A 268,105-nucleotide genomic window follows, 5' to 3' on the forward strand; every position below is an offset into this window, starting at 1 on the left:
CAAGCCAGTTAGTCTGACATCAGTGGTTGAAAAGATGTTGGAGTTGATTGTTAAGAATGAGATCTCAGGGTATTTGGAAGCACATGAAAAATAGGCCGAAGTCAGTATGGTTTCCCTAAGGGAAAATCTTGCTTGCCAAATTTGTTATTCTTTGAGGAATTAACAAGCAGGATAGACAAAGGAGAATTGATGGATGTTGTATACTGGGATTTTCAGAAACCCCTTGACAATGTACCACACATAAAGCTGCTTAGCAAGTTAAGGGCCCATGGTATTACAAGAAAATATTAGCATGAATAGAGGATTGATTGATTGGCAGGAGGCAAAGAGTGGGAATAAAGGGAGCCTTTTCTGGTTAGCTGCCGGTGTTCCACAGGGTTCTGTGTTGTTCTTTGTATGTTATATGTCAATGATTTGGACAATGAAATTGATAGCTTTGTAGCCAAGTTTGCAGATGATAGAAAGATAGGTGGAGGGGCAGGTAGTCTTGAGAATGCAGAGAGGCTACAGAAGGACTTGGACAGATTAGGAATATAGGCAAAGAAGTGGTAGATGGAATACAATGTCAGGAAGTATACGGGCATGCACTTTGGTAGACGAAATAAAAGTGTAGACTATTTTCTAAATGGAGATAAAATTCATAAATCTGAGGTACAAGGGGACTTGGGAGTCCTCGTGCAGGATTTCCTAAAGGTTAATTTACAGGTTGAGTTAGTGGTGAGGAAGGCAAATGCAATGTTAGCATTCATTTCGAGATGATTAATGCTGAAACTTTATAAAACACTGGTGAGGCCTCACTTGGAGTACTGGGAGCAGTTGTGGGCCCCTTATCTAAGAAAGGATGTGCTGACATTGGAGAGGGATCAAAGGAGGCTCATGAAAATGATTCCATGATTGAAAAGCTTGTCATATGAGTGTTTGATGGCTCTGCACCTGTACTCACTGGAATTCAGAATAATGGGGGGGGGGGGGAATCTCACTGAAACCTATCGAATATTGAAAGACCTCAGAAGAGTGGATGTGGAAAGGATATTTCTTTTGGTGGGGAATTCTAAGACCAGAGGGGACAGCCTTAGAATAGAGGGGCATCCATTTAAAATGGAGATGAGGAGGAATTTCTTCAGCCAGGGAGTGGTGAATCTATGGAATTCATTGCCACAGGTGGCTATGGAGGACAAGTCATTGGGTATATTTAAGGCAGAGGTTTATTTTTGGTTAGTCAAGGCATGAAAGGTTGGTTGCAGGGAGAAGGCAAGAGATTAGGGCTGAGAGGGAAATGGATCAGCCATGATGAAATGGCAGAGTAGATTCAATGGGCCAAATGGCCTAATTCTGCTCCTATATCTTATGGTCTTAATATCTTATGGTATTGTTCCTTGCATCAGTCTGCCAATTGCCAATAAATATTACCAAAAGATCAAAAGGTTCAGTTGCTACTCAGACCAAGTATTAGAATGGGAAAGAAATGTGAACTAATTGACTATGACCATGGAATGATTGTTGGTGCCAGGTGGCATGGTTTGAGTATCTCAGAATCTGCTGATCTCCTGAAATGTTCATGCACAACTGTATGGAGTTTACAGAAAATGGCGCAAAAAAACCAAAAAAAAAAAAAAACGTCTAGTGTGTGACAGTTCTGTAGGTGAAAGTGCCTTGATAATGAGAGGTCAGAGGAGAAGAGAGGCCAGACTGGTTCAACCTGACAGGAAGGCAACAGTAATTCAAATAATCACGTTATAACAGTGGTGTGCAGAAGAGCATCTCTGAATGCACAACACGTGGATCCTCAAAGTGAATGGGCTTCAACAACAGAAGGCTCCAAGCGTACACTTGATGGCCACATTATTAGGTACAGGAGGTACCTAATCAAGTACACATGGAGTACATACAAAATGCTCTTCTCTGCACTGCCTCAAATTTTTAATGATCCCTTACAAAGTGCCAACCAGGAAATGCTCTGAATACAATCTCAATGTATTATAGCTTCAATATGACTTGCAAGCATTTAATTTCAGTCTGGTTGACAGCAATAATTTCGCATTGAGTTCACTTTCAGAGCAATGCACAAAATGCTGGAGGAGCCAGCAGGTCAGGTAGCATCTAAAGAAATCAATAAACAGTTGACATTTTGGGCTGGAACCCATCTTCAGGACTGGAAAGGTAGGGGGAAGATGCCAGAATAAAAAGATGGGGAAGTGGAAGGAGGACTAACTAGAAAGTGACAGGTGAAGCCAGGTGGTTGGGAAAGGTAAAGGATTGGAGAAGAAGGAACCTGATTGGAGAGGAGAAAAGGAAGAAGGCAGAGCACCAGGTAATAGGCAGGTGAGAAGAAGTAGGAGGCCAGAGTGGGGAACAGAAGAAGAGAGAAGGGGGAAGGGAAAATAATTTTACTGGAAGGAGAATTTGATGTTCATGCCATCAGGTTGAGGCTACCTCGACAGAATATAAGGTGGTGCACTTCTACCCTGAGAGTGGCTTCATCGTGGCAAAAGAGGAGGCCATGGAAATGGCGTGTTTGAAAAGAAATTAAAATGGCTGGCCACCAGGAAATTCTGCTTTTGGTGGTTGGAGTGGAGATGCTCAACAAAGTGGTCCCCCAATACACATTGAGTCTCACCAATGTAGAGGAGGCTGCATCAGGAGCATCAGACATAATAGACGACCCGAACAAATCTGCAGGTGAAGTGCTGGCTCACCTGGAAGGGCTGTTGGGGGCCCTGAATAGAGGTAAGGCATGAGGTAAATGGGAAAGTGCAGTATTTCTGTCGCTTGCAGAGATGTATGCCAGGAGGGAGATTAGTGGGGAGGGACGAATGAGCAAGGGAATCATAGATGGAGCGATCCCTGTGGAAAGCAGAGAGTGGTGGGGGGGGGGTAGGTAAAAATGTGTTTGGAGGCAGGATCCTGTTGAAGGTGGTGGAAGTTGCGGAGATTGATGTGATGGATGCGGAGGCTCATGTGTTGGTCGATGAGAACAAGAGGAACTCTTATCTCTGTTAGGTGGCAGGAAGATGGGATAAGCGTGAATGTTTGGAAAATGGAGGAGATGCAGGTAAGGGGAAATCAATGGTGGAGGAAGGGAAACAGCATTCTTTGAAGAAGGTGGAAGCTGGAGGTATATTTGATGAAAATGAGAGCTCAGCATGGGTGCATGAAGCAGTACTAATGCAGTCATCATTGTAGTGCGGGAAGAGTTGGGGGGGGGCATTATCAGTGAAGGCTAAGAACATGCACATAACCAATTAAAAGCCAGGCATAGCCATTTTACTTTGCTTATTGCCACTTTACATGACATATGCTGTGTGAATGATAATTCAATAACTTATTAAATTCTATTCTCATGCATTAAAGTGAACTGGTAGTTATTTAATTACAGTGTAGATTATCTTCCATGCTATTGAACTTTACTTACAACTGATAAGCCTGAGTAATTCCCTCAGACAATTCTCAATCAAGACTTATGATTATGAAGACATGTAGTCCTCTTTTATTGTCATTTAGTAATGCATGCATTAAGAAATGATACATTATTTCCTCCGGTGTGATATCACAAAACACAGGACAAGCGTCATAGGAAGTCATTCCTGCCTGTGGCCATCAAGCTTTACAACTCCTTCCTTGGCGGGTCAGACACCCTGAACCAATAGGCTGGTCCTGGACTTATTTCCTGGCATAATTTACATATTACTATTTAACTATTTATGGTTTTATTACTATTTAATTATTTATGGTGCAACTGTAACGAAAACCAATTTCCCCCGGGATCAATAAAGTATGACTATTACTATGACGAACCAAGACTGAAAAAAACTGACAAAACCACATAATTATAACATAAGTTACAAACAGTGTAACAATACCATAACTTGATGAAGAAGTCCGTGAGCACAGTAAAGTTCAAAGTTTCTCAAATGTCCCACATCTCACGCAGACGGGAGAAGGAAGAAAAGCTCTCCCTGCCATGCCGACCACAATCCGACTCTGAGTCATCCGAAAACTTCGAGCTCTGATCAGCTCTCTGACACTGAGCGCCATCTCTGTCCGAATGATTTGACCTCCTTCTCGGTCGCCAAAAGCAGGTAAGGCCGGGGATCTTGAGGCCTACCCTCCGAAAGACTTTGATTGTGACCTGGGAATTCATGGTTTCATTTATACCTTTAAATATAACAATTTTTCATATGATATTTTGATGCATTTTTAAGGCACTGAGGCTTTATAAGCAATTGGTCAGACCGCACAGTGTATTGTTAGCAGTTTTGGCACCCTTATCTAAGGAAGGATGTGCTGGTTTTGCAGAGGGTCCAGAGAATGATCCAGGATTGAAAGGGTTAATGTATGTGGTGCAATTCATGGCTCTGGACTGGAGTACTGGCTGGAGTTTAGAAGAATGAGGGGGAATCTCATTGAAACCTACTGAATATTGAAAGGCCTAGGTAGAGTGGACATGGAGAGTATATTTCCTATGGTGTGGGAGTGAGTCTAGGACCGGATGCCACAGCCTCAGAATATTAGAGCATCCCTTTAGAACAGAGGTGAGGAAGAATTTCTTCAGTGGGGTGAATTGGTGGAATTTATTGGCACAGATGGCCGTGGAGGCCAAGTCATTGGAAATATTTAAAGTGGAAGTTGATAGGTTCTTGATTAGTAAAAGTGTCAAAGGTTACAGGGAGAAGGTATTTGAATGAGTTTGAGAGAGATAATAAATCAGCCATGATGGAATGGTGGAGGTGACTTGATGGGCTGAATGGCCTACTTCTGCTCCTGTGTCTTATGGTTATTTCAAAAAGAATTTTATTTACAATTGTTAGACTAACTAATAAATGTATTTTATTATAACCAATTTGGCAATGCAAAATGAATATCTATACTGTTACATCTGTGCTAAGAGGCAATCGCACTACATCAGTTCAAATGAATCGGTGTATAACTGCTGGTGCTGGCAGTATTTACAGGTCCTCTTCGCCTTTCTATGTTTTTGAATGCAGATTAGTTGATGATGTTTAAAGTCCAATTTTTGGGTGCTTTCTGTCGTACACATCTGGTGTCTGCGAACTTGTGCAGTATGCATACAGGTGATTTGGTCTTGATTAAATGCTCTTGGTTGTTGTAGAATGAACTCAGGCTTATCAGTTGTAAATAAAGTTCAGTTTCTGGATGCTCCCAGTCAAAACACTGCGCTCATTCCGCACTGGATACTCACAGCCAGACGCCTGGGCTCCGTCAGCAAACAGGGCAGCAGCGGCACTACGGACAGAGCGGCTGCTACACAGGTCCGGCAATGTTGACCTCTGGAGCAATTCTGTATGGAATTTGGCCTGTGACACTGTGGGCTCCTCTGAGCCGATTTGATTCCCTTCCACGTCCCAACAATATTCTGGGTAATTAGCTGCTTTAAATAACTTCTAGGTGGGTTGGTAGAAAACTTGGGGCATGGATTTAATGGATTTTATGCGATAATGAAATATAATAACGTTATGGACCCTCATGGATCCCTAGGTTCTCTCTGCCTGATATTGTAGTTGAGTCTGCACTGGTTGCTTACGGCCAGATGTTTCAGTTCAGCCTGCACTGGACGGTGTGTGTTTCGACCGGGAGATGTCTCCGTATCCTCGGAAGCGACGAAATGCGAGGGCGGCCGGGCGGCGGCGCTGCGGAGTGCAGCCGCAGCCGGTGCCGGCGAGGATGGCGGCGGTAGGTCGGTTAGGTGTCCCTCGCTTCATGTTAAAAGCCGCAGGGAGCAGCCGAAGCTGCAATTGGAGAGTAGGTTTTCTTGGCTTCACTGGGTTCAAGTTAAAAGCTCAGGTAAGTGCCTGATCGGGAGAGATTCCGCTGATTCCGGATTTCCAAAGGAGGAGGAGCGGACCAGATTTCTGGTCAGTGGCCTCACCGTTGTTTGAAGGCACCTTGCAGCTTCATGGTTTAGGGCTGAGGCTTGTGGCTCAACCTCTGCCGTACAGTAGGAGCAGAAAGGCCCCTCAAACCTTCCCCTCCGGTTAGTATCAGCATGGCCTGTGCCAATTGTCCGTAACTTCAATTCCTTGCTCTTTGAGATATTTATCTGCTTCCACCATAACTATAACTGATCTGGCCCGTAACTGTATCACATTAACTGTATCTACTGATTCTCCACCTTCTGGGGTAGAGAATTCCATAGATTCGCTGCCTTCTTAGAGAAGAAATTACCATGTACTTCAGTTTTAAATAACTGGGCCTTTTGTAGCTATTGTCCCTTTATCCACGTCTCTGACCTACTGCAAATATTTGAAGTTCACATTTAAATCCTGGACTGTCTAGTCTCTCTCAGTAGGGCAACTTTCTCCCCTGTAACTAGTCTGACGAATCTCCTTTGGCTTGCTTTGTATTATGTGGTTCTTGCACTTTCAGCACCTGACTTATGCCAAAAATACTTGCCCCTCTGCTGGAAGATTATAATTAATATATTAATATAAATAATGTGGAAGAAAATCTTTACTTCTAGGTTCGTGAAGATATGAGTTTTAACTTAGAAAATGTAAAGAGGTTGCTATAACTACTATGAACATTTTATAATTCAAAAAACAGAATGTTAATTTATCCCTCTTTTGGAGTAGAAGGGAAAATCTGGTTGACTGGACTAGCACTGCAAATCAATGGTTGCTGATTGATTCCAGGATGATGTTTGAGGTGACAATTTTGGATATGACCTAAATTTTTCACTGCCAGTTCTTGGGATGCACGTTCCATGATTGTTTTGAAACAGAAAGACTCACAACATAAAGTTTTTATTTCACTAATTAAAATTCTGTTTCTGCTTATTTGCAGTCTTAATTGATTACATGTCCTGTGTAACTGCATTTTTGATGTCTCAGTGTCGGAATTCAGAATCAGGCTTATTATCACTGACATTTTGTGTGAAATTTATTTTTGCAGCAGCACTAAAGTGCAAGACATTAAAGAATTACTATCAGTTACATAGAACGTAGAACATAGAAATCTATAGCACATTACATGTCCTTCAGCCCACAGTGTTGTGCCAACCATATAACTTACTCTAGTAGCTGCCTGGAATTACCCTACTGCATACCCCTTTATTTTTCTAAGCTCCATGTACCTATCTGAGAGTCTCTTAAAAGACCCTATTGTATCCACCCCACCACAAAAATATTTACAAAATAAATAAACAGAGCAAAACATGAATGACGAGGTTGACAGTTCAGAAATCTGATGGCAGTGGAAGAGAAGCTGCTTAAACGTTAAGTGTGGGTATTGGGGCTCTTGTACTATCTCCCCCGATATGGTGAAGGTTTTAAATGATGGATGATGCCTTGAGGCACTGCTGCTTGAAGATGTCCTTGGTGATGGCGAGGGCTGTGCCAGTGATGGAATTGACTGAGTTTACAAACCTCAGCAGCTGCTTGAGGTGCTGTTTATTGGAGCTTCCGTACCAGCTGTGATGCAATTGGGAAATGTGGAGGTTGTTTAGGGAGCACTTACTTGGGGTTCTGCATAGGTTTGTCAGATTGAGCATGATAAGGTGAAGGAACCATGGTTGATAAGAGATGTGGAGCATGTAATCAAGAGGAAGAAGGAAGCATTCTTGGCTTTAGGAAATAAGGATCAGACAGGGCTCTCGAGAGTACGAGGTAGCCAGGAAGGAGAGCTCCCTTGCATGAGAAAGCCTTTGCCAAGAAATTAAGAAAAAAAAAGGATTAAGAAATATCCAAGGCATTCTATACACGTGAAGAAGAGGACAATGACACGACTGTGGCTGACAAGGGAAGTCAAAGCCAACATAAAAGCAAAAGAGAGGTTATATACTAGAGCAAAATTGGGAATTTAGAGGATTGGAAAGCTTTTAAAAACCAACAGAAGGCAACTTTAACAAAAAGCCACACACATCAAAGTTGCTGGTGAATGCAGCAGGCCAGGCAGCATCTCTAGGAAGAGGTGCAGTCAACGTTTCAGGCCGAGACCCTTCGTCAGGACTAACTGAAGGAAGAGTGAGTATGCAGAAACGAGTTCGGTGGGGCAGGAGCAAGCTGAGACAATAGGTGGGCCAGGACAGGCAGGTTTGTGGATCTTGTGTAGGAGGTAGAAACGGGAAGTGCGAAGTGTGGGAACTATAAGGTTGGTAGCAGTGGATGGGAGATCCCCTGAGCGGATAAAGTCGGTGATGGTGTGGTAGACAATGGCCTGGTGCTCCTTAGTGGGGTCATGATCGAGGGGTAATTAAGAGGAGGTATCCGCGAGTTGTCGCTGTGCCTCCGCAAGGTAGAGGTCAGTATGCCAGACTACAACAGCACCCCCCTTATCGGCGGGTTTAATAATAAGGTTAGGATTAATGCGGAGGGAGTGGAGAGCAGAGCGTTCCGAAGGAGTGAGGTTGGAATGGGGGCAAGGTGAGTTTTTGACTTTAACAAAGAGCCATAAGGAGGGAGAAATGAAATATGAAGGTAAGCTAGTCAATAATATCAGAGGATACTGTAAGTTTTTTCAGATTTAATGTATAAAGAGTAAAAAGGCAAGAGTGGATATCAGACTGCTGGAAAATGATGTTGGAGAGATAGTAATGGGGGGAACAAGGAAATGGAGGATGAACCGAATAAATATTTTGTATCAGTCTTCACTATGGAAGACACTAACAGTATGTTGGATTTCAAGAGTGTCGGGGGTAGAAGTGAGTGTAGTTGCTATTACTAGGCAGAAGGTGCTTTGGGAAGCTGAAAGGTCTGAAGGTAAATAAATCACTGGGACCAGATGACTGTGCCCCAGGGTTCTGAAAGAGGTGGCTGAAGAGATTGTGTAGGCATTAATAATGATCTTGCAAGAATCAGTAGATTTTGGAATGATTCCAGAGGACTGGAAAATTGCAAATGTCACTCCACTCTTCAAGAAGGGAGGAAGGCAGAAGAAAGAAAATTAGATGCCAGTTAGCCTGACCTTAGTAGTTAAGAGGATGTTGGAATCTTTTGGTAATGATGTTGTCTTGGGGTATTTAGAGACGCATGATAAAATGGGCTGTAGTCAGAATGGTTTCCTTAAGGGAAAATCTTGCCTGACAAATCTGTTGGAGTTCTTTGAGGAATCAAAAGTAGAATCAGTGCATGTTGTGTACTTGTATTTTCAGAAGGCCTTTGACCAGGTGCCATACATGAGGCTGTTTAACAAGTTAAGGGTCCATGGTTTTGCAGAAAAAATACGGGCATGGATAGAGGATTGGCTGATTATCAGGAGGCAAAGAGATTATCAGAATAAAGGGAAACTTTTCTGCTTGGCTGCCGGTGACTGTTGGTGCTCCGCAGGGGCCAGTGTTGGGACCAATTCTTTTTACATTATATATCAGTGATTTGGATGGCAGAACTGGCGTCATTGTGGCTAAGTTTGAGGACGTTACGAAGATAAGTGGAGGGGCAGGTAGTGTTGAGGTAACAGAGAGGCTGCAGAAGGACAGACAGATTAGGAGAATGGGCAAAGAAGTGACAGATGGAATGGTATTGGTAAGTGTATGTGTATGCACTCTGGTAGAAGGAATAAAAATGTAGACTATTTTCTAAACAGGAGCAAATTCAAAAATACGAGGTGTAAAGGGGCTTGGGAGTCCTTGTGCAGGATTTCATAAAGGTTAACTTGCAGGTTGAGTCAGTGGTAAGGAAGGCAAATGCAATGTTATCATTCATTTTGAGAGGACTAGATTATAAAAGCAAAACTGTAATGCTAAGGCCTTGTCAGGCACTAGCAAGGCCTCACTTGAAGTATTGTGAGCATTTTGGGCCCCTTATCTAAGAAAGGATGTGCTGACATTGGAGAGGGTTCAGAAAAGGTTCATGATAATGATTATGGGTATGAAAGGGTTATGTATGAGAAGCATTTGATGGCCCTGGGCCTGTACTAGCTGGAATTTAGAAGAGTGAGTGGGGATCTCATTGAAACCTATTTACCAGAAGGATGTTTTCTATACATACCGAGGGAGTCTAGGACCAGAGGGCAGAACCTCAGGTAAGAGGGGTGATCGTTTAATACTGAGATGAGGGGGAATTTCTTTCACCAGAGGATGGTGAATCTGCAGAATTCGTTGCCACAGGTGGCTGTGGAGGCCAGGTCATTGGGTATATTTAAGGCAGAGGTCGGTAGCTTCTGATTAGTCAGGGTGTGAAAAGTTGTAGGGTAGAGAATGGGGTTGAGAGGGAAAATGGATTGGCCATGATGAAATGTCAGAGAAGACTTGATGGGCCAAATGGCCCAATTCTGCTCCTATGTCATAATGAATGTCTCTATGGTACTGAGAGTAATATGAAGACCGGTATCCTTGAGATCTTGTGTTTAAATTTCTTGTGTAACTCCCTATACTCATTCTTCTCTCTTGTTTTGCCTATATTGTAGCAATGTGTACGATGACCTTTGAATGTTTGCCGGCCCCTTCAAGAACTTCTGCAGCTGCTTAGAGACATTCTTGACCCTGGCAGCAAGTAGGCAACACCATTGTGGCATCTCTTCTGTGACAACAGAATCTGCTGTTTTCACTTGTGACTAACAATGTGTATCAATGCTGTCTGTAACTTGGTACAATGCAGCAAGGTTTAGATCACTTGCTTCTACTCAGAATAGCATTTCAAATTTAGTTGCTGATTTGTAAGGTGATGCTCCATTACAATTGGGATTTAAGAATTGGGCACAGAGCTCGGAATCAATGATGTAAGTGAAATGAATTCAAAAGGGGAGAGAAAAGTATCAAGTAAATTAATGTTTACAATCAACTTGACTAGCTGATCAATTCTTCATTTACTCTTAACACTTTATATTGGTTTCCTCTGGCAGTTGTTCACACCAAATATTTTCACAATTGGCAAATCACTGAGAGGAAATATTACATAGAGGGTGATGAACCTCGTCTTGCAGAGAGTGGCAATTCTCTATAATTTTCCTGGATTGTGGAGACTAGATCACTGCAGGTACTGAAAGAGGAGAAAAAATTAAATCTTTAAAGATTGGGGAATTAAGGATTATGGGCAACTTGTACAAAAGAGGAGTTTGAGTTCTGGAGCAGGTCAGCCTTGATCATACTGAATGGAAGTTTGGGCTGAAGCATCTTACTTTTCCACACTGTTTGTGTGGCTTGGGCAGTGTTTTTATCCAGATGAACAAACTTATATTTGTTTTTGTGATGCATTCAATAAACACGAGAAAGAATACTTTAACGGCAATAGATTATAAACTTGTTCTGTTCACCAAGTGTCCTATTGGCACACAGGTAGAGAACCTCATTATTTCTTGTGCTATTTATTTATTGTAACTTGTCATAATTTTTATGTCTAGCTCGGTACTGCTGCTACAAAACAAATTTCATGACATGTCAGTGATATAAACGTGATTCTGAAAATAACACTTTAAAATATTATTATGAGTTTGGGGTTTTCTTTTTATATCTATCACATTTTCTCTTCTGCCTAGGTTCAGGAAGGTGCCTTAAATTTAGGAAGAGGATTCACTCTGATGTTACTGACCTTCCTAGGTTATAAGACATACAAAAATATTCCACGAGCATTATTAGTTTATGCTAATCAAACAGGTAAACCTACCTTATCTGAAGGTTTTCATTACAATGTTCTTTGCAGAGTGTCTGCTGATTTACAAGTTGAAGAATTTCATGGGTATAGTAGGTATGGTGGTACAATATCATGATTATTACTGGATCAGTAAATTGGAGACATGGATGTATGATCTGGAGCATAAGTAGTTCTGGATTATGTTGATAATTTAGAATAAAATTGACTTAGTAATGCTTATCATGAAAACATCAGACTGGTGTTTTTTAAAAATAAAGATTCATTCATCATATGTATATCGAAACATAATTAATTGTATCATTTTGTTAACAAGCAACACACTGTGAGTGTGCTGGGGGCAGCCCACAAGTGTCGTAACACATTCTGGCGCCAACATTACATGTCCACAATGCTTGGCACAACACAGAACACAACAAACAACAACAGCAAAACAAAGCCTTGTTCCTCCCTCCCATCTGTACATATATTTTGTCCTATAACCCCAGGACAGGCCTCCAGTGGACACTGACTCGGGCGTGCAGACACCGGGCTTTGACCTCCCCAGCGAACTCAGAGAGATTCGCAGACTCTGCTTTGGCTAACGATCCTTGACTTCCTGGATTTCCAGTTCGTCCTTGGGCCACAGTCTTCAACATCGATCCCAGGGCACGCCGGTTATTAAACAGTTGGCCACAAGCTTTGGTCTCGCCGAAGGCGGGACCCCAAACAATCAGCCTCAAACTTCATTTTCAAAATTAAACAATTAAATCTGTGATGTGTGAACCAGAAGGTCATCTGAATTTGTTCTTCCTTCTTACACAGAATCCCACTGACAACTCGCTGACCTAGGGGGCTCCCTTCCACTGTTTGCAGATCCAACAGGCCATTCAACCACAGATGTCCCAGGTCTGTGTGACTGGTCTTCAAATGCTGAGCAGAAACTCTGGCCTGACCTCTAATTCCCCCACATCTCTTTGCCTAAACCCTGAACTGACCCCTAACTCCCTTCTCTGTTCCCAAAACCATCCTTATGAACATAAAAAAAATTCATGAAATTGACCGTCACTCTCAATCTGCCATCGTAGCAATATACTACCTTGAGATTCATTTTCTTGCAGGCATATAGAGAAAAATAAATACTATAGAGTTTAAGAAAAACTATACATAACAAAGACAGGAAAACTTATGAAGACCCATGATACTTAGGAGCAAGCAACGATATCCATTATTTACATCAATGTCACTGACAGTTTTAGTATCTGCAGGTATCAACATAAGAAATTTTGCAGATGCTGTAGGTCCAAAGCATTGAACACAAAATGCTAGAGGATCTCAGCAGGTCAGGCCGCATCTATGGAGCTGAATAAACAGTCGATGTTTTAGGCTGAGACCCTTCTTCAGGACTGGAGAGGAAAGGAGAAGATGCCAGAATTTTTAAAAAAAAAGAGGGGAAGAGGAAGGAGGATCGCTAGAAGGTGACACCAAATGAGTGGGAAAGGTAAAGGATTGGAGAGGAAGGAATCTGATGGGAGAGAAGGATAAACCATGGAGAATGGGAAGATGGAGGGTAACTGGGGGAAGTGATAGGCAGGTGAGAAGAAATAAGAGGCCAGAGTGAAAATAGAAGAAGAAAGGAGGGGCAGACTTTTTTTTTTACCAGAAGGAAAAATTGATATTCACGTCATCAGGTTGGAGACTACCCAGATGGAATATGAGGTGTTGCTCCTCCACCCTGAGAGTGGCCTCATCATGGCACATGTGGAGATCACGGACCGACATACTGGAATGGGAATAAGAATTAAGAAGGTTGGCCACTGGGAAATTCCATTTTTGGCTTGATGAAGCGGTCCTCCAATTTATGATGGTCTCACCAGTGTAGAGGAGGCCATATTGGAAGCATCAGACACAATAGACAACCCCATTAGATTCGCAGATGAGGGAGGAGGTGAATGTACAGGTGTAGCACGTCAGCACATGCAGGGATAAGTGTCAGGAGGGAGATTAGTGGGGAGGGACCTATGGAGAAGGGAATCATGGAGGGAGCGATCCCTGTGGAAAGTGGGTGGGGGGAGGAGGTAAGGATGTGTTTAGTAGTAGAATCCCTTTGAAGATGGGGGTAGTTGCAGAGAATGACGTGTTGGATATGGAGTCTCGTGGGTGGAGTTGAGGACAAGGGGAACTCTATCACTGTTAAGGCAGCGGGAAGATGGGGTGGACACGGATGTCTGGAAAATGAAGGTAATGCGGGTGAGGACAGGCATGAATAGTGGAGGAAGGGAAATACCATTCTTTGAAGACGTCCTGGGAATAGATGCATCAGATATGAAGGAACTGGAAAAAGGAATAGTATTTTCACAGGAGATTGGGTGGGATGAAGGTATAGTCGAGATAACCTTGGGAATTGGTAGGTTTATAAAAGAGACAGTTTGTTGCAAAAGATGGAGTCAGATTGAGAAAGGGGAGGGTGGTGTCAGAAGTGGACCAAGTGAATTTAAGGCCAGAGTGGAAGTTGGAGGCAAAGTTGACGAAATGAATGAGCTGAGCGTGGGTGCTTGAAGCTGCACCAATTCAATTGTCAATGTAGCGAAGGAAGTGTTGTGGAGCATTACCAGGGAAGGCTTGGAACATGGATTATTTTATGTAGCTAACAAAGAGGCAGGCATGGCTACCTCATGAGTCAGGAGAAAGTGGGTGAAGCCAAAGGAGAAATTGTTGAGGATGAGTACCAGTTCTGCCAGATGGAGGAGAATGACGGTGGAGGAGGATTGGTTGGTTTTTGGGGTGGGGGGAGCAGAGATCTTCAAGGCCTTTTTGATGAGGTATAGAAGTATATAGGGACTGGTGAAAGGATGTCTGTTCAGAACCAGGGAATTGAAAGTTGCTGAGCAGATCAAGAGCATGTGAAGTGTCATGTATGTAGTAGGAAGGGACTGAACCACGGGGGATAGATTGGAGTCAAGGTATGAAGATGAGTTCATTGGGGCAGGAGCAGGCAGAGGCAATGGGCCTACCTGCATAGTCAGGTATATGGATCTTGGGTAGAACTGTGTGGCGTAAGGGAATTATGAGTTTGGTGACAGTGGATGGGAGTTCTCCAGAGTTGGTGAGGTCAGTGATGGTGTCAGAGACAATTTTCTGATGGGTGGGTGTGGATCCTCTTCCAGTGGTGTGTAAGAGGAGGTGTCTGAGAGTTGCTGCTTGTCCTTAGCAAGATGGAGGTTAGTCCACCGTGCTACAATGCAGCTGGTTTGTGGGTTTGATAGGTTAAGGTTAGGACTGGTGTGGAGAGAATGGAGGGCAGTGCATTTAGAGGGAGCAAGGTTTGAGGAGGAGTGAGGAATGTTGAACTTGAGCTGGTTGACATCTTGTCGGCAGTGAAATATGAAAGGATCTAGAGCAGGCAGGGAACCTGCATAAGTTCATAATGACACTGTGTGAATGTGTAACCAATTTGTTTGAAGCAGCATTGGAGATTTCTTTCTTAGTAGGTTGTCATTTTTTAATGGACTGATACAGGGGGTAACTGAGCTCACCATGTCTGTATTGGGGCCCCTGTTCTGTAACCATAACTATTTTTAAAAAAAGACAACAGTTCAATTGTTGAATTTTTTTCTTGATCATATTAGAAAGCAACCTGATTTAATAACTTCCGGTAATTGGTGCCTTTTTCATTCATAGTTGCATCTGTATGGAAGTTGAATTTTGACCCATAATTCATATCTACAATGAATCATAGATCACAATTCATATCTGCAAAGATCATTCAAGAAGAAAGCTGTATTTTTAAATTCTTTCAAATAGATGAACAGCAATATTTTATGATTTTAGTTTCTTATTCCAACTTGCTTTTCTTTTTGCATTTGAAGTGGAAGAGATAATAGACCAGGCTGACTATCTTTATGGCACTGGAGAGGTGACTAAGCTTTATCACCTTCTTATCGAACACAAGAACAGGTATAATACACTGATCATATTGACAGTATTTTAGACAAACATTTGTACTTCTATACACAAAATACTAATATATGTGTGTTTGTGTGTGTGTGTATGTATGTATGTTCGTGGCCTAAGGTAGAAGGAGTCAATATTAGAAAACCTAGCACATTTCTTTTTCCTGCATTTACATACTTAGTCCAGCGGCCGTGGAGCATACGGATCCCTTCTTTGCAGAAGTCGGCATCTTGGACATCCAGAAGTGGTCCACAGCAGGGGTGATTGATAAGTTTGTGGCTTAAGGTAGAAGGAGATGAGTTATTAACTTCAAGTTTTCTGCATTTTCATTCAAAGAGTTGAACTGCACGTGCATGTAACAAGAGCTGTATAACTCATCTCCTTCTACCTTAAGCCACAAACTTATCAATCACCCCTGCTGTGGATCACCTGGAGGTCCAAGACGCTCTCGTTGCATGCACGTGCAGTTCAACTCTGAGTGATAATGCAGAAAGTTTGGAGTTAATAACTCATCTTCTTCTACCTTAGGCCACAAACTTACCACTTCTACAAAGAAGGGATCTGTATGCTCCACAACTGCTGGACTAAATGTGTACATGTAGGAGAGGACTATGTTGAAAAATAAATGTGCTGGGTTTTCTAAAAATTGACTTCTTCTACCTTTGGCCATGAACTTATCAATCACCGTGTGTGTGTGTGTGTGTGTGTGTGTGTGTGTGTGTGTACACATTTATGTATGTATGTATATATATGCATGTATTTTGTAGATTGCCTGCGCTGTTTATTGGCATGTATAATGTTTTATTAAAGGGAACTTGAATTACCCTGAAATATAAATAGGAGTCATTTACTATATACACTTGAGCAGACGTATGTTATGTGCACAAATTATATTTATCTTGAATGAAATGTTAGCACTCTAAGCAAACCAAGCTGATTGTATGTGGCACAGTGATGGTGAATTGTTGGAGGAAGGAATATTTTGATACCATTGATACAGCAGATTGGATTCTTTTGAAGCATGAAGTACCTCTGTGTTGGGAGTAGAAGTTCATCTATGGTCATGTTCTGAACAATCAGTATAGTGGAGTGTGCATGTTCTACAGAAATCCTTATGTGAATGGATTTTGAAATGCTTTTGTTCTATATTATGTGTTAGAACACACAGCTATGAAAATATTTCTATCCCACAGACTGTTAGCAAGGTACCAAATAAATATTGTTCTGGAAGTAGAGAATGGTTAAATATTTCATGAGCGAGATTGACATATGCTTTTCTAGTGATATGTGTATGATGAGGAAAGAATATAACAACAAGTAAATCATAAACACAAGAGATTCTGTAGATGCTGGAAATCCAGAGCACACACACAGAACATAGGGTATTCACCTTCTACCCCATGACATCATTCTTCACAACTTCCGTCATCTTCATCGGGACCCTAGGACCAAACACATCTTTACACCCCCCAAGCTCTCCACTTTCCGCAGGTGGTTTCCCTTTCCACGAATCTCCCTCCTGGCACTTACCCCTCCCTGCAAACAGAAGAAGTGAAGTGCTACAACTGCCCATTCACCTCCTCACTCATCTCCATTCAGGGCCCCAAACAGTCCTTCCAGGTGAGGCAACACTTCATCTTCAAATCTTTTGGGGTTGTCTACTGTATCCAGTGCTCCCGATAAGGCCTCATCTACATTGGTGAGACCCGATGTAGATTTGGGGACTGCTTTGTCAAGCACCTTGGCTTCATCTGCAAAAAGCCAGAATTTCCGGTAGCCAACCATTTTAAATCTAATCCCCATTCCCATTCTGACATGTCCGTCCCTGGCCTCTACCTTCATGATGAGGCCGTTCTCTTGAGGAGCAACACCTTATATTCCATAAGACATAATAGCAGAATTAAGTATTCAGCACATCACGTCTGCTATGCCATTCCATCATGGCTGCTTTATTATCCTTCTCCACTCCGTACTCCCGTCTTTTCCCTGTAACCTTTGACACTCTGATTCATCAAGTTCTACCAACCTCCGCTTTAAATATGCTCAATGACAGCCACCCATGACAATGAATTCCACAGATTCACCACTCTGACTTAAGAAATTCCTCCTTATCTCTGTTCGAAATGGACATCCCTCTATTTTGAAGCTGTGCCTCACCCACTGTCCTAGTCTCACCCACTAAAGAAAACATCCTCTCCACATCCACTCTATCTAGGCCTTTCGTATTCACTTACTTTCGGTGAGATTTCCCCCCTCATTCTCCTAAGCTTCAGCAATTACAAACTTAGAGTCATCAAACGCTGCTTACATGTTAACCTCCTCATTCCCATGAAACTCTTCAGGACCCTCTCCACTTCCAGCACATCTTTTCTAAGATATGGAATCCAAAACTGCTCACAATGCTCCAAGTGTGATCTGACCAATGCCTTATAAAGCCTCAGGATTAATCTTTGCTGTTACATTCTAGTCCTCTCAGAATGAGTGCTAACATTGCATTTGCCTTCCTTACCACCAAGTTAACCTTAGGAATCCTGAATAAGGATGCTCAAGTCCTTTTGCACTTCTGATTTTGAATTTTTTCCCCATTTAGAAAATAGTTAACACCTTTATTCCTTCTATCAAAATGCATGACCGTACACATTCTTACACTATATTCCATCTGCTACTTCTTTACCAATTCTCCCAATCTGTTTAAGTCCTTCTGTAAACTCTCTACTTCCTCAACATTTCCTGCACCTCCACCTTAACCATAAGACAAAGGAGCAGAATTAGGCCATTCAGCCCATCAAGTCTGCTCCACCATTCCATCATGGTTGATCCCCGATTCCACTCAACCCCATACACCTGCCTCTCACCATATCCTTTGCTCTGACCAATCAGGAAACTATCAACTTTTGCCTTAAATATAGCATTGGACTTGGCCTCCACCTCAGTCTGTGGCAGAGCATTCCACAGATACACTACTCCCTGGCTAAAAAAAAATCCTCCTTACCTCTGTTCTAAAGGGTTACCCATCAGTTTTAAGGCTGTGCCCTTTAGTTCTGGACACCCCCACCATAGGAAGTATCCTCTCTCTCCACATCAACATTTAGTAGGTTTCAATGAGATCCCCCCACATTCTTCTGAATTCCAGCGAGTACAGACCCAAAGCTGCCAAACACACTTCATATGTTAACCCCTTCATTCCCGGAATCATCCTCATGGACCTCCTCTGGACTCTCTCCAATGACAACACATCCTTTCTGAGATATGGGGACTTCTGGGAGTCTTGCATGAGGACTCCTAAGTCTCCCTGCACCTCTGATGTTTGAACCTTCTCCCCGTTTAGGTAATAGTCTGCATGATTGTTCCTTTTATCAAAATGCATTATCGTACATTTTCCAACACTGTATTTTATCTGCCACATTTTGTCCATTCTTCCAATTTGTCTAAGTCCTGCTGCTCCTATATTCCCGCTGTTTGCCTGCTGTCAATCTGTCAATCTTATATCATCATATAAGATATCTTTCCTGTATACTGAGGGCTCTTATCTTGTTAAGAAGCCTCATATGTAGCTTTATGTCTGAAAATCCTGGTAAACATCATGTGCTGACTTCCCTTTGTCTATCCGGCTTGTTATTTCCTCAAAAATTCCAACAGATTTATCAGGCGATATTTCCCCTTAAGGAAATCACGCTGACTTTGGCCTATGTCATCATGTCTCCAAGAACCCCAAGATCTCATCCTTACTAATGGATCCCATCTTCCCAACCACTGTAGTGGAGGCTAACCTATAATTTCCTTTCTTCTGCCTCCCTCCCTTCTTGAAGAGTGGAGTGACATTTGCAATTTTACAGTCCTTCGATGTCTCCATAATCTCTTCAGCTACTTCTTTCAGATACCTTGGGTGTAGTCCATCTGGTCGAGGTGACTTATCTATCTCCAGACCTTTCCAAACACCTTCTCCTTAATAATAGAAATTACATCCATGTCTGCCTGACACGCTGAAATTTCTGGCTTTCTGCTAGTCTTCCACAGTGAAGACTGATACAAAATACTTAAGTTCGTCTGCCATTTCTTTGTCCTCCATTACTACATCTCCAGCATCATTTGCAGCAATCCATGATCCACTCTCGCCTCTCTTTTACTCTATACATTATTGTACCTGCATATCAACCCCCACCCCATGCCCCTCATTTCCTTTCTCCCATGGTCCCTCTCTTTGCCAGTCAAATTCCTTCTTCTCTAGCCCTTTACCTTTTCCACCTATCACCTCCCAGCTTCTTACTTAATCCCCTCTCTGCTGCCCACCTGGCTTCACCTATCGGCTTTGAGCTTGTACTCCTTCCTCACCTGGTTTCCTTCCCCTTCCTTTTCAGTCTTGATGAAGGGTCTTGGCCCGAAATGTCAATTGTTTGTTTACTTCCATAGGTGCTGCCTGACCTGCTGAATTCCTCCAGTGTTTTGTGTGTGTTGCTAATAAAGAGCAATATCAGGATCTGAAATGGGTCCTGGCCCAAATAATTGCTGGTTTAAATTCAAATATTTTTATTAACTGTAACTTTCATTTTCTATTGGAAGCTCTCCATGCATTATTATGACACAAGAATACATAATTTATTTTGCAATTACTGAGGAGAAAAAAGTTGGGTGTTAATCTTTGGAAATGCCTGATTGTTTTTTTTTACTGACGTATTTGCTGAAAGTTGGATGTGTAACTATTTTCATTTTCTGACAGTTGAAGTGATTTTCCTGATCCAAAAGTAGAAGTCTGTAAATAGAACACCCTTTGGAAGAGGGTTTTATCATTATCATTGGCAATTTGCATCTTAAATTACTGATGTGCAGAAACTGATGTGAAGTGATTGGTGATGGTTTCACCATTGTTTGGAATGTAATACTGTACTGAAGTTTACAATAGCTAATAGCATTCTATGTTTTGCCTAGTATGAATGGTGAGCTTCTCTGGCGCCTTGCTCGAGCATCACGTGACTTGGCTCACTTAGAAAGTACTTCTGTGGAAAAGAAGCAGCAACTAACTTATGAAGCCTTGGAGTTTGCCAAAAAGGCACTAGAAATAAACGAACAGAGCTTTGCAGCTCATAAGGTAATGTTTCATTTTATTGTAAACTATTTCATTTTTCTCCCATATATTGTCTTAATGCTTTTTTAAAATTCTTGTACAGTGGTACGCGATATGTATCAGTGATGTTGGAGACTACGAGGGTATCAAGGCAAAAATAGCAAATGCTTATGTCATTAAAGCACACTTTCAGGTAAAGTAACATAATATATTTATCTATTTTTGTGAAGATTTATCTTTCAGTAAGATTGAAGCCTTAATTCAGAATATTTTTGGGAAGCTGCTATAAATAAGTAAAGCTAAGAATGTACTTTGCATTACAAAAGAAGCAAAATTCTAAGTGGTATTTTTAAAACATGGATCAATATTAAAAAAGGATTATGAGGAGGACATCTTTAAAAGAAGAGTTTTTAGATGAATGCAAAACACCATCCATAAATTCACAGATGACACCACTGTTAATAAAATCTCAGATGATGTTGAGGTGGCAGAGAGGAGTGAGGTGGATCAGCTGATTGATTTACTTCTGCCACCTCGTGCTCAATATCAGCAAGACCAAGGACTTGAATATGGACGTAAGGAGAATTTGGGAAAAGCTGCACATTGAGGGGTCAGTGGTGGAAGGGAGAGCAGCTTTAAATTCTTGAGTATCAGCATCTCGGGGTATCTGTCCCGGGCACATTGCATTTACACAATCATGAAGAAGGCATGGCATCGGCTCGACTTCATTAAGGGTTTGAAGGGTCTGGTATGGCACGAAAGACTCGTGCAAATCTTTATTGACATACACTAGAGAACATTCTGACTAGTTGCCTCACAGCCTAGTATGGAGGCTCCAATGCACAGGATCACAAGAGACTGCGGGGGGTGACCAGTTCCATCCCAATCACAACCTTGCCACCATTGAGGAGATTTTCAAAAAGTGATGCCTTTCATTATGGACCGTCTTTAATGAGGGTTCTTTATTAATTATTAATGACCAACTCCATCCAGGACATGACGTCTAGCTCCTTGTTACTATCATTAGGGAGAATGTACAGAAGCCTAAAAGCCCCCACACAATGATTCAAGAACAACTTCTTCCCCTTCACCATCAGATTTCTGAACTGTCCATGAACCCATGAACATTACATCAATATTCCTTCTGGTTTCCCATTGCATATTTATTTTGCAGTTTATAGCACTGTATTGCTGCCGCAAAACAGCATATTTTACATTCATATTAAAATTAATAAACCTGATTGAGGAGCCCTGACATTTCTTCTGCTTTATCTTAATTAATCTATAACTTTAATTCTCTTTATTATGTACACAGAAGTAATTATATTCTTAGCTAATGTTGCTAAAATTCTTTGGTCTCATAGTTGTGGTGAGAGGAGTATTGTATCATTTGGAAATGCTGGTAATATTGTAGCAATTTCATTTTTTTAAACTTCCTTGTTTTATATAACTAATTAATCAGAATAAATTGAACTAACATACTTAGAAATTAGAGTTTTAGATAATATGCTGAATCTGCGCAAACTTTTAGAAAGGAGAATGTGATGGCACTTTGTAATGACATTTATGTCTTGATCCTCTGATATAATAATGCCAAGGAATTTAAAGGTACTGACGACCCTGATGTTTGTCATCTTCCAAGTTTCTTAGAAGCTGCATTTGCTTGCTTATATTGATTTGCAGGAAATATAACCTCATTTATCAACAAAAGAAGAAGAGTGAAAAGAGGGACCAACAAAGTAACCCGTAAGGTGCCATATAGATTGTTCCTATGCAAGGGCTCATGAAGTTGATGGTAACATATTAACTTAGATCAATTTTGGCCCACAGACATGAAATAAAAGATAAAGGCAAGTGTCATTTTCAATTTGACAAGCCATAATTAATGACATTTATCAGAGATCAGAGCTGTGGCTTCAGCAGTTTTTAAGTTAATTGTATTAGTGATTCAAATAAAGGGACATGATGCAAAGTATCCAACTTTGCTCTTGATGCAAAAGGAGGTGGGCACAAAAACAGAGGCAAAGCGGGTTTTAGAATTCAGGTGAGTGGACTAAAAGATCATTGCGGTATAATAAAGGGAGATGTAAGTTTGTATGTGTATGTAGGTACAACAGGTAATCAAGAGGGCAAATGTACTAATTGCCCTTATACAAAGGGATCAGTACAGCGGAGTAAAGAAGTTATGTCATAATTATATTATGAGATTCGCGCCTGGAGCATTGCATCCAGTTTTCATGTCATTATTTAAAAATACATCCCTTGTGGATTGCAGTAAAGCTCCGCTAAATTGATTCCTGGTGTGTTAAGATTATCTAATAAGGGATGGTTGTGTAGAAAACGCCTATTTTGTTTGGAGTCAGGAAGAATGATAGGTATCTTATGCATACAGTATCCTATCTGAATGATAGGTCACTGATGCATAAAGTATCTTATCTGAAGGTAGACAGGTAATCCACTATAAAGGTGTTACCCTGCTGGAGAGCAGTCTAGAATCAAGGTGCCACTTGTTCTGAGATGAGACAGAATTTTCTTGTCAAGGGGAGTTCTGAATCTTTGGGAAGATTTCTGCACCGCAAGGCAATCAAAAGCTATAGGCGGCAGACAGGAATGGAAATTTCAATCCAAAGATCAGATCTGTTACATCCATTTTATGGTGCTACACAGGAAAATAGCATCCACCATCCAGGCAAACATGAGGAATTCTGCAGATGCTGGAAATTCAAGCAACACACATCAAAGTTGCTGGTGAATGCAGCAGGCCAGGCAGCATTTCTAGGAAGAGGTACAGTCGACGTTTCGGGCCGAGACCCTTCATCAGGATTTCTCCTGACGAAGGGTCTTGGCCCGAAACATCAACTGTACTACTTCCTAGAGATGCTGCCTGGCCTGCTGCATTCACCAGCAACTTTGATGTGTGTTCCACCATCCAGGCCATGCTCTTACTGCTGCCATTGGGAATGAGGTACAGGAGCCTTAGGTCCCATACCACCTGCTTCAGGAGCTGTTACTACCCTTCAACCATTAGGCTCCTGAACCAGTGTGGATAAATTCACTCACCTAAATGCTGAACTTATTCTGCAACCTATGAACTCACTTCAATGACTCCACAACTTGTTTTCAGTTTTGTTTGTTTATTTGCTATTTGATATTATTTTTGTATTTGCACTATTTGTCTTTCAGTCTTTGTAGCTTTTCATTGATTCGATTGTATATATTCTATGTGAATGCTACATGAAAATAAGTCTCTGGGTAGTGTATGGTTACATATACCTACTTTAATAATAAGTTTATTTTAAATAGTAGTGCAAGTTTAAAGAGCCATCTGGCCTGCTATTCCTACTTCTAATATTTATGTTTTAGTGTAATGCCACACTTTTCGCCTGTTGCTTGATCTGGCTTCTATATAACATAAATTGTGAATAATATTTGGGGATATCAGGGCATGGATTTGCAAAGTTTGTGATTTTTGTTTTGGGTTCTTTTGTAAAGAACCGTGGACATGTGTAATCGTGCCAAGTGATGTCCAATGAATATCTGTACATCACTCCTGGGATTTTCTTTTACATTCTACAGGCAATTCCTGTAGAAGCAGTCTTTCCATGTGCCTGCATGCTTTACTTCTACAGGACTTGTCAGGAACCTCCCTGAGCAGGTCCCAAGCCATTGCTGGGAACCCAACTCAGGTAGGTTACCTTTAACTTACTTACTTGATATCACTTACTGCAGCTCACCCTCCAGCCATACACTGATTATCAATCCATGGCCTAAACATCCAAATGCATTGATCACTTGACCCCACCTGTAATCATTAATTGTTGGCTTCCTAACCTCCACTGACACAGATGTCATTGATTCTGTTGTGCAGTTTGCAGTTGGCAAAGGGAAGGCCTTATATCACGCAAGCCTAATTTGGCAACACCTGATAACTTGTGCCTTGGGTGATAAGTAGCATGTCCAGCAACCAAACTTCTAATTGGAGCAGTGATCCTTTAATATCAGTTGCAAATGCTGAGGAAATTCTAGGTCAGAATTTATTAATTTGGCGAGAAGGTGCAGTATTTAACCTGGTCTAACCTTCAAGTATGTGATATCTGATTGCTGAAATACAACTCATGCTTGGGCTGCTTATACTGCTTAGTAACAACAGTTTGCAAACTTAGTTTGCAAAAGTAGGTAAATAACAAACTCCAAATAATCATGAAATAATTGTTTTTCTTTTACTACTTTTTGAAATGTCAGACATTTAGTGGGTGCTTTTTAATAGATTGGTGACTTAAATATCCTGTTCATACATTATATAAACAGCAATTAGTCCACATTAGTCCAAATTATCTGTTTCTAGAACAACTGCTGGTAAATTCCTCTATATCTTAATTCTAAAAATATTTAAACTTCGTGATACCTTTCTGATTTTTTTGGGGGCAAATTAAGTAGGCATGTGTAAATTGAACACTTAAGTAGAGCCATGTAGTTATTCAGAAAAAAAAATCTTTTCTTATCTCTTTTAGAAAGCCATTGAACTTAATCCCAAAGATGCAACATCAATTCATTTAATGGGACTATGGTAGGAGCCAATTAACTGTGGTTCTTATTCAGAGCATCTATTTGTCTTTCTAACTTGATTAGTGATGAAAAGCAGAATTACATGTTCTCCTACATATTGTTTATGTAAAAATAAAAATTCATAACATTTTGTTTTGACTGTTGTACTAATTGTTAAATCATTTATCATGTGATTTCTTTAAGAACCTGAGAGTAAATCAACTGATTTTAGCAGCTCTGCTTTATTTGTATCTGCCTTCATCGTATTGCCAGTTTAAAATTAACACAAAATCCTTTTGAAAACTATTGAATACCTATGGTGTGTGTATGCTCTGTAGCTAAAGTTGTGATTCTATGGTTGGTGCAGACTACTGTAAAATGAAGTTTGCATCTAATCTATATCCCTTCTTTGCTGTCCATAACATCACCAACTTTTGTGATAAGTGCCTAATCATGACACATTTGATTGATTAATTAATTAATCTTTTTTCACTAGGTGTTTCACATTTGCTGAAATACCCTGGATCCAACAGAAAATAGCGGCTGCATTCTTTGCCACCCCACCAAGCTCCACTTATGAAGAGGTAAATTGTACACAACCCCTCCTTTAGCATATCACTGAATAATATTTCTATGTTATTGAATAACAGTATTTTTGACCATCTTTTATAACTTGGTGCCTTATGATTACTACTTTTACTTCCCTGTTTTAGTCTTCATGGGCCCATCCCCAGGGCGGGCAAATTGCTACATAAATGATTACCTTTACACAAGTGATTATCTTTAGTATTTTTTTTACAGTGATAGAAGGGATTTGGGTTTCGTTAATGGGAAGGTGTTGTGATTATGATCATCTCATTCCATTCCCCATAGTGTAATTCACTGCTACTTGTCATACCTTCTGATAGATTGTTAGTGAATGTAAATATTAACCATATTACAATTACAGCACGGAAACAGGCCATCTCGGTCCTTCTAGTCCATGCCGAACTCTTACTCTCACCTAGTCCCACCGACCTGCACTCAGCCCATAACCCTTCATTCCTTTCTTGTCGATGTATCTATCCAATTTAACTTTAAACGACAACATTGAACCTGCCTCAACCACTTCTGCTGGAAGCTCGTTCCAGACAGCTATCACTCTCTGAGTAAAGAAGTTCCATCTCATGTTACCCCTAAACTTTTACGCTTTAACTCTCAACTCATGTCCTCTTGTTTGAATTTCCCCCATTCTCAATGGAAAAAGCCGACCCATGTCAACTCTATCAATCCCCCTCATAATTTTAAACACCTCTATCAAGACCATAAGACCATAAGACAAAGGAGCAGAAGTAGGCCATTTGGCCCATCGAGTCTGCTCCACCATTTTATCATGAGCTGATCCATTTTATTCTATTTAGTCCCACTGCCCCGCCTTCTCACCATAACCTTTGATGCCCTGGCTACTCAGATACCTATCAATCTCTGCCTTAAATACACCCAATGACTTGGCCTCCACTGCTGCCCGTGGCAACAAATTCCATAGATTCACCACCCTCTGACTAAAAAATTTTTTTCGCATTTCTGTTCTGAAAGGGCGCCCTTCAATCCTGAAGTCATGCCCTCTCGTACTAGACTCCCCCATCATGGGAAACAACTTTGCCACATCCACTCTGTCCATGCCTTTTAACATTCAAAATGTTTCTATGAGGTCTCCCCTCATTCTTCTAAACTCCAAGGAATACAGTCCAAGAGCAGACAAACGTTCCTCATATGTTAACCCTCTCATTCCCAGAATCATTCTAGTGAATCTTCTCTGTACCCTCTCCAATGTCAGCACATCCTTTCTTAAATAAGGAGACCAAAACTGCCCACAGTACTCCAAGTGAGGTCTCACCAGCACCTTATAGAGCCTAACATCACATCCCTGCTCCTATACTCTATTCCTTTAGAAATGAATGCCAACATTGCATTCGCCTTCTTCACTACCGACTCAGCCTGGAGGTTAACTTTAAGGGAATCCTGTACGAGAACTCCCAAGTCCCGTTGCATCTCAGAACTTTGAATTCTTTCCCCATTTAAATAATAGTCTGCCCGTTTATTTTTTCTGCCGAAGTGCATAACCATACACTTTCCAACATTGTACTTTATTTGCCACTTCTCTGCCCATTCTTCCAATCTATCCAAGTCTCTCTGCAGACTCTCCGTTTCCTCAGCACTACCGGCCTCTCCACCTATCTTCGTATCGTCAGCAAACTTAGCCACAAAGCCATCTATTCCATAATCAAAATCGTTGATGTACAATGTAAAAAGAAGCGGCCCCAACACTGATCCCTGCGGAACACCACTGGTAACCGGCAGCCAACCAGAATAGGATCCCTTTATTCCCACTCTCTGTTTCCTGCCAATCAGCCAACGCTCTATCCACGTATGTAACTTTCCTGTAATTCCATGGGCTCTTATCTTGTTAAGCAGCCTCATGTGTGGCACCTTGTCAAAGGCCTTCTGAAAATCCAAATATACAACATCCACTGCATCTCCCTTGTCTAGCCTACTGGTAATTTCCTCAAAAAATTGTAATAGGTTTGTCAGGCTGGATTTTCCTTTAAGGAATCCATGCTGAGTTCTGCCTATCTTGTCATATGCCTCCAGGTACTCTGTAACCTCATCCTTGACAATCGACTCCAACAACTTCCCAACCACCGACGTCAAGCTAACAGGTCTATAATTTCCTTTTTGCTTCCTTTCCCCCTCCTTAAATAGCGGAGTGACATTTGCAATCTTCAAGTCTTCCAGAACCACGCCAGAATCTATTGACTTTTGAAAGATCATCGCTAATGCCTCCGCAATCTCCACAGCTACTTCCTTCAGAACACGAGGGTGCATTCCATCTGGTCCAGGAGATTTATCGACCTTTAGCCTATTCAGCTTCCTGAGTACTTTCTCTGTCATAATTGTGACTGCGCACACTTCTCTTCCCTGCCACCCTTGAGTGTCCAGTATCCTGCTGTCTTCCTCAGTGAAGACTGATGCAAAATACTTGTTCAGTTCCTCTGCCATCTCCTCATCTCCCATTACAATTTCTCCAGTATCATTTTCTATTGGTCCTATATCTACTGTCACCTGTCTTTTACTCTTTATATACTTGAAAAAGCTTTTAGTATCCTCTTTGATATTATTTGCTAGTTTCCTTTCATAGTTAATCTTTTCTCTCTTAATGACCTTCTTGGTTTCCTTTTGTAAGGTTTTAAAAACTTCCCAATCCTCTGTCTTCCCACTAATTTTTGCTTCCTTGTGTGCCCTCTCCTTAGCTTTAACTTTGGCTTTGACTTCTCTTGTCAACCACAGTTGCATCCGTTTTCCACTCGAAAATTTCTTCTTTTTTGGAATATACCTGTCTTGCACATTCCTCATTTCTTGCATAAACTCCAGCCACTGCTGCTCTGCTGTCTTTCCGGCCAGAGTCTCTTTCCAGTCAACTTTGGCCAGTTCCTCTCTCGTGCCACTGTAGTTTCCTTTACTCCACTGAAACACCGACACATCAGATTTTGGCTTCTCTTTTTCAAATTTCACAGTGAACTCAATCATGTTATGATCACTGCCTCCTAAGGGTTCCTTCACCTCAATCTCTCCAATCACCTCCGGTTAATTACACAATACCCAATCCAAGTGGGCTCAACAACAAGCTGTTCTAAAAAGCCATCTCGCAGACATTCTATAAATTCTCTCTCTTGAGATCCAGTGCCGACCTGATTTTTCCAGTCTACTCGCATGTTAAAATCCCCCACAATTATCATAACACTGCCCTTCTGACAAGCCTTTTCTATTTCTGGTTGTAATTTGTAGTCCACATCACTGCAGCTGTTTGGAGGCCTATAAATAACTGCCATCAGGGTCCTTTTACCCCTGCTATTCCTTAGCTCAACCCATAAAGATTCTGCACCTTCTGATCCTATATCACCTCTTTCCAATGATTTAATATCATTTCTTACCAATTTCTTACCACGCCTCCCCCTCTGCCTACCTTCCTATCCTTCCGATACACCGTGTATCCTTGGACGTTCAGCTCCCAGAGACATGCATCCTTTAGCCAGGTCTCAGTGATGGCCACAATATCATACCTGCCAATCTGTAGCTGTATAACAAGATCATCCACCTTATTTCTTATGCTGCGTGCATTTAAGTACAACAGCTTAAGACCAGTATTTGATACTTTTTGCTTTGATTTCACTGCAACTTTATTGCACTGCAACTCATCCCAATGGCTACACATTTGCCCCATCACCTGCCTGTCTTTCCTGACATCTTTACTGCTCACTATCTTAGATTTATTTCTGTTTTCCCCTTCCTCCGCACTATCATTCCGGTTCCCATCCCCCTGCCAAATTAGTTTAAACCCTCCCTAACAGCTCTATTAAACTTTCCCGTCAGGATATTGGTCCCCTTCGGGTTCAGGTGTAACCTGTACTTTTTGAACAGGTCATACTTCCCCCAGAAGAGATCCCAATTATCCAAGAATCTGAAGCCCTGCCCCCTACACCAGTCTCTCAGCCAGGCATTCATCTGCCTGATCCGACTACTCTTGCCCTCGCTAGCACGTGGCACAGGTAGCAATCCGGAGATTACTGCCCTGGAGGTCCTGCTTCTCAGCTTCCTTCCTAACTCCTGGAAATCTCTCTTCAGGGCCTCCTCCTTTGTCCTATCTATATCATTGGTACCAACATGTACCAAGACAACTGGCTGCTCACTCTCCCCCTTTAGAATATTCAGGACTCCCTCAACCTTCTACGCTACAAAGAATAAACACCTAACTTGTTCAACCTTTCTCTGTAACTTAGGAGATGAAACCCGGGCAACATTTTAGTAAATCTCCTCTGTACTCTCTCAATTTTATTGACATCTTTCCTATAATTCGGTGACCAGAATTGTACAAAAAACTCCAAATTTGGCCTTACCAATGCCTTATACAATTTCAACATTACATCCCAACTTCTATACTCAATGCTCTGATTAATAAAGGCCAGCATGCCAAAAGCTTTCTTCACGAGCCTATCCATGTGAGATTCCACCTTCAGGGGACTATGTACCATTATTCCTAGATCCCTCTGTTCTACAGCCTTCTTCAATGCCCACCATTTACCATGTATGTCCTATTTTGATTAGTCCTACCAAAATGTAGCACCTCACAATGTATTGGTCACAGACAGGAAAACAATCAGAAAGCTACCCTTCTGCTCCTTTAGCCACTCGAATTAAGATGACCCCATCATAATTCCATTCCATCCACCACTACATGAATGTTCTATCCACAGATAATTTTTCAGTAGATATGCACAAAATAAATTGTAGTAGGAATATGCCATATGGCTTCTTGAGCCCACTGTATATTTAGTAAAATTATGTCTCATCTTGATTTTGGCATCAGTTCCACTTTCCTATCTGTTTTCCATACCCTTTGGTCCCTCATTATCCAAACTAATTATTCTGGTGTTACATGAATTCAATGATAGATGTGTTGGCCTGAAGGTCCTGTTACCATGCTGTGACAGCAACGCAGATCACTCAGTGGAAAATTCCAAATGTTCACAACTTTCTAAGAAATGTATTATCTTCATCTTAGTTTAAGAGAAAATGCTCATTTATGTCCCTAGCTCTGTATCTACCTTGTCAGTACCCTGAGAAGTTCGTGTGTTTCAAATATTGTATGTTGATATATACCATTATATACTGATATTACAGTATAACATTCTTACAAATTGCTTAACCTTTCCTCTTAAAACAACCCCTTGCAAAAATGCCATCCCCTTCTCGCAATTCCTCCGTCTCCGCTGCATCTGCTCTCAGGATGAGGCTTTTCATTCCAGGACGAGGGAGATGTCCTTCTTTTTTAAAGAAAGGGGCTTCCCTTCCTCCACCATCAACTCTGCTCTCAAACGCATCTTTCCCATTTCATGCACATCTGCTCTCACCCCATCCTCCCGCCACCCCACTAGGGATAGGGTTTCCCTTGTCCTCACCTACCACCCCACCAGACTCTGGGTCCAACATATAATTCTCCGTAACTTCCACCACCTCCAACGGGATCCCACCACCAAGCACATCTTGAGGGTTGATAAATCCCCAGGGCCTGATGGTCTGCATCCCAGGGTACTTAAAGGAGGTGGCTCTAGAAATTGTGGACACTTTGGTAATCATTTTTCAATGTTCTATAGATTCAGGATCAGTTCCTGCAGATTGGAGGGTAGCTAATGTTATCCCACTTTTTAGGAAAGGGAGAAAGAAAACAGGCAATTATAGACCAGTTAGTCTGACATCAGTGATGGGGAAGATGCTGGAATCAATTATAAAAGATGTAATAGCGGCATATTTGGATAGCAGTGGCAGGATAGGTCCAAGTCAGCATAGATTTACAAAGGGGAAATCATGCTTGACAAATCTTCTGGAATTTTTTTGAGAATGAAACTATGAAAATGGACATGGGAAAGCCAGTGGATGTAGTGTATCTGGACTTTCAGAAAGCCTTTGATAAGGTCCCACATAGGAGGCTAGTGTGCAAAATTGGAGCAAATGGTATTGGGGGTAGGGTATTGACATGGATAGAAAATTGGTTGGCAGACAGGAAACAAAGATTAGGGATTAATGGGTCCTTTTCAGAATGGCAGGCAGTGACTAGTGGGGTACCGCAAGGCTCGGTGCTGGGACCGCAGCTATTTACAATATACATTAATGATTTAGATGAAGGGATTAAAAGTAACATTAGTAAATTTGCAGATGACACAAAGCTGGGTGGCAGTGTGAAAAGTGAGGAGGATGTTATGAGAATGCAGGGTGACTTGGACAGGTTGGGTGAGTGGCAGATGCAGTTTAATGTGGATAAACGTGAGGTTATCCACTTTGGTGGTAAGAACAGGAAGGCAGATTATTATCTAAATGGAGTCAAGTTAGGAAAAGGGGAAGTACAACGAGATCTAGGAGCCCTTGTTCATCAGTCACTGAAAGTAAGCATGCATGTACAGCAGGCAGTGAAGAAAGCTAATGGCATGCTGGCCTTCATAACTAGGGGAATTGAGTATAGGAGCAAAGAGGTCCTTCTGCAGTTGTACTGATGAGACCACACCTGGAGTATTGTGTGCAGTTTTGGTCTCCAAATTTGAGGAAGGACATTCTTGCTATTGAGGGAGTGCAGCGCAGGTTCATGAGGTTAATTCCCAGGATGGCGGGACTGTCATATGTTGAAAGATTGGAGCGACTGGGGTTGTATACACTGGAATTTAGAAGGATGAGAGGGGATCTGATTGAAACATATAAAATTATTAAGGGATTGGACACGCTAGAGGCAGGAAACATGTTCTCAGTGTTGGGGGCAGTCCAGAACCAGAGGCCACAGTTTAAGAATAAGGGGAAGACAATTTAGAACGGAGTTGAGGAAAAACTTTTTCACACAGAGGGTTGTGGTTCTGTGGAATGCTCTGCCTCAGAAGGCAGTGGAAGCCAATTCTCTGGATTCTTTCAAGAAAAGAGTTAGATAGAGCTCTTAAAGATAGTGGAGTGAAGGGATTTGGGGAGAAGGCAGGAAAAGGGAACTGATTGTGGATGATGAGCCATGATCACAGTGAATGGTGGTGCTGGCTCGAAGGGCTGAATGGACTACTCCTGCACCTATTGTCTATTTTTCCCTCCTCCCACCTTTCTGCTTTCCACAGGGATCGCTCCCTACGCGACTCCCTTGTCCATTCGTCCCCCCCATCACTTCCCACCGATCTCTCTCTGGGCACTTATCCTTGTAAGCGGAACAAGTGCTACACATACCCTTACACTTCCTCCCTCACCACCATTCAGGGCCCCAGACAGTCCTTCCAGGTGAGGCAACACTTCATCTGTGAGTCGGCTGGGGTGATATACTGCGTCCGGTGCTCCCGATACAGCCCTCTATATATTGGCGAGACCCAATGCAGACTGGGAGACCGTTTCGCTGAACACCTATGCCAGAGAAAGCAGGATCTCCCAGTGGCCACACCTTTAATTCCACGTCCCATTCCCATTCTGATACATCCATCCATAGCCTCCTGTACTGTCAAGATGAAGCCACACTCTGGTTGGAGGAACAACACCTTGTATTCCATCTGGGTAGCCTCCAACCTGATGGCATGAACAATGACTTCTCTTCCGTTAATGCCCCTCCTTGCCTTCTTACCCCATCCCTTATTTATTTATTTAGGTTTTTTCCCCCTTTCTTTCTCTCTTTCCTCCCCCTGTCCCTCTCAATATATCTTCCTCTGATGCTCCCCTCCCCTTTCTTTCTCCCAAGGCCTCCTGTTCCATGATCCTCTCCCTTCTCCAGCCTTGTATCTTCTTGCCAATCAACTTTCCAGCTCTTGGCTCCATCCCTCCCCCTCCTGTCTTCTCCTATCATTTCGGATCTTCCCCTTCCCCTCCCCCTCCCACTTTCAAACCTCTTACTATCTCTTCTTTCAGTTAGTCCTGATGAAGGGTCTCAGCCCGAAACATCGACTGTACCTCTTCCTATAGATGCTGCCTGGCCTGCTGTGTTTGTGGATGAAGAATCTTGACAATCAAAGGAATCAATGGAAAGCTGATAATCAATGATTAGATGAGAAAATTTGCAGCTGCTGAAAATCCAAGTAACACACAGCATGCTGGAGGAACTCAGCAAGCCAAGCAGCATCTATGGAAAAGAGTACCATTGACATTTTGGGCTGAGACCCTACATTAGGACGGTCTCGGCCCAAAACATTAACTATTGACTCTTTTCCATAGATGCTGCTTGGCCTGCTGAGTTCCTCCAAGATTTTGTGTGTATTGCTCAATGAGTAGAGGTGGGGTCAAGTGACCAGTAGATGGGGGAAGCCGGTGGATTTGGATGTTTAGGCCATGTGTTGGGTAATTAGTGTATGACTGGAGGGGAAGATGGGGCAAGTGGTATCATGGTTCCATAGTAAGTAAACAAGCTAAAGGTAATCTACCTGAGTTTGAGTTCCCAGTGAAAATGAATTAAGTTTTCTTTCTTTTGTTCTGTATCAATTTCAATGTAATGTCCAGGATCTGATTTGTTATCGGTACATTTCCTCTAATGGTTTTGTTATGTTCAACCATTTAGAAACATAGAAAACCTATAGCACAATACAGGCCCTTCGGCCCACAAAGCTGTGCTAAACATGTCCTTACCTTAGAAATTGGCTGCTGTGTACTCAAAATAATAACTAGTCTGAATGGGTTGCTTATTTTCAATGTCAATTTCTTGCATTTTCTGTAATAACCATATTTTCCTGCCACTGACCACATAGTTTTAAGCTCCTCAGTCCAGGGAAGCACCCTCCCTGCATCTAGTCTATAAAGCCTTTTTGTGTAATTTATAAGTTGTGATTAGTGATCCTCTCATTCTTCCAAATGCTAAAAAAAATACTGTCTTATCTACTCTACCTCATACAATAATCCCATTGTCTATGAAGCCAGTTGAGTAAATCTTTCAGGTTTTTGAGCAGTGCATCCTATCAGTAAAGAGACCAATGTTGTACATGATACAACCTCGCCAAGATCCTATATCAATACAGCAAGAATTTGGACCATTTGTTCTACTGTACTGTTTGACGAGACTTTAAACAGGTCTCATCATGTTGCATATGAACATAAAGAGCTATGACGCTATTTTGACAAGCAATAAAGTTCTCCCAAGCAATTTGGTTCATATTTATATCCTTTTGATTTCAGATCTTGAAAAGTATCTTACAAAGGCACAATTATTCCCCTTTTTTCCAGTTTAATTAAAATAGTGAAGCTATCTCTTATTTCAATACCACCATGGATAATTTATTTTCATCTATTTTAATATTGCAGCAGAAACTAACAGGCAAAAAAACTTTTTGTTTTAGGCTCTCCAGTATTTTGACAAAGCTGAAGAAGGTAAAAGTTCCATAAATGTATTTCATTCATTTCATTTATAAAATTAAATTAAACTTCATATTACTTTTCAGTAATAGATATAATTCAATTGAAATTGTAATTGTTAGTCTGTGTCTTCCAGCCCGCTTCCTGAGGGTCAGTGCAGCCCAGAATTTGCTCCCATCAAAATAGCTGAACAGTAGTAATTCCCTTTGGAATTTGTGTCAGTTGCCAGGCAGGTTAATTCTATTATTTATTTCCATGTGTTGATGCTGAGATTTCAGTCTTGGTCCAGCAAAGGTTGGATAGAATGGAATTTATTTCTTAATGTTCTCTACTACATCAAAGTGGAATTTTGCATCAAGATTCAAATGCTGTGTAGATAGTATAAAGAATTTAGTTATATTCATTTGTGGTTTAAGGCATCGCAGTCAGGTATTGTTTGTTTGTGATTCCACTTGAGAAAGAAGTGTGCCACTTAAACTGTTATAATTCATTGGTTGAATTATGCTTCTGGAGATGAATTTCTGTGATTTTAAAACCCGCTGATGTTGAAGAATTGGGGCTATATTTCCAAGAGAAAATGAGATGTAGCTTGAAGGTAATGTGAAAATGGTGGAGTTCTCATGCACTGCTGTCTTTATCCTTGGTGGGGGAGAAGGAGAAAATGAATTTCGGGAGTCAAACAGGTCATTCCAGGTAAGGGAAGCAGATTTCCTTCTCTGAAGAACATTAGTTAACCTACTGGATTTACAATAGTCCACTTAATTTCTGATTAACCTTACCAAAACAAACGTCACTGAAGAGGGGTGAGGATCAATGAGGTGGAGTGCTGCTGGTCATTCCTGGTGATTACTGGTGGGGGGGTAGGGCTGACGAAGAGTCACAAGATTCTGGAGGGATTGAAATTGATGCAAGGAAACATGACCGAGTGGCAAGCCAGTAAATTAATAACTTAAAGCTAAGTCTGATTCAGTGCGAGTTAGGATTCCTGTATTATGCTAGGCTACTAGAATGGCCAAGGGAATAGACAGGATGTGTCAATGATCGTACTTTTTCTTCTATTCAGCAGCTGAGGGAGGACATTATTGGGTAGTCAATGGCTGTCAATTGATTCATCTTAAGACATTTTAATTGCTAAGTATTTAATTATTTATTGACATACAAATCATTGTTAGGAGATTTTTGTGCATTATTTTGTATAAACTTCCGGGCCATTTGTGAGCAACTTTTGACAGGCAGTTCGGGGCAGCATAAAAAAAATTAGTAGGTGGAGATCAGAAACAAATTTTTTTAAAATTTTATATCTTACTTCATTCACGAAAACAAAAAAAAATAAATTACCCCACCTTGCTCATTAACATCTCAGTAGATAAAGACCAAAAGTTAAGTACATTCTTGTTTTCTATTTTCTCATATGCTTCTCTGCATATGCAAATGTATTGTGCATAATATATTGTTTGTATTTAACGTGACTTATTTTGCAGCTGAACCAAATTTCTACAGTAAAAACTTATTAATGTTGGGGAAAACTTGCATGAAATTAAAAAACAAGAAGTTAGCTTTGTTGTGGCTGACCAAAGCAAGGGACTATCCTGCACGAAATGAAGAAGACAAGCAGGTAAGTTTATCCAATATAACAATTAAAAGGTTGTGTTTCTAATCTCCACCTACTGTTGTTCTGCAATTTTGTTGGGTAAACTTAATCATAGTGATAGCAATGATATGTTCAACTTTAAATGTTATTATTAAGGACCACAGGTTTTATTAATTCAACTCGACCCAAACTTGGATATAGATGAGTAAAGGATGCAGAATTATTATACAGTGGATTACGATTTATTGGAACATATTGGGACCAGCACATTTTGGCCCAGTTAAGTAGTTGCCCAATTAGCTGAAGTTTCATGGAAATAGTTTTTAAAAAAAAAAGTACAAAAAAGACAAACTACCATTTAATTGAAATACAGAACAAACTAAAACATTACCAATACTACTATAGTATTATAACACTGTATTAGTTCTTAATTATTGATGGGTGTGTTCATCCAGTGTACACTGCCTTGTTCTTTTGACTGTAAATGAACAAAATCAGTGCAGACACCTAGTGCAGATAATGGATAGCTTTCTTACAATCCTTTTGACTATTGAATCCTTCAAATCTTCATTTTCATTATAACATTCATGGTTATTGATGCCTTCAAATACTTAGTAATCATGTCATTTTCACTCCCAGCTGTTTTTGGCATCTCTAAACCTGAATGCTTGTAACCACAGTGAGCAAAACAGTTCTGAATTGTCTAACTGATTATTTCTTGTCAATTATCAGTGACAAAAATCACTGCTTTTGAGGACAAATAATGCTGTTTAGAGAACTCTTCACTCTAGCACGGTGTTGCATCTAATGGCCACACAAGTGCACATGACTGATGCTAGTTAGAATCTGTTCAGCAACAGTCTCCTGCCCCCTAATTGGGTATAGTGTCCCAAATAAACCAAAGGAATCCTGGATATTTTCGAAATAGGTTTTTGTTCTTCAAGGTTTGTGCCAAATAAGTGACTGCCCCGATTAAACCGATGGCCCAATTAAACTGAATCCACTGCATTGAATTTAAGCAGACAAAATTAATTTTACTCAAAGGATATTTTAGCAGATTTCTATGTACCCTGGGTCAAAAGCTGACCCTCTGATTTTGTGATATGTTTCGATATGAGCAACTATTTTTTAAAACACCATGTTGCAAGCCCAGTCTATTTTCGTACCTGATCGTCCTCAAATTTTAATTTTTGTCAGTTTTAGGAACTGTAACTGATGCAGCCTGTAGTGGGATAAGATCTAGTCCCACTAGTTCTACTAGGTTCCAGGTTCTGGGAATTAACCCAGTATCTTAGCCTTTGATCAACAAAGTTGTGGAAAATGTTGGTAAAGCATATAGAAAATGGCAGTCTGCATATTAAATTGACAAGATAAAAATGAAAACTTAATTTTTTGCACTTTTGAACATGGCAGTTAATTTTATATCCATATCAGTTATCAAAGGTGTGGTGATACATACTTCATTGCTTCAGTACTTCTGGTGAGATGGTGCCGCCAAGTTAGGATCCAATGTTGATAAAGGAACTGCAATACACTTCCAAGTCAGGATAGAGTGCAGGTGATGCTGTTCTCATGCACTTAAAACCCACATCCTTCCTACTGGTAGAGGTTGCAGGTTTGGGAGGTACTTTTCATCTAGCCTATGCGAGTAATTCTGTCAGTGGTATCCATCTGCAGCCACTGTACACTGGCTAGCATAAAGGTTAGGACAGTGGATAGGTTAACAATTACGGTTACTTTGTTTGAGATAATTTTGGTATCATGAGTGTAACTGGAGCTGGAATCATCCAGATTAAGTGGAGGGAATTAGATCACCCCAGTTTGTTCTTTGATAGAAAACTTTTGGTGTGGCAGGCAATGAGTCATATGCTACAAAATACCCAACTCTGACCTGCTTTTGCAACCGCGGTATTAGCTTGGGTGGTTTGCTTAAGTTTCTGGTCAGTGACTATGTTTCGGGATTCAACGCTGGTAATGCCATGGAACAGAGTAGGATATGGCTATTAACTAGCACTTTAATGGCATGTGCTATTGCTATCAGTGCATTCCTGTTGTCTAGGTTTTGCTGCAGGAGCCATGGACTGTTACCATTGCTAAGGAATTGCCTAAAGGATTGAACATTTTTCAATCATCAGCAAACAGCCCTACTTTTCACTTATAGTAAAAACACTGATGAAGCAATTGAGTCAAGAATACTACTTTGAGCTACTCTTGCAGTGATGTGTGGGTTGGGTTATTGGTCTGCAAAAAAAATCTTATTTGTTAACCAGTGAGGAAAATATGCCCCAAATTGAACCTACAATCGGTTAGCCACAAAGGGAGAGAGGAAGTCTGAAGTAATTTCCATTAGTTAATTGTATTAAGAATGAAAATATTTATTATTCAGTTGTTTAACTATTAATGTAGATTTTAATTTGGAAAACAAAACATTGAGTGCATTATTATATTGTGCCTTTAGTCTACAAAAATTTTTTTTGAAGTCCCACAGTATCTATAGATAATCTGTCTATAATCTCTTTTTCTATTTTTAGGTTCAAAAGGAAGCCATTGAACTACTTAAATCACTACTGGAGTCAAGGACTTAACTGAAGTCAATCTTGCACATTAAAATAGTCTCCAGCCAGTCACTATGTGATGAGATTAATTTGGAAGTTAATTGATTTCTCAAACATCAATGAAAATGATTTTTATTGGTTTAATCACAAAGGAATTTACACAATTGTACAGCCCTGATACAGCATTAACCAAATAAATATGCATATTTGTGTACCTTTTAGTGCTGCAAATTTGTGAATAGTGGTGGAAGTAAACAACTCAACTACCCAAAAAAAAGCAAACTATCATAGTTGAAGTGCTTAACTTCAACTTTAGGATGTTGCCAGTGCATTCATCAATTCCTAAAAGTATAATCTTTTTTCTTGCAATGCAGGGAAGGTCTTACAATAGTAAGTCCACAGAAAAATTCTACAAAATCCCAAAATAACATATACAAGCTGAATCACCAGCAGGTCTATTAACAGTTAATCCATTCTATATTCATCAGTAGTTTGTATTTAATCAAAGCATTGTGTGGTCTATAGCCACTTGGGTCACAGGATAGCAAGTTTTCCACTTTCAACTAAAAACATGAAAAAAATTTAATAATAAAATTAGGTGCCCATTTTATTAAACTTCGTTTGCACATAATTACAAATAAAAGTTTAAAAATTTTCATGCACCTGACAGATTGACGTTTCAGTGGTAATCTTGATGCTTTGTTGCAGATACTAGCTAATTGATGTGCAGAAATGGTCAGTTGCTAAACTGTTTTTGGGTGGGGAAATACATAATAAAAAGCAGTAGCAAAAACTGACCAAACTCGAGCTTTTACAAAACTTTTACAAATTAAAAACTTTAATGGAATTTACAATGTTTAAATTTAAAGCATTACAAATGTTACATTTCAAATGTCTCTATCTCCCCAGTCACTGCAAGGAAGCACAGCGTGTTAGAAGTTGAAGTTCAATATAATTCACAATTTTTTAAATATATTTTTGTTACATGTCATTAAATGCCCTCAATACTGGTGAAACTATTTTAAATGTATTATTACATGTTTTTGAAATTTTTGAATTTAAAAAATAAATCACTTGATATTTCTCAGGTTGAAGGCCTATTAGAAATTATATTTCAAAGCCAGAAAAAGAGATGCATAATATAATTTATACACACAGAACGTATACCATTGCAATGGGAAAACTAATTATACAACATTCCTTACAAATGTGCAAAACTTAATTGACTTTATTCCTGATTGATAAATGTAACTGTTCTAAAAGACTGAACATAAAAGCAGCAGAGGTAATATTTTGCATAATTACACTGTGAAAATTGTCCACATTAGCTTTTTGTATATAAAATAACATTAGTATTTGGGATACTACCCCAGTCTCTCTGCTTTTGTTTATTTCAGTATACTATACACAAGACATACATAAACAGCAATAACACAACAAGAAAATAAAAGAGAACTCATGTCAGCATTTACATATTCTATGATTTCAACAAGCCAGCAGCATTAAATCTAGATATCTGACAGTGTTTGGCATAAGCCTTAAATACTTCAGTGACAGCCATGCAAGAAATCTCCCTGACAGAATTGTTAGATCAGTGGAAACTGAGCCACAGGGTATGTTTTCTTCTGCACTAAGGGGGCATAATAGCACACCTACCAAATCACCTACTAAGCTCTATAAAACTAGAGCCATGGATATTTCAGCTGTTTCTGATATTTAAAAAAAAATCATTCTATGTTTCAGAAATCAGCTGAACTCTTTTCTCCCACAATTTCTTTTAAAGGGAAGGTATGTAAAATACTATGTACGGTGAAGACAATTTGCATAAATGACTGGAAGAAAAGCATGTTAATTTTATAGAATTCCAGATGTAAATTATTTCTCTAGGCAATAGCTTATATACAGATAGACAACTGTGCAACTGTAAATGATCAGAATCAGAAATGTGTACATTGTGATGCCATCTCTTAGCATCAAGATTGTGCTGCATCTATTCTTGTCCAAATCCTTCCGTTTCTTCAATTGCAAAAAGAAGCTTCTCTTTTAATTGTTCATAACTTTTATAAGGTGGCAAATCCAAGCGGTTAAAGCTATTGAAGAATATACATACATCAATGAACACAAGGCTATATTTCAACATATCCAAATAAATTTCAGATCAGTCATACTCCATGTTGAGTATGGAATCTGCTGCACGTTTCCTTCTCAATGTGACTGTGTAGCCCTGAGCTCTGCACTTAAATGTAATATAACAAATCAACTTGGATACACAAGGTACTGCAAATACTGGAATCTGAAGCAAAAAAAAAGAGCTGGAGGAACTCACCAGATCAAACAGTATCTGTGGAGTTAAAAGGGTTCATAGTTTTGGGTTGAAATTCAAAACATTGAAAATCTCTTTGCCTCCACAGATGCAGCTTAACCTACCGAATTGTTCCATCTGTTTGTTCGTTAATTTTTTAAAATTTTGCATGTAAAGTAATGATTTCCTATTGAATTATTTCTTACATCCTTCACATACATGAGTGTAAATCTTTATGTTACATCTCCGTCTAAATGTGCACTGTGCAATCATAGCAACTTATAATAATTTATAATAAATAGAATAGTCAATAAAACATAGAAATATACTCAGATCAGCATGAGTTAATCAGTCTGATGGCCTGATGGAAGAAGCTGTCCCAGAGCCTGTTGGTCCTGGCTTTTATGCTGTGGTACCGTTTCCTGGATGATAGCAGCTGCAACAGTTTGTGGTTGGGGTGACTCAGGTCCCCAATGATCCTTCAAGCCCTTTTTACACACCTATCTTTGTAAATGTCCTGAATCATGGGAAGTTCACAACTACAGATGCGCTGGGCTGTCCACACCACTCTCTGCAGAATCCTGCAGTTAAGGGAGGTACAGTTCCCATACCAGGTAGTGATGCAGCCAGACCACATTTACTGCTCATGCCCAAATGTGGTAATTAGTTTTAACCGATATTTTTAGGTGAAGGTGTTAATAAGCAGCATGTTCCTGGATTTGGATCAAGTCACCATCAAAAAAATGGTGATACACTTCCACACTCAGATGGACTGTAATTTGCTGGGAAACCAGCATCTGGTGATGCTCCTGTTCTGTTCATTTTTAGTGATAGTTACATGTGTTGGATAATGCCTTTGGAGTAGCCTAGCAAATAATTGCAGTGTATTATGTAGCTGGTACACAACATAAGTCCTTCAATTACCTAAAAATCATGCCCCCCTTGTTAGCATTGGGATTGCTTAGATATGTCTAGTGCATATTGCTTTCCCTGCTTGGATGCATGTATCAGACAGCCTGCTGGAGGAATGCAGCGGGTCAAGCAGCATCAATCGGAGGAAGGGAAGCATTGATGTTTCAGGTCAAAACTTTCAGTGCCTAATGTATTTACAGACTGCAAATGGCCCATGATGTCTCGTGAATTCAGTTCTGAGTAACCCGATCTGTTTCTGAATCCATACAACGTGATTTTTATTAATGACCTGGATGTTGGGGTAGAAGGGTGGGTTGGCAAGTTTGCAGACGACACAAAGGTTGGTGGTGTTATAGATAGTGTAGAGGATTGCCGAAGAGTGCAGAGAGACATTGATAGGATGCAGAAGTGGGCTGAGAAGTGGCAGATGGAGTTCAACCCAGAGAAGTGTGAGGTGGTACACTTTGGAAGGACAAACTCCAAGGCAGAGTACAAAGTGAATGGCAGGATACTTAGTAGTGTGGAGGGATCTGGGGGTACATATCCACAGATCCCTGAAAGTTGCCTCACAGGTGGATAGGGTAGTTAAGAAAGCTTATGGGGTGTTAGCTCTCATAAGTCGAGGGATAGCGTCTAAGAGTCGCGATGTAATGATGCAGCTCTATAAAACCCTGGTTAGGCCACACTTGAAGTACTGTGTCCAGTTCTGGTCGCCTCACTATAGGAAGGATGTGGAAGCATTGGAAAGGGTACAGAGGAGATTTACCAGGATGCTGCCTGGTTTGGAGAGTATGCATTATGATCAGAGATTAAGGGAGCCAGGGCTTTACTCTTTGGAGAGAAGGAGGATGAGAGGAGACATGATAGAGGTGTACAAGATAATAAGAGGAATAGATAGAGTGGATAGCCAGCGCCTCTTCCCCAGGGCACCACTGCTCAATTCAAGAGGACATGGCTTTAAGGTAAGGGGTGGGAAGTTCGAGGGGGATATTAGAGGAAGGTTTTTTACTCAGAGAGTGGTTGGTGCGTGGAATGCACTGCCTAAGTCAGTGGTGGAGGCAGATACACCAGTGAAGGTTAAGAGGATACTAGACAAGTATATGGAGGAATTTAAGGTGGGGGTTTATATGGGAGGCAGGGTTTTAGAGTCGGCACAACATTGTGGGCCGAAGGGCCTGTACTGTGCTGTACTATTCTATGTTCTAAAAGTAATGCCACAACATGCTGGAGTATCCTTTATGAGACGACATGACTAGGTAATAAGTACGATGTACTGATCACTAAATACAATACTGTTGTCAATAGAAGCATCTGTAATAGGTAGATTGGTGAGAACTGGATCAAGTTGATTTATTCTTTGTGTTGATTAATTCACTCGTATTTTTGCGCTATGGAAAAGTGCCCCAGGTTCAGCACTAGGAACACTGTTTTTGATACAGAATGTTTTGAATTCAGGACATAAAATTAAAACCTGCTCATCTCAAAACTTGGGAATCTTACAAACACTGAAGATAGTAATTCATATAAAGGGAACACAAATAGAGGCTGAAGAATGGGTGAACAAAATTCTTAAGACATCACCTGTGAGAAGAAAGGAATTGTCAACATTTTGAGTTAAAGACCCACATGCCTGCATTCTTTCCTCCCACATACGCTACTTGACACACTGCGTTCCTTCAGCAGATTGTTGCTTCAGATTCCAGCATCTCGTGTCTCCAAAATCCTAAAGCTACTGCATATGTATTAGTACAGATTTAATACCATAGATGTTTCTAGTGCAAGACTAATAAATAGATAGTACTCACCAAGTGTGACTTCTGGGCAGCCATGTTTCTTTACCAACCTTTTCAATGCAAAACTTTTGAGGTCCATTACTCCCTGTTGGAAATAACAATTATTGTCTCCGGCTAATCATATACAATGCTTCATCAAAACAAGTTGTGCTGTCATGCAAGATCAAATATTTTCAAAGGGTAATGTAAGTTTACAAGTTTAACAAGTTTATACATTAGACAGCAGAAAGATTTCACAAGCACCACACCAACATGTGTAATAGCACCTAGTTTGCAATGTAGCAGACACTTTATTTATGATAAATTTCCTATTAATTATTTTATCCATTTCTGATATTGAGGGCTTATTCATAAGCCTGATATTAATTGTGCACCGTTAGTTTACAACAAGGCAGTGGTAGGAAAATTATTGATTTTCTTCACTACTGAAGTGAACGATTAAGTCAACTGCACTGGACAATAGATGTTTCACTTCTTTGTCTATTCGCCTCTCTATCTACCAACAGGTCAGTTCAGCCACTGAAAATATTTTCCCGCCACAATTCTTCCGCTAGCTTACCAGCTCTTTTGTTCATGGGCCCAAATGTCTGAGTCTGTGTTGAATGCTTTTTACATGACTTATTAACCTCCCTACCCACAAGTTCTAAATCTTTTATTCACGATAATCTTTCTCCCTGCATAGTCCCAAATTCACTATGTTCTTATCTGTAGCTTTAGACTATGAGACACAGGAGCAAAATCGGGCCACTGCATCCATCAAGTCGGCTGTCTTTCCATGGCTGATTTATTATCCCCCTCAATGCCATTCTCCAGCCTTCCCCCTATAACCTCTAATGCCCTCACTAATTAAATGGGTATACTTAAAAGTGATAATTGATAGGTTCTTAATTAGTCAGTGTCAAAGTTTACGGGGAGAAGACAGGAGAATGGGGTTGAGAGGGATAATAAATCACCCACGATGGAAAGCTGGAGACTGAATGGCCTAATTCTGCTCCTATGTCTTACAGTCTAATCAAGAACTTTATTTCCAATGATTTGCTATAATCAATTCAAATGCTTTCAGTACTGTTTGCTATAACCAAAGATTTTGCATTCACATATCTTGGGATACAATGATTATAACGAAAGAAAGCTGGAAAGCAAATTTACAGTGAATCACATGCTCCTTTTTTCACAGTAGAGCCCAAAACAAACCAGGAAAAGTTGTAAAGCATGTAAAATTAAAAAATTGAAATGTTAGCAGTTCAGAAGTATTCATCCCCCTTTGCTCAGTACATATAGCAGCTATTATACCCAGTAGTCTTTTTTATGTGTCTATTAGCTTTGTACAACGTGATGGAGTCAAGATTTGCCCATTCCTTCTTCTAAAATTGCTCAAACTGTGCCAGGTTAGTTGGGGAGTGGTGGTAAACAGCAATCTTGAGGTCTTGCTAGAAATGTTTGATCAGGTTAAGATCAGGACTCTGAACGGGCCTTTCAAGGACATAAATTTTCATCTGTAGCTACTCCGTGGTTTCTCTGGCAGTGTGCTTTGGGTCATTGTCCCACTGAAGGATAAACTTGCTGCTCAGTTTAAGTTTTCCGGCAGAGGCTAACTTTTTTTTATCCAGGATCTCTCTGTATTTAGCAGCATTCATCTTCCCATCAATTGTAATCAGATTTCCTGTTCCTGCTACTGAAAAGCATCCCCATAGCATGATGCTACCTCCATCATAATTTATAGTAAAGGATGGTGTTACCTGGCTGAAGGCACATACTCAACGATGCAGAAACAGATTCTTTCCCTCTGCCATCCGATTCCTAAATGGACATTGAACCCTTGGACACTACCTCACTTTTTTAAAATATATATTCTGTTTTTTGCATGATTTTTAACCTATTCAATATATGTATACTGTAATTGATTTATTATTATTTTATTTTGTTGGTTTTTTCTTCCATATTATGTATTGCTTTGAACTGCTGCTGCTAAGTTAACAAATTTCACGACACAAGCTGGTGACAGTAAACCTGATTCTGATGGACAGTATTAGATTTATCCATGCATCCGCTTAGTGTTGAGACCAAAATGTTCCACTTTCATCTCAGCTGACTACAAGATCTTCTTTCACATCTAATGCCATAAACCTAATGCTGCATATCAGCCAGGTAACACCATCCCTGCTGTAAAGCATAGCGAAGGTAGCATCATGCTACGGAGATGCTTTTCAACAGCAGGGACGGGAAATCTGGCCGGAATTGATGGGGAAAATGAATGCTACTAAATACAGAGATCTTGGATAAAAACCTGCTAGCCTCTGCCGAAAAGCTTAAACTGGGGAGGAAGTTGATCATTTAGCAGGACAATGAACCAAAGCACACAGCCAGAGTAACCATAGAGTGGCTTGAAATGAAGAAAATTGATGCCCTTGAGTGGCCCAAAGTCCAGACCCTCACCCGATTAAACATCTCTGGCAAGACCTCAAGATTGCTGTCCACTGCTGCTCCCCAACTAACCCGGCACAGCTTGAACAAATCTTGCTCCGTTACATTGTGCAAAGTTAATAGAGACTTATTCCAAAAGACTACTAGCTGTAATAGCTGCAAAAGGTGGTTCATCTGAGTACCGAGCAAAGGGGGGTGAATACTTTTGAATTGCTGACATCTCAAATTTGAAATTTTAGTTTTTCAAGCTTTATATTCTTTCCTATTTACTGTGGAGAAAGAAAGCAACATGTGATTTACAAATAAGATCTTCAGTTAAACTGATCAAAATCCCTGGTTATTTATGTGAATAAAGGATTAGGGACTGAATACTTCTACAAGGCACTGTAATTGCTTTTGTACATCTTATAATGACTAGCTATATTGCAACACAGATAAAGGCAGCCTAATTAGGTGGACAGCATGTATAGACCTCAGAACATTGTAGAAGTACAAATGGAAATAAAAAATAATTCCTCTCAGACATCAGTGAAATGTAGGAATGTGCCTATATATCTCCCAAGTTTAAAAATCTGATTAAATTCTTGAGCTTGGTAAGAAAACATTTACACCCTTTTGGAAAATAACATGCAGTATGTGCACGGCTTTTATACTTCAATGTAAATTACAAGTTAAATGTTTCTTTATACAAATATAGAAAGTATTTACAATAATTAAATTGTTCTAACTTAAAGTATCTACATTATCTGTATCTAATTCAGAGTTTAGGCAACTTCACAATGCTGCAGTAACGTTTGTGCAGTTTTGCCTACCTAGAAGCTCAGCAAATCCTCCCAATGGTAAGCGGCAGGTACCAGTGACAAACTGCATCAATCGTAAACGTACTTCATTGTCCATCTCTTTCACAAACTAGCAAAAAATATTCAAATTCACTTAATGCAACATGAAACAAACCTATAAAATGTGAAATATAATAGAATGTCAATATTCACAAAAGGGAAGGACTAATCCCTCAAACCAGAGGTAAATAATTTTTGGTTATTAAGGGATTCAAGGGATATGGGCTAGTACAGTAACATGCCACTGAGTGGGATCAGTCATAATCATACAGAATGATGCCTCCTTTTGTTTCTATTTCTTTAAATAAATTGCAGCAAAATTCTGTAAATTAAACATTAGTTAAACACTTGATTTAGAAGTTGTTAAAAGGATTTTTTTTCTGGACTATTAAAAACCTTACTGAGCCCTATTTGAATCTCAGAGCTGCTGTCAATTAAACCACAACCCCTTCAAAAATTTTTGAAAATGAATTGCATAATTCAGGTGCACTTTTAGTAAGAAATAATTTTTAGAATATATTTGAAAAGGTTAAATCCATTAATTTTGCTTTACCTGGATTGAGAATTGAAAATATGACCTTTGTTATTTACCCCTTAAAGTAACAGTACCAGCATGGGCAGCACAGTGGTGCAGCTAGCGTCTCACAGTTCCAATGCCTTTGGTACTGTTTGTATGGAATTTGCATAGTTCCTGCAATCATCTGGGATTTCTCCAAATTATGGTTACAACAGAATGTAGGTACAAACCCAGATGATGGGACAAGGTGCAGATTCTATGTGTCATGCACAACATTTGATGCAATAAACTAGGTTTAATTAACAGCGAAAGGGACCTGTACATTGATAATAAAGCTGATCATAACGTAATCAAGCTGATTACATTATGATCAAAGTGTCTGAAACACATCACCGGTCAGTTATCATCTGTGGACATAGAATTGTATTTAGTGTTTCAGGGTGATTGGAACTACCCAAAAGCAAACATCACAAAAGGTAACACACATCAAAGTTGCTGGTGAACGCAGCAGACCAGGAAGCATCTCTAGGAAGAGGTACAGTCGACATCTTGGGCCGAGACCCTTCGTCAGGACTAACTGAAAGAGCTAGTAAGAGATTTGAAAGTGGGAGGGGGAGGGGGAGATCCAAAATGATAGGAGAAGACAGGAGGGGGAGGGATGGAGCCAAGAGCTGGACAGTTGATTAACAAAAGGGATATGAGAGGATCATGGGACAGGAGGCCTAGGGAGAAAGAAGAGGTGGGGGGGGGAACCCAGAGGATGGGCAAGGGGTATAGTGAGAGGCACAGAGGGTGAAAAAGGAGAGAGAAAAAGAATGTGTGTATATAAATAAATAACAGATGGGGTACGAGGGGGAGGTGGGGCATTAGCGGAAGTTAGAGAAGTCAATGTTCATGCCATCAAGTTGGAGGCTACCCAGACGGAATATAAGGTGTTGTTCCTCCAACCTGAGTGTGGCTTCATTTGTACAGTAGAGGAGGCCGTGGACAGACACATCAGAATGGGAATGGGATGGGGAATTAAAATGTGTGGCCACTGGGAGATCCTGCTTTCTTTGGCGGACAGAGTGTAGGTGTTCAGCAGAACGATCTCCCAGTCTGCGTCGGGTCTCGCCAATATATAGAAGGCCACATCGGGTGCACCGGACGCAGTATATCACCCCAGCCGACTCACAGGTGAAGTGTCGCCTCACCTGGAAGGACTGTTTGGGGCCCTGAATGGTGGTAAGGGAGGAAGTTTAAGGGCATGTGTAGCACATGTTCTGCTTACAAGGATAAGTGCCAAGAGGGAGATCGGTGGGGAGGGATGGGATGGACAAATGGACAAGGGAGTCACGTAGGGAGCGATCCCTGCGGAAAGCAGACGGGGGGAGGGGGGAGGGGGGAGGGAATGATGTGCTTAGTGGTGGGATCCCGTTGGAGGTGGTGGAAGTTACGGAGAATAATATGTTGGACCCGGAGGCTGGTGGGGTGGTAGGTGAGGACAAGGGGAACCCTATTCCTAGTGGGGTGGCGGGAAGATGGAGTGACAGCAGATATGCCTGAAATGGGGGAGGTACATTTGACAGCAGAGTTGATGGTGGTGGAAGGGAAGCCCTTTTCTTTAAAAAAGGAGGACATCTCCCTCGTCCTGGAATGAAAAGCCTCATCCTGAGAGCAGATGCGGCGGAGATGGATGAATTGCGAGAAGGGGATGGCATTTTTGCAAGAGACAGGGTGAGAAGAGGAATCGTCCAGATAGCTGTGAGAGTCAGTAGGTTTATAGCAGACATCAGTAGATAAGCTGTCTCCAGAGATAGAGACAGAAAGATCTAGAAAGGGGAGGGAGGTGTCAGAAATGGACCAGGTAAACTTGAGGGCAGGGTGAAAGTTGGAGGCAAAGTTAATGAAGTCAACGAGCTCAGCATGCGTGCAGGAAGCAGCACCAATGCAGTCGTCAATGTAGCGAAGGAAAAGTAGGGGACAGATACCACTATAGGTTTGGAACATGGATTGCTCCACAAAGCCAACAAAAAGGCAGGCACAGCTAGGCCCCATACGGGTGCCCATAGCTACACCTTTAGTTTGGAGGAAGTGGGAGGAGCCAAAGGAGAAATTATTAAGAGTAAGGACTGATTCCGCTAGACAGAGCAAAGTGGTGATAGAGGGGAACTGGTTAGGTCTGGAATCCAAAAAGCAGAGAGCTTTGAGACCTTCCTGATGGGGGATGGAAGTATATAGGGACTGGATATCCATGGTGAAAATAAAGTGGTGGGGGCCAGGGAACTTAAAATCATCGAAAAGTTTAAGAGCGTGAGAAGTGTCACGAACATAGGTAGGGAGGGATTGAACAAGGGGGGATAAAACCGTGTCAACTTTTCGGTCACAAAGGTAGGCTGTTAAACTTGAATAACTTTCCACCCAACAAACATGATTGAATTTTTGGAAGAGTTGATTAAAGTGAGGACTGCCTGTAGATGTTATTTATATGGACTTCCAAAGGCATTTGATACAGGCTTTTTGATTGTAGCCAAGGTGGAATTTCGAACAATTTACGGCAGTGATGAGATTAGAAAACCAGTTGAATATAAGCAGATAAAGGATAAAGTTAGCAGGCAGAAGGTGGTTATCTTGCAAATGTCTGTTTGAAACCCAATTTCTTTATCAGTTATTTGCAGATGATGGGAGTAGAAAGCTACACATCCACATTTGTTGATGACATAATATTGGGCAAAATAAGACAAAATTAATATAAAATATTATAAACAGATGAATAAAAATTTTGCATAAATATTACAATGTAAACAAATACAAGGTCATCCATTTTGCACATGGAGAGGTTAGAATTAACTATTTTCTAAATAATGAACCACCAAAAATAACGTAATTCAAAAGAAGTTTGGGGAGATAATTATTCTACACAAAAACGGCCAATCATCCGAACTGAGGAAGGGCGTTGGAAGTTATACTTTGACCTTTTAAAACGCTGGTTAGATCACTTCTAATGCATTCCCAGCATTCCTGGGTGATCTGCTCTCAGCTCAGCGTGGACTTATCAGAGTAACATTGACATTCTTAAGTGTTGAAACAGAAAGGGAGTTTCCCCAACTATGGTTTGGAATTCACTGTTATTTACAACATAAAGAGAGAATATGATCATTGTTGTCATGGGGAACTGATGAACAGGCAAAAATAATACTTGCTGGTTTGGAAGTCTAAGATTAGGGAGCAAAGTTGGAAGAAAAAATGCCAGGCAATTTAGGAGTAAACAAATTAGGAAACATATTTACATACAAAGGTTGGCAGAAATTTTTAATTTAAAATTTTAGCTTTAAACTGAAGATTTGTTTACCAAAGGTATAGAAGAAAAATGGGAATTAGGTATGCAGATTGTTTACTGTTCCAGATTGCAGCATTCGGAGTCTCTTCTGTCTGCATTGTGTAAAAGAGTTGGACGTCATACTATAGTTGTACACATTAGTCAGGCCATACATTAAGTATTATGTACAGTTTTGGTTGCCACACTACACAAAGGATATGGTACCCTCAAAGGAGTGCAGAAGAGATTTACCAAAATGTAGTCTGGAATGAAGAGCTGCAATTATAAAGACAGATTTGATAGGCTGGGTTTATTCTCACTGGAATGTAGGAGGCTGAGGCGTGACCTTATAGAGGTTTATAAAATTATGGTGGTCATGGATAAGGTGAATGGTCACAGTCTTTTTCCCAAGGATAGGGAAGTCTAAAACCAGAGAACATAGATTTATGGTGAGAGGGGAAAGATTTAAAGGGTCCTGGGGGGCAAGTTTTTGTCAGAGGGTGTGGCTATCTGGAATGAGCTGTCTAGAGAAAGTGGCAGAGGCAGATTGATAGGCATTTGGATAGGTACTTGGATACAAAAAGCGTAGAAGCATAAGGGGCTAACGCTGGTAAATGGGATTAGCATAGAAAGGCATTACAATCAGCACAGGTTGGGCTGAAGGGCCTGTTTCCTTGTTATATAAATCTATGACTCTAATTATGTTGTAGAACAGGAACAAAAAGACTAATGGCCAATATCTATACATCAGAGGAAAAGTAAAAAGACAAGATTGCAACGAGGCAAAAGTAAGTTCATAAAACCTTCCGAATTTGAAATGCCAGAAGTTAGACAACACCTTAAAAACCTTGAGGAGATCTTAGTTGAACATGTAAGGTTGATGGACAATCTATGTTTAACAAAGTAAACCTCATGAAATATATTTTGTCAATATTTAATTTATGCTACTGAGAACAATATGTTGTAGCTACAAGTTAGTGAGAGTAGGATAAAATGAATACCAGATGGCTGCATATGCCAAAATTTTACAATATAGTTACTAGACATTAATTCAGCCTATTGAAGATGGGTTCTGCTAACTTCTCAAATAATAAAATTAATTCTTTGGGTATATTAAGCAACCCACAACTGAACATTGCTACCCTGTAATCAATGGATTTTAGCTCTAGTAAGTTAATGATAACTAAATGCCTAAAATAAGTTGTGCCCTGTTAATCAATAGCTTTTAGTCTAATGTCAACTGTAACCTCTAAAGTTAACCTGATAGAAATATTGGTTAACTAAAAGATTCAAGATTGTTTAAAGTCATTTCCCGTATACAAATGTACTGGAGAATAAAATAATCGCTACTCTGGATCAAATGCAGCACAAAAAAAAACAAAGTAAAGGACACAATAATAAAAAAGCACAATAGACATAAATACATAAGACAGCTTATATACATAGATTGATTGCATATGCATAAAGTGATCCTAAGTATAGGAGTGTGTGTACATACGGTGGCTTTGGCAGGAAATGATAAAGTAGTGGTGGATGGTTAAGACATGAAAACATTGCAAATGCTTTCTGGAAAACAAATAGAAATGGAAATTGCTGTTAACTGCACCATCTGTGAGTTAATGGCTGCTAATTGAATGTATTGGGGCACATCGTTGTGAGAAAAGCATTGTTTCACAAGTTCTAACCTACTCCATGAAGTCACACGTCTGATTTAAATAATAATTCTTTCTGTTGTCTACCTTTATCTTTAGCAAAAGAAACAGTTATATTGTTCGGTTTCTTAGCTATGAAAGCAAATATTTGGTCCAATTTATCCCATAATTGCAGACAAAACAAAACCAAACTCTTATGTAGGATAGGCTTAGGTATATGCATATCATATTACCAGAAATCAGAAACAGATTTATTATTTACAACATGCCAAGATGCTGGAATACAGTAAAATATACAATTGAATCTAGTAAAGCACGATTATTGTGTGATGATGGAGATTTTAAAATTATGATTTAAAAGCCTTATTAATGAAGTGAAAATCTGTATTTAGTTAGATAGATATACTTTATTAATCCTGAGGGAAATTTGGTTTTGTTACAGCCGCCCCAACCAAGAATAGAGCCTAAATATAGCAATACAAAAAACAACCCCAACAATCAAACACCAAAATGCAAACTATGCCAGATGGAAAATTTGAGATTTCAAATCTAGGACATCCTCTTCTTAAATAATATACAGGCAATTCATTACATTAGCAAGCTTGAACTAGATGTCTAATTGATTTTAGGAATTTTATGATTCATACCTGCCAGAACCAAATGATTTGTTTACTGTTTCTGGTGTAATGCCGGTAGACGGTATTCCTCTGCCAATCCGTAAGATCTACTTCCTGCATGCCACAGAGCATAACCTGTATAGACAGACAGTGGTTTTAATTTCTGTATGAGTGGTATGAGTCTCCGTGTCAACAAACAATCCCACAATGGTAATTAAATCAGAATTTAATTCAAACATTAGTCAGATTCCAAACAGATCAGAAGTTCAGAGTGAAGAAGGTCAGAAACCTCTTTGGCAAATTAGTGGTGAAAGTCAGAGCAAGATATCCTGACAATTCCATGCAGGTTTTCTCAATTTCATTATAAAATCACCTCTGATCTGGGCCAATATTTACATGCCGGGTGGCACCTAATTAATTAGCTTGTTTATTTCGGCTTTTTTCTTAAAGATGTGCCGGGTGCATTCCAGCTACCGCTGCACTGCTGCATTCTTCATGGCAATGTATCGGTCCATGACCACTGTTCTAGGTAGTTCTAAATTTTTTTTTGAATATTAGGTACAGTCTAGGTTAAATAAACTTCTAATACTTTAGTAATTATTTTCCAATATTTATTTCACTTCTTTCTTTTATTAAGGTCCCAAAATGGATTTTATTTTCCTGTGTAGACTTTCATTTTGGAATTTGTTCAATAAACCTGGCATTAACCAAGAAATTACAAAAGATATTCTTGATGTGTACTGAAATGAAAGAATTTGCTTTCCTAAAAGGTAGGAGTTTATTTGTATTAGTTCTTGTACCCCTTATAGACAGTTTGCTCAGACCTCAGTCTATCTAAAGGGATAAAAAAAGTTATAGTGTTTACAACAATTTATTTAATTCAATTGCTAGAAATGTATTATAAATTTAAAGAGATTTGATAGAATGGTTCAATATGGACATAAAGGAGTAACACAATGGAGCAACTGCCTTGCAGTTCCAGAGACCCAGATTCTACCCTGGTCTCCAGTGCTGCCCTTGTGGAGTTTGTGCCTTCTCCCTCACCTGTTTGGGTTTTTGTTCCAGATTCTTCAATTTTCCAAAGGCACGCAAGTTTGGAGATTAATTGACCACTATATGTTAAGTGGAAAACCCTTTGGAGAATAGGTTACAGAGGAAAACGTGAAAGGATAGAATTGCCCTTTGAGCCAATATAGGATCGATGCTGCAAACATCCCCTTCCATGCCATAAGGTAATATGGAAATAAAATTGTCTCAGGGACAGAAATAAATGCTATATTTTGTTGGAAGAATAATAAATGGCAAAATAAACTGAATTGTACAATATAAAAGAGTACAAAAAGAGATAATGCGTCTGTGCAAAAGAACTGGTTAAGTTTGTTAAGAAAATTAGCGTAAGCAGCCTTTCATCATTATTCAAAGCCATAAAGAAGGAAATTATGTTTAAATGTTTAACACCGATTATGTCCCAGATGAAGAGATTGCAAGAGTGATTCAGCAAAACAGCTCAGGGCTGGGGGATTTCTGTTATGTGGAATGACAAGAGATGCCATGGTTCTCATCCTCAGAACAGATAAAACCAGTAGGAGGTTCAACAATTCAACAACATTCAAAATCATGGAAGTACTTTGATAGCAAAAAAGGAGCAAAACTATTTCCAGTGGCAAAAATGGAACAAGTAAAAGGAATGAATTAATTAGAAAAAGAACCAGTGGCAGCATAGAGCCATAGAAAAGTACAGCACAGAAACAGGCCCTTCAGCCCATCTAGTCTGTGCCAAACCAAGCTGCCTAGTCCCATCGACCTGAACACAGACCATTGTCCTCCATTCCGCTCCCATCTGTATACCTATCCAAACTTCTCTTGAACATTGAAATCAAACTCTCATGCACCACTTGCAGTGGCAGCTCATTCCACACTCTCACAAACCTCTTGAGTGAAATAGCTTCCCCTCACGTTCTTGTAACCTATGACCTGTAACTGTAGTCCCACTCAACCTCACAAGAAAACGGCTTACATTTACCAGATCTATACCCGGCATAATTTTGTATACCTCTGTCAAAACTCTCCTCAATCCTCTATGTTCCAAGGAATAAAGACCTAACCTATTCAATCTTTCCCTATAACTCAGGTCCTCCAGTCCTAGCAACATCCTTATAAATTTTCTCAGGACTCATTCAACCTTATTTACATCTTTCCTGTAGGTAGGTGACCAAAACTGCACACAATACTCCAAATTCGGCATCACCAACATCTTATACAATTCAACATAACATCCCATCTCCTGTACTCAATACTTGGATATATGAAGGTCAAAGTGCCAAAACTTTTCTTTATGACCTATCTACCTGTAGCGCACTTTATGGACCTGTATTCCCAAATCCTTTTGTTCTACTGCACTCTCCAGTGCCCTACCATTCACTGTGGTACCTGGTTGGTCCTACCAAAGTATAAAGTGTCACAACTGCCTGCATTAAATTCCATCTGCCATTTTTCAATTGGTCCAGATCCCGCTACAAGCTCTAATAGCCTTCCTCACTGTCCACTACACCCCCAATCCTGGTGTCATCTGCAAATCTGCTGATCCAGTTAGCCACAGAATCATCAAGATCATTGATAGAGATGACAAACAACAAAGGAAGGACCCAGGACCGATCCCTGTGGCACACCACTAGTCACAGACCTCCAGTCAGGGAGGGAACCATCTACTACCACTCTCTAGCTTCTCTCACAAAATCAATGTCAAATGCCAAGAGATTGAGCCTTCTTGACCAACTTCCCCTGTGGGACCTTGTTAAGTGTCAAATGTTGTCCATGTGGACAACATCCACTGCCTTGCCATCATCAACTTTCCTGATAACTTCCTCGAAAAACTCTATTATTTGGTTAGACACGGCCTACCATGCACAAAGCCATGCTGACTATCTCTAATCAGTCCATGTCTATCCAAATACTTGCATATCTGGTCCCTTAGAATACCTTCCAATAATTTTCCCACAGCTGATGACAGACTCACGGGCTTTTAATTTCCTGGTTTTTGTTTACAGCCTTTTTGAAACAGCAGACCAACATTGGCTATCCGCTAATCCTCTAGTACCTCTCCTGTCGCTAATGATGTTTTAAATATCCTTGCTAGGGTCCCGGCAATTTCTGCACTTGTCTCCCATTGGGTCCGAGGGAACATCTCGTCAGGCTCTAAGGATTTATCCACCCTGATTTGCCTCAGGGTAGCAAACACCTCCTCCTCTTTAATTTGTGCATAAGGTTGACGCCGCTTTGCCTGACTTCTATTGACTATGTCCATCTCCCAAGAAAATAAAGGTGCAAAAAATCCATTTAAGATCTCCACCACTTTTCGCTCCATACATAATTACCATTCTGCTCTTCCTGAGGACCAATTTTGTCCCTTGCAATCCTTTTGCTCTTAACACATCTGCAGAACCCTTTAGGATTCTCCTTCACCTTGTCTGCTAGGGCAACCTCATACCTTTTTTTTAGCCCTCCTGATTTCTTTAAGTGTTCTCTTGCATTTCTTATACCTCAAATACCTAATTTGTTCCTACCTGCTATGAACCTCTTATTTCTTAACCAGGGCCTCAATATCTCTTGAAAACCAAGATTCCCTAAACCTCTTATCTTTACATTTTATTCTGACAGGAACATGCAAACTTTGTACTCTCAAAATATTACTTTTGAAGTCCTCCCATTTACCAAGTGCACCTTTGCCAATAAACAGCCTGGCCCAATACACACTTGCCAGATCTTTTCTAATACCATCAGAGTTGCCCTTTCTCCAATTTAGAATCTTAACTTGCAGACAAGATCTATCTGTTTCCACATTTATTTTGAAACTAACCCCATTATGATCACTAGATGCAAAGTGTTCCCCTGCACAAACTTCTGTCACCTGCCCTGTCTCATTCTCTTTTAGGCGATCAAGTATCACACACTCTCTCATTGGGACTTTTACGTACTGACTAAGAAAACGTTCCTGAACACATTTGACAAACTCTATCCCTTCTCGTAATCTTACAGTATAAGAGTCCCAGTCAAAATTTGGAAAGGTAAAATCTATAACAACCTCACACTTCTTGCAACAGCCTGCGATCTCTCCACAGATTTGGTCTAAATCCCCTGGACTGTTGGTGGTCTGTAATACAGGCACTTTCTTATTTATCTGTTCCACCCATAACACCTCCCTTGACAAGTTTTCCAGTCTGTCCTGACTGAGCGCTGCTATGACATTTCCCTGACTAGTAACGCCAGTCCTCCTCCTTTAATTTCTCCCGCTCTGTTGCTTCTAAAACAACGAAAACCTGGAATATTGAGCTGCCAGTCCTGCCCTTCCTCCAATCAAGTCTCACTAATGGCTACAATATCATACTTGCCTGTGTTGATCCAGGCCCTAAGCTCATCGGTGTTTCCTAAGATTTTCTTCCATTGAAATATACACAGCTCAGGACACTAGTCACACTATGTCCAACCTTTTGATTCCTGACTTTGTCTGTGGTCTTAATAACATCTGGCTCTACAATGCTTGAAAGCATAATGAAAACATTCAACAATAACTTTCAAAAGGGAACTGCAAGGGAACCTGGAGGAATAAAAGAATAAACGCATGGGTCAATAGTTATTATTTTATGATTCTAATGGTCCTAGATTTAAAATATTTCCATTAAAATCATATATTACACAACTAAGATGACTAATTTATTCCTAGTATTCAAATTAAAGGTATGCAATGAGCATGAGAGTAATACTATCTACTTTACATTCTATTAGTTTTCGACCAACTACATTTAATGCCTCCAAGAAGTAAAACCTAAATAGCAAGGATAACCATCTCACCTCTAGCTCTTTTTCATCAAAATACTGGAGCCACTGTAGAGGTACTACCTCATTGAAGCCATCCAGGAAAGCTCTGGTCTGTTCTTCCACGCCACGAGTAAATCGCCATTCTGCCATGAGACTGGAATGCAGAGATATGATTTCCAATAAATGCACAGCGAACTCTGCTTAATCAATGTAAACCACAAACTAAAAACAGCGTGTGAATTCTGATGAAAGCAAGTGCAGGAAATGAATAGCAATGTCTAGAAGAGAACAGAGAAGCCTAAGACCATGAGACAAAGGAGCATAATCCGGCCATTTGGCCCTTCAAGTCTGCTCTGCCATCCCATCATGACTGATTTATTATCCCTCTCAACCCCATTCTCTTGCCTTTTTCTTCTGACCTTTGACACCCTGACTAATCAAGAACCTATCAACCACCACCGTAAATACACTTAATGACTTGACCTGAAAGGGGCATGAAGAAGAGTCTCCTCCCAAAACATCAACTGTTTGTTAATTTCCATAGATGCTGCCTGACCTGCTGAGCTCCTCCAGCATTTTGTGTGTGCTGGTAGATTCTCTCACTGTAGGAAACATCCTCTCTAAATCCACTCTATAGGGCTTTCAATATTTGATAGGTTTCAGTGAGATCTCCCTATTCTTCTAAACTCCAGGGAATACAGGTGCAGAGCCATCAAACACTCCTATACATTTACTCATTCACTGCCAGAATCATTCTCATGTACAAACTCTGAAACTTCTCCACTGCCAGCACATCCCTTCTTAGGGAAGGGGCACAAAACTGCTTACAATACTCGCAATGGGGTCTGACAAATGCCTTATAAAGCTTAATGACAAACAAAAGAAAATTTGCAGATGCTGGAAATCCAAGCAACACACATAAAATATTGGAGGGACTCAGCAGGCCAGGCAGCATCTATGGAAAAGAGTACTTTTGACGTTTTGGGCTGAGACCCTTCATCAGGGCCAGTCCTAATGTCCTGGAACCACACTTCTTCAAGGACAAGTATGCAGCAATTCCTCACCTTATGCTGGGTCAGCCACAGATGAAAGCAATCATGCTTGTTTTCCAATAAATAAACACTGGAGAGCAGCACTGACGGGAAGAGCTGACCTGCAGGGCCAGCCCCAACCCAACAGGAATTCCAGCATATCGCTGCACCTCTGTTCTCTCCCACACCACCTCCAGCACCTCCTCCTCTGGGTGATTATAACATGTGATGTCTTCAGACGAGGGCCTGATCCATGCAACAACCAAGGGCACACGGTTGCTCCACCGCCAGTCTTGCCAATTAACCAATAAACCAGACTTGCAGTATTTTATATTACCAACATCCAACAAGGTCTTGTTATCACAAGACACACACCCAAGATACATATTTGCACCATTTGTTGGACCCAGAGAGGCTGCTGCAACCAAGCACGCGCCAAGTTAGCACTAGCTACCCTTCCACTTACCTTCATATAGTCCACAAACTTGCCATCAATTCCGTCATCCAAATCATTGACACATAATGTGAAAAGAAGCAGTCCCAACACCAAACCCTGTGGAACACCATTAGTTACCAGCAGCCAAGCAGAAAAGGCTCCCATTTTTGTCTCCTATCGGTCAGCCTTCTATCCATATGCTGGTATCTTTCCTTCAGTACCATTGGCTCCTATCTTGTTTAGCAGCCTTATGTGCAGCATCATGTCAAAACCCTTCTGAAAATCCAGGTAAACAGCATCCACTGTCTCTCCTGCTTGTTATTTCCTCAAAGACTTGTAACAGATTTGTCAGGCAAGATTTCCCCTGAAGGAAACCATGCCGACTTTGGCCTATTTATCATGTGCTTCCAAGCACCCCAAAACCTCATCCTTAATAATGGACTCCAACATCTTCCCAACCACTGAAGTCAGGCTAATTGGCCTATAATTTCCTTTCTTTAGCCTCACTCCCTCCTTCAATGTTCAAAATAAAATGTATTATCAGATTGCATAAATACATGTCACCATACACAATCCTGAGATTCTTTTTCCTGTGGGCATACTGAGCAAATCTATAGAATAGCAGCAAGTAAACACCATGGCCCCAGACAGTCCTTCCAGGTGAGGCGACACTTCACCTGTGAGTCGGCTGGGGTGATATACTGCGTCCGGTGCTCCCGATGTGGCCTTCTATATATTGGCGAGACCCGACGCAGACTGGGAGATCGTTTTGCTGAACACCTACGCTCTGTCCGCCAGAGAAAGCAGGATCTCCCAGTGGCCACACATTTTAATTCCACATCCCATTCTGATACGTCTATCCACGGCCTCCTCTACTGTAAAAATGAAGCCACACTCACATTGGAGGAACAACACCTTATATTCTGTCTGGGTAGTCTCCAACCTGATGGCATGAACATTGACTTCTCTAACTTCCGCTAATGCCCCACCTCCCCCTCGTACCCCATCCGTTATTTATTTATATACACACATTCTTTCTCTCTCCTTTTTTTCCCCTCTGTCCCTCTGACTATACCCCTTGCCCATCCTCGGGGTTCCCCCCCCCCATCTCCCTGGGCCTCCTGTCCCATGATCCTCTCATATTCCTTTTGCCAATCACCTGTCCAGCTCTTGGCTCCATCCCTCCCACTCCTGTCTTCTCCTATCATTTTGGATCTCCCCCTCCCTCTCCCATTTTCAAACCTCTTACTAGCTCTTCCTTCAGTTAGTCCTGACGAAGGGTCTGGGCCCGAAATGTTGACTGTACCTCTTCCTGGAGATGCTGCCTGGCCTGCTGCGTTCACAAGTAAACACTATGGCCTGGTTGGTGAGGATCTTTGATGATGAATGCTGCTTTTCTACGGCAACATTTCATGTAGATGTGCCCAATGGTTGGGAGGGCTTTACCCATGATTATCTGGGTCGAATCCACTACCTTTTGTAAGATTTTCTGCTCAAAGGCATAGGTGTTCCCATAACAGGCTGTAATGCAACCAGTCAGCACACTTACCACCGCACACCCGTAGAGGTTTGCCAAGGTTTTTGATGACATGCCTAAACTCCGCAGACTCCTGAGGAAGTAGAGGTTCTGTCATGTTTTCTTTGCTATTATATTTATATGATGGGTCCAAGACAGGTCCTCTGAGATAGTGACACCCAGGAACTTAATGTTACTGGCTCTCTCCACCTCTGATCCTGCAATGAGTACTGGCTCATGGACCTCTGCTTTCACTCGCCTGGTATACAATCTTACTGACATTGAGTGAGAGGTTGTTGTTATTACAACACTCAGCCAAATTTTCAATCTCCCTCCTGTATGCTGATTCATCACCACCTTTGATATGGCCTACAACAGCAAACTTGCTGGTATCAATAGCAAACTAGTATATGGTGTTGGAGCTGTACTTAGCCACACAGTCATAGGTGTAAAGCGAGTAGAGCAAAAAGCTAAGCACACATCTCTATGGTGCTCCTCTGCTGATGGAGATTGTGGAGGAGATGTTTTTGTCAATCCAAACTGACTGGGGTCTGCAAGTGAGGAAATCCAGGATCCAGTTGTACAAGGGGGTATTGAGGTCCAGATCTTTCAGTTTACTGATAGTTTTGAGGGAATGATGGTATAAATTTTGAGCTGTAATCAATAAAGAGCATCCTGCTGTATGCATCTTTGCTGTACTAATGCTCCAGGGTTGTGTGAAGAGCCAATGAGATGACATCCACTGTAGACCTGTTGTTTCAGTAGGCAAATTGGAATGGATTCAAGTTGCCACTCAGCCAAGAACTGATGTGCTTCAGCACCAGCCTCTCAAAACGTTTCATCACTGTGGATGTACGTGACACTGGGCGATAGTCATTGAGGCAGGTTACACACTCTTCTTGGGCACTGGTATGATTGAAGCCTCCTTGAAGCAGGTGGGTACCAAACACGGCAGAGCATGAGGTTCAATACAACACCCCAGCCAGCTGGTCAGCACAGGTCTTCAGTACTCGGCCAGGTACTCCCTCTGGACCAGATGGTTCCCTTGGGTTCACTCTCTTGAAGGCAGCCCGCACGTCATCTTCAGATACTGAGACTAAAGTATCATCGGGAGACATGGGGGTACATGATGGTTCCTCCCTGATCTGGTGGTCAAAGCGAGCATTAAAGAGTGTAGTGACATTTGCAAATTTCCAGTCCTCCAGAACCCTTCCAGAATCTCGTGATTCTCAAAATATCACTACTAATGCCTCCACAATCTCTTCAGCTACTCTTTCAAAATCCTGGTGTGCAATTTATATGGTTCAGTGACCTATTGACCTTCAGAATTTGTGGCTTCAAGCATCTTCTTTTTAGTAATAGCAACTACACTCACTTCTGCCCCGACTCTTGAATTTTTGGCATACTGTTAGTGTCTTCCACAGTGAAGACTGATGCAAAATACTTATTATGTTCATCTACCATTTCTTTGTTCCATTACTAACTCTACAAACCATTTTCCACTGGTACTATATTTACTCTCTCCTCTCTTTTTACTCCTTATATATCTGAAAAATCTTTTAGGATTCTCTCTTATAATATTAGTTAGCTTACATCTATTTCATCTTTTACCTTTCATATTTTCTCCCCTTATGGCTTTTTAAATTGCATTCTGTTGGTTTTTAAAAGCTTCCAAAACCACTAGCTTCCTACTAATTTCTGCTATATTATATGTCATTTCTTTTCCTTTTATGCTGTCTTTGACTTCCCTTGTCACAGTTGCCTCATACCCCCTTCAGAATCATTCTTCGAGTTGTATCTATCCTGCACCTTCTAAATAGCTCGCAGAAACTCCAGCCATTGCTGTTCTACCATCATCATCGCTAGTGACCCCTTCCAATCAACTATGGCCAGTTCCTCTCTCATGTCACTGTAATTCCCTTTAGTTTACTGTCATGAATAATAAAATGTTCGAAGGCTGGATTATGCAGAGACAGTCATTACTTTCTGCTTATTTTCTGTGCATATTCACATGGGAAATTACTCCCCAATTTTGTTTGCTACGAACCCAGTTTCATCTGTGTTAGAAAATGTTCTGTGATTAACCAACCATTCATTGTATGTCAATGAACTGGACTGCAAATCAGGAGACAAGATTTCAAATCTCACCTGGCAGCTGGGAAATTTGAAATTGGGTAATTACTTTACAATTGAATTAAAAATATATGATCTGTAATGGTGACTAGGATAGTAGTAAACCTTGCGAGGGACATGCTACTTTTCTACACCTGGCCTCTGTATGACTTCAGGATGACCTGCGAAATAGACTAGCAAGTCATTAAGTTCAGGTTCAATAATGAATAAGCATTAAATTCTGATTTAATCAGCAAACCTCCTTGTCTAGGGTTATTGAATTCTTGTGATGACAGTCATTAAACTTTAATCAGTATAAACATGTTCGGATGACAATTACTAAGCAAGTTCTGATGTACAGAACAAATTAGCAGGCACCATGGTAGCACACACTGGATAGTGCAATGCAAATACAGTTTGGGGTATCAGTGTTCAATTCCAACTTCATCTGAAAGGAGTCTGCACGTCGTTCCCTTGGAATGCATGTGTTTTTAGCGAGTGCTCCGGTTGCCCCCTCACAGTCCAAAGATATACCGATTAGTAGGTTGATTGGTCATTGTAAATAGTCCCATGATTAGGCTAGGGTTAAATCAGGGGTTGCTAGGCAGCGTGGCTCGAAGGGCGTATTCTACACTGTATCTCAATAAATAAATCAATAAACACATTATAAACACTTTGCATAGAAATGGTGTTGACAAAGTCTGATCTGTTGGTCTATACTTGTAGGTTTTCACAAGGGTTACTCCTAATCTCTCATATTGGGGTCTCCTATCCGCTCTTGCTTTTGGGACTCCTTCCTTAAACTTCTAATATAATACAGTCTCAAAATGCTACTTGACCTGCTGAGTATTTCTGATTTTTAGCATCTACTTTTCTTTTGGAGCTTAAAATTGAATTCAGTTGAATCGACTTTATTTCTTACATCCTTCATATACATGAGGAAAAATCTTTATGTTACGCCTCCATCTAAATGTGCAATTTATAGTAATTTTTAATAAATAGTATGTACAACAGGGTAGTAACAAAATAGTTAAATATGAACAGTCAATATAACATAGAAATACAGGTGTGTCAGCATGAATTAAGCAGTCTGATGGTCTGGTAGAAGAATCTGTCCTGGAGCCTGTTGGTCCTGGCTTTTATGCTGGTACTGCTTTCCCAGATGGTAGCAGCTGGAACAGCTTGTGGTTGGGATGACTCGGGTCTCCAATGATCCTTCAGGCCCTTTTTACACACCTGTCTTTGTAAATGTCCTGAATCGTGGGAAGTTCACATCTACAGCTGTGAACAGATATGTTGGGCTGTCCTACAATTGAACAAAGTACAACTTCCATACCAGGCAGTGATGCAGCCAGTCAGGATGCTCTCAATTGTGCCCCTATAGGAAGTTTTTAGGACTTGGGGGTCCATACTAAACTTCTCCAACTGTCTGAGGTGAAAGAGGCGCTGTTGTGCCTTTTCACCATACTGCCAGTACGAACAGACCACGTGAGATCCTCAGTGATGTTTATGCCGAGGAACTTAAAGCTGTTCACTCTCTCAACACCAGATCCACTGATGTCAACAGGGGCTAGCCTGTCTCCATTCCTCCTGTAGTCCACAACAAGCTCCTTTGTTTTTGCAACATTAGCAAGAGGTTGTTTTCCTAACACCACTGTGTCAGAGTGATGACTTCTTCTCTGCAGGCTGCCTCATTATCATTTGAGATTAGGCCAATCAATGTAGTGTCGTCAGCAAATTTAATCAGCACATTGGAGCTGTGGGTGGCGACACAGTCATGGGTATACAGAGAATAAAGGCTTAGTACACAGCTCTGCAGGCACCTGTGTTGAGGGTCAGAGGGACAGAGGTGAGGGAGCCCACTCTTACCACCTGCCAGCGATCTGACAGGAAGTCCAGGATCCAGCTACACAAGGTAGGGTGAAGGCTGAAGTCTCTGAGCTTCTTGTTCTGCCTGGAGGGAATTAAGGTGTCGAATGCTGTCCAAGAACAGCATTCTAATATAAACACCCTTCTTCTCCAGATGTGTAAGGACTGTTGGTAAATTAAGATCTGCATTCGCCTTTGTCTGGTAATGTCACATACACAAGGCAGACCCCAGCTTGTTTAAGCTTGGATTTTATAGCTCTTCCCGTTATATCAATTGTTTGCCCTTCTTTTCTTATTCAGAAACCTGAATGAAAGCTTTGAACCTTTACTTTCATGTTTAGCTTCCCACTACTACTTGCTCTGTTAACTTCATCCTCCTGTATTTTTGCTGGTAACATCTCAGTTTTCATACTTCTCCATGGCCTTGCACCATTTCTCTGTAAAAGCATCTAACTAGTTAATGCTTTGGGATATCTGAACAACTCTACTACTGGTCTCTTAATTATACCAACATATAATCAACCATTTGTGACCATGTATTCAGCTGCTAAGCTCTTAGTTTGCAATACCCCCATTAAACCTTCTTATCTGTTCACATTTCTTTGCAATCCTTCTTTAAACATATCACATTAACTAAGCTTTTGGTCATTCACCCATTATTTTCTTATGCAGCTTGATATCAAATATCATTTGATAACATTTCTATGAGTTATCTTTTGATATATTAAAGATACCACATGAATTTACTGTCATTTTAGAGACTGAGAATAGGAAGATTGGAATTACTAATGTGGGAGATGGAAATATGAAATTGCCACATGATAAATATGTAGACAGTTTCATGTTAATATATATACAATAAAAAATTGATAAAAAGCTTTGATTTAAACATTATGACTGACGTGTTTAGTGTTAAATTTAAAAAAATCTTACCCAATGTATTCTTCTTTATTTTCCTCTGTTACTAAGATGTTTGATCCTCCTGGCTTCAGTTCATGGGAGGTAACTTTTCCTAAAATTTCCATGTCAACAGCAAAATACATTTCCAGGCCACATTCTTCTATATTGTTATCCCTATAAAAATCATTTATTGATATTAAGAAACATTGGTGCACTTATTTGTCAATTAAATATTATTTGCTATTTATAGTATATATAACTCTAAATAAGGCTTCTGAGAGAAAATTCAGAATAACATGCAAGGAGTAAATTCCCGCTGAAAAGAATACTCTTTTGGATAATGTTTCAGATCAATAGTGTTTCATACACTGGTTATTTCTAATGATAGGTAAATGACCCAAAGCATTAACTTTCTCTCTCTACAAGTGTTACTCGGGCTGGGTGTTTCTAACTTTGAGTTTTTGTTATATGCCAGCATCCACATTATTTTGTACAGTTTCATTAAAACTAAATACCTTAACAAAAAAAATTTTTTAAATGAAGCAAACCAAAAATGTCAAAATTAAGTACAAGTTATAGTTATTACCATAAGACCATAAGACAAAGGAGCAGAAGTCGGCCATTCGGCCCAGCGAGTCCGCTCCGCCATTTTATCATGAGCTGATCCATTCTCCCATTTAGTCCCACTCCCCCGCCTTCTAACCATAACCTTTGATGCCCTGGCTACTCAGATACCTATCAATCTCTGCCTTAAATACACCCAATGACTTAGCCTCCACTGCTGCCTGTGGCAACAAATTCCATAGATTCACCACCCTCTGGCGAAAAAAATTTCTTCGCATTTCTGTTCTGAATGGGCGCCCTTCAATCCTTAAGTCATGCCCTCTCGTACTAGACTCCCCCATCATGGGAAACAACTTTGCCACATTCACTCTGTCCATGCCTTTCAACATTTGAAATGTTTCAATGAGGTCTCCCCTCATTCTTCTAAACTCCAAGGAATACAGTCCAAGAGCGGACAAACATTCCTCATATGTTAACCCTCTCATTCCCGGAATCATTCTAGTGAATCTTCTCTGTACCCTCTCCAACGTCAGCACATCCTTTCTTAAATAAGGAGACCAAAACTGCCCACAGTACTCCAAGTGAGGTCTCACCAGCACCTTACAGAGCCTCAACATCACATCCCTGCTCCTATACTCTATTCCTCTAGAAATGAATGTCAACATTGCATTCGCCTTCTTCTCTACTGACTCAACCTGGAGGTTAACTTTAAGGGTATCCTGTACGAGGACTCCCAAGTCCTGTTGCATCTCAGAACTTTGAATTCTTTCCCCATTTAAATAATAGTCTGCCCGTTTATTTTTTCTGCCAAAGTGCATAACCATACACTTTCCAACATTGTACTTTATTTGCCACTTCTCTGCCCATTCTTCCAATCTATCCAAGTCTCTCTGCAGACTCTCCGTTTCCTCAGCACTACTGGCCCCTCCACCTATCTTCGTATCATCACCAAACTTAGCTACAAAGCCATCTATTCCATAATCCAAATCGTTGATGTACAATGTAAAAAGAAGCGGCCCCAACACTGACCCCTGTGGAACACCACTGGTAACCGGCAGCCAACCAGAATAGGATCCCTTTATTTCCACTCTCTGTTTCCTGCCAATCAGCCAATGCTCTATCCACGTATGTAACTTTCCCGTAATTCCATGGGCTCTTACCTTGTTAAGTAGCCTCATGTGTGGCACCTTGTCAAAGGCCTTCTGAAAATCCAAATATACAACATCCACTGCATCTCCCTTGTCTAGCCTACTGGTAATTTCCTCAAAAAATTGTAATAGGTTTGTCAGGCAGGATTTTCCTTTAAGGAATCCATGCTGAGTTCTGCCTATCTTGTCATATACCTCCAGGTACTCTGTAACCTCATCCTTGACAATCGACTCCAACAACTTCCCAACCACCGATGTTAAGCTAACAGGTCTATAATTTCCTTTTTGCTTCCTGGCCCCCTTCTTAAATAGCAGAGTGATATTTGCAATCTTCCAGTCTTCCAGAACCATGCCAGAATCTATCGACTTTTGAAAGATCATCGCTAATACCTCCGCAATCTCCACAGCTACTTCCTTCAGAACACGAGGGTGCATTCCATCTGGTCCAGGAGATTTATCGACCTTTAGACTATTCAGCTTCCTGAGTACTTTCTCTGTCGTAATTGTGACTGCGCACACTTCTCTTCCCTGACACCCTTGAGTGTCCAGTATACTGCTGATACCTTCCTCAGTGAAGACTGATGCAAAATACTCGTTCAGATCCTCTGCCATTTCCTCATCTCCCATTACAATTTCTCCAGCATCATTTTCTATCAGTCCTATATCTACTCTCACCTGTCTTTTAGTCTTCATATACTTGAAAAAGCTCTTAGTATCCTCTTTGATATTATTTGCTAGCTTCCTTTCATAGTTAATCTTTTCTCTCTTAATGACCTTCTTGGTTTCCTTTTGTAAGGTTTTAAAAACTTCCCAATCCTCTGTCTTCCCACTAATTTTTGTTTCCTTGTATGCCCTCTCTTTTGCTTTAACTTTGGCTTTGACTTCTCTTGTCAACCACGGTTGCATCCTTTTTCCACTCGAAAAGTTCTTCTTTTTTGGAATATACCTGTCTTGCACATTCCTCATTTCTCGCATAAACTCCAGCCACTGCTGCTCTGCCGTCTTTCCCGCCAGTGTCTCTTTCCAGTCAACTTTGGCCAGTTCCTCTCTCATGCCACTGTAGTTTCCTTTACTCCACTGAAACACCAACACATCAGATTTTGGCTTCTCTTTTTCTAATTTCACAGTGAACTCAATCATGTTATGATCACTGCCTCCTAAGGGTTCCTTCACCTCAATCTCTCTAATCACCTCCGGTTCATTACACAATACCCAATCCAGTACAATCGATCCCCAAGTGGGCTCAACAACAGGCTGTTCTAAAAAGCCATCTCGCAGACATTCTACAAATTCTCTCTCTTGAGATCCAGTGCTGACCTGATTTTCCCAATCTACTTGCATGTTAAAATCCCCCATAATTATCATAACACTGCCCTTCTGACAAGCCTTTTCTATTTCTGGTTGTAATTTGTAGTCCACATCACTGCAGCTGTTTGGAGGCCAAAAATAATGGCCATCAGGGTCCTTTTACCCCTGCTATTTCTTAGCTCAACCCATAAAGATTCTGCACCTTCCGATCCTATATCACCTCTTTCTAATGATTTAATATCATTTCTTACCAATAAAGCCACGCCTCCCCCTATGCCTACCTTCCTATCCTTCAGTTACACCGTGTATCCTTGGACGTTCAGCTCCCAGAGACATGCATCCTTTAGCCAGGTCTCAGTGATGGCCACAATATCATACCTGTCAATCTGTAGCTGTACAACAAGATCATCCACCTTATTTCTTATGCTGCGTGCATTTAAGTACAACACCTTAAGACCAGTATTTGATACTTTTCGCTTTGATTTCACTGCAACTTCATTGCACTGCAACTCATCCCAATGGCTACAAATTTGCCCCAAGACCTGCCTGACTTTCCTGACATCTTTACTGCTCACTACCTTAGATTTATTTCTGTTTTCCCCTTCCTCCGCTCTATCATTCTGGTTCCCATCCCCCTGCCAAATTAGTTTAAACCCTCCCTAACAGCTCTACTAAACTTTCCTGCCAGGATATTGGTCCCCTTTGGGTTCAGATGTAACCTATCCTTTTTGAACAGGTCATACTTCCCCCAGAAGAGATCCCAATTATCCAAGAATCTGAAGCCCTGCCCCCTACACCAGTCTCTCAGCCACGCGTTCATCTGCCTGATCCAACTATTCTTGCCCTCGCTAGCACGTGGCACAGGTAGCAATCCCGAGATTACTACCCTGGAGGTCCTGCTTCAACACATTTAATGAGATATAGATGCAAACCTACAAAAAGTAGAATCTTTTGCAACTTTATGTAATAATATTAACTACTTGTAACTTAATGACGTCCTTAGTTTGGTAATGATTATACTGTGCACAGAAACTGGTTAAAAAAAAAGTCCAAACATTTTACTTAAGTCCTTTAGTTCAGAAAAGGATTATTCATCTGATTATTCTGAGGCAATTTCAAATCCTATGCAGAAAGTTGTTACAATATGTCTAGGAATGAGGTTTCTAGGGTGCTACCAAGAAACCAAGTGCAAATTTTGGTTGAAATAGTGCTAGCTAGGTTACAAAATCAAACATTCATTACAATGTACTTGTAAATTCATACATTTAAAAGTCTTCCTTCAACAAACATAAATAGTTAGTTTAATAAAGTATAATTAGTTATTCCTATTTTCCATTATGCACGGCCAGAGGAAGTGGTGCTAGTAGATACCACACCAATGTTAAAGAAATACAATGAACAGGTAGGGAATGGAGGGATGGTGACCCTGTGCTGCACATATGCAGTTTAAAGTGGCATCATGGTCAGCACAGATACCATGGACTGAAGAATCTGTGCCTGTGCTGTACTGTTGTATGTTCTATAAATATAAAACTGAGAACTTGGCATTATTTTTTATTACAGCTAAAACCAGACTGATCACAAAAATAAACAATCTTAATTGTGATGTCTAATCATTTATCTATGAATAACCACATTTTAAATCACTGAAACTCACTTAAAGAAAACCTAAACTGAATCATTTACTTTCATTGGTGCACATTAAACAGTTAGTTCAGTTACCTTTAATAGGTTAAAAACCTTTAACTCATCCCAAAATACTCTCCTCAGTCACCATTTTTGCGACAAGATGTACAATATGCATAACTTTAGATTATGGTTATGGATCATGGAAATTTTGAATCATCCTTGAAGAATATGCTGTAAACCAATTTAGCCTATCTGAAACCAGTGTAAACCAGCCAGCAATTATAGGCTCCGTTTTTTCAGCACTTTGTGTGTGCTTCTCAGTTTCTTTTTAATTTAGGTTAACCAGAAACATAAATAATTTTTGAAGGGAAAATATTATATTTAGGTTGGAATATTGTAGATTCTCATTCATGCTTTCCTGGTGTCTACTTTCCAAGCTTTGCTAATGAAGACAGGCAACATTAAAAGTCCAATTTTTGGCTGCATTCAGAGCTGCAGATGAAAACAAAATATCAAGCTATTTTTGCAAAGTCACCAACAAGTATATTAGCAGAAGTTTGGAAAATGTCACTTGAACAGAACTTCATAAGCAGATTTAGGTTTCCACTTTAATCAACTCAAAAACCCTTTCTGTTAAACTTCACCTAAAATCAATTTGTGAGTTAAAGTTAAGCTGAAGATGCATCTACCCGTTTAATAGTCCTCCTATGAAATGCATACCTAATCCAGATAAGGGAATTGTAGAATTCAGGGTCAATAGATTCCAGATCTTTAATTGTGAGCTTTTTGTTCAACATACGTTTGTAGAACGGTAGTGAGAATCCGGTGTCAATAAATTTTCCATGGAAAAGCGCCTACAAAAAACACAAATTTGCATTGTTGTTTAATGAAGAACATACATACTGATACGCTAATTTGGATACAAAGTCATAAATCCAATCTTATTGGTGCAAAATAGTATTAATTAAACAAATCTATGGGCAATTAACTTTGACACTCTTTTTGGAATATTGGGATAATACTTCCTCCAAGTGAATCACAACCTCATTATGATTTGGAAGCTTGTGTGCCTCAATGACCCGGAAAGCTATAAACAACAGAAAATCTGCAGATGCCAGAAATACGAGCAACACACACAAAATGCTGGAGGAATTCAGCAGACTAGCTAGGCAGCATCTATGGAAAAAAGTACAGTTGACAATTCGTGCCAAAATCCTCTGGCAGGACTGGGGGAAAAAAAAGCTATGTCCAAGTCAAGTCACTTTTTATTGTCATTTTGACCATAACTGCTGGTAGAGTACACAGTAAAAACGAGACAACTTTTTTCAGGACCATGGTGCTACATGAACAATACAAAAACTATACTGAACTATGTAAAAAACGCAAAGCTACACTAGACTACACAGCTACCCAGGACTGCATAAAGCGCACAAAACAGTGCAGGCATTACGATAAATAATAAACAAGACAATATGCACAGTAGAGGGCAGTAAGTTGGTGGCAGTCCAGGCTCTGGGTATTGAGGAGTCTGATGACTTGGGGGAAGAAACTGTTGGCTGGAGCAAAGCTTTATTCTTTGGCTCTTGGTAGGGTCACCCACGCAAAACAGGTCAAAGGGTAGAGGCCAGACTAAGAGTGGCTCACCGGTCCTCCAGGTTCAGCCCAGGGCTAACAACCTTGATTGGTGAAACAAAATTATTACAGAAACAGCAATGAAGAACCCGCTAACATTTGAGTGCATATAGGCAGGAGAATTACAATAGATTTGGGTTCCTATCATTGGAAAATCACACTAGAAAGTAATGCACAGATTTTTTTTCCATTTATTATTTTCATAATCCTGGCAATTTCCCCAAATTGCTACAGTCAGTGAAGTTTTGGCATTCTTGTAATTTAGAGAAATAGAACGGTCCAGTCTCAAAAACAACAGTGAGTTAAGTGTCACAGTAATCTTTTTTTAGCAATGCTAGCAAAAGTACAAATGTTGAGCAGAACACTGAGAATATCCCTCAAAATAAAACCCATGAGATTATTCATCTAGCTGACAGCCAGACGCTGAACTGAACATGTCATCTACAGGATAACATTTACAATAAAGCACTCAGGTTTCCCTCAGATTCACTTGCTTCATTGCAAATACCTTCCCTTGCTTTCCTGATCTCTCGCTCTCTCTCCATCTCAGGAAATAGATTATGTACTGATATCTACAAAACCACAGTAACCTTCACAGCATCTTTTTCTTCTCCATCACTTGCAAGGATACTATTCCCTTCTCTCAGCTTTCATCTCCACCTCATCTGTTATCATGATGAGGCTTTCACTCCATGATATCCGAGATGTCCTGAGTTGTCAGGGGTTGGTAATGGGATCGCTTCTTTTCACATTGTGTGTCAATAATCTGGATGAAGGAATTGTCAGCTTTTTGGCCAAGTTTGCAAACACTAATAAACAGGTGAAAGAGCAGATAGTGTTGAGGAAGCAGGAAGTCTGCAGGACTTGGGCAGATTAATAGAATGGGCAAATAGGTGGCAATGGAATAGCGTAGGGAATTACAGTCGTACACTTTGGTAGGAGTAAAGGCGTAAACTATTTTCTAAACGGGGAGCAAATTCAGAACTCAGATGTGCAAAGGGACTTGAGGGTCCTTGTGCAAGATTCCCTGAAGGTTAACTTGTAGGATAAGGAAGGCAAATGCGATGTTAGCACTCATTTTGAGAGGACAAAACTATAACAGCAAGGATGTATTATATAAGATATAAAAGTAAGACATTGGCCAGACTGCACTTGGAGTACGGTAAGCAGTACTGGGCCCTTTATCCAAGAAAGGATGTGTTGGCATTGGAGAGGGTCCAGAGGAGGTTCACAAGAATGAAAGTGGGAATGAAAGAGTTAACACGTGAAGTGTGTTTGATGGCTCCAACGTCTTATGAACTCCCCAGCAAATTTCCAACTAATTAATTATCTCTATAAACCAGATGCAGGGCCCGTCCTTGTTGTTCAGAGAAAATTTATGTCCAAGGCCCACTCTACGGAATGCCAGGGAAGTTGCACATGTATTGCTTGCATCCGTGCGTGTTTCATGTAAAAGTTTAACCAATTCTGCACAGCCACTCAATCCCACAGCACTTTGAACCATGAATGTTAAAGGACTGAATATCTGTACTAGTGAATTTAATCAATTTAGGCACTATTTATTTAATCTAGCTTAAATTACAGGTACAGTAAATGTTTTCAGCAATTTATCACTATCTTTCTTTTCAGTGAGTAATGACAACTTCTTCAATGATAACATGCTTTGGGATTATCAATTGGGAAAAATACTGAAGTGAAAGCTCCTGCATCCTGAGATTTAAAGTGTTGTACTTCATTGCTCATAAAAGCTGTCGAATCCACTGGCAATCTAGCTCACTGCTATCACACAATTTACCCAGTAGAGGGCATAGAAAACCATTATTCATGGATCAACCTTCAGTTATTCTGAAAACACAATTTGACATTGCTCAATTTCTGCAGAGAAAGAAGAATATAACTCCTTAGCAGTAACCCAGTATTTATTCCATCAACCTAAAATGGATTATGATTTTTTATCCTTACATGTAATTACACAGAGAAGTAGTTTCTATTCAGCGTTTAGATGTTAATACCATATGCTACAATGTAAATTATGCTTCAAATAACCTATCATTAAAGATTTATTCCGCCTTCAAAAAGATGTCTTCCAGGAACACAGACTTAGTACGTGACTAATTAACACTTCTGTGCTTTACAACATAACAGTTCAACTGACTGAAGAATTTTGTACTCACCATTGCAATAAATCGTCCAATAAAACAAAAATAGGATAGGTGATCTGGATTAATCGTGGATGCTGGATTTATCTGCAAACAATAGTTACTCTTTCCAGCATATTCAAAAAGACAGTACATTGGATTTAACACTTCATGCGACAGTAGAAAGAACCATTCTCTGCATAAAGAAAATTAAACATCACTTTTAATCAATGCCATCCCTTGGATTATTTAAACACAAAATAATCTGCAGATGCTGGGGTCAAAGCAACACTCACAACACACTGGAGGAACTCAGCAGGTGGGGCAGCATCCATGGAAAAGATCAGTCGACGTTTCGGGCCGGTCCTGACGAAGGGTTCCAGCCTGAAACATCAACTGATCTTTTCCATGGACGCTGCCCGACCTGCTGAGTTCCTCCAGTGTGTTGTGAGTGTTGCTAGGATTATTTAAAAATATATATTCTGCCAATATTGCTCAAATGGATATTCCACTCCACAAGATCGATTAAGAGCTTAAAAATTTCTCAAATTATAAAATTATTAACAAATTAATTATAAAATTATTAACAGACATGCTAATTCATTTATTGCATTTAAAATACAGTGCAAGTTCCTTTAAATAAAATGGAAATGATCTCTGCTTGCCATATGATAAAGAAAAGGCTTATCTATATTGTTCATAGAATGATAATGAAGTTCTTTCTGTGGACTGCAGCACCGGTAATATAAAATTACCCCATAAAAGGAAGAGAGAAATATTCCTTGCAGCTACAAGTATATTGGTCTAATGTTAGTAGTGGGAAAACTTTTTAAAAGAAGGCCATTGAAACAAGCCATAATTAATTCTCACATGGAGAAACTATTTGTTTTTAAAAGGATAGTCAACAGTGAAATATTAAAAGACAATTAAGTTATTCAACCTGATTACATGACAAAGCAAAATGACAGGCTGATGTTATACATACGGACCATCAGGAGGAATTTAACAAAGTACATTGTATTTTGTTTAGTGTTACTTTGCAAAATAGTGATTTATTAAAATGTTCCTGGTCCTTCTGTCCATTTCCTCACAGATACAACCCCTCCTCCAACGCATATGTTCAAAAAAGATATTGACTCGGGGTTTGCACATTGCAATGCAGAATCTAATGTGAATCATTATTCTCTTTCTTGCTATCCTGAGAACCTGCTGCAAATTCCTTTCTGCTGTTGCAATAGGAATCTGGGTGCAAGAACGTTAATGTGAATCCCTGCCTTGCCCTGGCACTCCTGAAGCAATTTATTGGCCATAGCATGGCGTGAAGATGGTGACTGCTAAAGGATGGCTTTAGGCAGAGCAGGGCAAGCCATATGTCCACTTAGCACTGAGATGTGCTTAAGGCTGCAGCCTAGCAAGCATGGTAAGTTTGGGTATTTCTTGGGACAGGCAGATTCTGCTCCAGTGTGTGCAAGACTAACCAGATTCTATGGTCTCTCATCATATCTTTTCACTCTATTTGAAGGTGCTGCCTCCTCTTCAGCTTTATGCACCCTGGAAATGTATTTGCATTAACAAGCTCAAAGTTGGCACTTAAGGGAGAGTGACAACTTAGCTACAAAATTATCTGAGAGATGGGAGTTGAGGGGTGGTGATGATGAAGGTATAGATTTTTGCCACAGGGTCTTTTAATGCCACGTATCAAGATCATTGTTTTTCTTGCAATATATAAATAGCTTTAACTGAGTACAGCAAGTCCAGTAACATGAAGAGTAAACACAATATGCAAGAGACTTCAGGATACTAAGCTTTGTAATTATGGGAGTGAATACAAAATCTAAGCATCTGTTCTAAATCTTTGCTTATCTGTGGTCAGGCCTCAGCTGAAATAGTTCTGATTGCAGATTCTGAAGAACATTAAGACAATATCTTAAAACAAAAGGCAGTATCTTTTCCCAGGGTTGAAATGTTTAATACCAGAGGCATTTAAAGGTAAGAGGAGGTAAGTTCAAAGGAGATGGATATGGACTATGTAGGCAAATGGGATTAGTTTAGTTGGCCATTTGATTACTAATTTAATTGGTTCTGAAGAGCCTGCTTCTGCACTGTACTGCTCTATCTTCTATGAAATGCAGAGGATCTATAAGAGGTTTACTAAGGTGTCACTAAGTACAAAATACATCAGTTAAGCAGAAAAAAATAGAATTGCTGGAATGGCCCTCTGTAAAGTTATTTTAATTGATCAGGGGTCAAATAGAAAGAAACTATTTTCTCTGCCAAGTGGATCAGATCTCACAGATTTAAAATAATTAGCAAAACAACTAGTGAAGCATGAATTCCTTCATATAGTAGGATGCTTAAAAAAGGTAGAATCAAAAGTCCAAATCAGTTTTCAATAAAAGAAAATCAATATATCTTGAAAAGGATTAATTTGCAGTATAGTATGAGCCTACTTTTTTGTTCTTTTTGGGTTAAAAATATAATCAATTTATTTTGCTCTTAGTTCAAATATATGTTGGAGTATTTAGGATCTTCAGATGCACAAAGAATCAATAATTATTACTTTTTGCTGACCTGCACTGGAAATAAATCCATTTGCAAATATTTGTACTGTAATTACCTGGCCAAACCACCATAATCCAGCCCTTCTTCTCCTCTGAAAATTACATATAATCGCCTTCGAAGGTCATATGGTTTTAAGGCCATGATCTGTTTAAAAGAAATGAATTTTCATGAAACTGTTTAATAGCAGTTTACAGACAGTTGGAATAAATTGTGCAACTTATGCTCACTCTGTTCCTACTTAATTCAATTTTAATTGCACATAAAAATGATACACATTGAATGCAAACTATTATGGTATTCTTTCATATCATTCATAAGGCAATCTCTGATATTTTAAATTAAAGAAAAATTTTTATCCAAACGTCAGCTACTTACACGTCTCTTTATAATACAGGGTGTACAGTAAATATAATTCAAGAGAACCCTTGTGTTGACAAATTTCAGTATCTCCTAGAAAATTCTAATCAGCAATGTCATATTAGCACTAGAAGCTGAATTAGTTTCTACATACAGTCAAATATTGTTTTTTATGAATCATTTTGTTTTCAGCTATTATACTTCAGGAATTGGAGACCCATTGCACTTTGAATGCGGATTATAAATTCCTGTTCCAGACTATTAGCAACCAGGTCAAGTATAGTATAGGTGGGAGGTTCCGGTGACGTCATCGTTCAGAATGGCAGCTTAAATCAACAGCTCCTCCGGAAAAACACATATTTTGCCCTGTTAATCCATCAAATATAAGATCTTTCGAAAATATCTGAATTGATAAGGGGGGCAAGAATGGAGATAAAAAAAAGCACCATTGCGGAGCCTATGGAAGAGAGAGGTACAGCGCGCGGCTCTCCTACACGTGCGCGTGGCGGCGAAGCTGACGCTGGGCCTTGTGCAGGTGAAGCAGCAAATATGATAAGGATTTTGGAAGAGATAAGGGAACTCCAAAAAGATATAAAGCAGCAGCTCAATGATATAAAGTCAGAGCTCGCCAACGTCAATCAGAAAATAGCGGTGGCAGAGACTCGAATTGAGAAGATGGAAGACCATTACTGTGGTCAAACCAAGAAAAGTCTGGCTGAGCAGTTATCCCGAACTGCTTGGGAAATAAGTAAGAGAACCGAGAAAGCAGGGGACAGGAACAGGACGAGTGAAAGATATTAGGAAGAGACTGTCAGTTCTCCGAGGGCAGCCCTCACCTCCTCCAGAAGAGCCATAAGGTTTGGCTAACTTTAAAAGTGCTGATAAACTAAACGGAAGCAAAAGTAGATGGTGATATACCTATCTCTAGAAATACGTGTTATAATGTGGATTTTATATTACTCAATTTAAAAAAATCATTTATTCATTCCTTTTTCCCCACCTAAATGATAATATATACATGGGAGGAATACACAGGGAAATAATTTCTGTGTAATGGGCATAGTTTTTTTTTAACTTACTTTTATAGGTACTTCAGCAGGGGCCCTCAACCCACAGGTAGGAGGGGCTATCCCCCACAGCTAGACTTTTCTTCTAGCCCAACCCAGGGTCATCTAGAGACCCCAGCCTTGGAACCACACCTTCCTTACCATTCTTTTTATTATTCACTTTTCTCGGTTCTTATTTGTTCAGGGTGTAGATCAATTAAGTTATATTCTGCAAATTTCAATGATATACTAACAAATAAATACACTTAGAGTAAGACCATATATTTTGGGCATATACCTCAAGAATGGTTGAAAAGAGATAAGTATAAATATTTAATGAATGTACTGCTGGTGGCTGGTAAAAAGACCCTGACCAGGAAATGGTTATCTCAGGAGAGCCCAACTTTAAATGTATGGATGGAAATTACAATGGATATTTACAAAATGGAGAAGATAACAACATCTGTTAATCATAAGTTTGAACAATTTTATTCATACTGGAAAAATTGGTTTAACTACATAACATCTCACAGGCTTGATTTTATTCTCACAATCAATGAATATGTTGTTAAAAAAAAATCACTCCCTACTCTGTACATAGTTCTCTTCTTTCGATTGTTCTCTTTCCTCCTCTTTCTACAAGAGTATACTTCAGATAAATGTTATGTGGAGATTTGTGACAAATATGATTATATGATATATATGTACAGTATCTGAAATACATCCTATGGAAATGTTTGTTTGATGATGAAATTCAATAAAAAATAAATTACACACAAAAAGTATATTATAGGTGATCTACCCTGACAAAACCTGTGCTATACTTGGCAGAGGAATCTTGGACAGCCTTGCACTCCTGAGGGGTATCATCATTTATGCGGAAGACAGAGGCATGGATGTCTGATTAGTCAGCTTAGACCAGGAGACTTCCAGCAAGATATCACACATGTGCAAAATGGATGTGTCTCCAAAATGGGCGTCGGGGAGGGAATCAGAAATTGGTCCCAGTTGTTCCACACAGATATCCACAGTACAGTCCAAATCAATGGGTGGGAAAAATAATCTATCAGGAAGGGCAAGAGCACAAGACACTGCCAGACAGAGAAGGCACACAAGCTAAAATCTCCATGTACTAGTCTTCTCCTCAGATACATGGTCAGTTCTTTGAATGATTAGTATCTACAACCAATTTGAGTTGGCCAACTGCATGATGAGCAATGCCATGCTCTTTGGCAACTGGCCTATCTGTCCCCTTTACTGTCAGATCTGGCTATCTGAAGGTACTGGGCATATGGATCAGATTGGCTGGAATGGATCAGGAAGGTTAAACAAAAACTAGTTTCTAGAAACAGCATCTCTGCCTGTAACTGGGAGGAACTTGGTCATCAGGTGCAAAATGCTCTCAGGGTTGGTGTACTTAGCACAGGTGTGGCCTGTCCCCTTGCTCCTCTGCCTCAGTAGTCACCTGAGTTGCCTTCCACTTTATCTGGGAGTCCAAGGTAAAACGAGTCAGATAGGTCAAGATGCACAAGTCTCCAGAGAATAGTAGCAAAAGTGTACCAAACGTTGCACTCATCTTGATGACCACCTTCATGTGCGTGGACCAAAGTAGGTGGGCAGTAAGTGTCACTACATGGTGAAGTTCTACCTGCTCCTAGTTTTGAGGAAGAGGCCTGGTCTCTTTGCCATCCAACATCCAAACCTGCTGGACATTGCCACACTACCTCTCAATCATGGAAGAATTCTTCCAAGTAAACACCATTAACCAGAAGTCCATCAGGCAGTGGTCAGTGTAGAACCTCCTGAAGACACTGTGGAACAAGTACACTAAGGGTTCTGTAGGCTTGTTCTCTAATCAAACAGTCCAAACCATCTGGTAGAAGACTTTGTTGCCAGATGTGACCAACAAGCACCAAGACCCCACTTGACTGGCAGTGGAGGGACATGACAATCAGAGCCTTCCTGTGCAGGAAACATATCACTCTCCAATATATGCTACCCTCGGGATGGCTACTGTGAGGAAGAAACAGTCACCCACTTCTTTGCAGACTGCAGATTTGCTAAGAGGGTGTGGAGAAGGATGCAAGGGTCCATTTCCTGGTTCATCCCTAGCAGTTGTGCAACAGCGGGCTCTAATCTGTTCCAGGGATACACACTGAGCAGACAGCAAATGCCCCTGGAAGGCTATCAATAGCAAAGGATGCTCTTTTGTCTTCTTGAAACTTGCTGGTCTTCTAACATAGTGAGACATCTGTAAAGGAATGCTGCAGGCAGGCTCAATCCAGGCTGCAGAGTATGTTTTGCGGTGCACTGATACTCAGTACAGCTAATACTAAGGTTCTGTGGGAAAGACCAAACAGAAAGGGGTGGAGTTGTGTAGGGAACCATTCAAATAGTCTAAAGCAGTGGTCCCCAACCACCGGGCTGTGGACTGGTGCCGGGCCGCAAAGCATGTGCTACCGGGCCGCGAGGAAACAATATGAGTCAGCTGCACCTTTCCTCATTCCCTGTCACGCACTGTTGAACTTGAACATAGGGTTGCCAACTGTCCCGTAATAACCGCGACATCCCGTATATTGGGCTAAATTGGTTTGTCCCGTATTTCCCCTGCTAAGGTAGAGCGTTCCTATGAAACCTTTTGTGCCGAAATGGCGTAAAGAGAAAAAGCAATTACCATTAATTTATATGGGAAAAATTTTTGAGCGTTCCCAGTCCCAAAAAATAACTTAACAAATCATACCAAATAACACATAAAACTGAAAATAAATAACACTAACACAGAGTAAAAGCAAGAATGATATGATAAATACACAGACTATATAAAGTAGAAATATTGTATGTACAGCAGAGTCAGGAAGATGAAGGCAAAACCGATTTGTGTGGGGGGGGGGAAAAAAAAAAATCGGCATGTGCGCATGTCACGCCTGCGCACACAGATGCCCACACAAGGCTTCATGGTCATGGTAGTCTTTCCTGGGGTAAAGTGTCCTGGGATTTGACTGCTACTTTTGTCCCTTATTTGGAAGTGAGAAAGTTGGCAACCCTAACTGTAAAAGACATGCTGAGGTGATTTTAACCCTACTTGAACCCCCCCCCCCGCCCCCCGGTCGGCCGGTCCGCAAGAATACTGTCAATATTAAACCAGTCCGCAGTGCAAAAAAGGTTGAGGACCCCTGGTCTAAAGGGCATATCACCCTATGGAGCCACATCCACTACTAAATATATCGACAATGAATGCATAAATTACTTCTACAGTGTTTCTTCCTTTGTACATGTGTTTTTATGAATAAAGACTACTTCTGAATTAAAAAATAACCACCTCCACATATAATTACTTCAAAACTTGGTCTCTTGCCCACTGTCTGTGACTCTCTGCTGCCCAATCCCATCCCAGATGCAAGGTTAAAGAAACAGGGAAGTGCCAGGGCATCTAGTATGTTGCATCCCTCAGTATTCAACACTCAACATCTTAAAACAATTAGCTTTTCCTGTTTGCATCAGAACCAGACAGCTCTGTCGGATGGTCAAGTCAGCAATGGCCAGTTCCCAAAATGTATATAAAAATGTTCTCATACATCTGTCAACCAGAAAATTCTGAAATGGAGGGGCTTCTGCACAGGACCCAAAGAAGCTGCAGAAGGTTGTAAGTCTAGTCAGTTCCATCTTGGGCACCAGCCTACAAAGTACCCAGGACATCTTTAGGGAACGGTGTCTCAGAAAGGTAATGTCCATTATTAAAGACCTCCAGCACCCAGGGCATGCCTTTTTCTCACTGTTACCATCGGGTCAGAGATACAGAAGCCTGAAGGCACACACTCAGTGATTCAGGAACAGCTTCTTCCCCTCTTCCATGATGATTCCTAAATGGACTTTGAAGATTTGGACACTACCTCACTTTTTTTTTTTAAAAACACAGTATTTCTGTTTTTGCACATTTTTAATAATCTATTCAATATACATAATTGATTTACTTGCTTATTTATTATTATGTTTATTCTATTTATTATTTTTTCCTCTCTGCTAGATTATGTATTGCATTGAACTGCTGCTGCTAAGTTAACAAATTTCACGTCACATACGGTGATAATAAACCTGATTCTGAGCTGGAAACCTGTCTTGATCCCAACAAAGGCATCCCCTTTCTCTGCATCTGTCCCTGTCCATACCATTTAAACACAGCCTTTACTTCACTTTTCCAACTGTGATGAAAGCTCATGAACCAGAATGTTAATTGTTTATACACCATGTTGTCTGACTTGCTAACTGTTTCAAGCAGTCTACTTCATTCTTTTTATTGTTCTAACTACCTCATCTCTTTCTCTTACACATATGCCTTTGTGATAGCTTTTCATAACTTGTTGAGCATTTCCAGCATTTTCTGGATCTGGTTTTGCTTGTGGCTCTAGCATTTTCTGCCTTTATTTCAGATTTCCAGCATCTACATATTTTTAAAAAAAGTTTTCACCTACTAACAATAAGTAATTGAATTAAGGTGCATATGCAACTTGTGAGGATGTTGCCAAGACTAAAATACTTTAGCTACAGTGTGCAGATAGAGTAGTCATCTGTGTACCAGAACAACTCACTGGTTCCACTCATCAGCTCTGTAGTCTTGCACATTTTATCTGCCAAATATCTATCCAATTCTCTTATGAAAGCAATGATCTCCACCACACTTCCAGATTCTAAATCATAGGTTGCATAAAAAAATTTCTCTTCATGTTGCTCCCTATTCTCTTTCCCCACTATGCACATCCAACCTTAATTAAACCCCCAAAATAATGTATCACCTCACAATTATCAGCTTAACTTTCACCTGGCAAATGACCTCCCCCAATTAACAGCCAATCAACATCAGCAAAACCAAAAAAATGATAATGGACTACAGGAGGAAGATACCAGAAATCCACGAGCCAGTCCTCATTGGAGGAACAGAGGTGAAAATAGTCAGTAGCTTTACATCCCTTGGTGTTAACATATCAGAGGATCTGTCCTGGGACCAGCACTTAAGTATCATCACAAAGAAGGCACGATAGCACCTCTATTTGTTAGAAGTTTGTCTAGATTCGGCACATCATCAAAAACTTTGACAAACTTCTATAGATGCATAGTGGACAGTATCTAAATAGTTGCATTAATGGACTGGTATGAAAACACTAATGCCCAGGAACTGAAAAGGCTACAGAAAGTTGTGGATACAGTTCAGTCCATCACAGGCAAGGCCCTCCCCAATATTTAGTACATTTACATCAAGAGTACCCAAACTGGGGTCCATTGACCCCTCAGTTAATGGTAGGGGTCCATGGTATGAAAGGGGTTGTGAACCCCGATTTACATTCAGTACTGCCACAACAAACCAGTCACAGATAATTAGCACGGAAACAGGCCCTTTGGCCTATCTAGTCCATGCTGAAACCATTTAAACTGCCTACTCCCATTGACCAGCACTAGGAATATAGCCCTCTATATCCCTACTATCCATGTACATATCCAAACTTCTCTTAAACATTAAAATCAAGCTCACATGCAACACTTCCAATGGCAACTCATTCACACTCTTATGACCTTTTGAGTGAAGAAGTTTCCCCTCATGTCCCTCTTAAACTTCCCAACTTTCACCCGTAACCCAGAGAGTGGTGAATCTGTGGAATTCTCTGCCACAGCAAACTGTTGAGGCCAGTTCATTAGCTATGTTTAAAAGGAAGTTAGATATGGCCCTTGTGGCTACAGGGGTCAGGGGGTATGGAGGGAAGGCTGGGTTCTGAGTTGGATGATCAGCCATGATCATAATAAATGGCGGTGCAGGCTCGAAGGGCCGAATGGCCTACTCCTGCACCTATTTTCTATGTTTCTATGTTTCTAACCCATGGCCTCTGGTTGTAGTTCCACCCAACCTCAATATCCATCAAAGGCTGCCACCATCCAGGTAATGCTATCTTCTTGCTACTACCATCAGGCAGAAGGTACAGAAGCTTTATATCCTACACAAGTTCAGGGACAGTTATAAGACCATAAGACATAGGAGCAGAATTAAGCCATCTGGCCCATCAAGTCTGCTCCGCCATTCAATCATGGCTGATCCTTTTGTCTCATCTCCTCCTCAACCCCAATTCCCGGCTTTCTCCCTGTAACCTTTGATGCCATGTCCAATCAAGAACTTATTAATCTCTGCCTTAAATACATCCAATGACCTGGCCTCTAGAGCTGCATGTGGCAACAAATTCCACAAATTCACCACTCTTTGGCTAAAGAAATTTCTCCACATATCTGTTTTGAAAGGGCGCCCCTCTATCCTGAGTCCGTGCCCTTTTGTCCTAGACTCTCCCAGCATGGGAAACATCCTTTCCACTTCTACTCTGTCTAGGCCTTTCAACATTCAAAAGGCTTCAATGAAATCCCCCCTCGTTCTTCTGAATTCCAGCGAGTACAGACCCAGAGCCATTAAACGTTCCTCATATGATAACCTTTTCATTCCTGGAATCATCCTTGTGAACCTCCTCTAGGCCTTTTCCAATGCCACCATATCTTTTTTAAGATGAAGGGCCCAAAACTGGTCACAATACTCAAGGTGAGCCCTCAACATCCTTATAAAACTTATAAAGCCTCAGCATCACATCCTTGCTTTTGTATTCTAGACATCATGAAATTAATGCTAACATGGCACTTTCCCTCCTCACCACCAACTCAACCTGCAAGTTAACCTGCACAAGGACTCCCAAGACCCTTTGCATCTCAGATGCCTGGACATTCTCCCTGTTTAGAAAATAGTCTGCACATTTATTTCTACTACCAAAGTGCATGACCATGCATTTTCTAACATTATGTTTCATTTGCCACTTCCTTGCCTATTTTCCTAATCAGTCTTAGTCCTTCTACATCTTACCTGTTTCCTCAACACCCCCTGCCCCTCGACCAATCTTCCTATCATCTGCAAACTTGGCAACAAAGCCATCTATTCCATCATCTAAATCATTTATATACAGCATAAAAAGAAGTGGTCCGAACACCGACCCCTGTGGAACACCACTAGTCACTGGCAGCCAACCAGAAAAGGATCCTTCTATTCCCACTCGCTGCCTCCTACCAATCAGCCAATGCTCTAACCATGTTAGTAACTTTCCTGTAATACCATGGGCTCTTAACTTGGTAAGCAGCCTCATGTGTGGCTTCTGCACGTCCAAATATACAATATCCACTGCATCCCCTCTATCTACCCTATTTGTAAACTCTTCAAAGAATTCCAACAGGTTCGTCAGGCAGGATTTTTCCTGAAGGAAAGAAACCATGCTGACCTTGTACCATCCTGTCCTGTGTCACCAAGTGCTCCATCATCTCATCCTTAACAATTGATTCCAACATCTTCCCAACCACTGAGGTCAGGCTAACTGGTCTATAATCTCCTTTCTTAAAGAGTGGAGTGACACTTTCAATTTTTCAGTCCTCTGGCACCATGCCAGTGTCAAATGATTTTTGCAAGATCATTACTAATACCACCACAATCTCTAATACTACATCTTTTAGAACCCTAGGGTGCAGTTCCTCTGGTCTGTGTGACTTATGTACCGTTAGGTCTTTCAGCTTTTTGCGCACCTTCTCTCTTGTAATAGTAATTGCACCCACCTCCCTTCCTTCACACACTAGGATACTGTTCTCAGTATTATTTTTATTTGCACAGTTTGTCATCTTTTTCCACATTGGTTGTTTTTCAGTCTTTATATATAATTGTTTTTGTAAAACTTTACTATATTTCATTTTTCCTGAAAATGCCTGCAAGGAATTGAATGTACATAACTTATACATATAAATAAAGGTATTTGTTAGTCTTGCGAGACCATGGATCAGTGCCTGGAAAGTCTTTACTCTCTAGGGCACAGGCCTGGGCAAGGTTGTATGGAAGACTAGCAGTTGCCCATGCTACAAGTCTCCCCTGTCCACAACATCAATGTTGTCCAAGGGAAAGGCATTAGGACCCATACAGCTTGGCACCAGTGTCGTCGCAGAGCAATGTGTGATTAAGTGCCTTGCTCAAGGACACAACACGTTCCCTCGGCTGCAGCTCGAACTCACGACCTTCAGGTAGCTAGTCCAATGACTTAACCACTTGGCCACGTGCCCACACACCACTTATACATATACATAACTTGGATAATAAATTTACTTTGAACTTTGCTCCTAAATGTACATCTACACTGTTTCTTAACTTGTACATCCACACTATGACCCAAATGGACATAGAAACCATGAGCACTACCTCACTTTTTTAAAATTAGTTTTTGCACTATTTTTAATTTAACAATTTAATGTACATATATACTTACTGTAATTGATTTACTTATTTTTTTATATTATCATGTATTGCATTGTACTGCTGCCACAAAGTTAACAAATTTCATGACATATACTGGTGATATTAAACCTGATTCTAATTCTGAATAATGGCCTAGAACACCCATTAGTGATTGTTTTGGTTATGGACCTCTCGCTACTGCACACTCTATTTGCACGTGAGGCCAAAGGCATTGGATGCAAGTGGACAGGTCTTACACACTCTTCAAATTTAAAATCAGGTTAAAAAGGAAAAAAAAAATCTCAACATATGAGATATTGATGCCAAGGAATTCGAACCATAGAACACTACAGCACAGGAAACAGGCCATTCGGCCCTTCTAGTCTGTGCCGCAACTTTATTCCGCTAGTCCCATTGACCTGCACCCAATCCATAACCCTCCGGACTTCTCCCATCCATGTATCTATCCAATTTATTCTTAAAGCTTAAGTGTGAGACCGCATTTACCACATCAGATGGCAGCTCATTCCACAATCCCACCACTCTCTGAGTGAAGAAGTTCCCCCTAATGTTCCATACATAGAAACACAGAAAACCTACAGGCCCTTCGGCCCACAAAGTAATGCCGAACATGTCCCTACCTTAGAAATTACTAGGCTTACCCATAGCCCTCTATTTTTCTAAGCTCCATGTACCTATCCTAAAGTCTCTTAAAAGACCTTACAGTATCCACCTCCACCACCATTGCCGGCAGCCCATTCCATGCACTCACCACTCTCTGAGTAAAAAACTTACCCCTGACATCTCCTCTGTACCTACTCCCCAGCACCTGTGGCAACCATTTCAGCCCTGGGAAAAAGCCTCTGACTATTCACACGATCAATGCCTCTCATCATCTTATACACCTCTATCAGGTCACCTCTCATCCTCTATCGCTCCAAGGAGAAAAGGCTAAGCTCACTCAACCTATTCTCATAAGGCATGCTCCCCAATCCAGGCAACATCCTTGTAAATCTCCTCTGCACCCTTTCTATGGCTTCCACATCCTTCCTGTAGTGAGGCGACCAGAACGGAGCACAGTACTCCAAGTGGGGTCTGACCAGGGTCCTATATAGCTGCAACATTACCTCTCAGCTCCTAAATTCAATTCCACGATTGATGAAGGCCAATACACCATACGCCTTCTTAACTACTGAGTCAACTTGCGCAGCTGCTTTGAGCGTCCTATGGACTCGGGCCCCAAGATCGCTCTGATCCTCCACACAGCCAAGAGTCTTACTATTAATACTATATTCTGTCATCATATTTGACCTACTAAAATGAACCACTTCATACTTATCTAGGTTGAACTCCATCTGCCACTTCTCAGCCCAGTTTTGCATCCTATCAATGTCCCACTGTAGCCTCTGACAGCCCTCCACACTATCCACAATACCTCCATCCTTTGTATCATCAGCAAACTTACTAACCCATCCCTCCACTTCCTCATCCAGGTCATTTATAAAATTCATGAAGAGTAAGGGTCCCAGAACAGATCCCTGAGGCACTCTACTGGTGACCGACCTCCATGCAGAATATGGCCCGTCTACAACCGTCTACCACTCTTTGTCTTCTGTGGGCAAGCCAGTTCTGGATCCATCTGGTTCCCCCTAAACCTTTCCCCTTTCACCCTAAAGCCATATCCTCTCATATTTATCTCTCCTAATCTAAGTGCAAAGAGCCTACCCTCATACCCATCAATTTTGTAAACCTCTATCAAATCCCCCCTCATCCTTCTAGGCTCCAAGGAATAAAGTCCTAACCTGTTTAATCTTTCCCTGTAACTCAACTCCTGAAGACCCGGCAACATCCTAGTAAATCTTCTCTGCACTCTTTCAATCTTATTCATATCCTTTCTATAGTTAGATGACCAGAACTACACACAATACTCCAAATTTGGCCTCAGCAATGTCTTATATAACCTCACCATACCAACCCAACTCCTATACTCAATACTTCGATTTATGAATTCCAGGATGCCAAAAGCCTTCTTTACAACCCTGTCTACCTGTGACGCCACTTTCAGGGAACTATGTGTCTGAACTCCCAGATGCCTTTGTTCCTCCACACTCCTCAGTGCCCTACCGTTTACTGTGTATGTCCTACCTTGATTTGTCCCTCCAAAATGCAACACCTCACACTTGTCTGCATTAAATTCCACCTACCATTTTCTGGCCCATTTTTCCTGCTCACCCTTTCAAATGCCAACCCTTTGACCCCTATGAGGGCTTGTGGGGCTATCACAACTTCCCCTTCCTTAGGTCCACAATAGATTCCTTGATTTTGCTGATAATGAGTGCAATGCTTTAGCTGCAACACCAGTCAACCATCCTATCCTCATTCATGCGTGCCCCTTCATTGCCATCTGAGATTTTCCCAACAACAGTGGTGTCATCTGTAAATTTAGAAATGGTGTTTGAGTTGTGTTTAGTCACACAGTTGTGAGTGTAGAAAGAGTTGATCACAAGGATAACAACATATCCTGTGTTGATCACCTGGGAGGAGGAAATGTACTGACTGCAGCCTCCTGATGAGGAAGTCAAGGATCCAATTACAGCAATAGGTAAGTTACATCATATTAAGGTCCTTGCTCAAGCACGTGTAAATTCTAGCCAATCAACATCTCAAAATATTTCATAATGGTCAATAGTCAATGAGGCAGCTCACCTTGCTTTTCATAGACACCAGCATGATTGCTGCCCTTTGAAGCAGAAAGAAAACTCAGACTACAGCAGTGAAAGGTTGAAGATGTCTTTGAACTTTCCAAACAGTTGGTTGGCCCCAGTTTTCAGTACTTGGCCAGATGTGAGTTTGATGTCAGTGGTGGGTAAATTGATGGAAAGTATTCTTAGAGATGGTATATATAATTATCTGGATAGATAGGGTCTGATTAGGAACAGTCAACATGGATTTGTACGTGGAAGGTCACGTTTGACGAATCTTATTAAATTTTTTGAGCAGGTTACTAGGAAAGTTGACAAGGGTAAAGCAGTGGATGTTGTCTATAGTAAGGCCTTTGACAAGGTCCCACATGGAAGGTTGGTTAGGAAGGTTCAATCGTTAGGTATTAATATTGAAGTAGTAAAATGGATTCAGCAGTGGCTGGATGGGAGACGCCAGGGAGTGGTGGTGGATAACTGGGGACTAGGTGAGAGTAAGAGTTCGGCATGGACTAGAAGGGCCGAGATGGCCTGTTTCCGTGCTGTAATTGTTATATGGTTATATACACCTTTGGGGCCTAGAGATTCACCATCTTGAAGGATGTTCTGACATTGACCTCCAAGACTAGGATCTCAGGGTCACTGAATACTGTATGATTTGAACAGGTGTAGTGTTATTGTCCCTTTCAAAGCATGCATAAAAGGCATTGAGCTCATCAGGGAATGACGTATCAATGCAATATACGCTGTTTGGTTTTGTGGTACAGAAGTAATGGCATTCAAATTCTGTCACAACTATCAAGCATCCAATTGTGTCTCTAATTTCAAACAGAATTGCTCTTTCGTTCTCACAATGACCTTTTGTAGGTCATACCTGGATTTTTATGAGATTCTGGATCACTATCTGCATAGGGCTTCTGGTTTAGGAAAACTCAGTATGTTCTCAAAGGCACACAATCATCATGCAGGTCTCTTCGTGAAGGTGGAGATGGCCATGGCATATTAGTTCAGATCCAAAGGTAAATCCCTGAATATGGTCCAGTCCACTGATTCAAAGAAGTCCTATAAGCACTCCTCCACCTTCTTTGACAATACATTCACAGTGTTCACCACTGGTGCTGCAGTCTTCTGTTTCTGCAAATGTGCCAGGAGTAGAAATACAACCAGTGTATTTTACTGATATCAAGTGTCCCAGTAAAAATCTGAAAACAGCATTGCATGGGGAATGATGTCATACCAGGGTCTGCTCATGCACAGAAATATCTGGTCATATTTCTGGCATGAAATGAAATGCTTCATTCCAGGGGAAAAAAAAACAATTTTCAGTTGCGTAACTGAAAGTATTTTTATGTGGATTAATTTCTCACAACTGAATAGAATTCTGATTACATGGTTTTCATTTCTTGTTTTTGAGGAACAATGCTGTACAAGAAGCAAGTTACTTATGTAGCTTGCTTAAAGGCCTTCCATCATCCCTAAGATATAAAGGTAAATCTACATTTATACTAAGGAATTTTTCTATTATACTTGTTTCATGTTTAGAGAAAGCATTTGTTTTATCATATTGCGTAATTTTAAAATTATAATCATCTAATACATCACTATTTCAGTTTCCAGACCAAGTTAAAAAAAAACTTACTTGTTGAAAGGAATCTTCAAACAAGGTCTGCCTAGAAACTGTGATCTTTACATGACTGGGCAATGCGTTAGACTGCAAGAACAAAATTAATTGTGTTACCTAACAATATTTCATAGAATACTAAACACTGGGACTTCAGTATTTCAAGTGCAATAATTTACATTAACAATTTTTGTCACATCTAATTATTATTTAATTATTTAAAATGAATAAAAAGAAGCTAGTTCTGAAGAAAACAGAACATAAATTTACCTGGCATAAATACCGGAAATGTGCTAACTTCCACCGAAAGCTACGTTCATATGCAATTTGTGGGCCCTTTGCGCTGTGGAAATAAGTTACATTTTATTTGCAAGAGAAAGGCAAGTAGCAATGATGAATTTTGTGATGTTCTTTGAGATAAATGTTAATGTTGATCTTGAGCAATGAACTTTAAGAATACACAACATAATATGACAACCCCTCCAAAAAATCTTATGCTTTTTCTACTATGACAGTTTTGATTATTTAAAATGCCATCACTGAAGTATTTATATTACACTAAATATTCTCCTTGCACCAAAACATATTGCATCATGCTAAAATTCTGAATAGTATCATCAGATGAAACACCGCCTTTTAACCTACCATGTCTGTTTCAGGTTTGAGATTGGCTACCTGACTAAAGCCCAGAAAGAATTGGCTATACACACTGAGCTTGGGTTAAACTAGATGCATTTTTTGATTTATTATTTGCAAATAATCCTATTTGCATTTGAGTTGCATCTACACTGTGATAAAAATATCAATTAGCACATGGTGACCCATGTTATGGCATTTCAGTATTTTATATGTCACGATGATTTGCCTAGTAAGAAAGTAACATGTGGAAAGTTGAGTTTTGAGATGAATTGCATTTATTTGGCACTTCATCCTCAAACAGATCAACAGTACACTCAAGATTATTAAGGATGCGGTGACTGTCAAGTTGGATTTGGGAAAAATTCAGAATGCATAGATTCAAGTTTGGGTTGTGTGTAATTAAATCAACTTTGGATTTGGATTAAATTTTAATTTTATACACAAGCTACAAACTTCAACATGCAAAATTGCCAGCTGCAAGAAAAAAAAACTGAGGTAAAAGTGTTAAGTGGAAAGCGGCCACTAATTATTTTTGTTCCTTCATATCTTTCCCCACCATCAAGGACATACTGTGTATTCAGAAAGGTGCCAGAAAAAAGGCCAGTAACATCATGAATGATCCCACCCACCCCACTCATGGACAGGCAGGAGGCTATGTAAGACCACCACACTCAAACAGTTACTTTCTCCAAGTACAGCTGATACACACCTCCACCCATTAACCTAACCCTCGACACCCCCAACCACCACTAATTTATTATTTCCTGTCAGACACCTTATGTACAAACATTCCTAGGCCTAGTATCAATTTAAGGACATATATATATGAGCTAGCTTACATATTTATATTGCTTTCTATTATTTATTGTAGCCTTTATCTTACTGTGTTTTTTTGGGGCTGCATTGGATCCAGAGTAACAATTACAGTGAATTCCAGTCAATTAGGACATCGGTTAATCGGGACAGCTGTTTATTGGAGACAACTCTTAATGAACAAAAACTAATCAAGAAAATAGCCAGGATTCTCTTTCTTTATTTGACCTATGCCACTTAATTGGGACAGGAGACCATTCCGAACAGTTTCTAACTAGCATCAGTCGTGTGTGCTTGTGTGATTGTTAAGACACTACACCATGCTTAGAGCGAACAGTTCTTATATAGCGTCAGTTCTATCTATATGTTTACGTTCACAAAGCAGTAATTTTGTCACCAATAGCTGATGAGAAATAAATAATACGACAATTCAGAACTATTTTTCTCACTGTGGTTGCAAGCAATCAGGCTTGGAGATATCTGAAACAGCTGAGGGAAAATGAAATGATTTCACTACTTCAACAAGTAAGGAACTACAAAGGATGCGAAGGCACAGACAATCACCTTGAACGTTACAATGAAAATAAAGGTTTGGAGAATGCAATCATTGAAAGCATTGCATGAAGGAATCCATTAACTGCACTCCTTTTGTTCATTTACAGTCAACTTGGCAGCATACACTGGATGAATTCCTCTGCCGATAACTATTTGGAACTAATGCACAGATTTATAGTGTTCTAATTTGTTCTGTATTTCATTTAAATACATAATTTTCACTCAGTTTGACTTTTTTTTTTATACCTCTATTTCCATGAAACTTCAGCTAATTGGGACTAATTGGGTCAAAATGTATCCCAATTAACCAGAATCTACTATATTTCAATCTCCTTTATACTTGTGTAATGGAAATGACATTTAACTACGTTGTATCTTGAATCTTTGTTCAAGAATAAAACTTACACTGATGATTTCCCTGTCCGAGGGTCTTGAAAGGTAGTTGTTCGTGTATTGTGATCAACAAAATATCGGACACCTTCCCTTGTATATCGAATTTCCCAGCCTTCTGGAAGTGGATCTTCATTTTGCAATCTGTACATTTGAAGCAGCAAAGTAATACAGAATTAAAATGGAAACATATGTACAAAGATTAGTATAAAATAAAAACACAATATTAAATAAATGACATGGCATATTGCTTTTATGATGAATAAACATGGAAACAACACATACACGGCCTAATTTGTCTTACAACCTTACAACCATATACATGCCTCATTACATTTCACGAGTTTCTTTCTCCCAAATATTCTCTTTTTTAAATCAGTTCTTGCTTTCAACAATCTCAGTCAGGCTATTTTGCACAATTAAAATTCAACTCAAAGAAACTGAGCAGCGAGCAATGTCTCCTATAATGCTCTAGCTCACATGCAATTTGATGTTGAAAAATTTGTTTATATATTTCAAAATATTGAGAGCAAAATGTATATAGGTTTTGAGATTCTTTTGTGATTAATACCAAAAAATTTAATACCATTGAATTCACTTACATACTCTACCAATTATCCCAGGACAATCAACCACGAGAAATCAGCGAGTTAGCTCATTTTTTATGATTGTTTAGTGGGATGCATCAATTCACTCTAATAGCATAATTCTTTAAAGTTCAGAACAAAATCCCACTCTTGAAGTATTCAAATGGCATCCAAATGTCTCCAATATAGCATACAGGATTCATAAAAAATGCTGAATATATTGTTGTTTCAATTGTGCTTAAGGAATCCACAGATCTTCTTACCCCTGCGTTCTTGGATCCTCCCACTGAGTGGTCTTGGTATTATGATTCACGAAGTAAACTCTATCATTTGCATCCACCCTCCTTTCTGTTGTAGACAGAAAATAAAAACTGTCTTTCATTATTTCAGTTTCAAGACAGCAAACGATACATGTGTGTGGGACAGAATATTGGAATCTGTATAGTTTGGCAATTTCTGTTACACTTATATACACACACACACACATTTATTTATAGTGGTGTTAGAAAGTTTATGAACCCAGTAGAATTTTCTCTATTTCTGCATAAGTATGACCTAAAATGTGATCAGAACTTCATGCAATTCCTAAGACTAGATAAAAGGAATCTAATTAAATAAATAACAAAACTATTTTACTTGTTCATTTATTTGTGAAAAATAATCCAATATTACACGTATTTGTTGGAAAAAGTATGTGAACCTTTGCTTTCAGTAACTGGTGTGACCCCTTGTACAGCTATAACTTCAACCAAATGGTTCCGGTAATTGTTGATCAGTCCTGCATATCAGCTTGGTTGAATTTTAGACGATTCCTCCTTATAAAACTGCTTCTCTATAGGATTAAGGTCAGGACTTTGACTTAGCCATTCCAAAGCATGAATTTCCATCTTTTTAAACCATTCTGTTGTTGATTTACTCTTGCCTTTTGGATCACTGTTTTGTTGCATTACTCAACTTCTGTTACACTTCAGGTGACAGAATGCTACCCTGACATTCTCCTGTAAAATGTCTTGATACAATTTTGAATTCATTGTTCCCTCAACAATTGCAAGCTGCCCAGGCCCTGAGGCAGCAAAGCAGCTCCAAACTATGATGCTCCTTTCACCATGCTTCACAACTGGAACGAGGTTTTGGTGTTGGTGTGCAGTACCCTTTTCCCTCTAAACATAGCAATGTACATTTTTGCCAAGAAGTTCAACTTTTGCCTCATCTGTCCACAGAACATTGTCCCAGAAGATTTAAGTAGTCTTTCACAAACGTGAGAAGTGCAGCAATATGTTTTTGGAGCGCAATGGTTTCCTCTGCATCCTTCCATGAACACTATTCTTGTTCAGTGTTCTTCTTATACTGGACACATAAACAGAGAAGTTAGCAAGTTCTACAGATTTCAGAAGGTCTTTGCTGTTACCCTTTGGTTCTTTTTCACTTCCTTCAGCATTGCACGTTGTGCTCTTGGTGTGATCTTTGAAGGATGCCAACTCCTACTTAAAGAGTGGCAACAGTACTGAGTTTCCTCCATTTGTAGATAATTTCTCTTACTATAGACTGATGAACACTCAGAGATGCTCTTGTAGCCTTTTCCAGCTTGATGCATCTCTCCAATTGTTCTTCTCAGGTGGTCTGAAGGTGGTTTTGCTTGAGGCTTGGTGCACATAAACACATCTTTCTTCAGAAACGCAGGCTCTGTCAGTAACCTGACTTTGTGTGTCTTTTTTACCAGGCAGGACACCCCTACAACCCACAGCTCCAATCTCATTTCGTGGATTGGAATATCTGAAGACGGCATTATCCCAGAAGTTCATATTCTTTTTCCAACAAATACATGTAATATTGGATCATTTTTCTCAATAAATAAATGAACAAGTATAATGTTTTTGTGTTACTTACTTAAGTGGGTTCCCTTTATCTAGTTCTAGGGCTTACATGAAGATCTGAACACATTTGAATTTATACACACACACACACAAACAAAAGTTTGGGCACCCACGGTCAAAATTTCTGTTACTATGAATAGCTAAGCGAGTAAAAGATTACCTGATTTCCAAAAGGCATAAAGTCAAAGATGACACATTTCTTTAATATTTTAAGCAAGATTACTTTTTTATTTCCATCTTTTAGTTTCAAAATAACAAAAAAGGAAAAGGGCCCAAAGCAAAAGTTTGGGCATCCTGCATGGTCAGTACTTTAGTAACACCCCCTTTGGCAAATATCACAGCTTGTAAATGCTTTCTGTAGCCAGCTAAGAGTCTTTCAATTCTTGTTTGGGGGATTTTCACCCATTCTTCCTTGCAAAAGGCTTCTAGTTCTGTGAGATTCTTGGGCCATCTGGCATGCACTGCTCTTTTGAGGTCTACCCACAGATTTTCGATGATGTTTAGGTCAGGGGACTGACTGTGAGGGCCTCAGCTTGCGCCTCTTGAGGTAGTCCATTGTGGATTTTGAGGTGTGTTTAGGATCATTATCCTGTTGTAGAAGCCATCCTCTTTTCATCTTCAGCTTTTTTTTACAGACGGTGTGATGCTTACTTCCAGAATTTGCTGGTATTTAATTGAATTCATTCTTCTCTCTACTTGTGAAATGTTCCCCATGCCATTGGCTGCAACACAAGCCCAAAGCATGATCGATCCGCCCCCATGCTTAACAGTTGGAGAGGGGTTCTTTTCATGAATTCCTGCACCCTTTTTCCTGCAAACATACCTTTGCTCATTAACTTCATCAGACCACAGGACTTGTTTCCAAAATGCATCAGGCTTGTTTAAATGTTCTTTTGCCAAACTTCTGATGCTAAATTTTGTGGTGAGGATGCAGACAAGGTTTTCTTCTGATGACTCTTCCATGAAGGTCATATTTGTGAAGGTGTCACTGCACTGTAGAACAGTGCACCACCACTCCAGAGTCTGCTAAATCTTCCTGAAGGTCTTTTGCAGTCAAACGGGGGTATTGATTTCCCTTTCTAGCAATCTTATGAGCAGTTCTCTCGGAAAGTTTTCATGGTCTTCTGGACCTCAACTTGACCTCCACAGTTCCAGTAACTGCCATTTCTTTATTACGTTACAAACTGAGGAAACAGCAACCTGAAAACGCTTTGCTATCTTCTTATAGCCTTCTCCTGCTTTGTGGGCATCATTTATTTTAATTTTCAGAGTGCTAGGCAGCAGCTTAAAGGAGCCCATGGCTGCTGATTGTTGGGACAAGAATTGAGGAGTCAGGATATTTATAAAGCTTTGAAATTTGCATCACCTGGCCTTTCCTAACAATGACTGTGAACAAGCCATAGCCTTAACAAGCCAATTAAGGTCTGAGACCTTGGTAAAAGTTATCTGAGAGCTCAAATCTCTTGGGTTGCCCAAACCTTTGCATGGTGCTCCTTTCCTTTTTTTCCACTCTAAAATTGTACAAAACAAGAATAATACACTAATCTTGCTTAAAATGCTGAAAAGAATGTTTCACCTTTAACTTTATGACTTTTGGAGATCAGTTCATCTTCTACTCACTTAACTATTCACAGTAACAGAAATTTTGACCGGGGTGCCCAAACTTTTGCATGCCACTGTATATAACAAAAAAAAATTTCGAAAAATTATGACTTGATAACCAAACTTAAACCCTAAAATTCAGAGACTTCATATTGTTTTAATCCTACTTCCAATACACTCAACAGCCTAATTAATTTAAGAGCAGTAGATTAAGGTTAATCGGGACCAGTAAACTTTGACCCAATTAAGCAGCTGCCCCAGTTAGCCAAAGTTCCATGGAAATAGTAATAGTAATAGTCAAGGAAATAGTGGAAGTACACATTATGTATTTAAATAAAATACAGAACAAATTAGAACACTACCAATACTACTACAGTACTATAAATCTGTGTATTAGTCCTAATAGTTATTGATGGAGGAATTTATTGGATGCATGCTGCCGTATTCTTTTGATTGACTGTAAATGAAAAAAAAATTGGCATAGACACTGGACTGCTTTTATTCAATGCTTTTGATGATTGCATTCTCCAAGTCTTTCTTTTGATTGTAACATTCAAGATGATTGTCATTACCTTCAAATTCTTCATAGATCCTTACTAGTTGAAGTAATGAAATTGTTTCATTTTCATTCCCGGCCATTTCTGGCATCTCCAAACCTGAATACTTGAAACCGCGATAAGCAAAACAGTTCTGAATTGTCTTACTGCTTATTTCTCACCAACTATCAGTGACAAAAATCACTGTTTTTTGACCACAAATACAACAAGTACCTACTTAAGCAGCAGAGTCTCCCTAACAAATGAAGGAAATCCCAGCAATTTTCTCAACTCATTTTTGTTCGTTAAAAGTTGTCTCAAATAAGCAGCTGCCCCAATTAACTGATGGCCCAATTAACTGGAATCCATTGTCTTAAAAAAAATCTGTAGATGCTTGAAATATGTTTGTTGCAGATACCATAGGCCCGAAGACCTGTTCTCGTCCTGTACTGTTCTATGTGAATGACATGTCACTGAACATAGGTGGCAACATTCTTTATCTTGTTAAAAGTCTAACATACTATTTAATATACACTCAGTGGCCATTTCATTAGGTACATCTGTACACCTGCTCGTTCAAGGTTAATTGTCATGGATACCCATGAATACAGCCAAACAGAACAGCATTACTCCAAGGCTAATATGCATTCATAGAAAGCACAAGGCACATATAGCACATGTAAGATAGGAGTAAAATACAGTCACAGAAAAGAAAATCTAGCCCAATTGCCTTAGTCACAGCACTCTGCAGTTGAACACAATATGGCTCATCTTCTGCCAGGAAAACACTGAGGCAGCACTGACTCCAGCATGAGCGGCGCACACCGCCTCCAGCATTCTGGTGGAGTGCACCGACTCTTCTTGCTCACCTGGGTGGCTGTTAACAACAGGCACACCGTGGCTTGAAGCCTCATCCCTACTACGGCTGAGGCCAGCAGTTCCCCTGTCGTCTGCCAACAAACCAGTCAAACAGACTTGCAGCATTCCACACCAACATCAACAATGTCTAACAGGGTCTTACGATCACAAGAAAAGCAACTATGATGATCATTCGCTCTGAGACTGCACAGACTTTTGTGCACTCACTCTGACACCTCTCTGATACAGGCAGCATCAGGATCCTCACCAAGTCCAGTTCCTTCAGTTTTTCCACCAACAAGCCACTCGCTGATAGGGTAGACCTGCAGTACTTTCAAGTTCATAATGTGCAGCTGGGTCTTACAACCATAAAAAATATATTTAAAATGCAAATATCTAATCAGTCGATCTTGTGGCAGTAATTCAATGCAAAAAAGCATGCAGACACAGTCAAGAAGTTCAGTGCAGTTCAAACCGAACATCAGAATGGGGAAGAAGTTTGATCTAAGTGACTTTGATTGTGGAATGGTTGCTGGGATTTTCACGCACTTTCTCTAGAATTTATAGAGAACAGTGCAAAAACCAAAAACATTAAGTGAGCTGCAATTCTATGGGCATAAATGCTTTGGTAATGAGAAAGGTCAGAGAAAAATGGCCAGGCTGGTTCAAGTTAACAGGAAGGCAAAACTCAAATAACTACACATTACAACAGTGGTGCACAGAAGAACACCTCTGAACGCAGAACTCATAAAACCTTGAAGTGGATAGGCTACAGAAGCAGAAGATCATGAACATGCACTCAGTGGCCACTTTATTAGATACAGAAAGCATCTAATAAAGTAGCCACTGAGTGTATCTCTTTCAATATATATCTGGAATCATATGCTTTTTAATGAGGTATATAGCATTCTAAGACATTTGTATCATAGTATCTCCAATTTATTAACAAACACACTGAATAATAGACTTGGTACATTCCATTTCCTAAAGAGTTAAGCATAATCTTTTCAAAATTGATAATAAACATACCCCAGCCCGGTGGTAAAGGACCAAGTGGATCATTTTCTGCTGATAACATTGAAGCCTGTTGAATAGAATTAATTAACTTAGTCCTTAGAATGAAACAGCGTATTATAATATATAAAATGAAGCATCAGTAACTGCCCATTCAAATACTTAGATTTTTTTCAGCCTAAAGTTGCTCTGTAGCCATTTACTATGACTGATGTAAAAGAAATCTATACTAGCCACCCTGCTTAGAAATTGTATAATACAATTCATTGCATTATTGGAAATAGATGTAAATTTGACTTTTTATAACAAACACAAGTGTAATTATCATGGATGATACTACAGCATACAATAAATTAGCAGCAAATTCTACCACTAGATGCAGATTAAAGGAGGAAGCGTAAATAGGTATTAACTACCGAATAGAGGTATCGTTGGTTGAATTGCTGCATAGCTCCCTGTAACTGATTCCGTTGAGATTGCCATTGTTCAAAGTTCCTGACTGATTCCATTGTAGGACGTTGCCATGTTGTTGTCCTGGTATTATGATCTACATAGTACACTCTGCCTCGGTCATCCACACGCCTTTCCCAACTAGGAGATAAAACATTGCTTGAGTAACCTCAGACTCTCACAAACAGGTTCATGCAACTGTCTACTTCAATATCACGCACCCTGGTGGTAGAGGCTGTGGTCTCTCCCATGTTGTAGTTCTCGTGTTGTGATCAACATAATACGTTCTACCATGTGGGTCCTTCCTCTGCTCCCACCTACAGAAAATGAAATCAGATTAGAAAAAGTTTTATTCAATTAGTTATTAATATGCATAAAGTACATAGGAGCTAAAAAGGGAGTGAAGTCTGTTTTGTAAACAGAATTTAAAATAAATAAATAGCTTTTTGTTTTAAATAGAGGATTGTACAATAAAGTAAGTTAGGCTTTTTTTATGTTACCAAATCCCACAATAAGAGCAAATTTTATTTTAAATCTATTTTAAATTTCCTCCTTCCTATTTTGAGATCCCCTGCACTAGGATTAGCTAAACTGATGTCAGGTAGTTTACCCCAATGTTCCTGTCAGCTTATTAAAAGGACAATAAAATAAAAAACAGATGGGAGCTTTGTGTACCTCAGTTGAAATAAAAATAGAAAATACTGAAAACATCAGGTAACATACATGTTAAGTGAACCAGCTGTAATGTTTCTCTTGCTCACTTTCCACAGATACTTCCTTGCTACTAAATGTATTCTGCATTTTTGGATATTATTTCTGATTTCTGACAGGTGCATCAGGATCCAGCTCATCACTTTTACCTTTTCTGCACTTGTTCAAAGTTAAAAATAGATTTGTTATCAAAGTACATATATGTCACAATATACAACCCTGAGATTCATTTTCTGGTGGGCATACATGGTAAATCCAAGAAACACAATGCAATTAATGAAAGAGAAAAAATAAACATGAAAATAATAAATAAATAAGCAATAAATATCCAGAACATCAGAGGAAGAGTCCTTGAAAGTGAGTCCATACATTGTGGGAACAGTTCAGTGATGGGACAACTGAAGTTCAGTGAGGTTATCTGGTTCAAGGGACTGATGGTTGAGGAGTAATAACTGTTCCTGAGCCTGGTGCTGTGAGTCCTGAGGCTCCCGTGCCTTCTTCCTGATGGCGGCAACGAGAACAAAGCCTGCGTGGTTGGGGTCCTTGATGATGTTTCACACTTGTATTGTGAAACAATCACAAGCAGTTTCAACCTCTACCACTTCAATTTCCTCCTTTCATTTCTTCACCCCATACACAAGGTATATGTTGGTCACGTAACCCACACCCAATATTCCCTTAAAATTTTATATTCTTTCTGTATCCACCTACTGAAAAATAACTCTTGGCTTATTTAAAACTACATTTTTTACCCTATAATGCTATTTATCACAAATCCATTCTCCCAGAATCCATCATCGCTATCTCCTCCATTTCCTGGAACAAAGATACGGATGTTGTTTAACTTGTTAAGTGCAACCAGCATTTTTTGTGTAGCCATTGGGATGAGTTGCAGTGCAATAAAGTTGCAGTGAAATCAAAGCAAAAAGTATCAAATACTGGTCTTAAGCTGTTGTACTTAAATGCACGCAGCATAAGAAATAAGGTGGATGATCTTGTTGTACAGCTACAGATTGGCAGGTATGATATTGTGGCCATCACTGAGACCTGGCTAAAGGATGCATGTCTCTGGGAGCTGAATGTCCAAGGATACACAGTGTATCGGAAGGATAGGAAGGTAGGCAGAGGGGGAGGCGTGGCTTTATTGGTAAGAAGTGATATTAAATCATTAGAAAGAGGTGGTATAGGATCGGAAGGTGCAGAATCTTTATGGGTTGAGCTAAGAAATAGCAGGGGTAAAAGGACCCCGATGGCAGTTATTTATAGGCCTCCAAACAGCTGCAGGGATGTGGACTACAAATTACAACTGGAAATAGAAAAGGCTTGCCAGAAGGTCAGTGTTATGATAATTGTGGGGGATTTTAACATGCGAGTAGACTGGAAAAATCAGGTCGGCACTGGATCTCAAGAGAGAGAATTTGTAGAATGTCTGCGAGATGGCTTTTTAGAACAGCTTGTTGTTGAGCCCACTTGGATTGGGTATTGTGTAATTAACCGGAGGTGATTGGAGAGATTGAGGTGAAGGAACCCTTAGGAGGCAGTGATCATAACATGATTGAGTTCACTGTGAAATTTGAAAAAGAGAAGCCGAAATCTGATGTGTCGGTGTTTCAGTGGAGTAAAGGAAACTACAGTGGCATGAGAGAGGAACTGGCCAAAGTTGACTGGAAAGAGACTCTGGCCGGAAAGACAGCAGAGCAGCAGTGGCTGGAGTTTATGCAAGAAATGAGGAATGTGCAAGACAGGTATATTCCAAAAAAGAAGAAATTTTTGAGTGGAAAACGGATGCAACCGTGGTTGATAAGAGAAGTCAAAGCCAAAGTTAAAGCTAAGGAGAGGGCACACAAGGAAGCAAAAATTAGTGGGAAGACAGAGGATTGGGAAGTCTTTAAAACCTTACAAAAGGAAACCAAGAAGGTCATTAAGGGAGAAAAGATTAACTATGAAAGGAAACTAGCAAATAATATCAAAGAGGATACTAAAAGCTTTTTCAAGTATATAAAGAGTAAAAGACAGCTGAGAGTAGATATAGGACCGATAGAAAATGATACTGGAGAAATTGTAATGGGAGATGAGGAGATGGCAGAGGAACTGAACAAGCATTTTGCATCAGTCTTCACTGAGAAAGACAGCAGGATACTGGACACTCAAGGGTGTCAGGGAAGAGAAGTGTGCGCAGTCACAATTACGACAGAGAAAGTACTCAGGAAGCTGAATAGTCTAAAGGTAGATAAATCTCCTGGACCAGATGGAATGCACCCTCGTGTTCTGAAGGAAGTAGCTGTGGAGATTGCGGAGGCATTAGCGGTGATCTTTCAAAAGTCGATAGATTCTGGCATGGTTCCGGAAGACTGGAAGATTGCAAATGTCACTCCGCTATTTAAGAAGGGGGCAAGGAAGCAAAAAGGAAATTATAGACCTGTTAGCTTGACGTCGGTGGTTGGGAAGTTGTTGGAGTCGATTGTCAAGGATGAGGTTACAGAGTACCTGGAGGCATATGACAAGATAGGCAGAACTCAGCATGGATTCCTTAAAGGAAAATCTTGCCTGACAAACCTATTACAATTTTTTGAGGAAATTACCAGTAGGCTAGACAAGGGAAATGCAGTGGATGTTGTATATTTGGATTTTCAGAAGGTCTGTGACAAGGTGCCACACATGAGGCTGCTTAACAAGACAAGAGCCCATGGATTTACAGGAAAGTTACATACGTGGATAGAGCGTTGGCTGATTGGCAGGAAACAGAGAGTGGGAATAAAGGGATCCTATTCTGGTTGGCTGCCGGTTACCAGTGGTGTTCCGCAGGGATCAGTGTTGGGGCCGCTTCTTTTTACATTGTACATCAACAATTTGGATTATGGAACAGATGGCTTTGTGGCTAAGTTTGCTGACGATACGAAGATAAGTGGAGGGGCCGGTAGTGCTGAGGAAACGGAGAGTCTGCAGAGAGACTTGGATAGATTGGAAGAATGGGCAGAGAAGTGGCAAATGAAGTACAATGTTGATAAGTGTATGGTTATGCACTTTGGCAGAAAAAATAAACGGGCAGACTATTATTTAAATGGGGAAAGAATTCAAAGTTCTGAGATGCAACGGGACTTGGGAGTTCTTGTACAGGATTCCCTTAAAGTTAACCTCCAGGTTGAGTCGGTAGTGAAGAAGGTGAATGCAATGTTGGCATTCATTTCTAGAGGAATAGAGTATAGGAGCAGGGATGTGATGTTGAGGCTCTATAAGGCGCTGGTGAGACCTCACTTGGAGTACTGTGGGCAGTTTTGGTCTCCTTATTAAAGAAAGGATGTGCTGACGTTGGGGAGGGTACAGAGAAGATTCACTAGAATGATTCCGGGAATGAGAGGGTTAACATATGAGGAACGTTTGTCCGCTCTTGGACTGTATTCCTTGGAGTTTAGAAGAATGAGGGGAGACCTCATAGAAACATTTCGAATGTTAAAAGGCATGGACAGAGTGGATGTCGCAAAGTTGTTTCCCATGATGGGGGAGTCTAGTACGAGAGGGCATGACTTCAGGATTGAAGGGCGCCCTTTCAGAACAGAAATGCGAAAAAAATTTTTTAGTCAGAGGGTGGTGAATCTATGGAATTTGTTGCCACGGGTAGCAGTGGAGGCCAAGTCATTGGGTGTATTTAAGGCAGAGATCGATAGGTATCTGATTAGCCAGGGCATCAAAGGTTATGGTGAGAAGGCGGGGCAGTGGGACTAAATAGGATAAAATGGATCAGCTCATGATAAAATGGCGGAGCAGACTCGATGGGCCGAATGGCCTACTTCTGCTCCTTTGTCTTATGGTCTTTTTTCTGTTTTTGAAACAGCCCATTCCCAGCTTTTCAGATCAACTGTTGATGAAACCATAATGCATGATTCTTATGCCCTAGCTTGCTGTTTATCCACAAATAAGCTATAACAGCTTCTAGTCAAACAGCCACTTGATCTTAAATTCCTCATCAATTGTTTCCATAAGTTCTTTCTTGATCATGTCCTTTTCCATGTCTCTCATCTCCTGCAGCCCAACAACCACCTAGAATATCTATGCAACTCCAATTATGGTTTTTCAAATTTCCCCAAATTTAATTGTTCTGCATTTGGGAGGTCTGTTTTTGGCTTCCAGGTTCTCAGCTCCAGAATTCCATCACTAAACAACTCAATCACCCCAACTCAATTTTCTCCATCGATGTTTAAAAAAAAGTCTGCTGAACCATCTTTCCTAATAACGCTTCACAAGCTTGTTGCCAGCTTATGTATGGAAATATTCCAATTAAATTTGTTGACACATTTTACTACATTGAAGATGAAAGAAATTAATTTACTTTAATTTCATCCCTATTCTTTGGACACGCTATGTGGCCATTATTCAATAACCATAAAATTAAGATCAAGGACACGAGGTCAAATTCACAATTTTAAACACTGATCTTTGATTTAACATTAGAAGTACAATTGCCCTACATTTATTCATTGCCTTCAACACATTAAAGTATCCCACCTGTTTCTATTATGGGAGGAGATAGGTACTTTGGAAAATAATTAAAGTAGTCCATGTATAAATAACATATAGTATTGTTGTAAACAGTAAAAGGTAGTCAAAATGTATCAGACTTCAATGAAGTTGCATAAATTACTGTAAATATATTGTGATTATATCATTTAATTGAAAACAATTTCATAAAGCTTTAAGTTCAGCATGCAACCTACCATGTGAACAGGTTGCACACTCAGAAGATTTCACTTTTAATTTTTTGCATTTTTTGAGCTTATCCAATTCAATCAAGCTGTATTTCACATTCTTCATTACAGAGCTTCTAAATTTGAATTACACCCTATCCTCGTTATATGCATCTTCAGACTATGCGGATTCACAGTTATGCGAGGAACCTATTTCTACCAACGTCGCGTTATATGTGTCCAAAATTCACAGTTATGCGAGGAACACTGCTTTCCCGCCAATACAAGTCACGTGCGTGCACCTCACAGTCTCACTGTTGGGATGAGAAGCACCACTTTCCCGCCAACATATGTCAGGTGCGCGCGCCTCACAGTCTCTCTCCCGCCACTCTCGCATTGGTTTTGGCAAGGTGTGGATGCGCGATCTTAAACTTTTGTTGGTTTTAGCTACGGTGCAGTGATTTTGTGCTTGAAATATTTAATTATGCCTCCTAAGCGTCCGATGTCATGTCTTGGGCCGTCAGTCGAGCGGCAGAGAACCGCTTTAATACTTGAAAAAAAGTTGGAAATTATAAACAGTGCGGCATCAGCTGAAGGTAACACAGCTCTGGGATGCTACTGTCGGGAACAGAATCTTGCCTTTAAAGTTCTTTTGTTGCTTGACAATGCGCCAGCCCATCCTAAACATTTGGACAGCATTCATCCTATCATAACAGTGTGTTTCCCGCCGCCTAACACAACATCGCTGATTTAACCACTCGACTGTTGTGATCCACATTCAAGGCGTACGTTTTTTTTACGGCGAACCCTCTCTCAGATGCTGCAAGCAACAGACGATTTTGAAAATCTCGGGAGTTTACCAACGGTGAGTGAATGGTGGAAGTCGGAACACTTGGCACAAATGGCGATGGACATGGACCCAAGTTTAGAACGGAGTCAGCATTTCCCTGCTGTCAACCCTTCTTCCCTACAAGCAAATTTATGCTGAAAAACAAAATGCTGCCAAGCAAACAACCCACACCACTTTATGCAAATTGCTGTAACCTTCTGCTGCCGGCAGTTCTAAGAGCTCTGTGAGTCTTCCTTCACCCCTTGCTGTGCTTGATATTATCCTGACGACCACAACCATCTACCTTATCCGTGTAAAGCCGCCCGACACCACAACAGCCACTCATCTCCTGGAGCACACACCCCTGCCACTGTTGGTGAGTACTGTACACCAGAGGATGTTAACTTCCTATGATTTATTACATTGAATATTACCTTAAATTGATTAAATATAATACAAATGTTGTCTTGTAGTACAGCTTTTGTGTCATATTGGTATAAAAATGTGAATAAATTACAGATAAAACATATTTAGGAAGCCCTCTGGAACGCATCCCTATTTTCTCCATTTAAATAATCATTCACATTATGCGATTTCACATAATGCGTCAACTTCGAGGAAAGTATCCCTCGCATATTACAAGGATAGGGTGTACCATTTGATGGGAAGTGCAAATAGCTGGAAACAATGAATACTGAGTATTCAGTCTTCAGATTCGAAACATATTCTGACAGGAATCATCACTTTAAAGGAGGAATGGAAAAGATAGAGGCAGAAAATCAGAGAAAATCGAAACTGAAAAGCAATGCTTGGGGCAAAAATCATGCTGCAAAGGTTATAGGCAATCTGTACCCATTGTAAAATTGGAAAAAAATTATTCCTAAAAAGAGCAAATTCATGTTATCTGCAGATATGCATTTTTTTCTGTATAGGTTTGTTCATTACACACATTATTTTTAATAATATGAAGGGCACTTTTTAAAGCAATAAATAATTGAAAGGGGTCAAATCAAATTTACATGGCAAGATATAACATTTAGAAGATTTTTTCCACATTGCTCCTACAACTACACTCCTAGTGCTAATACACGAAGTTGATGCATGTTCTTGTACATACCCAGCTGGCAGTGGTTCTATGTTAATGCTGTTTGGCTGTTGTCTTACAGGCCCTGCAGATGTGTTTGAAGTTGTGTGTCTAGGTTTTCCACTGTCTACTCCTGTATTGCTTCTGGCTGCAGTGTCTGTGGCTGTGGCTGCTGAAGGAACATCAGCAGCTGCACCAATGGACGTACTCGGTGATGAAGTTGTGTTAATGCCTACAGCAGCTGTGGTTGTTTCTGTTGAGCTCGCTGCAGACATAGAAGGTAAAGTTGTACTAGTAGTAGTAATAGTTGTAGTAGTGCAAACAATGGGGGTTGAAGTCTCTGTGGATTCTGTAATAACTCCACTGCCAGCAGTCACAGTTGCTGTTATTGTTGGTGAAGATGAGGATGATGCTGATGGAGGCGTTAGCGGTCGTGATGATGATACTGCTTCTCCATTTACTGAAAGAAAATTAGCAAAAATATTTACAAATTAAACAATGACACATGCATAATCCTGAAATAATTGTGGCATATTGAAACTTTAAGTTGTGTTAGAATCTGCTGTACATTACTAGCACTAAAGCTGTTTCCGTTCAGCATTTAAAAAATTTTTCTTATTAAATGGGCAAGCTTACAGTTCATTATGTCACTTAGAATTATTTTTGACAGAGTATTTTGTAGCCACCTAGTTCTTTCTTAACAAATATTTACTTTACAGGCTCCAAAGTACAAAACAAACACATTTTTCTGTGTACTTATATAATCAGGCACAAATTTCATTTTCAGCAATGCTTAATAAACTCAGCAGCTTGAGACATCATTTGAGGTGGCAAAGGACACTGGACTGTCTGTGTGTAGCATGCAGATTTTCCGTGACCATATGGATGCATTCCAATCTTTCAGGTTTTCTCCCAAATCCCCAAAGATGTTCAGTTTCAGTGCTATAACTTAGAAACGCAGTAAACTACAACATAATACAGGCCCTTCGGCCCACAATGCTGTGCCGAACATGTACTTACTTTAGAAATTACCCAGGGTTACCCATAGCCCTGTATTTTTCTAAGCTCCATGTACCTATCCAGGAGTCTCTTAAAAGACCCTATCGTATCTGTGTCCACCACCGTCGCTGGCAGCCCATTCCATGCACTCACCACTCTCTGCGTAAAAAACTTACCCCAACATCTCCTCTGTACCTACTTCCAAGCACCTTAAAACTATGCCCTCTCGTGAGAGTCATTTCAGCCCTGGGTAAAAGCCTCTGACTATCCACATGATCAATGCCTCTCATCATCTTATACACCTCTGTCAGGTCACCTCTCATCCTCCGTCGCTCCAAGGAGAAAAGGCCGAGTTCATTCAACCTATTCTCGTAAGGCATACTCCCCAATCCAGGCACATCCTTGTAAATCTCCTCTGCACCATTTCTATAGTTTCCACATCCTTCTCATAGTGAGGTGACCAGAACTGAGCACAGAACTCCAAGTGGGGTCTGACCAGGATACTATATAGCTGTAACATTACCTCTCGGCTCTTAAACTCAATCCCACGGTTGATGAAGGCCAATGCACTGTATGCCTTCTTAACCACAAAGTCTACCTGTGCAGCAGCTTTGAGTGTCAGACCCCAAGATCCCTCTGATCCTCCATATTGGTAAGTCTTACCATTAATACTATATTCTGCCATCATATTTGACCTACCAAAATGAACCACTTCACACTTATCTGGGTTGAACTCCATCTGTCATTTCTCAGCCCAGTTTTGCATCCTATTGATGTTCCGCTGTAACCTCTGACAGCCCTCCACACTATCTCCAACACCCCCAACCCTTGCGTCATCAGCAAATTTACTAACCCATCCCTCCACTTCCTCATCCAGGTCATTTATAAAAATCATGAAGAGACGGGGTCCCAGAACAGATCCCTGAGGCACACCACTGGTCACCGACCTCCACGCAGAATATGACCAGTCTACAACCACTCTTTGCCTTCTGTGGGCAAGCCAATTCTGGATTCACAAAGCAAGGTCCCTTTGGATCCCATGCCTCCTTACTTTTTCAATAAGCCTTGCATGGGGTACCTTATCGGATGCCTTGCTGAAATCCATATACACTACATCTACTGGTCTACCTTCATCAATATGTTTAGCCACATCCTCAAAAAATTCAATCAGGCTCGTAAGACACAACCTGCCTTTGACAAAGCCATGCTGACTATTCCTAATCATATGATACCTCTTGAAATGTTCATAAATCCTGCCCCTTGGTCTTTTCCATTAATTTACCGACCACTGAAGTAAGACTCACTGGTCTTAATTTCCTGTGCTATCTCTACAACCTTTCCTGAATAAGGGAACAACATCTGCAACCCTCCAATCCTCCAGAACCTCCTCCGTCCCCATTGATGATGCAAACATCATTGCCAGAGGCTCAGCAATCTCCTCCCTTGCCTCCCACAGTAGCCTGGGGTACATCTCGTCCAGTAGCGGAGACTTATCCAACTTGATGCTTTCCAAAAGTTCCAGCACATTCTCTTTCTTAATTCCTATATGCTCAAGCTTTTCAATCTGCTGTAAGTCATCCCTACAATCGCCAAGATTCTTTATCATAGTGAATACTGAAGCAAAGTATTCATTAAGTACCTCAGCTATCTCCTCCAGTCCATACACACTTTTCCACTGTCACACTTGATTGGTCCTATTCTCTCGTATCTTATCCTTTTGCTCTTCACATACTTGTATCTGCAGTATGCTGCCACCAACACTGGAACCCCTGCAATTCATCTACCAACACAACAGTCACAGCTCAACACACCGTCCTTACACATCTGGAGAAGAGCGATGCTTATGTGAGAATGCTGTTCTTAGACTACAGTTCAGCATTCAACACCATAATTACCCCCAGGCTCGACAAGAATCTCAGAGACCTCGACCTTCACCCTGCCTTGTGTAGTTGGATCCTGCACTTCCTGCCACATCGCCAGCAGGTGGTAAGAGTGGGTATCCTCACCTCTGCCCCTCTGACTCTCAACACAGATACCCCTCAGAGCTGTGTACTAAGGCCCCTCCTCTACTCTCTGTATATCCATGACTGTGTTGCTACCCACAGCTCCAATCAGCTAATTACATTTGCTGATGACACTATACTAATTTGCCTAATCTCAAATAATAATGAGGCGGCCTACAGAGAGGAAGTCTTCATCCTGACACAATGGTGTCAAGGAAACAACCTCTCCCTCAACATTGCAAAAACAAAGGAGCTGGTTGTGGACTACAGGAAGAATGGAGACAGGCTCACACCTATTGATATCAATGGATCTGGGGTTGAGAGAGTGAACAGCTTTAAATTCCTCGGCATAAACATCACTGAGGATCTCACGTGGTCTGTACATACCGGCTGTGTGGTGAAAAAGGCACAACAGTACCTCTTTCACTTCAGACAGTTGAAGAAGTTTGGTATGGCCCCCCAAATTCTAAGAACTTTCTAAAGGGGCACAATTGGGAGCATCCTGACTGGCAGCATCACTGCCTGGTATGGGAACTGTACTTCCCTCAATCACAGATCTCTGCAGAGAGTTGTGCAGACAGCCCAGCGCATCTGTAGATGTGAACTTCCCACTATTCAGGACATTTACAAAGACAGGTGTATAAAAAGGGCCCAAAGGATCATTGGAGACCCGAATCACCATAACTACAAACTGTTCCAGCTACTACCATCTAGGAAATGTTACCACAGCATAATAGCCAGAACCACAGGCTCCGGGACAGCTTCTTCCACCAGGCCATCAGCCTGCTTAATTCATGCTGACGCAACTGTATTTCTTTGTTATACAGACTATCCTGTTGTACATAATTATTATAAATTACTATAATTGCACATTGCACATTTAGACAGAGATGTAACGTAAAGATTTTTATTCCTCATGTGCACGAAGGATGTAAGTAATAAAGTTAATTCAAACCAATTTAATAGAATTTTCATGTTGGGGGAGATAGCTGTGAGAGGAAGAGAAGAGGTACTGCTGTTAGTCAAAAGTTACATTACTCCAATTTTAAGCAAGGGTATCAGAGAAGACTCCTTAAGAGTGGCCAAATGGATTGAGATCAGACATCAGTACATTATTGGGGATCTAAGTGTCAAGTGGAGGAGGTGACAACAGGGGAACAATCTGGAGACAACTCTCAGATATTTTAAAGTAGTTATGGAAAATGATAGGGATGGAACTATATCAAGATCTTAAATCAGCATAATTTCATTAACATATGGGAGAACCTGGCAAAGGTAGAATGGGAGCATCCACTTGCATGTCTACAACTGCACTGAATGGAGAAATAGTAAGAATTTAAGGCCAACATCTTCCTGTAAGGATAAAAGACAGGGATAACAACTAGATGGAACCATGAATGCCAAGGATATTGAGAGTTGAATAAAGAGTACAAATGAAACATATGATAGGCATTGGAAATTCTTGCTGGGGAAGCCTTTGAGAATATAAAAACTGTAGGGATGCACACAAAAAGGATATTAGAGAGGCAAGGGGTGACAAGAAAAAACACTGGTCGGTATGATTAAGGAAAACCCCAGTGTTCTACACATATATTAAAGGCATTAGACTAATAAAGAGTAAAACTATGGCCCATTACAGACAAGTGAAGCAATCTGTGTGTGGAGTCTGAAGATACAGGTATATTCAGAATGACTAATTTTCAACAGTTTTCATAAAGGAAACAGACTTCATCGTTGGAAAATTCTGTGAAGGGCAGGATAAAAGTCTAGTGCATGTCTAGAGCATAAGAGAAAGTACATGATGACTTGGCAGGTTTAAAGTAGGTAAATCTCCAAGGCTGAGCAAGATTTATGCTAATCTCCTGCAGAAAGCAAGGGAAGAGATTGCTGGAGCTCTGAATGAGATTTTTATCATTTGCTGTCCTCCAGTCACCTTATTTGAAACATAACCCCCCTTTTCAAGAGAGTCAACATGGGGTAAAGCTTGGTAACTATAAGATTGTAAGTGGAGGAAAGGTGAAAGAGAAAAAAAAACTTTAATGGACAGGATTAATAATCACTTGGAAAGGCAGAGAATAATCAGACACTCCCAACATAGCTTGTCAAGGACAGATCCTGCCTGATCAGTTTGACTGCATTATTTGAAAGGCAACAAAATGGATTAATAAACACAGGAAGTAGGTGTGATGTATATACAAGTTAGTAAAGCCCTTCACAAGGTGACTAATTCAAAAGGGTAGGGACCCATGGGATCCAGGGCAAGTTGGCAAAATGGATCTAAAACTGGCTTTGCAAAATAGAAGGCAATATTATAGAATTGTTTTTGCAATTGAATGCCTATGACCAACAGTGCCCCACAAGGACCAGTTAATCCTCATTATTTTTAATATACATAAATGAACTTGGTAGAATCTAGGGAGAGTTAATGGAAATGTGGGGTCAATAAGTAACAGGAAAATTTGTCTGGAGATGGGATTGCTCTGCAAATGGGCATAGACTCTCCCATAAAGTAATTTAGAAACCCATCGATTTATTGTGGCTACAGTGAACGTCATCTCCAAAATGCATTCTGTTACTTGAACATAGAAATAGAAAACCTACAGCACAATACGGACCCTTCGGCCCAAAATGCTGTGCCAAACACGTGCTTACTTTAGAAACTACCTAAGGTTACCCAAAGCCCTCTATTTTTCTAAGCTCCGTGTACCACGTACTTGCTTAAACCACTTTGATGATACCTTCCAAACACACAAACTCCACTGCTGAGAAGGTTAAGAATAACAGGAACACCTTCAAGTGCCAGTTCCTTTTCCAAGTCACATAAAACATTAAGTTGGGAATAAATTATCACTCAATCATTACTGTAAATAAAAGGCCACATCTCATAACTAAATTCTTAAAAAGTCCTGATTTGCTATTCAGTAGAATATGTTTACGTATGCTAGAGATTAAGGGTATGTGCAGAAATTGCTGGGGCCCCAGCAGACATACTTAAAACATCCTGAGCAACAGGAGAGGTACCAGAGGACTGGGAGAGAGCCAATGTTGTTCTGCGGTTTAAAAAAGCCTCCAAAGAGAAACCACGAAATTATGGGCCACTTAGTCTGACATCAGTTGTGGGAAAGTTATTGGAAGGTATTCTAAGGGACCAGATATATACATATTGGGATAAACACAGACTGATTAAAGATAGTCAGCCTGGCTTTGTGCATGCTAGGTCATGCCTAACTAATCTTATGGAGGAAGTTACCAGGAAAGTGGATGAAGGCAAGACAGCGGATGTTGTCTACATGGACTTTAGTAAGTCATTTGACAAGGTCCCACATGGGAGACTGCTCAAGCAGGTTCAGTCACTTGGCATTCAGGATAAGATAATAAATTGGATTGGACATTAGCTTAGTGGGAGAAGTCAGAGCGTGGTAATAGAGAATGGTAGTAGAGGGTTGCCTCTATAACTGGATGCCTGTGACTAGTGGTGTGCCGCAGGGATCGATGCTAGGTTGTTTGTTGTTTGTCAACTATATGAATGATCTGGATGATAATGTGGTAAACTGGATCAGCAAATATGCGAATGACACTAAGATTGGGAGTGTAGTGGACAATTAGGATGTTTATCATGGATTGCAAAGAGATCTGTATCAGCAGAAAAAATGGGTTGAAAAATGGCAGATGGAATTTAATGCAGACAAGTGCAAGCTTTGCACTTTAGTAGGACTAACCAGGATGGATTTACACAGGGAACAGTAGGGCACTGAGGAGTATGGTAGAACAAAGGAATCTGGGAATATAGCCACATAATTCGTTCATAGCGGCATCAAAGGTAGATAGGTCATAAAGAAAACTTCAGGCACATTGGTCCTCATAAATCAATGTATTGAGTACAGAAGATAAGATGTTATGTTGAAGTAGTATATGAAGTTGGCGAGGCCTAATTTGGATATTGTGTGCAGTTTTGGCCACCCAACTAAAGGAAAGATGTAAGCAAGGTTGAAAGAGTGCCGAGAAAATTTACAAGGATGTTGCTGGGTCTGGAAGACCAGAGTTTTAAGGAAAGATTGAATAGGTTAGCACTGTATTCTTTAGACCATAGATGATTGAGAGGAGCTTTGATAGAAGTATACAAAATTATGAGAGGTATAAATAGGGTAAATACAAGCAGGCCTTTCCACTGATGTTGGGTGGGACTACAACCAGGGGTTAAGAGTGAAACGTAAAAAAGTTTAAGGGGAATATGGGGGAAACTTCTTTACTTAGAAGGTTGTGAGATTGTGGAATGAGCTACCAGCATAAGTGGTACATGTAAGCTTGATTTCAACATTTCAGAGAAGTCTAGATACGTACAGTACATGGATAGTAGGGATATGGAGGGCTCTATGGTCCTGATGCAGGTCGATGGGAGAAGGCAGTTTAAATGGTTTTGTCATGGACTTAGATGGACAGAGGGCCTGTTCTGTCTGTGACACTGTGACTCTAAAATGTGATTCCATTGAAATTTTCAATGTCTTGATGAGGTGCATTCTACAAGACTGCTTCATCCAGTTGAAATGTGTAGCAAAACAAATTCTAGACTTGGGATAAAAAGCCAGCTTTTTAAGCATAAAATGAAGAAATTTTCTTTACTCAGAAGGTAAAATCTGGAGGGGGAGGGGAATCAATGGAAGGAAGTGAACCTTTGGAATTCTTGACAGAAGGAGGTGGATGCTAAGTTAGAATTTAATTAAAACTGAGACAGACTGATTGTGGCCATTAAAGGTATTAAAGGAGTTGAACCAAGTTCAACCATGAACTGAATGGCTGAGCATTTCTTTAGGCGCTTACCTCAACATTAGCTGAGCCCCAATTTCCACCAATTAAACCTTAAGAAAGCTAGAACATTATTTTCAAAGGCTCCAACAGTAAGCTCTGTAAGTAAATCTAACATCTTACTAAGCAAATACTGAATTTCTGGCCCTTGTGCTCTGTGAATAAAGACATTCTAATTGTAATTCCATAACAAATACCAGCCACTGATCCTAGCAAGAGCCACTGCAGGTGAAACCTTTTATCCTGAAACTGCGATGTAGGGAAAGCAACCTCCCAGCATCTACCTTGGGAAACTCATGAAGAACAGTGCACTTCAGTGAAATCATATTTCCTTCTTTTAAGCTCCAGAGAATTTAAATTCATTCGAATAAAGTCATTAGCATCCTTGTATAATGTACAATACAATATGCAGATGTTGTTCCCTTATTTAAGAAAGGGAGTAGAGATAGCCCAGGAAATTATAGAACAATGAGTCTTACTTCAGTGGTTGGTTAGTTGATGGAAAAGGTATTGAGAGACAGGATTTATGAACATTTGGAGAGGCATAATATGTTTAGGAATAGTCATCATGGCTTTGTCACAGGCAGGTCATGCCTTACGAGCAACACACATCAAAGTTGCTGGTGAGCGCAACAGGCCAGGCAGCATCTCTAGGAAGAGGTACAGTTGACGTTTCAGGCCGAGAACCTTCGTCAGGACTCCTGACGAAGGTTCTCGGCCTGAAACGTCGACTGTACCTCTTCCTAGAGATGCTGCCTGGCCTGCTGCACTCACCAGCAACTTTGATGTGTGTTGCTTGAATTTCCAGCATCTGCAGAATTCCTGTTGTTCATGCCTTACGAGCCTGATTGAATTTTCTGAGGATGTGACTAAACATATTGATGAAGGTAGAGCAGTAGATGTAGTGTATATGGATTTCAGCAAAGTGTCTGATAAGGTACCTCATGCAAGGCTTATTAAGAAAGTAAGGAGGCATGGGATCCAAGGGGACATTGCTTTGTGGATTCAGAATTGGCTTGCACACAGAAGACAAAGAGTGGCTGTAGATGGGTCATATTCTGCATGGAGGTCAGTGACCAATGGTGTGCCTCAGGGATTTGTTCTGGGACCCCTTCTCTTTGTGATTTTTACAAATGACCTGGATGAGGAAGTGAAGGGATGGGTTAGTAAATTTGCTGATGACACAAGGGTTGGGGGTGTTGTGGATAGTGTGGAGGGCTGTCAGAGATTACAGCAAGACATCAACAACATCAATAGGATGCAAAACTGGGCTGAGAAGTGGCAGATGGAGTTCAACCCAGATAAGTGTGAGGTGGTTCCTTTTGGTAGGTTAAATAAGATGGCAGAATATAGTAATAATGGTAAGACTCTTGGCAGTGTGTGAAGATCATAGGACACTCAAAGCTGCTGCGCAAGTTGACTCTGTGGTTAAGAAGACATACGGTGCATTGGCCTTCAGCAACCGTGGGACTGAGTTTAAGAGGCGAGAGGTAATGTTACAGCTATATAGGACCCTGGTCAGACCCCACTTGGAGTACTGTGCTCAGTTCTGGTCATCTCACTACAGGAAGGATGTGGCAACTATAGAAAGGGTACAGAGAAGACTTACAAGGATGTTGCCTGGATTGGGCAGCATGCCTTATGAGAATAGGTTGAGTGAATTCGGCCTTTTCTCCTTGGAGCGGCAGAGGATGACAGGTGACTTGATAGAGGTGTATAAGATGATGCAAGGCATTGATTGTGTGGATAGTCAGAGGCTTTTTCCCAGGGCTGAAATGGCTAACATGAGAGGGCACAGTTTTAAGGTGTCTGGAAGTAGGTACAGAGGAGATATAAGGGGCAAGTTTTTTTGTTACGTGGAGAGTGGTGAGTGCATGGAATAGGCTGCCAGCGACGGCAGTGGAGGCGGATACGATAGGGTCTTTTAAGAGACTCCTGGATAGGTACATGGAGCTTAGAAAAATAGAGGGCTATGGCTAACCCTAGGAAATTTCTAAAGTAAGTACATGTTCAGCACAGCATTGTGGGCCAAAGGGCTTGTATTATACTGTAGGTTTTCTATGTTTCTATGCATACACAGATTTATGAAGCCTTATTTTTAAATCTAGTTCACAAATAAAAAATATAATTCCATTGGTGCAGAACTATCATTCATATCGGTGCATACAGGAAGTTGAAAGAAAGATTCCAGGTATGTATAGAATTCACAATGGAGTAATAAATATAGGCTCATAAATTAAACACAGATGCCTTTCTAAATTACAAACATCATTAAATAATAATCTTTCAGAGCTTCTGTTCAGAACGTAGAAACATAGAAAATAGGTGTAGGAGTAGGTCATTTGGCCCTTCGAGCCTGCACCACCATTTATTATGATCATGGCTGATCATCCAACTCAGAACCCTGCACCAGCCTTCCCTCCATACCCCCTGATCCCCGTAGCCACAAGGGCCATATCTAACTCCCCCTTAAATATAGCCAATGAACAGGTGTCAGACTCAGCACTTGTATCTCAGAATCAAAATATTAAGGATTTGCATCTAAAATTCATACAAAATACAAACTCATTGCTAAAGGAAAACTTATATATTAAATCAAAGGCCATCTGGCATTTCAGGTGGATTTAAAATGTCTAATAGCATACTCTGAAGCACAGTAGAAATGTTTTGTTGTATGGACAATATTTATTCCTTAGTAGTGGAAGAACAGTAAAAATGCAACAGGAATTTTGTAGAATCAGTTTTAGTAACTAAAATAGTTTGTCTTATTCACAGTTGTTTGTCATAGTTTATATTCAGCCATTTGCGTAAGCAATTGTATAAATAAGGCAATCTATTTTACAGATTTTTTTTGTAAAATGTTTGCCTTTCTTTCTTATATTAGGGAATAAATAATCAAAACAACTGGAAAACTTCCTGTGCTGTATCAAAATAGTGCAAAAGGAACTTTTAAATCTACCTGAAACAGCAACTTGCCTATGCTGAATATAAGCTGTCAGCTTCCTACATTACAACAATAACAATACTTCTAATGCTTCAAGTGGCAAAAAGCATTCTGTAAGGTTCAGAGGTCAAGGAAAGAGCCATGGAAAATTAAACCTCTCTTACCAGTAGCACTTGTAGATGGAGAAGCTGAGTCTTTTGGTGATGTTGTATTTTTCGGCCTGGCTGCTGCAAGACAAGGAGAACGATTGCTTTCTCCATTCATTACTGGAGAACTGGCTGCAGATTGCCGAGAAGAACTTGTTGATGGACTATCTGCACAGTTGAAGGTTTCGGTGTTCGATCTTATTGAAAAAAATAAATGAAATTAACATACTGGAAACAAATCCAATCCTATTCTTGTTCAATTAAATTTTTATCTGTATTAATTCAGATATTATTTTATGATTATTAAAAGTGTTTCCATTGAATTAATTCAATCTATTCTTTCTATCAATTTTTTTTTCTTTCAGGACTAGATTTCCACTATAGGCACAAACCATCCATGGGAAATGTCTGATGACACACATCCACCACACAGTGTGTGAAGAATTTATCCCAGACATCCCTCGATACTTTCCTCCAAATACCTTAAAATTATGCCCCCTTGTATTAGCCATTTCCAGCCTGAGAAAATGTCTCTGGCTATCCACTTTAGTTATGCTTCTTATCATCTTGTACTCCTCTATGAAATCACCTCCATCCTCCATCTCTCCAAAGGGAAAAGTCCTAGCTCATTCAACCTATCTTCATAAAACATGCCCCATAGTCTAGGCAGCATCCTGGTAAATCTTCTCGGTATTCTCTCTAAAGCTTCCACATCCTTGTGACCAAAACTGGAACCAATAGTCCAAGTGTGGTCGAACCAGGATTTTACACAGCTGCATCATTATGATGCAGCTCTGAAACTGAATTCCCCTAACTAATGAAGGCCAACACACCAAGTGCTTTCTTAACAGCTCTAATCAAATTGCATGGCAACCTTGAGGGATCTAGGAATATGGACACCAAGATCCATCTGTTCCTCCACATTGCCAAGAATCCTACTAAGAACCCTGCATTCTGCCTTTAAATTCAACCTTATAAAATGAATCACTTCACACTTTTCCAGTTGAACTTCATCTGCCTCTTCTCAGCCCAGCTGTGCATCCTGTTGCAACCTACAACCCTCCACACTATCCACAACTCCATCAACTTTTGTGTCACCTGCAAACTTACTAACCCACCCTTCCACTTCCTTAACCAAATCATCTATAAAAATCACAAAGAGCAGGGATCCCACAACAGATCCCTGGGGAGCACTACTGGTCAGCCACCATCAGGTAGAATACTCTCCATCTACTACCACCCTCTGCCTTCTATGGGCAAGCCAATTCTGTATCCACACTGCCAAGCTTCCCTTGATCCCATGCTTCCTGACTTTCTGAATGAGTCTACCACACGGAACGTTATCAAATGCCTTATTAAAATCCACTATTTTATCTTAATCAATGTGCTTTGTCACATCTTCAAAGAATTCAGGCTCGTGAGTCTTGAATTGCCCCTCGCAAAGCCATGCTAACTCTCCCTAACCAGACTATGCTATTCTCGTAAATCCTGTCCCTAAGAATCTTCTCCAATAATTTGCCCATCATTGAAGTAAGACTGACCTGTCTATAATTCGCAGAATTATCACTAATCCTTTTCTTGAGCAAAGGAGTAACACTTGCCACACTCATCTGGTACTATTCCTGTGGGCAGCGATCATTGCAAAAGATGCAATAAAAGCTTCCTTCACTTTCCATAGTAACCTGTAGAATATCCCATCCAGCCCTGGGGATTTATCTATCCTATGATTTTTCAAAAGTTCTAAAACACCCGCATTCTTAACATCAACATGTTCAAGCATATCAACCTGTTTTACGCAGTCCTCACAAGCATCAAGTTCCCTATCACTGGTGAATACTGAAGCCAACTATTCATTAAGGACATCTTACATCTCCTCCCTCCAGGCACATTGAGGGAAAGTCTTGCTTGGTGAACCTGTTGGAATTCTTTGAGGAGATTAAAAGTAGAATAAGGGGATGCAGTGGATGTTGTGTATTTGGACTTTCAGAAGGCCTTTGACAAGGTGCCACACATGAGGCTGCTTACCAAGTTAAGAGCCCATAGTATTACAGGCTAGACCATTGGCTGATTGGCAGGAGGCAGTGTAGGAACAAAGGAAGTGGTGTTCCATAGGGGTCTGCATTGGTATCGCTTCTTTTTATGTTATATGTCAAACATTTGGATCATGAAACTGATAGCTCTGTGGCCATTTGTGGAAGATATGAAGATAGGCACAGGAGCAGGGAGGCTACAGAAGGACTTAGACAGTTTAGGAGAATGGATGAAGAAATGGCAGATGGAATACAATCTTGGGAAGTGTATAGCCATGCACTTTCGTAAGAGAAATAAAAGTGTAGACTATCTTCTAAATTAAAAGAAAATTCAAAAATCCGAGCTGCAAAGGGATTTGGGAGTCCTTGTGAAGGATTCCCTAAAGGTTAACTTGCAGTTTGAGGCGGTGGTAAGGAAGCATTCATTTCAAGAGAACTAGAATATAAAAGCAAGAATTTAATGTTTTATAAGGCACTTTTAAAGTCACACCCACCGAGTATTGTGAGCAGTTTGGAGCCCCTATCTAAGAAATGATGTGCTAACGTTGGAGATGATTCTGAGGAGATTCATGAGAATGATTTGTCAGGGCATGAAGGGTTACAGGAAGAAGGCAGGAAATTGGGGTTGAGAAGGAAATAGATCAGCCATGATGAAATGGCAGAGCAAACTCGATGGGTCAAATGGTTCAATTCTGCTCCTATATCTTATGGTCTTATCACCTTACAGAATTCTGTCAGGTCACCGCTCATCCTCCTTCGCTTCAAGACACAAAGCTAATAACCTGTCAAACAACAGTTCAGCAAATACAACAGTTCAACTCTGTGCAACAGGAAAACACACATCATAGTGCGATAGTCACTGTCTTATTATTTTGTACAATATTATTGCACATTATTGATCATTATTGCATGCTGGTAAATTATTATTGTGTATATTATTATTCTATACTTTACAGTTAAGTCTGCATGCTGCTCAGTATATTTTTAAATGTTGCTGCTGTAATGAAAGAATTTCCCACTCGGGATCAATAAAGTATTTTTTATTATTATTGAACCACACACAACCTATTTATTCATATTTCCTGCATACTGTGATTTGACCAATACTCATTAGCTTTATTGTGCTATGTTAGGGTATATGAAGTAGTAATCAGCCCCTTTGTAGACCAAAGGGGTAATTTTTAAAATAGAGCCAGGATATATGATCAAGATCATAAATGAACATATTTCATCAGTGTTCACAACAGAGAAGTTTGCACAGTGAATAAATTCCCACAACCCAGGGTGCTAAAGGATAAATTGCTGGGAATCTGATAGAGGTTTTTATATTTTCCTTAGCCACAGGTAAGGTATAAGACTTTATGATAGCAAATGCTGTCCATTGCTCAAACATGGCAATAGGGAGAAGCCTAGAAAATAAAGGCCAGTGGCAGGGAAGATTCTGTATGTCAAGTTTTCCGTTCATTTGGAAAGGCAGGGACTGATTAGGAAGAGTGAGTATGGTTTTGTGCTGAGAAGATAATGTCTTGCAAATCTGATCGCATTTTTTTTTAAAGGAGGTAACAAAGAAAATTGATGAAGGCAGATCAGTAGAAGTGATTTACGAGATCTTTAGTACAGATTTTGACAAAGTCTTAGATGGGAGGTTGATCCAGAAGGTTAAGGTACAAGTGATCCAAAATGTTCTAGCAAACAAGATCCAAAACGGGCCAGGCAGAGTGCAATGGTTGAGGGGTGTTTTTCTGACTGGAAGTCCATAACAAGAGGTATACCACAATGACTAGTGATGGGACTTTTTTTGTTTGTAATGTATAAATAACTTGGATGTACTCTTACCACATAGGTGGTAAGAGAAGTAAGTTTGAAGAAAATATGAAAATTAGTGGAGTCATAGAAGTTTGTTGAAGAATACAGTGGGACACAGATCAGCTGCAGAGTTGGGGGCAGAGTGGTGGCAGATGGAATATAATCCAGACAAGTATGAAGTAATGCAAATTCCATTAGAATACACAGTAAAAGGCTGGGAGCACTGATATACAGAGGGACCTTGGGTTGAAAGTGCTGGAATCTCTGGAAATTCCACTAAGCAATTCTTGACACAAGTCATCTTTGTAGCCTGGATGCCATTACAAAGGGAACTCAGACTGCATTGCCATGGGAGTGAACATGGTTTACTGACAGTAGCATTGGATTGGAAGTAGTATGAGGTGTTGACCCTGACCACTCATTCTGCACGATCCCAATCTTGACCACTAATTCTAATTCTCTCCCTACCCTCATAATTGTACCGGCTGGTCCCAGATTTCTGGGAAAGAAGAAAACAAAATAGTTTTGGGTAGCAGAGAAGATGAGAAAAGGATGTGCAGAACAATAGGTATATCCGTGATAAGATGAGAACAGATAAAGAGATAACCTCTTTAGTTAAGTAACAATGAAAATCAATAAAGTTCCTTTGTCTGTTTATTGTATTACTAATTGTAAGATTGTGGGATATGACCAACAGGCCAGCCTGTACAAAAATAAGAGGAAAAATAGAGCCTAAATTATAACAGACCAGATCCATTAGATATAAAGAAAGAATGGGTTGGCTGAAGTTGGAGAATTTGACAGCTGAAATCTCAGAGGATCCCAGACAGAAGGTCTTGATCCTCAAGGTTCTGCTTGATCTCATTGAAACAGCACAGGAGATAACAACAGAAGTGCTAGCGTGGAAGTGCAAATAATATGGTAGATAACCAGACGTTCTTCGTTACACAAGTATTCCACAGCATGCTTACCCAATTGCATATGGCAGCTCCAAAGCAGGTAAGGTCAGATAGTGCAGTACACTAGATTTCTCTTTATTCACTCTTGCCATGTTGTTCTCCATTAGTATTAGTTTCAGACCATTTTCTCTTTTACATGACATTTAATTTGAAACAAAACTTTTAATTTCTCTGCCATTTCTTTATTCCTTAATTTACTTTCTCCTCTCCCAATATACAAGGCAACATTAAATTTTGCTAATCTTTTTCTTTTTGCATATCAGTTGACAATTTTATAGTCTGTATGTTTCCTACTTGGTGACTCTCATATACTTTTATATCTATCATAATCAAAATACTTTCCTTGTTGAATTCTGAAATCTACCCCAATCCTCAAGTTCACAGCTCCAGTTTGGTATCATTTCATTTTCATTTGATTTAAATACTTGTCAGCACAGGCCTGATTCCCTGAACTGAGTTTCATTAAAGATGCCTGAAGCTTGTAGAGAGCACCAGAATGTCTATGCAAATAAATCTGAAACATTGTGAGTTTCATTCATAGGTAATTCTCTCTGTACCATGCTATTACATAATTGGAATATAAATTTGATTTTAAATGGAAATGTACTGGTTTAGCTTCTTCTAATGGTCTGCTCTGAACCTTCACTGAATTCAATGGAAACAAAACTTCACAGAAAGTATAACAATGACTGAATCACTATTGTTAATTTTCAACACTCATTCAAGATATTTAAATAAATACCTACTGTGCATAATTCCCAAATGACCATTATAGAACATCAAAGAAAATATGAAATGTCAGAGTTACAAAGTGCAATATTCTCAGAATTTTATACAGCAATGTAAGTGTTTAACTATTTCAAGTGCAAACCAGATTTTCATTCTGTTCAATTACATAGTTAGTTATAAGACATTCTGTACTAATACATGCTAGTTTTAAGTTGTAGTATTCAAACTGAATAGGCCTTCAAGTGCTAGCATTCAAATTGAAAGTTCTAAACAAATTGTGAAAATGAATTTAAAAATATATGAAACAATAATCATTAAGGATTTTATCAAAGAGGGAGGTAAAGAGAATATGGAAAAGAATTTCCTACGAAGTATACAGGAGTTCTGCCTTAATCAGTATGTAAAAAGCCCAAAAAGTCATGATTCATTTTTGGAGCTGGTAATGTGTAATGAATCAGACTTAGTAAGACAATTAAAGAAGCACAGGTGTCTTAACAGTCACAATGTCCATCTGCTAATATGAGGCCACTACCATAGTTGTCTCACTATCAGCCTGGCCGCTTGTGAAAGAAGCGCAATCCCACAACAGCACAGGAATTTCTTCTCAGGATTGAAGAATGAAAGAGGAGTTCCAATGGGTAGGGAGAAGGACTGAGAGGAATGTGCAAAGAGCACTGAGTGCAGGGTAGAGGAAAGAGAGGGGTGCAGGAAAAGAGATTAAATTGCACGAGTCACAAGTGGCATGGTGTGGCGTGGCATGGACGTCTGAAGGGAAAAAAAGTGGATGCTCCTCCCTTTGGAAGCAAGAACCAGTACTCGCTGATGGGTTTTGTCATCAAGAATGAATTTTCCTGCTATCTCAGTGATTACTTGACCCCACCTGTCCCACCCATAAGTGAAACCCTCATGATATGCAGGCTCATTTTAACATGCAGCCACTGTGCTACAATGTTCAGCACATACACCCCAACCATGGAAGTTACAAGTGAGGGAAGATGGATGTCCACTCCATTCTAGAAAGAACACTAGCCCTCTTCTGGAGAGGGACAAACAAATCTTTTTGGGTGAAATAGATGCCAGAATTAGAAAAAAGACAGAATCTACTAGAAAGGCAAAGGAGAAAGTCAATTCCAACAGAGTGCTTTTCATTTAAAAATGAAACATGGGTGTATTGAATATTTGATTGAATGCTACTTAAACATCAGTTTGGCTCCAAAACAAATGACCACAGAGACATTGCCACATGATCATCAACCTTGAAGGTATTAAGAACCAAAGATAGTCCTTCAATCCAGTAAGATGGCTACATGTTTGCATGCAACAACCTTTCAAACAACCTAAGTTGCTTTTTTCTTTGCTAGTTGTGTTTTTATGATAACAAGACAATTCTACTCCAAGAACTTTGGACACCGCAGGGCTATCCCAAAAGGGAGATGCTCGCTGATTGGAATAGCTGGACTAGTTCATCGACAGAGCCAGCCAAGGTGTCAAAGGAGCCGGCCGGGATGTTGAAGGAGCCAGACTGGGTTTGAAGGAGCAGACTTGGTTGTAGACCATGTTGTTGCCTGCTACTTGATGTTGGTGTACGAAGGCAATATGCAGTATGACCATGGGTGATTATCGTGGACATTTCACTTGCAATTGCAAAACTATGTTGGACAGTGATAAGGTAAGTTGCTATAGGCCTATTACCCTTGTCTGGTAACGCCACAGACAACATGAGAGCTATGTAGCAGACCAGGTAAGGAGCCGTGTGAAGTGGTGCAGCAAGGCATCCATGCTCAGTGGGGGGGGGGCTAGCCTCGCCTATCAGTGCTGCCCTCCGGTGTTCGATCAGTGTATTGCCATGCTGGATTACTTGCATCTCTGCACTGCTGGGAGGTTGTACTATCAATTGCAGGACATGTCACTCAGGGGTTTTGATTATTCGGCCACAGCACCACAATACACAGGAGCAGAATTCGCCCATTTGGCCCATTGAGTCTGCTCCGCCATTCAATCATGGCTGATCCTTTCTTTACCCCCCATCCTCAGCCCCAATCCCTGACCTTCTCCCGTAACCTTTGATGCTGTGGCCAATCAAGAACCTATCAATCTCTGCCTTAAATACACCCACTACCTGGCCTCCACTGCTGCCTATGGTAACAAATTCCACAAATTTACCATCCTCTGGCTGAGGATGGCCCTCTAACCTGAGGCTGTGCCCTCTTGTCCTAGACTCCCCAACCATGGGAAATATCCCTTCCACATCTACTCTGACTAGGCCTTTCAACACTCGAAGGGTTTCAATGAGATCCAGCAAGTAACAGGCCCAGAACCATCAAACGTACCTCATATGATAACTCTTTCATTCCCGGAATCATCCTTGTGAACCTCCTCTGAACCCTCTCCAATGCCAGCACATTTTTTTTTTTTTTTTAAAGGAGCCCAAAACTGTTCACTATACTGAAGGCAAGGCGTCACTAGTGCCTTATTAAACCTCAGCATCACATCCCTGCTCTTATATTCTAGACTTCTTTTGCAAGTTAATCTTTAGGGTGTTCTACACAAGGACACCCAAGTCCCTTAACATCTCACACTTTTGGATTTTGTCTATTTAGAAAATAGTCTGCACATTTATTTCTTCTACCAGAGTGCATGACCATGTATTTTCTAACACTTTGCTGCTTTCTCACCCATTCTCCTAATTTGTCCAAGTCCTTCTGCAGCCTTCCTGTTTGCTTAACACTACCTGCCCCTCCACCAATCTTCATGTCATCTGCAAACTTGGCAACAAAGCAATCTATTCCATCATCTATATCATTGATTTACAGCATAAAAAGAAGCGGTCCCAACTGACCCCTGCGGTACACCACTAGTCACCAGCAGCCAACCAGACAAGGATCCTTTTATTCCCACTTGCTGACTCCTACCAATCAGTCAACGCTCTAACCATGGTAGTAACTTTCCTACAACACCATGAGTTCTTCACTTATTAAACAGCCTCATGTGTAGCACCTTGTCAAAAGCCTTCTAAAAATCTAAATAGACAATATCCACTGCATCCTCTTTATCTATCCTACTTATAACCTCTTTAAAGAATTCCAACAGGTTCATCAGGCAACATTTTCCCTTAAGGGAACTATGTTGACTTTGTCCTATCCTGTCTTGTACTCATCCTTAATAATTGACTCCAACATTTTCCCAACAACTGAGGTGAGGCTAATAGGTCTACAATTTCCTTTCTGCTGCCTCCCTCATTTCTAACAGAGTGGAGTGGCATTTCCAATTTTTCAGTCCTCCAGAACCATGCCACAGTCCAATGATTCTTGAAATATCTTTAATATTGCCTCTACAATCTCTACCACTACCTCTTTCAGAATCCAAGGGTGCAGTTCAACTGGTCCGGGTGACTTATGTACCCTCAAGTCTTTTGGCTTTTTCAGTACCTTGTCCCTTGTAATAGTAACCGCACTCACTTCTCTTCCTTCACACCCTTCAACATCTGGCACACTGCTAGAGTCTTGCACAGTGAAGACTGATGCAAAATACTCATTTAGTTCATCTGCCATCTCCTTGTCACCCCTGTTATTATTTCTCCAGCCTCATTTTCTAGCGGTCCTATATTTACTCTCATCTCTCTTTTATTTTCTATATGTTGAAAAAGCTTCTTCTATCCAGCTTGAGATTGCTTGCTGGCTTGCTTTCATATTTCATCTTCTCCCCCCCCCCCCAATAACTCTTAGTTGCTTTCTGTAGGCTTTTTAATGCTTCCCAATACTCTATTTTCCTGCTAATTTTTGTTTTGTTGTATGCCTTCACTTTTGCTTTTACATTAGTTTTGACCTTGTCAGCCACAGTTGTACTATTTTGCCATTTGAGTGTTCCTTTGCTTTTGGAATACATCTATCCTGCACCTACATCGAGGATGCAGAGCTAAGTAGTTATGGCACCCGACGGAGACTCCTTTGCTTGTATCTTCGAAAACAGTTCTATTTCCATCTTTAATATCTCTATTTTTCCCTTTCAGGGTTCTCTTGAAGACCCTGACCTAGAGTTACACGCTGACCACGGTTCTTTGCAGGAATGGGACCTGCTTTCGGGGTTCCAAAATCAGCCACTAATCGGCATGGCAAAGTCTCGGCCTAAGATTTCGGCCCTGGGATCTCGAGGAACTGGAGACAGGCAGATCAAGGGTCGGTGTCACCACAGGAGACCCATGTGTCGTTGGGAGAGTTGGAACATCTGCTGTGTGCCTGGGGACCGGGATCTTTCCGATCTTCAGGCAAAGAGCTTGAAAAAAGCGACATAACGGACTTTTTAACATCGTAAACCAGCCAGTTGTTTGTTGTCTCTCCCCGCTCGTTGGAAAATGGAGTCACCGCTCTCTCCCTTATTAGGAAAGAAAGAGCCTGCAGCATGTCGAATTATTGTGTGAACAATGTAGTCTTTGGGGTAACTGCAAGTCTGTGTCTTTGCTCACGTTTGAGTTCTGGTAGTGGGTGCGCTTTATTTTTGCCGGTAGGGAGAGGGGGGTTGTTGCACACTGCCACTTACGCGCGGGAGAGAGGGGAGCTGTTTTGTTGAGCTGTATCTATGTATGGTTGAATGATAGTGACAACCAAATGGTCCACCTTAATTAGTAGCTACAAACAGCTAAATAATCACAGCAAAAAGCATTCTTGGATTGGAAAATCCATGTCACTTCAGGGAAGAGGAAAATCCATATGGATAGCTGAAGGCCATGACTCAAAACATAGGATTTGAAAGTGACCATAATCCATAATAGAGAATGATACAATATGAATAAAATCAATTTAGTAAATGAAGAAAAGGTAATTCTGAGAAGCAAAGAACAGATCTTTGGAAAATAAGCAGCAATATTGATAAACAATATACCAAATTATTAATAATATTAAAATAATGGTCAACAGAAAAAAAACTACCAAAAGAAAAAGAATATGCAAGCCTCTATGGATGAATAAAGACATATCGCAACAGCAGAAAGCAAGGGAAGAGGTACACATTAATTGAATGCCTTAAAAAAAGGGAGTATGAAGAGAGAAATAAAAAACAAAGTTAAGAATACAACTAAGAAATAATATTAATAAGGAACATAAAATGAAACAGTAGAATATTTCAGATATATCAAATAGAACAAAAAGTCTGGGCTAGGAATAGGGCCCTTACAGGATCAATAAGACAGAGTTACAATTAAAAACAGGGAGCATACAAAAATGTCCCAATACTCATTACAAGTTAATTCAAAATTAGTAAAAAAAGGATACAGGAAATAAACTAAAATTATAAAATCTCTGGTCTCAAAGGATGTCATCCACAGATTTTAACACAATTGAGAGAAGTGACAGCTGAGACATTTCTACACATTTTAACTTATTAGTGAAAGGTGTAGAGCTGAAGAAATGATAAATTGCTAATGTAATACATCATTGTATATAACAAGGGTGGTACACATACTGAGAGAATGAGTAATAGATCAGTCAGCTTAACATGGTGGTAAAAGTATTGCAGTTCCTACCAAAGGAGAAAATGGTAGAACAGCAAGAAACAAGTAGTATAAGTCTGAAAAGTCAGCATGGATTTCAAAAAGGGAGGTCTTGCACGACCAGTTTTATTGAACATCTTTGAACTTATATTGACAATATAGTAGATACAATTTATCTAGGCTACTGGAAGTCATTCAGTAAGGTACCCTACAGTAGATTAACGAGTAAGGTCACAAAAGGCAGACTCAGCAGACAAGCAGCAAACTGGATTGCTAATTTCATAATTCAAGAATTATGACCTGAAACCTAATTCAAGAATGAACAGCAGTTCATTCTAAAGAAAGAAGTGAGGTAGTGGGTGTTCCACCCGATTAGTGATGTGACTCCTGCTGTTCGCAACTTAAACTAAATGATCACAAACAAAAGAAAACCTACAGATGCTGGAAATCCAAGCAACATACACAAAATGCTAGAGAAACTCAGCAGGCCAGGCAGCATCTATGGAAAAGAGCACAGCTGATGTTACGGGTCCTGCTGAAGGGTCCCGACCCGAAACATCGACTGTACTTTTTCCATAGATGCTCGCCTGCTGAGTTCCTCCAGCATTTTGTGGGTGTGTTGCTTAAACTAAATGATTTAGAGATTGGAATTAAGAGCTCAACTTCTAAATGTGCAAGTAATATCAAATTTGGGAGGGTGGTTCATAGTCAATACCAAGAATTAAAACAAAATTTGAGGACAATATTTGACAGCTAATGTTCAACACAGGTAAATGTTATGTTGTATATTTTGTAGGGCGAATGGGGAGATCATTTATTATTTGGAAGATGTAAGTCTAGGTGGGGTAAAAGGACAAACCGATGTCGGGGTACAAACATACCAACTAGTAAAATTTTACCATAAGCAAACATAGTCATAAAAGGAAAAAACAACAAACATTACTGGAGAGATATAGTCAAATATTTGGGCAGTTATGTTAAATATATATTAAATCTTGTTCAGAGTACACTTGGAGTTCTGTGTACAGTTCTGATAACCACTTTATTAACGTGCAATGAGGCAATGAGAAGGATGTATAAAAGATTTAAAAGAATTATAAGCAAAGTGAAAGGTATTTGAATCCGGAGAGGATGAATCAATTGGGTCCTTTGGTTGAAAAAAGAAAGTTGAAGGGTGAATGAATGATGAAAACAATGAAAGGTTTTAATAGGTTTTAACAGGAAGTATGTATCCACTTGTGAAGAAGAACATAACTAAGCCATCAACAGAAGCCAGTCACCAAGCAGTTTAACAAAGAATTCAGAAAACAATCAGCATCAGGTTTATCATCGACAGATGTTGTGAAATTTGTTCGCATAGCGACAGCACAACAATGCAATACATAATTTTGGGGAGAAAAGTAAACCAAGTACAGTAAGTACATATATGTATATTAAATAGTTAAATTAAAAACAGAAATAATATTAAAACAGTGAGGTAGTGTTCGTGGGTTCAAAACCAATTTAGGAATCAGGTGGCAGAGGGGAAGAAGCTGCTCCTGAATCGCTAAGTATGTGCCTTCAATGAAAAGAGGGTACGTCCTGGGTGATGGGGGTCTTTAATAATGGACGCCGTGAAGAATATTATGTGGGTATGCCCACAAGAAAATTAATCTCAGATAGAGTGACATTTATGTACTTTGAGAACAAATTTACTTTGAACCTTTCTTAAATACTGTAATTCAGTACATTACAAATGTAATAGAAAGTTAAACTGTTAACAAATATAGACTGAATTGACCTTACATCATGTGGCAACAATACACTCATCATAAAAAAAAGTCACAGTAATTTTGGAGATTTTTCCAATTATGATACCAATTATTTGCTGATTAAACACTGTATTTTCAGATATCCCACTAAATACTTCTGAAGTAATTTACCTTTGTTGTCCCAAATCATAGTTACTTCTCATTATCTATATTTCAAGCATTCTTTACACACCTTGTTCTAGCCCTTGTAGAAGATTCACCTCCATTTACGTGGATGGCATCTCCATTCTGCTGAACTTCTGTTTAAAAGAAATTCAGTTAAATGGACATATATTAACAAACTACTAAAGTGATTTTGAAGTAACTAAAAAACAAATACAAAGTATGTTACCATATTATACTAACTAACAGGTTATATTTTATATTTACTCACTGGTTGCTGATGTATTGCCATTGGGTACGGATTCCTGATCCACTGTCATTCCATCAAGGAAAACAGTCAAGTCACCAGTTTGTACTACCCCAGTCTTATTTTCTAATGTCAGCTTCAATACTTCTTTAACATTCTCCACTAATGAAAAACAATATAAACACAGCACATTTTGTTTGTTGATAAGTCTACAGAAACAGCCTGTATAATTAGAATTATCAGTATTTTTCTTGCGCAGTATTGTGTATTTAGCTTGTAGCTAGAAAAAATAACTATTAAAATAAATTCCATCTAGACTACCTTTAAGATAGAAAACAGGCAATATATTTTTTAAAAGATGAAGAAAGAGAAGAAATTTTACTCTGAAGAAAATATTAAGAATGACGAAAAGCTGAGGTTAAAGTGCCTGTTACAGGAAAAGTCTTAGAGAACAGAAGCAGAAATGTTTGGAATTCCCAAGTGGGGAAGCTGTACAGTTCAAGGCATAACTGCCCATTAGGGGCCAAGGAAAGAGAATGCAAAATAGCTTTCAGTCAAGAAAATGAATCTTAAAGTGAAACTGCAATGCAATTATTATCTTTGTATCTCATTTTCCCTGCATAACATCTTCCCACTAATAGGCAAAACAACAAGGAGAATGGTTTTTAGTGATGTCTCATCACAAAACTTACATTTTCTGTTGTGCACCTCCAAAGCTTGGCCAATGTCTAAGGTTGCTTTCCCTAATAAAGCATCAGATTTTAATGTATGATGGCTCCAGATTTTAAACTCCAATTTGGTGTGTGGTGTTACATTCCTGCACACAGAAGAAGTGTATTGTAACATAGGTGTATACAGCACAACTAAAAAAACTATTAAAATTCATAGTTAATTTTGAAAGTTTATATGCATCCACTATTTCTTTTTAATCAGGCGTTTGAAGATTGTTAACTAAGTTTGAAGATAGTTAACTAAAACTTCTGTATCAAAAAGAGGATATTTTACCGCTGTAAATCTTCTGACTCATCTGATTGAGATGGCATAACTGGTGAAGAGTGTTTAATATATTTTCATTGTTAAAAACCAGAGGTAATAAGTAAACTTATCTTCAGGGTTGATAAACCCAGACACATAATACTGTATATTCAATGGGACTGATTTGCTGAATAAAACCAGAGAAGGACACACAGAAAATTAATTAATTCTCACAACTGCATGAGGTTCATAGTATAGGAGGACCATTTCACCCACTAAGCTTTCTATACCCATTGCTCACTAAACTTCCCCAGCCTACTGTTGAACTGCAGTTTCCTGGATTAGGCAGTTTGGATCAGACTCCATTCACATAAAGGAATCTGTTCAACTCTCAACCCTCACACTTCTGTCAGTCATTTGAGGAGACACTAAGAATCTACCTAACAAAGTTACTGAGATTGAATAGCAGAAAAAGTCTGTAGCTCAGTATCACCAAGAATATCCTTGAACTTCTTCCTGTTTAAGCTTAATTTTAGCACTTCGCCTTTGTAGAAATTTTAAAAAACATAAGTTACACAATGCAATACACTGTAATTTAGTAAAAGGTTATGAACATATCTGCAAACTTATATTAATATTTCTTATTAAAGGAGAAGAATGTCATAGAAGGTTAATTAATCATGTTATAATTTTGCTTACATTGTTAAGTGCTCATCCCATTTTGGATTGGATGAACTATTTGATTTTGCAGATTTCTTTAGTTCTCCATCTGCTGATAGTTCCACATAGACTGCAGTTCCAAACCAATTCTTTCTTCTTTTTAACTTTGCAGAAGCAACTATTAAGTAAAATTGTGATACAAATTTAAGTAAATGCAGATAAGAAATTTTTTAATCCCCACAATATCAAAATAAAACTACACAACAAAATTTCTGTTTGGACCTTAGAAGGCATTCTTATCTGTATCACCAAAACTATTAAAAACTTTTTTGCATATGGAAATTCCACAATGATAAATCATTCTCCATTTCATCAAATATGTTTATACTAAAGCCACTGTTTTCATTAATATGCTTGCAACAGATTTTTAGATGGGCAATCTGAATTAAAGATATTTCTATCAGTAATAGAGGAAACATTGTGAGAAACCAACTGTGCATCTTTATACGCAAACCAGAAAGAATCTGAATCAATCATACAAGAGTTCTTATACCTTGCAGGAAATAAAAAAGCCATGAATGTCTAAACACAAGAATAGTTAAAGATTAAGAAAGGCCAAGTTCGCCCATTGTGATATTTTACTGTTCTCTGAAGATTTTCAATACCTAAATCAGCAAATAGTTGAAATTACAGCCCAAAAATCTTACTCATATTTAGCTTACACTGCATTTAAGTCTAAATTTTCTCATCCAACTTTGACTTACTTTAATTGATAATACTGGTTTATCTTATTCAGAAGTTTATGTTCTTAATAAAATTAGTTTTCCTTTTCTCCCACAGGTCAACCTCCTTGTGTGCAAGTCAATTATTGTGCACTTTACTAGACTTTCATTGCATGTACATAGACTAATTATGTTCCCCATTATATACAGGGAAGACAAGTTATTGCCTTTTCTCTCCCCTCCATAACAAGCTACATTACTGGCTACTGATTCCATCCCCCTCCCTGATAGTTGACTGAACCCATACTTGTAATGTTGGTGTCATAGCTGCCACCAAGTCACATTTCTGACCATATTTCCAATGGTGTCACTTAGTCAACCCTTGAATATTACCAACTCCACCCTGTCTCAACTATCTCCAACTGAAAGCACCACAGAAGCTCTTAGTAGCTTTGGATATGGTTGTTTTAACCTATTTTTGGACCTCACTCACATCTGTAAACTTCAGTATTTTCTAAACTTCACTATCTGTATCCTAAATCAAATCAAAGCCCATTTATCCATTCTCTGTGTTTGCTAACTTCATTAACTTTTAGATAAACAATGATAGCAACATTTTCTTTTTTTCAAAACCACCCATAGCCTTCCCTCTCTCTTTAACCTCTTCAAGCCTTGTGATTTCCCAAGTTTTCTGTGATTATTAGATATATCTGTTTTGTTCAACCTCAGTTTTAACCATCTACCATTGCTATCCACATCTTCACTTACAAAGACCCTTAGCTCTGAATCCCCTCCTAAACCTCTCCACCTTACTATCCAACTCTCCTCTTTGAGGATTTTTCTTTAGAAACCTGTATCTTTGACCAAATATTTAATCATCTGCCCTGCAACCCATTGTGGGCTCAGTATCAAATAATCAAATGCATTTATACTTAGATATTCAACTATTTCAAAAGGTAACAAAGGTATCATACTACAAAAGAAATAGAATCTGGCCAAAGCACAGTGAATGTTTCCGATAATTTCATATAATTATCTTCACATTTCCTTAGAAATAAGCAATGACACTGATAGATTGTTTCTCTGGAAACCTGCATAGACCCGTGTGGTTAAAAGAATAAAACAAAGCAGTATTCTATCAATTTTGTAGTGGCTTTCCTGCACTGTATACACATTGAATTATTATACTATTACAGTATTCTAATTTCCAATCTTTACACAATTGCTTTTAGGATCATTCAGCAATACAATGTTTTCCAAAAAAAACTTAAGATCTCAGTTATCAAATAGTAGATAATTGTATCGAGTGTATCATCAATACAGTCTAACTTGCAAGATGACTCGCTCAATTCCATTCAATTATGTCTCACATTAAAATATTTTGCTGCCTATTAATCAATCATGTGACCAAATAGATTGCCAAAAGAAATGAAGCATGGAAATGTATTTAAAAAATGAAGTTTCAATAAAAATGATGTTAACTTTATGTTGGTTTATTTAATGGCAATAAATTAGCATTAAAAGAACCATTATTATTAAAATTAATAACAGCTTTATTTAAAATATATTTTTTTTAATTATTAGAATTAAAAGCTCACAAATCTTTTGGAAGGACTGTTCCTTGCAAGCCCACGCAGAAACATTGTGATAGAGATTTGTACAAAACAGGAATAGGCCTTTCAGCCCAACTCATCCCATTTGCCTGCATTAGGCCAATATCCGTCTGCTTTGTTCCTACCCAAATAACCATCTGAATGCCTTTTAAAAACTCTGAAAGCATGTGCCTCTACCACATCTGGCAGCTTGCCTCATAACAACCATCCTTTCTGGAAAACCTTGTGTCTCAGAACTCCTTTAAACTTCTCCCATCTCAACTCAAACCCTGCGGTTTTAGACTCCCTCACCCGAGGAAAAATATTTTATCTATGCCCCTCACAATTTTTATAAACATCTGCAAGGTTACTCCTCAGCCTCCTATATTCCAGTGAGAATAAATTCAGCCCCATCAATCTTTCCTGATAACTACAGCCCTCCATTAAAGACAACGCCTTGGTGGATCACTTTTGTATTCTTTCTAATGTTAGCATATCCTTTCTGTAGTGCAGTGAGCAGAACTGTATTTGGTCCTCCAACTGCAGCCTGCTTAATGTTTTGTACAACTGCAATATTACATCCCAACTCCTATACTCAATGCCTCAGCCTCTGAAGGTAGACATACCAAAGGCATTCTTCACTACCTCAGTCCCTTGATCCCATTAGTATTTGGCATCCAAAAGGAATTACCTTACACTTGTCTGGATTAAATTCAGTATGTATCTAAACTGCCCAGCTTTTCAAATGATTTATGTCGTTCATATGTTTTCACAATCTTCTTTCTATCTACAGTGCCACTAATTTTTGCAAACTTACATATCAGTCTACCTGCATTTTCATCCAAGTCATTTATATATCTGATAAACCACAGTGCTTCAGCACCGGTCTCTGTGATACATCACTGATTAAATTTTCAGTTAGAAAAATACCCCCTCCACCTGTGACCTTCTGCCTGATATGACCAAAGACAATTTTGGATCCAGTTTGCCAACACAACTTGGATCCCATGTGCACAAAATTTCTGGACTATCTACAGAGTGGGACTTCATTAAAAGCTTTGCTGAAGTCCACAGAAACCACTTTTATCATTCTGCCTTCATCAATTTTCAAAACATTTAAATATTTTGAAATATTTGTTAGCACTTGTTTTACTCTTCTTCATCATGCATGGTTTTAACTTGCATGGGCAGAAGATTTTTATTCTCCAATGAGCAATAAGTGTTTGGCCTTGTGCCACCCTCAGTACTTTACATCATTAACAGATTATGAGCAAATTTATTTATACTGTTAATGGATGACAATACCTTGGAAGCACTACCAACAAGTTGTACAACTTGCAATTATCACCTGTTAAATTGTCAAAACATGGACAATCTTTAAATTGCATTATCCAAAAATGGCATTAGAGGGAGCACATTACTTTGCCCTATCTGAAACAACACCACTGGAAAACAATGAGTGCCATGTTGTTTGGAAGTTAGCTAAAGATTCTTGCACCTTACCCACTACTAGAGTTCAATTTTTAGCTTGCATCTATTTCTACTAACTGTGCATATTTTTGTTTAGGTGACACCACATTCCTGTAGGTATTTACAGGTTAAGCACATATTTAGCTTTAATTTCAACACATGGGTAAAGCATTTATGTCATCTCTCCAGTGATTTAAAAAGTTCCCATTTACTTTTAAATTATTGAATACAAGACTGAACCAAATATTTCTCTCTTGAAAAGGATACAAATATGTGTGGCAGGAAAATGCAAATTCTATAATGAAAGCCTTAATTACTTCGTGCATAACTTATTTGATGGAAAACATCTCTAATTTTCCGATACAAGTTTATGGTAAGTAAGGTTCTGTGCCAGCATCATTTGAAATATTCGTTCCATGGTTTGCACCAACTGAAAAACTCAGCTTCATCTGAAAGTACATTTAAGTCTCTTCATCTGTACTATGCATAATAATCAGGACTAAAACATCACTCTGTTAAAAACATGACAAGCTAAACATTAACCAAGATACATCTCATATTTTCATTCAAAGTTTGCCCAGGAAGAGCAATTTGAAATAAAACAGAAAACTCAAGATAAAAGAAACAGAAAACACCAGGAACATTCAGCATGAAACAAGTTGATGTTTCAGGTCAAAAAACACTCTCAGATCCAATATCTTCAGTTTTTTAAAATTTTTATATGTTGAAGGCAACTTCTGTGGAAGTGAAACAGATGAGAGGTAATCGATTCAGGTTAATGACCTCTGACATGCTGTTAACCTGCTTTCATTTTCCACAGATGCTTCCTGACCTACTGAGTATTTTCTGTAACACTCACAACATGCTGGAGGAACTCAGCAGGTCGGGTAGCATCCGTGGAAACGATGAGTCGATGTTTCGGGCCAGAACCCATCGTCAGGACTGTAGGGGGAAGGGGCAGAGGCCCAATAAAGAAGGAAGGGGGAGGGTGGGAAGGAGAAGGCTGGTAGGTTCCAGGTGAAAAACCAGTAAGGGGAAAGATAAAGGGGTGGGGAAGGGAGGCAGGGAGGTGATAGGCAGGAAAGATGAAGAAAGAATAGGGGAAAACACAATGGGTAGCAGAAGGAGGCGGGACCATGAGGGAGGTAGTAGGCAGCTGGGGGAGGGGGCAGAGTGACATAGGGATAGGAGAAGGGAGGGGAAGGAAATTACCGGAAGTTGGAGAATTCTATGTTCATACCAAGAATATGTTCCCACCCTCCCCCCACCTTATTTATAGGGCCTCTGCCACTTCCCCCTACAGTCCTGACAAAGGGTTCCAGCCCAAAACGTCGACTCATCATTTCCACGGATGCTGCCCGACCCGCTGAGTTCCTCCAGCATGTTGTGAGTGTTGCTTTGACCCCAGCATCTGCAGATGATTTTGTGTTGAGTATTTTCTGTTTTAACTTAAAATTTCCAGCATATGTACATTTTACTTTATCAAAGCTTACTAACCTATTAAGGAAATATCAATTATAGATTACAAATATGTATTGTTATTCTTCAAGAGTCCATTATCTAACTCTACTGATACTAGAAATGAATCCTCAAATTACAAAATTTAATAGCTTCATTCTAAATCCATTACACTTATTAAGCAGCATTTTAGACTTTGTACTAAAAGCCACGTTGTCCCAGAACTACGAATGCACTATTTCCATAAAGGACAGAGGAAAAATGGAGAGAGTACATAACACAAAATTTGGATGGAAAGTACTACACAATGGTTTTATATCACAAATAAAATCTATCAGAATTTGATGAACCATTGACATGACAGAGCATAATCATCTGTGAATTATCTTGAACACTCAAAGCTGAAATGTTATCTGCAAGTTTGACTGCACATGACCACTACTAGTGCAGTTGCATGCTGAGTAAAGGCTCATGTGCTCTTTCCTTCACGAACATCCACTTAGTGAAGCTCACAATCATAAAATGCAATTGTGCAGCTATGCTCTAGATGCAAATCCTTTGTCATCACTCCTCGTGTTTTATTATTAATCCCACAGCCTTTAGGAAAGTTCTGACCATATCCTTGTCTTTATTTTAAACTATACCTCTTTTGGAGTATTATCCCTGCATACATCAGATGCTCGTTATTATCTACAGCTTGGCACTCAATACTATCATCCCCTCACAGCTAATCGATAAGCTTCAAGTCCTAGGCCACAATACCTCCTTGTGCAACCGGATCCTCGATTTCCTCACTTGCAGAACCCAGTCAGTTCAGACTAGCAAAAACAGCTCCTCCATAATCTCCCTCAGCACAGGTGCTGTGTGCTTAGCTACCTGCTCTACTCAGTTTATACTTATGGCTGTGAGGCTAAGCGCAGCTCCAAAGCCATATCTAAGTTTGAAGACACCATTGTTATTGGCTAAACCACAGGTGGTGATGAATTAGCAAATAGAAGGGAGACTGAAAACCTGGCTGAGTGGTGTCACAATAACAACCTCTGACTCAATGTCAGCAAGACCAAGAAAATGGTTATTGACTTCAGGAAAAGAAGGAAAAAAAAAGGTCCTTATCGGGGTGGGAGTAGTGGGGGTCAGAGGTGGAGAGGGTCAACAACTTTCAGTTCCTCGGTTATTTCAGAGGAAATATACTGGGTCCAGAACATATGTACCATTACAAAGAAAGCACAGCAACAACTCAACTTTCTTAGAAGTTTGCAAAGATTTGGCATGTTATCTAAAACTCTGACAAACTTCTATAGATATGTGGTGGAGAGTATATTGACTGATTGCATCATGGCCTGGTATGGAAGCACCAATGCCCTTGTACAAAAAAGCCTACAAAAAGTAGTGGTTATGGCCTATCATGGGTTAAGCCTTTCCCTACATGAAGCACTGTCACAGGAAAGCAGTATCCATCAGGGACCCCCAACTGTGCTCTCTTCTTGCTGCTGCCATCAGGAAAGTGATACAGGAGCCTCAGGATTCACACCACCAGTTTCAAGAATCAGTTATTACCTCTCAACCAGCAAGCTCTTAATGGGGTAACTGTGGAAACAGTTCAATGATAGCTCTTGAATCAGAGGGAATAGCTTCACTTGCCCCATCATGAACTGTTCCCACAATCTATGAACTCACTTTCCAAAACTCTTCATCTCATGTTCTCAATATTTGTTTATTTATTATTATAATTTCTTTTTTCCTCTTTTTGTATTTGCAGTTTGGTGGGTTTTTTTTGTACATTGGTTGTTGTCCATCCCATTGGCTGCAATCTTTCATTGACTCTATTGCGTTTCTTGTATTTACTGTGATTATCTGCAAGAAAATGAATCTCAGGGTTGTATATGGTAACATATATGTATTTTGATAATAAATGCACTTTGAACTTTCAACAGAGCTATCAGCGTATCCATTGAGAAATAAAGCATCCCTGTACACCTGTAATGTTGTACGTTTTCCATAGAAGTCTAAGGAAAACAACTGATCCACACTTGACCCAATATGTTCACAGCCAAGTCAAACTCTTCCAAAGTGCTCCCTGTTTCTTCCACAGTTCAAACCAGAGCTCTTCATCCATTAAGAGGAACCTGAGGGGGATCTTTTGCACTAGAGGACAAAACAAGTGTGGAAGGAGCTGCCAGTAGAAGTGATGGATGAAGGCTCGATTGCAATACTTAAGACGTTTGGATAAGCACATGGATGGGAGGAGTGTGATCCAGGTGTGGGACTGATGGGATTAGGCAGAATAACAACTTGGCACAAACTAGATGAGTTCAACCGCCTGTTTCTGTGCTGCAGCATTCTATGATTCTACTAGCTTTTCCATTTTTATTTTGCTCCTTTTCCATCCATGTATCCCAATTCACTTTCCCCATTCACTACCAACATTTTTTTTTAATATGTTACCATTCATTTTCCTACCTCTTGCTCCCCCTCCCTTGCCACACATTTGCTCTATTTTCTCACTCTCTGTGTCGCACCTGACAGAAGTTACTGTGACCACTGCATACTGCAACAAGATTCCCACCTATGTCACTGAATGTTCAAAGTCTGATCCACTCACTGCAAAACTTTCAATGAGGCAACAGTTTTTTTTATATGAAGTTCAACCCAGAAAAGTGTGAAGTGATTCATCTTGGAAGGTCAAATTTGAAGGTAAAATACAGGGTTTAAGGCAGAATTCTTAGCAGTGTGGAGAAAGAGAAGGATCTGTGGTTCACATCCAAAAAAGCCCCAAAATTGATAGGGCGTAAAGAAGGCATATGGTGTGTCGACTTTCATTAGTTGGGGGATTGAGCTCAAGAGCCGCAAAATAATGTTGCAGCTCTACAAAACCCTAGTTAGATCATACTTGGAATATTGTGTTTAATTCTGGTTGCCTCATTATAGGAAGGATGTGGAAGCCTTAGAAGCTTTACCAAATAGATTTACCAGGATGCTACCTGGACTAGGGGGCATGTTTTATGAAGATAGGTTGAGCGAGCCAGGGGTTTTCTCTTTGGAGTGAAGGAGAATGAGAGGTGACTTGATAGACGTGAGCAAGATGATAACAGGCATAGATGGAGTGGATAGAGAGACTATTTCCCAGGGTGGAAATGGCTAATGCAGAGGAACATAATTGTAAGAAGATTGGTGGAAGTATAGGGTGGGGATGTCAGAGGTATGTTCTTTATACAGAGAGTGGTGGACAGACGAAATGCTATGCCCAGGCTGGTGGTAAATGCAGATACATTAGGGGCATTGAAGAAAATTTTAGATAGGCATGTAGATGAAAGTAAAATGGAGGATTATGTAGGAAGGAAGGGTTAGATTGATCTTAGAGTAGGTTAAAAGGTCCGTACAACATTGTCAAAGGGTCTGTACTGTGCTGTAAAGTTCTATGTTCTTACTTAAGAAAGTAGGACCCACCCAACTGTAGTCCCTTTTGTCAGTAAATTCTGACAATCGACCTTTATTGACTGGCAATATCATACATAAAAGAATAGTTATCAAAGGCACCCAGCAAAGAAAAGCACTCATTTTCTATTAAAAATATTAGCAGTTTTGTTCAAACTTGCAATTGTATTGTTAACAAGTTCTTTTAAAACAATAAGTTGATGAGATATCCTTTACACATTCACAAACAAAAGTTGTTATAGCATTGCTTCTAGCTTTTCAGTTGGTGGATAGCTAATAAATATTCAGAAGTGCTTTAATTAACTTTACACAAAGTCAGTTTAAAAAAAACGTAATCTACATTGCATTATTTACTTTCTTATTTAACTATTAGATTAATTGAGGAGAACGAATAGCACACTTGGTTAGCAGCTATCATCCCTAAAAGCTGGCTCAAATTTATTCTTGGCATGTGATGGGATGAAATTAATCGCAGTGAATGTTAAATATGAGAATGGCCAGCTTTAAACTAATTCCTAATCACAAAATGCATGCTTTCTCATAAGCTCAGAGCTTCGTGCAATTTTTTTTGTATTCATACAAGCGATGCGGACTTTGCAGGCTGGTCAGCATTTAAGGGTCCGTGCCTTGGAAAGATGCTGGTGGGCAGTCTTCTTGAGTTCTGCTGCAGTTCTTGAAGTTAAAGCTGGAATTACAGAATTCTGACCCAATCACTGTGAAGGAACAGTAACATATTTCAAGACAGGATGCTGTGTGGCTTGGGAGGCCACTTTCAGGTGGTGGTGCTCTCATGCTTAGCAAGCCTTGTCAATTTAGTCTAAGGAGTGTTGGTGAGTTGTTACAGTGATTCCTATAGATGGTACACACTGCTGCTACTCTGCATCTGTGGTTTAAATAAGAAAATGGTTGTGGATAGGGTGCCTACCAAGTGGGCTGCTATTTGCGTAAGAACTTGGGAATTTACAATGATGCAGGTACATTAGAATTATGGGACATAATTAAAACACATACACTATATCTGAACCGTGACTTTGCACATCAAACTTTGTAACCCTTCATGTCAATATTGAGCTAAAAGTGAGATAAAAAGTTAAAATCTCAGTAGAAGTATCTCATTATATAAACAAATGTAAAAGAACGCCCATTTAATAACATTGAGAATATAAATTAAGTAAAGTCTCTGAAAGAACACTCATTCTGAAGCCACTTAGCCACATTTTAAAGGATGGCCAAAAATACTTTTTACTATAGTGTCAATGACTGATTAACAAATGTTTAGCATTTCATAAATGGTTAACTGTAAGCATATCTGGTTTCTTGTATAGATCTTATTTATACAATTGATATGGGTCCAGATATTTAGAAGCAGTTCCATTTGTTTTTATTGAAATTGCCAAATTGTAGCAACACATTACTACTTTATTAGCCTAGTTACATGAAATTTCACAGGAAGTACTATGAATGCTATCAATTAAGCAACACAACATCTTACTAATAAAATACTACAAGTGTTTCCACGATTCAATTCAATATTTAACCAGTGCAATAGGAGGATCTAAACCATCAAATACTATTACAAATCTTACTTCCTGAATAAAACCTTCATTCAACAGTACCCATGACAAGTTTGTCCACAAAAATTCTTATGCAGCTTCAAGTAAAATATCTTGGAAGGAAAACACCATACCAGTTACGTGCAACTGTGATCTTCCATTTTGATTGCTACTTGAACAAGTTGTTGCCATGTCACATGCAACGTTAGCCTACAAAGGAGGAAAATTAAGCATTACAAGTACTGTTACATATTTATTTCAATTATCATATCCATGGAGTTAACTGTCTATCTTTATAAAACATTCCGCCATCCTGCCCGTTTAAAATAAGTTATAAATAACACCTTCTTGGTATTGTGCAGTATTCATCACAACTTTGGTATTATCAGTCAATTTGCAGCCAATGAAGTACTTCTGAACAATAATGTAAAGACCATGGCAAATATATACTCCTATAAATAGCAATGACTAAAAAAATACAGTACTGAGATTTTAAATATTGGCTAGGGCACTGTAATAAACTAGTTAACTTGTTTTAGTAAAGCAACTCTAAATTTAAGACTATTTATATAAAGTACATTAAAAAAACTAGTGTTTCCATCTCAGTTTCTTTCTGTAGTTGTGGAAATAATTCAAATTCAGGTTCAAGTTTATTGTCAAAAACCTTGAAGCAGGTGGTCACGGTAGAACTGATAGTGCCTTAGGAAGACGGAATTGAGGAGGCTTTTGAGTATAATAAAGCCAAATACCAGGAGCTAGTAGAACAGTGCCAGAGACGGGGGTGGGAGCACGATTGCAAGCCTATAGAGGCGGTGTATAGAGGTTTTGCTGGTAGCTCACTGTGCACAACTTCTCCTCTTGGTATTTGGGGCGCTGCAAAGGAAAGAGCTATCGGGACTATCACTGAGGCTGCTGAGTGAGCCTTCAGATGGCTATGGATCAAGAGGTGTGACCTGTGGACCAGTGCTGCTGGGACACAAGACGGGGCCTGATCAACCCTGGCTGGGTTGCCTGGGTGAGGGTTTCTGATATTGAAAGACACACACATATATACACACACAAACAAAATATCATTCTTCTGGGGTCAAGGTGCAATGTACAAAGTAACACACAGCACATATAGTTATGATCCAGCAAATACAGTCACAAAATAATATTAGCACAAGTCTCTGAGTGACATGACCCAAAGATTGACAAGTTGACATCACGAACAAGGTGCATGTTTAAGTAAAACAGTATTATATTACTGGCATTATTATAATAGAACACGGTGTAGTATAAAAATATGAAAAAAGCAACAATAAAAGATTAAAAGAGACCAGTACAGAGTGAGAATGTTCCTGTGAACTGGGAAGTGGGGCGGGAGGAGTGGGAAGGGCAGGTCATTCAGACAAGATGTAATCTTCCTAGGCTGCAGTTATTTTGTTTCAAAGAAACATTCCCACAATATTTACCAGATGATTATGGTTCAATTCCCATTCCAGATATTTGAGGAAGAAATTCATATTGAGATTCCAATGCTAAAGGAGTTCTGCATATTGCAAGAGTCAGATTTTAAATCATAACATTAAAATAAAGGCCTGAATGCTCAGACTTAAAAGGAGTAATAGAATTGTTCGGAAGATGACTCTCCAATATTTCACCTCTAGAGTTTATTCGCACTATATTTACCATTTCAGAATGATTTTTGACAGGTTTTTATATTGGATATTGGTAGTTAATTGTTCAAATGGGTAATTTCTTAACAAGAATATTGCTGGCCAATATATTCCTCTACACTGCCTTCAAATTAAATCCTTCTTGTGTTATGTAGTATTTAGGTGAAAGATTGGGAGCTGCCAGCCAAAAGCATCTGCATAAGCTAAAAATCACTGAAAACATTCAAACGCATGTGTCCTAGCATATTCTATAGCTACATTGAATTTAGTTTATGAACTGGGGAGGAAATGGCTGATGGAATATTACATGAAGTTGTCAATCAAATATATGAAAGTACTTTTTGAAATGGTGGAAAGTTGAAAATCATTTGCACTCAGAGAGATCTGAGTAAACCTTGTAAACAAATCACTAAAAGTTAATATACAGATACAGAAAATAATTACAAAGACAAATGGTATATTGGCATTTACCGTAAGAGAATTTGAGCAAAGAGTAGACATACTATGAAATTAAAGGGTCCTGGTGAGATTGCATCTGAAATATTATGTACCATTCATACTTCTCTAGCCAGGGACTGATAACACATTCCCTGAAGTGTAACAAAGGTTTAACACATTGGTTTCTGAAACAGGGAGATTTGTCCAATGCTTAGATATTAAACAGATTGTATCTGCCTATACTGTGTGTAAAAGAATAAGAGATGATCTCATTGAAATTCTTACTTGGCCTTGTAGTATGGGTCCAGGAATGTTGCTTCTACTGGCTGGGTACCAAGGAATTTACGTATATTTCAAAACAAGGAATCACCATTCAGGGTTGTGATGAGATGAAATAATTTCTTCTAGAGGAAACAGAATCACTGAATTCTGTAGTCAAGTGGGTTGTGGAAGTTCAGTTGCTGAATATACTTAAGGCAGAGACTGATACGTTTTTGGCCAAACTACACTGGAATTATAGGAAAGCGATACTGCAGTAAAGGATTAGTTATGATGTTACTATGTGCAGAGGAAGCTCAAATGGCCTAATGCTACTTCCATTTCTAATGTACTTATGGTTGTAGAACAAAGCAGCATATGGTTTTGTACCATTATAAAGCCCACAATTTGTAAAGCTGTGAGAGTTTTATAACTGAATGCAGATTGTGAAAAAGGATTCTTTTCCACATATTAAAACAAAAATTATAACTGAAGCTGCCAGAAATGTGTATAAATAGGCACATAAATACCTATAAATACAGAAATTACATTAATAATTTTATTTTGCACATTTCTGTAAAAATACAACATCTCGATAAGCAGTCAGGGTATTATAGTCAAATTTATCTTTATTGAACCATATCTATCCCAATCCACTTTGAAGTCCCTAAAGATCATTCAAACATTTAAAGCATTATTTGACAGCTCCTGTGCATACTTCCAATCATAAAGGCATTAACATTATATTCAAGAAGAAGCATTGCTACATTAGTTACAGGTTGATGTAGCCATTTTCTGAAAACTGAGAGTCTGGCACCTCTTTTAATTCTGATGAAATTACGAGACAGTTTACTGGGCGGGCACTGTATGTAGCGCACGCTCCGCCATCTATGGCCAGTCTCATTTTGACAAAAGCACACTAATTTTATTATTTACATTGCACTTGCTGATGGTAGTCCCAATATTTTTGCTTATTCTTTTACCTATTTTATGTATATTTATCTTAGAAGCCATAGCTATGGTTGAGTGCAAGTACCAGTGGTGGTGTCAAACTCAAACATCAGTCCATATCAATCAAAGAGAAAGTTGAAATGTTGAAAAAACTTGACCCAGGTGTTTTCTGTGCATAAGCTGTGTGACTTATATGGCATTGTGTATGATATAAAGCACCAAAAAGAAAAAGTGACAGCAATTCTATGTAAATATTGATTCGCTGAAGCAAATGAGCATTAGAAAAACTACGGAAGCAGGTAAGAGCACTGAGCATGATCGAGTGACGAATGAATACCTCCACCAGCATTGATGTGATGGAGTCAACTTGTCGGGCAGTATGATAATGAACCAAGCTAAGTCGTCCAAAAAGAACTTAAATTAGAACGTGCGTGTGACTATAATGAAACATAGCTTCAAAGGTTTAAGAAGCACAGTGGAATTTCCATGCATAAAGCACGTGGAGAAAAACAGTCTGCAAACCATGAAGGAGCTACCTACCCAGTATAGAGACGAATTTGCGAAGCCCATAGCTGACAAAATCTCAACCCTGAGTGGGTGTATAATGCAGTTGAAACTGTATTATACTGGCGATGCACACCTAGGAACACATTAGCAATGGAAGATGAAGAAGATTGCACAGGATTCAAACAATCTAAGTGCTCCATTGCAGCAGATACTCACAGCTGTAAACCACTGGTGATTGGAAAAAGTAAATGCCCTAGGGCCATAAAAGGTGTTAAAATGTACCCAGTAACCTATTGCAGAAATAAAAATGGCCAAATTACCAGCCACGGTATTACGTTAGAGTGGTCTGAAAAATATTTTGTACCAGAAGCCAGAGCACATTGTACATTTGTAGGGCTACCCCAAGGCTGCAAAATTCTTCTTATTTTGAATAATTGTTCAGTTCGCCCCAAAGCTGAATTCCTGTGTAAGAATATTTTTGCAATGTATTTACCACCAAGCTGTACATTGTTAATCCAATCCCAAGACCACGGAATACTGTGCTCTCTAATGGCAAAGTATTGCTCACTTTTTATGAAATGTCTGTTGGATGATGTGAACGCTGGCAATTCTGTACAAACATTTATTAAAGAATTTAACAAAGGACATTCTTTGGTTCATTGCTCAAGGGTGGGAGAAAGTAGAGCCTTCAGCACTAAAGAATGGCTTGCACAAGTTGTGGCTTGCCTTGATGTTTGATAACGCACCTGAAGATGGTTTTATAGGATTTTTTGTACCAAAGGAGAAAGTAGATTTGTTTGCATATGCGAAAATGTTACAGGACCTGCTATCAAAAATATAGCAGGTAGTCTTATTGCAGAAAATCTGTGTTAATGGATGATTGTCGACAACAAAGCAACTGTTGTGCATCACCTTACAGACTGGCTAAACCAGGTGAGGATAGCCGGTGGCCGCAAAAACACTACAAGTGATGAAGATGGCACCGATGATGATAAAATGATTGAAACTGAAAGATTTACTGTTGGCAAGTTAATTGAGTTGTTGGGTGATTTAATCAAAGGGTTAGAGAAACATACCTTCGTGACGTAACAAGAGCTAATGTATATTTATTTGATGCAAGAAAAATTACATATAGAGAGATAAAAACACTTGAAACAACTTGCCTGGATGAAATATTTAAAAACATAACCGAGAAGCAACATTGTTTGTAAGCACAGTAATAAATAAATATACATTCAATTTTTGCTTAATTTAGAATTCTTTTTAAACTTCTACAGTCAATTATTGCCATTATTATTGCTGACCTTTTTCAATCCAGCAAAAATGTTAATCTGGAAAGACTCAGGAACCAAGGGTGCCAGAAAATCAGTGATCAACCCATACGTAGAGAAAAAATTGTTTGTTTCAATCTTTAGTTCTAAAAAAGTTCACAGAAAACATGGGCAGAGATTTTCCATGGCTCTTGTGGAAACTGAAAATCATTGTCCCAAAGGAATTCACATAGCAGCTGTTATACAGAATGTCAAAAACAAAAAGACACAACAGTGAATTACTGACTGTGCACTTACAACAGATAGTGTTTCATTTAAGGTGGCTGTATGACTTACTGCATATAGAATTTGCTCTATTCAGTGTTGCAGTTTAAAGATGCTGGTGGCCAGTTTATCATTTTAAAATTAAAAATTGGAAAAAGTGAGGCTATTGTTGAAAGATTAGAAAATCTGCAGATGCTGGAAATCCAAAGCAACACACACAAAATGCTGGTGGAACTTAGCAGGCCAGGCAGCATCTATAGAATTGAGGACTTATGAATGATGAAGGGCCTCAGCCTGAAGCATCAACTGTTTACTCTTTTCCATAGATGCTGCCTGGCCTGCTGAGTTCCTCCAGCATTTGTGTGAGTTGTGAGGTTATTGTTGAGCCTAATTACCATAAGGACAGCTCAAATTAGAGCAGTCCCTATTGCAACAACGCTCCTGTGACTGTAGATAATATAATGCTAATTCACTGAATAGTACATTACAATGAGAGTATGGGGTGTCCAGAGAGGGCATCACCTCTGGTGAAGGTGCTTGTCATGTCCATTCTGGGGCAGCTCATTCACCTTTGGTCCCCACCGGACACTCAGCTCTCACCTGTGGCTCTAGGAGCTGTTTACAAGAGGCAGCAGCCACACACCAGTACACCACTTCGACAGGCAGGCTAAACCAGGTGAGGATAGCCGGTGGCCGCATACCCCGGTGAGATAGGGACACGCCAGCCCTAGCATTTGAAGTCAGCTGCGGCAGACTGGGTGGCTGAGATCTGCCATGAGATCAAACGACAAGGAAGGCGGTGCTGCAATGCTCCGTAGAGAGTGAAGGGCACGACAAATCATAGAAGACATGGTCATCCGCTGCAACTGAGGAAGACCCCAGTTTGTGATGTTTGTTCGTGCCACCGGACCTGGACCTCTGAGGTCAAGAGAGTGGAACTACCCCAGTGCAACAGTTTTTCCACTGTAAAGACTCTCCCGCACAAGTTTCCTGTCATCACTGGACACGATGGACAATCACCACTATGTATTACATCCAAAGGCACCACTGTTAACAAGAGAGGCTGGATTTCAAATGCTTTGGAATGAATGACAATAAACTTTTCTAACCAAAAAGCATTAAACTTCATGAGTTGCAACCACATTCCTCCAGTCAAGCAAATCTAAGGCATGTTACTTTGTAACGGACAGTGCATAATTTTTAATATGCAGTTGTAATGCAAAATATATATTGTTATTGTCATTTTTTGCATGAAAACTTTCTTTTAATTATGAGCCAACATTCTTATTATGACTTTCTCCATTTTAACCTCACCTAGTTTGACAAAAAACCCATAGCAGACTCAATGGGCTGAACGTCCTAATTCTGCTCCTGTCTTATGGTCTTATTCCTCCCTTTTGTCAAAGTATGCAGTTCAGTATTACTGTGTTACTTAACTTCATAACATTACAGAATCTTTCCTCCATGTACAATATAAATTAAGATGGAAGGCACATATTATTTTGAAAATGAGGATATAAGCATTTTAAGGAAATGTCACAATGTGGAAGTTTAGTAATGAAGTTAGACTCAGTCACTTAAATTGGATGGACAAAAAACTATCAGCATTCAGAAGGAAGCAATCAATTTAGATCAGAATAAGAAAAGGGAGCAAGTACAATAATCTACATTGAGGAGATTATGGAGTATCATGGTTTATGAGATAGAATTTTGGAAGTTGCAACAGTGAATAAGACTGTACATATGAGTTGTAATTTTAATACAGTATATTTGTGTTTCTCCAAGAACCTTGCCATGGTTTGGAAGCTTGCATGCCTCAATGACCCAGACAGCTATGCTGGCTGGCATTAGGGCTTCAAACTTTGACTCTTGGTAGGGTCACCCATGCCAAACAGGTCAGGATAGAGGCCAGCCTAAGAGCTGTCAACCAGTCCTCCAAGTTCAGGGTTTCAGTTCAGGACTAACAACCCTGACTGGTCAAACAAAACTGTTAAAGGAAACAGCAATAAAGAATCATTCTACATCTGAGTGGCTAAGGACAGACAGAGATGGAAGACCTTCATTGCTACACTAAACGTCAATAGCATAATGGGCAGTAATAATATTTATGTTTGCAAATAGTGAAGTTGGTGAAAAGAATTTCAAAGGAGAGTATATTGTTTAAATATGCTTTACAATACTGACTAGGAATGAGCTTCTATGCATACAATGCAAAATATTAACAATAATATGAGCTGTGTGAGCTTAGAAAGATTGGCAGCATCATCCTGAATGGAGGGTGACATGTACTGCTGGAGTTATGAGGAGATGGAAATTTAGAAAGTTGTTAATAAAAGATGTAGAATATGCTGGGACATGTACAGTTCAGGTGTTTAGAAATTTAATGCTTGGCCAAATATCCAGAAAGCAAACTGGGTTAAACTAGAGGGACAAATATACAGCAAAATGGAGAATCTGAATTAGAAGCATGAGAAGATTAGAAAGACTGTGGTAGAGAAACAGCCTGGGACTGTCAGGGAATATTGGGACTAGAAAGATTTAAGAGGAAACTGGAAGTAATTTAGCACACAAGAGTTCTGACCTCTGTTGGGGCAGCTACAGGCTTGCAAATACTGTGGCTCTCCAGAGGCAATCGAACAATCTCTCTTCAACAAACTCGATAACTTTCAAAGGTCTCCCACAAAGAACTGCGGAGCTACTGAAGCTTGCAGGCCTGTGTTGGAATTTTAAGCGTAAAAAAACGAGTGTTATCTACTGGGCCTGACTTTTTTTGACACAGCAAGAGAAATAAACCCTACAGTGGAGAAACTACCAAGCAACATGTAAGAACAGTGGAGAACTGATGGTTTCAAGTATAAAACAAAGCAGCATGGCAACTATCTGCCATTTTCATTCTTTCTGAAATTCATCTGCCACGATTCAGAAATGCAAAATGACCCTCGTTTTATGCTCTCAACTTCTGGTAACACATTATTCAAAGGGAGCTCTCAAACAAAAGCATGGAAAAGCAAAACCCCATCGCACTTTACAAAACTGAAGTCAAAAACCCTATCATGAACCCGATAGATAATGCCCGGTCCATAAGAAACCTTCTTTCTTAAGGAAATGCAAAAGGTACAAAGAAAAATCACTTGCAGAACAGCAATGCACATACCAGCACTTCACACAGGGCCAGCATCTTGGGCCACTACTAGTTCCAGCACACCCACAGCAGGACAGGGAGACAGCCGAGCATCCACAGAATGTGGCTACTTCCTGAATGATATTCTGGAGTACCGCACAAGAGTTCTTGTATTTGGCAACTGTCCCTCACCATCTGTGGCAATCTCAAAGCTTAAGGGGACAGCTATCGAGGGAGAGAAGGAATTCAAGACTGAAGCATGGAAATATGTAGAAAGGCATTTCTATGTTGATGATGGACTTAAATCATTTTCTAGTGCAGAAAGAACAGTCAGAGAGTACTTAAAGCAGCTCAAGACATGAAGGTGTAGTCTAATCTCAGACTGCATAAGATTGCATCCAATAGTGCTGAGGTCATGTAATGCTTCCCATCCGAAGATCTGGTCAAAGGTCTACAGAATGTTGATCTTGGACAGACCTCCTTCCTATGCAGCATAGTCTGGGCCTTGGATAGGACCTCGTTACCAACACCCTTACTTTCCAGATTGCTATCAACTGCCTATTTGACCCACTTGGATTTGCTGCTCCAGTCAGTATCCAGGGGTGCTTCATGTCAAGAGAATTGACCTCGGACACTTGTAGATGGGATGTCCCACTCGCTAAAATGAGAGCAGTGGAAACGGTGATGTTCTTTCCTTCAGGATCTTATAGGTTTGAAAATTCCAAAGACCTACATAATCATTCCACTGTCTACAGCTCAAAAAAAAAGAGGTCTGCACCTTCTGTGAGGTGTCAACTAAAGCTATTATTATTGTTGCATGCCTAAAGGTTACAGATGCTGCTGGGTATTGTGAAGCAGTGGGCAATCCTGGACAAGGTAAAGCTTGCTCCCAAACCATATCTCACCAAGATTTGAATTCAGTGCTGCTGTTCTAGCAGTTGGGATAGCAGAGAGGGTAACTGAAGAGATGGACACAGAACCAGAAGATATCAAATTCTCTACTGACAGCAATGTTGTACTCTGTTAATTATTTAATGAAACAAGGAGATTCCATGTTTAAGTACATAATATGATCCAACGTATCAGGCAATCAACTCAGAAGAGCCAATGGAACAATATACCTACTGATCTCAACTCGGCTGATCAAGCCACAAGACGGCTCCAAGCTAACTAATCAGCTTAGCCATTCCTCGTGGTTAACTGGAATAGCATCTCTTATTAATGCCTCCCCCCCGCCCCCAGGAACATCATCAAGGCTAGTATTTTCAATGTGAGAATGGTTTAAAAGTCTGTGCAGTAAGATGGCTTTAAGACCAGTCTGTGAGTCTATCCTTCCTTTACCAAAGATTTAATGAAATTATCATTTGACTTTCAGTTTCAACAGTTAAGTTTGACATCCTATAAATGCCAGATGGGGCCTTTGGAGGTGCAGTTCATTTAATATGGAGTTTGTTTTATATGAACATTACTTCCTCTAAGTACGGTTTTTTTTAATATATCATTTCATGTGCAGAGTTAATTTGGATTTTGTTTTGAAGCACACAGTGGAAAGGCATCTATCTCCATCCTCTCATTACCTGCCCTTGAAACAGTAATATATTTTCACAAGTAGAAACTCATTAAAAACCCTGGAGGAAGCTTCTGGTTTTTGAGAAGGTGTTTAACTCACTGCATAGCTTTGTGTATCCACACTGCAAGGGAACAGTGGTACAACTAGAAGAGCCACTGCCCACAGTGTCAGTGACCAGAGTTCAATCCTGACCTGCGTTGCTTGCTATCTATGTGGAGTATATTCCATGACCAGGTGGCTTCCTCTAGGTGCTCTAGTTTCCTCCTATATCACAAAAACATGTTCACTGGTAGGTTAACTGGCCACTGTAAATTGCCACTAGCGTATAGGTGTGAGTGGTAGAATATGGGTAAAGTTGATGAGAATGTAGCGAGAATAAAAAATGTAGGATTTAGGATAGAGAAGTGCAAGTAGGTCATTGATGGATGGTGCAGACTCTGAACTAAAGGACTTATTTCAGTGTGTACCTTTCTCAGATTCTTAAGAGACGGTAATCAATATGCCACTGTCAATGAGTGAGAGGCGATTAACTACTTATGTATGGTAGTATATTAGGTCACCTGTCGATCCACTCAAACTTTCTCTACAGTCAATCCCTTCATTTCAGAATGAACGCAGTGAACCTACAATATGTCCAATAAGCCTTTCATTAAATATCCAACCCATAAATGCATGTACTATTCACTTACATATTTATATTCCATGCCCTTTGGATAAAGCAAACACTCCAGTGACCTCCCTAACTAATTGCTGCATGTGATAACTCTTTATGCTTCTCATAATAGTTCAGAATTGATACTGAAGAAAGTGAAATGGAGGCTCATCACAGCTGTAAAGACAGAGAGATGGGTGAGGATATATGAGCAAAACATAGAAGCAGAGAGAAGATGGCAGGAAGTCAGGCAGCAAAGACTGAACATTACTTTGAAAGCGGAAATGCTAATGTTTCATAACGGGGAAAGTGAAAACAACATAATCTCAGAGGAAGCCTATTTGAAAAGAATGTGTGCAAGGTCAGAGAAATGAAAGTGATGGTGAAAATTACCTTGTTCGTTTTTAGGCTGGGGTGGGGGTGGAAAAATAAACAGTTCAATACTAAAAAGAAATATTAGATTTTTAAAACAGGAAACACTCAGTAATCCCACCACCTTAAAATGTCATCTTCCAAAATCAGACGACAAATATTTGAAAAAACCCTGAAGCTCAGCTGCAGTTGTAGTAATGGCAATAACAATAAAATAAGAACTTTGTTCAATGTATCAAGATCAGAGAGTGGAAAAAGAGAAAAGAAGTGTAAAGTCATTCAAATGTAAGACCTGAACCGGCCAATTTCTTCGATGATCTGCTTGGCATAGAATTAATTTGATGGTGCCCCAGTATCAGTTTTGGGCAGAACAACTTGTATAAATTTTGGTCCTCTAATACAGAATGTCACAGTCATAACCACTGAACAGCTTCCACGATTATATTTGTGTCCACCATGCCAGAAGGGTTCTCCAGTGGCCAGCTATTTCAATCCCATTTCCCATTTTCACACTGACATGTCTGTTCATGGCCTCCTCCACTATCATCCATGTCCACACAAAAATTAAGGAACAGCACTTCATATTCTGTAGTCTCCAACCTGCTGGCATGAACATCAAATTTTCATTCTTCCAGTAGCCACCCCGTCTGTCTATTTGCCTACTCCTGATCCTCCACCAACCTGTGTTCTTCCTCCCTCTTCATCTCCCTACCTCCCACATACTCCTTCCATCAGTTTCCTTCTGCACTCCCTCACTTCCATGCTCCATCTTCTTCTCCTATCAGATTCCACCCTTTGCAGCTTCTCACATCATTCCCACTCTCCCTCTCCCCACCTGGATCCATCTGCCAGCTCTTGCTCCACTCCTTCCTTCCATCTTTTTATACTAGCTATCGACCCTCTGTCTTTCCAGTCCAATTGATGGGTGTTAACCTGAGGAGCCAAACATTCATCTCCCTCCACAGATGCCACCTGACCCAATCAGTTCCTACAATGCTTTGCATGTTGCTGTGAATGCTTGTATCTGCAGTCGCTTGTGTCTCCTAATCAATTACAATTAGTAATTGTACAAAAGGGGGGAAAAAAAAGTATCATTGGCATGTAATTAGCTGCATTAGATTTGTACAAAATATTTGTCAGATAAAACACATAACAGATCTAGTTGCCACACCACAGGAAGAATATGTAAGGAACAGAGACAGCATTAGATATTTACCACACTATTTCCCTGGAATGCTGGGTTTTAGTTACAGTAAGAGTTTTGGATAGGCTGGGTTTGTTCTCACTGGAAAGTAGAAGGCTGATGGGTGACCTTAGAGAAATTTTTTAAATTATGACAGACACGAAAAGGATAGGTAGAATCGTTTCTTCCCCCAGAACAGGGGAATCTTGAACTAAAGGGCATAGATTTAAAGTGAGAGGAGAGAAATATAAAGGGAACCTGAGTGATACTCACACAGAAAGTGATGAATATCTGGAACTAGCTGTCTGAGAAGATAGCAGAGGTACATACGATCCCAACAGTGAAAAGGAAAGATGCAGTAGAGAAATACAAATAGGATTAGTGTAGATCAGCGTCATGGTCGGCATGGATAAGGTGGACCAAGTAGGCCCAATTCTATTTTATTTTTCTCTATTACCTGAGTACAATACCGAATTATTACAATCATATTCCAATGATTACCTTATATACTCAATTAATGAATTTCTGAAGTTAAGCCAAAATCCTACACTCACAACTTCATATTTTGTAAAAGTGACCTGTAGTTCAGGCATTTTCAGTTATAGACTTGTGTTTATATTCTAATTGACATTATTGTGTTACTCAAAAGATTCGATACAGGTGGCCCCCGTTTTCCGAACGTTCGCTTTACGACACCTCGCCGTTATGAAGGACCTACATTAGTTACCTGTTTTCGCTAACAGAAGGTGTTTTCACTGTTACGAAAAAAGGCAGCACACGCCCGAACAGCCAAGCTCCTCCCCGGGAACTGCATTCTAGCCAGCATTGCTTAAACACATGCTTTATCTCGATTTATTTTGTGCATCTGTTAGCAAGCTGAGTTCTAAGCTATTGGAAAAGCCTAAACGAGCTCGTAAAGGTGTTACACTTAGCAAAAAACTAGACATAATTAAGCGTTTCGATTGTGGTGAACGAAGTAAGGACATTGTCCGCACTTTGACTTGCCTGCGTCCACCACTCGCACTGTTTATACGCAGAGAGAAAGAATTTTGAAAGCTGCCGATGTTACTGTTGGTTCTGCTTGTAGCAAAGTGGTCTCTCTTAGTTGGCATCCAATAATGGATAAAATGGAAAGTCTATTGCTCGAGTAGATTGACGGGTGTACAAAGTGTGGTGTTCCGTTCAGTTTTCTTATACTTCAGGAGAAATCAGTCAGTCTTTTTAATAAGCTGAAACAGAAAGCACTGTACGATGGTGATGAAAGTGTTGCGAAAGTGGAATTTAAAGGTAGTCATGGGTGGTTTGATCGGTTTCTGAGGGGAGGCAGCTTCACAGTTTAACGTTTACCGGAGAGAGCGCTTCGGCTGATACTGAAGCAGCCGAAAAGTTTCCAGCAGAACTGAAGAAAATAATTACAGAAGGTGGTTATTCATATAAGCAAGTGTTTAACTGTGACGAAACTGCAATTTATTGGAACACTCACAACACGCTGGAGGAACTCAGCAGGTCGGGCAGCATCCGTGGAAGAGATCAGTCGACGTTTCAGGCCAGAATCCTTCCTCAGTCCTGACGAAGGGTTCCGGCCTGAAACGTCGACTGATCTTTTCCACGGATGCTACCCGACCTGCTGAGTTCCTCCAGCGTGTTGTGAGTGTTGCTTTGACCCCAGCATCTGCAGATTATTTTGTGTTTGCAGCTTATTGGAGTCTTCCCGATTCTGATAAGTGAAACTACACTGTACATATATTATTTCTACTTTATATAGGCTGTGTATTTTTGTGTGTTATTTGGTATGATTTGGCAGCTTCATAGCTTAAAGGTTACTGGAGAGAGTGTTTCTGCCAATAGCACTTGTGCCGTGTTTCTGCCGAGAGCGCTTCTGCTGAGAGTGCCGCCGTGAGATTTCCACTGCGCTAGACAGTGCTGCAGAAAAGTATTTCTACTTTATATAGGCTGTGTATTTATCATATCATTCCTGCTTTTCCTATATGTTACTGTTATTTTAGGTTTTATGTGTTATTTGGCATGATTTGGTAGGTTATTTTTTGGGTCTGGGAACGCTCAAAAAATTTTCCCATATTAATAAATGGTAATTGCTTATTCACTTTACCACATTCCAGCTTACGAACCGTTTCATAGGAACGCTCTACTTCGGATAGCGGGGGAAACCTGTATTTAATTTGCTAGGTCTAGTTAGACATTGTTAAAACTCTATAAAAACAGAAACCAAACACAACTACATTAATTAGGACCAAACTAAGGAAATGTAAAATCTGTCTACATTTTACATAATTGATATATAACTATCAGTCAAGTTGGCTATGCAAATGACTTACTTCTGTGCTGTAAATTTAATACAATTCTATGAGTAGACAAAACCGGAAAACGAACCCCTTTTAACAACAGGATGAAAATATATCAAATATTACAAGTAAGATTTGTTAACATGCCATAGTTAATCTATAATAAAGAAAATCTTGTTATAGTGACAAATATTATACTTAATGCATACCATTAAAAATAAAAATCTACTTAAATTGGCAGATATTCTAACTTTGCACCCCCCAATCCCATGAGCCATTCTGTTCTTACATAAAAAGTACGGAGGGTTCAAAGTGGCTTTGGAATCACTCCTTCAGCATAAGCTGTAGCTTGAACATAATGGACACTAACAGCCATTTTGAAGCCTGATCCTGAAAGCCCAAGGCAGCTCCATATGGCAATTTCTGGCCTCCTTGTTCCTGTCCCAACCTGTCTATGTTTCTGGAGATGATCTTTGTCTGATTTTGTTCAAGCTAGGTCACTTTCAGTCCTGGAAAAATGGGAATAGGATGCAGTTCTCAACGAAATTTCCTCCTTGGTAAACAGGGAAATGTTAAACTCTCATCTATAGCCCATTACCAAACCATTCTAGCTCCCTGCTTACAATGGATAGCTTCACAGGACACTTCTTCTGTTCTCCCAGGCCAAAGCTGAAGCACATAATGAATATGGATTGCTGCTAGCCCAGCAATCTCATCCCATATCTTTCATTTCACTGGTTTCACCTGGCATAACACATTAGCTCAGGCCAGTCCAGGGTGATCCGACAGAATGCAGTGACTGATAGTGGTCCGGAAGCTGTGGTCCATTCAACAAGCCTAATTCCCAACATCTCCTTTCTTCTGGAGATCCTGGGAGATATTCCTGAATTTCTACCATATGTCATCAAATAGAATACAAGGAAGTGTCAACCAGTATAAGAAATCAACAGAATATGGAGGTCATTTAAGCCTCACTTAACTTGTCAATATTTAAATACCAGATATGCTGGTTGCTATGCACAGCATACTTTAAAGCTTCAGGGAGATGGCCCAGATATGAAACATTACACCATCATTCATAAAACAGCAATGCAGTGCAAATTCATTTGCCTAATGTACTCCAAAGCATAAGCTATGTGCATCAATAAGTATGGTCATTTATGAGCTGCATCCAAAGTTCCACTCTTGCACATGGAGCCACAATTGAAGTAAAAGCCAACTGTGAGGTGCAGCAAAGGCAACTCCCCCCCCCATTATATAACCCCACAAGTTAAAGCAATCAATTAAACTCCTTGTTTGATACAAAGATGTCAAATGACAAAGTTATTTTAAACCCCATGCAATAGTTCTATACTAAAAACAATATATGATGCCTGAATTCATGAAGCTCAAGCAACAAAAATTCATAAAGCACAATTCATTTCTCTGTTCCTTCAAGACTAGCACCAAAATGCATTCTCGGTTGGTTTTCCTTCATATAAAAGGATTTTTTCACTTGCAGGTTGTGTTCCGTTAAGTCATGGAACATTCAGAGACAAAATATTACCTTAGACCTTGTGCGAGGCTAGTTTAGAAATTGCAGGGCCTTAGCAGAGATATTTAAAACATCCATAGCAACTGGTGAAGTGCTGGAGGATTGGATGATAGCTAATGTTATTGTTGTTTAACAGAGGCTCTAAGAATAAGCCGGGAAATTATCGGCTGGTGAAATTGACATCTGTAGTGGGTCGTAAACACAAAATACTCTGCAGATGCTGGGGTCAAAGCAACACTCACAACATGCTGGAGGAAAATCAGTAGGTTGGGCAGCATCCGTGGAAACGATCAGTCAACGTTTCGGGCTGGAACCCTTCGTCAGGACTGAAGAGGGAAGGGGCAGACGCCCTATAAAGAAGGTGGGGGAGGGTGGGAAGGAGAGGGTTGGTAGGTTCCAGGTGAAAAACCAGTAAGGGGAAAGATAAAGGGGTGGGGGAGGGGAAGCAGGGAGGTGATAGGCAGGAAAGGTGAAGAAAGAATAGGGGAAAACACAATGGCTAGTAGGAGGAGGCAGAACCATGAGGGAGGTGTCAGGCAGCTGGGGGAGGGGGCAGAGTAAAATAGGGATGGGGAAGGGAGGGGGTGGGAATTACCAGAAGTTGGAGAATTCTATGTTCATACCAAGGGGCTGGAGACTACCCAGACGGTATATGAGGTGTTGCTCCTCCAACCTGAGTTTAGCCTCATCATAGCAGTAGAGAAGGCCATGTATGGACACATCTGAATGGGAATGTGAAGCAAAGTTGAAGTGGGTGGGAACCGGAAGATCCTGTCTGTTGTGGCAGATGGAGCGGAGGTGCTCGATGAAGCGGTCCCCCAATCTGCGTCGAGTTTCACCGATGTAGAGGAGGCCGCACCGGGAGCACAGGATGCAACAGATGACCCCAACAGACTCACAAGTGAAGTGTGGCCTCACCTGGAAGGATTGTTTGGGGCCCTGAATGGTGACAAAAGAGAAGGTGTAGGGACAGGTGTAGCAGGTACGCTTACAGGGATAAGTGCCGGGTGGGAGATCCGTGGGGAGGGACGTGTGGACCAGGGAGTCGTGGAGGGAACGATCCCTGCGGAAAGCGTAGAGAGGTGGAGAGGGAAAGATGTGCTTAGTGGTGGGGTCCTGGTGAAGGTGGCGGAAGTTGCGTAGGATAATGTGCTGGATCCGGAGGCCAGTGGGGTGGAAGGTGAGGACAAGGGGAATTCTGTCCCTATTGTGGTGACAGGAGGATGGGGTGAGGGCCAAAGTGCGGGAAGTGGAGGAGGTGTGGGTGAGGGCATCATTGATGATGACAGAAGGGAAACCACGATCCTTAAGTTGTTGGAAGAATCGATGGGCCGAATGGCCTACTTCTGCTCCTTTGTCTTATGGTCTTAAAGAAAGAGGACATTTGCGATGTCCTGGAATGGAAAGTTGTTGGAAGTTGTTGGAGTCGATTGTCAAGGATGAGGTTACAGAGTACCTGGAGGCATATGACAAGATAGGCAGAACTCAGCATGGATTCCTTAAAGGAAAATCCTGCCTGACAAACCTATTACAATTTTTTGAGGAAATTACCAGTAGGCTAGACAAGGGAGATGCAATGGATGTTGTATATTTGGATTTTCAGAAGGCCTTTGACAAGGTGCCACACATGAGGCTACTTAACAAGATAAGAGCCCATGGAATTACAGGAAAGTTACATACGTGGATAGAGCGTTAGCTGATTGGCAGGAAACAGAGAGTGGGAATAAAGGGATCCTATTCTGGTTGGCTGCCGGTTACCAGTGGTGTTCCGCAGGGATCAGTGTTGGGGCCGCTTCTTTTTACATTGTACATCAACGATTTGGATTATGGAATAGATGGCTTTGTGGCTAAGTTTGCTGAAGATACGAAGATAGGTGGAGGGGCCGGTAGTGCTGAGGAAACAGAGTGCAGAGAGACTTGGATAGATTGGAAGAATGGGCAGAGAAGTGGCAAATGAAGTACAATGTTGGAAAGTGTATGGTTATGCACTTTGGGAGAAAAAATAAACGGGCAGACTATTATTTAAATGGGGAAAGAATTCAAAGTTCTGAGATGCAATGGGACTTGGGAGTCCTCGGGATTCCCTTAAAGTTAACCTCCAGGTTGAGTCGGTAGTGAAGAAGGTGAATGCAATGTTGGCATTCATTTCTAGGGGAATAGAGTATAGGAGCAGGGATGTGATGTTGAGGCTCTATAAGGCGCCGGTGAGACCTCACTTGGAGTACTGTGGGCAGTTTTGGTCTCCTTATTTAAGAAAGGATGTGCTGACGTTGGAGAGGCTACAGAGAAGATTCACTAGAATGATTCTGGGAATGAGAGGGTTAACATATGAGGAACGTTTGTCCGCTCTTGGACTGTTTTCCTTGGAGTTTAGAAGAATGAGAGGAGACCTCATAGAAACATTTCGAATGTTAAAAGGCATGGACAGAGTGGATGTCGCAAAGTTGTTTCCCATGATGGGGGAGTCTAGTACGAGAGGGCATGACTTCAGGATTGAAGGGCGCCCTTTCAGAACAGAAATGCGAAAAATTTTTTTTAGTCAGAGGGTGGTGAATCTATGGAATTTGTTGCCACGGGCAGCAGTGGAGGCCAAGTCATTGGGTGTATTTAAGGCAGAGATCGATAGGTATCTGATTAGCCAGGGCATCAAAGGTTATGGTGAGAAGGCGGGGCAGTGGGACTAAATAGGATAAAATGGATCAGCTCATGATAAAATGGCGGAGCAGACTCGATGGGCCGAATGGCCTACTTCTGCTCCTTTGTCTTATGGTCTTAAAGAAAGAGGACATTTGAGATGTCCTGGAATGGAAAGCCTCATCCTCGGAGCAGATGCGGTGGAGACAGAGGAACTGGGAATAGGGAATGGCATTTTTGCATGTGGCAGGGTGAGAAGAGGTATAGTCAAGGTAGTTATGAGAGTCAGTGAGCTTGTAGAAGATGTCAGTGGACAGTCTGTCTCCAGAGATGGAGACCGAGAGATCGAGAAAGGGGAGAGAAGTGTCCGAGATAGACCAAGTGAATTTGAGGGCTGGGTGGAAGCTTGAAGTAAAGTCGATGAAATTGACAAGCTCAGCACAGGTGCAGGAAGCAGCACTAATGTAGTTGTCAATGTAGCGAAGGAAAAGTTGGGGAGCGGTATCAGAATAGGTTTGGAGCACAGACTGTTCCACATAACCAACGAAGGGGCAGGCATAGTTGGGGCCCTTGCAAGTGCCCATAGCTACACCCTTGGTCTGAAGAAAGTGGGAAGAGCCAAAAGAGAAGTTATTTAGTGGGAGTACCAGTTCCGCCAACCGGAGGAGGGTAGTGGTGGTGGGGAACTGGTGAAGTCTATTGTCCAGAAAGTAGTGGAGGGCTTTGAGGCCTTCTTGATGGGGAATGGAGATGTATAAGGATTGGACATCCATAATGAAAATGAAGTGGTCAGGACCGGGGAACTGGAAGTTATTGAAGAGGTGGAGGGTATGGGATGTATCCCGGATGTAGGTGGGGAGGTGAACTATAGGTGACAAAATGGAGTCCAGGTAGACAGATACAAGTTCGGTGGGACAGGAGCAGGCAGAATCTATGGGTCTACCGGGACAGTCAGACTTGTGGATCTTGGGGAGGAGGTAAAACCAAGTGGTACGGGGTGTGGGAACTATGAGTTTAGTGGCTGAGGATGGTGGGTCTCCGGAGTTGATAAGGGTGGTGATGGTACAGGAGACAATGGTTTGATGTTTTCTGATGGGGTCCTGTTCCAGGGATAAGTAAGAGGAGGTGTCAGAGAGCTGCCATTTGGCCTCAGTGAGGTAGAGGTCCGTCTGCCAGACTACTATGGCACCACCTTTGTCTGTGGGTTTGATGGTGAGGTTGGGATTAGTGCAGAGAGAGTGGAGGGCGGAGCGTTCAGAGGGAGTGAGGTTGGAACAGGAGAGAGAAGTGGTGAAGTTGAGATGGTTGATGTCTCGGCAACATTTGGAGATGAAAAGATCGAGTGCAGATAGAAAGTCCGGGCGGGGTGTCCAGGAGGAGGAGGAGGGTTGAAGACGGGAGAAGGAATCCTTGCCAAAGAAGTAGGCTCGGAGACGTAGGCGACAGAAGAAGAGTTCAGCGTCATGGCGGGCATGGAACTCACTGGTCTGTAGTGGGTAAATTATTGGAAGGTATTCTCAGGGACCACTTGATTTATAAGTATTTGACTAGACATGGACTGATTAGCAATAATCAACATGGTTTTGTGCATGGTAGGTCATGTCTAATCAATGTTGGAATTTTTTGAGGAAGTTACTAGGAAAATTGATAAAGGCAAGAAGACTGTGGATGTTGGACTTTAGCAAGGCCTTTGAGAAAGTCCTGCATGGGAGATTGATCAAGACGGTTCGGACACTTGGTATTCAGGATGAGGTAGTAAATTGGATTAGACATTTGCTTCACAGAGAAAGCCAGAGAGTGATTGTAGATGGATGCCTCTCTGACTGGGGCCTGTGACTAGCATTGTGCTGCAGGGATCATTGTTGAACCAATTGTTGTTTGTTGTCCATATCACCGATCTGGATGATAATGTACTAAACTGGATCAAGAAATTTGTGAATGACACCAAGACTGGGAGATTGGGGATGTTGTGGACAGCGAGGAAGATTATCAAAACTTGCAGCGCAATCTAGAGCAGCTGGAAAAATGGGCTAATAAAGGCATGTGGAAATCTGAGGTGTTGCAGTTTGGAAGGACAAACCAGGGTAGGTCTTACACACTGAGTGGTAAGGCACTGAGGAGTATGGTAGAACAGGGGAATCTGAGAATACAGATCCTTAATTTCTTGAAAGTGATGTCACAGGTAGATAGTGTCGTAAAGAGTACTTTTGGTACATTGACTGTAAATCAAAGTATTGAGTACAGGAGTTGGAATGTCATTCTGAAGGTGTATAAGATATTACTGAAGCCTAATTTGGAGTATTGTGTGTAGTTCTAGTCCCCTACCTACAGGAAAGATATCAAATAAAATGAAAGAGTGCAGAGGAAATTTACAAGTATTTTGCCAGGATTTGAGGCCCTGAGTTATATGGAAAGGTTGAATAGGTGAGGACTTTATTACCTAGAGCATAAAGAATGAGGGGGATTTGATAGGGGTACACAAAATGATGAGGGGTTTAGACAAGGTAAATATTAGCAGGTTTTTTCCACTGAGGTTGGGTGAGACTACAACTGGAGTTCATGGGGTAAGATGATAGGTGAGATGTTTAAGGGGAACATGAGGGGGATCTTCTACACTCAGTGAGTGGCGAATGTGTGGAACAAGCTGCCAGTAGAAGTTGTGGATGCTGGTTCCATTTCAACATTTTAGAGAAATTTGTATAGGTGCATGCATAGGAGGGGTACGGAGGGCTATGGTCCCGATGCCATTCAATGGGACTAGGAAGATTAATAGTTTAGCATGGGCTAGATGGGCCGAAGGGTCTATTTCTGCGCTGCAGTGTTCAATGATTTGATGACACTATGACACAACCACAGAGGCAAGGGTGTAGTGAAGGCTTTAATGAATTGCATTCCAAAATTAGACACAGCTTAAAAAAGCAAATGTTAAATGTAGTCTAAGCTAATAATTTTTTTTCATAAACTGATTCAAAGGTGACATTGTTGATTTTCTAAAAGGAAAACAATTTTAAAAGCATGGACTTTGATACAAGCTTTCCCCAAGTTTGAAGCATAGTAATTGTTTAAGTTATTAAGATAGTAATTTTGCATACAAACTCCAAATAAGGTCTTCCCCGAGGACCACAACCTTGGAATAGGCTTTGGAGGTTTGTATGCCTCAATGACCCAGAGTGCAATGTTGACTGGAGTCAGGATCTTGTGCTTTGGCTTTTGCTAGTGCCACCCATGCCAAACAAGTCAAAGGGTAGAGGCAGACGCAGAGTGGTCCACTAGTCCTCCAGGTTTCGGGGTTCAGTTCAGGGGTAACAACCCCGAATGGCCAAACAAAACTGTTACGGAAACAGCAATGAAGAATCTTTCTATACAGACAGAGATGGAGGACCTTGATTGCTTCTCTAAACGCCAGTAGCGTTACAGGTACTAAAGTACAAATAAGGGGAAAACTAACCTGTTTCAATTGTGTTGATTAATGAATAAATGTTGGCAATATGAGCATTCTAATCCATTGCAATTGGCCTACTACCAAAACAGGTCCACAGCAGACGTCATCTCACTAGCCCTACAATCATCTCTGGACAGTAAAGACACCCATGTCAGATTATTACTTATTGACTACAACTCTGCCTTCAGTACTACAATTCCAAGAAAACTCTATACCAAACTGCAGACACTAGGAATCAATGCCTGCCTCTGCAACTAGACCCTTGACTTTCTGACTAACTGACCACAATCTGTAAGGATAGACTCCTCAATGATTATTCTTAACACTGATGCCCCTCAAGGTTGCATCCTTCCCTCCTGCTCTACTCCCTGTATGCTCATGACTGCGTGGCCATATTCTGCTCCATCACATTTGCAGACAACATCAAAATAGTGGGCCGAATCTCAAATAACGATGAGTCAAAAGAGATAAAGAGCTTCATGGCATTGTGTAATGAAACAGCCTTTCCCTCAATGTCAATAAAAGAACTGGTCATTGAGTTCAGAAATGAGCACTCCTCATGCTCCTATCTACATCAACAGTGCTGAGGGAGAGAGGCTTGAGAGCTTCAAGCCCCTGGGAGTAATCATCACCAAAAGCCTGACTTGGTCCAACCACATAGGCACTACAGTCAAGAAAACTCACCTATGCCTCTACTTCCTCAGGAGGGTAAAAAAATTCAGCATGTCCCTGTTATCAAATGTTATTGATGCACCACATCATACTAAACACCCTCTCTGATGCATAATGGCTTGGTACGTCAACTGTGCACACAAACAGAAGAAACTGCAGAGAGTTGCAGACACGGCTCAGCATATCACACAAATCAGCTTCCCCTCCATGGACTCAGTCTGTACTTCTCACTGCATTAGGGAAGCAGTCAGCATAATCAAGTATACTACCCACCCTGAAAATTCTCCTTTCCCTCAGGCAGAAGATACAAAAGCCTGAAGGCATGTACTACTAAGCTCAAGTATAGCATCTACCCTGCTCTTATGAGACTATTGAATAGTCCCCCGCAAAGATGGACTCGACCTCATAATCTACCTCGTCGAGGCCTTGCAGCTTATTGTCTACCACAACTGTACTTTCCCTCTAACAATACCATTTTATTCTGGATTCTGTTATTGTTTTCCCTCGTACTACCTCAACTAATTTTGCAATGAAATGATCTATGTGGATGTTTTTCACTCTACCTCGTACATGTGACAATAATAAACCATCTACCTTTTTAAACAATGAATACAGCAGATACTTATAGATTCATTTGAAAAAGTAGACAAGACCATGGTATAATATCTTATCTGAATATCCTCAAACATGGGGAAGTTATCACACCTTCAATAACACTGGTAAATTGTTCACATCAGTTGGAGTATAAACTCCTTTTCTCATCAGCACTTGCAAGATAGTCAATGCAGAAATCCCACATATCCCTGCCATTACACATTCAATACAATATATTAAAACATAAGAAATCTGCAAAAGCATTGATTTTAGACCAAAAAATGAAACTATAACAGAGGAGAAGAATTAAGCCATTCAGTTCCTTAAATGTGCTCCACCATTCAATCAGGGATATTATGTTTTCAATCCCATTCTTCCACCTTCTCTCTGTAATGCTTAACCTTATTATCAATCAAGAACCTTTCAATTTCCACCTTCAAAACACCTGATGACTTTCATCAAGTATATTTCACAGATTTATCACACTCTGACTGAAGAAATTTCTCATCTCAGTTTGAAAGATACGTCCCTCGGCTCAGAATAAAGACTCTTCCACTCATGAAAACATCCACCTCCAGTCCAGGCCCTTCAGTATCCAGGAGGTCTCAATGAGGGCCCCCTCACCCTTCTGAGCTCTGTACAGTACAAGCCCAGAAACATCAAATTCTCATCAAATATTAATCCCGCAATTCCTGGGTTCATTTTTGTGAAGCTCTTCTAGAACCCCTACAGGGCCAGCATATCCTTCCTTAGAGAGGGTCCCAAAGTTGCTCAAAATATTCCAAATGTCATCTGACTGTCACTTAATGAAGCCTCAGCCTCATCCTTGCTTTCAATATTCTAGTCCTCTCAAAATAAATGCCTATATTGCACTTGCCTTCTTTACTACGGACTCAACCTACAAATTACCCTTGAGGGGACTCCCATGTGCTTTTGCACTTGTGATTTCTGAATTCTTTCTCCATTTACGAAATAGCCTTCACCTTTAATCTTCCCAATACTTCACTACACTGTAATCCATCTGCTACTTCTTTGCCCACTTTTGCAACCTGCTCCCACAACCTACAGACTCATTTTCAAGGACCCTTCATCTTATGTTCTCAATATTTACTACTATTTCTCTTTCTGTGTTTACACAGTTTGTTGTCCTTTGCTTACTGATTGAATGGCTAAGTTAGTGCAGCCTTTTCATTGTTTGTACTATGGTTATCTTTCTATTATGGATTTCTTTAGTATGCCCGCAAGAAAATGAATCTCAGGGTTGTATACGGTGACATATATGTACTTTGATAATAAACTTACTTTGAATTTTGAACTTTGAACCAAAGAAATATTTTGTTTAGCTGTGCATATACAAACGTTTTGATATAAACTGATAAAGCTTTCTTACTACTTTTCACCATACAATTTATTATAGTTCAGCTGATTTGACAAACAAAATAGTGACATACTTCAAGATGTCAATACTTATCCACCATTATCCACACAAACAGAAAAACCTTTTTGGTCGTACTACTGAAAATACGTAATTTCAGTACCTGTCAAAACTGCAATTAACCAGTGTTTTTTTTTAATAAACAGGACAGTCTCTTTAGAATTGGTCATCTGAAAGGCCACAAGGCAAATATCCTCCATTTTCTTCTGTATAATCTACTCACAAAATCTGTTCACTACATGTTGCAAGCGATTAAGTTTGCATCCCAAACCTCATACCTGGAGTCTAAATTATGCAGGTTCTGCCCTGGAGGGTTCTACTAATGAAAATACAGAAGTTGATGGGTATGCACAGCATAACTAACCTCCGAGTCTGGAGCCTGGACTTGTTAAAATGAAAGTGATTGGCAAATTATTAGCACAGCTACAAAGCTGCATTTGATGGCAGGTATCTTATGTTCAATTTTCACACAAGTTGAACACAAAAGAATGGAATATTAGTTTGTTTCTGAGCCAGTTAAGCTTTCTGTCAACATAGGAGTGAGGATATTAGTGATCAATAAGGCTCATAGGGTATCACAGCAGTCTAGCAATCATCTTCCAACATATTTTCAAAATTACTGAGGCACCACTTCATTGCCCTCAGTCAAAATACAATAATACCAACCAATCACAAAGTGCACTTGAAGTGACACTTATACTTTTATTTCTTACTTGCAAAAGAAAACCTCAATCAACAAATATTGTACAATATCTCAGAAACATAATTTAAAAAAACAATTGAAAGGAATGAACAAAAAAACTGCAATTTGAAGCAAAAAATAAACTGCTGGAGATAACTTTCTGTTTCTCTTTCCTGAAATGAGATGTTATTGATGGGGTTATGTAGTGTGCATGCAATTTACCACACATAATGAACTTGCAGACCAAAGCAGGCATTCTAAACCAAGTGCTGATTGAGGTTATTTTAACAAGGTCTCCAGCACTCCACTCCATTGCAAGTCAGTAGTCTTCCTACCAGCTATGCTGCAGTCTCTGGGAGAGAACTTCATTGGAACAGAGGCAAGCACCAGGCAGCCACCAAGGGAATACTCAAGAATGATTAATTGACACTTATTATTTTGATTTACAAATAGTGACCAACTTTGCAAGCACTGTGAAGTAATCGACTGATCTTAAACATTATTCCTTGCTGATACTAATTTAACTATTTCCTGTTGACCCAGGTGTCTATGTCCTCCTCTGGAGTGTCCTTCCCCTACTCCTCACTTTTCTAGCAGTTTCTACTGCTCTGTGTGCCTCTGCTCATTTTCTTTGGTGAATGCCCACTGACACTCGTATCTGGGAGCAATTAATTACTGCTGAAGACTTAAAAGTCCTTAAGCATCTGGCATACCACTCCCTACAGACTTTGGTAAGTTTAAGGATCTGGAAAGAACTAAACTATTGTTCAGTCAATGCAACAGCAAGTAGGGGAAGTTCCTTACAGCTGGTGAAAATTGGTATGCTCAATCAATACATGGAATTAGGTGGAGCATTAAGCTCCAAATTAGCAAGGCTTATCACAAATCAATATTCAACACCGTGCAATTCTCCATACTTCCAGTTATCAACACATAGTAACCATCTTCCTAACATAGTGACCAATGAAACTCAATCTACAAGTAAACATGCATTGGTCACCAAACTGAAAAGAACTCAACACCATAAGCATCAAGGCAGTAGACATTATACAGCTGAATGTTGAGACTCTAAATGCTAAAAATTATTTTCAGATGGTGTGATTTTCCAGAACAGTACGGTAATAACTGAATCAGATATTAACACTACAGCTAATATAGTACTTGTGGCTCTCTCACTGTAGTTTAAGCAGAAGCACTAGTTTAAAAAAAGAGAAATTACACAAACATTTCTGGGAGATAAGGTTCTATAGTAAGTTTAAATATCATTCTTGAGATTTGACCACATATATATAGCCAGGCAATTCAGAACACTACTAACAATGTGATATTCTATCAGAAATCTAAGGGACTGGATATACAAGCATTTAGAATAGACTGGAATTGATTAGGGATAATCAATATGGCTTTGTGCATAGTAGGTCGTGTCAAACCAGTCTTACAGTGTTTTTCAAGGAACTTGCCAGGAAGATTGATGAAGGCAAGGCAGTGGCTGTTGCCTACAAAGACTTTAACAAGGCCTTTGACAAGGTCCTGCATGAGAGGTTGGGCAAGAAGGTTCAAATGCTTGGCATTTATGTTGAGGTAATAAATATTGGCTACTCAGAAGAAGCCAGGGAATAGTTAAAGATGGTTGCCTCTCGGACTGGAGGCCTGTGACTAGTGGAGTGCCACAGGGTCTGCTGTCATTTGTCATCTATATCAACGATCTAGATGACAATGTGGTAAACTAGATCAGAAAATTTGCAGGTAACACCAAATTTGGGGGTGTAGTGGACAGCGAGGAAGACTATCAAAGCTTGCAGTGAGATCTAAACCAGCTGGAAATATGGGCTGAAAGATGGCAGACGAAATTGAATGCAGACAAGTATGAGGTGTTGCACTTCGGCAAGGACCAACCAGGGTAGGTGTTACATAGTAAATGGTAGGGCACTGAGGAATGCCGAAGAATAAAGGGATCTGGAATTACAGGTCGATAATTCCTTGAAAGTAGCGTCACAGGTAAAGAGGGCTGTAAAGAAAGCTTATGGCATAATGGTCTTCATAAAGCAAAATAATGAGTACAGGAGTTAGAATATTATATTGAAGTTCTATAAGATATTGCTGAGGCCTAATTTGGAGTATTATGTACAGTTTTGGTCGCCTACCAACAAGAAAGATGTAATATTGAAAAAGTGCAGAGAAAATTTACAAGTATGTCGCCAGGACTTGAGGATCTGAGTTATCGGGAAAGCTTGAAAGGTTAGGGCTTCATTCCCTAGAGTGAGGGGTGATTTGACGGAGGTATACAAAACTAGGAGTGATATAGATAGTGTTACGAGAATACACATAAAATTAAGATGTTTGCTGGCCTGGGCTAGCATCGGTGGCATCAGCAGTTGGTCTGCCACCTGCCCTCAGGGGAAGGAGAGATAAGGAACAATGGAGCAGCGTCTGGAGATGTGTAATGAAGGGATGTGGGAGGAAGAGCTGTCTGGAGCGGCTCCCCCCTTTGAACCCTGAACTGTTTGAAGTGATGGACAGGCGATACCCCAGCAGGGGGATAAAAAGGGACAGGTTCGCTAAGACAGACACACACGCCACCCGAGGTAACGAGACCCTGGAAGCGGTGCGCTTCTCACGAGTGGGTGAGAAGTGCCAGACAACGACAAGGGTGGAAAGGTACGATCAGCGGGAACCCGGTGTGTGTCCGCCCTTGCCTGGGTGCCGGGTTCACTGCAGAGGATCGACCGCATCTGGAGGAGGGGTCACAGTCGGTGACCTCAGGTGACATCACCAAGGACCCGCCCAAAAGCTGCTTGTCAGCCATCCCGCTGGTCTGTGAGCCATCCCGCTGGTCTGTGAGTGAAGCAGTGTTCTGAATGATCAGTTGTTCCTATTCTGTCTCTCTTCCCCCACCTTGTCCATCGCCATGGCAACGATTACTGCGAACTGAACTACAAACTGGACTGAACTTTGAGTCATTTTGAAATTGGTCATTTACCCCTAGACAACGATAGAGCTTGATTGATGCTGTTATCTTAATTCTGTGCACATGTGTGGTTATCATTGTTGAATTGTTGCATTTATTATCCTTTCGATTACTGTGTTGCTTGTTTCTTTAATAAAACTTTCTTAGTTCTAGTACTCCAGACTCCAACTGAGTGATCCATTTCTGCTGGTTTGGCAACCCAGTTACGGGGTACGTAACATAAGGGTAAAAGCAAATAGGCTTTTTCCACTGAGGTTTGGTGGTAAGAACTTGAGATCATGGGTTAAGGGTGAAAAGCAAAATGTTTAAGGGGAACATGAGGGGAAGTTCTTCACAGAGGGTTGCAAGTGTAAAACGAGCTGCCAGTGGAAGTGGTGGTTGTGGATTTGATTTCAACATTTAAGAGAAATTTGGATAGGCATGCGGATGTGAGGGGTATGGAGGGCTATGGCCTGGTGCAGGTCGATGAGACTAGACAGATTAATATTTCCATGTCATATGGTCAAGAATCAAGATTCAAATGCATTTATTATCAAAGAATGTACACATTATACAACCTTGGGACCTGCTTGCTCACAGGTAACCACAAAGCAAGAAAGAACCCAATTAAAGAAAAAAACACCTGATGTGCAAGAGAAAGGGAAAAAAAAACACAAATCATGTAAACAATTGAAGCGAACAACAATATTCCAAACCAATATTGACCTCCTCTGATCCGAATCCTGGAGCAGGCTGGAGTAGGCCCAAAGCCTCGCTTATCAGTTCATCATATTAGCAGGCATGGAGCACAGCAGCCAGGGCAGTCTTCACAGTCTTAGTGCCTCAGAGAGAGGAGTGCCAACCACTGAGAATGAACAAAATTGGCTCTCGTCCCAGATCCCAACACATTGTCTTTTCAGTCTATCTGGACTGGCGTTTAAGTTGACCAAACAGAGCAGTGAAAGGCTCTCATTACAATTGCTGAATGGACCTCTTATATGATAAAGATGAAAGATAGGTCCAACAATCTACCTCATCACAAACTTTGCATATGCACTTCCTCTGTAAGACAAAGGAGACGGTGATGCACTTTAGGAAGACTAAGCCTACACTGCTCCCTGTTACTATTAATAGTGAGGATGTGGATATGATGAGGACCTAAAAGCACCTGGATGAGAGGACTTGAGTGGAGTACTAACACAGAGGCTCTACTAATTGGGGAGACTGAGATCCTTTGGAGTAGGCAGACTTCTCCTTCACACGTTCTAACAGTCTGTTGTCGCCAGTACAATCTTCTATGCAACGGTGTGCTGGGACTATGGCATCAACATGGGTAATGCCAACAGGCTCAATAAACTGATTAGGAAGGTTCTGTTACAGGATTCAAACTGGATACACTGGAGACTGTGACAGAACGAAGAACCCTATGGAAAATCCTGCCAATTCTGGACATTATTTCTTACCCTGTGCATGCCACCTTGGCTGAACAGAGGAACACTTTTAGTAATAGTAGTAGTAGTAGTAGTAGTAGTAACTGTGCTGCTCCAAAAAGCGTTTTATGAGGTCATTCTTACCCTCGGCCTAATGGCTCTATAATGAGTCAGCCTATAACCAGGGAAGTGATGACCCCCTCCTGTTAGACAGATTGAGGCAACTTATGTTTAAAAATTCTTTCTTACTTCTCTTCTAATAGTTGTATATCTGTGCACTTGTAATGTTACAGTGACACCGTAACTTTCTTTGGGATCAATAAAGTATCTGTCTGTAACTGTAATTCTATATTCTGCATTCTGTTGTTGCTTTTCCTTTATTAAACAAAACTACCCGAATCTACTTATGTTTTGAAATTATTTACATGGATGGCATGCAAATCAAAGAGTTTTAACTATCATTTTACATGTGACAATAATAAACCTGAAGAAGGGCCCGAAATGTTGACTGTTTACTCTTCCAAAGATACTGCCTATCATGCTGAGTTCCTCCAGCATTCTGTGTGCTGCTTTGGATTTCCAATATCTGCAGATTTTCTCGTGTTTATAATAAACCAGTGATACTTTTAACATGTGGGGAAAAAAACAAGCACCCAAAATGCTGGAGAAACTCAGCAGATCAGGCAGCGTCTATGGAAAAAAGCACAGTTGACATTTCAGGCCAAAACCCTTCAGCAGGACTGGAGAATAAAAGCCGAGGAGTAGGTTTGAAAGGTGGGGCAGGGGGGTGGAGGTGGAGGGATGAAGCAAAGAACTAGGAAATTGATTGGTGAAAGAGACAAGTCATGGTAGAAAGAAAAAAGGGCAGGGGGATCGCTTCATCAAGCATCTACGCTCTTTCCTCCAAAACAGGTGGGATTCCCCAGTGGCACCCATTTTAATTTCACTTCCCATTACCATTCCAATATGTCCATCCATGGCCTCCTCCACTGTCATGATAAGGCCACACTTAGGTTGGAGGGGCAACACCTTTTTTTCATTTGGGTTGCCTCCAACCTGATGGCATAAATATAGATTTCTCAAACTTGTATTAATGCCTCCCACCCCCTTTCACCTTTTCCCATCCCCTTTTCCCACTCTCATGTTATTCCCTTGCCCGCCCATTGCCTCCCCCCCACCCCCCATACTCCTCCAGCTTCCCCTTTTCCTTTCTCGGATTTCCAGCGTCTTTTCTCTTGCTTGTGATTTGCTCACCCAAAAGAACACCTCTTTTCCTAACCACTCCTCCCAACTTTTTGCTTTCCACAGGGTTTGCTCTCTACATGACTCCTTGTCCATTCATTCCTCCACACTGATCTCCCACCTGGCACCTTATCCCTGCAAGCCAGCCAAGTGCTACACCTGCCCGTACACCTCCTTCATCACCATTCGAGGTTCAAAACAGTTCTTCCAGGTGCAGCAACATTTCACCTACTGGCCTGTCTGGTCTGTCAAGGTCATCTGGGATATCTGGTGCTCCCAGTGCAAACATATATTAGGGGACCGCTTCATCAAGCACCTTAGTTCCCTCCATCACAGAAGGCAGAGTTTTCAGGTAGCCACCCATTTTAATTCTACTTCCCATTCCAACATGTCAGTCAATGGGCTCCTCTACAATAACACCTCATATTTCACCTGGGTAGTGTCCAATTTGATGGCATAACCGTTCCATGATGGCATAAATGATCTACTCTCCTCTCCTATCAGATTCCTCCTTCTTCTTCAGCCTCTTACCTCCTCAACCATTCATCTCCCAGCTTCTCACTTCATTCCCCTGCCTTACCTACCCCCTTAATTGATTTCACTTCTCACCTGCCAGCTTGTACTTCTTGTATTCTCCCCCTGCGCCCCAACCTTCCTTTTGTGGCATCGTCCCCTTCTTTTCCAGTCCTGAAGGATCGTGACCTGAAACGTTGACTGCTACTCCCCTCTATAGATGCTGCCTGACCTGCTGAGTTCCTCTAGCATTTTGTGTGTGTCACCCGAAAGAAAATCATATGGTCACAGGGAGAAAATGCAAATTCTACAGAAAGAGCACTGGAGGTCACAGTTGCTAGATGTGTGAGGCAGCAGTTCTGCTAGCTATGCCACTGTGTCAACAAAAGTGAGTAAAGACTGTTTAAAATATGATGCATATGGCATCATAACTACATGAAAACAGATAGAGACTGTACAAAGCATTGCTGTGATTATTAACAGTGCCAAGTAAATGATGCTCTTTGAAGGTCTGAATATAAATCTGCCTATTTATGTAACTGGGCATGAAATATTTCATGATAATATTTAAAGGGCAAGCAGTTCTCCGTTTCATATACAAAATGCATTCTTCAGCAAAGACTCTCAACTTCCTTATAACTTGTGGACTTCTACTATCAATTTTCTGGAGCTTCCACAAAAGTTCTTTCAGGGTTAAGGAATATATGGGCAAACCTCTATGTACATTCAGTTCTTAAAAAGGTAGGATTTATGGAATAAATTTATGGAATAATCAAAGTATCATATATTATCCTTGAGAAGAAATTAAAGGAGCACAGCAGGGCAGTCAACTCAGCCATAGTGGTCAATGTGAGAATATATAATTAATTATATAATTAAGATCTTTCATCTCTTGCTCTTATATTTTCATATATTCTAATGACACTGTAAGAGATAACCATTCAGCCTATAGAGCTCTCAGAGCAATACCAACTGTTCCACTTATTCTTCTGTAAACTATTCTCTCTGACATGTACATCAACTCCCCCAGACTTTCTGGTACCATGTATATTAGGAACAAATTAAAGAAGCTAATTAACCTCCAAACTGGCAACTTCCAAATTAGTTCCTTGACTTTTCAGGATATTCTTGAGGCATCAGAACAGACAGTCTACAAAAGACAATTTTAATTTATCAACAAAAGAAAACTTCACTGACAGCACAATAGTCAGCACCAAACACTAATTACTTAGTCATCATTACCTTGCTATTTATGTGCCTACTGTATGTAAATTTGTTACCATATTAGTCGTGTTGCAGTCAAGGCTACATCTTAACAGTACAAGCAACACCTATTTTTGGTCATAATGGAACATTTATATTATGAGAAATGCAAATTTGCCGTTACAGAATTCACAAATCACGACCCAAAAATTAAGATAGAGAATAAGATTCAATTTTGTAGAATTTATATCAAGAAAGTAAACATATAAGACATATAAGCAAGCTTTTTTTCAAACTCACATTCTTTCACTTAGGCACTGATGGTGTTACTTTGCATTACAGAAAACCACAATATAATCCATTTGCTAGGAACACAACACAAGCCTAACCTATCTACCACCCGTAAAGCAGAGGTTGTTTGTTCTTGAAAAACAAAATGTATTGTAGACCATAGAATTTGAAACAAAAACAGTGCTGAAGACAACTGTCATCTTACAGCTTCCTTCATCTCTTTAGAAAATGGTAACCCCTGCACTATTTCTTCTGGTTCTCATAAAGTCCATTATTAAGGATCCCCACCACCCAGGACATGCCCTCTTCTCATTACTGTACTTCTGTCAAAGAACAGGTACAAAAGCCTGAAAATGCACACTCAACATTTTAGAGACACCTTCTTCCTCCTCCCCGCCCCCACAAGTTTTAAATTTCTGAATTGACAATTAACCTGTGAATATACTACTTCACAATTTATGCTCACTCACACACACACACACACACAAAGAGAGCGAGCTAGGGTGCCAAAAACTTTTGCATAGTACTGTAGTAATTTTATGTATTCACTATACTGTTGCCACAAAAAAATTCATGACATCTATGAATGATGCGAACCCTGATGCTGATATGGGTCTCTGTTGTGGACTGAGAGTGGGAAGGCGACAGGGAGAGGTGAATCATGGTTGGGAAAAGGAGAAGTGAGAGAGGAGAGAGCAGGAAGCACCAGAGAGCCATCTGCAATGACCAATAAACCAAACGTTTGGAATAAAATGACCTTGTCTCAGGACTCGGTGTGTCTGCATCTATGACAATCTCCACCCGCCCCGGCACTCCTGTCATTTGTCCCACAACCATCCTGCAGTTCAGTACCCTCACCATTCCCAAAATCCTAACATCCTTTGCTCCCACCAGCTTTACAAACTCACTCTCTGCTCCGTGTTGACTATAGAGTGCTGTGCAAAAGTCTGAGGCAGCCTAGCTGTATATATTTGCCCAATACTTTTGCACAGTAGTATATTATATATAATACACATACATATGTGTCTCTCATTATAATATATAACATATTTTTGTTTTGCACTGCACTGCTGCAGCAAAGCAAGCTTTATGACATACATAATAAACTTGATTCTTATTCAGATTCGGAAAGGGTCCCTGATTCTAAGCATTAAGTTGTTTCTTTCTTATCAAAGGTTCCCCAACAGTTCTTCACTATTCTGAAGTGTTTGACATGTAGTGGTTGAGAAAGGTGCTATAAGGATGTAAAGATATCTAGTTTGTTTGGTTATTTATTTATTTATTGAGATAGAGCATGGAATAGGCCTTCCCAGCTCTTTGAGCTATGCTGCCCAGCAACCTCCGATTTCACCACAGCCTGATCATGTGTCAATTTTTAATGTACAATTAACCTACAAACCAGAGCATCTTTGGATTGTGGGAGGAAAGCAGAACACCTAGAGGAAACCCACGTGCTCAAGGACAGAATGTATAAACTCCTTAAAGACAGCAGTGGGAAATGAACCTAGGTCTCTGGTACTGTAAAGCGCTGTGCTATCTACTACGCTATCATACCTCCCCTTGTTGAAATAAAGCATCTGTACTTAAGCGGGTGCACATGCTTCCCAGCTTATGAATGCTCAAATTCTATACAGCCTGCACATACGAGTCAGTGCTTGGGAAATCAGTGGATGGTTTTGATGGCTGCTGCTGGGCTGTTCTAGCTTTTTGCTTGAATGTCGTCAGATCAAATCCATAAAGAACCCTTGTTTGCACATTGCTTCTCTAGACTATTATTCCTCTGGGACAACTCATCTCCAAAAGCATCTTCTGCCACATGAGAACTCATTTTACTTTTCAAACTCATAAACTGTTCAGGCTAAGAACAGTCCTCAGGAACAGAAACGTGCCATGATCTGGGGACAACCTCCAGTGAAAGAAACATATGCAAGCACTCTGCTCTGACTGCATGGAACTATTCCATGCTTCCAATTAGCCTATTTTGTGGCCTTATACCTCACATCCTGAAGCATTGTTGCTGTAGCTATTCCAAAAGACAAACTGGAAACTACTGAAATCACTTGGGAAATGATAGCTCTGCCCCAAGGACCATTCTGATGGATTACTGAAAGACTGTGATGTCTTAAGGACCCATCCATTGTTTCAAAGTATCTCTATTCAGCAGAAACATATATTTTAAAAAATATCATTTAAAACCATGATCAACTTTTAAATACTAAAACATCAATATGAATTTTAAAAACTCAATTTTTGTTTTATATTAGCAACCTACTCTATTCAAATCAATTACATGTATAATGCAGGAATACAGTAGTCATGGCCTACAGACATTGTACAGGTTGAGTACCCCTTATCCAAAATGCTTGGGGCCAGAAGTGTTTCAGGTTTCGGATTTTGGAATATATAATGAGACAGTTTGGGATTATCGTCATTTATGACTGAATTTATGCACTACCAGTAAGCAGGCTTTGTCTTACACATGTTCATCACATATACTGTATGTACTGATGCAATCATTCAGCGTGTCAGCTTTTCATCAGCGATAATCTTGGCAAACTCTTCAATGAATTTCTCTGCTGCTTCGTGATCAGCAGAGACTATCAAAATCTTTAAAAATTTAATGCCATGGCTCTTCTTAAAATTTCGGCAACCAGCTTGCTGAATATCCACAATTACCTTCAATTTTCAATCTATTTTGATAGATCTATATTTGTTTCATGATCAGCATACCATTAAGCAGCATATGTTCACTCCGATGTTGATGAAATCACTCTTTCAATACACTAGAGGTCTTCCCTTTTCCATATTATGCAGTATTTTTCTATGCTTCATTTATTTCTATTCATCACATATGCGAGGTCACTTCTCAGAACTGTCTGTAATGCGCAGAGACCTAAACGTCACTTGGGAACCTTCACTGCACCTTGTGGAATTTTCCATTTGTGTCGTCATATCAGTGCTTAAAAACAATTTGGATTTCAGAGGTTTACGGATACAGGGTGCTCACCTTGTACTATACCACACATTACCTCAGGAATGTGTCTTGCAGTACTCACCATAACATCTTAGAAATTATAACATTAAGCATATACTGGTTAACTAAATATAGGAAAATGACTAGGAAACCAAACAGATTCAACACAGAGCTAAAAATATAAAAATTTCTGAATGAACGCACTTTTTCCATTGTAAAATTGTGTGTCAACAAAATAAAATTAATCTTAGTATAATTAGATGCTCCTTTTTCCAAAGTCTAGAGCAATGAAATCTGCATTCTCTGGAGTCTGGAGAAGCGAAATACTCCATTTATCACATTTGTTGATTACATTTTAACTCTGTCACTTATATCCTGTTTATACTATCAACTGCAAATCAAAACAGTTCCATTTCCAAGCGTACATTGGCTTACAATTGACAGTATCAACTCTCGTCTTGTCTCTAGAACTGATTCTCAGGGACCAGGAACTGTTGGTGATTCCAGTATTTGTTTTCAGTACTTCAAGATAAAAATCATCCACTCCAAAGCACTAAACATATACACAAGGAAATACAAATCACTATGCAAAATAGAGGTTTCACTGCAACATGCAGTGTTTGCATTACCAAAATTTATAATGATATCAATTTTACAATGCTCATTAAGTTTGTTGTATCCAAATTAAACCAGATTGTTGAACTTATTGACTTATTGGGTACAACAACTATAGTTTTTCTTATTTACAGAATGCTTGTTAACTTCATTATTTTTAAAATGAATCTTCGACACCATTCCTTCCAATATCAAAGCCTTATCTAAAGACTGAGAAAATACTAACAGTAAAAAAATTAAAAATGTTAAAGATCAATTGGAAAGCACTGTAAATGAGCCACACTATGATGCCCATTTACAACAGGAGACCAATTCCTAATGATGAGTTTTTTTCTAAAAAGTGCTCCAGAATTTTTTTTGCATTACTGCCAATTCCTTAAAAGTGAGTAGTCCCAAACACTGCACTAAATATCATTTTGAAACTTCAAAACATAAAACTAATTTAAAGAAAAGACAGTGCCAGGAATAACATATCTACTCTTAGTTTGGTTTTTACTTAGCAAAACGTGCATAGTGGCGTGATGACATATGCCACTCATGTGCTTTTACACATAACCTATATTACTCAAATATTACTGAAATATTAAATACACTACACTTCTCCCTCCTTAGCTATAAACTCCAACTCAATATAGAATGCATCTCAATTCCGATATGTCTTCTGCATTCATGTGTCAGTAGAAAGAAGCAAATTTTTGATTTCCAATCATTCATTTTCCAAAAAATTAAGTGTTGGAGAACTTTTTTTTGTATTTAAAGAAAGTAACATATTAAGTAATAGACCACTTTTCAAATAGAAACTTGATTACTTTGCAGGTATATAGCCAAATGTATGATTAAACAATGATAACAAACAGATACTAAAGATTGATGACATAATGAGCTGAATGAACTAAACTGATTAACTGAAACAGAAATGGGTGTAGAAGAAATCAAACTGGGTGAAAGACAATCAAACTAAAGGGTGAGTACTTGGCAGATGTGACAGTTTAAACTTCAAATCATCAATTTTACACCGTAGCAAGAGTGAGCACAGGAATAAGACACAAGGTGATCATCCTGCATCAGCAAGATCTCTCCCAAGCTGAAATTTCGCAGCAGACAGGAGTTACAAGATGTGCTGTCCAAGCTCTTCTGAAGAAACACAAAGAAATAGACAAAGTTGAGGACCATAAACGTAGTCGCCAGCCACAGAAACTGCCTGCAACAGATGACAGATAAATCGCTTCTAAATCAGAAGTCAGCTCTGAACTCACAGAAACCACTGGAACCCAAGTATACCCCTCTACTGTCCACAGAGCTCTTGTAAGAAGTTGTCTTCATAGATGAATTGCTGCCAAAAAGCCATTCCTCCAAAGAGAAAACAGAGCCAAGAGACTCCACTATGCACAAAAACACAAAGACTGGGATGCAAAATAATGGCAGCAAGTTCTCTGGACTGTTGGGTTAAGATATGAGATTTTTTGCTCAAACAGGAGGCGGTTTGTCCATAGAAGTGCTGGAGAACATTACATGAATGAGTATCTGCAGCCAACAGTGAAACACAGCGGAGGTTTGGGGATGCATTACTACAAATGGAGTTGGTGATCTGGTCAGAATTAATGGAATCCTCAATGCTGAAAAGTACAAGCAAATTCACATTCATCAAGCAATACCATCAGAGAGGCGACTGATTGGCCCCAACTTCATTCTGAAGCAGGACAATAACCTCAAATACATGGCCAAGGTGAAAAAGAATTACCTGAAGCAAAAACAAGAACAAGAACAAAGCCATACCAACAGATGGTATAGTCTCCACAAAGCCCTGATCTCAACATCATCGAGGCTGCCTGGAATTACCTGGAAAGATAGAAAAAGCAAAACAGCCAAAGACTGGAGAAGAACTATGCCAGTTCTCCAGGATACTTGGAACAACTACCAACCTTTTTTTTAAAACTGTACCAAAGAAAATTGATGCAGTTTTAAAGGCAAAGGACAGTCATAACAAATATTGATTTGATTTAGTTTTTTTTGTTTAATCCTCTTTATAGTTAATTTTTTGAAATTTAGGATCATTTCATTATTTTTGAAGCATCTTTGTTTTACAGAATTTTTTTTTTACATGTTCCTAAGACCTTTCCACAATACTGACAGACCAGAATACCTTTCTTTTGGACATGCTGGCATCCTGAACAGTACATGGCAAGCTACTTGATCTGCTAATCTATCGCAGACTACCAAACAAAGCTTCGAGCCAATGTTTTCATTTTAACCATGCCTAGATGTCCAGCGTGTAGCTCCTCAATACTTTAGCTCTCTGCCTGGCTGGCAGAACAACTCTCAATCCCCTCATATGGCAACCACTGTCAGAAAGGGCAAGTTCATCCTGGCACGAGTAAAAATGGGGAAACTGGAGTTTCTATTGCACATTCCAGCCATTTTGTGCAGCCATGTAGAGCGGAAACTGTGTGGGGTATTTTCTGGTATCACCTTTGACTTTCGATTTACATTAGGAAGAATAGGTCAAGAGGAATATCCACTTCTGTACATTTTTCAGGTACTTCCTTTACCCAGGATAAACTGGACAATCCATTAGTATTTCCACGATTAGTTGTCCTTTTCAGTTCAATCTTGTAGTTGTGTCCTCCAAGAAACATAGCCCAAATCGGCATTCATACTGCGGCTATTAATGAAACATCCTTCTGGAAATAGAAAATGGACACTAGTAGTTGATGATCACTAATGAAGGTAAACACTCTCCCATACAAGTATTGTGTGAAAAGTTTTAGACCCTAAATGACACTCAAGGCCTCTCTGTCCATAATTTTCTCTGCAATGGTTAAGAGTCTACAGCGGTAAGGGAACATGATGCAAAAGCTATGGGGCGTTCCCTTCCATCACATGTGACATGACTGCATCTATCCCATTAAGTGAGGCATCACATGCAAGCTTCACTGAATGATGCAGGTCATGTCAGTACAATATCTGACATCACCATTACCTTTACCTTTTAGAAAGCCACCTCACATTGCTTTGTGCATTGCCATTTCTTCCCAATCTCTAGTAATGAGTTCAAGGAGAGGAGCACAGTCGTCAGGTTTGGCAGGAACCTGTGATAGCAATTGACAAATGCAAAAAAGGACTGCATTTGTGACACATCTTTTCGCCTGGGGTATCCACCATGGCTTGAATTTTCTCAGCACAGATATGTAATCTTGTGTCAACAGTGTGACCACAATAAGTGATGCTTCATTTGAAGAATTCACACTCTGTATCACACTCTGAGCCCATAATCCTCTAATGTTTTACGAGGGGTGATTGACAAGTTCGTGGTCTAAGGTAGAAGGAGATGAGTTACATGGCTTTTGTTACATGCACATGCAGTTCAACTCTTTGAGTGATAATGCAGTAAGTTTGAAGTTGATATCTCATCAGGGGTGATTGATAAGTTCGTGGCCTAGGCGATGAGTTATTAACTTCAAATCTTATGCATAATCACTCAAAGCTTTATGACCACTGGACTAAGTCTATAAATGTAAGAGAGGACTATGTTAAAAAATAAATGTGCTAGGGTTTCTAAAATTGACTCCTTCTACCTTAGGCCACGAACTTATTAATCACCCCTCGTAACAGTGCCTTGAGATTTTGGAGAGGCTCCTTGTTACCCTAACCAGTAACAATGATGCCATCCACGTAACACTGAGTGTTTTCAGCACCCAGTTCATAACTTTTTGTTAGAGTACAGGTGCAGATGCTACTCCAAAAATAAGCCTATAAAGTGCAACAAAGCCTTTTAAGAAAGTTTATGATGAGAAACACTTTGAACTCTTCTCCCATCTCCATCTGTAGGTAGGCCTCAGCTACGTCCATAAGACTATCAGACAAAGGAGCAGAAGTCGGCCATTTGGACCAGCGAGTCTGCTCCGCCATTTTATCATGAGCTGATCCATTCTCCCATTTAGTCCCACTCCCCTGCCTTCTCACCATAACCTTTGATGCCCTGGCTACTCAGATACCTATCAATCTCTGCCTTAAATACACCCAATGACTTGGCCTCCACTGCCGCCCGTGGCAACAAATTCCATAGATTCACCACCCTCTGGTTAAAAAAATTTCTTCGCATCTCTGTTCTGAATGGGCGCCCATCAATCGTTAAGTCATGCCCTCTTGTACTAGACTCCCCCATCATGGGAAACAACTTTGCCACATCCACTCTGTCCATGCCTTTCAACATTTGAAATGTTTCTATGAGGTCTCCCCTCATTCTTCTAAACTCCAAGGAATACAGTCCAAGAGCAGACAAACGTTCCTCATATGATAACCCTCTCATTCCCGGAATCATTCTAGTGAATCTTCTCTGTAGCCTCTCCAACGTCAGCACATCCTTTCTTAAATAAGGAGACCAAAACTGCCCACAGTACTCCGACTGAGGTCTCACCAGTGCCTTATAGAGCCTCAACATCACATCCCTGCTCCTATACTCTATTCCTCTAGAAATGAATGCCAACATTGCATTCGCCTTCCTCACCACCGACTCAACCTGGAGGTTAACTTTAAGGGAATCCTGTACGAGGACTCCCAAGTCCCGTTGCATCTCAGAACTTTGAATTCTCTCCCCATTTAAATAATAGCCTGCCCATTTATTTCTTCTGCCAAAGTGCATAACCATACACTTACCAACATTGTATTTCATTTGACTTCTTTGCCCATTCTTCCAATCTATCCAAGTCTCTCTGCAGACTCTGTTTCCTCAGCACTACTGGCCCCTCCGCCTATCTTCGTATCATCACCAAACTTAGCCACAAAGCCATCTATTCCATAATCCAAATCGTTGATGTACAACGTAAAAAGAAGTGGCCCCAACACAGACCCCTGTGGAACACCACTGGTAACCGGCAGCCAACCAGAATAGGATCCCTTTATTCCCACTCTCTGTTTCCTGCCAATCAGCCAACGCCCTATCCACGTATGTAACTTTCCTGTAATTTCATGGGCTCTTATCTTGTTAAGTAGCCTCATGTGTGGCACCTTGTCAAAGGCCTTCTGAAAATCCAAATATATAACATCCACTACATCTCGCTTGCCTAACCTACTTGTAATTTCCTCAAAAAATTGCAATAGGTTTGTCAGGCAGGATTTTCCTTTAAGGAAACCATGCTTGTTCTGTCTATCTTGTCCTATGCCTCCAGGTACTCTGTAACCTCATCCTTGACAATGGACTCCAACAACTTCCCAACCACCGATGTCAAGCTAACAGGTCTATAATTTCCTTTTTGCTTCATGCCCCCTTCTTAAATAGTGGAATAACATGTGCAATCTTCCAGTCCTCCGGAACCATGCCAGATTCTATCGACATTTGAAAGATCATCGCTAATGCCTCTGCAGTCTGCACAGCTACTTCCTCCAGAACACGAGGGTGCATTCCATCTGGTCCAGGAGATTTATGTACCTTTAGGCTATTCAGCTTCCTGAGTACTTTCTCTGTCACAATTGTGACTGTGCACACTTCTTTTCCCTGACACCCCTGAGTGTCCGGTATACTGCTGGTGTCTTCCCCAGTGAAGACTGATGCAAAATACTCGTTCAGTTCCTCCACCATCTCCTTATCTCCCATTACAATTTCACCAGCATCATTTTCTATTGGTCCTCTATCTACTCTCACCTGTCCTTTACTCTTTATATACTTGAAAAAGCTTTTAGTATCCTCCTTGATATTATTTGCGAGCTTCCTTTCATAGTTCATCTTTTCCCTCTTAATGACCTTCTTAGTTTCCTTTTGTAAGCTTTTAAAAACTTCCCAATCCTCTGTCTTCCCACCAATTTTTGCTTCCTTGTATGCACTCTCCTTTCCTTTAACTTTGGCTTTGACTTCTCTTGTCAGCCACAGTTGCATCCTTTTTCCATTCGAAAATTTGTCTTGCACCTTCCTCACTTCTCGCATAAACTCCAGCCACTGCTGCTCTGCCGTCCCTCCCGCCAGTGTCCCTTTCCAGTCAACTTTGGCCAGTTCCTCTCTCATGCCACTATAATTCCCTTTACTCCACTGAAATACCGACACATTGGATTTCGGCTTCTCTTTTTCAAATTTCACAGTGAACTCAATCATGTTATGATCACTGCCTCCTAAGGGTTCCTTCACCTCAATCTCTCTAATTACCTCTAGTTCATTACACAATACCCAATCCAGTACAGCCGATCCCCTAGTGGGCTCAACACCAAGCTGTTCTAAAAAGCCTTCTTGCAGACATTCTACAAATTCTCTCTCTTGAGATCCAGTGCCGACCTGATTTTCCCAATCCACTCGCATGTTAAAATCCCCCACAATTATCATAATACTGCCCTTCTGACAAGCCTTTTCTATTTCCTGTTGTAATTTGTCGTCCACATCCCTGCAGCTGTTTGGAGGCCTGTATATAACTGCCATCAGGGTCCTTTTACCCCTGCGATTTCTTAGCTCAACCCATGAAGATTCTGCACCTTCCGATCCTATGTCACCTCTTTATAATGATTTTATATCATTTCTTACCAATAAAGCCACATCACCCCCTCTGCCTACCTTCCTACCCTTCCGATACACCGTGTATCCTTGGACGTTCAGCTCCCAGAGACATGCATCCTTTAGCCATGTCTCAGTGATGGCCACAATATCATAACTGCTAATTTGTAGCTGTACGACAAGATCATCCACCTTATTCCTTATGTTGCGTGCATTTAAGTATAACACCTTAAGACCAGTATTTGGTACTTTTCACTTTGATTGCACTGCAACTCACCCCAATGGCTACTAATTTACCCAATCATCTGCCTGTCTTTCCTGACATCTTTACTGCTCACTATCTTAGATTTATTTCTGTTTTCCCCTTCCTCCGCTCTATCATTCGGGTTCCCATCCCCCTGCCAAATTAGCTTAAACCCTTCCTAACAGCTCTATTATACCTTCCCGCCAGGATATTGGTCCCCTTCGGGTTCAGGTATAACCTGTCCATTTTGAACAGGTCATACTTCCCCCAGAAGAGATCCCAATGACCCAAGAATCTGAAGCCCTACCCCCTGCACCAGTCTCTCAGCCATGCATTGATCTGCCTGATCCTACTATTCTTGCCCTCACTAGCACTTGGCACAGGTAGCAATCCCGAGATTACTACTCTGGAGGTCCTGCTTCTCAGCTTCCTTCCTAACTCCCGGAAATCTCTCTTCAGGACCTCCTCCCTTCTCCCATCTATGTCATTGGTACCAACATGTTCCAAGACAACTGGCTGCTCACCCTTTCCCTTCAGAATATTCTGGACCCGATCCAAGGCATCCCATACCCTGGCACCTGGGAGGCAACACACCATGCGGGTATCTCTATCAGGCTCACAGAATCTCCTGTCTGTTCCCCTGACTATGGAATCCCCTATGACTACCGCATTCCTCTTCTCCCGCCTTCCCTCCTGCACAACAGCCAGGCTGAGTGCCAGAGACCCAGTCACCGTGGGTGTCCCCTGTCAGGTCATCCCCTTCAACAGCATCCAGAACAAGATATTTGTTGCTGAGGGGGATAGCCACAGGGGTGTTCTCCACTATTGGGGCATTTTCCTTCCCTCTCCTGACAGTCACCCAGTTTTCTAACCCCTGTAGCCTAGGGATGACTACCTCCCTGTATCTCCTGTCTATCACCTCTTCAGTTTCCCTAATAAGCAGTAGGTCATCAAGCTGCAGCTCCAGATCCCTAACACGGTCTCTGAGGAGCTTCATCTCGATGCAACTGGCACAGATATTGCCATCAGGGAGGCTGGAGGTCTCCCAGGATTCCCACATCTGACACCCTGAACAAAGCACTAACCCTGCAGGCATGCTATCTAATGCTACAGGAATGAAACAGGAAAAATAAGTCTACTCACCCACTTACCTTGACAAACAGTCGAACTTTTTAAACCGTTAGCTCGTACTGTTAGCTGTGAGAACCCTGCTGTTCCTGTCTGTCTGGGCCGATTCGCAAAGGGGAAAAAAAAAGAGTTGGTTGCCTTGCTCTCACCTTTTCCCGTTACCGCCAAAGCCCGTTGAAGCCAAAGCCCCACACTCTGCTGCCCGCTGTATAGGGTGGTCTCCTTTTTAAACTCTCCGCGCTGTCCTGTCTATGTCACACGCCTGCGCAGTCTCGTCCTTCTTGCACTCGAAGCCAAAAACTGCCTTCCTTCAGAATTCAGCTCCCACACCGCTCTGCTTGTCCCAATCCAAAAGTCCACATTACAAAATGTTTTTCCCCGAGGTTTGCACAAATATCCTCTATCCTAGGCAGAGGGTATTGATCTACTTTCAAGTACTGGGTTAATGGTGACCTTAAAATTACCACAGATTCCGATAGACTCATTTTTCTTGACTACTGGAACTGCAGGTGTTGCCCATGGGCTCCACTCTACCTTGAAGAGAATTCCTTCAGTCTCCATATGATCAAGCTCAAAGGTATAAAGAACCATTCTTTGCAAAACCTGGGTGTGGCACTTTCAATTAACACCATTTTAGCTTTGATATGTTTTGATTTTTCCAATGCCATTCTTGATCACTGCTGATGCATCATTTAGTATCTTTCTTAATTCACTTTCTGTTGACTGTCTTGTCATGGATATGGCATGCCAATAGTGGATGGATCTCCAATTAAGTTGTAGTTGTCTCAGCCAATCACAGCCCCACAATGCTGGCCTTCCTGTTTTTACCACATACAAGCCCAATGTGGCTTGTTGGTTGTTTTATTTCACTGCCAAATGTCATTCCCACAGGAGTTATCTCTTACCCAGTATAAATTCATAGTTGGATATTTGTAGGCTTCAGTTTAGTATCTATGAAATGCCAAACACATTTTGTGGAATGACTCAAAACAGTTGAACCAGTGTCCAATTCCACTTTAATTAATTTGCCATTCAATTTTGGTGTAAACTATATTGATTGTCCTTTGTTGGTTTTCACACGTGAGATCTCAAGGCTACTCAGTCTCGTGTCACTCTCATCATTATCAGATTTTTTCATCAACAGCATGCAGATTAGTAATTTTTTTGAAAATGCAATTTGACTTTTTATCTTTTTCTCTTCACTGTGTTTTTGTTTACCTGACATACTTTTTGTACATGTCCTACTTTATTGCATTTTCTGCAAGTTTCACCTTTAAACCTGCATTGGTCTAATATATGTGAGCCCTGCCACAATGGTAACATTATCTGTTTGTTGAAATTTTGTTCACACTCACTTTCACTCCTGACTGCAACTCAATTGCATCCCTGTTTGCTAGTTCCATTGATACAGCAATTTCAACTGCTCTTGTAAATGTTAGTTGTTCTTCAGTCAGGAGCCATTTTTGAATGCATTCTTGTAAGAATCCACAAACTAAATAATCTCATAGTTCATCAATAAGCCCATCTCTAAACTGGCAACCTTCCAACAATCTCTTCAATTCAGCCATGTATGAAGAAATTGTCTTCCTTTCCTTTTAATTCTGTTTATGAAACCTACATCACTCTGCAATCAATAATGGTTTCAGTTCTAAACCTCTCTGCATTACTTTCACAATATCAGCAAAGCACATTTCAGCTGGTTTGGTTAGAGCAGTTAAACTTCTAAGCAAACTATATGCCTTTAAACCTAATTCACTCAGCAAAACTGGCACTTGCTTCTCCTCGCCCATTACTGCTCAATTAGCTCAGTATATATATTCCAGTTATCTCTTGTGCAGTTGAATGCATCTATCTTTCTGATGTAGCCAGCCATTCCTTCTTTTTCAAAAAAAATGTATTTATGATTATCACCCAGTACTCACTGCTTATGAACCCATGAAGTTGTCCCATTTTCTGCCCTTCTTTTTAAACTCGACTAGCTCTGTCACTTCCTGAAGAAGCATTTGCAGCACTGTTTTTTTTTACTTGACCATTTGTCACTGCACTGCAACAGGTAACGGGTTTAAAATTTTCTCTTTGGCATTGTATACTTTTATCTCCAAAATATAAAATTAATTGAAAGGAAAACACAGATGGGAATAACATCTCTACTTAGTTTCATTTTTACTTTAGCAAGAAGTGCACTTCTGACATGGTGATAGATGACGTAGACCATTCATGTACTTTTACATATAACCCTTAATGAAATATGTAAACAAAGAATGCATAATCAATATATTTACAATACTGAACGATTTAATACACTACTATATAAGTAACAACTTGCATCAGAAATATTCCAACTACTACTTTTATATGTCAACAATATTCAGTCTTCCTATTGCACTGTCATACTTGTCCATAACACAACAGAAGCTGCACGTATATAAGCACAATCACTTCCATTTTGTATTTATGATTTTCTTCCTATGTTGTCCAAAGTGATACACAATCTCTGACCAAGGTGTTAAGCAACTGATCTGCTTGCAGCACTCAAGTTGAACACAAAGAGAAACAGCAGAACCAGGTGACTTGCTCTCCAACTTTCTCACCATGATCTCCATTATAAATTGTTCCCAGTCCTTGAGCAAAAAAAATCATAAAAATTATGCATCTACCAACGCACCAAAAATATTTATCTATACATTCTCATTACTGAGACGTTCTACATTGTATTTCAAATTTTCAGTCGGTGTTTCTTTTCCTTAAAAGTTTCTGCTTGAATAATGTACAGTAAAATTTATCTTTCCTACCCTTTCTTTGTAAAACGATTATAACAGTCCTATTTACTGGCTATTTAACTCTTTCCAACTGTTTTATAAATAATAATCAAAAATAAAATCTATTTTATAATATGCAGATATTTTATAATTGCATAAAAATAATTTGCCTATTAGTTGTATTTCATTTGTATTAAAAAATATTTAGTGTTTTTCTATTATTGTGACTTAGATGAAGATCAGACCATATCTTGAGTAATTACTGCAGAAGACCAGATAATTAGAAACATAGAAAACATTGAAACATAGAAATCTACAGCACATTACAGGCCCTTCGGCCCACAATGTTGTGCCAAACATGTAACCTACTCTAGAAACTGCCAAGAATTTCCTCCATTTTTCTAGGCCCTCTATTTTTCTAAGCTCCATGTACCTATCCAAGAGTCTCTTAAAAGACCCTATTGTATCTGCCCCTACCACTGTCGCTGGTAGTGCATTCCACGCACCCACCACTGTCTGTGTGAAAAAACTTAGCTCTGACATCCCCTCTGCACCTACTTCCAAGCACCTTAAACTATGCCCCCTCACGTAAGCCATTTCAGCCCTGGGAAAAAGCCTCTTGCTATCCACATGATCAATGCCTCTCATCTTACACACCTCTATCTGGTCACCTCTCATCTCCCAGCACTCCAAGGAGAAAAGGCCAAGTTCACTCAACCTCTTCTCATAAGGCATGCTCCCCAATCCAGACAACATCCTTGTAATCTCTGCACTCTCGCTACAGTATCCACCTATCTTCCTGTAGTGAGGCGACCAGAACTGAACACAGTACGCCAAGTGGGGTCTACCTCAGGTCTTATATAACTGTATATCTATTACAACGGGTTCACAATTTTTTTTCTTGCAACTATATTCTCTGTGAATTCCCAAAATGCAGTGTTGGGATGAAGTGGGAAACAAGCCTTCAGCCAACTTCAATGGATAATTCCTAGCCCCATAAATCTCCACATTACCCTCTATTTTATCACTAATCTTGTTGAATTCTATTTCCCTTGTATCTTGTGATACAACACTTAGAGAGCTTTCATTTCCTCTCCTCTACCTTATCCTCCAAATTGGGTTGGGCAAGTCTCAATCTTGTTCTGAGACTTCAATTCAGTAACGTCTTGGTAAATCGTTGTGTGGGTTGTGATTTTATTACTCAGATATAATGTTGCAATATTCAATGGTTATGTTCTCTGACTATCCACACCCTTTTTCACCCTACAAACTTGCCTTCCCCCTTCTCCAATGGAAAATGGCTGGTGAGAAAACTGATAGGAAGTTTTGTTCCACTAGTTTTAATAAATTATTCAAACTGAAAGGATCTGAACAATGGATTACAGCCTGACACAACTTCACATAGACACTGCTTGGCAGAAATGGATGCTAATTCTTTAATTAAAGTGGTGCAAGGGCTCACACGTGTGATCCAATGGCCACCCATTTTAATTCCACTTCCTATTCCCATTTGGATATGTCCATCTATGACCTCCTCCAATGCCAAGATAAGGTCACACTTGGGTTGGAAGAACAACACCTTGTATTCCGTTTGGGCAGCCTCCAACCTGATGGCACGAACATCGATTTCCCAAACTTCCAGTAATGCTTCCACCCCTCCCCCTTCACCATTTACCCTTGTCCCTCTATCATGTTATAAAGTATACTGTATAAAGTGTACTGAATAAGATTTACTTATTTTTTTTTCTTCTATATTATGTATTGCATTAAACTGCTGCTACTAAGTTAACAAATTTCACATCACATGCCGGTGATAATAAACCCGATTCTGATCTCCTTACCACCCATCGCCTCCCTCTGGTGCTCTCCTCCCCATCCCTTTCTTCCAGGCCTTCAGTCCCTTTCACCAATCAACTTCTTAGCTCTTTGCTTCATCCCTCCCCCTCCAAGTTTCACCTATTGCTTGGTGTTTCTTTCTCCTTCCCCCATCTTTCAAATCTACTCCTCCGCCGTTTTTTCTCCAGTCCTGCCAAAGGGTTTCAGCTCGAAGGGTCAACTGTACATTTTTTCCCCACAGATGCTGCCTGGCCTGCAGAGTTCCTCCAGCATTTTGTGTGTGTTCTGCTTACAAGAGTGACTTCCAGCCAGTCTGAACAGCTGTCAAATAATTCCAAAAACTGGCCCACTCCTTTAAATAACGGTGGATAAGAATCTGTGGAAAATGTTGAATACATCCCCCTAAAGCAGGACTTCAAGTGTGGAAGTATCTGTCAAGACAATCTTAACATTCTGTACACCAACTAGCTAAGCTTTTGTATCTGAAAATACCAGGTCAATAGACAAATTCTCTGGCCATTCCTTTCCTTCTTACAATACCCAAGTGTCGTACATGGAACTCTTCCATTGCCATCTCCTGACATTCTTCCAAGATCACAGTGTCAGCAGATTATACAACACTGATTAGTATTCATTCACACTGTAAGATACTTCCTGTCTTTTGACAGACCTGTGTCTGGATCCATCCATTCAATGAGTGTGTATTCATATACTTGTTTTAAAATAAAGTTTTGGTTTGCAAAGGTCTATTTTAATGGAAACATTATCTCAAATCTGTACAACATGAACTTTGTTTTTATACAAAATAAACTTTATTCATAATAAAAGGCTACTTACACAAATAAATTGTTCAATACCTTTTCATTCTTTACATAGTCAGTATATTCTATACCATTCTATTACATCCATACACATTAATATCCCTGCTGCCATTCATGTGGCACTCTGGAGTTGTTTCCTAACTATCACAATAATTGAGGGCTTCCTCCCACCCCACCAAGCTCCCCCCTCTCCAGTAGAAGAATCCTACACCGTGGTCCTTCCCCACACAAAGTTTGTTCTCTACCCTCATTATAGCCTCTTCATCAAGTAGTCTTGACAAAGCACTGGTGTAGCAATTTGTCTTCATGTTCTTTATTCAATATCATAGTCACGCTGACATGGTAAAACGGCCCATCTCCTCATCTGCCAATCAGCCATTTTAGACCCAGTATAGCAGAGATCTGTGGTCAATAAAGAGTCTTTTGAGCACGAAGTTTGTAGAACTTTGTAACTCCAGATCACCAAAGTCTCTCTTTAGATTTGCATGCATCTTATTTCACTTTGAGATATGGACCACAATAGGCCTCTCACCTTCTCAAGTACACAATCCACAGCTCAAGTAATATATTCAGAAGCATTGCAAACCAGTTTCAACACATAGTTGGTGTTGCAATACGTTAAAAAGATTCACTTCCAAGGCATTTCTCAGATAGATCATCAGTATTTTGTTGATCCTTATGCCATAGCTATGGTCCCATCATCCCTCAATAGCTTAACATATCAACTCTGTAGAAAAAATAATCAGCAGAATTACCTTGGTAACAATTTTTGGGTTTGCCCCCATTGCCTCTATTTTCTATTTCACTACCCATTGTTCTTTTTCATCTATTTTCAGACTTAATTAAGTACTTTAGTTTTGTCCACCTTGAATATCAGATATTGAGTACCGCCCCCTCATTTTGTACCACTTTTGACATATTTGTTTTGCTCTTTAAATGCACTTACACAGGCTTTTAAGGATTCACATATACATAAACCCCAACCTATCCCCTTGTCCTCTTGTATGTATATAAATATATGAATCCTTACAAGCCTGCTTAAACCTGGTTATGACCAATATATTTTCCAATCCATTTTCAACTAATCTCTTCCCTAATAGGGCAGTTTTTGTTAAGTATAGTCAGTCACTATAATTAGTAGTCTTGCCATCTGTCCATTATAAAGGATCAGATTTGTCATTTTTCTTAACCTTCTCAGGGCATCATCAAAATATATCATAAGAACTTGAGGTGTTTCAAATGTTTGAAACATTGGAGTAATTCAGGTTAAAGAGAAAATGGCACAGAACCGGAGATGAGGCCAGAATTGATCAGCGATAATTATACTGAATGACAGGATAAGCTTAAGAAGCCAGATGGCCTACTGCTGCCCGTTTTCTTGTGTCCTCACCAATGGCAGCCTACTGCATTTCTAAATAGAAATGTCCCTTCTTGCAACAAAACAGTCTATGGCTGTCAGCAATCAGCAATCCTGATTTCCAATGCAACTAGATGCAGTAGTTTGGCAACTTTCATACAATTGTGTGTTTCTTTGTCCTATGGAGAATCAAGGTGGAGGGTCAGGATCACACAAGTATCAACAATTAATTTGAGGGACAAGGTTGCCTGATGTTTTTACATACAGCCATTGTCTTTCTCAATATTACTACTCATCTGGAAAACATCATGTTCTCAAACACACATCCAGCCCCACATTTTATCATAGCCTGTCAAATTTCCAGTAAACACAGTTGGGGACTGGCCTAGCATTACATATTATTGTCCCCCCAGTTAGGATGGTACATTTTCTCCTTCCGGTCCAATATTCAACTCACTGTACTCATTTCTGTTTCCTAAATTCACCCCACCAATGTAAGCAATCTAGTTGCTTTGGCTGTGAATCTTTGCAATCTCATCCTTATCACTAGTGAGTCTCTAATAACCAAAGGCAGGTACACAAGAGAATGAAGTGCAAAACAAAATGCATACTCCCTTATTTATGGGCTCCCCACAGAAGGCACCTATGGAAATTTCTCTCAACATTAATACAACCCTAAGAACAGTTAGCAAAATAATACAATCTTTAAAGTATTAACATCCTTAATCATTATTACATACCCTATCACATTTAACCTTACTTTTAATCAAGATAAGTACATGTAAAAATAGCAAATTTGTGTCTTATTTAATTATTCTCAACCTTTTACCAATTCAAAAGTACATGACCTGAGGATGATCATAAATGCAATTCAATGTGAATTAGCAGCAAATTAAAGTCCTTCAACTCTGTTGTGCAATAATTGGACAAGCTGCAATCCTAATGCACTCTGGTCAAAATAAATAGTATTCTGTACCACAAAGTTAATAGTTTCAGGAGATACAGAAAATGTCTGCAAAGTGAAAGGCCAGCTGGTTTAAGCTTCTAATGGGTAATATATTTTAAGACATGCATTGCAGATTTGAGAAGAGTCAGACTTTTGATTTTAAAGAATCTCATGTTTTAATGACATTTACATTAATTAGTCTAGTAGACAGTCTTCAAAAACAATGTCTTGAGAAATTCAAAAAGTACTTTGGGCAATTGGACTTCTGGTAAACAATAGCCTCTTATGTAATCAAAACACGAAAACAAAGCCTCATGTATACTAATATTAACACTGGAAGATATGGAACTATGCCCTCAACAACTCACTCTTGTAGAAATTAAGTTTAATTTCCATGCTACTTAAATTTAGTGAAGCATAGTAGTTTTGAAAAGGTTAATCCGTACGAATTCAGTAATATATCAAAGATATTTTATCCCGGCAGACAGAGCACAACAACTATAATTTTCCTTTTCAAATAGGAATAATAAAAATCCGTCAGTAACATTATAATTACGAAACTAAAACCGCGCATCAGCTGTTTTTTCGAAGACAACGTTGGGCCTACAAAAGCCCCGCGAAAGAGATGCTGCAATGTTTTATTTCCGACAGCAGTGGCAGAAGAATCCAGGAATTATCCGATTTGGGAGTTTGCATACATGTGGGGAAGGGTACAGCTACAGCTAACAGAAGTTCGGAAAACATTTTAAAAAAACGAAATAATTCCATAAAACGTTCAAAAATGGTCAGAACTTGCAAAATGTCTTCTCTCTCAAATTACACAAGACTCTACGCAGGTTGACTCAGCTTCTGATCAAAAACACTCATCCACAAGAACAAGACGTTCTGCTGTTGCTTCGTCATGGTCATGGACACTGATTGCGAGGCGAGCAGTGTACAGTTAGAACTGCAGTAGTCCTCTCACAAGCAAGTCCACCTTTCCTGTCCCTCCCCGTTCGGGCGCAGAGACCAGACACTGATGCCTTCCATCGTGGTACAAATCTAGGCAGGCTCAGTTTCCTTGCATCTAAGAACTGGATAAGCGAGGAACAAGCCCTAGGATCCGACCAACGGCCATGAAAACCCAGTGCCAGAGAAATCATACTGCAATTGCCCCGTCATTTGACACTAAGTTTTATTAATAACACCGATCTATTTGTTTTGTTTTTACACAATCCGGATTGAGCGAGCTCTAAACTCAGCTTTGTTTGGCTCGGCGATACGCCGGTTGGGGGAAGGGGTAAACGTTTGCTTGTTACCCCCGGTCCGAGAGCAGAAGGGCAAATATTTAGCGGGGCGAGTGTCTACCCGCCTCTACACTCTGGCCCGAAACTCGGCCGCACGCCCTCGCACCCTCAGATGGTGTCATAGGCCCGGACGGGCACTCATCGATATTTTTAAAGAGCGCACATAACCGGCCTCCTCCCTGTTGACAGCCCGGGGCTCGGGTAATAACTGTGACCGAATCCTGCTCTCGGCCTGAACAAGCGACAGACAGCGCCCCCCCTCCCCACACAAACAACGGCGACGGTCCCCCCCGCCAGGCCCGTGCCTCTCACCGAATCTAAGGCCTCCTCCTCCTCCCAGGCGCTACCGTTCCGGCTTCCTACTCTCCGATTCTCCGCTCCTCCGTGTAGCCCCGTTCTCCGATTCCCATTGCCGGCACCGACACCGCGTGCGCGCATCCGCGCCCGCGCGCGTACCCACACCCTCCTCTCCCCGTCGGAATCGGCGCTCATCGTTGGGAGTCGTGGGGACGCGCTTGCGAGCGGTGAAGTTTGCTTCACGGCTCCGGTTAAGAGACGAATGTTAACGATCGGGTCACCCGGGTGCAGTCACCCTGCACCCTCCTGAAGATACATATTTAGTTGCAGACAAATATCCTGAAGGGAGATTTACCTTTGTGGCAACCTGTACCATAAGACCGGCTTTTGATAAGTTAAAGGTCAAACATCCATTGAGTAAGGATGCTGAAATGTGGACATACTGCGCTAATGCTATCTGGAACTGGTAACAACATGGGATCTGGGATGGAAGGTGATAAACCTGTTATATCAATTCAAGGAGGCTTTCGGCTTTTTTTCTTCTTCAGTGACAGTGGGTACAAGGCGCCTGCAGCTGCGGTTTTAGGATTTAAGGGAACAATGAAAACTATCCATGATGATCCCGAATGGAGCTGAAACAAGTTAACTGCTTCAAAGGTGTGCGTGCAATGTCGGCTGAAATGTTACAAAGACCGCGTCGAAAAAAATAGCTCGACTTTTTGACTAATGCTGTCAACTTGCGGTTTAGGTGATGGGCTTTTTGGGAGGATTTAAAGTTATAGAATTTAGGACGGGTGATTCAACTTGCTCTTCACATTTCTTCTCTGAACATTCCTCTGCTCTGAACCCCTACTGGAGCAATATTATTTGAACTTTCATAAGGCCTTAGTATTACAGAACCGTATCACAGGAAGTTACTGGCATGTTTAGAGCATTGGCTGATTGGTAGCAGACAGAGTGGGAATAAAAGGATCCTTTTCTGGTTGGCTGCCAGTGACTAGTGGTGTTCCGCACGGGTCCGTGCTGGGACCGCTTTTTTTAATGCTGTGCAGTATACAGGTATCAATGATTTAGATGATGGAATAGATGGCTTTGTTACCAAGTTTGCAAATGATATGAAGATTGGTGGAGGGGCGGGTAGTGTTGACAAAACAGGTACGCTGCAGAAGAACTAAGACTGATTTAGAAAATGGGCAAAAAAGTGGCAAATGAAATACAATATTGGAAAATGCATGGTCATGTATTTTAATAGAAGAAATAAATATGCAGACTATTTTCAAAATGGGGAGAAAATTCAAAAACCTGTGATGCAAAGGTATTTGGGAATCCTTGTGCAGAATAACTTAAAGGTTAATATGCAGGCTGAGTCGTCGGTGAGGAAAGCAAAAGCAGTGTTAGCATTCATTTCAAGAGGTCTAGAATACAAGAGCAGGGACGTGATGCTGAGCCACTAATGAGGGCTCACCTTGAGTATTGTGAACAGTTTTGGGCTCCTTATCCAAGAAAAATTGTGGTATTGGAGAGGGTTCAGAGGAGGTTAACAAGGATGATTTTGGGAATGAAAGAGTTCTCATACAAGGAACTTTTGATAGTTCTGGGTCTGTACTTGCTGGAATTTAGAAGGATGGGAGGGAGAGAGGAATCCCATTGAAACCTTTTGAATGTTGAAAGACCTAAACATGGTAGATGTGAAAATGATGTTTCCCATGGTGGGGGAGTGTAGGACAAGTGGACACAGTCTCAGGATAGAGGGGCATCTATTTAAAACAGAGAAGCGAAGAAATTTCTCTAGCCAGAGCGTGGTGAACTTATCACAGCCAGCTGTGGAGGCCAAGTCATTGGGTGTATGTAAGAAAGAGCTTGATTGGACATAACATCAAATGTTATGGGGAGAAGGCTGGGGAGTGGGAAGGAAAAGGATCAGCCATGATTGAATTGTGGAGCAGACTCGATATGCCAAATGGCTTAATTCTTCTATGTCTTATGGTCTTATTAATTTCTTGCAGGAAGCACAATACAGTTTTCTCTCTCAGAATGGATTTCAGAAATCTATGATAGATGTGAGGCTGTCTTCATATCTCAACAAATGGTATTTATATAGTATCTTTCAAGTTGATTGTTATTGACTAAAACATTTTATATAAAGGACAAAGATATCAATTAGAACAGGATATCAAAAGCTTGGTCAAGTTTGGTTAAGTTACAAATAGAAGCTGTAAAATGCAGGTCAGAGCTACAGCAAATTCCCAGCATCTGATGTAGAATTAGTTGAGAGAGAAAAACTGAATTAATGTCATAGATGGATGAATATAGTAGAACTAGACCATTCTGATGCAATGTTGAGACTAAACCCAAGAAGATGATCTGAGAACTATAAGGAAATAGGCATCAATAACAATATTAAATGAAGGGAGGCACAGAAATTCAGGAAGGGACTTTCAGACCTCAAGGCCTAGACTAAAGGAAGCAAAATCACCAGTGGTAAAATGGAGAAAAACAATATGCTCTAGATCCTCATACTTCAATCCCACTGGGATGTGAAACCCCTCCTATATTTCTGTAGTTTTCCAACTGCATTTTGAACAAATAAAATCAGTCTCATTAACTTTTGTTTGATTAGAGCCTGCTCCCATTGTATATGCTCCTATCTTGTAGTGCTCTTATGGACATTCAGATAATAGATTTATCATTATTTAGAGTGTTGTCTATTGAATTGTTGAGTGTTTCCATCAGGGTTTAAACCTTTAAGACTTTCATAGAACAGGATTGATTAAAAAAATTCTGGATAGAAGAAGAAATGTTCTGGCTTAAATTGTTTTAAGTTTAGATAAAATCATTTTATCGCAATAAAATATTAATTACTACACCAATTTATTTCTATATAGAAGGCTCAAAAATAGTAATGAATTGTCTGTATGTTTTAAGAAATGATTGAAAGAAAAATACTGAATGAACATTTTGTTTACACTGTTTGTCATTTGAAAGGATGAAGTCCCCCAATACCATACTTTAATGAAAATTTATCCAGAGTCATGGAGTTCAATCAATAACCTATGCAATGAATGAATAGCTGTAATACTTTAAATAAAATTATAACATAGAAGTAGACAACATGCATGCGCCAGGTTTTTGCTAAAACTGAATTCACTGTCTCATGGTCTCCTCTGCGCTAAACAGTTAGAAACACACACAGGAGGTGGAGGAATTAAATGAGTCAACCAGCATCTATGGAGGGAAATGGCTCCAATAGCTATCCAATTTCACTTGAAGATGCATAACTCTTAGCCTTAGCCTCTCATTGTAGCAAAACAAAATATGCTGCCACAATTATTGTGCAAATCCCTAATGATTTTATATTGGTTTGTTATATGCAGCTAAAATAAATCATTTCATTTTTTTCTATCAAAATTCATATTAATTTTTAAAAGCCTTTAATAAATCTGTCTTTTCTGCTCCAGTAGAAAGAATCTCTCTTCATAACTATAGTTTTATATTAATATCATAGGTTCTAAGAATGTAATACTATCTAAATTGATTCATCCGTAATTTTATTGTGTTTGGAGTTGAAACCACAAACTACATTATTCATTAATAATTTTGAGATGATAACTAACAGACATAGGCAGAACTACATCATAATACATTAAATTTAATATTTGGGAAGTCCTTATAAACCTACTGTATAAATCAGTGCTGTCAGGCCCTGGAATATCTTATCAACTGTTGTTTGATTAGTCTTATTGTTGAACAAAGCCAGAAAACTATCAGTAAGCACAATAATAAATAACTCTCCCCAGTTTGACTAGATTGTTGTTGTATTGAAAAATTCCTCATTATGTTAAAAATGGACCAAACGACATTGTCAGGTAGCTCCCAGATCTACAAAGCTCTAGAACCTAGTTCCAATAACAAAATTTCTTCACAGTGCTGCCATTGGCACAGAATCACCTCTGCAAATAAATTACACGCCTTCCCTACAAAAAGCTAACCACCTTCATGTCCACAAATGACATCCAGATTACACTATTTATTGCTAGTATCCTCCACTTACAAATAGTAAAGAATAATTTTTTAAAAAGGCAAATAACTGGAAAATAGAAACAAAAGTAGACCACTTAATTACATGAGTCTATTCTGTCATTAATTTATATAATGTCTGATCTCCATGTACCCAATTATTCAAAATTCCTAGCAAAAACCTGTCTCAGTTTTCCTCACCAGTGCTTTATAAAGTATCAACATTACATCTTTGCTTTTATATTCTAGTTCTCTTGAAATGAATGCTAACATTGCATTTGCTTTCCTTACCACAGACTCCACCTGCAAATTAAACTTTAGGGAATCCTACAGAAGGATTCCCAAATCCCTTTGTGCCTCAGACTTTTGTATTTTCTCTCCATTTAGAAAGTAGTCTAAATATTCTGGGGTCATTGTGGCAGCAATATACATACCATCTCAGGCCAATGTCAATCAAGCTTCAGACACCTTATACTTTTATTGTCACCAAACAATTGATACTAGAACGTACAATCATCACAGCGATATTTGATTCTGCGCTTCCCACTCCCTGGATTACAAATATTAAAAATAGTTAAAATTAGTAAATATTAAAAATTTAAATTATAAATCATAAATAGAAAATCGAAAAGTGGGAAGTAAGGTAGTGCAAAACAACCGAGAGTCAGGTTTGGATATTTGGAGGGGACGGCCCAGATCTGGGTCAGGATCCATTCAGCAGTCTTATCACAGTTGGAAAGAAACTGTTCCCAAATCTGGCAGTACGAGTCTTCAAGCTCCTGAACCTTCTCCTGGAGGGAAGAGGGACAAAAAGTGTATTGGCTGGGTGGGTCGTGTCCTTGATTATTCTGGCAGCACTGCTCCGACAGCGTGCGGTGTAAAGTGAGTCCATGGACAGAAGATTGGTTTGTGTGATGTGCTGCGTCGTGTTCACGATCTTCTGCAACTTCTTTCGGCCTTGGACAGGACAACTTCCATACCAGGTTGTGATGCACCCTAGAAGAATGCTTTCTACAGTGCATCTATAAAAATTAGTCAGGGTTTTAGGGGACAGGCCAAATTTCTTTAGTTTTCTCAGGAAGTAAAGGCGCTGGTGGGCCTTCTTGGCAGTGAATTCGACTCATAAGGGAGAATGAGGCAGTCATAGATGAGAGCTACAGGGAGGTAGTCACACCTAGGCTGTCAGAAGCAGGTCAATGGGTGACAGTCAGAGGGCGGGAAGCGAAGGTGAGCAGACAGGTAGTGCAGAGCACCCCTGTAGCCATTCCCCTGAATAATAAGTTTACCGTCCTGGATACTGTTAGCGGGGACGACCGACCAGGTGTGAGCCACGGTGGCAGGGCCTCCGGCACTGAGTCTGACCTGGTGGTGCAGAAGGGTGGGACGGAGAAGAGGAGAGCTGTCATCATTGGAAACTCTATAGTCAGGGGAGCAGACAAGAGATTTTGTGGACGTGAGAAGGACACCTGTATGGTTTGTTGCCTCCCGGGTGCCAGGGTCCGGGATGTCTCTGACCGGGTGCACGACATCCTGGTACGAGAGGAAAAGCAACCAGAAGTCGTGATACATGTTGGGACCAACGACATAGGCAGGAAGAGGGATGAGGTCCTGAAGTGTGAGTTTCGGGAACTAGGCAGAAGGCTGAAGAACAGGACCTCAAGGGTGGCGTTCTCAGGATTGCTGCCAGTGCTACGTGACAGTGATGGTAAGAATTGGAGGAGATGGCAGTTGAATGCGTGGCTGAGGAGTTGGTGCAGGGAGCAGAGTTTTAGATTTTTGGGTCATTGGGATCTCTTCTGGGGAAGGTGGGACCTGTACAGATTGGATGGGTTGCACTTGAACTCGAGGGGGAGCAATATTCTTGCAGGTAGGTTCGCTGGCATGGTTCGGGAGGGTTTAAACTAATTTGCAAGGGAGATGGGACCCAGAGCGATAGAGCAGTGAAAAAAGTGCGTGGAGTAAAGCCAGATCTAACATATAGAGAGGCTTTGAGGAAAGAGAAGCAGAATAAACGGTGTAAAGACAGCAAGGTAGAAGGGCTGAAATGTGTGTACCTCAATGCAAGAAGCATCAGGAACAAAGGTGATGAACTGAGAGCTTGGATACATACGTGGAATTATGATGTAGTGGCCATTACAGAGACTTGGCTGGCACCAGGGCAGGAATGGACTCTCAATATTCCTGGATTTCAGTGCTTTAAAAGGGATAGAGAGGGGGGGAAAGGGGAGGAGGGGTGGCATTACTGGTCAGGGATACTACCACAGCTACAGAAAGGGTGGGTAATGTAGCAGGATCCTCTTTTGAGTCAGTCTGGGTGGAAGTCAGGAACAGGAAGGGAGCAGTTACTCTATTGGGGGTATTCTATAGGCCCCCTGGTAGTAGCAGAGATACAGAGGAGCAGATTGAAAGGCAGATTTTGGAAAGGTGCAAAAATAAGAGGGTTGTTATCATGGGTGATTTTAACTTCCCTAATATTGATTGGCACCTGATTAGTTCCAAGAGTTTAGATGGGGCAGAGTTTGTTAAGTGTGTCCAGGACAGATTCCTGTCACAGTATGTGGACAGGCCGACCAGGGGGAATGCCATACTAGATCTAGTACTAGGTAATGAACCGGATCAGGTCACAGATCTCTCAGCATCTGGGGGACAGTGACCACCACTCACTGGCCTTTAGCATTATCATGGAAAAGGATAGAATCAGAGAGGACAGGAAAATTTTTAATTGGGGAAGGGCAAACTATGAGGCTATTAGGCTAGAACTTGTGGGTGTGAATTGGGATGATGTTTTTGCAGGGAAATGTACTATGGACATGTGGTTGATGTTTAGAGATCTCTTGCAGGATGTGAGGGATAAATTTGTCCCGGTGAGGAAGATAAAGAATGGTAGGGTGAAGGAACCATGGGTGACAAGTGAGGTGGAAAATCTAGTCAGGTGGAAGAAGGCAGCATACATGAGGTTTAGGAAGCAAGGATCAGATGGGTCTATTGAGGAATATAGGGAAGCAAGAAAGGAGCTTAAGTGGCTGAGAAGAGCAAGAAGGGGGCATGAGAAGGCCTTGGCGAGTAGGGTAAAGGAAAACCAAGGCATTCTTCAATTATGTGAAGAAAAAAAGGATGACAGGAGTGAAGGTAGGACCGATTAGAGATAAAGGTGGGAAGATGTGCCTGGAGGCTGTGGAAGTGAGCGAGGTCTTCAATGAATACTTCTCTTCGGTATTCACCAATGAGAGGGAACTTGATGAAGGTGAAGACAATATGACTGAGGTTGATGTTCTGGAACATGTTGATATTAAGGGAGAGGAGGTGTTGGAGTTGTTAAAATACATTAGGATGGATAAGTCCCTGGGACCTGACAGAATATTCCCCAGGCTGCTCCACGAGGCGAGGGAAGAGATTGCTGAGCCTCTGGCTAGGATCTTTACGGCCTCGTTGTCCACGGGAATGGTACTGGAGGATTGGAGGGAAGCGAATGTTGTCCCCTTGTTCAAAAAAGGTAGTAGGGATAGTCCGGGTAATTATAGATCAGTGAGCCTTACATCTGTGGTGGGAAAGCTGTTGGAAAAGATTCTTAGAGATAGGATCTATAGGCATTTAGAGAATCATGGTCTGATCAGGGACAGTCAGCATGGCTTTGTGAAGGGCAGATCGTGTCTAACAAGCCTGATAGAGTTCTTTGAGGAGGTGACCAGGCATATAGATGAGGGTAGTGCAGTGGATGTGATCTACTTGGATTTTAGTAAGGCATTTGACAAGGTTCCACACGGTAGGCTTATTCAGAAAGTTAGAAGGCATGGGATCCAGGGAAGTTTGGCCAGGTGGATTCAGAATTGGCTTGCCTGCAGAAGGCAGAGGGTGGTGATGGAGGGAGTAAATTCAGATTGGAGGATTGTAACTAGCGGTGTCCCACAAGGATCTGTTCTGGGACCTCTACTTTTCGTGATTTTTATTAACGACCTGGATGTGGGGGTAGAAGGGTGGGTTGGCAAGTTTGCAGACGACACAAAGGTTGGTGGTGTCATAGATAGTGTAGAGGATTGTCAAAGATTGCAGAGAGACATTGATAGGATGCACGAGTGGGCTGAGAAGTGGCAGATGGAGTTCAGCCCGGAGAAGTGTGAGGTGGTACACTTTGGAAGGACAAACTCCAAGGCAGAGTACAAAGTAAATGGCAGGATACTTGGTAGTGTGGAGGAGCAGAGGGATCTGGGGGTACATGTCCACAGATCCCTGAAAGTTGTCTCACAGGTGGATAGGGTAGTTAAGAAAGCTTATGGGGTGTTAGCTTTCATAAGTCGAGAGATAGAGTTTAAGAGTCGTGATGTATTGATGCAGCTCTATAAAACTCTGGTTAGGCCACACTTGGAGTACCGTGTCCAGTTCTGGTCGCCTCACTATAGGAAGGATGTGGAAGCATTGGAAAGGGTACAGAGGAGATTTACCAGGATGCTGCCTGGTTTAGAGAGTATGCATTATGATCAGAGATTAAGGGAGCTAGGACTTTACTCATTGGAGAGAAGGAGGATGAGAGGAGACATGATAGAGGTGTACAAGATAATAAGAGGAACAGATAGAGTGGATAGCCAGCGCCTCTTCCCCAGGGCACCACTGCTCAATACAAGAGGACATGGCTTTAAGGTAAGGGGTGGGAAGTTCAAGGGGGATATTAGAGGAAGGTTTTTTACTCAGAGAGTGGTTGGTGCGTGGAATGCACTGCCTAAGTCAGTGGTGAAGGCAGATACACTAGTGAAGTTTAAGAGACTACTGGACAGGTATATGGAGGAATTTAAGTTGGGGGCTTATATGGGAGGCAGGGTTTGAAGGTCAGCACAACATTGTGGGCCGAAGGGCCTGTACTGTGCTGTACTATTCTATGTTCTATGAATTCTGCTTGGTTGGACCAAGTCAGGTCATTTGTGATATTGACCCCGAGGAACTTAAAGCTTTTGACCTGTTCCACTTGCGCACCACCGATGTAAATTGGGTCGTGCGGTGCGCTACTCCTTCTGAAGTCAACAACCAATTCCTTTGTCTTGCTGACGTTGAGGGATAGGTTATTGTTTTCGCACCAGACAACTAGAGAATTTCCTCTCTGTACTCAAACTCATCATTACCCGAGATACAGCCTACAATTGTGTCATCAGCAAACTTGTATATTGGGTTATATTGATTATATATTGATGATCTGGGGAATGGGATCAACACACACGAGACAGCACATCCTAACACCTTCACCATCGTTTTTGGGAAATTTTAACCAGGCCCGTCTGAAAAAAAAAATCACTAAGCAATTACCATCAACAACAACAGGAATTCTGCAGATGCTGGAAATTTAAAAACCAATTACCATCAACAGATCACTTGCAATACTAAAGGAAACAACACACTGGACCATTGCTACACCACCACCAAGAATGCCTACCGTGCTATTCCACACCCTTACTTTGGGAAGTCTGATCACCAGGCTGTACTTCTACTCCCTGAATATAGACAGAGACTGAAGGCTGCAGCAGCAGTGGTGAGGACCAAGAAGGTATGGACAAGGGAAGAACAGGAGCGCCTACAGGAATGCTTTGAATTGGTGCACTGGACTCTGTTCAGGAATTCATCTTCAATCCTGGTTGAGTTTGCTTCAGTTGTTGCTGACTTCATTAAAACCTGTGTGGATGAGTGTGTGCCTACAAAGACTTACTGTATATTTCCAAACCAAAAGCCATGGATAAACCAGGATGTACATCGTCTGCTGAAGGCTAGTTCTGTGGCATTCAAGTCTGGTGACCCAGGCCTGTGCCTGAAAACCAGGTATGATTTGTGGAGGGCTATTTTAAGGGCAAAGAGACTATTTTGAATGCGGTTGGAGGGCATCGGATGCATGACTACTCTGGCAGGGTTTGCAAGACATTACTTCCTACAAAGCAAAACCCAATAGCATCAATGGCAGCGATACTTCACCATCAGATGAATTCAATGCCTTCTATGCCCACTTTCAAAGGGAGAACACAGCTACAGCTGGGAAGATCCCTGCTGCACCTGATGACCCTGTGATCTCCACCTCAGAGGTCAATGTTAAGCTGTCTATAAAGAGAGTGAACCCTCGCAAGGCAGAAGGTCCCATTGGAGTACCTGGTAAGACTGTGAAAATCTGTGCCAACCAACTGCCGGGAGTATTCAAGGATATTTTCAACCTCTCAATGCTATGGATGGAAGTTCCCACTTGCTTCAAAAAGGCAACAGTTATATCAGTGCTTAAGAAGAATAACATGAGCTGCCTTAATGACAATCACCTGGTAGCACTCACATTGACAGTGATGAAATGCTTTGAAAGGTTGGTCATGACTAAACTGAACTCCTGCATCAGCAAGGACCTGGACCCATTGTAATTTGCCTATCGCCACAATAGGTCAACGGCAGATGCAATCTCAATGGCTCTTCACACAGCTTTAGACCACCTGGATAACACAAACACCTATGTCAGGAGGCTGTTCATTGACTATAGATCAGCATTTAATACCATCATTCCCGCAATCCTGATTGAGAAGTTGCATAAATTGGGCCTCTGTATCTCCCTCTGCAATTGGCTCCTCGACTTCCTAACCGGAAGACCACAATCTGAGTGGATTGGTGTTAATATCTCTTTGCTGATGATCAACACTGGTGCACCTCAGGGGTGTGTGCTTAGCCCGCTGCTCTACTTCCTATATACCCACGACTGTGTGGCTAGGCATAGTCCAAATACCATCTATAAATTTGCTCTACCATTGTTGGTAGAATCTCAGATGGAAATGAGAGGGCATACAAGAGTGAGGTACGTCAACTAGTGGAGTGGTGTCACAGCAATAACCTGGCACTCAACGTCAGTAAGACAAAAGAGCTGATTGTGGACTTCCAGAAGGGTAAGACGAAGGAACACATACTAATCTTCATAGAGGGATCAGAAGTGGAGAGAGTGAGCAGTTTCAAGTTCCTGGGTGTCAAGATCTCTAAGGATCTAACTTGGTCCCAACAAATCAATGCAGTTATAAAGAAGGCAAGATGGCAGCTATACTTCATGGAGTTTGAATGGATTTGGTACGTCAACAAATACACTCAAAAACTACTATAGATGTACCATGGAGAGCATTCTGACAGGCTGTATCACTGTCTGGTATGGGTGGTGTACTGTATAAGACCAAAAGCTGTAGAGGGTTGTAAATTTAGTGGGCTCCATCTTGGGCTCTACAAAGTACCCAGGACATCTTCAAGGAACAGTGTCTTAGAAAAGCAGCATCCATTATTAAGGACCTCCAGCACCCAGGGCATGCCCTTTTCTCATGGTTACCATCAGGTAGGAGGTACAGAAGCCTGAAGGCACACACTCAGTGAATCAGGAACAGCTTCTTCCCCTCTGCTATCCGATTCCTAAATGGACATTGAAGCTTTAAATGCTACCTCACTTTCTGTTAATACTGCTTTTTTTGCATGATTTTAATTTCTGTTTTTTGCATGATTTTTAATCTATTCAATCCATGTATACTGAAACGGATTTACTTTGTGTTTTTTCTTCTATATTATGTATTGCATTGAACTGCTGCTGCTACATTAACAAATTTCACGTCACATGCCAGTGATAATAAACCTGATTCTGATATTTAACCCTCTCATTTCTTCTACCAAAGTGCATGACCATACACTTCTCAACACTGTATTGCATCTGCCACTTCTTTCCTCGTTATAATTTGTCTGTCTTTCTGTAGCCTCCCATTTTCCTCAAAACTACCTGCCTATCCACCCATCTTAGTATCATTTGCAAACTTTGCAACAGAGCCATCAAGTCCATCATCCAAACCATTGACATATAACATAGAAAGAATCGGTCCCCACACAGACCACGTGGAACACCACTAGTCACCGGCAGCCAGCCCTTTATTCCCACTCTTTGCCTCCTGCCAATCAGCCACTACTTTATCTATGCTAGAATCTTCCCTGTAATACTATAGGCTCTTAACTTGTTAAGCAGCCTCTTATGTGGCACCTTTTCAAAGGCCTTCTGAAAATTTAAGTACACAACATCAACAGATTCTTCTTTGTCTATCCTAGCTTTTGAGGGAGTTAACTGCACTAAATATTTTACCCATTTTGAACAACTAAGTTAAATAAGTTTTTCTATACTCAAGTGAGGCTCAATGTTGCAAGCTATTTCCATAATGTAACCCTTTTTGTCCCAGTATCATTCTATTGGATTTACACAGCACTATCTGCCCTTCCCACTATCACACACTCTCCAAAATCAACATAATGAACCAATGGTACAATACCTGGATCAAAACACTACCTCCAAATGCAGTCTACCCGGAGTTCACTAGAGGTTTTCCAGCTGGAATTAAATCCACTCTATGTATTTCAACCTCATTAAGTAGTGTATCATTCCATCAGCTTTTATTGATTTCTGTCTGTAGACTACAGAATCACTCAACTGTTCCTTGCTTCTTATACTGAGAAAGTAATTTATGTTGCTTATTTACAAAATGGATGATTTTACACTTCCATACTCTACTATTACACTTAACTTAGGTATATGGCATTCTATCTTTCTGAGGACATTTATTCACATAGTACAAACCTCAGACCCAATGTAATTTACTGGGGACTTCATTAGTCACATACTTTCAATCGGGATATGTGCCCTGTATCCCTACTGTATTCTAGCTTCCATACAATTCTCACACGAAATATAGTCCTCACTTGTAGAGTTATAGAATAACAGAGTCTTGAATTCAATCCCAAAATTACATAAAATCTTGAACGGATTCATTAAAGTGTATATAATTAACACCTCATAGTTGTCTGTTTGTTTAGGTACCATATCCGATGCGGACTTTGATGACCATGGCTTTCTATATAGATCTATTCTTCGATTTATGTCTAACCTCATAGTTAGTCAACTTAATTGCCTGAGGCAGCATGATAAAACACCACATACAACTTTAACAAACTTATTAGGCTCTAATTTATATATAAAATCATGTGGCCACTGGAAAGTAATCTCAAAGAGGAAAAAGTCTTTAAAAAAAGTCAAAAATAGTTGACAGCTTTTCTAAATGAGATATGGGATCATTGGAGATATACTGTAGGTTTGCAACCAAATTAAAAGCGAGTCCTGTCCCGAGTTGTGAAAAGTAATGTAAACTCACACTATCAAACAATGCTTTGAATTCTAATGTTAACTCTTGTTTGTTGGCCAATCGGAAACCCAAAATACTTATTACATTCCTTTCACCTAAGTCTACCAGTGTATCACAAAATTCAAATGCCATTAGGGAACTTGAGAGAAAGAACTGTATGTTACAAAGTGCACTGTACTGGGGAGAGAAACAAGTTGGCTGGACGGATGACATCAATAACCTTTGATAGCTAAGCAATAAAACAGGAGAACTGCGCCAATTTCCAATGTTTTTTTGGTTGCAAAAGGAGATGAAAGCATTGGCTCTGCTGAATGGTACATTGTGTTTGCAACAGATGGCACAATTATCATTTTAATTATTCAAGTTGTTATCAACTTAAGAAAATCATATACATTTTAAAGTGATTCGGAAATAAAATACTGCAGATACTAAAATCTGAAATAAATCAGGAAATTCTGGAAATAGCTGATAGGCACTATCTCGAGATAAATAATTTAACAAAGCATTTATTTTTTGCCTGTTACAAGATCTCAATATATCTGGATTTTAAGTTATATATATTTGAAAATAACTTACTTTTGCTATTCTATAATAATTTCAGTTGTAAAACTTACTTCAGTAAAAATGACTTCAATTGTTTCAACATAAGAATGTCAAAAACGGAAGCATATGGTCCTTCAAGTCTGTTCTGCCTTACAATAAGATTATGTCAGATCCTGTATGTTATCCTCCTTCTTCCCTAATTTCTGTGTACCTTAATTCATTTCATGCCCAAAAATTCATTTATCTCAGTTTTGAATGTCTCTATTGTTTCAGCACACAGATCTCCAGAGAATGCCACAGAATACCACCCAGTTAGTAAAATTCCATATCTCAGACCTAAATATCTGATCCTTTATTCTGATACTCTGCATAATTGTCCATTTTATTTAATTCCTCCAATCCATGGACACTCGTGTACACTTTTCACTGTCTTGTAGCCTTTAATTTACTTGTTTACTTTTGCACCCATTAAAGCTTTACCCATTTTCTAAGATTTTCATCATTTAAAGATGTGCTGTTTTTCCTATTCTTCCCACCAAAATGAACAACCTCCTATATTTTCAGAATATATTTCATCTATTTACTTGCTCAACATGCCTTTATCTCTTTGAAGTTTTCTTTAGCTTCTTCACTTTCCTGCCAGTACAAGGAATCCAAAAAGGGATTTGCTGTGCAAGTGCATGCTTCTGTCATGAATCACAGAGGACACCACCACTGGTCAAGGCATTAGTATGGTCTCAACTGGAAATATGAGCAGGCAAAATGCGAGGTCATTTGGCATGCAAAGTTTATTTCTTGCCTGTTCTGAGCTATGCACTCCAGTCTGCAACCACTTTTGTTTACCATTTTACTGTTGATGGGTTTTAAAGTGCAAAGGAAGCCTCAGATGTTATTTATAAGGGTTATCAGTGACTTGCAAGTTCATGGTTGACATCTTCTTATGTTAGGGATTCTTATACTTGTTTGAAGTATTTAAAAATCTAAAGGGTTTGGGGTGACAGATGGTGAAAGGGCACCACAGTGACATAGCAGTTAGCCAATATTATTACAGCTCGGGGTATTGGAATTCAGAGTTAAATTCTGGCACCATCTGGAAGGAGTTTAAATAGTATGTCCTCCCCTTGAACATGCAGCTTTCCTCCGGGTGTTCCAATTTCCTCCCACCTTCCAAAGACACAATGGTTAGGAAGTTAACTGGTCGTCGTAAATTGCCCTGCGATTACGCTAGGGTTAAATAGATGGATTGCAGGGCTGTGCAGCTGGTTGGGCAGGGAAGCCCTGTTCCATGCTGTGTCTCTAGATAAATAAATAAGAGACGGTTGTTGGTTTCAGACATCTGCACAAACCATTTGCACCAGACGTGGGCATACCACAAGGCTTTCCTCTTGGAACAGAGTGAGATTGTGAGCATGAGCAGAGCCACATGGAACAGAATAAATTGCTGGAATAGGAAAGAAAGCAGGTACACCAAAGGGCTAGCAGCAGAAGCTTATATCCATTAGGATTTTTAGGGAGCAATTTTCCAGTGTGAAACTCAATGAAGAACAATATGAGATACCTGCACTTCCAACAGAAAGTCATTGAAGTCCATTAACTATATACTGAGACCATGGCAAAGACAACATTGCCAATGGCTGCTAAGTGACCATAACAATTACATTTCATGCATACACCTGCTTCCTTAATTCCTCTGGTTAGCTTCTCCATTTGTCCACACTCTTACAAGAAAGAGGGAAATGTGTCATTGAGTGCCAAACAATATTTTGGGATGATGTGCCTGTCCTGGTTGAATAAATAACAATATATATGAATACTGTGAGACATGACTTGTGCTTTGTGGCAATGTTAAGTGTATGAAGGTATGGTGACATGAATGATACTCTTAATTACCAGAAATTGTTCATAAGGGTGATAAAAGCAGTAAACTGTGGCTAACAATTATCAATGCTCTTACCTTGACCACTCATACAAGGCGGTTGAACTTCTTACAACACTATGTTCAGGGCTTTAGAGGTATTTTCATAGTGATGATATCCTCAGCCACTTTCTCCCACATCTCGACTGTGTGCCTGAAGGGCTCACAGCTTCTTCAGCGAAGGACCTTCTTCCTCTCCTTTCAACCTCTATCACAAAATATCTAGGTCAACATCTGAAAACTTTTGCCCTTTTCCACACTGTGCCATTCCTTCTTTTTACCCAGGTCCAATTTCATTCGCTTCCTACATGCAGGGTAGCTTTAAGCATTGCATGCTGGTTTTAAGTGCTGCTAAGAAGTTACTATTTTTGGCCTGTTACTGCTGTATGCAGCCAATGAACACTGCAGTCGGTACTGGCTGCACACTGCGATCATGCCAATTAGCAGGCAGCAAGAAGATTGTATGCCAGTTGCATTTTAATCAATGGGTGCAGGTTAACTGCACTTCGCAAATCTAACACCTGTTTCCATAGAATACACACTTGTCCCTTAATTTATACATTATACAGTTTGTACTGGATTTGATATTCAGAAGTGCATTATGATTATTAAAGGCATTGCATGAAGTCAGTAAGAGGATTAGCTACTGTTTCTTGTAAATTGAAGTAAACAGATCTGTATGAATTGAAGTATGTAATTCAATTAAAGGGTTGAAATGACAGGGCAGCTCACATATATAACTTGTAACAAAGTTTAGATTTTTGTTTCAATGGAGTATTGTTACTGTATTTGTATCCTAACAATCTTATCATAATATTTCAAGTTTACATGGATCAGTTTAACAGATTTAGTACTTGTGTGCCTGTGTCAACAATTTATTTGCGATTAGAGGTCATAATGCATTGTTATAAAACAAATCTTTGACTTAATGCAGTCATGGGACACTGATGCAAATTTTAGTAGCAGCTAAGATCTAAAGTGTGCAAAGAAAAATAATGTCTGTGACTGTGCCTCTGTTTCATGGGGTGAAAAGGAAGGGGAAGGGGGACATTAATCATAACTCCATCTGATACTTAGGAAGTAAGGATTTGCTTGATGTCATGTTCTTTTGGAATGAAGGGTGGTGGGGTCGTACTGCATCAGAAGCCTGAAAGGGTTCTGTGCGAATTGGGAATTTGGTATGGGCATAGACCTTGGTGTTTGTGTGGAGGGGACTGGATGGGAGTGGTGCAGTGTGTAGGAGAAACTAGGGCCCTACTGTGTTCACCAATCAGGATTGGTGGGGTCCGGGTATTGGAAATGGTGACTGGGGAGCTTTGGGAGCTTTTGGAGCTGTAGGAGATGGCAAGGTTGTGATCAGGAATGAGCAGGTTGAAAATGATTGGTGAGACAAGGAAGAGGGCAATTAGGGAGTTCAGGATGAGGTCAGTGGGTTGGAGTAGAAGGCATTTAAGGATAGGTCGTCAATAATGGAATTTATCTTAGTCAGGTCACTGTCCTAAGCAGTACTATTACTACCCATCCTGACCTGCTGAGTTCCTCCAGTATTGTGTGTGTGCTGCTTTGGACTTCCAGCATCTGTAGACTTTCTCATGTTTGTGATTTGCTACTAAAACACAGTTGTGCCTAGCTAAGTTTCAACAGCAGTATTGCCGAAGTCATGGAAACACAAGAGTCTACAAGACTCTCCAATTAGGACTGAGGGTGTAAAGGAAAGGTAGACATTATACAAGTCAAAGCTAATGTAAAAGCAAAAGGGAGGGCATGCAACAAAGCAAAAAGCAATCATTAGGAGGGAAAAGATGAAATATGAAAGCAAGCTAGCAAACAATATAAATGTGGGTAGTAAAAGCTTTTTCATGTATGTAAAAAACTAAAAGAGAGATTAGAGTGGATATAGGACCGCAAGAAAATGAGGCTGGAGAAATAGTAACAAGGGAGAAGGAGATGAACAAAATGAATATTTTGCATCAGTCTTCACTGTGGAAGACACTAGCAGTGTGCCAGATATTGAAAGGTGTGAGGGAAGGTGAGTGAGTGCATTTACTATTACAAGGGAGAAGGTGCTCATAAAGCTGAAAGATCTAAATGTACATAAGACACCCGGACCAGATGAACTGCACCACAGGGTTCTGATAGAGGAAGTGGGAGAGATTGTGGAGGCATTAGTAATGATCTTTCAAAAATCATTGGACTGGAAAAATGCAAATGTCACTCCATTCTTTGAGAGAGGAATAATGCAGCAGAAAGGAAATTATAGACCAGTTAGCCTGACCTCAGTGGTTGGGATGTGTTGGAGTCAATTGTTAAGGATGGAGTACTTGTTGACACAGGACAAAATAGTACAAAGTCAGCATGGTTTCCTTCAGGGAAAATCATGCCTGATGAACCTGTGAAATTCTTTGAGGAGAGTACAAGTACGATACATAAAGGGGATGCAGTGGATTATGTACATTTGGACTTTCAGAAGGCCTTTGACAAGGTGCTACACCTGAGGCTGCTTACCAAGTTAAGAGCCCATGGTATTACAGGAAAGTTACTGACATGGTTAGGGCATTCGCTGGTTGGTAAGAGGAAGCAAGTGGGAATAAAAGGATTCTTTTCTGGTTGGCTATCAGTGACTAGTGGTGTTCTGCAAGGGTCAGTGTTGGGACCGCTTGTTTTTATGCTGTATTTCAATGATTTAGATGATGGAATAGACGGCTTTGTTGCCAAGTTTGCAGATGATATTAAGATTGGTGAAGGGGCAGGTAGTGTTGAGGAAACAGGAAGGCTGCAGAAGGACCTAGACAGATTAGGAGAATGTGCAAGAAAGTGGCAAATGAAATACAATGTTGGAAAATGCATGGTCATACACTTTGGAAGTAGAAATAAATGTGCAGACTATTTTCTAACTGGGGAGAAAATCCAAAAAGCTGAGATGCAAAGGGATCTGGGAGTCCTTGTGCAGCACACCCTCAAGATAAAAAATGTAGGTTGAGACGGTGGTGAGGAAGGCAAATGCCATGATAGCATTCATTTCAAGAGATCTAGAATACAAGAGCAGAGATGTGATGCTGAGGCTTTATAAGGCACTGGTGAGGCCTCAGCTTGGTAATGTGATCAATTTTGGGCTCCTTATCCAAAAAAAGATGTGCTGGCATTGGAGAGGGTCTAGAGGAGGTTCACAAGGATGACTCTGGGAATGAAAGGGTTATCATACAAGGGACGTTTGATGGCTCTGGGTCTGTACTCCCTGGAATTTAGAAGGCTAGGGGGGAATCTCTTTGAAACCTTTCAAATGTTGAAAGGCCTAGGCAGAGAAGATGTGGAAAGGATGTTTCCCATGGTGGGGGATTCTATGACAAGAGGGCAGGATAGAGGAGGGTCCATTTAAAAATGAGATGTAGAGAAATATCTTTAGCTAGTGAATGGTGAATTTGTGGAATTTATTACCACAGGCAGCTGTGGAGGCCAGGTTGTTGGGTGTACTTAAGTCAGAGATTGATAGGTTCTTGATTGGACATGGTATCAAAGGTTACTGGGAGAAGGACAGTGAGTGGGGCTGAGGAGGGGGAAAATGGGTCATGATTGAATGGTGGTGCAGTCTCAATGGACCGGATGGCCTAATTCTGCTCCTTTGTCTTATGGTTTCATATGAGGAAGGAGGAATGAGGCAGAGCTGACAAGCCAGAGGAAGATCTAAATGAGGAGGGTGAGTGGGTAGATGGAGCCACTTATTGCATTGTCCACCCCTCCCTCCTTGTGACATCCATAACTCCTTTGATTTTTCAGTTGAATAGGAATAAAATAGCACTGAAGTGAGCAGAGCAACTCAATGAAATTCCTGGGGCTTGATGCTTTTCCCAACCCCTCTTTCACAGATCCACCTATTGTTTTCCAGCTCTTACTGCCCACTTCCCCTCTCTCATGCTACCCTCCCCTCTATATTTCTGTCCAGATGAACGGTCTTGACTTCAAACACTAATTGTGTATTTTCCTCCAAAGACGTCCCCTGATTCACTGAGTTCCTTCAGCAAAATTTGTTCTTTGCTTCAGATTCCAGCATCTGCAGTCTCTTGTGTCTGCTATTATTTTATAAATTCAAAGTAATTTGATCAAGGAGTGTTATTCTTAGACTCCCCTCTACCTGGGTGTCAAGATCTCTGAGGATCTAACCTGGTCCCAACATATCGATGTAGTCATAAAGTAGGCAAGACAGCATCTATACTTCATTAGGAGTCTGAAAGGATTTGGCATGTCAACAAATACACTCAAAAACTTCTATAGTTGTATGGTGGAGAGCATTCTGACAGGCTGTATCACTGTCTGGTATGGAGGGGCTACTGCACAGGACCGAAAGAAACTGCAGAAGGTTGTAAGGATGGAGTCAGCTCCATCTTGGGTACTAACCTACAAAGTACCCAGGACATTTTCAGGGAGCAGTGTCTCAGAAAGGCAGTGTCCATTATTAAGGACCTCCAGCACCCAGGGCATGCCCTTTTCACACTGTTACATTCAGGTAGGAGGTACAGAAGCCCGAAGGCACACACTCAGCAATTCAGGAACAGCTTCTTCCCCTCTGCTATCCAATTCCTAAATGGACATTGAATCATTGGACACTACCTCACCTTTTTAAAAAATATACAGTATTTCTGTTTTTTGCATGTTTTAAAATCTATTAAGTATATGTATACTGTAATTGATTTACTTGTTTATTTTTTTTCTCTTCTAGATTATGTATTGCATTGAACTGCTCAGTTAACAAATTTCACATCATATGCCGGTGATAATAAACCTGATTCTGGCCTTTATTTTAATATGGGAAGGGAATATTTGGGGAGTGCCGTAGGCCAGCAAATACTTTTTCCTGTGATGAAAAATGAAAAGATATAGGATTGTTAATCAATGAGTTTGAATATTATCTTTTGATTTTTATGAGAAGCACATTAATTATGACCAAAAAAACCTTGTTGAATGTTTTTAAAATCATAAATCACTACGTCTGAAACTGAATACAGGTGGAGCAAATTTAGTCATGCAATATGTTGCAATGTTAAGTTGCATGAAGTTGCGATGTTGTTATACAAGTTTATTTACTTAACTTGTATGACTATACTTTGAAAACTATGGCAATAGTTCAATACATTTTCCTTAGAAACTGACTGATGCCTAGTCATGAAAGTTATAACCACATTTTGATTTCATTTCTCCCTCTCACATAGTGTGTTATCTTGCATAACCAGCCTTTAAAAGAATTATTTTCCACTGTTAATTGCTGTGAACCTATTTTAGGATCACTGCTCAGAGGAGCAGTATAAACAAACAAGAACTGAGTTGCTATGGGACCTGCACATTGTTTAGATGTGTAATTTCTTCATAAAATTAATAAACAGAGCAAAATTGAGCTGTTACTGGATTTGTTTTTCAGTTGCAGTACACAATTCTGAAGTGTAAAACCTGGAATCCTCTTTGATACTCAGCATGATTTATCCCAGAGCTAGAACACCCCAGTTTGCTTAATATTTCAATACAGAAAATAGGCTTAACATATCATCTAAGAAGGTAAAACAAATGTTATTGAGACTGAAATATTTATTGTTCAATTTGCCTTTCAGTTCTCGAAATGTGCTTGATTGGCAAATTATATTAAAAATGAATTTGTTAGTGATTTATATCATATCATACAAGCAAACTAATTTGCTTTGCTTTGATGAATTACGTCTTCTAAGGTGCAAGTATTTCTGTTTATGTTAATGATATTATCTACACTCAGTGGCCTCCCGTGCCTAATAAAGTGGCCACTAAGTGTACATTTGGGGTCGTCTGCTGCTGTTGCCATTCCAGGTACTGTATCCTGGTGAGTTTCCTCTCTCTAGTACAACCACATCCTCCTTATAGTGTAGAAACCAAACATTACAATTTTTATGATCTGTCCCTGACCTATGAAAAAAAGCATGACATTTGCCTTCTTTATCTCCCTTTTTGACGGTGTTATACCTTTCAGGGAGCTGTGGCCTTGAATCCAAAGGACCATCAACATTACTTGGTGGTCTACCATTCACTGTATGTGTCCTACCTGAATTTGACTTCATAAAATGCACTGCAGTGCACCTGTTGGGATTATTTATTTACTTATTTTTTTAAAATCGGTTCTCCGGACTCTCCATCTGATATATATCCTGTCTTAGATTATCTCTCTCACTATCCACAGTAACACCAACATTCTTGTCACCTACAAACGTTCAACACTTCACGAAGCAAGTCATCGCACCTTGCATTTAACAGATTTAAGTCATTAATTTCACAGATTATTTTCTTTACTAATGCTAATGTCTCTCAGATCCTGATTCATCGTAATTCTACACCGTACCTAGTCGGATTTCTGCCATGAAAACTGAGGTACAGACAGTGGTCAGGCAATATCACTAACTCTTTTCTCTACAGTATATCAGTTGCTATAGCACTGCATATCCTGTAAATCCCACTGAAGTGATGTTAGTCTATAGGACAAACAATATACCCATCAATCCTCGTCATCTCTATTCCAGAATCAAATCACCCCAACCTCACTCACTGATGAATTGTACACAATCACAGGTTCTTGTATCTATTCACATTTAGAGACCCAGCACTTGGTTATTGGTGACTCCATTGCTGAAGTATTTGAGAGGGTACACCGTACACTGGAAGACAAAGGTCACCTAACAAAGTCTCCAAAATAAAATACTCTCCCTGACAATCAAAGTCCAAGACAAGACTCTAGACAAGGTGGATCACTTTCTGCTCCCCTAAATGAGTTCAGTCAAAAATTATGAAATTCACCACCACTTTCAGTTTGAGAGCATAATATTTGACTTACTTCAGAAGGGTGTTCAAAGACTAACCCCTCATATCCAACATCATGCTCATCATATACAATGTCTCCCATCCACTGCATAATGTACTGGTTGGGCACAGGAGTACATTCAGCCAGAGACTCATTCCACGGAGACGCAACACAGAGTGTCATAGGAAGTCATTCCTGCCTGTGGCCATCAAACTTTACAACTCATCCCTTGGAGGGTCAGACACCCTGAGCCAATAGGCTGGTCCTGGACTTATTTCCTGGCATAATTTACATATTACTATTTAACTATTTATGGTTTTATTACTATTTATTTATGGTGCAACTGTAACAAACACCAATTTCCCCCGGGATCAATAAAGTATGACTATATACTAAGCAATAGTGGTCAAACCCATCTAATACTTTTCCAACTATGGCCAACATACAATAGATATTACAAAGCACAAGATAGATTACACGAACAATGTTTCTGCAAAACTGTCCAAATATATTGGTAGGATAAGGCAGCCAATGTCAATGTCCTCTCACAAGCCAACATTCTCAATTCAACACTCTGATCATGCTCAACATAGGACAACAAAATTGTTTCAAAAAATGCACTTAAAGTTTCTTTGAAAAGATATAATATCCTTATTCACTCATGCGAATCCCTGATCAGTGACTGTTCAAAATGGAGAAGGAACATACAGGAAGATATTGAGTGCCTCAAATCTCTACACTGAGAGCACATGGAACACTAGGAGGAATATACAGTATTCCAAACAGTTTATCTATGCGCTCAATCCATCATCACCTGTCTCTCTGGTGGCACGGTCTAAAGACTCCTTAGAGGGCTTTTCAACTACCTCAGAATCACAGTATCATAGTGGATGAAAATCATCTTTGACTGTAAGGAATTTATGAAGAAAAGAAGAATTAGTTAATTGACCTAACCAGATTACGTGATTGTAATTGCTAATTCATCTACATTCTATTGTGTTAGGCCTTTGTCTCTTTACATTCCATGTCACTTCATAACGGGCCATTTAAAATTTCAGACGGATCTTGCATCACATTATATCAATTTCATATTAGTGCACTTTAGCCATTCATCCCAATATTTATACAATTTGAAACTTATGAGTTACCATCAATAAATGCATTTTTATGAAAGTAAAATAAGGGCTTGCTTTGAGGTCTTACCTAAATGTCAATACACACTTTATATGTAATGAACTATTTCATGGTTAGTAGTTCATATTATGACATGGCAAAAGTGGCCAGTTTACACAACAGGCTCCCATAAACAGTGGTATAATAATGAGTGGATGTTTTGTTAAATAGTTCAGCATTTTTCAAAAAGAGTGTCATAATTTTTTTTTTTAATTCACCTGAGTGGACCAACAAGGCCTTGGTTTGACAACTCATCTGAAAAACAACCAATACAACACACAGGAGACATTGGTGAGAGTGCACCTGGAATATTGTGCTCAGCTCTGGTCACTGTAGTACAGAAAGATGTGATTAAGCTAGAGAGGGTGAAGAAAAGATTCAGAAGGAAGTGTCTGGCCTGGAAGACGAGTCATAAGGAGAGACGGTTTTCCTAGGAGTGAAGGAAGTTTAGTGATGACCTCGGAAAGGTTTATAAAATCAAGAGGGACATTGGATTGTCACAGTCTTTTTCCCAGGTTAGGAATGTCTGAAACTAGAGGGCATAGGTTTAGATGAGGGAGGAACATTTTCAAGTTTCTCACACAAAGGGTGGTGGTATATTAAATGAGCTGCCAGAGCAAGTGGACGTTGTGAATATCAACGTGGGGATTTTTAAAACGCTGGATCCCAGCACCGAAGGATGTTGAAGATGGAGAGGAGAACATAAGGTACCAGTGCAGTGGTGAAAATAGAGAATTGTAATTCAAGACCTTGGATGGAAATCGGGATAGTGGTAGCAGAGGCTAGATTAGGACTGGAGGTTTGTTGTGATATAGTGTGAAAGAGTAGTGGTGATGCTATTAACAAACCGCGCCATTATGAGTACATTATCCTGGGAGAGCCAAATTCCAGAACAAAGTGGTACAAATTCATCTGATGCTCTCCGAAAGGTGTATTGCATAGATTAGAGGAGGTTTGTCATTTTTTAAAAATTAACTTTGCCAAAAATATGGCAAATGGAATTCAGTGCAGTGAAATATGAGCAAGTAGGTTTGGGAAGTACAATGCGTAATAAATCAGACAGTACTGAGTAATGTGGTTGAACAGAAGGACTGGATCTTATAAGCATGTGGACAGATTGATATGGTGGCTAAAAATGCATATGGAATTTTTTTCATTAGCTAAAGCATAAATTATGACTACACAAGAAAATAAGAGTAAGATCAAAAATATGTTCTACTACATTAGTTGCATCACAACCTGAGCACTGCTTAAAGATTTGAATAGCATATCACAGGAATGGTAAGGTGCAGAACAAACTTACAAGGAAGCTGCCAACAGTAAACTATTTTAGCTATGAAGAAAGATTGAAAAGGCTGGGGTTGTTTTCATTTATAAGAGATCAGGTTGAAGGAAGACTTATTTGAGATGAAAACATTATGTCCAGCTCCTGGCCTTCACGCGTGGTTTAGCTACTCAAGCCGGTGGAACCATTTCTACTAATAGAAGCGTGGCAAAGGCGGGTTACAGGCATTTTAAAACCAGTCGCTTCGGGTAGACGGGGCTCGTCAGCCGTGGCTGCCAGTTCTTCCAGGAAATGGAAAACTCTGATCTCAAACCTCCAACGCCTTGTGGTTATACGCATTCGTGGGGAAGGCCTCGGGAGTAAACTCCGAGGAAACATTTGGAGCTGGAGTCCCTGGGGCAGTCCTACATTGTGTTGAACTCAGATTGGTAACTCCTGCAATACTACTGGTGCCAAACCGTCGTTGCCGTTCCTTTGGATTCATCATCTGTGTGGATAGAGACAGTGGCTGCGCGGGCAACAGTCTGGTCCCAATATCGTACTGCCCTGGCTTGCGTATCGCATAAACAGGTAGGACACAACAGCCATGGTCGAATCTGAACAATAGGAAGCCTCAAGTTAAAAAAAACATTATGTAAAGCTCAACTGCATAGGGTGGATCTATCTTACTTAGCAGAGGAATCAAAATGTCTTGTGAGCAGTATGTTTACCCAGCATGATTTTTCAGCGAGTTTAGCTGGGGCTGATAATAACTACTGATACAAAATAACAGGGTTAATTTTCATTCAGCATTCCCTTGCCGCATTTTTATTCCACCTCCAGTAGGAAAGAAGACTCAACAACAAATATCTCACTGGAACCCGCTGGCATTTCTCAGCACACAACTTACCTGGAACAGAAGCGGAGCTCTTTTTTTAAGCCACTGTAATTATTTCAGTGAGATGCAAGCTATTGTTATTATTCCTTGTCAGGCAACCATAAGAAAGCATTTTCTCATGCCAGTAATCAATCTTAATTTGACTAATAGTTTCTCCCCGGTAGTTTTTAAAATTCAAATCACTATTCTGTGGTGGGGCTTTCTTTTCATCGGTGCTCTGTGCACCATCTGCTGGCGTTGCGATGAATTGGTCTATACTCCCCCAAATTGCTGAAATGCAATTGGATGAATAGAAGAGATGATTATTAAAGGGTTGATAGAGCTATTATCTGAATGAGATTCCTTATAGAGCTAGTTACGACTATTTGGAATTAAAATTTCAACAGGCGAATATTTTAATAACAATAATTGTAAAATAAAATTAAGGGAACAATAGCATCTATTTGCAACACACACAAAATGCTGGAGGCACTCAGCAGGCCAAAAAGCATCTCTCGAAAACAGTTGATGTTTTGGTCCAAGACGCTTCTTCAGAAGAAGGGTCTCGGCCCAAAATGTCAAATGTTTAACTCTTTTCCATAGACACTGCCTAATCTGCTGACTTCCTCCAGCACTGCGTGTGTATGTTGCTTTGGATTATAAACATATAACAACTACAGCATGGAAACAGGCCATCTTGGCCCTTCTAGTCCGTGCTGAACTCTTTCCCTCACCTAGTCCCACCGACCTGCACTCAGCCCATAACCCTCCATTCCTTTCCTGTCCATATAGCTGTCCAACTTAACTTTAAATGACAACACCGAACCTGCCTCAACCACTTCTGCTGGAAGCTCATTCCACACAGCTACCACTCTCTGAGTAAAGAAGATCCCCCTCATGTGACCTGTAAACTTTTGCCCTTTAACTCTCAACTCATGTCCTCTTGTTTGAATCTCCCCCACTCTCAATGGAAAAAGCCTATCCACGTCAACTCTATCTATCCCCCTCGTAATTTTAAATACCTCTATCAAGTCCCCCCTCAACCTTCTACGCTCCAAAGAATAAAGACCCAACTTGTTCAACCTTTCTCTATAACTTAGGAGATAAAACCCAGGCAACCTTCTAGTAAATCTCCTCTGTACTCTCTCAATTTTATTGACGTCTTTCCTATAATTTGGTGACCAGAACTGTACACAATACTCCAAATTTGGCCTCACCAATGCCTTATACAATTTCAACATTACATCCCAACTCCTATACTCAATGCTCTGATTTTAAAGGCCAGCATACCAAAAGCTTTCTTCACCACCCTATCCACATGAGATTCCACCTTCAGGGAACTATGCACCATTATTCCTAGATCCCTCTGTTCTACTGCATTCTTCAATGCCCTACCATTTACCATGTATGTCCTATTTTGATTAGTCCTACCAAAATATAGCACCTCACATTTACAAGCATTAAGCTCTATCTGCCGTCTTTCAGCCCACTCTTCTAAGTGGTCTAAATCTCTCTGCAAGCTTTGAAAACCTACCTCATTATCCACAACTCCACCTATCTTAGTGTCATCTGCATACATACTAATCCAATTTACCACCCCATCATCCAGATCATTAATATATATGACAAATAACATTGGACCCAGTACAGATCCCTAAGGCACACCACTGGTCACTGGCCTCCAATCTGACACACAGATATCCACCACCACTCTTTGGCGTCCTCCATCCAGCCACTGCTGGATCCATTTTACTACTTTGATATTAATACCTAATAATTGAACCTTCCTAACCTTGTCAAAGGCCTTACTGAAGTCCATATAGACAACATCCACCACTTTACCCTTGTCAACTTTCCTAGTAACCTCATCAAAACTTCAATAAGATTTGTCAAACATGACCTTCCACACACAAATCCATGTTGACTATTCCTAATCAGACCCTGTATATCCAGATAATTATATATACCATCTCTAAGAATACTTTCCATCAATTTATCCACCACTGACGTCAAACTCACAGGCCGATATTTGCTAGGTTTACTCTTAGAACCCTTTTTAAACAAAGGAACGACATGAGCAATACGCCAATCCTCTGGCACCATCCCCGGATTCCCAGCATATGCTTATTTTATCGTGTTTCTGTTTAACATCTATGTAATACTTTTCAAAATTCAAGTGAAATACGCAGTACATGATGATTCAGGGCATTACACATTGCAATACTGTGGTGGGATATTGAGTCAGACTCTGTAATATTGACCTAATGGATTCCTGTCTCAGAATGTTTGTTGCTGGAAAAATCTTGACAAGTGCATCCCTTGTAAGCTGGAAGTCCATTCGAAGTTTGGTGTCCTGGTTGAAAGATGCACCCAACACATTTCATTCTTGCTCATCTCCATCACTTGCTCCAGCTGACATTGTGGGGCATTTAGTGTTGTTGCCTCCTCTTTGCTCCAAGTCTTCAGCTTCAATTGTGACCTTGGATACCATCTGTGCAGAGTCTGCACAGTCTTTCTATGGCTGTGAGAGTTCCCTCCCTCATACCAAATACATGTTGGTTAATTAATTGGCTACTGTATATTACCACTTAGTGTTAATGGCAAAAGGAATTAAAATTAAATTGATATACATGAATAAGAAAGGACTTCTTAATTATATACTCAATTTTTTTAGGTTGAAATTATTGATCTATACTAAAAATTGCAAGTGAGCCGCTCAGTCCTGTGGCAACTGACTGTATCGAGCCTTTGGGAGATCAGAAAGCCCTATTCATCGACCCACTGAACCAGTTTTAGAACAAAATTGCTACATTTCTTTGAATTCCATGAACTCGAATATGCCAGTCAGTTCGTTGCCTTAACCACATTGCTAAGATTCACAAATTGCGTCAAATTTCTCTCCCATATTATTCCCTCCTGTAATATCTCAGGAAAATATTCCATCTAATTTGTTAGTCTGACCTTTGCTTAATAAATCTAAGGTTTTGAATTGAAATGGAAATTATGCAGTTTTAAGGACACATATGCCAGAATTAACTTCTTAGTCTCTTCTGTTTTTCAATCTGGCTCTACTGGGAAGTGATGAGATTTCCAATCGATGGTTAATGTGTAGTGTAAGAGAAATTAAATTCGACCAAATACACAGAAGAAAGTGCAGTCCAACCTGATTAGTAATACTCTTGTATTTTGTTGTTTTGCTTATCTTGTCCATTGACCATTGAATTAGTTTCTCTGATAGGAGTCAACTTACATGTAGTTAATGTTCATCAAGATATCCATGTGCCTCCTATTAATTTAAGATGGTATGCTATTTACAACTAATTTGAGAAAATGTTTACTTTCTGCAATAAAAATAGGAAATTGTTTAAGAGTAATGTGTAAACTTACTTTAATTGTATTATTAGATTGTATTACATTATGGTTAGGATAGCCAAGAGTTCTGCAGAACTCATCCTTTTGGTAAAAGTGTTGCATTAGTTAAACGGGGAAGTGACAAAATATTTAAACTGGGAAAGGAAAGAAGTTGGGAAAGCTGACTTTCCTCTGGTAAGTCCACCCCCACCCCACCCCTGACAGTATCCAAAGTGGTATAATTGTTATGTAGTGAACGGCCATAGAGATCTCTGTACTGTCTGCCTAGTCCCTTCTCACTCTTGACAGTCACCCAGCTGCCTGTCTCTTGCGGCTCAAGTGTGACTGACTCCTTGTAACTCCTGTCTGCTGACCCTCCATTCTCCCTAATGATGCATAGGCCATTCGATTCCCTCACATGGTCTGTACGGAGCTGCAGCCGAATGCATGTCTCCAGGTGTAGCGATCAGAGACATCGGAGGTCTCCCTAACTTCACACATTGTAACTGATTATTTGTGTATGCACACATGTTGCGCTGGAAGTAGCTGCCGAAGATGCCGGGAGAAAATGGCTCCCAAGCAGGGCGCTAAGGAGACCATGATGAAGCAGATTCACCCTGACGCTGGCACCTCCTTCAAGGCCACGTGCATCAAGAACTCAATATTGAACGATATTTTCGGGCGTTTCGCGGGCGAGGCTTCCTGCCTGGCTCATTATAACAAGCGGTCAACCACCAGCTAGCTCCTGGGAGACCCAGACCGTCATGCACTTGCTGCTGCCTGGCGAACTGGCCAAACACGCCGTGTCGGAGGGCACGGTGATGACCAAGTATACCAGCTCCAAATGAAGCTTGCAAAACTGGCAGTCTCAAAACAAAAGATCTCAGAACCACAGGAAGTCTATATTTAATAAATAGCTGTAACAACTTTGTATGGACTGAGTTGTTTGTATTTATCTTAAATTTATGTCTTTAGAATTCTAAAGACCCCAGCTATGGGTAGATAGCCCCACTGCCTTGTGGGCAGCTTGGGACTCGGGAGAGACGAAGGCTACGGGAGTAAACCCAGACAGAAAATCCGGAGTGGTGCAGCCAGGGCGGCTGGACGTCATTGAACATCCTTCCGGCATCTTCAGCAGCCAAACTGGTGCCAAACATACTGCTTCGCTTTCCTTTGGACTACACCGGTGAGGCCGAGAGGTGGATCTTGACGAATGGGCATCCCAGGATCTCCATCATACCTTCTGCCTAGTCTTGTGCCCAAGAGACAGAAGGATGTCATCATCACCATCATATATACACATTGTGGATTCCAGTTAATTGTGCCATTAGCTAATAAGGGCAGCTGTGTATTTGGGACAACTCTTAAAGAACAAATACCAAATGGAGAAAATAGCTGGGATTTCCTTTGTTATTTTGTACACTATGTCACTTAATTAGGGCAAAAGTCTGTTGATGAACAGTTTCTAACTAGCGTCAGATGCGCGCACTCGCACGGCGGTACGACACTACACTGTGCTTAGAGCGAACAGTTTTTAAATAGCACCAGTTGCGCTGTGTTTGTTGTCACTGATAGTTGGTGAGAAATAAGCAGTCAGTAAAGACAATTCAGAACTGCTTTTTTTTATCGTGGTTCCAAGAATTTAGGCTTGGAGATGCCAGAAACAGCCGGCAGTGAAAATGAAGCGATTGTAGTGAAATTTTAATCTTAAGTTAGGAATTGCAATTTGAATGTTACATTGAAATTGAAGATTTGGAGGATGCAATCATCTGAAGCATCGTGCGAAGGTAGTCCATTATCTGCACTAGGTTTCTGCGTGGATTTTCTTCATTTACAGTCAATCATAAGAATAAAACATAGAAACAGAAAAACTACAGCATAATACAGGCTCTTTGGTCCACAGTGCTGTGCCGAACCTGTACTTACTTTAGAAATTACCTAAGGTTACTGGTAGAATAAGGCAGATCAATTCCTCAGTTGAGAACTACACAATTTTATAGTACTATAGAAGTACTGGCAGTGTCCTCATTTGTTTTGTATTTAACTTAAACACAAAACTTGTTACTCAATTCAACTGTAGTTTGTCTTTTCATATCTTGTAACTATTTCCCAGAAACTGGCTAATTAGGGCAGCCAGTTAATTAGGCCTAAACGCGTTGGTCCCAATGTATTCCATTAAGCAGAATCGACTGTATATACAGTACATATGGTGACTTTCTTTTATGGGTTAGTGCTTTTAAAATTATCAGACATTTTAACTTACAATAGTTTTTCCATCTTGCTGAATGTCAGTGTTAGTCTAGGATTTTTGTGGGCATGTGTTTTTTGGTCTCTGTTTTGTAAGTGGGTTTAGGATTGGAATGGCGAATTCCAATCTAGTCTAATCTAATTTCAGTAAGATTCTCTAATGTCGCAAATATATATTTTTCAGTGGTTGTAACTCTTTCAGTTGGACATCCAAAATCCAATTTGCAAAGGTATTAATTTTGGCCAAAGACTTTGCTGAGGTTTATTATTTGCTCTTCAAATGCCTAATCAGTACTTCAGGAAGCAATGTCTTGATAATTCATCACCACCTTTACATGTAGAAAATATTCAGGAAACACATGCACATTACTCACATCAGTCATGTAAAATTGCACCAAAGTTCATGTAAACCCTATAATCTCACTTGCATTTTTCCAGAAATTTGCTGACGCAGTAACCACACCAGATAATAGATTGTTAAAAATATCTTTATTTACTCAGAAAATCAATGAAAATCAATCATTACCTCCTTGTGCAACTGAATCCTCAATTTCCTCACTTGCAGACCACAATCAGTTTGGATTGGCAACAACATCTCCTCCACAATCTCTATCAGCACAGGTGCATCACAATGCTGTGTGCTTAGGCCCCCGATCTACTCACTTTACACTTACGACTCTGAGGCTAAGCACAGCTCCAATGTCATATTCAAGTTTACTGAAACAAAAGTGATGATGAATCAGCATATGGGAGGGAGATTGAAAACCTGACTGAGTGGTGCCTTAACACCAACCTTTTATTCAACGTTAGCAAGACCAAGGAGCCGATTATCAACTTCAAGAGAAGGAAACCAGAGGTCCATGAGTAAGACAGAGGTGGAGAGGATCAGCAATTTAAAATTACTCCATGTAATTATTTCAGAGGGCATGTCCTGGGCCCAGTATGTACTTTGATAATAAATTTACATTAAACTTTAAAATAGCTTACATTTTGCATTTCTAGTTCAATTTGCATTTCTTCTTTATTATCCTGTATTATAGAGTCATAGAACATTACAGCACAGGAACAGGCTCTTTGGCCCATCTAGTCTGTGCCAAAACATTAACCTAGCTGGTTCCAATGAGCTGCACTCAGACCATAGCCTTCAGTACCCCTCACATCCATGTACCTATCCTACTTCTCTTAAATGTTGAAATCAAAATCGCATCCACCACTTGTGTTAGCAGCTCATTCCACACTCTCACCACCCTCTCAGAGAAGAAATTCTTCCTCATGTTCCCCTTAAACATTTAAACATTTCACCTTTCACCCTTAACCCATGACCTCTAGTTGTAGTCTCACTCAACCTCAATGGAAAATGCCTGCTTGCATTTACCCTGTTTATACCCCCCATAATTTTATATACCTCTATCAAATCTCCCCTCATTCTTCTATATTCTAGAGAATTAAGTACTAACTTATTCAACCTTCCCCTATAACTCAGGGCCTCAAGTCCCAGCAACATCCTTGTAAATTTTCTCTGTACTCTTTAAATCCTATTTACATCTTTCTTGTAGGTATGTAGGTCACCAAGACCAGACAAAATACTCAAAATTAGGCTTCACCAACATCTTGTACAACTTCAACATAACATCCTAAATCCTGTACTCAATAATTTGATTTATGAAGGCCAAGGTACCAAAAGCTTTCCTTACAACCCTATCTACCTGTGACGCCACTTACAAGGAATTATGTATCTGTATTCTCAGATCCCTCTGTTTGACCACACTACCACTCATTGTGTAAGACCTACCCTGGCTGGTCTTCCCAAAGTGCAACACCGCGCACTTGTCTGCATTAAATTCCATCTACTATTTTTCTGCCCATTTTCCCGGCTGGTCCAGATACTGTAACATACATTGGTAGTCTTTCTCGCTGTCCACTACACCCCAAAACTGCAAATTTGCTGATCCAGTTTACCACACTAACATCCAAATTGTTGATGTAGACGATGAACAACAATGGACCCAACACCTATCCCTGCGGCATACTACTAGTCACAAGATTCCAGTCAGAGAGTTAACCATCTGCTACAACTCTCTGGCTTCTCCAATTTACTACTTCATCTTGAATGCCAATTCACTGAACCTTTTTGACCAAGCTCCAATGCAGGACCTTGTCAATCCTTGTTAAAATTCATGTAGAAAACACCCAGTATCTTAACTTCATCAGATCTCCTGGTAACTTCTTCAAAAAGCTCTATAAGATTTGTTGGACACGATTTACTACACACATAAGGGCATATTGACTGCCCCTAATCAGCCCCTGTCTATCCAAGTACTTATTTATCGAGTCCAATAAGACCATAAAACCATAAGATATAGGAGCAGAAGTAGGCCATTCAGCCCATCGAGTCTGTTCTGCCATTCAACCATGGCTGATCCAATTCTTCCAGTCATCCCAACTTCTCTGCCTTCTTCCCATACCCTTTAAAGCCCTGGCTAATCAAGAACCTATCTATCTTTGCCTTAAATGCACCCAATGACTTGGCCTCCATAGCTGCTCGTGGCAACAAATTCCACAGATTTACCAGCCTCTGACTAAAGTAATTTCTCTGCATCTCTGTTCTAAATGGACGTCCTTCAATCCTGAAGTAATGCCCTCTTGTCCTAGACTCCCCTACCATGGGAAATAACTTTGCCATATCTAATCAGTTCAGGCCTTTTAGCATTTGGAATGTTTCTATGAGATCGCCCCTCATTCTCCTGAACTCCAGGGAATACAACCCAAGAGCTCCCAGACATTCCTCATATGGTAACCCTTTCATTCCTGGAATCATTCTCGTGAATCTTCTCTGAACCCTCTCCAATGTCCGTAAATAAGGAGCCCAAAACTGCACACAGTACTCCAAGTGTGGTCTCATGAGTGCCTTTTAGAGCCTCAACATTATATCCTGCTTTTATATTCTATACCTCTAGAAATGAATGCCAACATTGTATTTGCTTTCTTCACCACCGACTCAACCTGGAGGTTAACCTTTAGGGTATCCTGCACAAGGACTTCCAAGTCCCTTTGCATCTCTGCGTTTTGAATTCTCTCTCCATCTAAATAATAGTCTGCCTGCTTATTTCTTCCACCAAAGTGCAAGACCATACATTTTCCAACATTGTATTTCATTTGCCACTTTGCACATTCCCCTAAACTATCTAAGTCTCTCTGCAGGCTCTCTGTTTCCTCAACACTACTTGCTCCTCCATCTATCTTTGTATCATCAGCAAATTTAGCCACAAATCCATTAATACCATAGTCCAAATCATTGACATATATCATAAAAAGCAGCACTGACCCCTGTTGAACTCCACTGGTAACCGGCAGCCAACCAGAATAGGATCCCCTTATTCTCACTCACTGTATTCTGCTGATCAGCCAATACCCAACCCATGCTAGTAACTTCCCTGTAATTCCATGGGCTCTTATTTTGCTAGGCAGCCTCATGTGCATCACCTTTTCAAAGGCCTGAAATCCCAAGTACACCATGTCTACTGCATCTCCTTTGTCTACCCTGCTTGTAATTTCCTCAAAGAATTCCAATAGGTTTGTCAGGCAGGATTTTCCTTTCAGAAAACCATGCTGGCTTTGGCTTATCTTGTTATGTGCCTCCAGGTACTGCGTAATCCTATCCCTAACTATTGATTCTTTAGTTTCCTTTCTGTTGCCTCCCACCCTTCTTAAATAGCAGAATAACACTTGCAATTTCCAGTTATCCGGTATAACGCCAGAATCTATCGATTCTTGAACGATCATTGTTAAGGCCTCTGCGACCTCTCCAGCTACTTCCTTCAGAACCCGAGGGTGAATTCCATCAGGTCCAGGAGATTTATCCACCCTCAGACCATTAAGTTTCCTGAGCACCTTCTTAGTTGTAATTTTCACTGCACATACTTCACTTCCCTGACACTCTTGAATGTCTGGTATACTGCAGATGTCTTCCACTGTGAAGACTGAATACGCATTCAGTTCCTCTGCCATCTCTGTACCTCTCATTACAATATCTCCAGCGTCATTTTCCATTGGTCCTATATCTACCTTCAACTCTCTTTGACTTCTAATATACTTAAAAAAGCTTTTCATATCTTCTTTGATATGTCGCCAGCTTACTTTCATAATCCACGTTTTCCTTCCTAATGACCTTCTTAGTTTCCTTCTGCAAGTTTTTAAAAGCTTCCCATCCTTTATCTTGCTACTAGCTTTGCCTTCCTTGTATGCCCTCTCTTTTGATTTTACTTTGGCTCTGACTTCACTTGTCAGCCACAGCAGTGTCTTTCTTCCATTCGAAAATTTCTTCTTGTTTGGAATATATCTCTCTTGCACTTCCCTCATTTTCTGTAGAAACTCCAGCCATTTCTGCTCTTCTGTCCTTCCTGCTAGTGTCCCTTTCCAGTCAACCTTGGTCAGTTCCCCCCCCCAAGCAATTTTAATTTCCTTTATTTTGCTGAAATACCAACACGTTGTAATTTAGTTTCTCCTTCTCAAATTTCAAAGTTCACTCGATCATATTGTGATTGCTGCTCCCTAAGGTTCCTTAATCTTAAACTCACTTAACATCTCCGGATCATTGCACACATCTAATCCAGCACAAGTGATCCCCTAGTGGGCTCAACAAGCTGTTCTAAAAAGCCATCCTTTAGACATTCTACAAATTCTCTCTCTTGATGTCCAGTACTGGCCTGGTTTTCCCAATCCACTTTCATGTTAAAATCCCCAACGGTTATCATGACATTGTTCTTCTGACACACCTTTTCTCTCTCCTGCTGTAATTTGTAATCCACATGCCGGCTCCTGTTCGGAGGCCTGTATACAACTGCCATTAGGGTCCTTTTACCCTTGCCATTTCTTAACTCAACCCATAGAGACTCTACACCTTCTGATCCCATGTCATTCCTTTCTAATGATTTAATATTATTTCTTATACACGGGGCCACACCACCCCCTCTGCCTACTAAACTATCTTTCTGATACATCATATATCCTTGAACGTTCAGCTCCCAATGGCAGCCATCCTTTAGCTAAATTTCAGAGATAGCCACAATGTCATACTTGCCAATCTGTAGCTGAATTTCAAGATCATCCATTTCTTTTATTATGCTGCATGCATTCAAGTAAACATAGAAACATAGAAAATAGGTGCAGGAGTAGGCCATTCGGCCCTTCGAGCCTGCACCGCCATTCAGTATGATCATGGTTGATCATCCAACTCAGATCCCTGTACCAGCCTTCCCACCATACCCCCGATCCCTTTAGCCACAAGGGCCATATCTAACTCCCTCTTAAATATAGCCACTGAACTGGCCTCAACTGTTTCCTGCGGCAGAGAATTCCACAGATTCACCACTCTCTGCGTGAAGAAGTTTTTCCTAATCTCGGTCCTAAAAGGCTTCCCCTTTATCCTCAAACTGTGACCCCTCATTCTGGACTTCCTCAACATCGGGAACAATCTTCCTGCATCTAGCCTGTCCAATCCCTTTAGGATTTTATATGTTTAATAAGATCCCCTCTCAATCTTCTAAATTCCAACGAGTATAAGCCTAGTCGATCCAGTCTTTCATCATATGAAAGTCCTGCCATCCCTGGAATCAATCTGGTGAACCTTCTTTGTACTCCTTCTATGGCAAGGATGTCTTTCCTTAGATTAGGGGACCGAAACTGCACACAATACTCCAGGTGTGGTCTTACCAAGGCCTTGTACAACTGCAGTAGTACCTCCCTGCTCCTGTACTCGAATCCTCTTGCTATGAATGCCAGCATACCATTTGCCTTTTTCACAGCATGCTGTACCTGCATGCCCACTTTCATTGACTGGTGTATAATGACACCCAGGTCTCGTTGCACCTCCCCTTTTCCTAATCGGCCACCATTCAGATAATAATCTGTTTTCCTGTTTTTGCCACCAAAGTGGATAACTTCATATTTATCCACATTAAATTGCATCTGCCATGAATTTGCCCACTCACCTAACCTATCCAAGTCACCCTGCATCCTCTTAGCATCCTCCTCACAGCTAACACTGCCACCCAGCTTCGTGTCATCTGCAAACTTGGAGATGCTGCATTTAATTCCCTCATTAATATATATTGTAAACAACTGGGGTCCCAGCACTGAGCCTTGCGGTACCCCACTAGTCACTGCCTGCCATTCTGAAAAGGTCCCGTTTATTCCCACTCTTTGCTTTCTGTCTGCCAACCAATTCTCTATCCACATCAATACCTTACCCCCAATACCGTGTGCTTTAAGTTTGCACACTAATCTCCTGTGTGGGACCTTGTCAAAAGCCTTTTGAAAATCCAAATATACCACATCCACTGGTTCTCCCCTATCCACTCTACTAGTTACATCCTCAAAAAATTCTATGAGATTATACTATACTATACTATAAAGTATAACACTTTATTTGTTGCTTTCTGTCCAGTATTTGTTGCTTTCTGTTTTAACTGTACCACGACTCTATTGCCCTGTAGCTCATCTCACTGGCTCTGATTATGCCTCATCTCCTGCCTGTCCTTTCTATCATCTATGCTGCATGCTATCTTTGATTTACTTCTGTTTTCCCCTTCCTCAGCCCTATCACTCCAGTTCCCATCCTCCTGCCAAATTAGTTTAAACCCTCCCTAACAGCTCTATTAAACCTGCCTGCTAGGATATTGGACCCCTTTGGGTTCAGGTGTAACCTGTCCTTTTTGTACAGGTCGTACCTCCCCCAGAAGAGGCCCCAGTGATCCAGGAATCTGAATCCCTGCACCCTACACCAGTCTCTCAGCCACACATTAATATGCCTGATCACGCTATTCTTGCGCTCGTTAACACGTGGCACAGGCAGCAATCCCGAGATCACCACCCTGGAGGTCCTGCTTTTCAGCTTCCTACCCAACTCCCTGAATTCTCTCTTCAGGACCTCCTCTCTTTTTCTACCTATGTCACTGGTACCAAAGTGTACCAAGACTAATGGTTGTTCATCCTCTCCCTTCAGAATACTCTACACCCAATCTGAGACATCCTCTACCCTGGCACCTGGGAGGCAACACACTGTGTAGGTATCTCTATCAGGCTGACAGAACCTCCCATCTGTTCCCCTCACTATGGAATCCCCTATGACTACCACATTCCTCATCTTCTTCTCTCCCTTCTGCACCATGGAACCAGGCTCAGTGCCAGAGACCCGACGAGATAGCGATTACTGAGGGGGATGGCCACAGGGGTGCTCTCAACTATCTGAGCTCTTCCCTTTGTTTTCCTGACAGTCACCCACTTGTCTAACTCCTGCAGCCTCAGGGTGACTAACTCTTTGCAGCTCCTATCTATCTCCTGCTCACTTTCCCTTATAAGCTTAGAATCTAAGTCCCTTTGAATACCTTCCAATAATGTTCCCACTACTGATGTCAGGCTCACCAGCCCATAATTTCCTGATTTACTCTTGGAGCCTTTCTTAAACAACAGAACAACATTAGCTATCCTCCAATACTTCGACACCTCAGGGATATTTTAAATATCTCCGCTAAAGCCCTTTACAATTTGTTCCAGCCTGCCTATAGCTGCTATGTACCTCCCTTTTCTTAACCAGGTCCTCAATATTTCTTGAAAACCATGGTTTCCTAAACCTGTTATCCTTGTCTTTTAATCTGGCAGGAACATACAAACTAGGTGCTCTCAAAGTTTTCCTTTTGAAGGCCTTCCACTTACTGAGTATACCTTTGCAAGAACCTGTCCCAATCCACACTTGCCAATTCCTTTCTGATATCATCAAAATTGTCCTTTCTTCAATTTAGAATCTCAACCCAGGGAGCAGACCTATCCTTTGTCATAATTACCTCGAAGGTAATGGCATTATGATCACTGGATGCAAAGTGTTCTCTGACACAAACTTCTGTCACCTCTCCTGTCTCATTTCTTAATAAGAGATCCAGTGTGGCACTCTTTCTAATTGGGATTTCTCTTTCTTGAATGTGATTATGATGCTGTTTTGCTACTTTGAACGTTTCAGTGTTATCACTAGTTGAGAAACACTTTTATTTCAGCAAGTAAATGAAAAGAAGTAGCTTTGGTGGCTTCTCAAAAGTAAGCAACACCTAGAGAACATCTTTCATTTTTTTATTATCAGTGAGTAAATATAACTAAGTTATTTGTTAAAATTTAGTTTTTTAACTGTAGTCATGTCACATTTAATAAACAAACGCTCGTACTAGCTTCAACAGAGGCAAATTTAATTTACATTTCCAAATTAACAGAACAAATAATTTTTGTTCTGATATTACTTGGTCTATCCAGAACTGGATTTCTTGTGGATTACTTGGTCCCTCCAGAAATGGATCACTATGTGTGTGTTGCTTGGATTTCCAGTAATGCAGATTTTCTTTTGTTTGGAGTTCTTGTCATAGTGCCAAAATTACTAATGTTTCATCAAAGATTTAGTTCAGACTTGTGAATTATGGATTGTGTGGTTTTCAGGCAACTTATAATGAATAATTGTTACTCCACAGTCTTCAGTGATCTAATGCCCACTGAAGACGAAGTTACCTCCATACCATAAGTCACTACCACAAAATTTTCATCAGCACAGCACAACTTCAGCAAACTGGCCAAAATTATTTATTAAAAACACTGAAAGGTGATCAGCTACAATTTAAAAGGAGAAAATGTGCTTTAGAAACCAAAATCAATTCTATTTAATATGTCACCTCCGTCAATCATGCCTGTCCTCCTATTTTCCAGATCTGACGGAAGAGTCCTTGACCTGAAATACGGCTCTCTTTCACTCTCCAGTTGGGGAGTGAGTATTCTTTGTTCACGTGTCATACTCTTGCTTTTCAGATGTTAATTTATATTAATGCAATTAGTTTCTTCAAAGGTAAAAAAATTGCAAACCATTTATCGGGAGGGAACATCCTGATCAGATGGATAAGTGTCATTAAGAAGTCTAATCAGAAGAGGCACATACTATAGAGGGAAAGCAGTAGAGGCAACTATTCAAACTATCCTGTGCTGATGAAATTTTCCATGACAATCAGCATCAGAATCAAGTTTGTTATCACTATCTTATATGACATGAAGTTTATTGTTTGTGGCAGCAGTACAATGCAGAGACGTAAAAATTACGACCAATTATAAAATTAGTAGATAGTTCAAATGAAAACAATAATGAGGTGATGTGCATGGTGATGAACTGTTCAGAAATCTGATGATGAGGGAAAGAAGCTGTTCCTATATTGTTAAACTGTAAATGTTCAGGTCCCTGATGGTAGTAATGAGAAGAGGGCATGTCCTGGATGGTGAGGGTCCTTAATGATGGATACCACCTTCTTGAGGCACTACCTCCTGAAGATGTTCTTGATGCGAGTGATGTGCCGTACGATGGAATGTGTGAATTCCCGTGGTGCTCATTGCAAGTTCTGTATCCCAAATGCTGTGCTCATTACTCTGTTCTTTCTGTAGAAATAAAAATAATAACGTAAACATTTTCTAGTCTGTTCGTATCTCTATAAAGCATTACTAACAGTCAGGATGTGCATGACCATTGCTGACCTTGGAACTTGTGTCATCGCCACACATTCTTGTTTCTGGATTCATAGCTGATATATCCTTTACCTTTCTTTGAGAAGGATTAAAATTTGGATGTCCACTTTACACAATGTAATGTATCCAATTTTTTCTTAAAATAGCAATGGTTTCTTCCTAAGCACTGTGAAAAAGATTTATAGAAAGTTATCTGTATAAAACCAATCTCTTAACTCTCCTTATTTCCTCACAGATGGTTTAACTCATTGGGACTCATCACTGCCTCCCCAGTATGAGGAAATAACTGGAGACCAAGAGACTGCAAATGCTAGAATATGGTCCTGATGCAGGGTCTCAACCTGAAATGTTGACTATTCTTCCTCTCACCACTACCCATACTACTCAAACAACTGAGTTCCTCCGGTAAATTGATTGATGCGTAAGGGTATAATCTAATTATTTAATGCATTTCCTTTGAAATTCTTGGGCTTCTTTGTTTTAGTATAAGCTCAATATTTAAGATCTCTTCTCAGCTATATTTTTGGGTACCTGCAATTAATACTGCTGAAAATCATCAGTAGGGCTCAAAAATATCCATACAAAACATTAGCAATAATTTATAATCTCAAATTTTATTGGAATCACTTTGATTTGAATACCAATTATTGATGCTATCAGGATGAATCAATGAGCAATTCATAAGTAAGTGGGATTTGGACAGTATGGCAAATTCCTAAACTTTACCTCAAAGTCTGCAAAGTTCAAACAGGTAACAATGCAGCAAAAATCAGCAGCAACCAGAATCAAGAAACAGAAGGAATATGCAGAGTGGCCACCCTTAATAAATATAGGTGAATTTGAAAGGAAATGCGAGTTGGTGTCCAAACAATTAGTGATTTATTGAAACTGGTGAATACCAAGAGACCAAGCAAAGCTGATCAACCTGAACATGATTTTGCAAATGCGATTACATAAGATACATAATACACTATGTTTAGGTTCTTGCGTTTCTCTGATTACTTCAATAAACAGATTTAACAGTTAAAGTAGGTTTCTGATACATTAAAAAAATTTAATCTATCTATATACTACTAAAACTCTTATGCTCTGTCTGTTTGTGACCTCCAATTAGCGCAAACGGTGCATTACAGCGGCACTATTTTTGGCTAAATGGAATTAAAATGCGCTAACTTATAGAATGCAGGCAAAGTTCAGGGTTACATATTTGTACAAAATGCTCATTCGCCAAAAATCAACAAGCTTGCTTTGACCCAAGAACCGATCGGCCATCATGGAAATCGGGACGCGACAGCCCGACGCATGCACGTGGCCAGCCTCAGCAGCGACACCTACCGGAGCAAAAGGGCAGGGCAGCTCTATTTCGAGGTGTCACATTCTGCTAATCACCATCAGCATGTGCAGGATTGGGACACATCTAACTACCACCCATCAATAAGAGATAATTAAATCTTATTGTAATGATGTACTCCAAAACACCCATAAAACCCTTTACTGCAGTCAAAGGACAGCGGTGGCTATATCACGTCCATTTAGGAGAGCACCAACCACATCATCAAGAATAATTAGCATCCTTTGGTGTTAGTGCTTTGTATCTTCTATCCAGCATTAGGGTAAAAAAAATGGTCAGCCTAATTATGCCACGTGAAAAGGGACGGGGGACATTATGGCCAAGAGATGACGCCAAACGTGATCAGGAAGCAGCAAGGAGAGGGAGAGAACAAGAATCAGGTGAGGCCAGGGCTGCAAGACTCCAGAATCACAGAGTCAAGATAAAAAAAGATGAGAGAAGAAGAGACAGAAGAGGAGAGGCATGCACGTCTCCAGGATCAGAGACAAACAACAAACAGCAGAAGAGATGAAGAGACGGGATGAAAGGGCTGCATGTCTCCAGAATGACAACGAGAGGCACAATGGTGGCAGAGCAACACTCACAACACATTGGAAGAACTTAGCAGGTCAGGCAGCATCCATGGAAATGATCAGTCAACACTTTGGGCCGGAACCCTTCATCAGGACTGAAGTGGGAGGAGGCAGAGGCCCTATAAAGGAGGTTGGGGGAGGGTGGGAAGGAGCAGACTGGTAAGTGCCAGGTGAAAAACCAGTAAGGGGAAAGATAAAGGGGTGGGGTGGGGGATAGGCAGGAAAGCTGAAGAAGGAATAGGGGAAAGCACAATGGGTAGTAGAAGGAGGCACTTGCTCTGTCATTGTAATGTTCCCACAACCTATGGACTCACTTTCAAGGACTCTTCATCTCATGTTCTTAATATTTAATATTTATTTATTTATTATTACTATTACATTTTTTTCTTTTTGTATTTGCACAGTTTGTTGTCTTTTGCACACTGGTTGAACACCCAAGCTGTGCGGTCTTTCATTGATTCTATTATAGTTATTATTCTATTATAGATTTATTGGGTATGCTAACAAAAAATGAATCTCAGGGTTGTACATAGTGACATATATGTACTTTGATAATAAATTTACTTTGAACTTTGGAGTCTAGATTCCATTACCCTGAGAAAATGATTGTGACTGTCTACTTTATTGATGTCTGTCTTAATTTTATAAACATCCATGAAGTCACTCACAGCTTCCTATGATTTGGGAAAATCAATCCCAGCCTATCCAGACACATCCCTAATAACTCAAGTTCTCCATATTTTAATATCTCTATTCCAAGTTGACAACAGACCTTGACAAAGTCCACAGGAGCTTTCAAGTCGATATATTCTGGATGATTATCATCAGAGCCCACCTTTCCACATCAGCAAACAATCTTGATATCAGTCTGAAGAAAATAGCGCATTGTTGGAAACGTCATCAAATCTTTTCCTGCTTCACTGATTTAGACGCATGGTTGGAACTCCATTTGTATGTGCAGATAAAATTTCCACTAAACATCTCGAGTATTAAAGTGTTGGATCGGGTAGAACTCTGAAGCAATGCTAGCCATATGTTTCTTCTAGTTTTTGAGAAATGAGAAACCAAAATACGTAAAGTTGTCATTAAAACTATTGGCAAACATCTTATTTGGAACACTATTAAACTATAATTGCTCTTAAAGTTTTGTCAATGTTACCTCGACTGAGCGAAGTATGCAATCACAATACTATTTAATCATGCATGAAGTCGAACGTCAGCTGCTGGAGTTATGTTATCACTCCACATATCCACCAGATGGTGCAATCTTGCATTTCATCCTCCCTCTATTTAGTGATGGAAGACAAAAAACATTCTTCTTGATTTCAGGAAAAAGATCTGAGAGATCTCTTCACATATTAAAAGGTAATCAAAAATTCAGGCAGCTGGGTGTTCATAATGCAGCACCAAGTGAATTCATCTACCAGTCCCCAGAGATATCAGTGCCCTGCAAGTTCAGAAGCTTTGAGAAATGTTATTAAAAATGCAGTTTAATTTCACTTTAACAATGCATCTATGGTTGTAGTTTGCTATAGTTTATTGTTTCTATGATGTCGATTGGCATAGTCTTACTTATGACTGTAAGTATTATCTACATTGCTGGAGAATATGGCATAACAGAGGTAAGGAGGAATTTTTTTTAGCCAGAGAGTGGTTAATCTGTGGAATGCTCTGCCACAGACTGCGGTGGAAGCCAAGTCCCTGGATACATTTAAGGTGGAATTTTAAGGCAGAGAAGGCAGGTGCATGGGATTGAGTGGGATCCGGAATCAGCCATGATGGAAAGGCGGAGCAGACTCGATGGGCTGTATGGCCTAGTTCTGCTCCTATGTCTTATGGTCTTATAAATATAATAATTATATATAAATACATATATATAAATATAAATTTTGTATTTATAACATGGGAATCTGGATGATTGATCTTGAATCTCATCTTAACAAATGATAAGTTGAAGTATTTAAATAAGTAAAAAAAAACTAGTTCTTTGCTAATCTGCTGGTGTTTACCCCATTATGTCAGGAAAGTCATATGAAAGCAAAATTCCCAAATTGGTTGGGTAACATTTTCAGGGTTTTATCTGATATCACTTTGCAGTGAATCCTTCACGGAATCCAGCAGCAGAATGTGTACTTGCTGCAATTTCCCAGCTGTCCACCTTGAACAGGAGCAATGGATGCATTCATTTCAATGGAGGGGTAAAATGAGGGAGAAGTGTAATTATTAGCTAGATTTAGGGTTTGTACAACACATAACTGCAGTGTTGGAAGTACAAAATAAAAACAGAGAATGCTGAGGATTCTTAGCAAGTCAGGCAGTATCTGTGGAAACAGAATTAATGTGTTTGATTAATGAGTAACCTAAGTCTGCACAGGCCAGCGGAGTTTTGAACAGTAGAGTTTTAAATGGATCACAAGAGCCTAATCTGGACCAATGTACTACTTCTTCAATATCAGGAGACAGACAGACAGATAGAAACTAGGGGAAAACTCATGTAGCGAGGAAGTGAAATTGAGTAGGAAGACGAATGGATGAGCCTGGATAATTTGTTCTTTCCCTGTTCCCTCTGTCTCTCCAATTCCCAAATGCCCCTCTAGCCTCATCTCCCAATACCTCCTTTCTCCCTCCGTCTTTTCACAATTTTGCCTTTTCCTCTTTCTCCCTCTTGTTTTCTCTCATGCTTTCCTTTCCTTACCACCCCTAGACCAGATTAGAGGGGCTTGTGGAAGTTGAGGTAAGGCAAGGGTTAACATAACAGGCAAGAACAGATTGCATTTAAAATGCATACAGCCCAGGCAAGGAAGGGCTTTGAAGAGCATAGTTTCCCTTTGCAATCCAGGCATCTGGGGATGAGAATACAAGCAATACTAAGCAACACAAGGCACACATACCAACCCTGGGACAATTGCTTCACTAACTTCAAAGCTTCATCAGTTATTGGCTTGTAGCTTCTATTGACTTTTAACACCTGTACTGTGAATGCTGATTCACAATAAGGAGTTCAGGTATACAGAGAGACTCAACAGGATGGTCATACCAGCAACGGCCAGGACAGGAAACACGACTACGAGGAAGCTAAAGCAAACAACACTGACCACAGAGGAATTCACGGTAAGGTGTCATTGCAGGAAAGTCTGCAAAAACATCAGAGAGCTCAAGATACACCAGAGCAGGTCTAGATGTGGATCAATGGTGACCCAAGTGCAGTGCACTGACTTAGTGTCTGGTGAGACGAAGGAGAATTCCAGCCAGAAACACCCCACAGAGCTGAAGATCTCTCTGCTCTTGAGTCGCCTCTCGCCTCAGCACCGAACAACAGACCTAATGAGTTCCTCTTTGGCTACCCCAATCCATTCGTCAAGGAAAGACAGGATCCAATGGCCTAGATTGTCAGACAACGTCGCCTGGATGCAGTTCGATGATGATCTAGATAGCATGCTGGAAGTTGCCTTAGCAGGTCCAGTACACAGAAAGATCAACTCACTCACAGCCATAGCGTACAATCTAGCTAAGGAACGATTTGACCCAATGGAGCGGAGAAGCCAGTCGGAGTTACCGCGGCAACCAAATAGGAGGGAAACGGAGATTCGTTGCTTGAGGGGCGAATTAAAGGCGCTCAACAAGAAGTTAAAAACCAGCCCACCGGCCGGAAAAGAAGGTATCAAGGACTTAATCAGTATGCTGCGGGAAAGGCTGTGCAACCTCTGGAGGGCGGAACATCTGCGACAGCAAAGAAGGAAGAAAGAGAAAAGCCAAGCGCAGTTTGTGAGAGATCCATTCAGCCTCACCAGGACTCTTCTCGGCCAACAAAGATCTGGTATACTATCCAGCTCGAAGCCAGAGGTAGAGGAGTTCCTGCAGGAGGAACACAGCGACCCATGGAGGGGTCAGGGACTAGGAACCAATCGGGCTGTGTGTAGACCGGAAAATCCATCAATTGAGCTGAATGTGAAGGAGCCTACATGGCAGAAAATCCAGGACATCATCCGGAAAGCTAAAGCATCAGCTGCCCCAGGCACAAGTGGCATACCTTATAAGGTGTATAAGAAATGCCCAAAGCTTCTTCGGAGGCTGTGGAAGTCATGAGAAAGATCTGGGCCAAAGGTACTATTCCATCAAGTTGGAAATTGGCAGAGGGATGCTTTATTCCAAAGGAAGACCTTTCTTCCACAATTGCCCAGTTTAGGACAATTTCTCTCCTGGATGTGGAATGTAAGATTTTCTTTTCTGTGCTCGCAAGAAGGCTGACTTCTTATAAGATGCAGACCCACTATATCAACACATCCATCCGGAAAGGCGGTATTCCAGGCTTTTCGGGGTGTCTGGAACACACCTCAATGATTAGTCATTTGATCCGTGAGGCCAAGCAGAAAAAAGGCGACCTAACAGTTGTCTGGTTAGACCTCGCGAACGCCTATGGGTCTATTCCACATGACCTCATCCTAGAAGGACTCGACCACTACTACATCCCATGATCACCAGCTACCTAGGAGAATTCAAACTTAGATTTACATCAGCCCATTTCACAACTAGTTGGCAGGACCTCCAGAAGGGGATTCCAACAGGGTGAACCATCTCCCCCATCCTATTTATTATGGGAATGAACCTCCTATTATCAGCAGCAGAACATGTAACCCGCAGCCCGACGCTGGAGTCAGGCATTGTTCAGCTGGTTCTACGAGGGTTCATGGATGACATCATTATAACAACTGTGTCACATGTCCAAGCAAGATGGATATTGGAAACCCTGGGTAAGTAGCCACTTGGGCGAGGATGTCCTTCAAGGCCAAGAAGTCCAGGTGCATGGTGATCAGAAAGGGCAAAGTTACTAGCAAGTTTAGCCTCCAAGTTCAAGGTGAGGTCATCCCTTCCATCCAAGGTAACCTGATAAAATGCTTGGGGAAATGGTTTAATGTGTCACGGACAGATGGGGCCAATGTCACCAATGCTGTGAAGCAGACAGACGAATGGCTGAAGAAGATCGACAAATCCAGACTTCCCAGTAAATTCAAGACCTGGCCGTACCAATACGGCATTCTGCCCAGGCTTCTCTGGCTCTTCACACTTTATGAGTTCCCCATGACTGCCATAGAGGGCATCGAGAGGAGAACCAACAAGCACCTGTGGAGATGGTTGGGAGTTCCCCCAAGCTTCTCTTCAGTGGGCCTCTACATTCGTTCTGGGCAACTGCAGCTTCCCCTGTCATCTGTTGTGGAGGAATTCAAGGTGGCAAAATGCAGAGCTTTATTAAGCCTGAGAGATTCCAATGATGCCTTGGTAAAGCAAGCCGGTGTTACAACCAGATCTGGGCGCAGGTGGGCAGCCAACGCAGCTGTGGAGGAGGCAGTGTGTTCTCTGAAGCTGTGAGATATCGGCAACTCCTGCATTGGGCTGCAAGGCCTCGGCTCAGTTCACTTCCAGAAGTGGGGAAACGCAAGCATAAGGAACAGGCGAGACATGATACAGGCAGAAGTACGGATCCGTGAGGAAGAGAAGTGTATTTCAAAGGCAGTGGAACAAGGGTCCCAGGGTGCCTGGACAAAATGGGATCTGCCTAAGCGCAAGATCTCATGGGCAGAGTTATGGAGACTGGAGTCCTTCCGTATTTCCTTCCTCTTGCAATCCGTGTATGACACCCTTCCTTCACCATTACATCTGTACACATGGGGGATGACAGAGGATCTGAACTGTAATCTCTGTGGTCAAAAGGGGACACTGGTTCATACACTGTCCGGGTGTAAAACAGCTCTAATCAAGGACAGTACAGGTGACGCCATGATAAGGTGCTTCTGGCTCTTGCTGACACACTAGAGCAGGAGAGATGCAAGAAGAGGACGGCTGGCACAGATTTGAGGAAGGCCATCACTTTCATCAAAGAGGGAGCTAGGCCTTTCGTAACCAAACAACCAAAGCCCAATCTGCTGCTAACGGCCAGGTCCTGGGAGATGAGGGTCGATGTGGGAAGGAGGTTGCGGTTCCCGGATGTGGTGCACACAACCCTATGCCCGGACATTGTACTGTGGTCAACCGAAGACAAGAAAGTAATTCTGGTTGAGCTGACTGTGCCGTGGGAGGAGGAATGGGAAGAGGCCTACGAGAGAAATGTCTGGAAATACCAGCCCTTAGTGCAGGATTGTAAAAGACAAGGGATGGCAGGCATGGTTGTTCCCTGTGGAGATCGGCTGCAGAGGTTTCGCAGCCAAATCAGCATGGCGGTTATTGTCAGATCTGGGCCTGGACAAAAGGAGCAAATAACAAGCAGCTCGTAGGATGGGGGGAGAGGCAGAATGAGCCTCTTTTTGGATTTGGAGTAGGCAAGGGGAGGGAAGCTGGAAGCCAGGAGCAGATGGGCAGTGATTTGGCCACCACTGCCAGCCCACCAGCTGCAGAGTGTCGTGGAAACACTCGGTGAAGGTTGGGAACCAGCTGATGACAACTGCTCCTGGCTGAAGGCTACAGTAACCTTATAAGGTAACCGGAGAATGCACCTTAACGGGTGTATGTAACAAGTATACTTGCAAATAAGGAGTTCAGGTATACAATGATGCTGAGATATATCCAAGGATGCCCTGGGACACGTCATCAGTGATGTAACCTGAGGTCATTAGGTTGCTCAGGCCACAGCCTGCGTCCCAGTGCCATTGCTCCATGGGTCACACCTCTTGATCCATAGCCGTATGAAGGCACACTCAGCACAGCAGCCTCTGTGACAGTCCAGAGGACTCTTCTCTTTGCAACCCCTGTAATGTCAAGGAGCAAGCAGGTTCTGCAGTCAAGTGTAATGTTTTGTAACTTCAAAACGTTAAACTAATTCAAAGGAAGACACAGGAATCCAAAATGTGAGTCTAACTTTCTGTTTATTTTAGGTGTGAGGCACACATGTATCACAAGTTAGCATGACAACATATGCAATTCACATATTTACACATATAACCTGTAATGAATTATTTAAACAAACAACATATATACAAGATTGCTCAAATTTTACTGAAATACATAACACTCCTCCCTGCTAAGATATAGACTCCAACTCAATTCAGAATGCATCTTAACTATAATCACAGTATGTTATATACTACTATATACAGATATCTGCAACATAGTGAACTTTAAATTGTCTCATTCAGGCCTAAAGATTTAATCGCTGTGGAGCCTTTCTTACTCTTGTGAGATAACATCTTTCCTGACAAGGCGGATCACTCTGCCTGGCAGATGAGACTTGTGGCTGTGAAGCAATCTCAGGCTGTAGGGCCTCCTCCATGGTGGTTGTAAGAGTTGACGCTGGGACTGAAGGAAGTGGTTCTTACAGCTCAGGGATTTGTTGCATAAGAAGTTCTCCAAAAATAAAACTAGGATGTTGATTGCCTAGGAAATGTAGCATGTGGTCTATTAATTCTCAATAGGTTTCAGTAGGTACACTTAATGTCAGAGAAATGTATACAATATACATCTTGAAATTCTTTTTAAAGCCTAGTGTTATCGAAGTCAGGCAAGGAGAGCACCTGTTTGGCACACTCAGACTCAGACAGTCCAAAAGTCAGTACTAGTTACGTTTTCAGAGTGACATATTTATCATATGCTGGCAGAGCTTCTGGTAAATTCACCACTCTGGCTGCAGTAGAACTATTTAGCCATGCTAGTAAAAATCTGGTATTGTCCGCTGTGATTTCCCACAGTTTGAACTGGGCTTCTGGCCATGCAAACCGCGTGGTTGCGTGCTGCTCCCAAAACTCTGGCAGCTTCAAAGCGTTGGTCGACATTTCGTTGAGTAGCTCTGGAATTGTCTGAGAGCACTGGTGTCACTAATGTAGGATTTTGTGAGTAAAACATGCAGGTGGAGTGGAGTGACATCTTACGTGCTTAACAAAAGCTGCAGCCCTTTACTTCCATTACGAACAAACCAAAGGCAGTCGCCTTTCACTGATATCAGACACCATCACTTAAAGTGAACACAACAACTCAATGACAGTGCGTGTGAATTATGTAGAGAAGTTTCTGTTGTGAACAATGAATGTCATCTCTCACGTATTACATTATCCTACAAAACCAACACTCTACTGGTTTATCTTAGTTATGAATAAGCTTCATTGTGTATTAACCAGTCAAGTTGTTGGCTGTACTTTAGGGGGCCTATACATTTAGAAAGGGGCTTCCCAATCTGTTTATACCCCCAAGTCATAGGTGAGTTTGATTCTGTGTTTTACTTTGATAACAAAACTTGAACTGTAAAGAGAGTACTGCCAATATGAATGACTCTAGCCAAGGCAACTCTTTTGAGGGTTGGTACCAACCTACTTACAACAATTGCGTAACACCCCTGCTCTGAAACTACTTCATGGCGATAGGGGTGAAGTATTGTATTAATCATCAGAGGACAGGACTAGACTTATTAAAAGTACATGCAATGTCTGTATGACTGGTGCCCCTCCAAATCCCGTCAATGGTGCTTATTGGGTATGTAGTTATTAGACCTATCACTGGCTCCCTTCTAAAATGGGATCTTTGGCTTGAACCAAAGCAGTGGAAGGGTTGTTGTTATCTGGCCCATGTAGTACTACATACGTACAACTTGCCCTTGCTCTCTCTACTCTTATTGTGTGGGTTTGCAATAGAATGACTATGGAGACTGAACGTTTCATGATTGCAGTGTTTCTTTTCTGGGGACCTGCCATATGGCCAATATCTGTAACTGCTAGCCAATTCTGAATAAAAATGACAATTCTCTGTTCATCTTCGGAGCAGTGTGGTGACAGTGGCTATGCTGTTCTCATTGAGCATAAGCAAAACAAAGTGTGGTTGAGTTTAAGAGTGCACGTGTTCTGGGTCCAGTTATTTTAATTAATTTTCGGCAACAACAAGGTCATTTTTTAAATCTCCCTAGGTCCTCATTTCTCATTTCTTGCAATATATAAATTAGAAGAAAATTTTTACTGTGTAAGCTTAAGAATAAAAGTAACTGACCTATTTGAAAATGAGTCAAGTATATTTGGTCACCTATAGTATTGCGAAGAGAATGGTAATGTGCAAGAACAGAACTGGAGAACAGCTGATATCTAACGGCTGCAGTATCAACTTGTTGTCCAAAAAGAACTACAGTCTGTAAATCAGTAAACAGTAATGAGTGGAAACAGATGATGCAAAAGTCTTTGATCTTGCTATGTGTTGGCAGGAATGCTGGAGGCCATATTGTGAGACTGTTCATACAAATGCCATTTTGTGAACTGTTTGGTGAATTGATTCTTACTCTGGGATAACTTCATCAGAGCAGATGAGCATGGACACAAGGAATTTCCGTCTAACAATCTGCTAAACTTGAGACCATTCTGCTGTTAAACAAATCTCAATACATCTCCAATTTGAAGTCAACTAACTAAGCAAACTTAATCTATCTAGATTAAGTTAGTTTAGTTAATTAAGATAACTAAGATTAAGTTAGTTCAGTTAAGCTACTGTAACTAGGACGGCATAGCAGTGTAGTGGGTAGTCCGGTCGCTTTACAGTGCAATTCATCACCGATAGGGTTTTGATTCCTGTCGCTGTCTGTAAGGAGTTTATATGTTTTCTGTGTGACCACATGGGTTTCCTCTGGGTGCTTTAGTTTCCTCCCACATTCTAAAGATATATGGTTAGGGTTAGTGAGCTGTGGCCATGCTACATTGGCACAGAAGCATGGAGACACTCCAGGCTGTCCCCTGCACTATCCTCACTGATTTCATCTGACACAAGTGGGACATTTCACTGTATATTTCAATGTTTCAATATACATGTGACAACTAAAGATAATCTCTAATCTCTCTTTATCTCTCTTTGAGCTCAATGGATTGAGCATTAGTGCGAATGTGAGCCAGAGAGTGGAAAAGAATACTGCTTCCCAAGCTAGAGACTCAAAAGAACTCAAATTTGGGATAATCATCTCAAGCTTTGCAAATCTAGAAAGCAGTTAAAAAGGTATATTATATCCTTCACGGCAAAGGATATGGGTAGAGAAATAAGGATGCATTATTACAAAAGCAAAGGACCTTGGTGAGACTGCATCCAGTGTACTCTGTGCAGTTTTGGTCTTCTTACCTAAGACATAATGAATTGCCGTAGAAGAATGCAACAAAGGTTTGCCAGACTGTTGGAATGGCAAGACTACTCTATAAGGAGACCAGGGTTATATTTAAAAGAACTTAAAAGAATAAGTGCAGCTGTGATTGACATGATCAGATAGGTTGGATGCATGGGGGGTATTTCTGCTGGCTATGGTGTCTAGAATGGGAGATCATGGCTAGGGTAATTGGATTTGAGAGCTAGAACATGTGAAAAGAAGTAGATTCACTAAGAGAATTATGGGCCTGTGAAACTCCCTACAACAAGTGAAGGAAAATATTGATCTGAATATGTCACATATGGAAAAAGAAGCCCAATAAATTTCAGTTTGGCAAGAAGTTCGTGGAGAGCACGAAGATGTGGTTTGGCTTGGTATAAATGGTCAACCATGGTTGCATTTAATAACATAACAGGCTTGAAGAACTAAATGATATACTACTGCTCCTATTTTCTATGTGATACCAGTGGAAATATTTTTAGAACCAATTTTACAAAATTCGCATTAGAAAAAGTCACATAATACCTGGCCTGAGACTCAAATATTGAACTTACCTATCTTTATCTTGCTTTTTATTAACAAGTATAGCATGAGAAAAAATCATCTATGGCATTTCATTATTTTGAAATAAGCAATGATATTAGTACATTCTATTCTCAATTGAAATATAAACTCACTCATTAGTATTAGCATCAACTGTAACAGGAATGTGGGGTGTGGGTTACAGGCTGGTGAAACACTGAATGACAATTGATTCATTATGCACACACCCACTAAGAGATTAATTTATTGAAACAAAAAGTTCCATTTATATTCAAACATGCTCCAAAGACCTGTCATCTAAGGCCAAGTTGAAAGTTATTAGTGAGTAACACAGAGTACCATAGTCAAACACAATGATTTGATTTTTCTTGAAATAATAAAATTATTGACATGAATGTAAAAGCCTGTCAGGAACTTACCTAACTTTTAAAATGGAAAAAAAAAGTTCAGGCTAAGGGAAGATACATTCAGTGGCCACTTTATTAGATACCTCCTTTATGTTTATGGTCTTCTGCTGCTGTAGCCATCCACTTCAAGGTTTGATGTACAATGTATTCAGAGATGCTCTTCTGCATACCACTGTTGTTACTGTTGCCCTCCTGTCAACTTGAACCAGTCTGACAACCTCCTCTGACCTTCCCATTAACAGGGCGTTTTTGACAGAACTGCAGCTCACTGGGTCTTTTCCTTGTTTATCACACCATTATCTGTAAACTCTAGAGACTGATGTGTGCAAAAATCCCAGAAAATCCGCAGTTTCTGAGATACTCAAACCACTCAGTCTGGCACCAACATTCATTCCAGGTCAAAGTCACTTAGATAACATTTCTTCCCTATTCTAATGTTTGGTCTGAACAACTAAATCTCTTGACTATGTCTGCGTGCTTTTATGCATTGAGTTGCTGCCACATTATTGGCTGATTAGATTTTTGGCTTAACGAACAGGTGTACTGGTGTACTTAATAAGATGGCCACTGAGTGTAAATGGAAGATAATATTAAATATGAAAATTAAATATGGACTCATCATCTATATAAATAAATATATTTCAAATGTATTTAGTACTAGATTTTTCTTGTTTTTATTGAAATGTTAATGAAATTATCATGTCTTTGAAATGTTATGAAGTAATGGTATTTGCAAACTGTTACAGTAATTGTTATATTGCATTATTTTATGAACTGTTCCTTGTAATAATGCTTGCTAATGTATACTTGATGAAACTATTTATTTCTTCTATGTCTCATCAAATGTAAGAAATGAGTTAAATATTTATTTTCAAAACACCAATCCTAACTCTAACCTTTTGATAAAATAAATCAAAACTAAGTCCTACTAAAAAATAAGACATACTGTATCTACTCATGACACAGAAAGTAGTTGTTATGTTTTCTTACTCCAAAACATTAAACTAATCAAAAGAAAAACGTGGAAGAGCCAGGGGTAACTTGTGTACGTTTAGTTTTATTATTTTAGTGAGGCGCACACTTGTGACGCAGTGGCGTAATGATATATGCCTTTCATGTACATTTACATATAACTTGTAGTGAATTATGTAAACAAAGAGTGCTTAATTAAACAGTATATTTACAACATTACTGAAATATTGAATACACAATAGAGGCCATTTGGCCCATTATAGAAACATAGAAAATTTACAGCACAATACAGGCCCTTTGGCCCACAAAGCTGTCCATGCTACTCACAGCAAAGCAATCGCAGGTGGCTGATTTCACCTCTCTTTATTCCCATGTGGCTTGTTCTCTGTCCCTTACCTCATTGTGATCCTTTTGTTATCTAGTACATTAAAGAGAAATATAAATTAGTTAATTAACTTACCAGCACACATTTGTTATGTGGGAGGAAGCCCCACGGAATACTCAGTGTAAACCCCCACAATCATGAGGAGAAGGTGCTAACCCAAGTTCCTGGAGCTGTGAGGCAGCATTTAAACCTGCTGCATCATTGTGCTGCCTTGTTTATTACGTACTAAATGACTACAATATTATAGAAGAAAACAGTGTGGAAACTAAACTGTGTAATATGCAGTATCTCTGCCTGACACTGTTCTTTTAAAGAAAGTGCTATTGCAACAAATCAACTGCCATTAAAGTAACAAAGGCAATTCTTATTAATATATGATGGGATTAATTATTCATCTCCCTTGAACTGATAACATTTTTTTCTGTGATAGCACCAGCAAGTTTAGAATCTCCAGAGATGTCAGCAGGTTTGTACAATTCACAGACTCGGTAACAGCAGTTTACCAGCATTTTCCTAACTTTACTCTAAAGTGGGATTGCTCACACACTACAGGAAGGGAGTGTGAAACTGCACATTTTCAAATGATCTTCGATGTTTGAACACCATACATTTAATTCTCCTGAGGTTCTTCCACTGGAGGAGATTCATCATGGACTAAATAGTATTTTTATTTTTTAAATTGTTTCAATTTATTTATATGCATTTAAATGTTTTAAACTGATTTTAGATTTTTCTTTACTATTTCCTTTATATAGTTGGGCAGAGGTTTGTCCAGCTGACTGTCTCCGAACCCTACATGATGTGATTTATGCTTGGAAGGCTTTGTTACTAAGCAGGGATAGAATGATGAGGGCTGAGCCAGCACTATTCAATAAGTTTTCAGTGGGTGGTAGGGGGACGTGCACAAAGTCTGGGCTATAATGCTATTTACATACTAACTTTTCACATCATAAAATCTCAGGTAGCGAAATATGAAACAAACTTGAAGCATTGCAGGACTTGTGAATAAAAATATTGGTTGTCATGTGGATGTTGATATTATTGGTGAATCTGGTGGCTTTTCTTTGTTTACATAAAGGACTCTTTGTTTGGTCTTGTGTGTTCTTGATGAGTCATTGTATGATGGCAAGCTCCTGCACCTGAGCTTACAAGATGCTTGTTCTTGAAGCTCCTTCTAGAAAGATCCCTTTAACCTGGAAATGCTTGATGTTTACTGTTATTGCATTGGGATAGATAGTGTTATATCTTAAATCCATCCATTAATTTTTGTTTATGCTTATTCTGATTTCAACATTCAATCTAACAGAGAGGCTATGCTCTGTGACACAAGAAATCCCAATTATGTTTACATGCGTTAATATGGGCACAAATTAAATTAGTTTTTAATATAAACCCCTGTGCCTTCAATTCAGTTTCTAATTCTGCAACACATTCTGTTCGAGCACAAATGTCACAGCATGTTTTAAATAACAAAAAGAAACATCCTGAATGTTTTCTACCATTTGAAATTATACCACGTGTCCTGGATAAGTAGTGGTATTTTCTTAGCTGTCTGTTGTAATAGGGAGCTTACCTTTCCTTTGTGCATTTCAGTTCCCCTCCCTGTCTACTTATTTCGTTTGTGATTTAGGATTCTGCAACCGTGAAATTGTTGACACCGTTTGGTAGCTCATCTGTCTCTTGGCTAGGCGAGAGTGAACCCTAATTTCAGCAAGGCATTTGATAAGGTACCCCATTGTGGTAAGCCATGTATATATGTTGTAACTGGGTTACCTGTCTGGACACGCCCCTCTGCTGACTGCTCCTGTGGCTCCTCCCACAGAACCCTGAATAAAGGTGATTGTGTCTCTGCCCCTCCCTCAGTCCAGGACAGATATTCAGCATGGACGTGGGTCCATTTACTCTTAATAAAAGCCTTTCGGTATTTACTCTACTTCCAGTCTTTGAAGTAGTTGATAGTGCATCAATTTTATTAGCAGTGATTTTAAAGCATGGATCACGTTCTGAGACCCGACAAGTTAGACCTCAACCCGCAAACACCTGAAGCTGGAAATGCTTTTGAACTCTGGCTGGCCTGCTTCGAATCATACCTGGAGGAGATTGAAGTGATCGATCTGCCGCGAAGCGCAGAGTTCTCCTCTCCAGGGTCAGTCCACGGGTCTACTCAATGATTAGAGACCAGCCAAGCTACTACAGCGCAATGAGCGCCCTCAGAAGGCAATACCTGCGGCCGGTAAACACCGTCTATGCGCGACATCGCTTAGCGATGCGGCAGCAGCGGCCCGGAGAGTCGAGTGCTGAGTTCGTCTGCGCCCTACAGACACACATGCGGGCCTGCGATTGCCAGGGGCTGAAGGCTGAAGAGCATGCAGAGATCCTAGTGAGAGACACCTTTGTCACTGGGACCAGGTCAGTGTATATGTGCCAGCGGCTGCTGGAACACGCCTATCTTACCTTCGGCGATTGAGCTGGCCGACAAGCTGGAGTCCGCTCTGCACATCTCTGAGGCTCTCCAGGCACGTGATCTCCTAACGGCCTCGTGGACGCCGCAGACCCCGCAACCCCCCGGTGAATCGGCCACGGCTGCTGTCAGTCATGAGTCCGCGAAGTGCTACTTCTGCAGACTAGAGAAGCACCACCGGAAACGCTGCCTGGCCTGAGAAGCTACCTGCTCCAGCTGCGGAAAGAAGGGCCACTTTGTCAAGGCCTGTAAGTCCAAACTGTGAGTGGGATCGAGCAGCGCCGCATGCGAGGCATAGGGGTCGCCATCTTGCCTGCATGCCACCACCATGTGCAAAACATGGGGCGGCCATCTTGGCGCCACCTGGCACCGCCTACGACCCACAGGTGCTCACCAGACACCCCACCGCGCCGGACCAAGACAGCGACTCAACTCTGACCTCTATGACCCTCGACCAAAGCGCTCCCCACCAGCTTGCAAGGACATCCCGGTGGAGGGGTACAGGACAAGCTGCCTGTTTGACATGGGCAGCACGGAGAGTTTTATCCACCCGGACACGGTACAGCATTGTGGACTCATGATAAGGCCGGTAAGCCAGAGGGTTGCCATGGCTTCCGGGTCGCATACAACAGAAATCCGGGGGGGTTGTGTAGCGACGCTAGCGGTGCAGGGCACAGAATATCGAGACATTACATTACTGGTCATGCCAGCGCTGTGTGCCTCTGTGCTATTGGGGCTTGACTTCCAGAGCCACCTGAAAAGCGTGACAATGAAGTATGATGGGCCCCTCCCGCCAATTACTGTCGTAAATCCCCAGTTTTGTAGGAATATGTCACATACCCCGCTACTGACCACCCACACACACCGACCCGTACATCCCACCCAACCTATGCCAACAGCCACACTACCGACACCACTTGTGGCCTCTCCACCCTCAAGATCCCTTCCCCACCGCTGTTCGCCAACCTGACCCCCGACTGTAAACCTGTGGCAACTAAAAGCAGGAGGTACAGCGCGGGGGACAGAGCTTTCATTAAGTCGGAGGTGCAGCGGCTGCTCAGGGAGGGGGTCATTGAGGCAAGCACAAGTCCTTGGAGGGTGCAGGTGGTCATTGTTCGGAACGGGGAGAAGAATAGGATGGTCGTGGACTATAGCCAGGTTCATGCAGCTCGACGCATACCCTCTACCCCGCATCGCAGATATGGGCAATTAGATAGCACAGTACAAGGTGTACTCGACCATAGACCTAAAATCCGCTTACCATCAGCTCCCCATCTGCCAGGAGGACCGCCCTAACACTGCCTTCGAGGCGGACGGCAGGCTTTATCACTTCCTGCGCATGCCCTTCAGTGTCATGAATGGTGTATCTGTCTTCCAGAGGGAAATGGACCGGATGGTGGACCAGTGCCAACTGAAGGCCACGTTCCCATATCTGGATAACATCACCATCTGCGGTCACAACCGGCAGGATCACGACAACAACCTCCAAAAATTTCTCCAAGTGGCCAAAGCTTTCAATCTCACCTATAACAAGGACAAGTGTGTATTCGGGTCCACCCAACTTGCTATCCTTGGGTGTGTCGTGGAGAACAGAGTCATTGGCCCTGACCCTGACCGTATGCGCCCCCTGTTGGAACTCCCTCTTCCCAACACCCTCAGAGCCCTCAAAAGGTGCCTGGGCTTCTTTTCATATTACGCCCAATGGGTCTCTAAATATGCAGACAAGGCCCGCCCCCTGGTCAAGTCCACCACATTTCCCCTCTCAGCTGAGGCCCGCGCAGCCTTCAACCGCATAAAAGGGGACATTGCCAAAGCAGCAATGCATGTGGTGGACGAGGCCATTCCCTTCCAAGTAGAGGGTGGCGCCTCCGACTTTGTGCTGGCTGCTACCCTCAACCAGGCAGGAAGACCAGTGGCGTTCTTCTCCCGTACCCTTCAAGGCCCTGAAATTCGGCACTCCGCGGTGGAGAAAGTGGCCCAGGCAATAGTGGAAGCTATTAGGCACTGGAGGCACTATCTCACTGGCAAAAAGTTTACCCTGCTGACTGACCAGCGCTCAGTCGCATTCATGTTTAGTAACCAACAGCGGGGCAAAATCAAAAATGATAAAATTCTGAGGTGGAGAATCGAACTCTCCACCTACAACTATGACATCGTGTACCGGCCTGGGAAGCTTAACGAGCCCAGCCCTATCCCGGGAAACGTGCGCCAGCGCGCAGATCAACTGGCTATATGCCCTACATGCAGATCTTTGCCACCCGGGGGACACCCGGCTTTTCCACTTTGTGAAAGCACGGAACCTGCCTTACTCCCTTGAGGAGATCAGGACGATGACCAGGGACTGCAAAGTCTGCACAGAGTGCAAACTGCACTTCTACCGACCCAAGAAGGCACAACTAATCAAGGCCACCCGCCCCTTTGAGCGACTGAGTGTTGACTTTAAGGGTCCCCTTCCCTCCACCGACCACAATGTGTACTTTCTTAACGTTATTGACGAGTACTCGCGGTTCCCCTTCGCCATCCCCTGCCCCGACACAACTATCACGTCAGTTATAAAAGCCCTGCGCAAGCTCTTCACTCTGTTCGGATACCCATGCTATATCCACAGTGACAGAGGGTCCTCGTTTATGAGTGACGAGCTGCGCTAATATCTACTGGCTAGGGGAATTGCAACCAGTAGCACCACGAGCTATAATCCCTGGGGGAATGGACAGGTGGAGAAGGAGAATGCCACGGTGTGGAAAGCCACACTCTTAGCCCTCAGGTCAAAGGAACTGCTGGTCTCCCGCTGGCAGGAGGTCCTTCCCGAGGCACTCCACTCCATCCGCTCCCTGTTATGCACAGCCACCAATGCCACCCCTCATGAGCGGCTCTTTTCTTTTCCCAGAAAGTCAACCACTGGGACCACCCTACCAACTTGGCTGACGTCCCCGGGGCCAGTGCTGCTCTGGAAACATGCAAGGAGCAATAAATACTCCCCGATGGTCGAGAGGGTTCACTTACTTCATGCGAATCCCCAGTATGCCTATGTGGTTTTATCTGATGGGCGGGAGGACACGGTCTCCATCCGCGACCTGGCGCCCGCAGGAGCTCCAGGCCCCTACCCTGAACACTCCATCGTGACTATTAACCCCATATCCACCGATATATATACCCACGAGACACCGCGCACTCCAAGCCCTACACAGACACCACACGACTGGGCGCGACACACACACACACGAGGGATTACTGATGCCTAACGTGCTGACACCTGAAGTCAGGCCGGAGCCAGCACAACCGCCATCGCCGGTGCAATCACCACCGGTGCTACGTAGATCACAGCGACGGACTCGACCGCCTGATAGACTTAACCTGTAAATATACTTGTTTTAAATATTGTCAGTCACTTCACTTCGCAGGACTCTCTTTTTTAAAAAATGAGGGGTGAATGTGGTAAACCATGTATATATGGGTTGTAACTGGGTTACCTGCCTGGACACACCCCTCTGCTGACTGCTCCTGTGGCTACTCCCACAGACCCCTGAATAAAGGCGATTGTGTCTCTGCTCCTTCCTCAGTCCAGGACAAATATTCAGCATGGACGTGGGTCCATTTACTGTTCATAAAAGCCTTTTAGTATTTACTCTACTTCCAGTCTTTTGGAGTATTTGATAGTGCATCACCCATGCAAGGCTTATTGAAAAAGTAAGGAGGCATGGGATCCATGGGGACATTGCTCTATGGATCCAGAACTGGCTTGCCCACAGAAGGCAAAGAGTGGTTGTAGACGGGTCATATTCTACATGGAGGTTGGTCACCGGTGGTGTGCCTCAGGGATCTGTTCTGGGACCCCTACTCTTCGTGATTTTTATAAATGACCTGGATGAGGAAGTGGAGGGATGGGTTAGAGAAGTTTTCTGATGACACAAAGGTTGGGGGTGTTGTGGATAGCGTGGAGGGCTGTCAGAGGTTACAGCGAGACATTGATAGGATGCAAAACTGGGCTGAGAAGTGGCGGATGGAGTTCAACCCAGATAAGTGTGAAGTGGTTCATTTTGTAGGTCAAATATGATGGCAGAATATAGCATTAATGGTAAGACTCTTGGCAGTGTGGAGGATCAGAAGGATCTTGGGGTTCGAGTCATTAGTACGCTCAAAGCAGCTGCGCAGGTTGACTCTGTGGTTAAGAAGGCGTACGGTGTATTGGCCTTCATCAATTGTGGAATTGAATTTAGGAGCTGAGAGGTAATGTTGCAGCTATATAGGACCCTGGTCAGACTCCACTTGGAGTACTGTGCTCAGTTCTGGTCGCCTCACTACAGGAAGGATGTGGAAGCCATAGAAAGGGTGCAGAGGAGATTTACAAGGATGTTGCCTGGATTGGGGAGCATGCCTTATGAGAATAGGTTGAGTGAACTCGGCCTTTTCTCCTTGGAGCGACGGAGAATGAGGGGTGACCTGATAGAGGTGAACAAGATGATGAGAGGCATTGATCGTGTGGATAGTCCGAGGCTTTTTCCCAGGGCTGAAATGGTTGCCACAGGAGGACACAGGTTTAAGATGCTGGGGAGTAGGTACAGAAGAGATGTCAGGGGTAAGTTTTTTACTCAGAGAGTGCTGAGTATGTGGAATGGGCTGCTGGCAACGGTGGAGGAGGTGGATACGATAGGGTCTTTTAAGAGACTTTTAGATAGGTATATGGTGCTTAGTAAAATAGAGGGCTATGGGTAAGCCTAGTAATTTCTAAGGTAGGGATATGTTCGGCACAACTTTGTGGGCCAAAGGGCCTGTATTGTGCTGTAGGTTTTCTATGTTTCTATGTTTCTAATGTTGGCATATTTCTATATGTCAAGCGACTAAGGTATATATCTGCACATGCTTCTTTTGCCTTTCTTAGCAAGCTAGCGTTTTTATAATATTCTCTGAATTAATACCGTGGAAACTGTGGTAACAATGTTGGGTGAATGAATTCCCAATTATCAGCAAACTTTGTATACTCATCTGCAACAAGTTATGGTCAAAGTGTGCTAGGACCTTGTCTGGAATGCCATATGTGGCAAATAGGGCCACCAGCTTGTGAAATACATATGTCTGAAGAACTTTTTGATTCAAAGTGTTCTATTTACAAAAAGTTGGAAAATAATGGAGAGTCACCTGGTCTCGTTTTAGTCTTAGATGTGAAGAGATTATCTGCCAACTTTATGCAGAGCCAATCTGGCACATCATATTCAACCAGTCTCTTCCATTTGTTTTGTCTTATCTCCACTGATCTGCACACATCACAGATACATTTCTTTCTTCACAGATATTAGTCGTATTATTATCCAGAAAGCTAAACTGCTTGGAAATACTGAGCTCATCTTAAATGATGACATGCAGAGGAAGAATGTATGTGAGATCTCTAATCACCCTTGCAATTCCTGCAGCATTTTATGAAGTGAGGCAGCATCTTCATCAATGGCTTTGATATAGATCAATGTTTCAGGATATTCACTTGCTGCATTTCTGTGAGTTGGTGATCTCGCTCTCCTACAGGAAGATACACATGATTCAGTATCCCTGTGAGGAGTTTGATGGAGAGTTTTCAATCGCTGTCAGTTAAAGAGCATCATGAAAAATCTGCTCATGTATACATCATCCAAATTTTATGGCCAGTGGCTCTATTTTTTTATTTTGAGTCTGGAGCATCTGAGTATTTGCCAACATTCTGAGTGTATATTTGCATGGCACTATTCGGAGGCATTTATTTGTGGTACCAGCTCTGTGCTGTCAGTAATATGTGCTATGCTATATAGTATGGTGTAGGCTCTACAATGACCAACTCTTTGATTCATTGAACTACTTGCTTATTAATGTCCAGTGAATAAATATCTTGTTTGTTGTCTTAAACGTTAACACACTTTCTTCCTTTAGTTTAGACTTTAATCTGTGCATTCAAACACAAAATACTGGAAACACTCTACAGATTAATCAATATTATAGGTCAAAGGGCCTATATCGGAATTCAGAGAGAGAAAGCGAGTTAATTATAGAGATTCCATCAGTAGCTATAGAGTATATATTTGCAGGTTATTCATAAACTCTTTGGAGTGATTATGAATTTACAGATATATGATGTTGAGAATGTCTACTGTCTGGACATTAAAATGTAGACCACAGGCATAATGCAAGAGACACCGACCACAGGTGCATAGTGGTTGGTTATCTGAACTGTTTCATCAATCTGTGATAATTTCTGTTTCTCCCTTTTTGCACAGCTGATAAATGGTTTTTGACCTGAAACACTTACTCTTTCTCTTTCAATAGATGCTGCATGTTTTAACACATTTTGAATGGTGTCTCTTAATTCAGGAGAGATGCAACTAAAAGCAAAATTTAATGATAATGTATCCTTAAAAAAGGAAGTTTCTGTTAGGAAGAATCATATTATGGTAATATATTTGTAAACTATAACACTCCTATTCTTACACTTACCATCACTCTCACATGACTTGGAGCATGCTATTCCTATCTTATTTGTTCTGATGAAAGGTCTTTGACATGAAACTTTAACTGTTGCTTTTTCCACATACGCTACCTCATCTGTTGAGACTTTCCCTCATTTCCTGTTTTTAATTCAGCTTTTTGGTTTGTTTTTGTGGGGTCTTTTAATCTCTTAGATTCATCTAAGGTAAAACAAGACCATAGAAGGTACGCAGGCGAACGGAGAACTCACCCAATCTCTTCCCCCATACTGATTCTGGGCTGAGTAATGACTACTAGACAGGCCAGCCCTTAATGTAAATGCACAATATGTCCCATGCCTTATCATCTAGCAAAAAAACTGTGGTAATTTAGAAAAAAAAGTTTTATTGTGTTCTTTTAAGACAGGAATGCCATTCAAGAACATGAATTCTCCCAAATGGAAAATCGCACAATGTTCTATCAAAGACAAAACAAAATAATCCCTACATGATTACATGGTAATAGACTGAAGAATCTGCAACAACTTTGTGAATGACATTAAATTAACTGCTCACCAGTCAAACTATCTCCATTTTGTTAATGCCATGCTGTTGTACAATAGCAGTAAATCTCAATCCAACAGCAAATAGAGACTGGCATTGGTCATATAAACTTAAAGTTAAAAAAAACATTTACCTTGTCTATCAACATTTGTTGCCCACTTTCCCAACCATTTACAGAAACAGATTTGTGTCTCAGTGTCCATTCTTCAGCATTTTACAACTGTGATCACTTAATCCATAAAATAGCCTTCATCATTTTAGCAAAGTACGTATAGGATCTCCTAGTAAGGTTTGCTGGTTTGTAATATCAATCTTGTCCTCTTTCAATGTAGCTTGGCTGGGATCAGCTAGCTCAGCATAATCAGAGATCAAATTTGGATTGTATTTAACAAGCACAATGCTAGCTTTAATAACCCAAGTTACTGAATTCATATTTACTTTTGCTATGATAGACATGTCATGCCTTTGATATATCTATCCAATTACTGATTTACAATATTCAAGATTAAGAAAGCTCAGAAATAACTTATGAAAAGAAAATAAGCTTATGGAATTCAAACTGTTTCAATCCAACTGGTTCCCTGAGGATGAGTCATGGCCAAATTGTCTGCCTTCCTAAGTGAAGACAGCCTAGAAATTAGAATTCACTTTTTGTTGATGAGGTAAATTCATCATTATTTGTGTTGAACTCAGCAAAAAAAATGAAGCTGTCCAGAAAGGAGTGTGAGGGTGATATAGAATCAGAAACTTGCATTAAAATGAATATAAACTGAAATGTAATATTTCTTTAAAAGACTTTGAGTAATTTCTTAAAAAATTTCATTTGCCCACCTGGTATCCTCTTCCCTCGATAGAGCCTGCAATTGTGTGTTCTAAAATCTGACGTCAAGTTTGTGAACAAGGCAGCCTATCCACTCAAAGCAGCTTATAGAGTGTAATTAATACCTCAGCACTGAGGATGTTGGCCTAAGTGAAGACAGCTACATTGGTTTTGTTTATCATTTCTGGCGGATTTTGTGGAAGCATCGATGGTGGTATTTTTTCAGTGCCTTAAAATTTGATATACGAGAGGTAATTGATAAGTTCGTGGCCTAAGGTAGAAGGAGTCAATTTTAGAAAACCTAGCACATTTATTTTTCCTACATTTACACACCTAGTCCAGCAGTCATGGAGCATAAGGATCCCTTCTTTGTGGAAGTCAGTGCCTTGGACCTCCAGAAGTGGTCTACACCAGGGGTGATTGATAAGTTTGTTGTCTAAGGTAGAAGGAGATTAGTTATTAACTTCAAACTTTCTGCATTTTCATTCAAAGAGTTGAACTGCACGAGCATGTAACGAGAGCGGTATAACTTATTTTCTTCTACCGTAGGCCACAAACTTATCAATCACCCCTGCTATGAGCCACCTGGAGGTCCAAGACGCTCTCATTACATGCACGCGCAGTTCAACTCTTTGAGTGATAATGCAGAAAGTTTGAAGTTAATAACTCATCTCCTTCTACCTTAGGCCACGAACACATCAATTACCCCTGTGTGGACCACTTCTACAAAGAAGGGATCCATATGCTCCATGACCACTGGACTAAGTGTGTACATGTAGGAGGGGACTATGTTGAAAAATAAATGTGCTAGGTTTTCTAAAATTGAATCCTTCTACCTTAGGCCACGAACTTATCAATCACCCCTCATAAATAGTCTAAACATTGGAAGCGAGTAGGAAGCCAGGGATCACAGCTAGGTAGTAGGTTATGAGTTTTATGCCAGATCTTGATCCTCAAATACCTTTTTCCTAAATTAACCAATGATTCTGGCACATTGATGATGATGGTGAATTTCATTATCAACATCTATTTTCACCTAAAAGATGACTCTCATGATACTGTAAATGTTCCATGCTTTCTATAGTCTTACTATGAACCTTTATTGTTGGATGAAAGTGTCGTGCAGCAGAATTACGTTGAGTTAGTATTGAGTCTATGGACAAGAGTCTTGTGTGCTTCAGTGAAATCACTGGCACAAACAAAAAGCTAATCTTCAAAACTAATGAGATGTTTTTCAACATATGGTAGTTATACTGCAGGACCAAGGTGATCCAAACCTGTGCATTTGCACAGTCAGGTGGGGTGCTTGAAGCCAAAGAAAAATTCAAGTATGTCAAAATGAGGTATGAGCAAATAGCTCAGAGGGAAAGCGTTTTTGGGTGATAAAGTGGGTATTAGTGGGCTGCATTTGGGTGTTGAAAGTTGTAGAAATGTATGGGATCTGCACACCTGTATTGCTCCAATAAAGTCTGTTTAGGAAGATGATTGGGGTTGCTGGAATGGATCACAAAGAAATAGTTAACAGTATGTCAAATCTGCTTGCACAATGCGGGAAATGACTGTAAGCATGGTGAAGTGCATTTCCAAGCTCTTGCAGGAGCTAGGAGATAATGACTTCCTCTTCAGAGGATTTGTTCACTTCTCTGCTGGGGAACTGACGTACATAAACTACTGCTTCAGGGAACACCTGAGGTGATGGCACAGATACAGGCCACTCTCTGGTCCTCTGCAGTCTCAAGGTGATCCACACCATGATGGAACAGCGTGTAGCACTGAAGGGACAGAGGTAAGATGTTAAGAAAGAAAATGGCTGTTATGCAAATAATGAACATTATTAGGTGCATGTTTGATACTGAAAAATATGCTGATGTAAATGATGTATCTGGTATAATTTTGTGATGGGTATATTTTCACTGGGAAATCATTGCTAGCGTGATTTACACCAAATTAAATCTTTTTGTTTCACACACAAAAAATGCTGGTTAACGCAGCAGGCCAGGCAGCATCTCTAGGAAGAGGTACAGTCGACGTTTCAGGCCGAGATCCTTCGTCAAGACTAACTGAAAGAAGAGATAGTAAGAGATTTGAAAGTGGGGGGGGGGGGAGATCTGAGATGATAGGAGAAGGGAGGGATGGAGCTAAGAGCTGGAAAGTTGATTGGCAAAAGGGATAAGAGGCTAGAGAAGGGAGAGGGTCATGGGACGGGAGGCCAAGGGAGAAAGAAGTGGGGGGGGGGGAGAGCCCAGAGGATGGGCAAGGAGTTATAGTGAGAGGGACAGAGGGAGAAAAGAGAGAGAGAGAGAGAGAGAAAGGGGGGGGGGAGAAAGAGAGATAAATAAGGGATGGAGTACGAAGGGGAGGTGGGGCATTAACAGAAGTTAGAGAAGTCAATGTTCATGCCATCAGGTTGAAGGCTACCCAGATGGAATATAAGGTGTTGTTCCTCCAACCTGAATGTGGCTTCATCTTTACAGTAGAGGAGGCCGTAGATAGGCATATCAGAATGGGAATGGGACGTGGAATTAAAATGTGTGGCCACTGGGAGATCTTGCTTTCGCTGGCGGACAGAGCGTAGGTGTTCAGCGAAACGGTCTCCCAGCCTGTGTCAGGTCTCACCAATATATAGAAGGCCACATCGGGAGCACCGGACGCAGTATATCACCCCAGTCGACTCACAGGTGAAGTGTCGCCTCACCTGGAAGGACTGTCTGGGGCCCTGAATGGTGGTGAGGGAGGAAGTGTAAGGGCATGTGTAGCACCTATTCCGCTTAATAGGATAAGTGCCGGGAGGGAGATCGGTGGGAAGGGATGGGGGGGACGAATGGACAAGGGAGTTGCGTAGGGAGCGATCCCTGCGGAAAGCCTATCGACTCTCACAGCTACCTGGACTATTCCTCCTCCCACCAGGTCTCTTGTGAAATTCTCGCAATTCCACTGTCTCCGCCGCATCTGTTCCCAGGATGAGGCTTTTCATTCCAGGATGAAGGAGATGTCCTCCTTTTTTAAAGAAAGGGGCTTTCCTTCCTCTACCATCAACTCTGCTCTCAAACGCATCTCTCCCATTTCACGCACATCTGCTCTCACCTCATCCTCCCGCCACCCCACTAGAAATAGTGTTCCCTTTGTCCTCACCTACCACCCCACCAGCCTCCAGGTCCAACATATAATTCTCCGTAACTTCTGCCACCTTCAACGGGATCCCACCACTAAGCACATCTTTCCCTCCCCCCCACTCTGCTTTCCGCAGGGATCGCTCCCTACGCGACTCCCTTGTCCATTCGTCCCCCCCATCCCTCCCCACTGATCTCCCTCCTGGCACTTATCCTGGTAAGCGGAACAAGTGCTACACATGCCCTTTCACTTCTTCCGTTACCACCATTAAGGGTCCCAGACAGTCCTTCCAGGTGAGGCGACACTTCACCTGTGAGTCGGCTGGGGTGATATACTGTGTCTGGTGCTGCCAATGTGGCCTTTTATATATTAGCCAGACCCGACGCAGGCTGGGAGACCATTTCGTTGAACACCTACGCTCTGCCCACCAGAGAAAGCAGGATCTCCCAGTGGCCACACATTTTAATTCCATGTCCCATTCCCATTCTGATATGTCTATCCACGGCCTCCACTACTATCGAGATGAAGCCACACTCAGGTTGGAGGAACAACACCTCATATTCCGTCTGGGTAGCCTCCAACCTGATGGCATGAACATTGACTTCTCTAACTTCTGTTAATGCCCCACCTCCCCTTCGTACCCCATCCCTTATTTATTTATAATCCCCCCCCCTTTTTTTCTCCCTCTGTCCCTCTCACTGTAACTCCTTGCCCATCCTCTGGGCTCCCCCCCCCCCACTTTCTTTCTCCCTAGGTCTCCCGTCCCATGATCCTCTCATATCCCTTTTGCCAATCACCTGTCCAGCTCTTGGCTGCATCCCTCCCCCTCCTGTCTTCCCCAATCATTTCGGATCTCCCCCTCCCCCTTCCACTTTCAAATCTCTTACTATCTCTTCTTTCAGTTAGTCCTGACGAAGGGACCCGACCCGAAACATCGACTGTACCTCTTCCTAGAGATGCTGCCTGGCCTGCTGCGTTCACCAGCAGTTTTTGTATGTGTTGCTTGAATTTCCAGCATCTGCAGATTTCCTTGTGTTTGCGAAATCTTTTTGTTTGTTTGAGTTGTGCAGAAAAAGGGTGCTAATTGATTCAATTTCAAAACAAAGGCCCCAAGAGTAATGTGGAACAGTCTTGACTGGCCATGTGGCGGCTCCCAAACAAGTTCTGTGGCAGGGTTGACACGACTTGCCTCCAGATCTCCAAACTTACAATTATCACAAGCATTGCATTGTATTATACAGGTCCTCACCGATATAGCCTTAACGCCGCTGAATTCTGCCTGATTAAAATGGCAGACAGGTTGGGATACATGATGAGTGTGACATGACCCTCCACTATAATTATATAAAGCCCTTGTTATTGGCTTAAATCTTCCCATAGCAAGTCAGCTGTATAACAAGTAAATCTGTGTTAAAGACTGCTTTGCAGTGCGGATTTGTTTTAAAATTATACTCGGAGCCATGGAAGGTTACTGGGTGTAATTAGTTTCCAGAGGTAGTTCAAATTACATTAGATATAGATCTACAAAATCTTTCAATCTCACTGAACTTTGGAATGAAATGGTTCAACGAATATTATTTGTTTAAATTTCCGTTTTGTCGTGACTACTTTACTCATTCAAAGGGCCATAGAAGCAGGTACGACAGTCTCGATTTAGTTATGAGATGCACCACAGTTCATGTAAATAACTTTAGACATTTCTTCCTATGTGCAGTTCACAAGGATCTTGACTGACTGTTAGTTTAGTTTGAAATATTTCAAAAACATACCTACATAGCTTTAATTTGTTCAACAAGACTCCTAAAGGAACTTGAGTTAGACGACTCCTTTTAAAATGCTCCAGGATATTCACTCAATATAGTACAATTCTCAATTATCAATCATAAATTCTGGGCTTCATTTGCTTCCTTTCAGC

At 40.6% G+C, this 268,105-nt stretch overlaps 2 protein-coding genes across 2 annotated transcripts; one reads left to right on the forward strand and one right to left on the reverse strand.

Annotated features, from left to right (window-relative positions):
- Positions 1–5,518: 5,518 nt before the first annotated feature.
- rmdn1 (regulator of microtubule dynamics 1) lies at positions 5,519–39,224 on the forward strand. Its single transcript, XM_063061779.1, has 10 exons — positions 5,519–5,802; positions 11,428–11,545; positions 15,389–15,476; positions 20,400–20,559; positions 20,639–20,728; positions 25,047–25,102; positions 25,577–25,664; positions 34,950–34,980; positions 36,447–36,580; positions 39,088–39,224. The coding sequence occupies exons 1-10, from the start codon at positions 5,596–5,598 to the stop codon at positions 39,139–39,141; spliced, it is 1,026 nt and encodes a 341-aa protein (XP_062917849.1). The 5' UTR covers positions 5,519–5,595; the 3' UTR covers positions 39,142–39,224.
- A 1,838-nt stretch (positions 39,225–41,062) lies between these two features.
- On the reverse strand, positions 41,063–197,803 carry LOC134353595 (NEDD4-like E3 ubiquitin-protein ligase WWP1). The gene is made up of 24 exons (XM_063061698.1): positions 197,609–197,803; positions 143,823–143,898; positions 133,498–133,636; positions 132,516–132,640; positions 131,848–131,985; positions 131,647–131,713; positions 118,673–118,851; positions 107,793–108,219; positions 100,675–100,770; positions 100,420–100,594; positions 100,019–100,073; positions 94,383–94,467; positions 93,548–93,676; positions 91,406–91,478; positions 91,154–91,225; positions 77,181–77,269; positions 74,600–74,759; positions 71,514–71,647; positions 66,178–66,318; positions 58,314–58,434; positions 53,496–53,600; positions 47,355–47,451; positions 44,131–44,203; positions 41,063–41,201 (listed from the first exon to the last, which is right to left on the reverse strand). The coding sequence occupies exons 1-24, from the start codon at positions 197,786–197,788 to the stop codon at positions 41,102–41,104; spliced, it is 3,036 nt and encodes a 1,011-aa protein (XP_062917768.1). The 5' UTR covers positions 197,789–197,803; the 3' UTR covers positions 41,063–41,101.
- Between the last annotated feature and the right edge of the window lie 70,302 nt (positions 197,804–268,105).

This window comes from Mobula hypostoma, chromosome 1, assembly GCF_963921235.1.
Source record: "Mobula hypostoma chromosome 1, sMobHyp1.1, whole genome shotgun sequence".
In the NCBI taxonomy this organism is placed as follows: Eukaryota; Metazoa; Chordata; class Chondrichthyes; order Myliobatiformes; family Myliobatidae; genus Mobula; species Mobula hypostoma.

What these genes read in the sequence shown, in the direction of transcription:
- rmdn1 (XM_063061779.1), top strand. Translation starts at nt 5,596, where the DNA reads ATGTCTCCGTATCCTCGGAAGCGACGAAATGCGAGGGCGGCCGGGCGG. An exon ending in AGAGCTTTGCAGCTCATAAG is followed by an intron (nt 20,560 to 20,638) that starts GTAATGTTTCAT and finishes ATTCTTGTACAG; the next exon opens with TGGTACGCGATATGTATCAG. An exon ending in CAAGCTCCACTTATGAAGAG is followed by an intron (nt 25,665 to 34,949) that starts GTAAATTGTACA and finishes TTTTTGTTTTAG; the next exon opens with GCTCTCCAGTATTTTGACAA.
- LOC134353595 (XM_063061698.1), bottom strand. Translation starts at nt 197,788, where the DNA reads ATGAGCGCCGATTCCGACGGGGAGAGGAGGGTGTGGGTACGCGCGCGG. An exon ending in TGGGATGAGCACTTAACAAT is followed by an intron (nt 132,641 to 133,497) that starts GTAAGCAAAATT and finishes TTCTGTGTGCAG; the next exon opens with GAATGTAACACCACACACCA. An exon ending in TCTACAAGGGCTAGAACAAG is followed by an intron (nt 118,852 to 131,646) that starts GTGTGTAAAGAA and finishes TTTTTCAATAAG; the next exon opens with ATCGAACACCGAAACCTTCA.